General features: G+C 43.3%; 4 protein-coding genes across 6 annotated transcripts in view; 3 read left to right on the plus strand and 1 right to left on the minus strand.

Moving 5' to 3' along the window:
* Positions 1-40,762: 40,762 nt before the first annotated feature.
* On the plus strand, positions 40,763-89,434 carry PPEF2 (protein phosphatase with EF-hand domain 2). The gene is made up of 18 exons (XM_075849830.1): positions 40,763-40,766; positions 47,987-48,004; positions 49,355-49,381; positions 54,452-54,579; positions 59,512-59,569; positions 61,009-61,184; positions 67,149-67,263; positions 68,242-68,288; positions 69,480-69,646; positions 70,549-70,585; positions 71,449-71,598; positions 72,074-72,487; positions 74,016-74,201; positions 79,138-79,280; positions 79,370-79,476; positions 79,673-79,836; positions 81,206-81,293; positions 88,962-89,434. Exons 1-18 carry the CDS (start codon positions 40,763-40,765, stop codon positions 89,162-89,164), a joined length of 2,232 nt encoding a protein of 743 aa, XP_075705945.1. The 3' UTR covers positions 89,165-89,434.
* A 12,815-nt stretch (positions 89,435-102,249) lies between these two features.
* Positions 102,250-137,754, minus strand: NUP54 (nucleoporin 54). 3 transcript variants are annotated; one of them, XM_075860735.1, is made up of 14 exons: positions 137,593-137,754; positions 135,943-136,044; positions 129,826-129,987; positions 124,903-124,992; positions 123,252-123,401; positions 121,136-121,365; positions 113,578-113,765; positions 112,580-112,776; positions 112,250-112,304; positions 111,037-111,130; positions 110,837-110,944; positions 108,084-108,203; positions 105,638-105,748; positions 102,250-102,862 (listed from the first exon to the last, which is right to left on the minus strand). In XM_075860735.1, the coding sequence occupies exons 1-14, from the start codon at positions 137,636-137,638 to the stop codon at positions 102,734-102,736; spliced, it is 1,782 nt and encodes a 593-aa protein (XP_075716850.1). In that variant the 5' UTR covers positions 137,639-137,754; the 3' UTR covers positions 102,250-102,733. The 3 variants fall into 3 exon arrangements, with proteins under 3 accessions (XP_075716850.1, XP_075716851.1, XP_075716852.1); XM_075860736.1 differs by lacking the exon at positions 129,826-129,987 and having other exon boundaries at positions 137,593-137,751; XM_075860737.1 differs by lacking the exons at positions 129,826-129,987; positions 135,943-136,044 and having other exon boundaries at positions 137,593-137,751.
* A 6,652-nt stretch (positions 137,755-144,406) lies between these two features.
* On the plus strand, positions 144,407-226,427 carry SCARB2 (scavenger receptor class B member 2). The gene is made up of 12 exons (XM_075860738.1): positions 144,407-144,976; positions 148,921-149,078; positions 174,260-174,407; positions 180,521-180,721; positions 181,079-181,170; positions 181,770-181,889; positions 186,639-186,817; positions 189,840-189,958; positions 215,184-215,257; positions 216,731-216,782; positions 221,142-221,300; positions 223,682-226,427. The coding sequence occupies exons 1-12, from the start codon at positions 144,860-144,862 to the stop codon at positions 223,721-223,723; spliced, it is 1,461 nt and encodes a 486-aa protein (XP_075716853.1). The 5' UTR covers positions 144,407-144,859; the 3' UTR covers positions 223,724-226,427.
* Positions 226,428-247,806: 21,379 nt separating this feature from the next.
* COPS4 (COP9 signalosome subunit 4) overlaps positions 247,807-250,600 on the plus strand; it is a 5,880-nt gene continuing 3,086 nt past the window's right edge. Inside the window, exons 1-5 of the mRNA XM_075860742.1 lie at positions 247,807-247,954; positions 249,846-249,925; positions 250,114-250,265; positions 250,351-250,454; positions 250,540-250,600. The exon at positions 250,540-250,600 is cut by the window's right edge and continues 93 nt beyond it. Coding sequence (XP_075716857.1) covers positions 247,881-247,954; positions 249,846-249,925; positions 250,114-250,265; positions 250,351-250,454; positions 250,540-250,600 — 471 coding nt within the window. The 5' untranslated portion in view covers positions 247,807-247,880. The remainder of the gene's footprint in view (positions 247,955-249,845; positions 249,926-250,113; positions 250,266-250,350; positions 250,455-250,539) is intronic.

Here is a 250,600-nt window from a genome sequence, read left to right on the forward strand (position 1 = left end):
CACCTGAATACGCAACGGCTAATCCACATCAATTTCCTGCACATTTTAGGCAAAGCCGCAACAGAATCTGCAACGCAGATTATGTGCGGCATTGATGTGGACAGTGTCGGCAGAAATACGCCAAGTCTGGCCATGCCCATATTCTCTATCTTCCTTCTTTGATTAACAGGGCCAGACAGTGTAGAAAACGTGATCACGCCTGGCCCCGTATTCTCCATGAGCGCGACCACGCCTCTGCTTCCGAATCGGCGCATTCGCATTACATTACTGAAGTTTCACCGGTCTTTACGCCAATTACGTTACACTATACCCGGGTGACAATGAAAACTACGGTCGTGTGCATAGGGCCTAAGGGCATGGCCAGACGTGGCGTATTTCTGCCGACACTGTCCGCATCAATGTCGCACATAATCTGCGTTGCAGATTCCGTTGCGGCTTTGCCTACAATGTGCAGTAAATTGCTGCGGATTAGCCGTTGCGTATTCAGGTGAAGAGTACATCCTGCTGTCTTTTAAAACATTTAATTTCAGTCTGGCTATAGACCTCGAAACACATAGGTCCAGCCAGAATGAAGAAATCTCCTGTTCATAAAACCAATCCGCAACGCAACACACATAGCATCTGCAGATTTCATTGCGGAATTTTGAATCTCCATTGAAGTCAATGGAGAAATTCTGCAACAAGTCCGGAACAGCCAGTGTATGCTGCGGACACCAAATTCCGCACCGCAGCCTGTGGTCCGCAGCGGTGTTTTCGGCCACGTCTGCACGAACCTAACTAAAAAGGTGTGTAAACCAATGGAGAAAATGTCCGCTGCGGAAATCCAGAGCAATTCTGCCACGTCTGGCCGTGCCCTTACAAGCAGTGCTCAAAATAGACTGAAGAACAGACTGTAGGCAGAATGATATTCCTCTAGTCTCTCCCCCAGAATCTTACAGCTGAACCTTTAGGAAATGTTTTATAAATCTACTGTTAAGTGTTCTGTACAATGATGAGCAGTAATTCCAGACCATCAGATTCTGTATTAGGACTTGTGCTGTACATTTACCTGGATGTGTTATGAGATGATGATGGGTTTTTATTTCTACGTTTAAATTACTGATCTATAAGAACCCTAAAACATCTAAAAAAAATATATAACCAAAACATCTATAACTATCACTTTTATGTACTAGATTTACAATTAGATTAACTAAATTGTGGTTTCAATTTGAAATGTTATACCTGGAAACATTGTAGCACTATTATCACCACACATTCATCATTTCCTCGCTTCTTACATTGAAATAGGTAGAAAATTCCTGTCTTTGCCTGATTTTACATGGTCAAATATGCTAGTTTAATCGGAATAGCAGAAACATATGGTGTTATATATTGTTTGCAGATTTCTCAAGATTTTATTTCCATCTCAGAATATTCTGCATCTATTCCCTTGTGCAGAAGGAAACCACGCTCTGTGGACTACATGACTATTAAGGAAAAGTCTGTAGAGTATTTGTTTCAGAATCTTGTATAATCCTAATCCATTACAGATCCTTTCAGTGTCTTAAGTGTCACGTGGGGTAACACAGTCCTACAGTTTTGCAAATAAACCAATCCGTGCTTTGTCTTTCCGGATGCCAACTTATTGTGTAAAGGAGACGGGCATATTAATTATGATTTTTTCAGGGTCATTCTGGATTTATAACCTCCAGATGCATAGACGTCATCATGTAGGATTGGATAATGCGAAGAAAACAACAGTGTTGTGCAAAGCATAAAGGAAGGTATGTTGCTACTATTTGTTTTTACCATAGAGCATAAGGAATAAATAATTTCAGCAATAATCTATAACTATCCGTTAGATTATTTTAAGAATTTTATTTGTAAATATGTTTTATAGATTTAAGCTTTGTATTTACTGCTAATGCCAAAATACCCACTTCAAATGGCAGTAACCTGAAGCTCCTGGGCCCCATTTCAAAATCTGTAACAGGGCCCCCCACCTACCATTTAAAATGCCGGCGTCAGGCACCAAATGTATATTTTTCTCATAGTTGTATAGATAATCTCCTTTTAGGGTTAATTCAATGGGATTACATAGGGAGCTATTTACTAAAATATTTCAGTTACCAAAATCTTCCTGAGGGAGGTATTTTGTAAATAGACAGGTATTGGGACTTAGCAAATTTTCATTAAAGCTGGAACGTCATTTCAATTGGACATACTATGTAGGTAAGTGGCTAGCTAGCTATATACTTCTGATGTTCTCAACCACAGAATTCTATGATTATATGATGTTATGCCATATACCACTAGGATCAGAAAGGTATTTGAAAATTTATATAATTATGACTTGTGTTACTAATTCACTCTACATAAAAGCTTGATTTTTTTCGGGTATGTAGATTCTATACTGGGTTATGCTTGCAGCATAATATGTTTACATCTTGGCCACTCCCACTTTTTTTTGTAGTGAGAAGATATATGTGGCTGAACGTATCAATGGGGCTCCATTGACCCGACATATGGCAAAAGAGTGTCCTCTAGGTATATGCAGTGGCAGAACTACCGCTATAGCAGCCATAGCGGGTGTTACGCGGCCCAAGGCATGAGGGGGGCCCATGCCGCTTGGCCTGGTACATAAATGTTCTTTCAAATGGGCCCCCACATTGGCTTTGCTAGCACGGGCCATCTGGTTCCCTTGGCAACTGCCACATTCAATTGTATCTGCGTCCTGCCCTGCCATTCACTAGGCTGCAGGTCATGTTACAGCCTATAAGACCTTGGGACAGGATATGACGTTACTGGATTGCGCCGGCCATGTTTTTTTTTATTTGTTTGGGGGCACTATCTACAGGGCGTTGTGTGTGGCACTATCTACAGGGCGTTGTGTGTGGCACTATCTACGGGGGATTGTTTGTGGCACTTCTACAGGGGGACTGTGTGTGGCACTTTCTACAGGGGGACTGTGTGTAATACTATATACAGGGGGACTATGTGGGATACTAGCTACAGTGGGACTGTGTGTGGCACTTTCTACAGTGGGAATGTGTGTGGCACTTTCTACAGTGGGAATGTGTGTGGCACTTTCTACAGTGGGATTGCATGTGGCACTATCTACAGGGGACTGTGTGTGAACTATCTACAGGTGGACTATGTGTGGCACTATCTACAGGGGGACTGTGTGTGGCACTCTCTACAGTGGGACTGTGCATCTTACTATCTACAGGGGGACTATGTGGGATACTAGCTACAATGGGACTGTGTGTGGCACTTTCTACAGGGTGACTGTGTGTGGCACTATCTACAGTGGGAATGTGTGTGGCACTTTCTACAGTGGGGATGTGTGTGGCACTTTCTACAGTGGGGATGTGTGTGGCACTTTCTACAGTGGGACTGTGTGTAACACTTTCTACAGGGGGACTGCGTGTGGCACTATTTACAGGGGACTGTGTGTGGCACGATCTACAGGGGACTGTGTGTGCAACTACCTACAGGGGACTATGTGTGGCACTCTCTACAAGGGACTGTGTGTGGCACTCTCTACAGGGGGACTGTGTGTGGCACTATCTACAGGGGGACTGTGTGTGATACTATCTACAGGGGGACTGTGTGTGATAGTATCACACACAGTCCCCCTGTAGATAGTATCACACACAGTCCCCCTGTAGATAGTATCACACACAGTCCCCCTGTAGATAGTATCACACACAGTCCCCCTGTAGATAGTATCTACAGGGGGACTGTTTGTGGCACTATCTACAGGGCACTGTGTGTGGCACCATAAAGGGGGTGGTCTGAAAAAATATACAGGGGGCACTGTGTGGGGCACTCTCTACAGGGGTGAAAGGGGTCCTATTAATATAGATCTACCACAAATATATATTAATGGGATCTCATAAAATACGGAGGTACAGGGGGGAATGCATGCAGGCATAGCTGTAACATAACAAAAGAGGCTATACTCGCCCCTCCCCTCTATCCTGTCCCCATTACACTTTAAAAGTTAGCAAGAGCAGATGAAAACAAGTCTTTCCTGTCCTGGTGCTCTGAGTTTCAGGTACATATTTTAAATTAACTATAATGATTATAAAAAAGCATAATTACGTGATAAAAAATCAGTGCTTAACTGTTTGTTACAATTTTCATAATCCTGTAACTGAAGGTTAATAAGAGTACACTTGTTGACCTAGCTGTATTTTTACATTGCACACAGAACTGCTAAATGTTCATTGTTGGGAGGGCGGGGGTTTTGGGGGTGGGGGGCGTTGGTTGTGGGGGAGGGTTTGCTATGGTACCCAGTCTGCCCTAGTTACGCCCTTGGGTATATGTCAGGGAGATGTGTGTCAGCATAACTTTTTTGAATGTATGGAATAGTATAGTATAGATTACTTTCAGTAAAGAAAACACGTATTCTACCTATGCAGTGCCATATATGTAGTGACATACTTTCTAAATATACCTTCAACAGAAGGCTGTGATGTGATGTGATCAGAGACTGAAAAAAAGGGGAAACAGATTAATAAATGTGGGCCATTACCTCAGACTGAAGCTGCCTTTTAGGGTATGTTCACACGTAGTCAACCAAAACGTCTGAAAATCCAGAGCTGTTTTCAAGGGAAAACAGACCCTGCTTTTCAGACGTTTTTTTACCAACTCGCGTTTTTCGCGCCGTTTTCGCGGCGTTTTTTACATCCGTTTTTGGAGCTGTTTTCATTGGAGTCTATGAGAAAACAGCTCCAAAAACGTCTGAAAGAAGTGTCCTGCACTTCTTTTGACGAGGCTGTATTTTTACGAGTCGTCGTTTGACAGCTGTCAAACGACGACGCGTAAATAACAGGTCGTCTGCACAGTACGTCGGCAAACCCATTCAAATGAATGGGCAGATGTTTGCCGACGTATTGGAGCCGTATTTTCAGACGTAAAACGAGGCATAATACGCCTCGTATACGTCTGAAATTTGGCCGTGTGAACATACCCTTAGGCTGTATTTACACACAGTATTTTGCTGCATTTTTGTGCGTTTATCATGCCATTTTCAACTGCCTTTTTTTATGTTTTTTAATGTGACTAGATGTTACACTAAATATAAAATGCAGTATGTACAATTGCGTTTTGGTTTGTGTTGTTTTTGCTGCTTTTTTTATGGTCAATGACTTTTTTTTTTCAAAACGCATCATGCTCTGGGTGTGGTGTTTTTTCTGTCATTTTTCCCATAGGCTTCTGTATAGTGTATCAAAAAGGTCAGAAAAAAGCATATATAGTATGACACTAAATTAAAAAAAAGCCAACAAAAACAACACTAAATCCGCCATAAAAAACGCTGGTGTTTAACAAGTATTTTTTCATGCAGTTTAAATCACCAGAAAGTATCTATGTGTGAAGGAGGCCTAAAGGTAACTATTTTTAAAACCATTAACAAACAATTAATGGTTTGAAAAATGTTTCCAAGTATCTCATTGACAATTGATCAGTTCAATCATCGTACATATGCCACTATTTTGATCAAGGTAAATGTCATACAAGCAATGATTTTTTGTATATATTATCATGTTGATCAATGATAATTCTTTATTTATTTATTTATTTTTAAACTGGGGAATAATCATTGCAATCACTCAGAAACAAGCAAATCGTAACAATTATTGCTATATGTAACGGGCTTAATAACTACGCCAAGTCAGAAAATGTTGAGAAAAGAGTCATGCTCAACCAGAGACTTCATAAATATGACCTGAATGTCTTAATGCCAAGTAGTAGGTTATATTTTTTGGGAAGCCTTATTTCTCTTTGGACATTTGAAATAGCTAAGCTCTGCGCTGTGTCCACATAAATCTCACCATGATTCACCCAACTAGGACTATACTCTTAGGTCCACAAGACAGGGCAGTCCTTTATATAAAACACTGATGTAAAGGATCTGCCAGGCACAGCTTCAGGGTTAACGCCCATAGGTAATCAGTCTGCACCTGCTTCTATATCTGTGAGACTGACTCCATCTTCCACCACTCAGTGTGGCAGGCTTAGGAGTGGGAGAGCCTATCACAGCCTGGCCAGACGGAGCTAGCTCCCGCGCTCTGTCTATTTATACCTGCCTTTCCTGTTCCTCCTTGCTTGTGATTTCTTCTAGTTTGGTTTCCTGGCCCTGCTGCAGCTTCTTGTACTATTGTCCTTGCTTCATATTGACCCCGGCTTGCTGACTACTCTCCTGCTCTGCGTTTGGTACCTCGTACTCTCCTGGTTTGACTCGGCTCGTTCACTTCTCTTGTTGCTCACGGTGTTGCCGTGGGCAACTGCCCCTTTCTCCCCCTAGCTCTGTGTACCCTTGTCTGTTTGTCTGTCGTGCACTTATTGAGCGTAGGGACCGTCGCCCAGTTGTACCCCGTCGCCTAGGGCGGGTCGTTGCAAGTAGGCAGGGACTGAGTGGCGGGTAGATTAGTGCTCACTTGTCTGTCTCCCCACCCCCGTCATTACAACTGATCTCCAAAAATTAATCTGTACTAAATATTGTTTCATTGTTTCTTAAAAGTAGAAATTTTACATGAACAAGCCTATGAGTAGTGCAATTTCTATTCTATGATAGAAGCCATGTTACAGTCCATGCCCGTACATTTTATTAACCTTCATTCATTACTTAAAGAGGGTGGCAGCTTTGGACAATCCCTTTTTTTGGGAAAGCCTTTTAATAATAAGCTGGGTTACGGAGTGTCCTGCTGTTGGGAAGAGAGGTGAGAACTGACAGTAAGGCTGGATTCACACGAGCGTGTGCGTTTTGCGCACGCAAAAAACGCAGCGTTTTTGCGTGCGTAAAAGGCACTTAACAGCTCAGTGTGTCAGCCCCGTATGATGCGCGGCTGCGTGATTTTTGCACAGCCGCCATCATTATGACACTCCGTTTGTATGTTTGTAAACAGAAAAGCACGTGGTGCTTTTTTGTTTACATTCATAGTTTGACAGCTGTTGCACGAATCACGCGCGTCCCACAGAAGTGCTTCCGTGTGGTGCGCGTGATTTTCACACACCCATTGACTTCAATGGGTGCGTGATGCGTGAAATACGCCCAAAGAACGGACATGTCTTGACTTTTTCGCAGCGGACTCACGCTGCGTAAAAATCAAGCAATTGTCTGCACTGCCCCATAGACTAATATAGGTCATTGCGACGCTCGTGAAAATCACACGCGTTGCACGGACGTATATCCCGTTCGTCTGAATAAGCCCTAAGAGTTCAATTCTCATGCTGCACTACCAGGGGTGGATTGGGAACTTAAGGAGGCCCTGGAAAAAAATTTAAAAGTGGCCCCATGTTGTGGGTGGGTCAAAATTGGCAGCAGGCAGGGCTAACACCAGTTATCGCAATCGGTGGTGGTCCCATTGGTGGGAACCCCATCAATCAGACAATTATCAACTATGCTGTTGATTGGTGATTATTGATGATTGTGGGAAAACCCCTTTAATATTATGATTTATCTAAAATAGCCAGGTGGGAATCCTCTGAGGCATTACTGAGCTACCGTGTTTCCCCGAAAGTAAGACAGTGTCTTACTTTCTTTTTATCCCCAAAAGCCCCAAATACGTCTTACTTTCGGGGTATGTCTTATATTGGAAAAAAATTGTCGAATTTTTTGTTTTAACCATAAAATTAACATTTTTTTTTTAAATCAAACCAGTTTTTATTGATAATACAACATATATCATACATCTCATGTACATTAACTTGGTTCCAACCGTCAATACATTTTCAGTTTTGTACAACATATACAGTTATATGTATCATAACTCCCACTTCCCTCCATCCCAACTCCCCCCCCCCCCCCCCCCCCCCGCAGTACCTCCTCCTTTCCCTGACTCATATAACCATTCTCTCTCCTGCCTCCTACTGATATATCCATACTTGCCTCCTGATCATTCCACCTTAAGGTGTATTCTACCTCCCTGCAGTGCCATAATTGTGTTCCCATTTTCCCCATTGCTTATCGTATTTGTGTATTGCCCCACGTTTTAGGTATATCCGATGTTCCAATGCCACCGTGTGATTAACGTATTCCACTAGCTCAGACACCTCCGGGGGATCCGCATTCAACCAATATTTTGCTATTAGTTTCCTAGCATGATACAAAACCTTTTTTATGGCCAGTAATTCAGCTCCATCTCCTCCCTCCTCCCCCATGCAGCCCAACACATAAATCTTAGGTTCCAACGGAAAAACTCTCCCAAATACCCTCTCTACCATACCTCCAACCTCCTTCCAGTAATCATTCAGCTTCGGACAACTCCAGAACATATGCTTTATGTCTGCCCCCTCAAACGAACACCTGGGACACTCCTGCGTTGGTCTGAGTCTCATTTGCATTAACACCTTAGGCGTCCTGTACACTCTATGTAGGAGAAAAAGTTGTGACCTCCTGTGTGCTACATTAATGGAGAGCATTTTGGGCGATTCCAGTATCTCCTCCCACTCATCATCAGTTATATTCCCCACATCCTCTTCCCATTTGCATCTGATCACCCCCATCGGATCTCCAAGGAATTTGGAAAGTAATGTACCATAGATCACAGAAATAATCCCTTTAGTGTCTTTTGCTCCCAATACCTGTTCCATCACTCTCATAGTAGAGCAGCCCAAGTCCACCAATCTACCCTGGGCCTGCGCCGCATGCCGCAACTGGAGGTATTGATAAAACATCCGATGTGGGAGTCCGAACTCCTCCTGTAACTGTGAGAACAATTTGAGACTTCCCCCCTCATATACCTGGTATACATATCTGACCCCAGCTTGTTCCCACTCCTGAAAGCCGTCCAAGATATGGAATTCCCATAAGTATGGATTATCCCATAGAGGCATATAATTGGAGCACCCAGTAACGCCCAGTATTTTTTTGCATTCCCACCAGACCCTATGTATCAATAGCAAAGTCGGTTTCCCTTTCGCCTCCCTCCTCAGTTTATGAGACTCCATTGCCTCTAGTATATCCTCGCCCCGACTCAAATGATGCACCAGTTTCCCACTAGAGTCCCACTCTTCCCTATTCTTCCAACCTTTAAAATGTTGTGCTTGGGCTGCTAAGTAATATATCCACGCATTTGGAATAGCTAATCCTCCCTTTTCCGTTGGTAATTGTAATTTTTCCAATTTAATCCTGGGGATCCCCCTTTTCCACACTAAGTCCCTAAACAGATTATGTATTCTCCTGAACCAGTATTTAGGCAACCACACTGGGGCATTATGCACCACATAAAGAACCTGAGGCATCAGAATCATTTTAATCAGGTTTGCTCTTCCTAGCGCTGAAAGTGGTAGTCCAAGCCATATTCTGGTCTTATCTTTTAGTTTGTCCAATAATGGTTTCACATTCAGCGCAACAAAATCCTGCACCCTCCCCGAGACCTTAATCCCCAGATATTTAAATTCCTTAACACAAGGTACAGCAATTCCCCCCACCACCAGTGGCACCTCCAATGGTTTGAGTGGCAGCAATGTCGACTTACTCCAATTAATTTGAAGCCCTGAAAATTTGCCAAACCGTTCCAATATGGTCATTATCAACGGCAGTGACCGAACTATCTCTCCCAGGAATAGTAAAATATCATCCGCATATAATGCTATGCGTTCCTCCAGCTCCCCACATCGAAACCCTTCTATACCCGGATGTTGCCTTACCACATTTGCCAGAGGTTCGATCGCTAGAGCGAATAATAGCGGGGAAAGTGGACATCCCTGACGCGTCCCCCTCTCTAGTCTAAAGGAATCTGACATCCGCCCATTGGCTCGAATCCTAGCCACCGGTTCCTTATACAGCAATTTTACCCATGTTATAAAATTATTCCCAAATCCGAACCGCTCCAAAACAGAAAACAGATACCCCCACTCCACACTATCAAATGCCTTAGCCGCGTCTAAGGACAACACTGCTCTACACTGTGTATCTACAGCCTCTGTCTGCAAATTCAAGAATAATCTTCTCAGATTAACTGCTGTAGATCTTGATGGCATAAATCCCGACTGATCCGGGCCCACTATCTTAGTCACCACTCTTGTCAGCCTATTAGCCAGAACCTTTGCCAAAATTTTTACATCTGCAGACAGCAGGGATATTGGTCTATAAGAATCCGGCTGTGTTCGATCTTTCCCCTCTTTAGGAATGACTACTATTGCCGCTTCATACATAGTCTGTGGCAGTCGTCCCCTGGCAAAACTATCTTGGAACACCTCTAATAACTCTGGCAGAAGCTCCCCCCCATATGTTTTGTACATCTCTGTAGGTATACCATCCATGCCTGGAGCCTTTTCATTTGCCATAGAACTCACTGCTTCCTGCAATTCCTCCAATGTAATTGGCTCTTCCAGCCACTCTCTCTCCTCCTCCCCTAAGGTAACCCACTCCATTTCCTCTAGATAGTCTGTCAATAGATCTTCCGGATAATCTACCCTCGTACGATACAGCTCGGTATAGAAGGACTTCAACACATCCAGTATGTCCCCTGTTTCTCCAACCAGTGTCCCCTCTTTATCCTGCAATTGGTGGATGAACGCACCCTCCCGCTGAGGCCTAGCCATATTTGCCAACAATCTGCCCGTCATTTCCCCCTCCTCATAATATTTTTGCTGCAAAAACAACCTTTTATTAGCTGCCTGTTCCAGTTGATGTTCCTTTAGTAATTTTAGGGCTACCTTCCACTGGGCCTTCGTTTCTGCTGTATTATTAGCTACATGAGTCTCCTCGGATAATGTCACCCTTTCCAGTAGATGTTTTCCCACCTGTCGTGATCTATTTTTAATGGTCGTGATTTCCCGGATATACACCCCCCTGATATTCGCCTTCATAGCATCCCATAAGATATCTATAGGTACCGTACCTTTATTAAACTCAAAGTACTCCTGCAAGCTCGCAGTTATTATCTCCTCCCCCACTAGTCGTATCCAGAACGGATTTAACCTCCAATGCAGTCTTAGCCCCCCTATCTGCGGACTAGTTCGAACTTTCAATATCATTGGGGAGTGATCAGACAGTGACCTTGGCAGATATTCCACCCCTTCCACACACTCAATCCCTAACCCGTTACTAAACATCAAATCTATTCTAGACAACGATCCATAAGTAGATGACACACAAGAATATTGCGTAGTAGAGGGCCACTTTGCCCGCCAAATATCCGTGTACCCCACCTCTATCATGTACTTCCCAAACCGCGTCAGAACAGCCTCACCTACCCCCCTACCTTTTGGAAATTTATCACGTCTTATATCCATTACATTGTTGAAGTCTCCCATAAGTATAGTCGGGACCATCGGTCAACTAGCCAGCCTTTCCAACACTTCTCTTATTGGAACCACCGAGTATGGGGGAGGCACATACAGTACCACAATTATACATTCCCAATTAAACAACTTACAATGTACCCCTACATATCTGCCCTCTCCATCTTTAAAGGAAGCCAAACAGCAAAAAGGTACATCCCTATGAACCAGGAGACTAACCCCCCTTGAATATGTGGAATGATAGGAGTGAAAGCTGTGTCTAATCCACACCCTATGTGCCTGCTGCACAGTATCAGCGGTAAGATGCGTTTCCTGTAGTCCCATCACACCAGCAGACTGCCCTTTCAGAAAGTCAAATATAGCTCGCCGTTTTGTTGCCTCTCCCATACCTCTCACATTCCAGGACAAAAGATTTACCCTACCCCCCATCTATCCATTTTTTTTATCTGACAGAGGCCATTACCCTTGAATCCAGTGCCAATCAGAGCGTACTGCATTTCCAACTCCCTTTCCCTCCAAAACATTCTCCTCCCTCCACCCCCCTCCCTAGCCCGCCCAACATTCCAGAAACTTACCCTCCAAAGAGGGCCCGGGCTGATGAAGAAAACTCCACCAATGTGACTGTTCAGCTTCCCATTTACACTGCAGAAACACATCTTTTCCCACAATATAAACCTGAGAACTACAAACCTCCCGCCACCTTACTACCATAGATATATAGCATTTTAGTGACTCCAACATCTTCAATTAAACTGACATCTCTGTCTTTCCTTCAGCATTATAAACATAGAGGCTGCAGCCCCAAATTAGAACAGTAAATAAAATGCAGAAAAAACAATGCCTTATTCCCCTGTGCGGCGCATCCTCCTTTTTCATAATAAGCAGAGTCCCCTCTTCAACCATCCACCTGATAATCACGCAGCAGCTTCCTCTCGATTCTGACGAAGGCGATCCTCGTGACTGTCCAGCCATCTTAACGCATCTTTTGAGTTCTCAAAAAATTGTACAGATCCCAGCGCCGCAACTCGAAGTTTCGCCGGGTACAACATGGAGTATTGAACACGCAGATCCCTCAGTCGTCGTTTGATATCCAGAAATTGCATCCTTCTTTTCTGGACCTCTACAGAAAAATCCGGGTAAAATGACACTTTCACACCATTCACCCGTATATCCTGCTTTTCCCGGGCCTGGCGAAGAATTAAATCTCTGTCCTTATAATGAAGCAGCTTTACCAGCACAGGTGGACCCGGGCGAGTTGGTACTCTATGGGCTCTTTCCACCGCAAACAATGGTGTCAACGACTCCTTGCCAAACACCTCCAGTAACCATTTTTCGAAATAGGAATCCGGATTGGACCCTTCCACTTTTTCGGGTATTCCCACCATCCGTACGTTATTGCGACGTAAACGGTTCTCCAGGTCATCCGTTTTAGATAACAGATAAGTAACATCCACAGCTACCGCATTTACATCTCTCCTCATGGGCAGCATTCTGTCTTCCACATCACTGACTCTACCTTCCACCGCTGTTGTACGCTCCGACACCTTCTGCAGATCGTGCCGTATTATGGAAATATCCTCCTTTATTCCGCCCACCTGGCAAGTGAGTTTAGCTAGTGTGGCATTACATAGGCTTACCGCCGAATAAACATCTGCCAACGTAGGCCCAGGCTTATTTGAATTGTGCGGGCCTCGATCCAGCCCTCCTCCTGAGCTGCCTGCAACATCTTCTCCATTCTCCTCCTCCTCCTCTGAGTCCACCTGTGCCCGCAGCGGTTCATATCTGGACCCGGAGCAGCCTGCCTGCTTTTTCCCTCCTCCTGTCATCTCTCCTCCAGCATCTGCCTTCACGGGTGTCTTTCTGGCAAAGCGCTCCAGTCGGGATGCCGCCGCCCCTCTCAAGTCTCTGCTCTCTGCCATCACGCACATGTCGGCGCCATCTTGTAATCCCAGCTCACCTTCCTCTGCCGCCTTAGACTTCCTTGAACGGGTCATTACAGCCTCCAGATTCTACAGAATAGTGTCACCAGGTTCTCCTCCTTCTCCCCTCTCTGCACAGGTATGTCTTTGTTAGAGGAATTTAGCCACAGGATGTGTTTCAGGATATCGGCAGCGGGAGCTCCGGTTCCTGCGTCCGCTCACATATGCCGCTAAGCCACGCCCCCCATAAAATTAACATTTATTAACAACCTGAACAGTATTGTATTCACCACAAAACAGTTTTATAAAAGGAAGTGCCAAGAATGTCTTGTTACAACATTGCATAACATGTAAAACAATGAAAAATGGTAAGAACGAACAGTGGAATACTGGAAGATAAAACAGATTTATTCCATGACAACCATGTCATCATCCTCAGGAATATCATCATAAACATCCACACTCTTAGGTTCCTGTGGATTTTCTTGGGACTCTCGGGACGACATTTCTTGCTGAATCATTGGCCCATATTTCTCATGGGTAGCAACGGCACTGTCCTGAAATGAGCAGGCTTTGTCCAGGTAGCCAGCCCGCAGTGCATTTGCAACGCAGGTGTTAGTGATCTTATTCCAAGAATTCTTCACCCAGTTAACAATCTCTGGCAGTCTGGGCTTCACAAAGTTCCCACGTACATTTCTCTCCATTCGGTTTTCAATGTAGTCATTGATTTCCACACGCAGATAGTCCTTGAACGGCTTGTTAATGGCGATATCGAGAGTCTGAAGATAAGCCGTCATCCCTGCAGGAATCATGATTTGGTCTATTCTCCGCTCATGAAGGAAGTTTTTCATGGTTTTGGCGCGGTGTGTGCTGGCTGCATCCCAGATCAGCATCCCTCTTTTGTTCCCGCGCATTGCAAGCGGCAGCATTAAATCAAGCCACTTTCTTATAACATCTTGTGTGGCCCAGGCTTTTTCAGTTTCCAGCACATAAATGCCAGAAACCCGCTCAATCTTCTCCTTCTTGCCCTTTGCAATGAGTAGCGGTGTTGCTTTAGTGCCATCCAGACGAATCGTCAAAATGCAGGTGACACGTGCACTTTCATAAGCGGTGGAGGGAACGTACACTGAGGAGGCACCTCGTTGATCAATGGTGGTTTGAGCTGCTTGGCCCATGAACACGGCAGTTTCATCCATGGCGATCATGTTGCAAAGACTGTATTTAGAGAAGTCAATGTCATCCACAAACTTCTTGTAGGCTAATGCACGTTTAACAATCTCAGCATCTTCCAACCTAAAGAGGGTTGTGGATCTTCTCAAAGACAGGTCATTGCGTTCAACAAAGTTATCCACCCAGTGCTGTGATGCCTTGAATTGTTCAGGGGAAATGTCAAACTGTGGCGACACTGCAAGTGCATATTCCTGAATCTGAGCCCTGGTCACCACCAATGTCTTTGCTCTCCTGTCTGCAACCCACTCAGAGACCAGGCTTTCCAGCTCTGTATACATTGGTTGCCGACCACATCCAATCTTGCGCTTTTTAGCCATTCCGCTCTCCACTTTTTCACTCAGGTTAGTGTATTCTGCACGCCATTTTTGGACCAGTCGGTGATCCAACATTTTCTCCTTGCAGAACTGCACTACATTTTTGCCCCAAGATTCTTCGACAATCGCTTTTTTATACTCCACGGTGTAACTCTTCCTTTTACCACTGGAATCGGAAGCGCTCATGTCTAGGGGCAAAAATATAGCATACGGTATAAGCACTGCTTGTGGTTCCGTATCACAGTCTCCCATAGGGTTACAGCCCCATACAGTATCCCACATAGCCTCCCATAGGGTTACAGCTCCATACAGTATCCCACACAGCGTGTTTTTGTATGTTGTCCATGGTCCTGATGGACCACGGAAAACATTACTGCTGCTCCCGCGGCCTCCACATCCCTCCGCTCATCCCGCTCTAACCGTCCGCATCCCGCAGTTAAAGGGGCACTGACAGCTAAAAAAACTGTGTAAAATGTGTTTTTTTAGTTTATATGCATTTTACCTTCTGTGACGGGCGGGGGGGGGGGGAGGTTTCTTTGGAGTAGGGACGTGCCCGAGTAAATTTGCATAGGCGCGTCCTAAGCCGTCAAACAGCTCATGTGGGCACAGCAAAGTGCAAACCTGTACCTATACCTGTATCTAACCCAGTGTGATACAGTACCACCTGCTGTATTTAATCCAGTGTTACACCTGCTGATACCCACTGGGTTACATACAGCAGATGATACCCCAGTATGCCAGTGTGTATGTTTTACTGATGTATGATTAATACTGTGTGCATTACCGTATTTTAAGCAGGAGGCGGCATTGACAAGTGCAGGGGACGGCGCGGTGACGTATGGAGAGGGGGGCGGCGCGGAAGTGGGCAGGAGGCGGCAATACCCCCGTGTTTCCCCGAAAGTAAGACATATGTCTTACTTTCGGGGTACGGCTTATATTAGCCGACCCCCCTGAAACCCCCGATACGTCTTACAATCGGGGGTGTCTTACTATCGGGGAAACACGGTAGTAGGCAGCAGCCAGCCAGTATAGTGCCCAGCAGAGAGAGGGAGAACCAAGGTGGTAGGTGGTCCTTGACTATTACAGTGGTGCATTCCTGCTCTGCCTCTCTCGTTTTAAAGAATTCAGATCTATTTATTATATTATGTCTCCACTCTTCCATGCCTCAGTAGTCCTTAACATTGGGAACTTTCCTGCGAATGAGATACGCAATCTAACCGTATCCCATCTAGGAGTACTGTTCGACAGCGGCTTTTGTGACTGAAATATATAGGACCAAAATCAGTCATAATCGATTTGATCTGATTTTATTCGTTTTTTTGGTAGGCGAGATGAAAAAAACAAAACACATACACGGTGATACCAATTATGTGTAGTTCTTTTTTTTTTCCATAAAAAAGGCATTTGGTTAGGCAAAAATGTGAATCATTTTTGCATAACACTTTGCCGAGGCAACTGTACAACGCCCTGTGAGCATTGTGCACAGGTCCTAATAACTCAAATAGGACCCGTACACGATACTCGCTGGGCATGGTATGGTTGCCTCAGTAACTGCACTGCCCAGCGTGCAGTTACGGCTCTCCACGCCCGATGTCAGAACGGGCGGGAGGGTGTCTTTGGAGGGACAAGCAATATTTTCATTGTTGCATTCAAAGAGCCATAACTTTTTTATATTTCCATCAACATAGCTGTATGAGCTTTTTTGTGGGACAAGTTGTATTTTTTAATGGAACCATTTTGACTTGCATATAGTTTATCAATTAAGGGTATGTTCACACGTAGTCAACAAAAACGCCTGAAAATCCAGAGCTGTTTTCAAGGGAAAACAGACCCTGCTTTTCAGACGTTTTTTTACCAACTCGCATTTTTCGCGGCGTTTTTCGCGCCGTTTTCGCGGTGTTTTTTACGTCCGTTTTTGGAGCTGTTTTCATTGGAGTCTATGAGAAAACAGCTCCAAAAACGTCCAAAGAAGTGTCCTGCACTTCTTTTGACGAGGCTGTATTTTTACGCGTCGTCGTTTGACAGCTGTCAAACGACGACACGTAAATAACAGGTCGTCTGCACAGTACGTCGGCAAACCCATTCAAATGAATGGGCAGATGTTTGCCGACGTATTGGAGCCGTATTTTCAGACGTAAAACGAGGCATAATACGCCTCGTATACGTCTGAAATTTGGCCGTGTGAACATACCCTAACTTTTATTAACTTTTGGGAGGGGAGAAAAAAAACATAAATTCCACAATTATTTTTTGCATTTTAAATCTACACCATTTACCGTGCGGCGCAAATAACATGTTACCTTTATTCTATAAAGGTTCAATACGATTACAGCAATATAAAATATGTATATGTTTTTTCATGTTGTGCTACTTTTGCGCAATAAAAACACTTTTAATAGAATATAATTTATTTATGCATCATTGTGTTTAGAGCCATAACTTTTTTATTTTTCTGTCGATGTAACCGTATGCAGGCTTGATATTTGCGGGATGGGATGTAATTTTGATTGGTATCATTTTGGGGAAAATTGGATTTATTAATTAACTTTTATCACATTTTTTGTGGAAGGAGGGATGGAAAAAAAAAGCTATTTTGTTGGATACGGGATACATGTGTAATCACTGGGGGCCCGACCTTTGGGACCCCCAGCAATGAGTAGAACGGAGGGACTGAAATTCCGCTCAAGTGCTCGATGAGAATGGAGCACTGGTGCGCATGAACGACCAGCGCTCCATTCATTTCTATAGAGCTGCCGGAGACAGCGGTCTCAGAAGTCCCATAGAAATGAATGGAGCGATGATCGTTCATGCGCACCAGCGCTCCATTCTCATCGAGCACTTCAGGGGAATTTTGGTCCCCCGTTTTACTCATTGCTGGGGGTCCCAACAGTCAGACCTCCAGTGAACACACATGTATCCCCTATCCTGGGCTGACATGATTTCTGTAGTTGGGGCTGATAATCAGCCCCTAGACTCCATAAGTTATATCAGCCCATGGTACAGGAATTATGTCAGCCCATACATAAGGCCGGATTCACACGAGCGTGTTCGGTCCGTATGTCGGCTGCATTTCCCGGACCGAACACACTGCACGGAGCCGGGCATATAGCATCATAGTTATGTATGATGCTAGGTGTCCCTGCCTCTGCAGAAGTACTGTCCCGTTCTGAAAACATGATTACAGTACAGGACAGTTTTTCCGCAGCGAGGCAGTGACACCTAGCGTAACTATAGATAACTATGATGCAAGGAGCCCGGCTCCCTGCTGTGTGTATGGACCGTATATCACGGACAGAACACGCTCATGTGAATCTGGCCTTAGTAATCAGCCTCTAGTCTAGGGGATGATTACTTATGTGTGGGCTGACATGATGTCTGTACTAGGGAGACTTGTCACTTATGTAGCCTTGGGGGCGGGGCTGATTATCAGCCCCTAGTACAGAAATCATATCAGCCAAAAAAAAGGCATATGGACAAACACACATTTACACAAATTGTCACACTCACAGTTTCAAGTTCAAACTCTGACTATGACAGCCTGCTTTTCTCAAATGTAAGTCGGCTCAGCTTAGGAGCCGGAAGACAATGAAGGAGCCGCCAGCTAACGGGGGTTGGAAAAAGGGGAGGCGGAGACAAATACTCAATCTGACGGCAGCGCTACCCCCGCACAGAAAGTCCTGACGCTGGCCGTCGTGTGCGCCGCAGCGCCAGGGCCGCCAGCTGCTCATAAATGCTCTGACACTGGCCAGGACATTGTGTACCTGGCCTGGCGGAGAAAACATACACCCAAAATAAATGTACTGTATGCGCAGGGGAGGGATGGGTGGCCAGGCAGCCCACCATGTATTATAAACGAGCGGCCCACCAGGAATCTTCCCGATAATTACTATGGCCAATCCGTCCCTGAGCACTACCACAGGGAAAATGAAGTATTACACAGTTTTCAGGTTGTCTGTGTAAGGCCTGATTCAGACTAATGTGTCAGTTTTGGATTTGCAAAAAAAGGACCGTATTTCATGAGTTTCAGTTCCGTGTGGTATCAGTGTGCTTTCCATGTGGCATCAGTGTTCCTGTTTTTTTGGGGGTTTTTTTCTAATAATTTCTTTAGCAACTGGTGCGTGAAAAACACAGACAGCACACAGATGTCGTCCGTGTGCTGTCCGTTACATGCAACAGACACACGCTGTGTGAAAAAAATCATGGACGTGTGAATATCCCCACTAATTTGCATGGGTCCGTGTGCTGTCCGTTTCTTTAATGGACAGCACACGCACATATAATACGCTCATCTGAATCAGGCCTAATGCACATGGGTTCTTCCAGGGAGAGAGACACTCTTAGTAGCCACTCTCTGCTATGTATAAGAGGAGGTCCCTTTAACTCAGAAGTCCATAATAGGGTATTTAAAAATGGGCTTTCTAGACCAGACAACCTCTCTATTGTGTGAAGTTGTTTCATATTTAGTTTGGTGGATTGAATGTAGAAAAATATGCCACCATTTCTGCATTATCTTACATGTTTGTCTATTTATAGAATACTGATGATCATTATTACATTTAATACTTCTAGTTGTAATAATATTGATGATAAAAATAACAACAATGTTCATGCTGATGACATACTTTTTTATCTTTTTATTTTCATACTTAGAATGTATCAATATATACAACAATAATAACTGGATAATTGCATGCCAATCTGTACATCATGGGATGTGGGACATCCACTAGCTCAACCAACAACCTATCCTTACGCAAGTCTAGAAAAGGTAAGCTCAAAGGATTTTCCAATTTCAATACAATTCCAGTGGGAGCTGAAAATACTACATGCCAATGCGTAAATTAATGACTAATATTTTAAAATTTATTGAGCACGTTGGGCTTTTGTCACAGTGGTGATTGTACCCCTGATTTTAGCGAGATATTTAATAAAGTTTTCAAATTTTACTGTTTAGTCACAATTAGTGAATTGTACATGCAAATGCGTAGCAAGATTATCTCGGCTATCCAAGAGTAAAGGCCCCTTTACCCTGGCCAATTATCGGGCAAACGAGTGTTTTATGAGCTCAGTTATGGAGCAAAAATAAACTTTTGCATTGGCCTAGTAAAAGCCCTGACCTGACCCAATAGAGATTTTATAACAAGACTACTGCGGACCCCCCATCGATCCCCCATGGAAGTGACCCTCTTCAAGGCTTTTTCCTATAAAGCAGTGTTCCTACCCACTGGCTGTGCAGGGAACAGCAGCAAAGCCCCATTCAAATGAATGGAATTGTGTTGCAGTTCCCTGCACAGCGGGTGGCCAGGAGCACCGCTGTGCAGGGAAAAACTGTGAAGGGACCGAAACGCTAAACCAATACTGCAGCCTTTTCATTCTCAGGATTGATGAGGTTCAAGCAACCAGATACTAGCAATATGTCATCACTTTCTGCAATTTAAATAAATGCAGTAATAACCATATTATGTGTTTACTTATCTTTTATTTGTAAAAGGGGGTGGAGTAATAGCGGGGTACATCGGCTAGTGTCGCCCACTATTAATGACACCTTTATATCAGGGTCACTAGGGTTATGCCTAGTTCCCCTAACTTTTTCTTATACTAACGTCAATCTAATTGCTTTGATACTAAGTAAGGGAATACAATTGCATAGTAAATTAAAGGTAATATTTATTATTACAAAGAGTAATCACTCGTAGATATAAAATACACGAAACACAGTAAATAATCACAGTATAGTATCAGTGTATCCCAATACACATAACAAGTTAATATGTATTGAATACACTGACACTACACGTGGCATAGTATTATTAACAAGGTATCACAATACTATTCTATACCACCACCCACTTATCTAATCATACATACAAGTTACAGTGCACTCACTCATGCTTGCTTCTGTGACCCACCCCCACCTGGCACTAACTTTCCCCATACACTCAGGGGGTTAAATACCAGGGGAAATCTGTAGACCAGTGAAGGAAAATCGTTACATGGGGAAGTAGGGGTTAGATGTGGTAGAACTGTTAGAGGGGGAGAAGGGTAGGAGAGAGGGAGAGAGAGGGGGAAGATGCTTAGCGGTGCATTGGGTAGAGGTCTGTTGGTCTGTGGTGGGGAGCAGGAAACAAGAGAGCTTCTGTGATGGGCGCAGGATGCGAGAGAGGGATCAGCATGCCTGTTGCCCCTCTTATACCTTGCCCGTGCACATCTGTATGACATCACATGCTCATGCACGTGCAAGGGGGGGCCATGGGACTGTTTATTGCTTCCCCCATGGAATCTCATTACCTGGCGAGGGGGGGGGGCAGGCAGTGGGAATGCATTGAATGTGTCCACTGTCTTCTCCCCCCTCCCCGGGAGGGTATAGATACACACCTATCTCTGAAATAATATCTGCACTCACATGTACATAGTGTTAAGGATCTGCCAGGCACAGCTTCTGTGTCTACGCCCATAGGTAATCAGTCTGCACCTGCTTCTATGTCTCTGAGACTGACTCCATCTTCCACCACTCAGGATGGCAGGCTTAGGAGTGGGAGAGCCTATCACAGCCTGGCCAGACGGAGCTAGCTCCCGCCCTCTGTCTATTTATACCTGCCTTTCTTGTTCCTCCTTGCTTGTGATTCTTCTCGTTTGGTTTCCTGGCCCTGCTGCAGCTTCTTGAACTATTTTACCCTGCTTCATATTGACCCTGGCTTACTGACTACTCTCCTGCACTGCGTTTGGTACCTTGTACACTCCTGGTTTGACGCGGCTTGTTCACTACTCTCCTGCTCTGTGTTTGGTACATCGTACACTCCTGGTTTGACTCGGCTCGTTCCCCACTCTTGTTGCTCACGGTGTTGCCGTGGGCAACTGCCCCTTTTCCCTTGCTTCTGTGTACCCTTGTCTGTTTGTCTGTTGTGCACTTATTGAGCATAGGGACCGTCGCCCAGTTGTACCCCGTCGCCTAATCACAAGCCCATATACCTAGTCTACCCTGGTCCCTCACACTACTATGGACCCACTTGAGACCCTGGCTCAGCAAATGCAGGGTCTCTCCCTACAGGTCCAGGCCTTGGCTCAGAGGGTCAACCAGCCTGATGCTACCATGGTAGTGCCCCTCACCTCACCTCTTGAACTCCACCTCAAGTTACCTGACCGGTTCTCAGGGGACTGGAAGACTTTTCTCTCCTTTCGGGAGAGTTGTAGGCTCTATTTTCGCTTAAAGCCCCACTCCTCAGGTTCTGAGAGCCAGCGGGTGGGTATAATTATGTCCCGGCTCCAGGAAGGGCCCCAAGAATGGGCCTTCTCCTTGGCTCCTGACGCCCCTGAACTTTCCTCCGTTGATCTTTTCTTTTCTGCTCTCGGACTCATTTATGACGAGACTGACAGGACTGCCTTTGCCGAGAGTCAGCTGGTGACCTTACGTCAGGGTAAGACACCTGTTGAGAAGTATTGCTCTGACTTTAGGAAGTGGTGCGTAGCTTCTCGGTGGAATGACCCTGCCTTAAGGTGCCAGTTTAGGTTGGGTCTGTCGAACGCCCTGAAAGACCTGCTAGTTAGCTATCCCTCTTCTGAATCCCTAGACCAGGTTATGGCTTTAGCGGTATGACTTGACCGACGTCTCAGGGAACGACAACTTGAACGTTTTTGTGTTTTCTCCTCTGACTCCCCCATGATGCCTTCCGAGGTTCCGTTGCTTCGTTCTTCCACGGAAGACTCGGAGGTACCTATGCAACTCGGGGCCTCCGTGTCCCCCCAACAACGTAGAGAGTTCCGCAGGAAGAATTGTCTCTGCTTCTATTGTGGGGATGATAAGCATCAAGTGAACACCTGTCCTAGGCGTAAGAATAAGCAGCCGGAAAACTTCCGCGCCTAAGTGATCATCGGGGAGGTCACTTGGGCGCACAGGTATTTCCCGTAAATATGAAACGTAATAAAATGCTTCCCTTTCTGGTCTCTTTTGGTGGTAGGTCTGCTACCGGCAGTGCCTTCGTGGATTCAGGGTCTTCTGCTAATATCATGTCTGTGGAATTTGCTATGTCTCTAGCTATGCCTTTGATTGATTTGCCTAAACCTGTCCCGGTAGTGGGTATCGACTCCATTCCTCTTGCTAATGGTTATTTTACGCAGCATACCCCTGTTTTTGAACTCCATGTTGGCTCCATGCATTTGGAGCAGTGCTCTGTACTGTTGATGCAGGGATTATCGTCCGATTTGGTTTTAGGCCTTCCCTGGTTGCAGTTGCATAATCCCACGTTTGACTGGAATACTGGGGATCTTACCAAATGGGGTAATGAATGCTTGACGTCATGTTTTTCTGTTAATTCTATTTCTCCCCCTGAGGAGGTGAACACGCTACCTGAGTTTGTTCAGTACTTCTGTTAGGGATCTGCCAGGTACTACGTCTAGGTATACTCCTGGGATTAATCAATCCACACCTGAGGCCAGACCTGTTCGACTGACACCATCTCCCACCAACCAGGGTGGCAGGCTCAGGAGTGGGAGAGCCTATCGCGGCCTGGTCAGTCGGAGTTAGCTCCGCCCCCTGTCCTTTATTACCTGCCGTGTTCTCTTCCTCAGTGCTTGTAATTCTTCTGGATTCCTGGCCTCACTGCTGCTTGCTCCAGCCTGCTTCTGCCGTGCTTCTGCCTTGCTGCAGTTCCGCTTAACCTGCTTTGCTTTGCCCCTGGCTTGCTTCCTTCTCCGTGCTCACTTTGGTATACTCCACTTCATCCTGGTCTTGACTACTCATTCACCGCTCCGTTTCCTCGCGGCGTTCCGTGGCTACTACCCCTTCCCTTGCGTGTTCCCTGTCTGTTCTCCCGTGCACTTAGACAGCGTAGGGACCGCCGCCCAGTTGTACCCCGTCGCCTAGGGCGGGTCATTGCAAGTAGGCAGGGACAGGGCGGTGGGTAGATTAGGGCTCACTTTCCCTTCACCTCCTTCCTGCCATTACATAATTACAAGCCCATACCTAGTCTACCATTTCTCCTACGCTGACGCTATCATGGACCCCCTTGAGACCCTGACCCAGCAGATGCAGGGCCTCTTCCTCCAGGTCCAGGCCCTGGCCCAGAGGGTCAACCAGGGTGACGCTGCCTTAGTAGTACCCCTCACCTCACCTCTAGAACCCGACCTCAAGTTACCTGACCGGTTCTCAGGGGACCGTAAGACGTTTCTCTCCTTCCGGGAGAGTTGCAGACTGTATTTCCGCCTAAAACCCCACTCCTCAGGTTCCGAGAACCAGCGGGTGGGTATCATCATATCCCGACTCCAGGAAGGGCCCCAAGAGTGGGCCTTCTCCTTGGCTCCTGACGCCCCTGAACTTTCCTCTGTTGATCGTTTTTTCTCTGCCCTCGGACTCATTTACGACGAGACTGACAGGACTGCTTTAGCCGAGAGTCAGCTGGTGACCTTACGTCAGGGTAGGAGACCGGTTGAGGAATACTGTTCTGATTTTAGAAAGTGGTGCGTAGCTTCTCGGTGGAACGATCCGGCCCTAAGGTGCCAGTTTAGGTTAGGATTATCTGACGCCCTGAAGGATCTGCTAGTTAGCTACCCCTCTTCTGACTCCCTTGACCAGGTTATGGCCCTAGCAGTACGACTTGACCGACGTCTCAGGGAACGTCAGCTTGAACGCTTCAATGTGCTCCCCTCTGACTTTTCTGCGATCCCCCCCGAGGTCCCGTCTCCTCGCCCCTCCACGGAGGACTCGGAGGTACCTATGCAACTCGGGGCCTCCACGTCCCCTCGACAACGTAGGGAGTTTTGCAGAATGAATGGTCTCTGCTTCTACTGTGGGGACGACAAGCATCTACTGAACACCTGTCCCAGGCGCAAAAATAAGAAGCCGGAAAACTTCCGCGCCTAAGTGATCATCGGGGAGGTCACTTGGGCGCACAGGTATTTCCCGTTAATGTGAAACGCAATAAAATTTTGCTTCCCTTTCAGGTCTCGTTTGCTGGCCGGTCTGCCACGGGCAGTGCTTTCGTGGATTCTGGCTCATCTGCTAATATCATGTCTGTGGAATTTGCTATGTCTCTAAAGATGCCTTTTATTGATTTACCTTATCCTATCCCTGTAGTAGGTATCGACTCCACTCCCCTTGCTAATGGTTATTTTACTCAGCATACTCTTGTTTTTGAACTCCTGGTTGGCTCCATGCATTTGGAGCAGTGCTCTGTACTGTTGATGCAGGGATTATCGTCTGATCTGGTATTAGGTCTTCCCTGGTTGCAGATGCATAATCCCACGTTTGATTGGAATACTGGGGATCTCACCAAATGGGGTAGTGAATGTCTTATGTCATGTCTTTCTGTTAACTCTATTTCTCCCCGGGAGGAGGTAAACACGCTTCCTGAGTTTGTTCAGGACTTCGCCGATGTGTTTTCTAAGGAGGCCTCCGAGGTGTTGCCCCCCCATAGAGATTACGATTGCGCCATCGATTTGGTGCCTGGTGCCAAGCTTCCTAAGGGTAGGATATTTAATCTTTCATGTCCTGAACGTGAAGCTATGAGGGTGTATATCCAAGAATGCCTGGCCAAGGGTTTCATTCGCCCCTCCACTTCTCCTGTAGGTGCTGGCTTCTTCTTCGTGGGGAAGAAGGATGGTGGTCTTAGGCCGTGCATTGATTATCGTAACCTGAATAAGGTCACCGTAAGGAACCAGTACCCACTTCCTTTGATTCCGGATCTTTTTAATCAGGTTCAGGGAGCCCAATGGTTTTCTAAGTTCGATCTACGGGGGGCATATAACCTTATCCGCATCAAAGAGGGGGATGAGTGGAAAACTGCGTTCAACACACCCGAGGGTCATTTCGAATACCTGGTCATGCCCTTTGGGTTGTGTAAAGCCCCTGCTGTCTTCCAGAATTTTATTAATGAAATCCTGAGAGATTACCTGGGTAATTTTCTTGTTGTGTACCTTGATGACATACTGGTGTTTTCCAAGGACTGGTCCTCCCACGTGGAGCATGTCAGGAAGGTGCTCCAGGTCCTTCGGGAGAATACTCTGTTTGCTAAGACTGAAAAATGTGTCTTTGGGGTACAGGAGATACCATTTTTAGGGCAAATCCTCACTCCTCATGAATTCCGCATGGGCCCTGCCAAGGTTCAGGCTGTGGCGGAATGGGTCCAACCTGCCTCCCTTAAGGCGTTACAGTGTTTTTTAGGGTTCGCCAACTATTACAGGAGATTTATTGCCAACTTCTCGGTCGTCGCTAAGCCTCTTACGGACCTTACTCGCAAGGGTGCTGATGTCCTCCATTGGCCCCCTGAGGCCGTCCAGGCCTTTGAGACCCTCAAGAAGTGCTTTATCTCGGCCCCCGTGCTGATTCAGCCCAACCAAGAGGAGCCATTTATTGTGGAGGTTGACGCATCCGAGGTGGGAGTGGGGGCCGTCTTGTCCCAGGGTACCAGCTCCCTCACCCATCTCCGCCCCTGTGCTTACTTCTCTAGGAAGTTTTCGCCCACGGAGAGTAACTATGATATTGGCAACCGCGAACTTCTAGCCATTAAATGGGCTTTTGAAGAGTGGCGGCACTTCCTGGAGGGGGCCAGACACCAGGTAACAGTCCTTACGGATCACAAGAATCTGGTTTTCCTAGAATCGGCCCGGAGGCTTAATCCTAGACAAGCTCGGTGGGCACTATTCTTTACCAGATTTAATTTCTTGGTTACCTATAGGGCTGGGTCCAAGAATATTAAGGCTGATGCTCTGTCACGTAGTTTCATGGCCAATCCTCCTTCCGAGAAGGATCCTGCTTGTATTTTACCCCCTGGTATAATCGTTTCTGCCACGGATTCAGATTTAGCTTCTGATATCGCGGCTGATCAGGGTGTAGCTCCCGGGAACGTCCCTGGGGACAAACTGTTTGTTCCCCTGCAATACCGGCTAAGGGTACTCAGGGAAAACCATGACTCCGCTCTATCTGGTCATCCTGGCATCTTGGGCACCAAACACCTCATTACCAGAAACTATTGGTGGCCTGGGTTGCCTAAAGACGTTAGGGCTTACGTCGCCGCTTGTGAGGTTTGCGCTAGGTCCAAAACCCCTAGGTCCCGACCTGCGGGCCTACTACGTTAATTGCCCATTCCCCAGAGACCTTGGACCCATATCTCCATGGATTTTATCACCGATTTGCCTCCATCTCAGGGCAAGTCGGTGGTGTGGGTGGTAGTAGACCGCTTCAGCAAGATGTGCCACTTCGTGCCCCTTAAGAAGCTACCTAACGCCAAGACGTTAGCTTCTTTGTTTGTGAAACACATCCTGCGTCTCCATGGGGCCCCAGTCAATATAGTTTCTGACAGAGGGGTACAATTTGTTTCCTTATTTTGGAGAGCTTTTTGTAAAAAGTTGGAGATTGATCTGTCCTTCTCCTCCGCCTTCCATCCCGAAACTAATGGCCAAACGGAAAGGACTAACCAATCCCTGGAACAATATTTAAGGTGTTTCATCTCTGACTGTCAATTCGATTGGGTCTCATTCCTTCCCCTTGCTGAATTTTCCCTGAATAACCGGGTCAGTAACTCGTCAGGGGTCTCCCCGTTTTTCTGTAATTTTCGGGTTTAACCCAAGGTTCTCCTCCGTTTCCCCTGGTTGTTCCAATAATCCTGAGGTAGAGGATGTTCATCGGGAACTGTGCACTGTCTGGGCCCAGGTTCAGAAGAACCTAGAGGCGTCCCAGAGCGCACAAAAGATTCAGGCGGATAGTAGACGTTCTGCTAACCCCCGGTTTGTCGTCGGAGATTTGTTCTGGTTGTCGTCCAGGAACTTGCGCCTTAAGGTCCCGTCCAGGAAGTTTGCTCCCCGATTTATTGGACCTTATAAGATCATTGAAGTCCCCAACCCTGTATCCTTCCGTCTGGAGCTGCCCCCATCCTTTCGCATACATGACGTCTTCCATGCCTCCCTCCTTAAACACTGCTCCCCGTCCTGGTCCCCCTCGAGGAAACCTCCTGTTCCCGTTCTCACCCCTGAGGGGGTGGAATTCGAGGTGGCCAAGATTATGGACAGTAGGATGGTCCAGGGCTCCCTCCAGTACCTGGTCCATTGGAGAGGATACGGGCCGGAGGAGAGGACTTGGGTACCTGCCCGTGATGTTCACGCTGGGGTATTGATCAGGAGGTTCCACCTTCTCTTCCCTACTAAACCGGGTCCTCTTAGTAAGGGTCCGGTGGCCCCTCATAAAAGGGGGAGTACTGTTAGGGATCTGCCAGGTACTACGTCTAGGTATACTCCTGGGATTAATCAATCCACACCTGAGGCCAGACCTGTTCGAATGACACCATCTCCCACCAACCAGGGTGGCAGGCTCAGGAGTGGGAGAGCCTATCGCGGCCTGGTCAGTCGGAGTTAGCTCCGCCCCCTGAACTTTATTACCTGCCGTGTTCTCTTCCTCAGTGCTTGTAATTCTTCTGGATTCCTGGCCTCACTGCTGCTTGCTCCAGCCTGCTTCTGCCGTGCTTCTGCCTTGCTGCAGTTCCGCTTAACCTGCTTTGCTTTGCCCCTGGCTTGCTTCCTTCTCCGTGCTCACTTTGATATACTCCACTTCATCCTGGTCCTGACTACTCATTCACCGCTCCGTTTCCTCGCGGCGTTCCGTGGCTACTGCCCCTTCCCTTGCGTGTTCCCTGTCTGTTCTCCCGTGCACTTAGACAGCGTAGGGACCGCCGCCCAGTTGTACCCCGTCGCCTAGGGCGGGTCGTTGCAAGTAGGCAGGGACAGGGCGGTGGGTAGATTAGGGCTCACTTTCCCTTCACCTCCTTCCTGCCATTACAACTTCGCTGATGTTTTCTCTAAGGAGGCCTCCGAAGTGTTACCTCCTCATAGAGAATACGATTGCGCTATCGATTTGGTACCAGGAGCTAAGCTCCCTAAGGGTAGGATATTTAATCTCTCTTGTCCCGAACGTGAAGCCATGAGAGAGTATATCCAGGAATGCCTGGCCAAGGGTTACATTCGCCCCTCTACTTCTCCGGTAGGTGCTGGCTTCTTCTTCGTAGGGAAGAAGGATGGTGGTCTTAGGCCATGCATTGACTACCGTAACTTGAATAAGGTCACTGTAAGGAACCAGTATCCCCTTCCTTTGATTCCTGATCTTTTTAATCAGGTTTAGGCGGCCCAATGGTTCTCTAAGTTTGATCTACGGGGGGCGTATAACCTTATCCGCATCAAAGAGGGGGATGAGTGGAAGACTGCGTTTAACACGCCCGAAGGTCATTTAGAATACCTCGTCATGCCCTTTGGGTTGTGTAATGCTCCCGCGGTCTTCCAGAATTTCATAAATGAGATTTTAAGAGATTACCTGGGGGTATTTCTTGTAGTGTACCTTGATGACATACTTGTGTTTTCCAAGGACTGGTCCTCCCACATTGAGCATGTCAGGAAGGTGCTCCAGGTGCTTCGGCAAAACAAACTGTTTGCGAAGACCGAAAAATGTGTGTTTGGGGTGCAGGAGATACCATTTTTGGGTCAAATCCTCACTCCTCATGAATTCCGCATGGACCCCGCCAAGGTCCAGGCTGTGGCGGAATGGGTCCAACCTGCCTCCCTGAAGGTGTTACAGTGCTTCTTGGGGTTCGCTAATTATTACAGGAGATTTATTGCTAACTTCTCGGTCATCGCTAAGCCTCTTACGGATCTCACTCGCAAGAGTGCTGATCTCCTCCGCTGGCCTCCTGAGGCTGTCCAGGCTTTTGAGGTCCTTAAGAAGTGCTTTATCTCGGCCCCGGTGCTGGTTCAGCCCAACCAAATGGAGCCATTTATCGTGGAGGTTGACGCGTCCGAGGTGGGAGTGGGGGCTGTCTTGTCCCAGGGTACCAGGTCCCTCACCCATCTCCGTCCCTGTGCCTACTTCTCCAGGAAGTTTTCGCCCACTGGGAGTAACTATGATATTGGCAACCGCGAACTCTTAGCCATTAAATGGGCATTTGAAGAGTGGCGCCACTTCCTGGAGGGGGCTAGGCACCAGGTAACGGTCCTTACCGACCACAAGAATCTGGTTTTCCTAGAATCTGCCCGGAGGCTAAACCCGAGACAAGCTCGATGGGCGTTATTTTTTACCAGATTCAACTTTTTGCTTACCTATAGGGCTGGGTCTAAAAATATTAAGGCTGAGGGGGGCGGAGCTTGACCGCGAGCAGAGAAGGTGGATTGAGACAGAGCTCCGGCGGCAATCCGGCTAACCTAAGCTTTTAGCAAGGCAAGACACAGCAGAATGGTGCGGACCGGGAAAGACAAGACCAGGGAACACTCAGGCACCCCAAAACCGGGGAAAAATCAAGCAGACCTGGATAGGTTTTTAAAGAAAACTATGGAGCGCTCTCCGGCGCGAAAATCAAAGATGGCGCCGGATGCAGCATGCAGCCATGAGGCTACAGAAGATTCTGATGTCGGCAGCACAGGAGAGCAATCGGAGGCTGGGGGTGAGTCCTCATATGTCCCTGTGTCGAGGGGATTTATAAAGCGGGTTCTCTTTAAAGCCCTGGGCCCCATAGCACAAGACCTGGCAGAAATAAAAGCCGATCTGAGAAATATTGGAGACAGGGTGGACACGCTAGAAACCGCTCAGGCTGAAGTGACCCGGTTTGGAGCAGCAGTACAAGAGACTTTACATGTTCAGCATGATCACATAAATATGGCTTTATTGCATGCGGAAGACCAGGAGAACCGCAGTCGCCGCAAAAATATCAGGATACGGGGCCTTCCTGAGTCTATTCCTCATGAAGCGCTTCCTAAAGTAGCACGGGAGATTTTTGCATCCATTTTGGGAGGAGAGAAAGCAGGGCCTATCCAAATTGAGCGTATTCACAGGGCACTGAGAGCCAAACCACGCGCTCAGGATCCACCTAGAGATGTAACTTGTGGCCTGCTTAGCTATGTGGACACTGCTGCACTATTAAAACAAGCAAGATCTTCAGACGGAGTTAATTATGAGGGAACCCCTGTCCTTCTTTTTCAAGATTTGGCTGCTTCAACACTCACGAAACGCCGGATACTAAAACCGCTACTGGATAAGCTAAGATCTAACAACATCCCCTTTCGCTGGTTATACCCTTTTGGAATAGCGATACACAAACAGGATAAACATATCGTGATACGAAATCCTGAAGATCTACATGCGGCCTGGGACTTGCTTGGATTCCAGCCTATGGATATTCCTTCATGGCTCCCGTTGGCATATCCGCCGAAGATACCGTCCCTGTTGGAAGCAGACCCCTGGACAAAGGTTTCTGGCTTTCGATCAACGCCAGGGAAGAAAAATATCCATACAACTCAAGGACGAGACCCTATCTGAAGTTGCTGGGATGTAACTATGATTATGTATTAGCATAATTCTCTGCACTAACATATGGTGTTATGTTAAGGGTTCCTGAGATATATATTTCAGATTTAAATGGTGACAAAGCTATGTTTGCACAGTTAGCAACTAATCACAACATGTGAACAGGTCCCCACTTTAATGGAGATTAAGCCTTAAAATAAGCACTTGAAGTGTCTTGTCGGTTTTATACCAAAAAGTTGGAAAAAGCTGCTTAGGTAGGCCCGGGTTGGAGGTCATTCTCATTTGTTCTAATATGACCCCCCTAGTTTGTACTTATAGGGAGACCCCTCCTTATACTAAGGTGAAGCTACAGGTTGTTGTAGCTGATAATGTTTCACTCTTACCTCGTGTTAGAAGTTTACTCCAATACAGAGTATGGTTAAAAAAGGCTAAATGGTTTTTATGTTCTTTTGGTTGTATCATGTGGTATGCGCAGAGAAGGGTATGGTCACATGTCACATATGGCAGAAATTAAGATTGTATCTCACAACGTGAGGGGTCTGAATGTCCCACAGAAGCGCAGTCAAGTTATTAGATTGTGGAAAAAACAGGCGGCGCAGGTAGTCCTAATACAGGAGACGCACTTTAAAAGGTTAAAAATTCCTAATGTCCCCTCAAGAGATTTTAATTTATGGTTCCATTGCCCATATGAGTCTGCGGCTAGGGGAGTCAGCATAGCTATACATAATAGTATTCCATTTTCATTCCTAATGAAAAAAGAAGATGCAGAGGGCAGATATCTGTTTATAAAAGGGAAAATTGGTAACACTGTATATACCTTTGCTAACCTATACGCACCCAATGCTGGGCAGTCTTCCTGGCTCATTCGGGTCTTGAACGTTCTGAGAAATTTTTCTGAGGGGATTTTGGTAATGGGGGGAGATTTGAATATACCGCTTAATCCGATATTAGACACCACAGGGTCACAACATACCTCATACAAAAAGCTGGCACAACTGAACAAGGTTCTTCATTCCCTACACCTAACAGATATCTGGAGATTATTACACCCTCTAGATAAGGACTACTCATATTTTTCACCTACTCACAATACGTATCACAGGCTGGACTATATTTTCTTGTCACAGAAATACACATCACTGGTCAGAGCAGCGGACATAGGACATATTTTACTATCAGACCATGCGCCAATTTCAGTGACTCTCAGTTTGACGGGAGTCCCTAAGGGGAACTGGTGTTGGAAATTAAACGACACTCTTATTGCAGACAAGAGTAATATTCAGATAGTAGAAAACCATCTATCTCAATACTTTCAACATAACGCATCAGATTCTATCTCTGACCCAATTATATGGGAAGCTCACAAAGCAGTGTTGAGAGGGGAATTAATTTCATTGGGAACACATGTCAAGAAAAAGACAAATGCAATATTAAATGACCTATTCTCCCAGATTGCACTTTTAGAAAGAGTTCATAAGAAAACTGTAGCTATTTCCTCACTAGAAGAATTAACCAGTCTCAGAGAAAAAGTAAAAGATGTACTTAATGTTAAATCTGCACACCTCCTTCAAATATCAAAATATAAGCAGTATGCCCATGGGGACAGGGGAAACAAGATGATGACGGCATTAATCCGTAAACAACAAACAAGGACTTTTATACCAGAGATTAAACAGGAGAAGGGGGGAGTGGCTACAGACACTGCTCAAATAGCAGAGGCCTTTCAGGCCTTTTATCACAACCTATATAATTTACAGCATACATTGGGGACAGCAACACCAGACCTTGACAGGACTTCCCTGATAACTAAATTTCTAGACACTATTGACCTCCCCATAATAGAGGGGGAAGACCTAGATATTCTGACAGATCCATTTACGGAAATGGAATTAGAAAAGATATTGATGTCTATCCCGTCGGGAAAAAGCCCAGGCCCAGATGGGTTCACAGTGGGATACTATAAAAAATTTAAAGCTACATTATTGCCCCACTTCACCAAATTATGCAATTCCTTACTCAGGGGGGAACACTTTCCAAAACAAGCTCTTGAAGCTCACATCACAATCCTGCCTAAAGAGGGGAAAGATCCCACATGTTGCGGCAATTATAGACCCATATCCCTCTTGAATACGGACATAAAGTGGTGGGCCAAGGCGTTAGCAGCTAGATTGGGTGAACTACTACCTAAACTCATAGGACAAGAACAAACTGGCTTTGTTAGAGAACGACAAGGTAAAGACAACACATGTAGAGTATTAAGATTAATTGAATACGCCAAGTCACGTGGAGTTCCCCTTGTCCTCATGGGTACAGATGCCGAAAAAGCTTTTGATAGGGTTGACTGGGAGTATTTAGAAGCGACCCTACGGAAATTTGGGATCCCTCAATTGTTTATTCAGGCGATATTCTCCTTATATAAAGAACCTAGTGCTAGAATTAGGGTAAATGGGACTCTTTCCAAGCCTTTTAATATTAATAATGGCACACGTCAGGGTTGCCCATTATCGCCGTCTCTGTTCATTATGGTCATGGAAACCTTGATTCAAAAAATAAGGCAGGACCCACAAATACAAGGCATTCAGGTCGGAACTTACACACATACTACAGCAGCATTTGCTGACGATTTGTTAGTGATGACTTCCAATCCTGAGACTTCGATTCCTCACCTTACGAACCTGTTCACAGAGTTTGGGGAAGTTTCCAATTTTAAAATAAATTTTGGGAAATCTGAAATATTAAATATTTCTATACCAGATCCGGTCATAGATCTAATTAAAATTAATTCTCTATTTAAATGGCCTGACAGTACTCTGACATACCTGGGCATTCAGATCGCGAAAGACCCAACACATCTGTATCAGTATAACTACATACCTATGCTAGAGGCTATACAAAAGCAATTAAAAGAACTCAAAGTACCCTTTCTGTCATGGATGGGACGCAAGAATTTATTAAAAACCTATATTGTACCTAAACTGTTATACTTGATACAAGCATTACCGATATGGCTACCTAGAAAGTTCTTTGATAGGGTTCGGAAGATGTTCTCTTCATTTTTATGGAATAATGCTAGGCCACGCCTTAAATACAGGCTACTGATACAGAAACCGCGATTTGGGGGCTTAGGGGTACCAGACGTATTCATGTACTACAAAGCTAACCAGTTGAATAGATGGCATTCTTTGATGAATACAACACAGTCCAATATATATGTGGAATTAGAGCGAGAGCTACTAGAGTTATCAGACAGACTTTCGCTATGGGGCTTGAGACCCTTCTCACCAAATTCCACATGCTCTAGCACCTTAGTGAAGGGCACTATAAGGGTGTGGCAGGAGGTAAATGGAAGGGACCCGCTTTTGTCGGAAAATATTCCGCTACTACCTATGAGCCTTCTTCCTTACCTGGTAGATAAGAAGAGATTCCCAGTAAGCTCTTTTTGGAAACATATGGATAATATCACAGTGTCCCAATTCTTTGAGTCGGAGTCTCGGGATTGGACAGCCCTATTACTTAGGCATACAGGTCTAATTCTTTCTGATTTCATTAAGAGGCAAGATTTTCAGACAGTATGTGATAAATACACAGCTTGTTCTGTTAATTCTCTACATATGTCCCCACTTGAAAAAGCATTACAGCAACCTACAATTCAAAAAGGTGCTTTAGCTAGATCGTATGATAGGCTATTGTTGGGAGAAAAAGAGGATGAGCTGGAATTAATCACTAGGTGGGAACAGGACCTCCAGACTAACTTTTCAGTGGAGGAACAACGAATTATACTGAAGCGCTCACAGGGGTTCTCGCAATGCATTAGAATCAGAGAAAATTCTTACAAACTTATCACCAGGTGGTACAAAACCCCAGTATGGTTACACAAAATAAATCCAGATGTTCCGGAGGCATGTTGGAGGTGCTCACTAAAAAAGGGTTCTTTAATGCATATATGGTGGGACTGTACCTTGATACAGGGATTTTGGAAAGCGGTTATCTCAGAAATTAACTCGATTTGTTTAACATCAATTCCTGTGTCCCCACAAGTGATACTTCTATGGTTATCGTCTGATTCATTTACGCCCAAGAAACAAGATCTGGCGACTAACTTACTTACTGCAGCTAAATTATTGATTCCGTTATTGTGGAAATCCACCAAGTCACCCACTATAGAAGATTGGATTAGGAAGGTGCAAGAGATACGTAGGTTCGAAGAACTCCTACACTGGGAAAGGCAAACGAGGGTGGGCTTTCTATATACCTGGTCACCATGGATGACCTATCTGGATAAACCCAGATCCGTCTAGAGAAGGTACTAAAGAGAGTCATACCAGGAGGGACATTGACTTCTCCTAGGGCAGGTAGACTGAGACTGTTACTCGTTTCACATGATACATAAGAAGCTCTATGATATACCACATGAATGTTTAAAATTATGGTTAATTTATCTTGTTAAGATTATGTATTAAAGAATTGATTTCACAGTACATTCCTCATGGTTAAAGTCGATTAACATAAACAGTTGAATGATTGTACTATGTTTTTTATGTAAAAACAAGAATGTGAAAAGCATAATACTTGAATTGTTATATGATTCTGTGACATTCTTAATAAAAACAGTTTGAAAACAATAAAAATATTAAGGCTGATGCACTGTCGCGTAGCTTCATGGCCAGCCCTCCTTCGGAGGAAGATCCTGCTTGTATTTTGCCTCCAGGTATAATCATTTCCTCTATTGATTCTGATTTAGTCTCTGAAATTGCTGCTGATCAAGGTTCAGCTCCCGTAAACCTTCCTGAGAACAAGCTGTTTGTTCCCCTGCAATTTCGGCTAAGGGTACTTAAGGAGAATCATGACTCCGCACTATCTGGTCATCCAGGCATCCTGGGTACCAAGCACCTCATTGCCAGAAACTATTGGTGGCCTGGGTTGCCTAAAGACGTTAAGGCCTACGTTGCCGCTTGTGAGGTTTGTGCTAGGTCCAAGACTCCCAGGTCCCGACCAGCGGGCTTACTACGTTCTTTGCCCATTCCCCAGAGACCTTTGACCCATATCTCCATGGATTTTATCACCGATTTGCCTCCATCTCAAGGCAAGTCGGTGGTGTGGGTTGTAGTAGACCGCTTCAGTAAGATATGCCACTTTGTGGCCCTCAAGAAACTACCCAATGCTAAGACGTTAGCTACCTTGTTTGTCAAACACATCCTGCGTCTCCATGGGGTCCCTGTCAATATTGTTTCTGACAGAGGGGTACAATTTGTTTCTTTGTTTTGGAGAGCCTTCTGTAAAAAGTTGGAGATTGATCAGTCCTTCTCCTCTGCCTTCCATCTTGAAACTAATGGCCAAACTGTGAGGACTAATCAGTCTCTAGAACAATATTTAAGGTGTTTTATCTCTGACTGTCAATATGATTGGGTCTCATTCATTCCCCTCGCCGAATTTTCCCTTAATAACCGGGTCAGTAACTTGTCAGGGGTCTCCCCCTTTTTCTGTAATTTTGGGTTTAATCCACGGTTCTCCTCCATTTCACCTGGTAGTTCCAACAATCCCGAGGTAGAGGTCGTTCATCGGGAACTGTGCACAGTCTGGGCCCAGGTTCAGAAGAACCTAGAGGCATCCCGGAGCATACAAAAAACTCAGGCAGATAGAAGACGTTCTGCTAACCCCTTGTTTATGGTCGGGGATCTGGTGTGGCTATCGTCTAAGAACTTGCGCCTTAAAGTCCCGTCCAAGAAGTTTGCTCCCCGGTTTATAGGGCCGTACAAGGTCATTGAAGTCCTCAATCCTGTCTACTTCCGACTGGAGTTGCCCCCATCTTTTCGAGTACACGAAGTGTTTCATGCCTCCCTCCTTAAACGCTGCTCCCCGTCCTTGGCTCCCTCGAGGAAACCTCCTGTCCCCGTTCTCACCCCTGAGGGGGTAGAAATCGAGGTGGCCAAGATTGTGGATAGCAAGATGGTCCAAGGCTCCCTCCAGTACCTAGTCCATTGGAGAGGATACGGGTTTGAGGAGAGGACTTGGGTACCCGCCCGGGATGTTCACGCTGGGGTATTGGTCAGGAGGTTCCACCTTAGTTTCCCCAATAAACCAGGTCCATCTAGAAAGGGTCCGGTGGCCCCTCATAAAAGGGGGGGTACTGTTAAGGATCTGCCAGGCACAGCTTCTGTGTCTACGCCCATAGGTAATCAGTCTGCACCTGCTTCTATGTCTGTGAGACTGACTCCATCTTCCACCACTCAGGATGGCAGGCTTAGGAGTGGGAGAGCCTATCACAGCCTGGCCAGACGGAGCTAGCTCCCGCCCTCTGTCTATTTATACCTGCCTTTCCTGTTCCTTCTTGCTTGTGATACTTCTCGTTTGGTTTCCTGGCCCTGCTGCAGCTTCTTGAACTATTTTACCCTGCTTCATATTGACCCTGGCTTACTGACTACTCTCCTGCTCTGCGTTTGGTGCCTTGTACACTCCTGGTTTGACTCGGCTTGTTCACTACTCTCCTGCTCTGCGTTTGGTACCTCGTACACTCCTGGTTTGACTCAGCTCGTTCACCACTCTTGTTGCTCACGGTGTTGCCGTGGGCAACTGCCCCTTTTCCCTTGCTTCTGTGTACCCTTGTCTGTTTGTCTGTCGTGCACTTATTGAGCGTAGGGACCGTGGCCCAGTTGTACCCCGTCGCCTAGGGCGGCTCGTTGCAAGAAGGCAGGGACTGAGTGGCGGGTAGATTAGGGCTCACTTCTCTGTTTCCTTACCCCCTTCATTACACTTTTATTCACTGTATTGGCCATTGCACTCGCATTAGGCCTCAGATGAAACTGTGTTACCTGACTGAACCTCCCAGTTCTGGGTGCACAGAATAACATAAAACACTACACCGTGAACTTATGTTACCTGCCCGCACCACTCTACCTGAGTTCCCAGTATAATAACAATTTCAACGTTATTGTAATGACAGGGATAGGGAAACAGACAAGTGAGCCCTAATCTACCCGCCACTCAGTCCCTGCCTACTTGCAACGACCCGCCCTAGGCGACGGGGTACAACTGGGCGACGGTCCCTACACTCAGTAAGTGCACGACAGACAACCAGACAAGGAAACACAGAACAAAGGGAAACGGGGCAGTTGCCCACGGCAACACCGTGAGCAAAAAGAGAAGTAAACGAGCCGAGTCAAACCAGGAGAGTACGAGGTGCCAAACGCAGAGCAGGAGAGTAGTGAACAAGCCGAGACAAACCAGGAGTGTACGAGGTACTAAACGCAGAGCAGAAGAGTAGTCAGTAAGCCAGGGTCATATGAAGCAGGGTCAAATAGTACAGAAGCTGCAGCAGGGCCAGGAAACCAGCAGAGAAGAATTACAAGCAAGGAGGAACAGGAAAGGCAGGTATAAATAGACAGAGGGCGGGAGCTAGCTCCGTCTGGCCAGGCTGTGATAGGCTCTCCCACTCCTAAGCCTGCCATCCTGAGTGGTGGAAGATGGAGTCAGTCTCACAGACATAGAAGCAGGTGCAGATTGATTACCTATGGGCGTGGATACAGAAGCTGTGCCTGGCAGATCCTTAACAGTTATATCCTAAATAGAGAGCAATTTAAAACATTTTGCGAGTATAGATGTAAATGCATTACCATCCTGAACTTCAAGGTCTAGGTGCACAGTATAACATGTAACACTACACCGTGAATTTATGTTACCTGCCCGCACCTCTCTACCTGAATTCACATTATAATAACAATTCCAACGTTATATACTAACCAGAGAGCAATTTTAAAAAATTGCGATTATAGATGTAAATGCATTACCATCCTGAACTTCAAGGTCTAGCTGCGCAGTATAACATAACACTAAACTTATGTTACCTTTTCGAACCAAATCTACCCGATCTTAGTTCACAGAACAAGCAAATACACCACTATTCAATGGCTGATTCTCCAGTTATTTTTCAGGAGTAGCATTCTTATTATGTATTATGAATATAGGCAACACCCATATAGTATAAATATATATTACTGATAACCAGGGATATACCACAATAGAATCTGAGAAGGAACCACAAAATGAAAACACAAATGAAAACAAAAGTACAACTGCACAAACACAAAAGACCATAAAACACACAGTACAGACATGAAAGAGATAACACCTCACTGTGAACATGTAATGGCCTATTTAAAATTCACAGCTGTTCTCCTCTCTAGTTGTGGTTGGTCATCTAGATCCATGAGCACATGGTGCAGCACATAAGGCTGTAAGGAGACTCTTATGCAGTCATTTTGTCTAAGTCTAAATCCACCATTTGTTGCAACGTCGCCATTTTCTATTGCCATGTCTCTGGACTTTCCAGGGTTGCTTATGCCGTTGCAGTTCCTAGCAATATGTCCCATCTGACCACATTTAAAACATTTAACAGGACCACATTTCTTAGTACCCAAAGACTTGTAGTACTTCGCAATATGGCCTGAGCCGGCACATGTCAAACATTTAACAGTACATGCTCTGCTGGACTTAGGGCAGTCACCAGTGCATGATCTCTTAAAGTTCTGCATGGCTAGGGACGCACTTCTTAATATCATACGCTTACATTGTGTAACACTCTCGTAACCGTGTTACCTTTGGTTTTCTGGACGGGATCACGATTTGGGACATCTGATCCATCACTCTTTCTACTCCCCCATTTTTGCCCTGTAGAGGGCAAACGTACAGCGGAATCAGGCATTGACTTTTGTGAAAAACACAAGGCGGTAACATTTTTGAAAAATCCTTTATGAGACTTTGCATACTGGTTACCAGTTGTGACCTAACAGCCGTGCTCATCATTTAACTTGGCAATGATGGCATCCTTAAATGCATTGATCACAGCATAAGACTCAGTCAGGTGTGCATCAATATCATCACCATGATTTCTCAAAACTATCACCTGCGATTCCAGCATGCAAATTTGCATATCTCTAACAATTTTACATTGGGCATTCTCTGCCAGTTGTGTCTGCGAAGCACCAACCTGCTTCACATTGTTGACACAACTCTGGGAGTGAAAATTTGGGGAATCACTCTTCATTTCTGTGGTCTCCGGCTTCCACATCTCCTCATAAACACAGATAAGTTTAGCGAGCACGTGGAGCTGTTTAGAGATTTTATTAAAAACGCTCTTCTTGCTAATGCACATATTGTCATGTGCATAAGCCTCGTCCAGCAGAGTGGACCACAGCATCCCTGCTGACTTGTATGTCATGGGTGTTACTCGATTAAATGTACTTTTTATGGCCAGGTGTTTAAGTGTGGAGAAATCCATACCCACTGTTCCAGAAGTCATCTCAGTCTGCGTTGTCCTCCTTGTCCCCTACTGCTGTGAAAAAGGTCCTTTTCTTCCAGAACGCCTTTTCCCGATCAGCTGGACTTCACCGGAAAGACACCGATGTCGATACATCTGCAAACTTTTTTGTATGTGTTGCTTGCTCGCCCGACGATTCGTCACCGTAGAGAAGCATGCCGCAAAGCAAAAGAAAAAACTTTAATAACTTAGAATAAAAACAATCTCGCCAATGTAAAAGGGGGTGGAGTAATAGCAGAGTTCACTGGCCTAGTGTTACCCACTATTACTACCTCCTTTATATCAGGGTCACTAAAAAGTGAAATAAGGGTCATCACTGGATTATTATTTATATATTATTATTATTATTATTATTATTATTATTATTAATTTTAATATACTGAACATAATGAAAGTACCTGCGCTCACATTTGATCCTTTTGCAGAACCTTGGAACTGTAAATAAAAATGATTAAAAAAAAAAATATGTCACAGAATGGGTGAGAGGAATCTAAAACGTATGTATAACTCTTAAAAAACAAATGTATAACTTAAAAAAACAAGCAAATCACCCATGTAAAACATGATTTTTGTGATACTTTGTCACGAGATGTCTATGCTATAGACACCCAGTGGTTGTGACATGACTTGCAGCCTGTCAATGGTTATGCTAGCATGTCACAATATTGTATTGAGTTTTTTTCGTGAGAAATTGGAGTTCTTAATCAAAATCAAGCAAGGGAAGGCTAAACACATCTGTAATATTATTGGAGGTGTGATTATTGGCCTAAGCTATAACGGACCCGTCTGTCATGTCAAAATAAATATACCTCAAAATCAGCAAAATGATTGTGGAGTCTAAAATCCTAGGATCATTACTTAGCACCCACAAATTTTTTTTTGTAAGATCGGTACTTTTTATGCGACTTAAAGGGGTGTGACCTAAATGGGTTCTCTGCTTTGGACAATCCCTGTTTGTTAAAAGGGTCCCTTAATAATAAGCTGATCACGACGGGAAAACCCAGCAGTAAAGGTGGCCATACTGTAAAGGATCTGCCAGGCACAGCTTCGGGGTTAACTCCTATAGGTAATCAGTCTACACCTGAATCTACGTCTCTGAGACTGACTCCTTCTTCCACCACTCAGGATAGCAGGCTTAGGAGTGGGAGAGCCTATCGCAGCCTGGCCAGACGGAGCTAGCTCCCGCCCTCTGTCTATTTATACCTGCCTTTCCTGTTCCTCCTTGCTTGTGATTCTTTCCGTGTGGTTTCCTGGCCCAGCTACAGCTCCTAACTATTTGATCCTGCTCCATACTGACCCTGGCTTATTGACTACTCTTCTGCTCTGCGTTTGGTACCTCGTGCTCTCCTGGTTTGACTTGGCTCGTTCACCACTCTGTTGCTCACGGTGTTGCCGTGGGCAACTGCCCCTTTCCCTTTGCTTTGTATTCCCTTGTATGTTTGTCTCGTGCACTTACTGAGCGTAGGGACCGCAGCCCAGTTGTACCCCGTCGCCTAGGGCGGGTCGTTGCAAGTAGGCAGGGACAGAGTGGCGGGTAGATTAGGGCTTACTTGTTCGTTTCCCTACCCCCGTCGTTACATAATCACAAGCCCATACCTAGTCTACCCTGGTCCCTGACACCACTATGGACCCCCTTGACACCCTGGCTCAGCAAATGCAGGGTCTCTCCCTACAGGTCCAGGCCCTGGCTCAGAGGGTCAACCAGCCTGATGCTACCTTGGTAGTTCCCCTCACCTCACCTCCTGAACCCCACCTCAAGTTGCCCGACCGGTTCTCAGGGGACCGGAGGGCTTTTCTCTTCTTTCGGGAGAGTTGTAGGCTTTACTTTCGCTTAAAGCCCCACTCCTCAGGTTCTGAGAGCCAGCGAGTGGGTATAATTATGTCCCGGCTCCAGGACGGGCCCCAAGAATGGGCCTTCTCCTTGGCTCCTGACGCCCCTTAACTTTCCTCCGTTGATCTTTTCTTTTCTGCTCTCGGACTCATTTATGACGAGACTGACAAGACTGCCTTTGCCGAGAGTCAGCTGGTGACCTTACGTCAGTGTAAGAGACCTGTTGAGGAGTATTGTTCTGATTTTTGGAAGTGGTGCGTAGCTTCTCTGTGGAATGACCCTGCCTTAAGGTGCCAGTTTAGGTTGGGTCTGTTGAATGCCCTGAAAGACCTGCTAGTTAGCTATCCCTCTTCTGACTCCCTAGACCAGGTTATGGCTTTAGCGGTACGACTTGACCGACGTCTCAGGGAACGACAACGCTAACGTTTATGTGTTTTCTCCTCCGACTCCCCCATGATGCCTCCCGAGGTTCCGTTGCTTCGTTCTTCCCCGGAAGACTCAGAGGTAACTATGCAACTCGGGGCCTTCGTGTCCCCCCAACAACGTAGAGATTTCCGCAGGAAGAATGGTCTCTGCTTCTACTGTAGGGATGACAAGCATCAAGTGAACAACTGTCCTAAGCGTAAGAATGCAGCCGGAGAACTTCCGCGCCTAAGTGATCATCGGGGAGGTCACTTGGGCGCACAGGTATTTCCCGTAAATATGAAACGTAATAAGATCTTGCTTCCCTTTCAGGTCTCTTTTGGTGGTAGGTCTGCTACCGGCAGTGCCTTCGCTGATTCAGGGTCCTCTGCTAATATCATGTCTGTGGAATTTGCTATGTCTCTTGCTATGCCTTTGATTGATTTGCCTAAACCTGTCACGGTAGTGGGTATCGACTCCACTCCTCTTGCTAATGGTTATTTTACACAGCATACCCCTGTTTTTGAACTCCATGTTGGCTCCATGCATTTGGAGCAGTGCTCTGTACTGTTGATGCAGGGATTATCGTCCGATTTGGTTTTAGGCCTTCCCTGGTTGCAGTTGCATAATCCCAAGTTTGACTGGAATACTGGGGAGCTTACCAAATGGGGTAATGAATGTTTGACGTCATGTTTTTCTGTTAATTCTATTTCTCCCCCTGAGGAGGTGAACACGCTACCTGAGTTTGTTCGGGACTTCGCTGATGTTTTCTCTAAGGAGGCCTCCGAAGTGTTACCTCCTCATAGAGAATACGATTGCGCTATCGAATTGGTACCAGGAGCTAAGCTTCCTAAGGGTAGGATATTTAATCTTTCTTGTCCTGAACGTGAAGCCATGAGAGAGTATATCCAGGAATGCCTGGCCAAGGGTTACATTCGCCCCTCTACTTCTCCGGTAGGTGCTGGCTTCTTCTTCGTAGGGAAGAAGGATGGTGGTCTTAGGCCATGCATTGACTACCGTAACCTGAATAAGGTCACTGTAAGGAACCAGTATCCCCTTCCTTTGATTCCTGATCTCTTTAATCAGGTTCAGGGGGCCCAATGGTTCTCTAAGTTTGATCTACGGGGGGCGTATAACCTTATCTGCATCAAAGAGGGGGATGAGTGGAAGACTGCGTTTAACACGCCCGAAGGTCATTTAGAGTACCTCGTCATGCCCTTTGGGTTGTGTAATGTTCCCGCGGTCTTCCAGAATTTCATAAATGAGATTTTAAGAGATTACCTGGGGGTATTTCTTGTAGTGTACCTTGATGACATACTTGTGTTTTCCAAGGACTGGCCCTCCCACATTGAGCATGTCATGAAGGTGCTCCAGGTCCTTCGGGAAAAGAAACTGTTTGCGAAGACCGAAAAATGTGTGTTTGGGGTGCAGGAGATACCATTTTTGGGTCAAATCCTCACTCCTCATGAATTCCGCATGGACCCCGCCAAGGTCCAGGCTGTGGCAGAATGGGTCCAACCTGCCTCCCTGAAGGCGTTACAGTGCTTCTTGGGGTTCGCTAATTATTACAGTAGATTTATTGCTAACTTCTCGGTCATCGCTAAGCCTCTTACGGCCCTCACTCGCAAGGGTGCTGATCTCCTCCACTGGCCTCCTGAGGCTGTCCAGGCTTTTGAGGCCCTTAAGAAGTGCTTTATTTCTGCCCCGGTGTTGGTTCAGCCCAACCAAATGGAGCCATTTATCGTGGAGGTTGAAGCGTCCGAGGTGGGAGTGGGGGCTGTCTTGTCCCAGGGTACCAGGTCCCTCACCCATCTCCGTCCCTGTGCCTACTTCTTCAGGAAGTTTTCGCCCACTGAGAGTAACTATGATATTGGCAACTGTGAACTCTTAGCCATTAAATGGGCATTTGAAGAGTGGCACCACTTCCTGGAGGGGGCTAGGCACCAGGTAACGGTCCTTACGGACCACAAGAATCTGGTTTTCCTAGAATCGGCCCGGAGGCTAAACCCGAGACAAGCTCGATGGGCGTTATTTTTTACCAGATTCAACTTTTTGGTTACCTATAGGGCTGGGTCTAAAAATGTTAAGGCCGATGCACTGTCGCGTAGCTTCATGGCCAGCCCTCCTTCGGAGGAAGATCCTGCTTGTATTTTGCCTCCCGGTATAATCATTTCTTCTATTGATTCTGATTTAGTCTCTGAAATTGCGGCTGATCAAGGTTCAGCTCCCGGGAACCTTCCTGAGGACAAGCTGTTTGTTCCCCTGCAATACCGGCTAAGGGTACTTAGGGAAAATCATGACTCCGCACTATCTGGTCATCCAGGCATCCTGGGTACCAAACACCTCATTGCCAGAAACTATTGGTGGCCTGGGTTGCCTAAAGACGTTAAGGCCTACGTCGCCGCTTGTGAGGTTTGTGCTAGGTCCAAGACTCCCAGGTCCCGACCAGCGGGCTTACTACGTTCGTTGCCCATTCCCCAGAGACCTTGGACACATATCTCCATGGATTTTATCACCGATTTGCCTCCATCCCAAAGCAAGTCGGTGATGTGGGTGGTAGTAGACCGCTTCAGTAAGATGTGCCACTTTGTGCCCCTCAAGAAACTACCCAACGCCAAGACGTTAGCTACCTTGTTTGTCAAACACATCCTGCGTCTCCATGGGGTCCCTGTCAATATTGTTTCTGACAGAGGGGTACAATTTGTTTCTTTGTTTTGGAGAGCCTTCTGTAAGAAGTTGGAGATTGATCTGTCCTTCTTCTCTGCCTTCCATCCTGAAACCAATGGCCAAACAGAGAGGACTAATCAATCTCTAGAACAATATTTAAGGTGTTTTATCTCTGACTGTCAATATGATTGGGTCTCATTCATTCCCCTCGCTGAATTTTCCCTTAATAACCGGGTCAGTAACTCGTCAGGGGTCTCCCCCTTTTTCTGTAATTTTGGGTTTAATCCACGGCTCTCCTCCGTTTCACCTGGTAGTTCCAACAATCCCGAGGTAGAGGTCGTTCATCGGGAACTGTGCACAGTCTGGGCCCAGGTTCAGAAGAACCTAGAGGCGTCCCAGAGCGTACAAAAAACTCAGGCTGATAGAAAACGTTCTGCTAACCCCTTGTTTATGGTCGGGGATCTGGTGTGGTTATCGTCTAGGAACTTGCGTCTTAAGGTCCCGTCCAAGAAGTTTGCTCCCCGGTTTATTGGGCCGTATAAGGTCATTGAAGTCCTCAATCCTGTCTCCTTCCGGCTGGATTTACCCCGATCATTTCGTATACACGACGTGTTTCATGCCTCCCTCCTTAAACGCTGCTCCCTGTCCTTGGCTCCCTCGAGGAAACCTCCTGTTCCCGTTCTCACCCCTGAGGGGGTGGAATTCGAGGTGGCCAAGATTGTGGACAGCAAGATGGTCCAAGGCTCCCTCCAGTACCTGGTCCATTGGAGAGGATACGGGCCTGAGGAGAGGACTTGGGTACCCGCCCGGGATGTTCACGCTGGGGTATTGGTCAGGAAGTTCCACCTTCGCTTCCCCAGTATACCAGGTCCACTTAGAAAGGGTCCGGTGGCCCCTCATAAAAGGGGGGGTACTGTAAAGGATCTGCCAGGCACAGCTTCGGGGTTAACTCCTATAGGTAATCAGTCTACACCTGAATCTACGTCTCTGAGACTGACTCCTTCTTCCACCACTCAGGATGGCAGGCTTAGGAGTGGGAGAGCCTATCGCAGCCTGGCCAGACGGAGCTAGCTCCCGCCCTCTGTCTATTTATACCTGCCTTTCCTGTTCCTCCTTGCTTGTGATTCTTTACGTGTGGTTTCCTGGCCCAGCTACAGCTCCTAACTATTTGATCCTGCTCCATACTGACCCTGGCTTATTGACTACTCTTCTGCTCTGCGTTTGGTACCTCGTGCTCTCCTGGTTTGACTTGGCTCGTTCACCACTCTGTTGCTCACGGTGTTGCCGTGGGCAACTGCCCCTTTCCCTTTGCTTTGTATTCCCTTGTATGTTTGTCTCGTGCACTTACTGAGCGTAGGGACCGCCGCCCAGTTGTACCCCGTCGCCTAGGGCGGGTCGTTGCAAGTAGGCAGGGACAGAGTGGCGGGTAGATTAGGGCTCACTTGTTCGTTTCCCTACCCCTGTCGTTACACATACACATTAGTTGATAAAAATGGACAATTGCAACCAAAACAATTCATAGTCGGGTATAATTTAACAGGGAACAATCGTGTAAGCCGACCGATGACAGACCAATGAGTCTACCAGGTTTAACGATTTCATCTGACTGTCGCTAGTAGTTTGAGTATATATTGGTCACTTAGTCGATACACAGACGATTGTTTGAGATAGACCAACCCACAGGGGAAGAGAGTAGGCGTGTGTAGATGTCATGTTCTTTCCGGGCATACATTGGCCGTTACTCGCCTGGTGTAATCTAACCTGTATGGCCACTTTGAATAACTAGAACTGCCGATATCATCTAAAATTTGTATGTCTACATCAGCGTAACGATCGTTTTCCAGATGAATGTTCGTTGAACCTTTAACCAACTTCTTTCTAATATGTATGGCCACCTTAAAGGGATTTTCTCATAAAGATGATTTATCACCTATCCACAGGACGGTTGACAAATTCCTTATCGGTGGGGGTTTGACTGTTAGAACTCCCACTGATCTCAAGAACGAGGGTCCTGAAGTGCCCTATGTGAATGGAACGGGACAATGCATGCTCGGCCACCGCACCAGTCATTTTCTATGGGACTGACGAGCGCTGAGCACGGCTATCACCGGCGGCCCCATATAAAGTGAATGAAGGATCTGTGGGAGGAAGTCCCATCACAGCATGATCTCGCGAGATCATGCTGTGCTGTGAAACAAGCTGGGTATGAATGAAGAGAAGTGTATGACGCATTTAGAACAAATTAGCATAAAACTAAAAATGATCATAACGTGGTCAAAAATAAACATTTAAAAAAAAAAACAACCCTGTTGTTATCTACATTAAAGCGCTTATTAGATTAGGTAGAAGATAGGGCAGTTATAAACTGGTGACAGAGCCTCTTTAAGTGTTCAATATCCCTACAGCACCATCACAGGGGAAATTAAGCATTACACTGCCCATTTAAATCAATGGATTGGCTGTGTAATGCAGGAAAGGACAGGTCCTCTAGAGCAAGAGATGCTCTGTGTAACTGCTTTGCACTCTGCCCAAGAGATGGGGATCCTAATCATGGAATTCTGCTCTAATGAGGGATATAAAAATGGATTCTTTAAACTAGACAAAAACTTGTCTATGGGCAAAAACACTATCTTTAATTATATACAAGAATTCTATTGTACTACTTCAAACTGGTGAATAGGGAAATCTATTGCAAATATTTTACATGTGAAATTGTATTTTATCTAGTTATTTATGTTTCAATTATCACAAAAATATTCTATATCAAATATATAAAACCTTTTTTCTATTATTCCAAAGCTCACTCTCTCACACAAGGTATGATTATATTATTATTATTATTATTATTATTATTATTATTATTATTATCATGTCATGTATAACATTGCTTTTTAGCTATTGCTGTTTAGTAGATGGACCAAACGGGTCAGTCATCAGTTGAATCTCTGTTTGTGAAGGCAAGATACATCATTTATACTAGAAGTATCATCAATTGATTATAGCTACATCTTTACATAGAATATCAACCTTGCATCAAACCTTCAACATTTCTAATGCCTGAGTTCCCATCAGTTAACTAGATAACCCGACTATAACTGCTGTAGTCATCCATTACAAATTTGCAGTTGAGATCATGCGTTTTAGGCCTCGTACAAGGCCATATTTTTTACTGTGGGATTCCGTGGTATGTACCATTATGCCCAATTAGATTTACTGGGATAATCTCCATCTATTCTAGGGGAGATAGCTTCAACATACGGCACTTTAGAGAGCATTGTTCTGCAGCACACAGAGGCCGTACTGCTGTGTACTAGTGAGCCGTCCAGGCTCTGTGCATATGCCGCTGCCGTGCACATGGGGTCTAACTTTGTGAAATATGAAAACATATTTGAAATCCACTTATGCTTTCTTTACTTTCACCATGGTGTCGCGTATGCTTGTATGCAAAAAAAGTGGTATCAACATGTGATTCGGAGCATTGAGGGTGAATATCTCGTTTGGCTTCATGTTATCTACAAGACCCGGAATACAGCGCCCATAGAAACAAAGGGCCCATCCTGCACTCTCATGAGCTACTGATTGTACATGGAGGCACACAGGGAATTTTTCTCATGGCTGTGTGCATAATTCCTTATACGTAAATGTGTAACTTGATTTTTAAACAATTTTATAAAACAAACTAATTATAAACGAAGGCCTTGTTTACACGGGGCTAAAAAAAAAAACGACATGTAAACGCGTAAAAAATGCTACCGTTTTTGCAAACTGCTCTTTAAAGTAAAATCAAAGGCGTTCTTTACGTATTTTTGACAAGTTTGTATGCTTTTTTTGGCGCATAATTAGGACTCCCATGACACGTTTTTTATGCATTTTTGGGGTGCGTAATTAGGACTCCCATTGACTATAGGAATTAGGCACTTTTTGGGCGCGTTTTACACGCCAGGAGTTGACCTGATGTTTCTTTTTTTAACATGACGCGTTTTTTTTTTTAAAACGCGTCGTATGCACTACAATGTGTTTTCCCATTGATGTCAATGGGAAGCTTAAAGCATGCGTATTTAACGTGTAAAATGCGGCAAAAACTTGTCAAATGCACGCCGTGTGAACAAGGCCTAACTGAATATAAATATATTTAAGGATTTAACAGATTCTTTATTTATTGCACAGCAGGCTCAACGGCACCGGCTGGAACAGGTATGTCTCACCTTTATCTCAAATAAAGGAAAATATTTTTAATATAACTATTTTTAGGCATCTAAAAAATGCCATCCACTTAAAGAGGCTCTGTCACCAGATTATAAGTGCCCTATCTCCTACATAATCTGATCGGCGCTGTAATGTAGGTGACAATAGTGGTTTTTATTTTGAAAAACAATCATTTTTGAGCAAGTTATGAGCTATTTTAGATTTATGCTAATGAGTTTCTCAATGGACAACTGGGCGTGTTTTTACTTTTTACCAACTGGACGTTGTACAGAGGAGTGTATGACGCTGACAAATCAGTGACCATTCAGCATCATACACTTCTCATTGTTCCAGCCCAGCATGATCCACAGGACAGTGTGATTGTGCAGTGAACAATGAGAAGTGTATGACGCTGATTGGTCACTGATTGGTCAGCGTCATACACTCCTCTTCACAACGCCCAGTTGGTAAAGTAAAAACACGCCCAGTTGTCTGTTAGGAAAGTCATTAGCATTAGCACATTATGTAGGAGATAGGGCACTTATAATCTGGTGACAGAGCCTCTTTAAAGATAACTCACAGATAATTCCATCTGACCATTCAGAGTGATGTACACTATTCGGCCATTGCATACAGGTGCATAAAATCAAGCACACAGCCATAAAATCTCCATAGACAAACATAGGTAGTAGTATGGGTCGTTCTAAAGATCACAGTGACTTTAAGAGTATGTGCACAGGGGGCGGATTAGCAGCGGAATTTCCGAAACAGATTTCATTGTAGAAAATCCGCAGATTATAACAGTAGCAGGAAAGTGGATGGGATTTCAACAAATCTCACCCAGACGCTGCCTAAAAAATATGCAAATAAGAAGTGCGTAAATTGACTTGCGATGCGGATTCACAATCTGCAGCATGTCAATCTAGTCGGAAATTCCACAGCTAATCCGCCACGTGTACACATACCCTAAACGCGGCAGTGTCATAGGAAGACAACTTTGCCGCAAGTCAGTTTCAGATATTTCTGATCTGCATCGGTCAATTGTTATTGCTATTATTGTGAAGGAGTAACAACAGATTAGACATGAAGCGGTAGATCAGTGCAGACATGAGTGGAGTGTAAAAATCCCATATCCTGCTCTGTTGCATAACTCACTAGAGAGTTCAAAACTGTGTCATGAAATGGGCTTCCATGCATACAAGCCTAGCATCACAATGCACAATGCCAATGATTGCGCTGAGCCCTTTATTTCCAGTGAAGGAAAATGTCAATGCATATAAAGACATTTTAGACAATTGTATGCTTCCAACTTTGTGGCAATAGTTTGGAGAAGACCCTTTCCTGTTTCAGCATGACTGTGCCCCTGTACACAAAGCGGGGTCCATAGAGACAGACAAGTTTGGTGTGAAGGAACTCCCGAGGCCTGCACACAGCCCTGACCACAACCCCATCGAACAACTTTGGGATGAACTGGAATGGCAATAGTGAGACAGACCTTCTCATCCAACATCAGTGCCTGACCTCAAAAATGCTCTTTTGGCTGAATGAGCACAAATTCCTATAGACACACTCCAAAATCTTTTTGAAAGCCTTCCCAGAAGAGTGGAGGCTGTTATAGTCGCAAAAGGATTTCCAATAAGCTCATATAGGTGTGATGGGCAGGTGTCCACATACTTTTGGCCAGGTAGTGTAGCAAGAAAACAATACTGGAAATCTATTATTATACCATTTATGTATTTCTATTACTTCTATAGTGCCAACACATTCCGCAGTTCTGTACACTAACTGCTCCCAGTGGGGCTCATAATCTAAATATCCTATTTGTAAATGTTTTGGAGTATGTAAAACCCACATAAATAAGCGACCTACAAATCATGCAGATGTTGTCCTTGGTTAGATTCAAGCCTAGGACCCTAGTGCTGCAAGGCGACAGTGCTAACCACTGAACCACTGTGCTGCCTTACTTACTTGTCGCCCTACTTATTTGTTGCCCCTCCATATCTATAAAGCCATTGTTTAACTTTTTGCAAACCATGCAACACATTTAAATTGTTTTGGCAGAAGTGAGGTGTGTGCCGGGCTACATGATTTTTATAAACTGGTGCTCAACTCTGGGTGTGCTGGTCTTCGTAAAAGTTCCTTTGCCCAAAATATTGAAATCCGTAACTGTAAAAAAAAAAAGTCAAAGCTGTGATAAGAGGTTTATTGTTTTTACTGCAATGATGGTCAGCTCCGTGTAAATTTAGTTTACAGAACATGTTTTAAAGACCAATTTTATAATAAACTGGTGGATGACCTAGATTGCATAGAGGATGGCTTAGGCTGGATGCAATTGTAGCAAAGTTACAGCTGTAAGAAGTATCAGGTCTGTACTGGATTTCAACCTCTGCATGTCAACAAGAATGGGGGAAGATTTATCAAGCGTGTTATTAAACGCATCATTTCATGTGAAAGGGAAAATGGTGCAAATTATGCCAAATTTATCAAAATGATGCACGCGGTATGAAACATTTACTCCAATGGCTGGCGTTCTTTACATATGTATTTTCCCCATGTAGTATATTTTAATAAAAAGTCTAAATAAATCAATGTATGAACTGGTGTAAATAATAAAACAGATACATTGATGACAAACTGCCAATAGCAAGAAACAAATATCATTAAATGATTGTTTTTGTTACACGAACGGATGAATTTGTATATGAATCCTTGATTACCATAAAATAGTTAGACCAGTTTTACAAAGCTAGAATAACATGAACCGCCCATCGCGCCCCCACACGGCCCCACTGAACTAAACTTTGATCACCATAGGGTTCGGTACAGCATAATCACAAGCGATCCAGGTGTAGTGGTCATAATACATGAAGCTATATTATGGACTTGTGAAACTGGCCTTATTAAAATTAAAGAGGTCCTGTCACTAGTTCAGTAAAGCCCAATTTCTTACCTCATGTTATAGGCGCTGTCACGCAGATGATGTCTGTATAATTTGTATCCCAATCCGTTTTTTACTTTCCGAGTTATAAGCCATTTTCTTATTATGCTAGTTAGGATATATTAGCCAAAGGGGCTGTAATGATGAGGTTTCACTGTGGGCGATGTCTGTGTTGGCTGTATGATGCTGTCCTATCAGCGTCATACAGCTTCTCCCCTTCCCTGCACAGCGTGATCTCACGATAGAAGCTTAATTTGTGACAGATCCTCTTTAATTATAAAATAGGTACAGTAAGTAGGACACAGACATGACAAATAAGAAATAAAGGTATATTAGAGGTAGAGACCTCACAAAGATGACACCGTTCTTGCAAAGCGCCATACTATTACATCATGGTGATGATGCGGGCACAGGAATATCACTAGTCCGTTTCCAGCTGTAGCTTACAGCCGACATCTCACTGTAATGGCCTAAAGGAAGATAACGCAATACCAGCCGTTTAACCAGTCAATAGCGGCTGTGGCATCTAAGAAATTTAACAGAGGGAGGAAGTCCCTCTGTCACCCTGTCAACGCCATTGTGACGCGATTGCAGGTTACCAATGGGTTATCATGGGACCTAACAAAAGACTGAGATCTGTGATGTGTATGTGCCTATTAGGAAGTACAGGAGTATTCTAGCGATCAATGGATCACACATTCAAGTCCCAAGGTGGGACTAAAAAAATAAAATAAAAAAAGTAATTAATACTGTTTTTCCATTTTGGACACACATGGCATATCCACAGGATATGCCCTAAATGACCGATAGATGCAGGTCCCAACTCTGGGACCCTCACCTATCTGTAGAACTGAGCCTCCTGACCTCCGTCCTATCTTCTCTGACTCCCGCTGCTCCCCAGCCAATGTCTGATGTTGTGTTTGGGAGTACAGAAACAGCCGAGCTGTTCTGGAAACAGTGTAGCGTGGGGAGCTAAGCTGTTCCTGTAGCTTCCGAGTTCCGGAGACAGTGTAGCTTGCCATGTTAGGTTATTTCTGCAAATCACATTCACTTCTATAGGAGCTACAGAAGCAGCGTAGCTCCGCAAACTCTGCTGTTTAATTTACTCCCCAGTGGCTGGAAAGTAGCAGGAGCCGGACTAGATAGGACAGGGTTCAGAGTTAGGTGCGGGTTCCAGAGGTAGGACCCGCACCTATAGGACATTTATGGCATATAATGTAGATATGCCATAAATGTCCAAGATAGGAAAACCCTTTTAAATGAAGTTAATTTTTTTTTAAAGGTTTAAAGTAAAAAAATAAATCTAGTTATAAAGCAAAACTAATAGGGAAAAAAACCATAAAAAAGTAATAGCTCTCGGAATGTGGTGACAATTTTTGACTATGAAAAAATGCTTTTGTTGTAGAAAATATATATACTTCTGGTATTATTGTAAATGTAACAACAGTAACAACCTGTAGAATAAAGTTAAAATGTCATTTATACCGTATGATAAATGGTGTGAAAAAAATAAAAATAAAACAATGATGGCGGAACTGCTGCCCCCCCCCCCAAAAAAAAACAATTATTGAAACTTAACAAAGGAGTTATATATTCCCCAAAACAACAAGCCCTCATATGGCTATATAGACGAAAAAATACAAAAGTTATGTCTCTCAGAATGTAATAATGAAAAAACAAAAACAATAGCTAAAAGTAAAAATAGGCTGTGTCCTTAAAGGAATTTCCCCATAATCATTATTAATCACCTATCCCCATGATAGGTGACCTATATCTGATCGGTGGAGGTCTGACTCCTGGGACCCCCACATAAGAATAGAGCAGTTGTGCGCATGCTTGGCCACAGTTCCATTAATTTCTATGGGAATGCCAAAGATAACTCTCAGCAGCCCCATAGAAATAAATGGAGCGGTGGTCGAGCATGCGCACTAAGGATCCACTCTCATGGGGCTCGCAGTAACGGCAAGGTATGTCTGTTTTCGTGATCGGTGTTGAACCCAGCGGTCGAATCCCCACCAATCAGATATTCATCATCTATCCTGTCAATAGGTGAATAAAACTGATTATGGGGAATACCCCTTCGAGGGGTCTAGCAATAGTATATATCAATAATGTCTATATGCCCCTTTTTTATTTTACAGCTATCAAATCAGCAGTGTTAATACAACGCTGGTACCGTCGCTACGTTGCCCAGTTGGAAGTGAGGCGGAGATGCACATGGAGTATCTTTCAATCAATAGAATACACTGGAGAGCAGGACCAAATCAAGGTAATGTTGTCTACTACAAACAATAATTCTTAGGATATAATCTAAAACTTTATATATAACTTGACTATTTAACCAAAAAACTCTGAATCAGCAAAAATTGGGAAATAACTTTATCAGAGATGTTATCCTTTAAAGCAGGGGTCTCAAGCACACGGCCCGTGGGCCGCATACGGCCCCTGAGGCTGACATCTGCGGCCCGCGACCCATGGGGAGAGGAGAGAGCGTTTGGAAGGAGGATCGCTCCTTCATGACGTCAGTCCTCCGGCGATGCGAACGCATTGGTGAGCCCGCGGGGAGAGGATAGAGCGGTCGGAAGGAGGAGCGCTCCTTCATGACGTCATTCCTCCAGCGCTGCAAATGCATTGGTGAGCAGTGGCCCGACAGTCCCATGTAGTGGAAACGCCCTGTAGTAGCGCCCCACACACCCCACTTTTGACAGCCCTACACAGCCCGGTCGAGGAGGGAGTCTTAATAAAGCTACCTACATGGAGGGGGCGTGTGGCGCTGTCAGCTGGGTCGGGTGTGTTGAGCCCATTCTACAGCAAAGGAATCCCAGGCCAGTGCATCGGCATCCCGATGCTCTGCCTTGGGATTCCACTCCTATAGGGGGGGATGTGGTACTATCTATAGGGGGGGTGTAATGATCTACAGTGGTTTGTGGCACTATCTACAGAGGGCACTGTGGCACTATCTACAGAGGACACTGTGACACTATCTACAGAGGGCAGTGTGTGGCATTATCTACAGAGGGCACTGTGACACTACAGAGGGCAGTGTGTGGCAGTATCTACACAGGGCAGTATGTGGCATTATCTACACAGGGCAGTATGTGGCATCTACAGAGGGCAGTGTGTGGCATTATCTACAGAGGGCACTGTGACACTATCTACAGAGGGCAGTGTGTGGCATTATCTACAGAGGTCAGTGTGGGACACTATCTACAGAGGGCAGTGTGTGACACTATCTACAGAGGGCAGTGTGTGGCAGTGTTCTACACAGGGCAGTGTGTGCCAGTATCTACAGAGGGCAGTGTATGGCATTATCTACAGAGGGCAGTGTGTGGCATTATCTACAGAGGGCAGTGAGTCACATTATCTACAGAGGGCACTGTGACCGCATCTACAGAGGGCACTGTGGCAGCATCTACAGAGGGCACTGTGGCAGCATCTACAGAAGGCACTGTGGCAGCATCTACAGAGGGCACTGTGGCAGAATCTACAGAGGGCACTGTGGCTGCATCTACAGAGGGCACTGTGGCAGTATCTACAGAGGACTCAGTGGCACTATCTATAAAGGGGCTGCCCAATCTTGACATGTGTGTCTGCCAAACACTGCCAACTGAGCCGCCGGACTGCATTTAGCGACACTTAAACTAGAAAACTGGATTGTTGAAATAAGCACGTGGAGAATTCTCTCAAATTTTAAACCTAGAGGTATTATTATAGTAATGCAATATTGTTATAGTAATGTAGTATTATTATTATTATTATTATTATTATTATTATTATTATTATTATTATTATAGTAATATAGTGTTATAGTAGTTCAAATAACTAATTGATTAACAATAATTTTGTATTGTATCAAATTTGAAAGTAATGCGGCCCGTCAACTTCCTATTTTTTCTATATGTGGCCCACTTACCCGGCCGAGTTTGAGACCCCTGCTTTAAAGGGAACCTGTCACCTGTATTTCACCTATGGAACTCTACTCATCCCTCGCTGGCCACTGCTGTCAAAAGTTCATTGCTGTTATCCCCTCTCCTAAACTCCTCCTCCAACCGTAAATAATGCTCTGCAAACATTTTGCACCTTTTATGGTAATAATCTCGTTTCTGCCTCTTCTTATGCCCGCCCACCACCGAAAACTGGACCAACCTAAATGCCAAAATATTGTCTGAGACAGCGCGCATGCACCCGTCATGTATGGTCTGACACCCTTCCCTGCTTCATCTGGGCCTCAAATCTAGTTACTGCGCATGCGCCGTTGAGCGCACACACCAGAACAGGACATCGATGCACGAGCGCGTGATTTCGTGTGTGCTGGGGGGAAGGTGAGGAGCTGTCAATCAAAAGTAAGGAGGGGGGTTAACTCGGAAAGGCTTGAGGATTGAAGATATGACTCTTTTCGAATGAAGATATGACTCTTTTATGCTAATTAGCATACAGTGCAGGAACGCAAAAAAACTGAATTCTAAAGGACTTAGAAGATAATTCATAGGTTACATAAAAATGATTTTTCACCTACTTCCACCGGGTATTGGTGGTTTAATAGGTGAAATGCTGGCGACAGGTTCCCTTTAAGTGGATTATATTTTCCTTCTGATCAGTATCAACATTTACTTATCAATAATCCTAATTAATGCTTTGATGACCTAGATTTCCAGGTATGATTCATTTAGTAGGTCTTAAGCTTGTCAACAACACACTTCTGAGCCCGGATTACTTGAGAAGATCTGTAGTTTGATTCAGTCTGTGTTTATATGTAAAGTTACAGGAAAGGGATTGTGAAAAGTAGTGTGATGTAATAGAATTTGAAGAATAGAAAAATAACAAATACTTTATTAATACATAGTTGACTAAAAAAGAACAATGTTAAATGATGGTTATGTAGTGCCAATGTCCCCTAACTTGGCACTAAAGACAGGTTGTGTCTAGAATAATCGTACTCCGTGAAGAAAAAGTAAGATAACCTAGCCTACACCGGACAAATAACCGATGTGGTTATTATGTGGGTTTGGCCTAACTTTGTGAGCAGGACTAGTCTGCTGACACCTAATCAATATAAGAATAATCCGTGATAAATATGGACTGCCTGAAATAGCAATATGATAAAACACCCATAAAGGGCTGAAGAGATGACCTCAATCGTGATTGTAATGACGACTAGTATTGTGAAGCAATTGCAGAGGACACATATGTAATTGTGCTTGTGCTTTAGATTCCTTGACGGACTATAGATAAAGCCCAGCCATGGGGGAACCTGTAAGATCAAGAAAACAGCGTGAACTTGAAAAGTTGCATGCAAAATGTTTGCGTGAGGACAGACACGGCACAGCTGGATTGCGATGCCGCGCGAGATCATGTCTGCAAATTAGGGTGAGTAGAAGCTAAGCCACGGTCAGCTGTCCGAGTGTAGTAACACATCCAACACAGCCTAGAGTGGTCGCTGCAGGCACACAATAATTACATATGTGTCCTAAATCCCATTGTGGATAATAACTATTGTTTGGAACATGTAACAATGATATTATCTTAAAACACCCGACGCGCGTTTCAACGGTACTTCCGGCTTCTTCCAGGGGTGAAGAACCCCTGGAAGAAGCCGGAAGTACCGGCGAAACGCGCGTCGAGTGTTTTAATATAATATCAATGTTAAATGAACTAACACTACTCCGTATTAAGCAACATTAGCCTATCACCTTGTCTTTCAGGCAGAATATCTGCCACAGTTAGGGACTAGAGATTGTTGTGACTGCACACTGTCTGTGCGGCCACTCGTTCAATTCTTGGGTGAACGGAGGGACCGCGCTGGTCTGTGTGAGACGTGCCGATGCACTTCAACGGTTGATCGTGGCTTACCTCTCATCCTCTCTGCTTGTAGATTTTGACATTGCTATTTCAGGCAGCCCATATTTATCACGGATTATTCTTATATTGATTAGGTGTCAGCAGACTAGTCCTGCTCACAATGTTAGGCCAAACCCACATAAAAACAACATTGGTTATTTGTCCGGTGTAGGCTAGGTTATCTTACTTTTCTTCACAGAGTACGATTATTCTAGACACAACCTGTCTTTAGTGTCAAGTTAGGGGACATTGGCACTACATAACCATCTGTAATGTCCGTGGTCGCTGACCACGAACTCCTTCCATCCAGTCGACGCCCTTCTTTCCAGAGATGTCTGCACATACGGCCGTCCTGTTCCGAGCGCTCAGTCCAGACTCAAGAAGCCAGAGCACACGCATGTGGGAGATTTAGCTGATTGCTCCCAGAGCACCCTGGGCTATAAGAAGGTCTCAGCCCCATCCTCCCATGCCTGAGCGTTGTTGTCTTATCCTAAGTTTGTCTTGCAAATGGTCCCCTAGTGTTTCCTGCTCCCAGTGTTCCCTGTTCCTGTATCCTGATCTAGTGCCATGTTGAGCTGTTGCCGTGCTGTGCTGTATACCACACCTGTCCTGCTTCTCCACGCCTGATGTCTACCTGCTGCCTAGTCCCAGCCAAGCCTGCCTTGCTACTGTCCGAGCTGCCACAGGTACCCTATATGAACTATAGACTCTGACGTGCGCCCTGTTGGCCAGCTGCCATACCACCAAGGCGGTACGGCCATGTGGGTCCATGAACCCTACGTGACACCATCATTTAACATTGTTCTTTTTTACTCAACTATTTATTAATAAAGTATTTGTTATCTTTCTATTCTTCAAATTCTATTACATCACACTACTTTTCCCAATCCCTTTCCTGTAACTATACATATCAATATTTTGGTGGTGAACACCTAGTGTGAATTTTTTTGCTCTAACATTATATATAACATTTTAAGAGGATAATACCTATCAACATATGTCTGTGTTTCATATTTAGAATGACACCTTTTCCCAATCCACAGGCTGGAATCCAGAAGGGGTGCCGCCATTCATGGTCTTTATCTGTTATTGTACATGGTGCTGAGCTGCAATACCAGAAAAAGTCCATGGACAAGAGCGGTGCTATTTTTGCAAAATTAGAAAAAACTTTTTTTTCTAATTTTTGACAACCCTTACAAACGTCCTCTCTGCGTTGTGTGGATGGGTTACAAACAGAACTAAAAGTATCTAATTTACACATCGTAGACATGTAGGTGAATACCAGTACTACTAGTCCACACTAAATGTACTTCTGACTCCCATCATCTTCTGAATTATATTTAACCCCATTGGTGTCTTGCAGCTTTATGACTTTTTCAATTTCCTAATGGACCACTTTGCGCCAGACAACAGCAAGGAAAGTAAGTCACCCTTCAGTTTTTCAATATATCTGCTATACAACTAACATCAGCATTTTTCCATTATGAGATACTAATGTATTTTACAGTAATGCTTCAGCAGAGATATGACTTGACAGAACAATGTCCCTGACAATTACATCACTAATTTCAACAACTACAATGCCACATGCACACAACCGTATTTGTGCGGCCGCAATTTATCCGCATTTTTGTGGATAAATTGTGGACACATTATTTTCTATGGCCCCATGCACACGACTGTGACTTACACGGATCAGTGCGCGGACCGCAAAAACTCAGGACAAGTCATTCTACAGTCCGCAATTGCGGATTCAACAATACTGGTGAATTGTGGAAAGGTGAGTCTGGATGACAAAGGGTTGGAAAACAAAGGGTTTTTTTGTGGTCCAATGGACCGCTACGAAGCCGTGGATTTGCGGATCGGAAAAACCAATGTGGTCGTGTGCATGAGGCCTTAAGCTGGGTTCACACAGAGTTTTTCGCAGGCAGAAAATCTGCCTCAAAATTCCATTTGGAAACGTGACAAAAAAAACTCAGTGTGAACTGACCCTTACACTTCTGATCTGTGAGAAGTCTTACATCTGTACCGGTTTTCATAAAAGAGAAGAATGTTTTCATCCACGACAACAAATAGAGATCTTGAAAATAAAACCATTGTATCCAGTCCGGGCATTTATCTGTAAGCTAAAAAGCGTGGACTCCATGCTGATACATTGTAGCAAACTACCAGAGTGGTTTGCTGCTGCTGATGATGATGATGATATATTTAGTTCACAGAACATTGCCTAGATTGGATAGAATTGTATCCACCTATCAGCTGAGAACAGACCTAGGTATGTATGGTTTTCAGTCTATGGATGTAAATAAGGGTATGTGCACACACACTAATTACATCCGTAATTGACGGACGTATTTCGGCCGCAAGTAGTGGACCGAACTCAGTGCAGGGAGCCGGGCACCTAGCATCATACTTATGTACGATGCTAGGAGTCCCTGCCTCTCTGTGGAACTACTGTCCCATACTGAAAACATGATTACAGTACGGGACAGTTGTCCTGCAGAGAGGCAGGGACTCCTAGCATCGTATATAACTATGATGCTAGGAGCCCGGCTCCCTGCACTGTGTTCGGTCCGGTACTTGCGGTCGAAATACGTCCGTCAATTACGGACGTAATTAGTGTGTGTGCACATACCCTAAGAGTGTTTTCATTCACTGACAGCTAATAAAAATATCAAAAATTGTGAGGAATTGGGAAACAAAATATATAAGACAAATTTTACAGGGATTAAACATTATTAACATAAAACCGGAAAAGCAAGGACTTGAATACATTAAAACACAAAAAAAGGAGTAGCTCAAATAAACTCCCTTCACTTTATAAATCTAAAGTAACATGTGATGTTTTAACTTTTGTAAGGGGATTTCATCTGCCGTATGTTTACTGAGGAGGAAAACTTAAAAGACACGGAGCTAGAAAAATACTGTGACTACGAATCAATTGAGGTGCCAGTGTCTTACACGGGTCCTCGACTGACATTTCCTTTAAAGCCTAGCCATGCCGCGGCCTTAGTGGAAGCTTTCAAACAGAAGCAAGTAAGTATAACCTGATGAGCTCATTTTAGTAAGTCTTGTGGTGGGCGTCAGCGCTGGACATTTTAACATTTGCTTGTAATGTAATTTTAAAGTATCTGACTCTTAACTTTCTCCATGTCTATTGTTAAGACATCAGCACTACTGAAAAGGGCCCACAACCGTATTTTTCATCCGTAATTATGGACCTATTAATTTTTATGGGCTACAGACACCTTTACGTATTTTTATGGATGGGTGTGCATGCCGTATAAATGATGGACCATGTCCTTTTTTGTCCGTAATTACGGCACGGACTCCCATAGAAGTCTATGGGCGCTTCCGTAATTATGGACAGCTACGGCTGTAATTACGCAAGCGTTGCTATGCGACGCCAGGGGATTACCCAAGATTCCTCCCTGGTTTTTTTTGGGATCCGTAAATACAGATGCATTACGGTTGCACTACTGACCGTATTTACGGACACCATTCCGTATACGCGGATGATATACGGATGACTATAAATGACTACGGATCCGTATTTACAGACAGTATTTACAGATGTATGAAATCTATGGAGGTGTGCATGGGGCCTTAGAGGGTGGTGCTGTTTCTTTATAATGGATCATTGAAACTCCAATTCCTAACTAGGATATGTATAACTTTTTGTCAATATGAGCCACATACAATAATATATGGAATGGACCCTTTAGTGCTGGCAGCAAGTCACTCAGACGTATCATTATTTCCCCACTGAAAAAAGATCAATTGCCTCCTTAGGGTATGTTCACACAAGGGCGTCCGTAACGGCTGAAATTACGGGGATGTTTCCGCCTGAAAACATCCCCGTAATTTCAGCCGTAACGGCATGTGCGGGCGCTTGAACGCCGCATCCATTACGGACGTAATTGGCGCTGCTATTCATTGGAGTCAATGAATAACGGCTCCAATTACGGCCAAAGAAGTGACAGGTCACTTCTTTGACGCGGGCGTCTATTTACGTGCCGTCATTTGACAGCGGCGCGTAAATTACGCCTCGTGTGAACAGACAAACGTCTGCCCATTGCTTTCAATGGGCAGATGTTTGTCAGCGCTATTGAGGCGCTATTTTCGGACCTAATTTGGGTCAAAAACGCCTGAATTACGTCCATAATAAGTGCGTGTGAACATACCCTTAAACTGAACAGTATACTTACAGCCAGCTAGTGTCTCCACAACAGTTCCATTCCCACTAAATGCCAGTGTCTCCATAACACTGCCAGCCATATTGCACCTATAAAAGTGCTAGCCACAGTACCCATTATATTGCCCCATAAAAAGGCATCAACAAGTGCCGACACCCCAATCAGAGTGCCCCATAAACGTATAAGCTGCTGTGCTTCTAGTCTCCAACACATTGCCTTCATCAAAATGTCAGCCGGACTACCCCCAGCGTCACCCACTGGCGTAGCTATAGGGGTCGCAGCGGTCGCAATTGCGACCGGGTCCCGAAGCCAGGGGGCCCACTGCCCCCCGCACCACATCAATAAAAAGTTACTATAGTAACTCGGGCCGCGGGCCCCTGTTACTATAGTAACAGACTGTACTTACCTTCCTGGTTCCGGATCGCAGCGGAGGTCCTGACGTTAAGCGCTGTGCGCAGCGCATGATGTCACAGCACTATGCGCCGCGCACAGCATCGAGAGGAGAGAACTTCCGCCGTGGCTGAAGAGGAAGGTAAGATTAGCCCTGACTGGCACATAGAAAAAATATTTTATTGAAATAAAAAAACACAACCCTCATTAACCATTTTGTTGAGAATAAAAAAAACGCCGTCATTGAAGTCCTCGTATTCGAAGTCCAACAACCGAAACTGTAAAAAAAACACAAACACAAACACACAAAAATAATCAGTAACACATAAAGAAGCAAAATTATTATTCTTACCTTTCCTGGGTCCAGCGCTGGAGCCGCAATGTCAGCGAGCTGGGCCCTATATCTAATCCGATCATGTGTGATACTGCCTGCTGAGCCCTGTATCTAATCCTATCATGTGTGATACTGTCTGCTGAGCCAATGTATCTAATCCTATCCATAGTTTATAGGGTCGTAGTGCTATAGATATGCTATGCTGTCTCCTATACACACATTTTTTTTTTTGGGCGGACACATATGTATTGGGGCTATTTGCCCTGACATTTTAAGCCCTGAGGGTATGTTCACACGGCAGCGTCCATTACGGCTGAAATTACGGTGCTGTTTTCAGGAGAAAACAGCATCGTAATTTCAGCCGTAAAGGCATGTGCAGGCGTCTTTCGCTGCATCCATTACGGACGTAATTGGAGCTGTTTTTCCATGGAGTCCATGGAAACGGCTCCATTTACGTCTGAAGAAGTGACAGGCACTTCTTCGACGCGGGCGTCTTTTTTTACGCGCCGCCTTTTGACAGCGGCGCGTAAAAAAAATGACCGTCGGCACAGAACATCGTAAGACCCATTCAAATGAATGGGCAGATGTTTGCCAACGCTTTTGAGCCGCATTTTCGGACGTAATTCAATGCTAAAATGCCCGAATTACGTCCGTAAATAGGGTGTGTGAACCCAGCCTTAGTGACGCCCCCGGCTGCTAGTGCTGCATTGTTGGGTCACTTAGGAGACCCAGCGATGCAGCTGAAAGCTGCGGACCGTCGGCCACCACGTTTCCTGCTAAATAATGTCAGCCACAATACCGGCTGGAGTGCTCAATTACAGTGCTGCCAACACTATCCAACAGTGTCCCTACTTATATATTTTATGTGTATGTATGTATACATAGACCGGGACTATGTAAGAACAGTTGTTAAGGGGACCAGGACTTTTCTTGACTTCCTGACAGTAATCCTATTAAAGAACATTACATTGAGCTTCAGAGCTGGCCTTACGTTGTATGGTACCCTGTGCGGTACCTTCAGTTGGTGTCTCCTGAATGGTGTACTGCCACATAGGGTCGTCACAATACCATAATTTGGACTTTGATACCGATATTTGTGTAGTATTGAGATTTTCGATACCAAAACGATACTTTGCCAACAGTATTAAAAAAAATAAGTTCTTTCATTTTCTGATGTGAGGCACGAGGTGTGATGAATTTTGAATGTGCAATTTTGAAATTAACCCCATCATGTTTATCAGTCATAATGGACAACATTGGGTTAATGTGTAAGGTACATGATGGGGTTAATTAATATTAATGTGTGGCACATGGAGGTTAAATTCATCACACATCGTGCCTTATAAGTGAAAGAAAGCAGTTTTTATTCTATTTTTTTTATAGCGTACACATCATAAACGATGCAAAAAATTGTTGTGCAGGTTATTACGGCCACGAAAAATAAGAATATGTGTATATTTTATGTATTGAGACTTATTTAATGTTTATTGTAAAAAATGTGAATGTTTATTTTTTTTATTTAACATTACTTTATATTTTACTTTTTTGCTATATGCAAGTACATTAACCTGTGTACGGATAGTACACAGGCAGTTGTTAGGACATACCTAAGTATGCCCTAACAGGAAATATGGTAAGACAGACCTGGGTTCCTTCAATGGACCCTGGGCTGTCTGCCCATATATGGTATGTCCCTCGATCACGTCATAGGGAAGTGTCACAGGGATTCCCTGTGACACGATTCAAGGGGCATCTCCCCTTGAATGCTGCGGTCCGCTTTGATCACAGCATTCAGGGGAATAGCGCCGGAGATGAGACGTTTCTCACATCTCCGCCGTTGGAGCGGGCCTGCGGCTGAGTAATACAGCCATTGCCCCGCTCCTGACAACAAGTGCGCACGCGGTCAGCATGAGGTGATGCGGCCGGCGCTGCACTAATGAGCGCAGGCACTGAACACCGTACATGGGAGTGTTTTGAAGTGCGCCTGCCATGTTCTGTCTTCAGTGCTGACGCTCATTAGTGCAGCGCTGGTCGCATCACCTCATGTGGACCGTGCGCACTTGTCAGGACTCAGGAGCGGGACAATTGGTGTATAACACAGCTGAAGCCCCACTCTCATACATTCATGTGTTACAATGCTAAGCTGTGCAGCAGCACAGCTTAGTATCGAAATACATGAAATAACGGTATCGAACCGTTTGAGGGTGCACGGCATCGGAACAGTATCGAAGTTTCGATGCATCGTGCATCCCTACTGCCATACAATGAAAGAATAACTATTACATACAGTACCTATTTATCAGTGTTGTGCAGAATGGTGCCCCAATAAGGCTGGGTTCACACGAGCATATTAACGTCCGTAATGGACGGACGTATTTCGGGCGGAAGTCCCGGACCGAACTCAGTGCAGGGAGCCGGGCTCCTAGCATCATAGTTATGCACGATGCTAGGAGTCCCTGCCTCTCCGTGGAACTACTGTCCCGTACTGAAAACATGAATACAGTACGGGACAGTTGTCCTGCAGAGAGGCAGGGACTCCTAGCATCGTACATAACTATGATGCTAGGAACCCGGCTCCCTGCAATGAGTTCGGTCCGGGACTTCCGGCCGAAATACGTCCGTCCATTACGGACGTTAATGTGGTCGTGTGAACCCAGCCTAAGGGTATGTGCACACGATAGCAGGCATTTACGTCTGAAATGACAGACTGTTTTCAGGAGAAAACAGCTGCCTCGTTTCAGACGTAAATGCTCCTCCTCGCATTTTGCGAGGCTTCTCTGACAGACGTAAATTTTGAGCTCTGCTTCATTGAGTTCAATGAAGAACGGCTCAAATTACGTCTGAAAGAAGTGTCCTGCACTTCTTTTGACGAGGCTGTATTTTTACGCGTCGTCATTTGACAGCTGTCAAACAACGACGCGTAAATGACAGGTTGTCTGCACAGTACGTCGGCAAACCCATTCAAATGAATGGGCAGATGTTTGCCGACGTATTGTAGCCCTATTTTCAGACGTAAAACGAGGCATAATACGCCTCGTTTACGTCTGAAAATAGGTCGTGTGAACCCAGCCTAATCGTCAACAATACATTTGTCTAAAAGAAAATCTTAAACCGTGCTGCCACCACTATACAGTGAAAAAAATAATATATTGTGTTTGAATAAAACCAACATACAAGGACCAAATAAGTACTCCATATATAAAGTAATCTAAGACCAGTGCTGTAGAATGTCTAAATAATACTGCTATACAATCAATTTTAAGATTGGAGGTGGTCATAAGCCTCAGGTGCAGGCCATCAGTAGCGCCCCCTCCAACAGTGATGTCTGATGCATCCTGTGCAACTGCACAAGTCGCGCACACCTAAGGCTGGCCCTGGTCAACTTTATCGTAGGCTGCATCTAGCTCAACAGCAAATGTTGATAATATAGACCTTATTTAGGTTAAAGGAAAAGCGTTATGTATACATTTTTTCAAAATAAAAACCAGATAGTGAAACATAATCTTTTTATATTTTTTGATTGTTGAGTTTTTTTTATTCTATTTTCTGTACATGATTATGGGGGCAGCCATCTTGCCTGAGCAGTTAACAGCATTTAGAGATATGCTTTACAGCATCCACATGTTCTGTAGGAACCTGTGAACAGGAGGGGACTCATTGACTCCAATGGGAGAGGCATGCTCTGTGACCTGTGCAGCGGTCATTGTGCAGGAAAGGATAGGAGGGGCGCCGTGTCCATCCCCTATTATCAATGGCGGATCCTGTGTTATCTATATAGAGGTGTTACCATTCATTGTAATCCAGTTTGTGATGATCATAAGATGACAGCTGAGAAGTGATCTCTACAGAACAGGAAGTGTCAGTCTATTGTGAGGCTCAGTGGTCAGTGAAAGCTGCAAGATTTTAGGATATTTTTTTAATATAGATAATGACAAAGAAAAAAAAAAAAATCACCCAAAATTCTTTAAAAATATGTTTAACATTTAAACAACAGGTCAGGTTGCAAATAGTATTGGTAACAAGCTAAAGATGTATGATTCCAAAGGGTGTCTTATTCTCTCTCACGGTTTTTCCTAGTAGCAGCTACATGCACATTATGTGCTACATCTTTTACATGAGACAAGGAAACAACTAAAACAGCTGCCAAATATAAAACGTGTGTCAAGCAGTTATGGCAAAGAGATCACAATATGTGGTAAGAATTTTTTTGTGTATTTTAGTGACTGGATTAAATATTTTATTGTCATAGGAACAGACACAATGGCCCACACTTACTAACGCTGTCTAATAGTTACCAGACCAAACACAAAATGTATCACTGTGGTGCATACTGCAGGCTCGTTTTGGTGAATCTTCCATGACCTGTTAGACACTTTTCCGTATTCCACTTTTGATTTGGCTTACTTTGCACCATAATCTTGTGGCCGGGTTTTGACACATTTTTGGCACACAGTCGCAAGTGACACCCCTTTCTGACTAGACAAGTCTTTATCCCACTAAGCCACTCTACCTTTTCGGAACACTTTTAAAAAGTGTCTGGTGAGGTGTAAACCTCAAAATGCGCCAATTTGCGCCAACATTTTGCATATTTTATTTCATACTTTCTAGACCCAGAGTAGTAAATCTGCCCCAGTATCTTATTGCTAATTCTACACATTCTATAAGCTATGATTTTTCCAGCGTGCCTATATGTTTTTACCATGTCTGGATCACCAAATGTTAGGGCAGTGCCTTATAACTCTTCAGTGCTGTCATAAGAGACAGCCATACTCACCACTACCTTCTTGATCACTAAATACACAGTACTGAATACACAGAGTGCTGTGTATAGAATTCAGTAGGATTCATCACTTGATCCTTGAGCGTCAGCGATCCAGCGCTGACACACCAGCGGTCCTCCCGGTGAGTGTTTGTATACAGAAACATGTGATCACTGCAGCCAAACAATGGGCTCAGCAGTAACGAATCGTATTTCTGGCATAATGACAGGAATGCAACAGGTGACCACTGAGCCCCCTCGCCGGGAGGACCGCCGTGGCGCCAGCGCTGCATCGTCCGGGAAAAGGATAGGTGAGTATGATTTGTTTCTTTAATTCAGGACATTTGCAGTGATTACTTAAACAGTTTAGGAACCCGAATAACCTTTATAACATGAATCTTCTCTCTTATCTAGGGGACCTGCATGGCAGACTGGATGACTTGTTTCTCATATTTTACAAGGTATGTGGTAAGGTCAGTTTATTCATCTTGTGCAATATACACAACCTGCATGATGTAATAGTAAGTATAATGGGAGAACCACCATAGACCAAGTTTTAGTTTTTACTGTTTTGGTTTAAATTGGACAGATGAAGCACTTGAATTATGGGTAAATAAACATTGTCAGATATCCAATATAGGAAAATATGGCAGTTCTTGGAATCTATGCATCTTACTTCATTTGTTTTTATTCTGAATCTCACAATGGGCCCATAAATCTGAATATACTTCTAGGTAAATTTCACTCCACATTGCCCATTCAAACTTTTTTTTATAGTGTGTCAAATTTTTTAGAAATGTTTATGCTGCAAATGTATGATATATATTTTTACATACTTTGAGTTTTAATAATTATTTTGTGTTCACATCTGGGTGAAATGGATGTGTGTTATGCAAATTTATAAAAGAATATATACCAAAAATCGTCTGCAAACACATGGCAATGTGTGGCATACGTTCACATTCATCACCTCATTGACTTATTTTATAAAATAAGATATAAGGTTTGTTGCGGTAAACAATATTGTAAAATCCTACAATGTTTAATACTCCCAAAAAAAAAAGTATTGACACATAAAAAACAATGGGGAACATCAGCGATACGATCCTAAAGATTTGCTGTTGGGGGATGGTCAGGAGCCCCAGTACACATTAAATAATAAGCCAGTCCTGCTGAAATGGGGGGGGTTTTAGCGGACATTGGTCTAATGACTATGGCAAGCGTTATACTATATAATATATAGCATATACTAATGGCTGCTCTCAGGCTAATAGAATCTATTCACTAAGTATATTATTTCTATATACGTACTTGTAAGAATTGAGATTTGATAAGCGCTTATCTATCACACATTAAGAAACAACAAAAGTCACCAGAGTCACTTTCAGAAGAAGAAAGGGCAAGTTACTGCGGTTGGAAGACAACCCTTTCACACGGGCTGACAGGATTTTGTCTTTCACCCTTATTATGAAATATGTCCATTAATATTAGTACTAGTTAGTACTAGTTCTATCTCGTCACTCTGCAGCGAACTTGAGTCATTATTTATACATTTCTACACAAGAAAGTAAGCAATTCCATTAAGGTGAGCCGTCCATATAGTCATGGACAGGTACATTATGACTTTACTGAAGATGATTCTTTCTTGCCAGAACGGTCTTCCATCACCAGAGAAGCCTTACATATTCAATGGAGATTTTGTAGACAGAGGGAAGCAGTCTATAGAGATCTTGATGATCCTTTTTGCATTCTTACTGGTTTACCCCAAGGTTGTCCATTTGAACAGAGGAAATCATGAAGACTATATGGTTAACTTGAGGTAATATTTCTACAAAATCCTATATGTTACTTAAAGGGGTTGTCCGATTTCAGCAAATTAATGTTATTTTGCGTAAGGTTAAAAGTTATACCATTTTCCAATTTACTTTCTGAATTATTTCCCCATGCTTTTTAAGATCTCTGCTTGTTGTTATTCAGTAGTTACATTCATTGTTTACTTCCAGTAGAAAAAAATTCTCTTTATCGTCATGTGATGGACACAGCGCTGATGCACACACTGTTAGGGTATGTGCACACGATGAGAGGCTTTTACGTCTGAAAAGACAGACTGTTTTCAGGAGAAAACAGCTGCCTCGTTTCAGACGTAAAAGCTCCTCGCATTATGCGAGGCGTCTGTGACGCTCGTAAATCTTGAGCTGCTCTTCATTGACTTCAATGAAGAACGGCTCAAATTACGTTGCAAAGAAGTGCCCTGCACTTCTTTGCCGAGGCAGTCAATTTATGCCTCGTAGTTTGACAGCTGTCAAACGACGACGCGTAAATGACAGGTCGTCGGCACAATACGTCGGCAAACCCATTCAAATGAATGGGCAGATGTTTGCCGACGTATTGTAGCCGTATTTTCAGACGTAAAACGAGGCATAATACGCCTCGTTTACGTCTGAAAATAGGTCGTGTGAACCCAGCCTAAGCAGCCGTGCACCTGCATCACATGACAGGCACAGAATTGTATTTACTGGAAGTAAACAATAAAAGTTCCTACTGAATAACAAGAAGCAGAGATCATGAAAACTGTGAGGAATTCATATAGAAAGTATATTGGAAAATGGTATAACGTTTAATTATACAAAAAAAAACACCATTTATTTTACCGAAACTGGAGAACCCTTTTAAAGTAATAATTTATTTAAAATTATATAATATTGTTTTTTTCTTCTTGAGGTATGGATTCACAAAGGAAGTAATGAAAAAATATAAGGTATGTTTGCTGAAATTACACTTTTTTGAAGCAAAATCCATAATGTAAGAATTAAAAGAATGGTCTTGAAAACTCAGACAGATCTACGATCTGAAATAACTTGCTTTGTTTCAGTATGCTTACTTAAAGGAGATCCAAGAGAATGCATTAAAAAAAAAGGCCCTGTAGGGTATAGTGAAAATGAGAAAATTGTTTTTAATACCTTATTCCTATGCGGAGATATAATGGCTTGAAATGGCAGGCCCAAATCCTGACGCTGCACTCCTGAGAAATCTGATGCATTTGGTGTTACAACATCTGTCAAAATCAGCCTTCTCACCGAGACAATCAGATTGCTTCTTTCACTTTCAAAAGGGCTTCTGCAAAATGAGAGCTTGTACCTGATTGGTTGCTATAGGCAACTACTCCTCTTTTCCACTTTGATCAATCTCCCCATAGTGTGCATCCAAACCCATCCATATTAATATCTGCTTCCTACCAAGCAATGATAAGGGCAGTTATCTATGTACGTGTGGGCTTTTAGTATGGGGGATCATTTGAATCCACAAAAGACCTCTATCACAATGAAAAAAAATCTGTCATTAGTACAGCCTCAGGCTTTGGGCCTGTAAATTAGAGGGATGACGTCTCAGCATACAATCCCCTAACACAATTTCCTTTTTTTAATGAGGTTATACCTATAGCACTGTGCATTATGTGTAGAACGAATAACAATGAGTTTAAGCGAGGAGAAACAGGTTACATCTTGTTAAAACATGGGGTTTGGAGTGCTAATAGTCTAGATTTTGTACAAGATTAATTTGTCTATGGTTTCCATGTTGTATACCTTCTAACAGAATCATATTGCTTCTTGAACTTAAAAGGTTTATGGGAAGAAAATCCTAAAAATGCTACAAAATGTTTTCAGCTGGCTTCCATTAGCAACGTTAATCGATCAAAAAATACTAATTACCCACGGAGGAGTGTCTAATTCTACAGATTTAGAGATTTTATCTAAAATCGATCGACACAAGGTATCACATTACTTCCTAAATTAAAAGATAGCTTCCTTGTACTAGATTTTCCATTTCGTATGTATATCAATGATAATATGTTTACAGTAATGAAGATTATTTTCTATATTATTAAAGGGGTTATCCGTCTTATTAAAATTTATGGCCATCAATATTAGATCAGTGGGGGTCCAACCGTCGGACGAGTGCCACAGCCTCTTCATTGTTTACATGGTTCCCTTCTCCACTCGTAATTGCATGTGCCTTTACATGTGTGGACAGTGGTGCAATACCTTGCACGGACGCTTCAAATGTAACGGCGTGTGCAAGTACAAACCAGGAGAAGGACCATGTAAAGAACTGATCAGCAGGGGTGCCGACAGTTGGACCCCTGCCAATCTAATATTCATGGCCTACCCTAAGGATAGGCCATCAATTTTAATAACCCGGACAACCCCTTTAAGTATATAATAGCATGTTTATTATGTATCTTTAGTTTGCATCTACCTTACGGCCTCGGAAAAAGAAAGAAAAAACTGACAAGACAGAGAAGATACAGGACAAACCTTGTCAGGAAACATTTACAAATGGAGACTACACCTTATCAGTAGGGACAACTTGGCCCCCACAACCAAGAAGTGGTTCATTCTCATACAGTCCCTCTCCAAGCCTCCTGCCTGCCTACAAGGGCAAAAGATCTGCTAGCAGCCCAACTACCATATCAATTGACAGAAAGGAGATCTCCAGACGAGTGCGGGAATCTGTGGATAAAGAGCTGGTAAAATGTCGCAGACAAGTGGGTTTCACAGAGACCTATATAGAGCCTGATAGTCCTGTGTCTGTATCCGAGTCTGAATCTGATCCTGGAGAAACGCAAGAATATGACATGGATAATGAAGAAAGGAAGCAGGTACTAATGTGTGTGTTCACTTTAAAAATAAAAAGAACTTTATATATAGCTGGTAAACAGAACAATAAATAGATTTCTAAAATACTTGCCTTCCAGACCGCTGATAAGGGAACATCCAGACAACACTGTCAAGCTGCAGTTATAGGGGGAGGTTAAGACTACTCAGGCAGATTGTTGTTATAGGGGCGGTCTAGACTACTCAGGCAGATTGTTGTTATAGGGGCCGGTCTAGACTACTCAGGCAGATTGTTGTTATAGGGGCGGTCTAGACTACTCAGGCAGATTGTTGTTATAGGGGCGGTCTAGACTACTCAGGCAGATTGTTGTTATAGGGGCGGTCTAGACTACTCAGGCAGATTGTTGTTATAGGGGCGGTCTAGACTACTCAGGCAGATTGTTGTTATAGGGGCGGTCTAGACTACTCAGGCAGACTGTTGTTATAGGGGCGGTCTAGACTACTCAGACAGACTCTAATAGGGGTAGGTCTAGACTACTCAGACAGACTCTAATAGGGGTAGGTCTAGGCTACTCAGACAGACTGTTGTTATAGGGGCAGGTCTAGGCTACTCAGACAGACTGTTGTTATAGGGGCAGGTCTATACTACTCAGGCAGACTGTTGTTATAGGGGCAGGTCTATACTACTCAGGCAGACTGTTGTTATAGGGATAGGTCTAGACTTCTCAGACAGACGGTTATAGGGGTAGGTCTATACTACTCAGGCAGACTGTTATCATGGGTGCTCCAGACTACACAGCCACACTGCTAGGGGGAGGCCCAGACTACACTGCCAGACCCTTGTTATTAGGAGAGATCCATACTACACAGCCAGACTGCTGATATAGTTGGTGCTCCAAACTAAAATGGCTAGACTGCTGTTATCTGCTATGCAGCAACCTTGATAATCCTGACCTGGAGAGGTCACTATAAACAGAGCTAAAAAACAAAACAAAACTAATGAAAGTATATTACAATGTGGTTATTTTATAATTACTTTTTTTTATTGCTTTTAATTAAAAGTTTTTTTAAAAGGGAAAATCTGGGATTTAAAAATTGTTCACTGGGGCACAGACATGCAGGTAAAAAAAAGGGCTGAACCCCAAATTGTTACCACAAAGTTAGAAGCATACAAGTGTCCAAAATGTCTTGGTATACTGAAGCTTTAAGATTTCACTGGAACGAAGGGACCTAGGCTAACCCTTTAAAAACAACCACATAGCATTCTCCCTCCTCCACTAAACTTTACAGTTGGCAACTGACACAGGTAACATTCTCGTGGCATTCACCAAACCCAGACCCGTCCATCAGACTGCCAGATAGAGCTGCGTGATTCGTTACTCCACAGAACATGTTTCCACTCCCCCGTGCCTATATGAATAAGTATTGTTGGTGCATTATCTGTGTTTTTGTTTTGTTTTTTGCTACTTTTTATCCTTCATTTATAATCTACCTAGTGACTCTGAAAAAGGTTTATGAATTTATTTCTAAATACTGAATATAACCAGCTTTTATCATTTCTATTTTCCACAGATTGTTGACATACTCTGGAGTGATCCAATGGCCCAAGAAGGGTGTAAATCAAATAACGTTCGTGGTGGGGGGTGTTACTTTGGTCCTGATGTCACAGAAAAATTCCTACGGAAATATGGGTTGCAAATGTTAATCAGATCTCATGAGTGCAAGCAGGAAGGATATGAGTTTTGTCACAATGGAAAGGTAAATGCAAAATTGCTATTGTTTTTTTTTACCCTACTGCCTCATGCACACGACAGTGTGCGCCGACCGGGTCCCGTCATTGTTCCGTGAAAAGACAGGGCATGTCCGATCTTTTCACGGATCTGAGAATTGGGTCAGTTTTCACAGACTCTATTCACCCGCTAAAGTGAATGGGTCTGTGAAAACTATCGGATGCCACTCGGATGCCGTTAAAAACGGGCTGAATGGCACTCGGTCGTGCGCAACTGAACTAAATAGTGAACAAAATAACCTAATTTTTAATAATCCACCTGACAATATTCTTAAATAATGTAGTGTGGGGTTTTAGCTCGTATCCATACACAGGCTCACTTCTGAGACCATAGGCTTGGTTTATTTAAAAAACATAAAAATGTCCAACATAAAACAGGCTTCCTTATTTGTAGAACATCAGGCAACAGTGGAAACAATAAGGTCCTTACTTGAGGCAAAAGTAAAAAAAACAAAACAGTTTAGTCTCACTAGTCTGCAATGTTAGTAAACAGCAGTAGCTTCAGCTACAGAGCTTGTCTAGCCTAGGGAATAGCCAGCGAATGTTTTCCCTTTTAGGGTATGTTCACACGCAAACTCAAAAACGTCTGAAAATACGGAGCTGTTTTCAGGGGAAAACAGCTCCTGATTTTCAGATGTTTTTTAAGCCACTCACAATTTTCGCTGTGTTTTTATGTCAGTTTTTGGAGCTGTTTTCTATAGTCTATGATAAACGGCTCCAAAAACGACTGAAGAAGTGACACGCACTTCTTTTTCTCGTCCGTTTTATTACACGCCCGTTTTTAAAAGTGGCTGCATAAAAAAAATGGCCTGTTGGAACAGATTGACGTTTTTCCCATTGAAATCAATGGGCAGATGTTTGGAGGTATTCTGCTTCCGATTTTTCGGGTGTTTACTGCCCGAAAAACGGCCGAAAATAGGCAGTGTGAACATACCCTTAGTCTCTAGCTTTCACACCCAGTCACATGTGTTCTGCCAGTATCCTTTTAATTAGGGCTGGCAAAAGCTCTATGGCATATGGGAATGACCTTCCCATCCCAGCTCTTCGGTGACTTCTCAATCCTGGACCCAAACTCCAGTTAGATAAAGCAACCAGAAAACTATTGTTTCTGGTGCATATCTTTTAGAGGATCTACAGTGCATTTGGAAAGTTTTTAGACCATTTAATTTTTTTCACATTCTGTTATGTTGACGCCTTGTGAAATAATAAAAAAATAATTCAAGTTTTTCCCCATTATTCTGCACTCAATACCCCATAATGACAGAGTGAAAACAAAATTTCAGAAATTTTTGCAAATCTATTGATAATGAAAAATTCAAATTACGCATGGACATAAGTATTCAGACCCTTTGCTATTACACTTCAAATTTAGCTCTTGGGGCCCCCCATTTCTCTAGATCATCTTTGAAATGTTTCTACACCTTGATTGGAGTCCACCTGTGGTAAATTCATTTGATTGGACATGATTGTCTCACAGCTGACAATGCATATCAGAGCAAAAACCAAGCCATGAGGAGGAAAGAACTGCATGTAGAGCTCAGACAGGTTTGTGTGGAGGCACAGATCTGGAGAAGGGTACAAAAAAAAATTCTGCTGCAGTGAAAGTTCCCAAGAGCACAATGGCCTCCATAATTCTTAAATGGAAGAAGTTTGGAAAAACCAGGACTCTTCCCAGAGCTGGCCGCACCACCAAACTAAGTAATAGGGGGAGAAGGGTCTTGGTAAGAGAGATGTCCAAGAACCATATGGTCACTCTGACTGAGCTCTAAAGATCCTGCAGCACTCCACCAAACTGGGTTTCATGGCAGAGTGGCCAGAAAGAAGCCTTTCCTCAGTAGAAGACACATGAAAGCCCCCTGAAGTTTGCAAAAAAAAAAAAGCACCTAAAGGATTCTCAGACTGTGAGAAACAAGATTCTGTGGTCTGATGAAACCAAGATTTAGCTTTTTGGCCTCAATTCTAAGCGTCATGTCTGGAGGAACCTAGGCATTGCTCATCACCTGCCCAATACCATCCCTATAATGAAGTATAGTGGTGGCAGCACCATGCTGTGAGGGTGTTTTTCAGTGGCTGGGACAGGGACACCGGTCAGGGTTGAAGGAAAGATGAATGGAGCAAAGTACAGAGATATTCTTAATGAAAACCCGATCCAGAGTGCTCTGGACCTCAGACTGGGCCGAAGATTTACCTTCCAACAAGACAATGACCCTAAGCACACAGCAAAGACAACATGGGAGTTGGTTGGAGACAATACTGTGAATGTCCTTGAATGGCCCAGCCAGAGCCCTGACTTGAACCCAATCGAACATCTCTGGAGAAACCTGAAAATGGCTGTCCACCGACGGTCCCCAACCAACCTGACAGAGCTTTAGGGGATCTGCAGAGAAGAATGGTAGAAAATACCCAAATTCAGGTGTGCAAACCTTGTGGCATCATACCTAAGAAGACTGGAGGCTGTTACCGCTGCCAAAGGTGCTTCTACGAAGTACTGAGTAAAGGGCCTGAATACTTATGTCAATGCAACATTTTAGTTTTTCCTTTTCAATAAATTAGCAAAGATTACGAACATTCTGTTTTCACTTTGTCATTATGGGGTATTGAGTGCAGAATGATGGGGGAAAACTTGAAGGCCTCAACATAATAAAATCTGAAAAAAATTAAAGGGTCTGAAGACTTTCAGAATGCAATGTACTTCACCAAAGTAAGCAACCTCGGTGACACATACACAATCAATGACTTTTCCATACTAATTATTACAGTAGGTAAACAATTAGATCCATTGCTGGTCTGGTTATGGGGGGAGAAAGCATTTTACCTAACAATCATACTTGTAAACAAAAAGATTAGAACTGCTCTAAAAACATGAAGCAGTTTATGCACTACAGATGCTTGGACCATTACCAGCAGGGGCGTAACTAGGAAAGACTGGGGCCCATAGCAAACTTTTGACTGGGGGCCCCCCTCCCCTGGGTATCACACAACCCCCCCTTGTAGATAGTGCCTCCCTATAGATTCCGCCACACAGCGCCCCCTATAGATGGCACCATACAGCCCACTGTAGATAGCGCCATACACATCCCCCTGTAGATAACGCCATACAGCCCCAAATCCCCCTGTAGATAAAGCCATAAAACCCCCTGTAGATAACGCCATACAGCCCCCTGTAGATAACGCCATACAGCCCCCCTGTAGATAACGCCATACAGACCCCGCAGTAGATTATGCTATACAGCACCCCTGTAGATAACGCCATATAGCCCCATCCCAAAAAAAAAAAACGGCCTATAGTTTGTCCTACAAAAGACATGCATCCCCTATCCACAGGATAGGGGATACATGTGTGATCGCTGGCAGCCATAAGGAGAACGGGGGACCGAAAGTCCCCCGAAGTTCTCCATGACAAACCTCGGACTTCCGGCGTCTGCGCTGTTCAATAAAAATGAAAGGTGCGCTGGTCACGCATGCGCACAAGCGCGACCGGCGCGCAAGTAATTTCTATGGAGCTGCAGAAAGACCTCGTAAGTCAGAGGTTTGTCATGGAGAACTTCAGGGGACTTCGGTGGATATGGGATGCATGTCTTTTGTAGGAACAACCCCTTCAGTGGTGTCGCGCCATAGCGGCTGCTAGCGGAGCCTCCGGCCATGGGGGGGGCCGTGCCGTGCCGGCGGGTGGCATGGGCCCCCTCATGCTGCGAGCCCCGTAGCAACCGCTACGGCTGCTATAGCGGTAGTTACGCCACTGATTACCAGCATAGAGAAACAAGATTGAAAGATTAAATGTCTTAGTTTGAAAATGGGCATGCAATATGCTTAAAGGGTAAGAGTCACCAACACAGTCCCCTTTAATATGTGACATCTACGACAAGCCTGAAGAGAGAGAGCCTAGGGATTGCACCTACATCAACTAAACACATACTTTCCTACCTGATGTACCAACTAAGAGGTAAAGGTAGACTTTTTTTTAAAGAGTCAAACTGTTAATCAATAGGTTTCAGAATCTAACTACGATGCTTTACCATGAGAACCCCTTCTAGAAAAGAAGCCGGCGTGGCGAAAACCAGTTTGGCTTCTGAAACCTGCAGCAATCAGATGTCGTGGCTAGAGGTAGTTGCGGCCAGCCAATTATTTTACCTGCATTGGCCACTATAAAAGTAATGTAGTACTATATGGCGGATAGAATGAATTTAGTCCATGTAATAAATGAACTGTCCGAATACGCAATAGTGGTAGCCGCTGAGTGGCTCTCTGCTCTGGGTCATTAAGGGGATATTCTACCTATTTCAGGTCTGAAAATGGAGGAATATTTAATTGTAATGATGTAAACATCCATTTAATGTTTGTTGGAATTTTTTAAACCACTGATCATTTCTTTTTAAAGTGGTTGTCCGGTTGTTGGAGAAAAAAACAAAAAAAAAAGGAGGCAGAGGTTATGAAATACTTAGAATAAAAAAAAGTCACCTCTCTGTACCCTGCAGATCCAGCGCAGATGCTGCCAGCGACATGTTGTAACAGCAGGTGACCGCTGTTCCCAATCATTGGTCTCAGTGGTTCCATGTCATACTTAGGTGTCAGTATAGTATAGTGGTACCATCAATGCCAGTAGCACGGCACGTGACTGAGGCCACAGATTGCACATAATTGCTGCAGCCAGCCACGGCATGTCATTGCTGGCAGCTTGTAAACAAAGACGGGAGGGGCACTGCTTTGAGGTTTTTTTTTTTTATTAACTGTACTACTCCCAAAGTACCCGCTATGTGGACATTCTACACTGGTCTGTGCTGGTGACACAGGCCCTTTAAGACAGTTTTAAATACTTCTCTAAATAACAAGGATGTGAGAATAATGTAATATGTGATGAATGTGTAATTCACGTCACCGGTTCTCTTTTGCTTCCGGTTTTCATAGGTGCTGACAATATTTTCAGCTTCAAATTATTATGAAATTGGCAGTAATAAAGGGGCATATGTAAAGCTGGGTCCCGATTTGGTCCCTCATTTTGTGCAGTACCAAGCAAACAAAACTACAAACAACCTAACCTTAAGGCAAAGGTACCGTTCTATGCACATAGCACATCTAGCAATGCATCTTTGCCACTATGTGGTCCACTTTCCTTAGTACGTGTTTCTCTGTGTTCTAGAGTAAGTACAGTGGAAGCATCAGCGCTGAGAGCCTTAAGGGAAAAGCTGTTTGCCCACAAGTCCGATCTCATCAATGAATTTAAAAGATATGACAAGAATAAGACCGGTAAGTCATATATTACTTGACCTGCACAGTAGAAATCCTTACCTGAAATGCAGAAGACCAGTCCATAATAGAGTAAAGAAGTTTGCACGGCAAATGGTAATGCAGCTATAACCAGAATAGCTCACATGTATGCATCATAAGCTGCATCATGGAATAAGCATGTATTAACAAAAAAAAATCTGGCTTACCTATGCAGGAAATATTACGCTAAATGACTGGGCAACTGCACTAGAGTTAGTCCTAAATCTAGGCCTGCCTTGGAGAATGCTTAGGCCACAACTTGTCCGAAATGCTACAGATGGGCTGTTGAGATACAGAGAGTGGTTTGATGAACTCGCTGTGTGCCAACCAATCAGAGAGGTAAGAGAGTTACATTCTAGCACCTGGGAAAGTGTATAGTTCAAAGCAAAATAGAGTAGGACGTAGGCTAAGTGACATTTTGTTATAGGCTCACATAAGTGTCTCACTTCTCTGTCACGGATACCCTGTTAAAGTTATTGGCCAACTTTGAACATTATTTAGAGTTGATATATGTATATTATCTGCTTACAAAGTTAAGTAACTTTGCAAATACATTGCATTACTTATGTTGTACTGATCCTAAGTTACACATTGTATTATAGTTCAGAGCAGCATTTACAATTCTGCCGGAAGTTGTTGGAAACCATCGACAAACTTGATTTAAAGGGTAACTAAATGTTCAACAAACTTCTGACATGTCAGAAATTTTGATTGGTGGGGGTCCGAGCACTGAGATCCCTACCAATCGCTAAAACGATTTGTTTTTTTTTTTCCGGAAAACGATGCAGTAGTGTACGGGCTCAATAAAAAAGTCAATGATCCCGTACACCGCTACATCAGCTTTCCGGAAAAAGCAGAACAGAAACTAAGCGGCAGTGCTCACGTGAGTGCTTCTGCCACTTCGTTTTAGTGAATGGTGGGGGTCTCAGTGCTCGGACCCCCACCAATCAAAACTACTGACAGGTCAGAAGTTTGTTGAACGTTTAGTTACCCTTTAAGACACACACCAGTTTAAGCTACTGTAATACTAAAGAGAAAGTCCAGTGTAGACAATGTGCCAGTAGGGAGAATCCAGCAGAACTGTTGGTACAGCTCTATGGCTATAATCAAATCTGTAGCTCAAGATAAGTAATCTAATGTATTTGCAAAGATATGGAACTTTTATGTAGATTAATTCTATATGCAAACTGTGAAATTGTGCCTGAAGATGTACATACACTTAAAGCCGACTTGCTGAAGGTATGTTGCATAGAGCCCCCTTTTTTGTCTGTTTCCTTGAAAGCAGCATTAACCAATGAGCTTTTTATGCAACAATTCTTTGTAAGCTAAAGCCTTATGCACACGAACGTATTTTTGCGGCCGCAATTCACTCGCAAATCTGCGGGTGAATTGCGGCTACATTCATTTCAATGGGCCCATGCACATGACCGTGGTTTCCACAGTCCGTGCATGGCCCAGGAGCCTGGACCTCAAAAAGAACGGACATGTCTTATTTGCAGTCCAGGCTCATAGAAATTAATGCACGCGGCCATGTGCACAGCCCGCGATTTGTGGGCGGTCCGCGGATGACACTCCGCGGCCGTCCAACCCGAAAATCACGGCCGTGCACATGGCTACGGTTGTGTGCATGAGGCCTCACTCTAACACACCACATGTAAGCCTTTTCTGAAATATCTGTGGCTTCATATTTATTTTTTAACATTGGCAGAATTTACATTCAAGTCTGCTGGAGGCTCTCTATAGAAATAGATCAGACTTGGAAACAATATTTCGGATAATCGATAGCGACAGCTCAGGTGAGTGTAAATGTTGCATCTAATGCTGGCTTCAAACTCAAAGTGGCATGTCTGGGGTTTTATAATACAAATGTCTGTGTGCTTGGAGTGTTGTGGTTACATGTTATTTTTTTACGTTTTATGGGAAAGATATGAAAAGATAACCCTATGTAGAAGCCAGATTTTTTTCTATGATCCTTTATACTGAGGATTTAACCAATCATATGTGATCGCTGAGTGGAAGAACAAGTCTGATCATTGGTCTAAGGGTAGTGCACTAGACTGTATTGCAGCTCTGTTTTGTACGCAGCTGTAACAAAGCTGCAATAGAGGTGTATTAGCCCTCTACTGTACCTCTGTATGCCTCTAATTTCATGTCAGAGGTTTTTTTACTGATGGATTCCGTACGAATAGCATGCTCGATCAGATTCAGTATAGAGATATTCTCCTAAAAGCATTGCTTCGAGTGGAGAATATCTTACACACAGTATCCGACAGATCCTGTACAGCTCCTTACTAAAGGTGCTATACCGGTTCTGTGCCAATCTGCATGAGCCCTTTAATGATAACTTACAATAATAAAAAGAACATTACTAAATATTCACTGCATATGTGTTGGGATTATTGGGAATGCAGCTTAATGGTAATTGGAAGGGCCTCTTTGACCCCTTCCCGCAAATGTACATAACTGTACGTCTATTTTAGCAGTACATTTCAGCAAATGGGCGTACAGCTACGTCCAGTGAATGGCACGGGCAAAGAAGCTGGAACCGCGCGATCCGCAGCAGGTGCCGGCTGTAATATACTGCGGACAATCAGCTGCAACAAGTGGGATCAGAGCCAACTCAAATTTGAGCTGTTTAACCCCTTAGAGGACTCAAAAATGACCATGACATCTAGGTGCTTAGACAGAGGGAGGGGGCTCCCTCTGTCACCCAATTAGCACCTCGTGAGTTGATTGTGAGGAGCCGATTAGTTACCATGGCTATATGACTATTAGGCCTTGCCAAATCTAATAGAGACAGGCAGTAAAGCTTTGGTATAGTAAGTATACCAAATCATTATAGAAGCAATCAATGGATCATAAGTCCCCTAGTGGGACTAAAAAAATAATTAAATAAAGTTTATAATTAAAAAACAAAAAAAAGATTGATTACTTAACGGTAATCGGCTTTTCATAAACCTATGACAGCACCCCTGGAGAGACATCCCATTCGGCAAACAGGAAGCCTGATATAAAAAAGGACACACCTCTCCACACACCCAGTTCTTAGAAAGAACTCAGGATGAGAATTAGTTATAGTTTATCTATATATATACACATAAGTGTATATATATATATATATATATATATATATATATATATACACACACACACTTTTTTTTTTGCGCCAACTTAGTGAAAAGCTACCCCACACCATAAATATATATTTATTACTCATATATCCTATATACAAGAGATTCTAAGGAAGTTTACTGAAGGGGGGTGCGGTCATAGGTTGATGAAAAACCAAGTACCGGTAAGTAATCAATCTTTTCCCTTTCACTTATGACAGCACCCCTGGAGATGTAAAATAGAACCCCAGTTTTTAGGGTGGGACTACCACTTGTAGAACTTTACTACCAAAAGCCAGGACAGTGGCGAAATGCAACTGTAACCTATAATGCCTAATAAAGTTGTGGGGGTGAACTCCATGTAGCCGCCCTGCAAATCTGGTCTAGAAAAAGCGTTGGCTCTTTCTGCCCAAGAAGTAGATACAGCTCTAGTGGAATGAGCTCTAAAGAATTCTGTTGGATTAGTGTTCTAGCCCACGTAGGCTAAGTGTATGGCATGTTTAATCCACTGTGCTATTGTCAGTCTGCTAGCTGTCGAACCTGCCTCCAGCCGCTGCAGATTTGGATAAACATCCTGGCACGGGTGGTGGCGATGTCGATTGACTCTTCCATGGCTCCGATGAAGAACCTGTGTCAGGAAGTCCCGTCACAGCATGATCTCGCGAGATCACGCTGTGCAGTGAAACAAGCTGGGCTGGAATGAAGAAGTGTATGACACTGATTGGTCCACTTCATACACTTCTCTTTACAACGCCCATTTGGTAAAAAGTTAAAAAACGCCCAGTTTGTCATTAAGAACTAATTAGCATACATCTAAAATTGTTCATAACTTGGTCAAAAATGATCGTTTTTCAAAATAAGATTAGGTATGAGATCGGCACATATAAACTGGTGACAGAGCCTCTTTAAGCATATTTTAGAGGTAACATGTTTCCTATTTGCCAATAAAGTAGAGATGACAGATTTTGAGATGCATCTTTTTGGAGAATCATCCTCTCAGTCTCCATGCTGTAAGATGCAGCCTGGTGATGTCTGGATGAACTACTGGGCCCTGGGACAGGAGATCTGGTCTGTATGGAAGTATCTATGGTTGGGCTAAGGACAGCTTCCCCAACCATGTGAACCATGGTCTTTTTGGTCAAAATGGAGCAATTAGGATGACCGAGGCCCTGTGTTCCCTGATCTTTTTTAATACTCTCGGAAGTAGACAAAGGGGGGGGGGGGGAGGCATAACCCTGTTCCTGACTCCAACACTGGGAGAGAGCATCTACTGCTACCGAATATTCCCTGGGGTCTAGGGAGAATAATCTTGCCACTTTCCTGTTCTCCCTGGTAGCGAACAGATCTATGGAAGGATTCCCCCATCTGGCCACTATCATCTGGAAGACGTCCTGGTTAGGAACCATTCTGATTGTAGCAACTACCCTATGCTCAAAAAGTCTGCTCCCAGATTGTCCTTTCCCCTTAGATGGATAGCTGAAAAGGACAATAGATGCAACTTGGTTAGGGAAAAATTCTCTGTGGCTAAATTTATCAAAAGTCCCGATCTTGTACCTCCCTGATGATTTATGTACGCAACTGTAGTCGTGTTGTCTGAAAGAATCTTTACCCTTTTACCTGAAAGTATAGGAATGGTTCCTTTTTTGGCCTGAAGTACTGCCTCTAGTTTCCTGTAGCTGGAAGATTTTATAGAGGTTTGAGGATCCCAGTGACCCTGAAGGTAGAAGGATTCGCCATGGTCTCCCCACCCCCAAGGACTGGCATCTGTTGTAATGTTCAGGGTTGGAGACATTTCCCATGTAACACCCTTCCTGAGATTTTCTACCTTCATCTGCCACGGGGAGTCTGGCTACCGAGGAAAGGTATAGGGAGTGTTCTAGGGAGAACTTGCTCTTGTCCCACTTCTCCAATATATCCCTCTGTAGAGGTCTGGACCTGAACTGTGCCCACATTATGGCTGGGATACAAGAGGTTAGAAGACCCAGGTCGGACATAGCCCTTCTGAAAGAAATTAAATGATCCAAAGAGAGGTTCAAGACCCTCTCTATTGAAGGCTGGATTTTTCCCTGAGGGAGAAAAGACATTTGCTTGGATAAGTCTAAGAGGATTCCCAAAAAAATGCATCTGTTGGATGGTGTTAAATTCAACTTGTTTATGTTTATATTCCACCCTAGATCTATTAAAGTCGATTGTACTGACTGTAGATGGAGTGTCAAAGTCTGGGGTGTGTCTGCCACTATCAAAATGTTGTCTAGGTAGGGAATGATAAGAACGTCCTTCGTTCGTATATACGAGGTCATTTCTGCTATGAGTTTGGTAAAGATTCTCGGAGCCTGAGAGATGCCAAACGGGAGGGCCCTGTATTGGAGGTGGATTAGGGAGTCGTTCGGAACTACTGCCACCCTCAGATACTTCTGGTGAGTGATGCAGAAAGGGACATGGTAATAAGCATCCTCCAGATCTATTGATGCCATCATACACTTCCTGAAGAGGAGATTTACCATAGAGGAGATACTCTCCATCCGAAATCTCTTGTAAATCAGGAAGGAGTTCAGCTGTTTTAGGTTTATTATAACCCTGAATCTGCCTTCTGGTTTCTTTACTAGAAAAAGGGGGGAATAGTAACACTTCCCTAACTCTGGTTTCAGTACTGGTACTAGAACCCCCTTGCTGATAAGAGAAATAACCTCTGACTCTAGGGCCAGCTGTTTCTCTGAATCTTTCTGCCTCGTTGTGGGGAGGAATCTGTCTGGAGGAGGGGTCATGAATTTTAGTTTGTATCTGGTCTTTATGAGATCTAGAATCCACAGGTTTGACAAGATCTGGATAAACAACCTCCTACCCTGCTCCTTCTGGCATCATTGTTGCTGATCCTTATTCTTGGTATCGTTCTGAGGCCTAAACAAGAAGCCCTATTTTTCTTGGGTAATTTAGAGGATCTAAATTCCTGTCCCTTGGGATTGTTTTTTTTATTAAGCTTCCTGGGACGAAAGGAGTCTGGTTTGATATGAGTAGGAAACCCTTTCCTCCTGTCAGATGCTTTTTCCAGATCATCATCCAGTGGAGGACCAAACAAAAAAAACCTCCTGAACAAGGGATGGAACAGAGTTTCCCTTTTGAGCCCGCATCTCCCTTCCATGTCTTCAGCCATATAGCCGAGTTGGATAGAGCTGCAGATCTAGCTTCCCTAGAAGTTTTGTCTCGGAGATGAAGCTCTAGTTGAGCTATCCAGATTTTAAGAGACCTGGCTACACGTGTGGCTGCAATACCAGGTTTAAAGGTCCCTGCAGAGGCTTCCCAGGTCCTCGAAGTAATAGTTGTCTTCCTATCCATGGGATCGGGGAGGGAACCCAGATCTTCAAAAGGTAAGGCATTCTTCCTGGATATTTTAGTCACTGGGGCATCCAGTATGGGAAAACTATCCCAGTCCTTGCTTAACTCATCCTCAAAGGGATACTTTCTTTTCAAAATTTTGGGACTGCCTAACTTTCTATAAGGGTTCTTCCATTTCCTTTTAATGAGGTTGGCCACATTTTTGTGAATAGGAAAAGTCCTCTGTTTCCTAGGACCCAGGCCTGCAAAGAATATCCTGGATGGCCCGTGGTTCCTTGGGGTTATTAATATTCATAGTGGCCTGGACTGCTTTAAGAAGTTGCTCCACATCCTCAGCTGGAAATAATTCCCCCCCCCCCCCTCCATCTTTGTCAGAGGAATATACAGAGGAGCATAGCTCCCCTTCTTCCTGAAATATCTCCTCTTCACTAGAAGAATTAGAAACCCCTAGGCCCTGTTTTGTCTTACGAAAAGAGGTGCTAGGAAGGTCATCTTTATTTCTAAGGGATCCAAGGGAATTTATAACGTCTGTTCGCACCATATCTTTGATTCTAGTGGCAAGGCCGGTGGATTCTTCTGCCAGGATCTTATCTAAACATAACTGGCATAAAGGTTTCTGATAAGAGGCTGCTAGCTTCCTACAACACATAGCACATTCTCTGTTGCGAGTATTGTCCAACTTATTCCTGGGACCCTCTCTGACCTAGGAAACATGTAATATACAAGGAAGGACAAAAATAACAAATGAAAAAAGGTTTGTTTGCCCTACCATGCTTCCTAAAAGATCCCATGCCGTTCAAAGTACAGTACTGGAGGATCTTGCTGGGTCTGATCGTTTAGGTCGTTCAGCGCGTCCTGCTGCTTCTTCTGGAGCTTCCATACTGGTTGCTTGGTTGGAGAAGGAGCCATCTTGGTTCAGGCCTAAAATAGGCCTAGGATTGGCTGGGGAGGCTCCCAGGCTATGACGCGTTGTAGCCCCTCCTCACCAACTGGGCCGCTGGACCCCCACTTCCTGGGACGTTCGCGCGTCACCTCTGCCGGAAGTGACATGCACCGCGACCGGAAGTGGTCACTGCAGTGAGCTGGAAGGGGCCGAACGCTGGGCCAGAAGCCCTGGCTCCCTTCGCTGTAAACTGGAGCCAGGCCTGACCCCAGGAGAAGCCTCTCCTCCCAGAGGAGACTCCACCCACGGCGGGAGCTTACCACCTCCGAAGAGGGAAACGGTGACCGGAAGAGGGGGGGGGATACCAGCCCCAGACTTTAGGTTGCTCTCTAAGAGTCTTACACCTTCAGAATACCTCCAGGAACACAAGCGAGTACCTGCTGGAGGGTTTGCAATCCTGGAGAGAGTGTCTTGATCACCATCACAAACTAAATCGGAGGACAGGAAACCTGACTGGATGGGTGGAGAGGTGTGTCCTTTTTTTATATTATAAGGCTTCCTGTCCAGCAAATGGGATGTCTCTCCAAGAGTGCTGTCATAGGTGAAAGGGTAAAAATATTTATATTAAAAATGATTTTATTTTGTAAAAGTGTTAAAAAAAACATATAGGGTGTTGCCACAATCGTAACGTCCATTATAACGTTAAACCGCACGGTCAACGGCATAAAAAAAACCACAAAAATAACTATGAAATGACTCTTTCATTCCCCCCCAAAAAATACAAGTTAATCAATAATTTATATGCACCCCAAAATGGTTCTATTTTAAAATATGACTACATATATTTAAAATGCAAACAAAAATGGCGAAATTGCTGTTTTTTTTCTTCTATCCCCCCCAAAAAAGTTGATAAGAGTAAGGCCCCATGCACACGGCCGTGCCCTAGTCACGGGCTGCAATTTGGGAGCACGGTCCGTAAAAAGCAAAATATAGGACATGTCCTATGTTTTGCGGTACACTTCAGTGGCCCCGACACCTTCCCGTAAACAAACGGGAAGGTGTCCTTGGACAATAGAAGTGAATGCGTCCGTAATTGCGGTCTGGAAATTACGGACGATTTTTACACTCGTGTGCATGGGGCCTTAAAGGATTTATCCTGGTTTTTAAAATTGATGGCCTCACCTGATTGGGATAGTGATGCAAAACCTTGTACAGCCACTACAAATGTAATGGCATGTGCAAATACAAACGAGAATAGCAACCACATTGAGGGCTGATTCAGACAAACGTGGCGTTTTTGTGCACGCAAAACAAGCGGCGTTTTGCCTGCCCAAAAGCCACTTACCTGCTCCATGAGGCAGAATCATATGATGCGCGGCTGCGTGCTTTTCGCGCAGCCGCCATCATTATGACACGCCATTTGGATGTTTGTAAACAGAAAAGCACGTGGTGCTTTTCTGTTTACATTCATCCTTTTGACAGCTGTTGCGTGAAACAGGCAGTTTGCACGGAAGTGCTTCCGTGCGACCTGCGTGGTTTTCATGCACCCATTGACCTCAATGGATGCGTGATGCGCGAAATACGCCGAGATATTGAACGTCGCGCTTTTTACGCAGCGGACAAACGCTGCGCAAAAAGCACGGACTGTCTGTACTGCCCCATAGACTTCTATTGGTCCATGCGAGCCGCGTGAAAATCACGCGGCCTGCACGGACGCAATTCACGTTCTTGTGAATCCGCCCTAACAATGAAAGTCGAAACCCCACTGATCCAACATTGATGGCCCATCTGAAGGATAGGCCTTCAATTTAAAAAACCCAGATAATCCTTTTAATCAATAAGTTATATGTACCCCAAAAAATACAACACATCCCGAAAAAAACGAGCCCACATAAGGTTACATCAATGGAAAAAGAAACAAATTATGGCTCTTGGAATGTGGCGACAAAAAAACCAATTCCTGCCGTTCTAAACACCAAAATAAGCCGTGTCCTAAGGGGGTTAAAATGCGGACAAGATAAAAATGTTTTGCTGACTATGTTACTTTTTCCTATTTTTATGCTATTTTCTCCAGGGTCTTCTCTCACATAGCTTATATGTTTTGCAAGTTTCCAAAATAACTTTGATTTCTCTTTTAGGGCTCATTTCATCTGAGGAATTCAAACACACATGGAAGCTTCTGAGCTCTCACCTAAATATAGAAGTCAGTGATGAAGCAATCTGTAACCTGGCTAAGAGCATTGACTTCAATAAGGATGGTAATATAGACATCAACGAATTCCTGGAAGCTTTCCGTTTAGCTGACAGACCTCGTATTGATGACCAAGAATCAGATATTTGATGGAAACCAGACATAGAAGAAACATGTTTATACCTGCTGGGAGGTGACAAGTACAACAGACATTTCTTATTATACTATTGTATCTGTGGCAATTTCATGAGGTATTTTGATTCTCAAAAAAAGCAGGAAAAAGAGCAGATATATAAGCACAGTAAAATAAATGAAAAGAGAACCAAAGGTACTTCAGGCTTCGCACGCAGCATTTGTAGGAAAAAATGCTACGTTTTTTGTGGTGTTTTTTGCTGCAAACAACGCTGCGGACAAATGTTGGCTTGAAGTCAATGGAGATATATAAAATGCACTACAAACACAGCATATTTTTTTTCTTTTGTCTTGTGTTAACTAGATTTATTTATTTATTTTGAATCACAGCAAGGCTGGGTTTGGTGTATTTTCCAGCGTTTAGTGGAGTTTTTTTCCCTATAGATCTCCAGATTTTTTTGGCCTGTTCAAAAAAACGCCTCTGTCAATGTGTGTTGTATTTTTTATGCTATTTTTGGTGGCGTGGTTTTAGAATAAATCATGCGTTGCAAAGAGGAATCTTTGCATTCACGATCTTTTAAACACATGACTTTCCATGTGAAAAAAAGCCTCCTAAAAAAACGCAGGTAGTAAAACACACAATTTGCAAAAACACTACAAAAAATAACATTAAAAAACCCAATTGTACTAAAAAGTATGTGTAAAGGGCACAACACCTATTACTGCCTTGAGCACAAGTCGTAAGCTGCAGCCTTGATACCTCGCCAGGTTCCCTAAAAGGGGCAGTTTGCGTCACAGTCTGGTCAATGTAGAAAATTGAGGCGTGGGATGTCGCTTCTGTGTGAAGAAAGGATACTGACCATAAGGCGAGTATGATGGTTTAAACTTTTATTCAGGTGTCAAGTAATTTTACGTGTTTCGGGACTGATCCCTTCCTCTGGAAACAGTAAAAATACTTTCAGAGAAGGGGTTTTAGATACATTGATTCATTTGCCAACCTTCATGAAGAACACAAATAAATAGATGAATATACATTTGTGTACATAGACAAATACATTTATATAAATAAGCTCATAAGATACATAAACAAATGATTTAAAAAAAGTACCCTGATTAGGGCCGCCATCAGGAATTTATGGGCCCCATACAGCCAAGATGTCTGGGCCCCCCCCTCCATTATCGGGGGTGGGAAACGGAAAGTGTGGCACTCACGTTTGTACGTTATAAACATTAACGGATTTTGGTGCCAATGTCAATTACAGTGAAGGAAACCATGGAGCCGGCAGTGACCGGTTAGGGTATGTGCACACACACTAATTACGTCCGTAATTGACGGACGTATTTCGGCCGCAAGTACCGGACCGAACACAACACAGTGCAGGGAGCCGGGCTCCTAGCATCATACTTATGTACGATGCTAGGAGTCCCTGCCTCGCTGCAGGACAACTCTCCCGTACTGAAAACATGATTACAGTACGGGACAGTTGTCCTGCAGCGAGGCAGGGACTCCTAGCATCGTACATAAGTATGATGCTAGGAGCCCGGCTCCCTGCACTGTGTTCGGTACGGTACTTGCGGCCGAAATACGTCCGTCAATTACGGACGTAATTAGTGTGTGTGCACATACCCTTAATGCTCTGGATTTTGATCTATTTAGCCAAAACTTTGCCCGGGGAATGGCTCAGGGGAAACTACTGAAGTCACTGTCCATGAACAGGACTGGAGCCAGTTACTTGCGCTCTGCCCAGGGACTATGGCGCTGTTCCTGATGTCCATATATGAAGTGACGTCCGAAGCTTTGCAAAGTCGGAGTACACGGCCGGAGCGTCGGCAACGCTCTGGCCAGGGATTCCGGCCCTGGAGAATCCCCTGACGTCACTTTACACATCTGGACAGTGATGTCAGGAGCTTTCTCAGGGACAAAGTCTACTACGCTATTCCATCCTTCAAAAATAAGGTATACCGACGTCTACCAGCCCGACGGAGGCTAAAAGGACATAATGGAGCCCTGTGAATTATCGTCTACGTTGTTTATAGTGTATGTTAGAAGAAGGGGCCACAACATGAAGGGGCCATAAGGGAGAGGGAAGCGCTTGTGAGGATGTAAGGAGAACTAACACTCCGTTCTTACGTTGCCATTAAAATTCAATGTGTTTTTCAACAGCAAAAATCGAAGGCTTTCCCTTTGATTTCGGACGCAGATGTGCCACAAGCGTGTAGCAGATCCGCACAAAAATAAGCCCCTGTTCACACTAAGTATTTTGCCGCATTTTTTGCAGCGTAAACAGAGTTGGAAAGTGCGGCAAAAAACAGCCAAAATCGCCTCCTATTGATTTCAATGGGAGGTGAAGACGTTTTTACCCACAAGCGGAAAAAAACGCTTGCGAGAAAAAGAAACGACATGCCCTTTCTTCGGGCATTTCCGTCTCTGTCCTCCTATTGAGATCAATGGGAGCCAGAGAAAGCCTGAAGGAATTGAGGCAGATTTTTCTGCCTGCAAAAAAACGGTGTGAACAAGGCCTAAGTCCCATTGTCATTCAAAGTTGCTTATCCTCGGCTTTTCCATGCAAAATAATTACCATGCTGCTTATTGCTGTGGTGGATTTCTTTTCATGGTGCAGACAAAAATACATGTGGAAAATTTTTCGCAGCATGTGAACTGGGTTGTGGAAACCTCATATTAATGGGATGCAGAATCATCGGCATGTCATCGGAATCCATGTCAAATCCAACATGTGTGAACGGGGCCTTAGTGTGAGTTAAAAAAACTCTGTTAGGCCAAACGCACACAATACTTATTACGTACAATTTTTGCAAAATTGCGACAAAAACTGGATATGACTGCACTGTGAGAATATAGCCTAACAGCACTACTTTTTCATGTTTTGTAGCCTTTTTTTTAAATGCAGTTTTCGTAATCGCGGCACAAATCACGCGGTTTTGCCATGATTTTTATATAATCGTGGCAATACTGCGCCATTTTTGCCGCGATTGCAGAAATCGCAGCAAAAGAAAACTCGCTAGGAAAACGAAAAACAAAACAAAAACATTTTAACATACTTTATATATTCTACAAGTGGGGTCAGGAGGAATGGGAAGCAGGATGCAGACGGGGAAACACTCACCAGCCTGCAGGTCCCATCGGCTGTGTAGAGAAGGAGCTGTCTGGGGGGCGGGATCTCCACACGGCGCTTCTCATGCTGCATCTTCCCCGTCCAGTTTGTGAAGTTACAACAGGTCTGCAGGGGGAGGGGGGCCCTGACGGGAGTACTACTAGTACTGCCCTGACCGATCTTCATGATACATATAAAAGGAAAAACGGGAGTTTACACAAACCTTTTCATGGGGTCCGTCAATTTACACCTATACAAAAACTAGCATCAAAATGTCATCCTCTAATGGAGATATATAGAGGATTTATTTATCATCTGAAAGGTTCTGAAGACTCCGCTACAAATTTTTCCAATTCCCTAAATAAAAACAAATGGGGAATTAAAGGGCTATTCCTAACATCGACATTTATGGTATATCCACAGGATATGCCATGTCTGATAGACCCCCCCCCCCCCCCCTTTCTCAGCTCCCTCTCCACTATGTCCTTGCCTGGAATTGGCAACCAGCGGCCGTCTTGCCAGGCAAACCCACATTCTCAATAGAGGTGTGGATCCCAGAGACGGGACCTGTGGCTATGCCATAAATATCTGAGTTGGGAATACCCCTTTAATGCCCCATTTTTTTGTCCTAGGAAATGTTAAAAATCTGTAGCGGAGTGTTCAGAACCTTTCAGATAATCAATAAATCAACTTTATATCTCCGTTAGAGAATTATATTTTGACACCAGTTTTCATTGTTTGTATAGGCGTAAACCCCATGTTTGCGTAGCTGGTTGTCACTCTTGAGCTTATCGCGGTCCCAAGGTCCTGATGATAAATGCATTGGTGGAGAGTAAAGTAATTGTTAGCCAAAATGAAATCTAGAGCTTCACGTAGAAAATCTCTTTGTTGTGCCGGGATCCCGACATCCTGGGCTACATTTTAACTTAAAATCATGCTAGATTTTTAGAAGACATGTCAAGTATCTGGAGGATATATTTATCTTCCCAACTAAGCGGTTGTAATTCCCAAGGTCCTGATGATAAATGCATTGGTGGAGAGTAAAGTAATTGTTAGCCAAAATGAAATCTAGAGCTTCACATAGAAAATCTCTGTTGTTCCGGGATCCTGACATCCTGGGCTACATAGGGATACATTTTAACTTAAAGAGGCTCTGTCACCAGATTTTGCAACCCCTATCTGCTATTGCAGCAGATCGGCGCTGCAATGTAGATAAGAGTAACGTTTTTATTTTTAAAAAAACGAGCATTTTTGGCCAAGTTATGACCATTTTTGTATTTATGCAAATGAGGCTTTCTAAAGTCCAACTGGGCGTGTATTATGTGCGTACATCGGGGCGTGTTTACTTCTTTTACTAGCTGGGCGTTCTGACGAGAAGCATCATCCACTTCTCTTCAGAACGCCCTGCTTCTGGCAGTGCAGACACAGCGTGTTCTCGAGAGATCACGCTGTGACGTCACTCACTTCCTGCCCCAGGTCCTGCATCGTGTCGGACGAGCGAGGACACATCGGCACCAGAGGCTACAGTTGATTCTGCAGCAGCAACGGCGTTTGCAGGTAAGTCGATGTAGCTACTTACCTGAAAACGCTGATGCTGCTGCAGAATCAACTGTAGCCTCTGGTGCCGATGTGGCCGACACGATGCAGGACCTGGGGCAGGAAGTGAGTGACGTCACAGCGTGATCTCTCGAGAACACGCTGTGTGTCTGCACTGCCAGAAGCTGGGTGTTAACGCACAGAAGTGGATGATGGTGATTCGTCAGCATCATACACTCCCATTCCTAACGGCCAGCTAGTAAAAGAAGTAAAAACGCCCCGATGTACACACATAATACACGCCCAGTTGTACTTTTACTGTAAACACGCCCAGTTGTACTTTTGCAAGCCTCATTTGCATAAATACAAAAATGGTCATAACTTGGCCAAAAATGCTTGTTTTTTAAAAATAAAAACGTTACTGTAATCTACATTGCAGCGCCGATCTGCTGCAATAGCAGATAGGGGTTGCAAAATCTGGTGACAGAGCCTCTTTAATATCATGCTAGATTTTTAGACGACATGTCAAGTATCTGGAGGATATACACTGTGTTCCAAATTATTATGCACATTGGATTTAAGTGTAATAAACATTTAATTATTAGTTTTTCAATTAAACTCATGGATGGTATTGTGTCTTAGGGCTCTTTGGATCATTGTAATCAATCTCAGACACGTTCCACATTATTAAGCAGGCCACAGGTTTCAAGCAATATGGGAAAGAAAAAGGATCTCTCTGCTGCCGAAAAGCGTGAAATAGTGCAATACCTTGGACAAGGTATGAAAACATTGGATATTTCAAGAAAACTTAGGCGTGATTTTTTTTAAATTAACTTTATTAAACTTTTTTTTCACTTTTTTGCTAGTCCCATTAGGGGACTATAATATGCGATTCTGCGATCACATTTATAATACACTGCAATACTTTTGTATTGCAGTGTATTACTGCCTGTCCGTTTAACACGGACAGGCATCTGCTAGGTCATGCCTGCGGCATGATCTAGCAGGCATTCACTCCAGGCAGACCTGGGGGCCTTTATTAGATCCCCGGCTGCCATTAGAGACACAGACACTCGGCGATCCTATCGCCGGGTGTCGGTGGGAGAGAGAGGGAGCTCCCTCCCTCTCTCCAAAACCACTCAGATGCGGTGCTCGCTATTGAGTCTTCTGCCGAACTGGCAAGGGGAAATGTCACTGCTACGGACAGTGTAAGAGCTGGAGAGCGGGCATTCGCGCTCTCTTCTCTCCAGCTCTTACACTGTCCGTAGCAGTGACACGCCCCCTTGCCAGTTCGGCAGAAGACTGATCTTAACAGCTGAAGAGTGAGAACGTGCGCGCGCGGGTGCACATTCTTCTCTATCCTCGCTCTTGCTGTAACACTGTCCGTATCTGATTGAACAGTGTCACAGCCATAGTAACGCCCCCTTGCCATTACATGCCCCATTGACAGTTCAGGGGGTTATTTAAATATCGGGGGCCAAATATAACGGCATCGATATCGAAATAACGGAGGAGGGTAGAAAAAAAATGTAAAGTGCCCCAGGGTTGGTGCAGCACTGCCCATTACATGCCGCACATGTATGGGGAGGTGAAAGGTTCCCTTTAAGGATTTTGGACAATTTATCAAGGAATTACAACAGCTTAGTTGGGAAGATAAATACACCGCGTTCCAAATTATTATGCAAATTTTATTTTCCGCTGATTTTCCTAAATAGCGAATGCAAATGACAGTCAGTATAATCTTCAAGCCATCAACCTGGCTGGACTCGTCACATGACTGGGCTGTAAATCTACAGGGTTTTACACTTTTTCGGAAAGACAGGACAAATAGGAAAGGTGGTGGTGTATGTCTGTATGTGAGAAATGATATGAAGGCGAGTGTGAAAGAGACAATAGTGGGTGAAGACTGTGAGGAGGTTGAAACCTTGTGGGTGGAACTAGAAAGGGAGGTAAACACTGAAAAAATTACTTTTGGTGTAATCTATAGACCCCCCAATATAACTGAGGAGATGGAAGTTCAGCTATATAAACAGATGGAGCGGGCTGCACAGGCGGGTACTGTAGTGATAATGGGAGATTTTAATTTCCGGGATATTAATTGGTGTCATGGTTCAGCTTCAACTGCAAAGGGGAGACATTTCCTCAACCTGTTGCAGGAAAATTTTATGGGCCAGTTTGTGCAAGACCCGACTAGAGGTGAAGCTCTGTTGGATCTGGTCATTTCTAATAATGCAGATCTTGTTGGGAATGTTAATGTTCGTGAAAACCTCGGTAACAGTGATCATAATATAGTTACATTTTACCTATACTGTAAAAAACAAACGCAGGCTGGGAGGGCAAAAACATTTAATTTTAAGAAAGCCAATTTCCCCAGGATGAGGGCTGCAATTCAGGATATGGACTGGGAGGAACTAATGTCAAATAATGAAACAAATGATAAATGGGAGATTTTCAAATCTATTTTGAGTTATTATAGTGCAAAATGTATTCCTATAGGTAACAAGTATAAACGACTAAAATTAAATCCCACATGGCTTACACCTTCTGTGAAAGGGGCAATACACGACAAAAAAAGGGCATTTAAAAAATACAAATCTGAGGGTACAGCTGCAGCCTTTGTAAAATATAAAGAGCTTAATAAAATCTGTAAAAATGTAATAAAATTAGCAAAAATACAAAATGAAAGGCAGGTGGCCAAGGATAGTAAAACAAATCCCAAAAAATTCTTCAAGTATATAAATGCTAAAAAGCCAAGGTCTGAACATGTAGGACCCCTAGATAATGGTAATGGGGAGTTGATCACAGGGGATCAAGAGAAGGCAGAGTTACTAAATGGGTTCTTTAGCTCTGTATATACAACAGAAGAAAGAGCAGCTGATGTAGCCGGTGCCAGTGCTGTTAATATATCAGTTGATATACTGAATTGGATGAATGTAGATATGGTCCAAGCTAAATTAAATAAAATAAATGTACACAAGGCCCCGGGACCAGATGGGTTACACCCTAGAGTTCTTAAAGAGCTTAGTTCAGTTATTTCTGTCCCCCTTTTCATAATATTCAGAGAATCTCTAGTGACTGGTATAGTGCCAAGGGACTGGCGCAGCGCAAATGTGGTGCCTATTTTCAAAAAGGGCTCTAGGTCTTCCCCGGGTAATTATAGACCAGTAAGCTTAACATCCATCGTGGGGAAAATGTTTGAGGGGCTATTGAGGGACTATATACAGGATTATGTGACAATAAATAGTATTCTAAGTGACAGCCAGCACGGTTTTACTAAGGACAGAAGTTGTCAAACTAACCTAATCTGTTTTTATGAAGAGGTGAGCAGAAGTCTAGACAGAGGGGCCGCTGTGGATTTAGTGTTTTTGGACTTTGCAAAGGCATTTGACACTGTCCCTCATAGACGTCTAATGGGTAAATTAAGGACTATAGGTTTAGAAAATATAGTTTGTAATTGGATTGAGAATTGGCTCAAGGACCGTATCCAGAGAGTTGTGGTCAATGATTCCTACTCTGAATGGTCCCCGGTAATAAGTGGTGTACCCCAGGGTTCAGTGCTGGGACCACTTTTATTCAACTTATTTATTAATGATATAGAAGATGGGATTAATAGCACTATTTCTATTTTTGCAGATGACACCAAGCTATGTAATATAGTTCAGTCTATGGAAGATGTTCATGAATTGCAGGCAGATTTAAACAAACTAAGTGTTTGGGCGTCCACTTGGCAGATGAAGTTTAATGTAGATAAATGTAAAGTTATGCATCTGGGTACCAACAACCTGCATGCATCATATGTCCTAGGGGGAGCTACACTGGCGGATTCACTTGTTGAGAAGGATCTGGGTGTTCTTGTAAATCATAAATTCAATAACAGCATGCAGTGTCAATCAGCTGCTTCAAAGGCCAGCAGGATATTGTCGTGTATTAAAAGAGGCATGGACTCGCGGGACAGGGATGTAATATTACCACTTTACAAAGCATTAGTGAGGCCTCATCTAGAATATGCAGTTCAGTTCTGGGCTCCAGTTCATAGAAAGGATGCCCTGGAGTTGGAAAAAATACAAAGAAGAGCAACGAAACTAATTAGGGGCTTGGAGAATTTAAGTTATGAGGAAAGATTGAAAGAATTAAACCTATTTAGCCTTGAGAAAAGACGACTAAGGGGGGACATGATTAACTTATATAAATATATTAATGGCACATACAAAAAATATGGTGAAATCCTGTTCCTTGTAAAACCCCCTCAAAAAACAAGGGGGCACTCCCTCCGTCTGGAGAAAAAAAGGTTCAAGCTGCAGAGGCGACAAGGCTTCTTTACTGTGAGAACTGTGAATCTATGGAATAGCCTACCACAGGAGCTAGTCACAGCAGGGACAGTAGATGGCTTTAAAAAAGGGTTAGATAATTTCCTAGAACAAAAAAATATTAGCTCCTATGTGTAGAAATTTTTCCTTCCCTTTTCCCTTCCCTTGGTTGAACTTGATGGACATGTGTCTTTTTTCAGCCGTACTAACTATGTAACTATATGTAACTATGTAACCGTTGGAGTATAATGCAAATTTTATTGAACAAATCTCCTAATGATAACAGATTATTTTTTAGAAGTAAAAAAACTCAAAATGCACTGTTTCACATTATCATGCACAACAGAGATCAAAACATTTTAAAGGTTGTAAAGAGAACTAAAATGGTAATTTGTTGAATTTGCAGCATCAGGAGGTCATATTTACAGAAATCAAAAGCTCTTTCAATAAAAAAAAACTTAACTGGCCAAGTTACATGTTAACATAGGACCCCTTCTTTGATATCACCTTCACAATTCTTGCATCCATTGAATTTGTGAGTATTTGGACAGTTTCTGCTTGAATATCTTTGCAGGATGTCAGAATAGCCTCCCAGAGCTTCTGTTTTGATGTGAACTGCCTCCCACCCTCATATATATTTTGCTTGAGGATGCTCCAAAGGTTCTCAATAGGGTTGAGGTAAGGGGAACATGGGGGCCACACCATGAGTTTCTCTCGTTTTATGCCCATAGCAGCCAATGACACAGAGGTATTCTTTGCAGCATGAGATGGTGCATTGTCATGCATGAAGATCATTTTGCTACGGAAGGCACGGTTCTTTTTGTACCACGGAAGAAAGTGATCAGTCATAAACTCGACGTACTTTGCAGAGGTCATTTTCACACCGTCAGGGACCCTAAAGGGGCCTACCAGCTCTCTCCCCATGATTCCAGCCCAAAACATGACTCCGCCACCTCCTTGCTGACGTCGCAGCCTTGTTGGGATATGGTGGCCATTCACCAACCATCCACTACTCCATCCATCTGGACCATCCAGGGTTGCACGGCACTCATCTGTAAACAACACGGTTTGAAAATTAGTCTTCATGTATTTCTGAGCCCACTGCAACCGTTTCTGTTTGTGAGCATTGTTTAGGGGTGGCCGAATAATAGCTTTATGCACACTTGCAAACCTCTGGAGGGTCCTACACCTTGAGGTTCGTGGGACTCCAGAGGCACCAGCGGCTTCAAATACCTGTTTGCTGCTTTGCAATGGCATATTAGCAGCTGCTCTCATAATCCTATTAATTTGTCTGGCAGAAACCTTCCTCATTATGCCTTTATCTGAACAAACCCGTCTGTGCTCTGAATCAGCCACAAATCTTTTCACAGTACGATGATCACGCTTAAGTTTTCTTGAAATATCCAATGTTTTCATACCTAGGTATTGCACTATTTCACGCTTTTCGGCAGCAGAGAGATCCTTTTTCTTTCCCATATTGCTTGAAACCTGTGGCCGGCTTAATAATGTGGAACGTCCTTAAGTAGTTTTCCTTTGATTGGGCACACCTGGCAAACTAATTATCACAGGTGTCTGAGATTGATTACAATGATCCAAAGAGCCCTAAGCCACAATACCCTCCATGAGTTTAATTGAAAAACTAATTAAATGTTTGACACTTAAATCCAATGTGCATAATAATTTGGAACACGGTGTACATGCTTTTTTTTATGCACCCACAAAAACACATATCTACATGTGATTTCATGCACCCCCTCTTAGCTTAACACTAGCGGCAACCACGCACATTATCGCATTACGATGAGACGGTATGATACTCACTGTACTGCCTTAGACAGATCTTTTTAATATGAGCTATCAAGGTATATGGAGCTGATAGAACTCCAATTTGGAGACCCTCCTATTAAGTGCGGAGGGCTTCTTCTAGCTCAGCTTTCTACTCTATTTACCATAAAAATCAATTCTATACCTTTTATGCAATGGCTTTCTCTGAAGCTGGACACTTAATGATTATCAAGTTTCAGCCTACCCGGAGATCAGTTTAAGATTATAGTTTATGTTCTCGCAAATGGTTTCATGACACATCAGCTCATACAGAGGGCCAGCCTTTAATGCCTTGAAGATGAACACTAGCGACTAGTAAATAGGAATAACCATTGCGTTCGTTTTTCTTTATACATTTTGTTCAACAGCTAAATAAGTACATTTGGGAAAAAAGTAGTTTCCTTGATACTCACTGCCATTGTATGCCCTGTGACATGTATACTCTACTATGTATATATCTCTACTATAATTGTTGTGTAAAACAATGCATGTTTATACCAGCGTACCAGTACAATTAACTCAACCTTTCAATAAAGTTCATTTTACGTGTCCAATGCTGGAAATACAAGTCGGCATTTAAACAGCAATAGTCAATTGTTAGAAATATTGGAAAGGTGAGACAGCGACCCCTGACGCAGCATTGTCTTAAAAACCCCAAAACCCTTTAAATTAAAAACAAACCATAGAACTACTTGGTAACTATTTAGTAGTCTGTGATGCAGTTGTTTATTCCCAGTCCACATCTCAGCGCATGCAGTGATTTTTTTTTTTTTTTTTTTTTAAAAAGAGGCCTGATCAGTTCTGAGAAAAACTCAGTAAGGGCCAGTTCAGTTTCTTGGTGCTGATTTTGACGCAGAAACTGCGTTGTAATCAGCGCCAAATAAGCGATCCAAAAATTGCCCCCAGTGATTTCAACGAGAGGCAGAGGGGGTTTTCCCCGTGCGGCTTCGGGATGCTCGAAGAAAAAAAAAAAAGTGGCAATCAATGGGAGGCAGAAAAAAATCCCCGGCGCTCATTTAGAAGCGTATTTTGTCTGCAGTCCTTGCATTATATTTAATGGCTGATAAAAAAAAAGAAGCGTTTAAAAACGCTGGCAGTTCAAAATCTGCCTTAAAATTCCTGAAGGAATTCCGAGAGATTATTTTCTGCCTGCAAAAAACTGTGTGGACTAGGCCTAAATAATAGATTGGCAAAACAGAGAATTTCAGATTAGTATTGCAGGAACAGAATTCTACTTCCTCATTTCAGTACAAATTTCGGGAGATTTTGGGCTGCACTGAGATTTCTACTTCCCTGGGCGTAACAACCATGAAGGGGAGGGATGGCAGACTGAATTTTTGTGCGGAGATCTGGCCAGGAGCTGGCAGCCTAGCTAGAGGAGGAGGAGGAGACAGCAGCTTGTAAAGGGTTAAGCTGAACTTCTCAGTAGGTAACACACAGACAGACGCCATGTAAGTAAAGGCAGGAGTTAAGGCTGTGTGTGACATGATTGACATTCCTTGAATTTGGTCCGTGTAAGGTTTAAGGCCTGATGAAGACGAATGTGTCCATTTTGCATCCGCAAAAAAAAACAACAGACCGTATTTCAGTTCCATGTGGTATCAGTGTGCTTTCCATATGGCATCCATGTTCCGTTTTTTTTTTCTCACCGTTTCTTCAGCAACTGGTGCGTGAAAACCACAGCTTCAATGGCCCACCATAAACGGATCAAAATAGGACACGTAGTGAGTTTCACACAACGGAGACACGCTGCGTAAAAAAACCACGGATGTGTGAATAGCCCCATTGAATTTCATAGGTCCTTGTGCTGTCCGTTTTCTTTAACGGACAGCACGCGGACGTATAATATGCTGGTCTGAAGTAAGCCTAAGAACTATACATTTTTCATTTGATAGGCAATGCAAGTAACATTTTGCATGTTCTTTCCACTAAATATAGGGCGTTATTTCTGGGGGTTTTTTTTAAATTGAGAATTATTCGATTTACAGGGAACTTAAATTAAATTTAGTTTTGCATTCATATAAACATAAACCAATTAATGAGTCTCTAAAATCTAGTCCTTATATTGACTGTCCAAGACCTGACAATTCAAGATCAGTGAGCGATCTTCTTTCTGGAATTCTGGTAGTCCCTGAAAGCGGACTCTCCCCTCTTGTGGCTGCAGGTCGATCGATCGATTAACATTTTCTTGTAAGGAGTCTTGTTCATCTGGCTACTTTCCATTAATGACCGACAGTAGACTCTTCTAGAGAACCCCTACACAGCACAAAGTGCTTAGCAGAATAGGCACCAACATAATTAGTTTAAAATTATAACATACATAAACTATAAGAAAAATATTTATTCACTATATATTTCCAATAGGACCCCATATTAAATATTAACATTTTTTTTTAAAAACAGTGTAGATGACTTGACAACACTGATTAGTTCCAAAACAGCATTTGTTGGCGGTCCATGTCTGTCAATGTGCTAACAAATGAAGTTCTATTGAGGCTCTCGCATTCACAGTTCTGTTAGGACGAGGTTATTTCCTTATGCTGCAAGCAGTTTGAAATCGCTGCAGAAAACCACGTTGAGGACGGGACCTTTGCGATTCCAGTCTGTGCCAATGTTATGTCAAAAATTTGAAGAAAACGTTTTTGGAGCTAAATAAATTTTGCCGCGCCTAGAACACAAGTACTTTATTGTTAATAGGGGACCTGAAGCTGTTCAAGAGTCTTGTCTTATACCTGAAAATGTAATGGTACTTTTAGTACAATCAACGTCCTTGAGAAAAAAAAAAAAAAAAAAGATGGTTTATTAAATCAACTGAACAATCCTCCGCGTTTGTGGACATTATCGCTCAGTCCTTGCTCTATCAGCTTTATGTCTTCCAAGTCATCCTTTATTATGCCGATTAAATGGCTCAGTCCCTCTTGCTGTTGCTTTAAGTGCTACATGGAGAAGAAAAAAAAATTATCTTGGTACATTACGCACTGGCACATCACACACTACTGATAAACTAACTGTATGACAAACTATATTATTATTATTATGAATAATTTCATATATCTTTAAAGCACTTGGAGCTTTATTTTTCTGTTCCAGAGCTCCAAGTCCACTGTATAGCTCTAGTTAAATGATAAACCGTTAGCGCCACAATGGAGAGCTTAGACGCTTACTGCATACTGTTCATAATAATAAAGCAGTACGCTCCTAAGCAAGTGGCAACAGAATTTTATTGTTTATTTATATGGCTATATAGGGGATTTGGTGCTGTCAGAAAAATGGAGATCCAATCTCTATGAAGGTATATTAACCCCTTAAAGAGGCTCTGTCACCACATTATAAAGGGACCTATCTCCTATATAAGGAGATGGGCGCTATAATGTAGGTGACAGTAATGCTTTTTATTTAGAAAACGATCTATTTTAAACCACTTTATGAGCGATTTGTAGCTTTATGCTAATGAGTTTCTTAATGCCCAACTGGGCGTGTTTTACTTTAGACCAAGTGGGCATTGTACAGAGGAGTGTATGATGCTGACCAATCAGCGTCATACACTTCTCTCCATTCATTTACACTGCACTAGCGATATAGTTATATCGCTATGTGCAGCTTCATACACAAACACTAACATTACTGCAGTGTTCTGATAATGAATATACATCACTACCAGCCTGGACGTGATGTTTATTTAGAATCCTGACATGTCTGCAGCGTCTCTGTGAGATTCCAGCAAGGCAAGCGTAATCTTGTTTGAAATGACAGGTTACATAGTAATCTACATTTGACTTGCTGGAAATCTCACAGAAAAGATTCAGAAGTGTCAGGTTTCTGAATAAACATCACGTCCAGGCTGGATTTCATGTGTATTCATTATCAGGACACTTGATTAACGTTAATCTCTGTGTATGTGGCTGCACATAACGATATAACTATATCGCTAGTGCAGTGTAAATGAATGGAGAGAAGTGCATGACGCTGATTGGTCAGCATCATACACTCCTCTGTACAACGCCCACTTGGTCTAAAGTAAAACACACCCACTTGGGCATTAAGAAACTCATTAGCATAAAGCTAAAAAAAAAAATGCTCATAAAGTGGTTTAAAATAGATTGTTTTTCGAAACAAAAAGCATTACTGTCACCTACATTACAGTGCCCATCTCCTTATGTAGGAGATCGGGCACTTATGTGGTGACAGAGTCTCTTTAACAACCGACCAATACGCCTTTTCATTGCGGCCGTTAAGGGTACTTATGCCAGAGTGCCGCCTTTTCACAGCGCTCTGATAGAAGCCTGACACGGGTGTCCTGTGCCAGCTAAAGCGGGTTTCGGGTGGTCTAAAGACAGCCGGACACCTGCACTAACGGGCAGGATTGATTTCAACATCGATCTCACCCGTTTAACCCCTTAGATGCGGTGCTCAATAGCGAGCACCGCATCTAAGTGGTTTTGGAGGGAGGGTGCTCCCTTTCTCGCCTCATCGGCACCATGTAAATTGCAATCGCAGGGTGCCAATGGCTTCTATGGCAGCCGTGGGGCCCAACAAAGGCCCCCAGGTCTGCCTGTAGTGGACGCCTGCTGAGCCATGACCTAGCAGGTGCCGGTCAGTTTTACACCAACAGGCAATAATACACTGCAATACAGAAGTATTGCAGCGTATTATAAAAGCGATCAGAAGATCGCATGGTGAAGTCCCCTGGTGGGACTAAAAATAAAGTTATCAAAAAATGTAATAAAGTTAATAAATAAAAATTCCAAATAAAAAAAACACTTTTTTCCTTATAAAATACTTTAATATGAAAAACCAAATTTAAAAAAAATAAATTAAACCATTACACATATTTGGTATCGCTGCGTCCCTAACGACCCCCCCTATAAAGCGATTACGTTATTTAACCCACACAGTGAATGCCGTAAAAAAATAAAATAAAAAAACAATGCCAGAATTGCAGTTTACTGTTCATCCTGCCTTAAAAAAAAATGAGATAAAAAGTGATCATGAGCGCATGTACTCCAAAATGGTACAAATAAAAACTAGAAGTCGCCCCGCAAAACACAAGCCCTCCTACAGCTGCATCGGCGTAAAAATAAAAGAATTATGGCTCTTAAAATATGGCAACACAAAAACAAATAATTAAAAAAAAAAAAGTGTTTTTACTGTGTGAAAGTAGTAAAACATACAAAATCTATATAAATATGGTATTGCTACAATCGTAACGACCCACTGAATAAAGTTATGTTATTTATACCACACAGTAAACGGCGTAAATCTAAGACGCAAAAAAGAGTGGCGAAATTTTTTATTTCCATTACCCCCCCAAAAAAAGTTAATAGTTAAATAAATTAAGTACCCCAAAACGGTGCTATTAAAAAATACTTGTCAAGCAAAAAAAAAAAAAAAAAAAGAACTTATACAGCAATGTCGACGCAAAAATAAAAACAAGTTAGTTATAGCTCTTGGAATGCGACCATGGAAAACCGCAAAAAATAGCTTTGTCATGAAGGTCTAAAATAAGCTAGTCACTAGGGGGTTAAAAAAACAGCACGGAATAGTTGGACCTAAATACTGCATGGCATTTAGAAAAAAAATAAAAAAGCACTCTCACTGTTCGTCAGAAGAGTTTGAGGATACAAATATAGGCAATAATATGGAATACAACAGGTACTGAACGGCAATATGAAACAGTTAGGTTTGAAGAACATTAAGAGACACAATCTTACCTGCTTTATTTCCCTCAACAGATCCCCATCTACGTAATATTTTTCTCCTGATCGCACTGCTCCAAAGTGGTTCTGCATCCGGATCTGTGACATGAGTTCATTAAGTCTACCCTGCAAATCAAATCCAACAGTGAAGTCATTCTGTAAATGCAGAGGAGGGGGAGAGCGTGTACAACAATATTCAGATTAAGAGCAAAAACGGGCCAAATGCTCTCTGGTTCTTGGTCTATTAGATTCCTAAACCTATAAGTCAGTTGTGGTTATTCTTAGACAACGGCAAAATATCTCCAGTAACTAAGTGATGAAACACAGGATTTTTTGAGTATTTACCGTAAAATCCTTTTCTCGAACAGTCCATTGGGGGACACAGACCATGACGTATATGCAGGGGCGTAGCTAAAGGCTCATGGGCCCCGAAGCAAAAGTTATTATTGTCGTCCCCCCCCAGCAAACTACTCATGGCCGACAGCCCACAGCTTTCAGCTGCCTCGCTGGGTCTCCTAAGTGACACAACAATCCAGCACTAGCAGCCGGGGGCGTCACTAAGGACTTAAAATGTCAGGGGAAATAGCCCCAATACATATGTGTCCGCATCTCTATAGCACTACGACCCTATACACTATGGATAGGATTAGATACAGTGGCTCAGATGACAGTATCATACATGATGGGATTAGATACAGTGGCTTAGCAGACAGTATCACACATGATAATATTAGATACAGTGGCTCAGCAGACAGTATCACACGATAGGATTAGATATAGGGCCCAGCTCGCTGACATTCCGGCTCCAGCGCTGGACCAAGGAAAGGGAAGTATAAGAATTGTTTTGCTTCTTTATGTGTTACTAATTATTTTTGTGTGTATGTTTTTTTACAAGTTCGGTTGTTGAACTACTTCAATGACAGCATTTTTTATTCTCAATAAAATGGTTAATGGGGGTTGTTTTTTTATTTCAAGAAAGTAGTTTTTCTATGTGCTTGTACTTTTTTAAACTTCATTATTACCGCCTTAGTAATAGCCACTGGCTGATTGACAACCTCCATTGCTAAGGCGGGGCTTAATGTTAGCAGGTGCAGAGGCTAACACTAACCCCCATTATGACACCGGTACCCACCGCCACCAGGGGTACTGGGAAGAGCTGGGTACGAACCAGTACCCGACCATCTGCAGTGATGGTCAGGCACCGGGGCAGCCGCAGGCTGGTAGTATTAGGCTGGGGAAGGCCAAAACCAGTGGCCCCTACCACCCTGGTAATGCTGCCTGCTGCTGCTACTGTGTTGTATCTGGCTGGTTACACATGTATTAGGCTTAGATACAGGGCCCATGTGTGATACTACTATCTGTAGGACCCTGTATCCAAGCCTACCACAAGGTAGGCTTAGATGCAGGGTCCAGCAGACAGTAATCTTATACAGTAATACAGGGCCCATCAGACAGGATCACACATGGGCCATCCATCTAAGCCTACCAGGTGATTGGCTTAGATACAGGGCCCGACAGCATCACACAATCTGTGACTGTCTCATGGGCCCTCTAAGCCTGCTACATCGTAGGCTTAAAGGACTTGTCCAGTCCCTAAACATTGATGGCCTATCCTCAGGATAGGCCATCAATAGATGTGTCGGGGTCCGTCTCCCGGGACCCGTCAATCAGCTGTTTTGAAGGGGCCGCAGAACTCGTACGAGAGCTGCTTCCCCTTCATTTCCCTTACTCACTCACACTGTGAATCGCTGACACGGATTCACAGTGTGACCGGAATGAAGGGGAAGCAGCTCTCGTACGAGTGCTGCGGCCCCTTCCAAACAGCTGATTGACGGCTCCTGGGAGTCGGACCCCGCCAATCAGCTTCAGCAGACAGGGATATTAATCTTACCCTCCTCTTCAGCTGCGGCGGAAGCTCTGTCCTGACTCTATCCAGGATCCCGATGTTGTGCGCGGCGCATAGCGTTGTGACGTCATGCGCTGCGCACAGCGCTGTGGCGTTTGGACCTCCGCTGCGATTCCGGAACCAGGAAGGTAAGTACGGTCAGTTACTATAGTAACAGGGGCCCGCGGCCCGAGTTACTATAGTAACTTTTTATTGATGTGGTGCGGGGGGCTGCAGGCCCCCCTGGCTTCGGGGCCCGGTCGACCGCGGCCACCCCTATAGCTACGCCACTGCGTATATGCGGATGCTACTAGGAGAAACCCCAGTAATGTGAACTGCCATGAGAGCAGGTAGAGCTGAAGCTCCACGCATTTAAGATCTTGGGGGCTACCGCCAAATGTCCCGCCTTGGTGATTGAGGTAGGCGACTGTTGTGACATCGTGTGTATTAAAGATTATAGACCTATTTCTATTGAGATTCGGTGATGCGCTACATTTCTTCTCTCGTTTGGTCTACCACACTTAGTGCTAGCAATAGGCATTCAATAGAAAATATTAATATAATGACTAGAATTACCTTGAACTGGGTGGGTGCATTAAGTTCAGACTGGATAGTGTCCAGTTGCACACGAAGCTGTTCCTCCTCAGCTTGGATGGCAAATCCACCCTTCCGCTGAATTTCTTGCTTTATTAAAACCTGTTTGAAAAAAAACTAAAATAAAAAGAAGAATCTATTGGTTTAACCCCTACCCGCATGAGTAAGTAACTATACGTCGTCGCGGGAGGTTACTTCCCGCACGAGGACGTATAGTTACTGAGTTGTTTCCGTCGGCGACAGTGTGCACCGGGAACCGAGAGGTCAGCTGTCGCCGACAGCTGACACTCCACTCTTGCCGGCCAGCGGTCCTTTGCCGCTGATTTTGGCGAGTTAACCCCTTAAATTCGGCGATTGCAATCGCCAAATTTGAGGGGTTTCTAGCATATCGGCAGACCCCGGTCCGAAATCGTGGTGTTTGCCGATAGTTAGCATGGCAAACGATGGCTTCCGTGTCTGCCATGGACGGAAGCCCATCATGACCAACGGTCAGCGATAAGGTGTGCATCGGGAACTGGGAGATCAACTGTCCCCGACAGCTGACACTCCAGTGTTGCCGATCAGCGGCTTACCGCCGCTGATTTAGGCAATTAACCCGATAAATGTGGTGCTCGATTGTGATCGCCACATTTAGGGGGTTTGTAGCACATCAGCAGCCCCCATGCAATTGTGGGGGGTGCTGATGCTTGTGATGGCCAGGCAACGGCCTCCGGGTCTGCCATGTATGGAAGCCTTTGAGGACCAGCCGTGAAAAAAATGATGCCAACATAAAGTAGACATATGGGGGATGTTAACTAGTAACTATATTGTGTGGTATTACTATCTGTTTTACAAGCAGATACATTTACATTTCGAAAAATGCTAATTTTTGCAAATTTTCGCTAAATTTTGACGTTTTTCACAAATAAATATTGAATTTATCGACCAAGTGTTCTGAAGGGGTTAATTCTAAATTATAACTATAATATATACTTTATACACACACATTCAAGGCTGATGTCCACATGTTATTTATTTTCTTCAGATCTGGGTGCCCTTTAGTTTTGCTCGATTAGGGCCCAACTATGATCAGTGACTACAATTCAACTCCGGTGCACGCAGGGAGTGTGAGGAAGACAAAAATCTGCCTCCTGTTTCGAACCGTCACAGGTGCTTTGTCCCTTCCCCATGCTCTACACTTCGGCTCAGCTTCTCTAAATGTGTTGTGAATTAGCACAAGCTCATCAAGACGTCTGTGAAAGGGGAGCCGACTTCCCTTAGAAAAGGGAATCAAAACTCCAAGCAAACTAAAGATGAAGTGAGAAAATGGTTATCAGAAAAAAGCCACACAAAGTGAGCCAAATGAGGCTCAATAAAGGGGGATCTTGGGAGTTGGTTCTTTAAACCCATATATAGCAGGAAAAAAAAAAAGAAAATACACTAATGAAAAAGTGTCACTCTAAATGCACACGTCAATGACATGACCAAAAAGCACATTTACGTATATGAAAATATTTTTTTTAAATATCTCACATCTGAACAATGGAAACGGCAGACACTGCCTGAGGCTTTTCTCCTGAGAGATTCTCGTGACAGGTCTACTTCTAATATCATCAGGGACACTGTTGTAATAGAGACCTTGTGTGGATCCAAAAATCGCTAAATAAAACAATATATACCTGCTAGCTGGCTTGAATAGCGGCAGTATATTTGAGAACATTCATGTTTTTAGTGATTGGCATCCACACAAGGTCTTTAGAACAACAATGCATGCATCAGGCAGGATTCAGAACAGGAAAAAATCTTGCAGTAGTGCAGGCTCGGACTATAGGCCGGCAACTTCAAGCGATCAGGTATTTCACGGTGTATTATACCCTAAAAGCACTTTTTTTTTTTTTTTTTTGTTAAGAACTAAACATAATTTAAAATAAGGCATTAGAAGGAAGAGTGTCAGCAGATTACCAACACTAAATAGGTCTTCGCTATAATTGCTCTGTTTTTGCATCGACATAGCTGTATAAGGTCTTGTTTTTTGCGGGACAAGTTGTGTCGGTTTCTTTAGTAGCACCATTTTGGGGTACATATAATGAATTAATTTTTATTAACTCGTTTTTTTTGGGGGGGGGGGGGGGGGATAGAAAAAGACCCAACAATTTAATCACACTTTGAGTCCTAAATTTACACTGTTTACCGTGTGGTATGAATAACATAATAACTTCGGCGATACCAAATTTATATCGTTTCCTTAGGTTTTATTACTTTTACACAGTAAAAACGTTCAAAATTATTTGTTTTTGTGTCCCTATAGTTTATAGTGTTTATTTATTTCAATGCAGCGCCATAAAAAGACTACCGCATTGTATATAAAGCCAGTTAGCGGCTGCCGTAAAAACACCTTTGGGCGGTCACTAACGGGTTAAACATCCCCATGTTTGGTCTAGCAATGTAAGCATACCTGAGAAATGTATGTTTTATTCATGCATACGCCGTATGCTAATGAAGCCTTAAGAGACCGCCAGTTGTACATTCTTCGGTGAAGAGCCCTGGCGTATTGGCGGCAACACCTGCCAATACTGAAGAAACTTCGACTGCCGGACACTTTAGGCTTCATGAGCAAAGTGCTGTTTAGCGTCGTAAATACCTTGAGGACAAAACTGCTTTAAATAAAACTTCCATAAGAACGGCTGTACATAACCTTGCTCCCATTCAATATGGGCATGCTACTATTCACCAAACAAAAAAAAGCATTTTTGTACCTGTAGGACTCTGTGAGAAAGTTCCATTAACTTTCGTTTGTACTGTGCAATTTTTGCCATGGCTGTTGCCTGATTTTTCTGCAACTCACTTATGTCTTCTGATATAATCTATAAATCGGAAATAAAACGCAGTAAGATAATATAGAAATACTTGCAAATTTCCTTTAAAAAAAAAGTATAAACACCAAACTAAAGCTTACATCTAGCCTGGACTGGTGCTGCTTTGTCATTTGATCTTGTACTTTTAGTCTTTTGAGAAGTTCCTTAAAGCCAACCATGGCAACTGGGAGGAGTCTAAAAAAGCAAATGATTACGTTATCCAATGGAATGCCTCATCAATTACTGAATATGTTAGTGAAAGAACATGAAAATCAGGGTTAACTTGGGGATAATCCCACAGTAGATCGGTGTAAGAATGCTGGAGACATGGTGTTCACTAGAACCATAGAAACCATTAGAATCAGAGCAAGAGTTTTTTGTTCTTTTTTATCTAAACCGTTCTCCAGTTATGAGTAATCGCCCAGTCTATAAGGAAAATCTAGATCCATCATCCATTACATGAAGGAACTTAAAGGAAAACCCGGCTAAACGACAATAATTCGTTAATAGATGAAAAGACGCAGATTCCAAGTCTGTAGCTTTTATCTTGCTACGCACTTTTTTCGGAGGTGGCAGTCTCTCTAAAGGAGAACCCCGCTCCATTTGGATGATATTTTACAATATTCTAGATTTAAAAAGTTTAAAATTGTAACAAAACAAACAAAAAAAATGACACGCTCTCTCAGATCACTGGCATCTTTTCACCCCGTTGAAATCCGCTTTAGAGGCGACTAGCGGCTGTAGTTCGTACCTCCTGGTACTGCAGCATATAGCCTTACCCTGTAAGGAAAGTCTGTTGTGCGGACTACAAGCCTACCAGATGTTTTAGGGGCCTAAAGTCTCTATTCTAATCAGTCACTGGAATATATGCGGGACTGGGGTCACAACTTCATTTTTTGGAGCATGTTTTTGGTTCATTTTCCAATGACCTTGATACATGATGCATATAATGCCTGGCAGCCTACATCAGTTATTTGCAAAGATGTAGTATCCAGAAAACAAAAGTTCCAGAAAACAAATTCACTTGCATTCTAGTGTACTTTAAATTGCGTATTTTCTGTGCAGAATCCTCATCGGAAATCTATTAATGTGTGAACATAGCCTTATTGTCCCGTAAGAGAAAGAAACAAATCAAAAAATGAATGGGATCCTTCAAATTATCTTTCCTTTACAACTTCTTGATAGAATATGTGTCAAAACAATGTACAGTCTGCAAAAATTCTGGATTATTGGAAAACATGCATGTTTAGGAATAACGAATGGTGGGAAAAAACACAAACATTCTGCAATAATATCCAACAATAACACACTCACCTATCTGGATCGGGGTTATCAATTTTTGCTTGATCCCAAATGACTGGATCCACACCTTGAAATAAATGAATCAATTATTTGGTACAATAAAGCAAACAACCCTTGGACAACCCCCTGAAATATATTTTTATGATAAGTGAAATGTGTAAGCGTGGTAGACCTTACTGATAAATGGTCAAAATTTAAAATGGGTAAAACACAAGATGGAGGTAAACAATAGTTGCATTGTTTGTTTGGGTAAAGTTAGCACTGAAATGAAGAATCAGCTAGAAACGATGGCGATGGTAATACAATGAATCATCCATGTAGAAACACCGAATGGATTCTTACTTGCGGGTGGATTCTGAAGAAGCTGCTTTATCTGCGCTGGGGACAACTCTATTCGGGCTATTGTTAAAGTGACGCCAAGTTGCTGCAGGTGAGACTTAACATTCACTTGCTCAAAGTGGTTGTTTAAAGCTGTAGCTGGAACTCTTCGGGAGGTGCCATTTAGTGAGCGCTCCACAACATAGATGATCACCTCCGTTCTAAAAAGTATAGAGAGTGGAAACAATTTTGAAGAAGAAAGAAGAGCAACTCTTTGCAATACCAGGTGAGAAATGTATCAAGAATGGCGTTTCATACGCGGAAAGCAGCAAATAAAAAAAATAAAAAATAATGCATGTTAGCCATTTTTCACTCTACGTCATATCATGTACGGGGAGATACACATATATATACACATACACACACACACACACACACACACACATTTCCGTATAGCGGCACCTTAAAAGATACCATTATATTAGTGTGTTTTAAGTGTAACATTATTAACTCATAGTTATACTTAAAACCATGCAGATGTTTTTTTTGAATGCATTATATGCCTGGGGTGCTGGATTTTTCGAGGTCAGTAACAATACGTACTTCACAACAACGCCTGTGAGAACTCGCAGAATACACGTTGCTGTGAACTCCTCTATGCAACCAATGGTGCAGTGGAGCAGACTTTATTATCTAAACAGCTCCAATTTATGACTATATTATAAAAAAATATCATTGCCATAGTGAAAAGCTCATAATGCAATATCGTACTGGTTAAAAGATAGTCCTATAATTTAACATGCACTTTGACCGGATTATAAAGATGCGCCAGTCCAGATTAGACTATGGTATAGTGTAGGACCCTATTAAAAGTAAAAGGCATTTAACGTCAACAAATGGTTCATTGTAGACGGCAGTTCTTATTGAAAGGATTTGATAACAATGAGCTAATCGTGGGGCGAAACGGATAGATCCTCATATGAAGTTATTAACACTTTAAAAACCTGTAAAGAATTGCTTACTGGTCATCCGGCAGTGCTTTCACCCCCTCCACATTTACAGCGAGGGTCTGGTGTCCTCCCAAGACTTTGTGCAGAGATTCTACCAACTGCTGCTGCAGGGCACGGATGTCGGCTTCCTTTTTATTAAACACAAGTTCCACAAGACCATCTTCATCCTTGTTGCCAGGTATGCAACTGAAACCAACAGCCTATCGGAAGACATTTAGAACAGTTACTGATGAAATAATATAAAATCTTGCTCACCTACAGTCATTTTCACAATGCTCTGCCCACAAGTAACATGCATCTTAGAGAAGACCAGTCACCACTAGAAATTACAATCAATGATAAATTATAGGATATTCTTCGGAGAGTTTTCAATGAATTACTTTTGCTTAATGTCCTGTTGAGTAAAAATGTTGGAACTTTAACAACTGGAAATGGAACTTCGACAAAGCACATTTAGTGTTGCTCAGCGGTGAAAGTGAGATCACGACAGGCCAGTCAGCAGGTAGCCGCTAAACTAGGTTTTCGCCAACAGATGCTCTTTAACCAGTTAGTGACCGCCAATACGCCTTTTCACGGCGGCCACTAACAGGCTTTACTCTGATGCATATGCCTTTTCATGGCGCTGCATCAGAATATATCTGCGCTGCTGGAAGCAGTTAAAACTCCCTGCTCTCAGGAGAACTTGGAGCAGCGGTGCTTGAGCAGTGGATCGAAATCTAAGTGGTTTTGGAGGGAGGGCGATCTCTCTCTCTCACCCAATCAGCACCCTGCTATGCGACCGCAGGCTGTCGGTGCTTTCTATGGCCCCCAGGTCAGCCTCTAGTTAACACCTGCTAGGCCAAGCCAGAGGCATGGCCTAGCACAGGGGTCGGGAACCTATGGCTCGCGAGCCAGATATGGCTCTTTTGATGGCCGTATCTGGCTCGCAGACAGGGCTCCTACCCAGTGGCGGATTATCATATGGGCGTTTCGGGCGGCCGCCCGAGGCTCCCAGGGGGCCCATGGCAGCCCGAAACGCACATTATCTCCTAAATCTATTCAGCGCGCTAGCGCTGCTAACGGCCGAAGATGGGGAGGAGCAGGGAATTCGCCGGTATCCAGGGGTAGGACACGCCTCCCTGACAGTGCGGGCCGCCGCCATTGAGTAACAGAACAGCGACGGACGGCTGTTCTGTTACTCCAAAGCAGCAAGAGAAGAGCCGGCGGGCGGTCACCGGCGCTGAGGTCAGTACAGGATTATCCTCCTGCCCAACTGGTTCCCGACCGCTGGCTGTATTTTTACGGCCAGCGGTCAGGGACGGGTGCTTAAAACCCGAGCCATAGACTTTCTACGGCTCGGGTTTTAACTTGCTGCCCGAGTGATCGGGCAGCTGAATGTCGGGTCTCCGGCTGTCAGTGACTGCCGGGGACCCTGAGGAGAAGACAGAAGCAGCTTTCGCTGCTTCTTTCTTCTCCGATGTCTTCTTACACAGCGTTCAATGAACGCTGTGTACAGGAATAGAGACAGCAGCAGCGGCGCTGTCTCTATTCCTCCCGGTGATCATGTGACAGGTCACATGATCGCCGGGTGCCGTTAGTGGCAGACTGTTGCTGGGTCTTACTAGACCCAGCACAGCCCTATTAGTGACAATCGTCACTGTGAGAGGGCTGATTTCCCCTGTAACTGGGGCTGCTGTGCAGCTCCAGTTACAGTGGAAAAACATGGTGTAAGGCCTCATGCACACGACCGTAAAAACTCCCGTTATTACGGGTCGTAATCACGACCCGTAATAACGGGCTCATAGACTTCTATTGGCGACGGGTGCCTTCCCGTTTTCTCACGGGAAGGTGCCCGTTCCGTTAAAAAAGATAGAACATGTCCTATTTCTGGCCGTAATAACGGCACGGACAGTCCATAGAAGTCTATGGAGCTCTCGTAATGACGGGTGGCTACATGTGTGCACCCGTCATTACGGCAGCGTTGCTAAGCGACGTCAGTAAATAGTCACTGTCCAGGGAGCTGAAAGAGTTAACTGATCGGCAGTAACTCTTTCAGCACCCTGGACAGTGACTACCGATCAGTATAAACCTGTAAAAAATAAAAATAAAAGACGTTCATACTTACCGGCAACTTCCTGCTTCCTCCAGTCCGGTCTCCCGCCCGTTGCCTTGGTGACGCGTCCCTCTCGACATCCGGCCCGACGTCCTGGATGACGTTTCAGGCCATGTGATCGCTGCAGCCAATCACAGGTCAATCACAGGCTGCAGCGGTCACATGGACTGCCGCGTCATCCAGGGATGTCGGGCTGGATGTGAAGAGAGGGACGCGTCACCAAGACAACGGCCGGGTAAGTATGAATTTCTTTAACTTTTATTACAGAAAAGGCTGTCCCTTCTCTCTATCCTGCACTGATAGAGAGAAGGGGCTGCCGATTAGTGCAGTGCTATTTTGCCGCCAAAAACGTGCTCGTAAATACGGGTGGAATACGTGTGACACCGGACCCATATTTACGAGCACGGGTTCGTAAATACTGGTGCAAAACGGGTGGAATACGTGTGACACCGGACCCGTATTTACGCCAGTATTTACGGGTGGGAAAAAATACGGTCGTGTGCATGAGGCCTAAAACAAAGAGAAAGTAGATATAAAGTTCCCCAAAGGTCTTTTTTGACCTTTGAGGATCAGAACATAGTAATAAAAAATAGTAAAGTGCAAAAAAAAAATATAATAATAAATACACATAAAATACCCACCCCAAAAAAAACGTTCCCCCCGCCAATCATTGTTGTAACGCTAGCGCTGACCCAATTACCCTAATATAGACATGTAATATATTAAAATTTACGGTAGACAATGACGATCACAAATAAAAGGTCTATTTTAGGGTAAAACAATGTTATTACCAAAAAAAAATAGCTGAAACGTAAAAAAGCTTATTTTTTTACTATTATTTTCAAACTTTATGAATAAAAATTCTAAAATGGCAAAAAATGTGTGCATAAAAACGATAAAAAACGAAACCTGCATTGTCTACGGAAAAAACGTCGCAAAAATAACGTCGGTTTTATTTTTTTTTAATAAAAATGTGTGTTTGGTGCAACTTTGTAATTACGTTTTATTAAAAAATATTTTCACTTTTTGAGATACAGCTGCTTTGTATCCTGTATCCGTCAGGTCAGCAGGACTGACGGGATCAGTGAAACGGGCCCTGCGCTAAATTATAATCTTAGATGTGATAGATTTGAGGTGGATCCTGCGTGTCACTGATCCCGTCAGTCCTGCTGACCTGACGGATACAGGATACAAAGCAGCCGTATCTCAAAAAGTAAAAATATTTTTAATAAAATCAATCAATCACACTGATACACAGACATACTATATATATATATATAATATAAAGTTTTTAAATGTGTACATAACCTTGTGGCACTATATACAAGGGGGAGCGCTGTGTGGCACTATATACAAGGGGGAGCTCTGTGTGGCACTATATACAAGGGGGAGCGCTGTGTGACACTATATACAAGGGGGAGCGCTGTGAGGCACTATATACAAGGGGGAGCGCTGTGAGGCACTATATACAAGGGTGAGCGCTGTGAGGCACTATATACAAGGGGGAGCGCTGTGAGGCACTATATACAAGGGGGAGCGCTGTGAGGCAAGGGGGGGCTGTGTAGTGCTATCCACCGTGGTATGTGTGTGGCGCTCTTTATAGGGGGGGCTTTTTGGTGCTATTTACAAGAGGGGGAGGGCTGTGTGGCGCTCTCTACAGGGGGGCTGTATGGCACTATCTATAGGGGGCTGTGTGTAACGCTCTCTACGAGGGGGATGTGTGATATATAGAGGGGGCTGTGTATGGCGATATCTATGGGGGTGTGTAATATCTACAGGGGCTGTGTGTGGCACTATGTACAGGGGGCTGTGTGTATGGTGTTTTACAGTGTGTGGTATTATATTCAGGCGCGCAGTGTTTGGTGCTATTATATTTAGGGGTACACTATGTGGCACCATGATAACTTTATTTTCGTTTATAGGTGTGGAAATGTTGGAAAAGTGAGGAGACGTCTAAGTGGCAAATTCTGCAGAAATGAGTCATGGCCGGGAGAAGTCGTCATGAGCGCTGGACCGGATGGAGAAGAAAAGAGGAAAAAAACTACTAGAATCTGAGACGTCGTCACCTGTGAGTCACTAGATTTATAGAGAATCTGTCACCTCTCCTGACATGTTTATTATAGGAAATCCTTGTATTTCACAAAAAGTCTTTCTGCGGTCCAGGACTGATAGACAATTCCCCTTGTCAGGAGGTTGTGTCCCTGCACAGTGTGATCCTGTCAGTATGTAGGGACACCGCGCTGTGACAAGGGGAATCGTAACACTGTTAATGCTTGCCCAAAAAGGTAGTGTTAAAAATAGTTACGGTGAGGAAGGGGCGCCCAAGTTTGGGTAACAGCCCAGGGCCCATGGTCTACTTAATCCGCCACTGCTCCTACCTGTCTATGGGAAGGATGCATGCACCGCGCTCCATCAGCCCGTGCACCGCGCTCCATCAGGCCGCGGTGCACGCTGATATTGGTAGTTCTTTGATGGCCTGATAAGCATTGGCGGCAGTGGTGAGCGGCAGGGAGCATGGACTACATTTCCCATAACTCCCTGCATAGCCGCGCCGTCTGCAAGCACGCACCTGCGTCCCCTAGTGAAGCGGCATTCTTTCTTCTGCGAATGCCTCAAAGCTGGCATTCTCTCAACATCAGGTGGGAAGAATGCCAGCTTCCAGTCATGCGCAGGAAAAAGAAGAAGCCAGACTGCTGGACTGATGTCATGCATCGCAAGCTCACAATGTAAGTTATTTATTTAATTTTTTTACTGCTAATTACCATTGTTTCAGTCCAGTTGTGGCTTTATACAGCAGGGAGGAGCATTCCTTGCTGTACTAAGTGAACATTGGAGCGATTGATCTGTCAATGGCCCTTTAAACATATTGTACGGCTCTCGCGGAATTATATTTCAAAATATGTGGCGTTTACGGCTCTCTTAGCCAAAAAGGTTCCTGACCCCTGGCCTAGCAGATGCCTGTCAGTTTTACACAGACAGGCAATAATACACTGCAATACAAAAGTATTGCAGTGTATTATAAAAGCAATCGGAGGATCGCATAGAGAAAAGTCACCTAGTGGGACGAATAATTTTTTTAAATAAAGTTAAATAAATATATAGAAACGCCAAAAGAAAAAGGTATCGCCGCGTCATTAACGACTCCAAATATAAAACTATCATGTTATTTAACCCCCTCGATGAACGCCGTAAAAAATACAATAAAAAACAATGCCAGAATTGCTGTTTTATGTTAATCATGCCTTCAAAAAAATTTGATAAAAAGTGGATACCCGATGCATCGAAACGTCTATGCCGTGCACCCTCAAACGGTTAGATACTGTTATTTCATGTATTTCGATAGGAAGCTGTGCTGACTTGTGCACACAGTCAGCATGATGCGACGCGGCCAGCGCTGCACTAGTGACTGGCGGCACTGAAGACCGAACATGGCAGGCGCACTACAAAAACACCCCCATGTTCTGTATGCAGTGCCTGAACCTGCCGCTCATTAGTGCAGCACCGGCCGCATCACCTCATGCTGATTGCGTGCGCACTTACTGTCAGGAGCGGGGCAATGGCTGTATTACACAGCCGCAGCCCCGCTCGAACGGCGGAGATGAGAGAAACCTCTCCTCTCTGCCGTTATCCCCCTGAATGCTGCGATCAAAGCTGACCGCAGCATTCAGGGGAAAATGAGAAGGGGGGGGGGGGTGCCCCTTGGATCGCATCACAATCCATGTGACGCGATTGAGGGACATACCATATATGGGCAGACAGCCCAGGGTCCATTGAAGGACCCCAGGGCTGTCTTACCATATTTGCTGTTAGGGCATACTTAGGTATGTACTAACAACTGCCTGTGTACTATCCGTACACAGGCTAATGTACTGGCATATAGATATATGCCAGTACATTAAAGTTTAAAGATAAAGAAAAAACAAAAGTAATGTTAAATAATAAAAATAAAAAAAATACACCTTTTTTACAATAAACATTAAAATAAGTCTCAATACATAAAATATACACATTCAGTATTGGCGCGGCCATAATAACCTGCACAACAATTTTTTTGCATCATTTATGATGTGTACGCTATATAAAAAAAAAAACAAAAAACAACTAAAAACAGCTTTCTTTCACTTATTGTGAGGCACGAGGTGTGATAAATTTAACCTCCAAGTGCCTCACATTAATAGTAATTAACCCCATCATGTACCTTACATATTAACCCATTATGACTGGGAAACATGATGGGGTTAATTACTATTAATGTGAGGCACATTGAAAATTCATCACACCTCGTGCCTCACAGAAAATGGAAGAACTTTTTTTTATTTTTATTACTGTTGGCAAAGTATCGTTTTGGTATCGAAAATCACAATACTACACAAAGTATCGGTATCGAAGTCCAAATTCTGGTATCGTGACATCCCTATTTAGAAGTAGTATTCCTAAAATGGCCAACCCCTTTAACAGAAGTACATAAACATAGTACGAGCTGTCAAGAATTTAAAGGGTCACTATTAATTGCATTGGGCCGACCAATCTGACATCGAGCATGGATAGACGCAGGTAGTATGCTGGGAATTACCATTGCCGACGCATGAGACTTCAGCCGACGTATGGTTGCCTCGGCAATTGCACCACCAAGCATGCTACCTGCATCTCTCCAAGTCACGTCCATAGTAAGATCGCGCAGAACACAATTAGGCCATGTTAACACGTTCAGTAATGTGTCAGGATTAAGTGGCGGATTACACACCTAAACCCTGACAGAGTCTGCTCACATTCTGCTGGCAATGCATGTGAATGGGGTTAAAATATCCACACGGAAGAGTAAACGCGTTGTGGATTTTAAAATCTGCTGCATACTTATTGTCAAAGGTTCGCTCCACTCATTCCGCTGGCCAATCAGTGGCAGGAATAAGTCTCAGTTGCAGACTTCTCAAGAACATTTTCGGAGTCATGCACCACCCCCTTAGTCTCGGCACTAGGCATAACACAGTTTTGCTCCTTTAGGTCTTGCAATAATATACAGGACCATACATTGGATTTCTATGCTGCTGAAGGAACAGAGGTTGCAATGTCATGACTGAAGTAGTTTCTTGTCACATGCCCAGCAAAGAGCAGTGCTACATTTATGACATCACAGGGTTTCCCCATTTCAAAACAGGACAGCACACAGGAGAAACCACATTCATCCCAAAATAGAGAAGTGACAAAACAGCCAGATACCAGCCCCTGGTTAGATACCAGCAAAAGCTGAGCCTTAGAACGAGCTCGTCAAGAATAGCTACTTTTACACCAAGCTTTTATAAAAAGGTATGAACAGAAGAAGGGGTTCCCCCAAGTAGGACAACAAATTCATGGGGTACCCCCATGATAATAAGGTTAAAAATTGTTGCTATAATCTTCACTAAAAGTTACTATTTAAATAGAATAATGAAAACTAAATCCTGAATTACATAACCGAAGCACATGGATTTCAATCTTTACCTTAAACCTACAAAAAAAGTTTTCCTGTGTGAACTCTACTGGAGGAATGTTATTACTGAAGTATCCTTTCCCAGTTCCCCAGAAAGCCTGAAGTTGGTTCCACTTCGCCAAGATGGCATCTCTCTCATCCCCAAGCAATGTTGGTGCAGACAGTGCGCTTGCCATGTTGATCAGTGGATTTGGCTGGTTAGGATATTGCATAGGCTGGTTAAACAGACCACCTCCAAGGGCTAAAAGTAAAGAGAACAAAATATGTGACCAAAAAGTGTTAGAGGCTCGGTCACCAGATTATAAGTGCCCTATCTCCTACATAATCTGATCGGCGCTGGAATGTAGAGAACAGCAGTGGTTTTTATTTTGAAAAACGATCATTTTTGAGCAAGTTATGAGCAATTTTAGATTTATGCTAAGTAGTTTCTTAAAGACCAACTGGGTGTGTTTTTACTTTTTACCAACTGGGCGTTGTACAGAGAAGTGTATATGACACTGACCAATCAGTGACCAATCAGCGTCATACACTTCTCATTGTTCCAGCCCATTGTTACAGTGTGATTGTGCAGTGAAAGAAGCTTGGCTGGAACAATGAGAAGTGTATGACGCCGATTGGTCAGCGTCATACACTCCGCTGTACAACGCCCACTTGGTCAAAAGTAAACCGTGTCCAGTTGGTCTTTAACCCCTTAATGACCGGGCCTGAAAAGACCTTAATGACCAGCTCAATTTTTCTGTTTTTGCCTCTCTACGCTTCTGCAGCCATAACTTTTTTATTTTTTCACTGACGTGGCTGTATGAGGCCTTGTTTTATGCGAGAGAAATAGTATTCTTTTCTTCCCCACTGTTTGGGGGTAAAAATGTTATTTTTTACGGTGTGAATATAGGAAAAAGCGATTCTCTGAATAGTTTTTTTTGTTTATTTTTTATCCCGTTCACGTTTCACGCTAAATAACCCATTAGATTAATTCTTCAGGTTATTACGGTCGTGTAGATACCTAATATGTGTAGGTTTTTTTGTTTTTATTCAGTGTAGGGGCAATAAAATGTTTTTTATGCAAAATAAAGACTTTCTGGGACTTTTTTTTATTTATTTTGTTACTTTTTTTTTTTTTTTTTAATCCCATCAAGGGATAACTTTATTTTTTACTTGTAATGTATTAGCATACTTCTGTACGCTAATACATTACACTGTGTCACTATGACACAGGCTGCTGATCGGGCAGCACATAGTGTGCCCGAACAGCAGGCACACGGAACAGACAGCCCTGGGGTCCTTTGTAGGACCCCAGGGCTGACTGCAGAGGGATTCCCCAGTGTTTGATCGCATCACTGGAATCCCGGTGATGCAATCAAAGAGGGGAATTCCATTTGATCATGCCGCGGTAATCAAAGGGTTAAACCGCTGGGGTCCGAATGTTTGCCGACCCAGCTGTGTTCAGGAGGCTGCTCTAAGATCAGGAGCTGTTAGTTACAGCTCCTGCTTTGAGGACGAGCACTCTCACGAGCGCTCATCAGCCTGATCTACAGCGATGCCAAAAGACGTCTCTGTAGACTAAGCACCTGCACCGCCGGACGTCAAAAGACAGTGGGCGGTTGGGAAGGAGTTAAGAAACTAATTAGCATAAAACTAAAACTTGCTCAAAAATGATAGTTTTTCAAAATAAAAACCACTTATCTACATTACAGCGCCGATCAGATTATGTAGGAGTTAGGGCACTTCTAATCTGCTGACCGAGCCTCTTTAAAGATAAAACACAAATAAAGTTGTGTGATGTAAACAAAAAATGCCTCTTAGGCTTCGTTCACATCTGCGTTGGGGTCCGGTTCGGACGTTCCATCGGAGGTTTCTGTCAGAACGGGACCCTGAACAGACACGACTACGCTTTTGCTTCTGTCAAAACGTCAGGTCCGGTGCACAACAGACACAAACGGAAACCATGGGCACCGGATCAGTCACCATTGAAATCAATGGTGATGGAAACGTGTCTGTTCAGGGTCCCATTCTGACGGAAACCTCAGACAGAACGGGACCCCAACGCAGATGTGAACGAAGCCTTATGTGAGCTTGTACTAACATGGTGCAACAAAGACTAACTGTGAAACGATAACATTGTATACTAACCATTATGCTGTTGCTGCTGTTGAGGCTGAGCGCCAAAACCCCCGAATCCTAGACCAGTTGATAACCCAGTGTTGAGACCGGTATTTGTTCCAGTTGCACCAAAAGCACTTCCAAATCCAAATGCTTTATTTTGAGTGTTACCAAAGAGACCTAGAAAGCAATAAAGGAAAAGTGATTCTACTATCCTAATTTCCATTTGACTATAATGATTTGATACATATAGACTACATAAGCAGTGCTTTGAAAAATCTATTGCGGAAAAGAAATCATGTTAAAAACAGCATTTGTTCATAGGTGTGGGTTTTGACCACAATGCCCCTGCCGATTGCTAGACTGAAGTGGCAGCAGCGCTAGGAAGGTACAGCGTCTCCTGATGGCTACACTCTTCTTTTTCCAGAGGCAGCCGATAAAAGCCAAAGTGACACAGTGGCTCCCTAGTGCCGCCGTCACATTGTTCTAATGATTGACCTAGTGAAGTGTCATAAGTCTTTGTACTGAGACAACCTGTTAAAAATCAACAAATGCTGCACTCTAAAGGCCTTGTTCACATGGCGTTTATTTGCCGCTTTTTAGGCGCCGAAAAACGCATGATTTAAGCTTCCCATTGACATCAATGGAAAAATGCATTGCAGTGCATACAACACTTTTTTTATGCGCATGTTTAAAAAAATGCGTTGTGTAAAAAATGCAGTATCAGGTAAATTCTTGGCGTTTTCGTGGAAAACACGCCGTATTCCCATAGTCAATGAATGTCCTTATTACGTGTCCAGAAAACGCACCAGAAACGCCTGCACTTTGAAAAGCGCTTTTAACATGTTTACACGTCTTTTTTTAGCGCCGTGTGAACAAGTCCTTACAAACATAAGATACAGTATTTGTCTGTATAACATTTCTTAAAACCTTTTCAGTACCCCTAAACCTAGTCCTACTTGATGGGAATGTGTCAACTAGACTTTTTTTATTTTACTTACTAGAAGATACTGAAACACTTTTTCTAAAATATTTTTATTTTCGAATTGTAGATTATTTTTTTTTCATTTTACTTTCTGTACATGATTATTGGGGCAGCAATTTTGCCAGAGCAGCATTTAGAGATATGCTTTTCAGCAGCAAATGGACTTTAGGAACCTGTAGACTAGAGATGTTGATTGGCTTCATTATAGTGTTCTAGGTACGCTCTGTGACCTGTGCAGAGGTCAATGTGCAGCGAGCGGCCAGAATAACGCATTGTCAATAGTGGATCCTGTACTGTCATTTTCTGACACTACATTCCCTTTAAGAGATGGGAAGACAAGAAACCTTGTTTAAAAGGAAGACTGAACAAGATGCATAAAAAAAAACAAAAAAACAAAACAATTATTCCAGCAATTCCTCATTTCCTTTGATCCTATTTTTTCTCTTATTGCAATTAATACTGAGAAATATATAAAGAATTATTCTACATTGTTCCAGGACCTCCTCCTCACAATCAGGTGTCTGTTAGTAAAACTGGCTGCAGCAGGAGCCTTTACCCTCTGCCCTGTCTGCAGTAGGGGACACATCATTAAACGATGAGGGCAAATTTATCTGCGGTTTACATTTTATCATTTATTTCCAAACAGTGTTTCTTTAACAAAATGCCCAACTCCACAGCTAAATATATGACCCTTACCGGTTGCGCCAGTGTTGGTTGGAGCAGAGAAACTAAAACCAGTGCTAGAAGGTGCTGTTGTTGTTGTTGCTCCAAAGCCACCAAACCCACCTAAACAAACAAAAGGATAATAAGTTATACGAACAATGAGAAGGAGGAGCGAAATATTTTCTGGGGAAATAGAATAAGGGATTTATTTACATCCAAAAATACAAGTTGCACAAATTAAGTGAATACATGAACACCCGACACATAGCAAGTGAAAGAACACATACAGAAACATACAGATGAGGAAAATGGCTACAGGATGATAGCAATGTTATTTTGCTCATTTGAGATTATGGAAATTTGATATGAATAAAAATAATAAAGCTCCATACAAAATCCATTTGATAAAAGCTCTGGATCTTTTCTATTTTGTAACAAAAAGAATGTCATTCGCAATTTCAACTAAAGTCTACCTTTGATTTTACCAAACTCTTTAAATTGGTGGGGCTTCTTTAAACTGGGACTCCCACAGTAGTTAGTTAGATAAAAAGGGGACCCTGTATGCTTCCAAGCACTTTGGCTTTCAGTTTAGCGATCCCTGAGCAAAGGCTCTGTTCACATCTCGTTTTTACACTATGTTTGTCGCATACACTGGGAAAATCTCCCGACGTATAAGCCAAATGAAGAGACCCAAAGAATGTAGCTATATTCCATCTAGTTGCATGTTGCCCATAGCTTCAAAAACGTATACTGCTGGGCAGCTTTGTATTGACTTTCAGAGTCAACTATGCTTTTCATACAGTAAAGGAACAAAAAAAAAAGCCACCATGCCCATGCAGAAAATACTACAACAGTCAAAGGCCAATTACGGCCTATAAGTAAAATGAATAAAGAGAAACTAAAGATATTGCTTGGGAATAAACAAATGTCTTTTCCATACAAGCGGTGGTTGAAAACCAGAAATAATTGAAGGTGGAGTAGCTAATCCCTTATGTGATCTGGAGACCAAGTATAGCACTGTGAGAAAGTAATACAATCCTATACTGTGGAGAACATGCAATGGCACGTCCCATGGAAAGATTTTAAAGAGGCTCTGTCACCACATTATAAGTGCCCTGTCTCCTACATAAGGAGATGGGCGCTGTAATGTAGGTGACAGCAGTGCTTTTTATTTAGAAAAACAATCTGTTTCACCACTTTATTAGCGATTTTAGATTTATGCTAATGAGTTGCTTAATGCCCAAGTGGGCGTGTTTTTACTTTAGACCAAGTGGGCGTTGTACAGAGGAGTGTATGATGCTGACCAATCAGTGTCATGCACTCCTCTCCATTTATTTAGGCAGCGCATAGGGATCCTTTTAGATCGCTATGTGCTCTCTTATACAAACACATTAACAATACTGAAGTGTTTAGACAGTGAATAGACATTCCACGGGATGTCTATTCACAATCCCTGCACTTCGTTAATGTTTCTGTGGTAGTTCCAGCAGAGGAAGCGTAATCTCGAGAGATTACGCTTTAGATGACAGGTTACAACGAGATTACGCTTGCTCTGCTGTAACTACCACAGAAACAGTTACGAAGTGCAGAGATTGTGAATAGACAACCCGTGGAATGTCTATTCACTGTCTAAACACTTCAGTATTGTTAATGTGTTTGTATAAGAGAGCACATAGCGATCTAAAAGGATCCCTATGCGCTGACTAAATGAATGGAGAGGAGTGCATGACGCTGATTGGTCAGCGTCATACACGCCTCTGTACAACGCCCACTTGGTCTAAAGTAAAAACACACCCACTTTGGCATTAAGAAACTCATTAGCATAAATCTAAAATCGCTAATAAAGTGGTGAAAACAGATCTTTTTTTTAAATAAAAAGCACTGCTGTCACCTACATTATAGTGCCGATCTCCTTATGTACAAAACATTGGACCACAAACGAGGACTGTTTACAAGTCAATAACGGCTTCAAATATGAATGTATTGGTGGCAACCGTAGCAATTGAAGAAACGTGTGAAGAACAAAAAAAACAGACATATTGTTTACATACATAACATAATAAGGTGGAAGCTTTACCATCCCAACAAAACCTTACTACTGTATTTTGAGTTTACAAGGAACTGGTATTTCCAACAAGACTTAGATGGTAACAGGTGGAATGTGTGTGATAAAATGCAGTGGTCCAAGAATAGCGGCAACATGATAATAAAATTTAAGTAAATCTAAATGGTCTCCGATACTGGATGACAAAGATATTCAAAATCGTTAAGTCTATATGGTAGCCTATACCTGTATGAACAATATAATGCTTATAAGTCTCACATATTTATGGAGGAGATTGCTGTACCCACCTCTACCAACCTCATTGTTGGGCGACAACATTCAGTGTATACAGGCTTATCCGTCCCTTATTCTCATTTAAAACAGTCTCGGTCTGTGCCGATACTGGTAGCACCAGCCTTCTCAGCCCTATCCACATATGAATTGAGTGATCTCATGATGGTCTCTGCTTCATGTCTCCTGGCCCAGGGCCTTCTCCAGCGGCACTCAAAGCAGGCCTCAAGGGCTCTTGTCCTCTGTATTATTTGTAACAAAGGCATCAGGCCAGGCTGAATGTTCTACCAATGGATCATCCAAATTAAAATGCCTAGCAGATAACGCTAGGTTTACAACACGTTTTTACATCCAGTTGAAAAATAATGGTTTTATTTTTGTCAAGTGAATGGGACTGAGCGGCAATGCCAGGCACAGCTGCTACGGAGGAGTATGGCGTTGTGCCTGGTAAGCAGTGAAAAAGCCGCGGCCCCTTCAGTCAGCTGATCGGTAGGGTTGCAGGGCATTGGACCCCCATCAATCTGATATTGATGACCTATCCTAAGAATAGGCCATCAGTATAAAAGTCCCAGAGAACTCCTTTCAGTAGTAGTGTCCCAGCAATCTGCACCACTACCACTTTGGAAAAAAAATATTAAAAGCGGTTAAAGGAAATATTCCTAAAGCTTCCTCTATGGAAAAACAATGGCTTACTCCCAAATAAAGTCAATGGATTGAATAAACACGACACATATGTAAAGGATAGGGTGTGCTGAGATTTGAAATAACTGTGGCATGACCCAAAAACGGTTTAGCTTTTAATTATGACACATAAGGTGGACCCACGAAACAGATCTTAGGATCTAGTTACAGTAATCTAAGGGCAAATTTGACTTCTTTAGTTCTTAGGCAATAAGGCATTCATAGAGATCAATTTAAAAAGAAACCTGGACAATTTTTTAGAAGCATTTGCTACTTTGCTTTTTCCAGCCCACCAAAACTTTGAAAGTGTTAACATACACCTATTAGGCCTATTGTGCAGGACATCAAGTTTTTGCTCTACCTTTAGGGTTTCTGCTGGAAAAGCTCAAAGCGTTCATAGGGCTCCATTAGTCCGACAGAGGCCAAAAGAGTTTCCTTTCAGCCTTCATCTGGCTGATAAACATCAGTATTCCGCAAAATAAAAAGTATGGAATAGTGTGATAGACTACATATTCCATAAAACGGCATCCAGTAAAAACAGCCTATGGGTGACAGTTGCTACCATATAACATTCATCCAGGCCTCCGTTAAACGTATATGTCCCTGGGGGACCTCATTAACATATGGAGGATCTGGTACACTCGTAGCCTCCCTGCTCTGCTCGTTGATTGTGACCCGCTGCGGGTCCATCTGTATTTTGTTTATAGCCGGGGAGATGAAGCTGTCCCACGGTGGTGAAGATAGGAACGCTGAGCCCGAGCGGAGGGGGGAGAAGAACTGCTGCCCAGATCCAACAAGCTCACATCAGAGTGAGCCAGGGCTGCTCCTGGGAGACTGCTACTGTGACAGAGTTATGGCTCGCAGCCCCCAGTTTGTCAGCCAGGGGCACCTGCCATACAGAGGCATCACTGTAGCCACCCAGCATCCCCTCGTGCCAGACCAGAGACCCAGCACAAGCAAGCTCAGGCAACAAGATACCTGAGCAGCTTCCCCCGGACAGCTACAGTGAAGTAACTGTCCATATATGGACAGTGACTCTTCAGATCTGGGCTCCTTATATACTCTAGCAATATGTTCAACTGCCAGAGGCTGTCAACCGAGAGGCCCCTCCTTGAGAGCAGTATACCCTGCAGGCAGCCAGAAGCCTGAAGGTGGCGGAATACTCTGTGGAGTTGCGTGATGGCTGCACATTACGTTCAGAAGCGTCAGTCCCCCTATCGGCGTCCAGAGGTTATTCAGTTTCTGCACTGACCGGATCTTCTCGAATGCCTATATCCTCTGCTGTCACCAGACTGGGCAGGTAGGAGCTGTATGGTTGACGTAGTCCACTGTATGCATTCACAGAGGGATACGTTGCAGATTTCCGTTTGAGGTATACATTGGATGTATACCTCCGACAGGAGGCTTAAAATGTGATGTAGAGGGCCTTAGGTCCTGTTCACATCCGCGTCGGGCTTCTGTTCAACCTTTCCATAGGAGGAACCGATGAATGGAAACCATAGCTTCGGTTTGCATTACCATTGATTTCAATGGTAATGCTTCCCTTTTTTTTTTTTTGCGGAAACAATAGCGTAGTCGACTATGCTATTCTCTCTGCTTAAAAAACGGAAGGGTCGAACGGAACCAATGAACAGAAGCGGATGTGAATACACCCTTAGCTGTACGGACGTGAAGGATTTCCTAGGACATATTCAGAATAGGGATTTCAATGCAATATACTTATGCCTTACGGAGAGGGCTTTCCTACAGCAACCAGATTCCAGTTTTCTACAGCCTGATGTGGGCACCTCCATTGCAAAATGCATAGCCAATGTATCAAAGCTCACGGAATTTAATACACCTGAAGCCATACCTAGTGTTATCAGTTACCACCTGCTGGTTCTTGGATCACTGCATTATTAGGATTATGACAAACATCACGTATATTCATTTTTCTCTACCTGCACATGCCAGGGTGTTACCAAAATTGAATGGCGGAGCTGGAGCAGAGGAAACACTGAAATTCCCAATGTTAAAGTTTAAGGAAGGGTTAGCAGCTAGTCCGAACCCACCAAAGTTAAAACCAGTGGTGTTGGAGGTTGCTGAATCAAGCCCTCCAAATCCTGATGAGTGGGAAGCATGAAGAAAAGGTGGCAGGAGTTAATAACAAGTAAAGAAGAGAAATAAGACGTACAGATATGCACTGAGCAAAAGAGTCACATCTACAACACATTCATATGGTTACAAGTAGGCCCAGCATAAGAGAGCTACGATTCCTGCCTTTCACTCTTACCACATTTACACAGCTGGAACATGTGTGGACGTGTGACATTTAACCCCTCCTGAAAACGGACATACCATTACATCCGAATATAGTTTTCTGACCGCAATAAGACATAATGGTACGCCCAATGGATGCCACAGGAGCTATCCATTGGACGTGGACGGGATTGGAGATCACTCATATTTTGGCTGTTTAACCACTTAGGTGCCCCAGCAAATAGTAACTGCAGCATTTGGGTGGTTAGACATAGGAAAGGGGGGGCTCCCTCTCATCCCATCGGCTCCTCACAATATGTGGCACCAATAAATTGTCATGGAAGCCGGGCCTAACAAATGGCCCCAGGCCTGCCTTGGCTATATGCCTATTAGGCCATGCCATGACAGGCGGTAATGCATTGTTATACGGAGTATACTAAAGCATTATATAAGCGATCAGCAGATCGCACTGTTAAGTCCCCTATTAAAGTTTATAAAACAGGAAAAAGTGTTCACAGAAAAAACTAAATTGTTCTTTCCATAAAAAGTGGTTTATTTTGACTAAGCGTTAGACATATATGGTATAGGCGCAAATGCAACGACTCATAATATAGTTAACACATTATTTAAACCGAAGAGTAGGGCTGGGCAATTAATCGGAAAAAAAGGAAACCGAAATTCAGTGCAATTAATCAACGTGATCCAGCAAATTTAGTTTTTATCAATTATTTTTTCCTGGTTTAAACTGCATCTTCAGGACGCAGATACAGTTGAAACCAATGGTAGAGCTCTACCAATCACTATGTATTGCCGGACGAAAGGCAGTGGCGTCATCACGCCTGTCTGCGCCGTGCTGCACAAACCAGAGGGATCTCCTCTACTCGTCGTTGGAACGAGGTTAGGCGAGTATGTATAGTATTATTTTTATCAGACACTGGGCTGTGTGGGGGCAGCTATAGGGGCATTATACTGCATAGAAGTCAGTTGAGGGCATTATACTGTATAGAGGCAGCTGTGGGGGGCAGTATACTGTGTGGAGGGCAGTTATGGGGGCATTATACTGTGTGGAGGGCAGGGTCAGGGGGTATATTATATACTGTAGTATACAGCAGGCTCAGGGGAAAAAGTATTAATTCAATGGCGTAACATACAAATAGGGGGCACCACATGCAAAGAGGCCTAAATAACCATTAATTGTAATCGAGGTTACATGTTCAATTAATCATGATTTTTATTTAGGTCATAATCGCCCAGTCCTACCGCACAGTAAATTACATAAAAAAAATAAGTGACAGAAAATGGCAGAATTAAGTTACGGCTCTTAAAATGTGCAGACAAAAACAATATTTTTTTCCTTGAAATGTGCTATTATCGTGCAAAAGTAGCAAAAAACATAAAATAAAAATTGTACATAATTTGTATAGTCGTGATATTTATGCTGCATGCTGAACTGCGTATATTCACAAAGCAAAAAACAAGGGCGGATTTGCTGTTTTTTTTCCATTCCCCAAAAAAATTCAATCAAAAATCAAAAGCGCACCATTGAAAAATACAACTCGTCCTTCAAAAAAAAACAAGTCCTCATACAGCTACTTCGATTGAAAGAAAACAAATAAATAAAAGCTATGGCTCTCCGAGTGCAGAGAAGCAAAAAATAAATAAATGAAAAAAAAATTCTGCAGGGGTCTTTCCATAATCAATTATCTCCTATCCGATAGATGATAAATAGGTGATCGGTGGGGATCAGACCACTGGGAGCCCCACCGATTACGAGAAAAGGTTTACCTTGCCGTTCCTGGAAAACTCATAATAATAGAGCGGTAGTGCACATGTTCGTCCACCGCTCTATTCATTTCTATGGGTCTGCCGAAGATAGCGCTCAGCAGCCCCATAGAAATAAAATGTAGCGGTGGCCAAGCACGCGCACTACTGCTCCATTCCTATGGCTCTCCCAGGAACAGCTAGGTAAGCCCGTTCTCGTGACCAGTGGGGGTCCCAGAAATTGGACCCCCACTGCTCAGCTATTTATCACCTATTCTGTGGATAGGTGATAAATAATGATTATGGGAAAACTGACGCTAAAATAGGCTCAGTCCTTAAAGATGCTCTGTCACCAGATTCTCAAATCCCTATCTCCTATTGCTTGTGATTGGCGCTGCAACGTAGATAAGAGTAACGTTTTTTGTTTTTGTTTTTTAAAACGTTCATTTTTGGCCAAGATATGAGCTATTATATATATATATATATATATATATATATATGCAAATGAGCTTTGAAATGGACAACTGGGCGTGTTTTTTTTTTCGTATGTCCAACTGGGCGTGTATTGTGTTTTTAACTGGGCGTGTTTACGTGTATGACGCTGACCAATCAGTGACCAGTCAGCGTCATGCACTCCTCTTCATTCATTTACACAGCACACACAAATCTCGTTTACCTCGTAATCTCGCGAGATTACGCGTGGCTTGCTGGAAATCTCGCAGAAAAGATTCAGAAGTGTCAGGATTCTGAGTACACATGACGTCCAGGCTGGAGGTCATGTATATCCATTATCAGGACACTTGTGTATGTGGCTGCACATCGTTCTAGTAAGAACACTATGTGCTGTGTAAATGAATGGAGAGGAGTGTATGACGCTGACTGGTCAGCGTCATACACGTAAACACGCCCAGTTAAAAACACAATACACGCCCAGTTGGACATAACGAAAAAAAAACGCCCAGTTGTCCATTTCAAAGCTCATTTGCATATATATATATATATATATATATATATATATATATATATATATATATATAAAAAATAGCTCATAACTTGGCCAAAAATGAACGTTTTTTTTAAAAAACAAACAAAAAAAACGTTACTGTTATCTACATTGCAGCGCCGATTACATGCAATAGGAGATAGGGGTTTCAGAATCTGGTGACAGAGCCTCTTTAAGGTGTTAAAGGAGCAATGTAGACTCCTGGCAAGAAAACTTACTGGGCAAGTAACAGACACCAACATTCAAATCTGGCAAAAGTGGATTACAAGAACATGACAATCCTAAGGCCTCATGCACACGACCGTGTTTTTGCGTCCGCAATTCCCCCGCAAATCCACGGGAGAATTGCGGACCCATTCATTTCTATGGGCCCATACACACTATCCGTGTTTTCACGGGTCTCCGCATGTCCGCAAATCCGTGCCGCAGAAACTCAGGACATGTCTTATTACGGGCCGCAAATTCGATGCGGACATGCCAATAGAAGTCAATGGGCCCGTGGAAATTGCGGATACACCTCCGTGTGTCATCCGCAGTTTTGCGGATTTGTGGAAGTGTTGCTAGGCGACGACCGGGAATGAGTTCTGTCGTCATCCTGTTTTACCTAGGCTTTTTTTTTTTCATCCGCATTTTGCGGATTACATACGGATGAACTGCGGATTACATACGGATGAACTGCGGATGACATTTCACGGAACACGGTCCTGGAATTTGCGGACCAGAAAAACACTACGGTCGTGTGCATGAGGCCTTAATCTGCCACTTAATAATGCCCAACACGGTCTACATGCTTAGGCTTTATTGCATTGTGTATTATTAACCCGTTAGTGACCGGCCCATCGTGTTTCTACGTCGGTCACTAACGGGCCTTATTCCGATGCCATAGACTTTTTACGTCGCGGCATCGGAATAAGTTTACAGAGCAGGGAGCTGTCAAATCTCCCTGCTCTCAGCTGCTAGAGGCAGCGGAGGGCTGGGAGCGCCCCTGCTCTGCCAGGTGAGATCGATATTAGTATCGATCTCACCCGTTTAACCCCTCAGATGCGGTGCTCAATAGCAAGCACCGCATCTGAGTGGTTTTGGAGAGAGGGAGGGAGCTCCCTCTCTATCCCACCGACACCAGGCGATACGATCGCCGAGTGTCTGCGATGGCAGCTGGGGACCTAATAAAGGCCCCCAGGTCTGCCTGGAGTGAATGCCTGCTAGATCATGCCGGAGGCATGACCTAGCAGATGCCTGGCCGTGTTAAACGGACAGGCATAATACACTGCAATACAAAAGTGTTGCAGTGTATTATAAATGCGATCGCAGAATCGCATATTATAGTCCCCTAATGGGACTAGTAAAAAAGTTTAATAAAGTTAATTTAAAAAAAAATGTGAAAAAAAATGAAAAACCCAGCTTTTCCCCTTACACAATGCTTTACTATTAAAAAACAAAATAAAGTTAAAAAGTTACACATATTTGGTATCACCGCGTCCGTAACAAACCAGACTATAAATCTATTACATTATTTAACCCGCACGGTGAACGCCGTAAACAAATTAATAAAAAACTATGGAAAAATTGCTGTTTTCTGTGAATCCTGACTTTAAAAAAATGTGATCAAAAAGTCGCATCTACTCCAAAATGGTACCAATAAAAACTACAAGTCGTCCCGCAAAAAAAAAGCCCTCATACAACAGCATCGGCGAAAAAACAAAAACGTTACGGCTCTTCAAATATGGAGACACAAAAACAAATAATTTAGAAAAAAAAAGCGTTTTAACTGTGTAAAAGTAGTAAAACATACAAAAACTATACAAATTTGGTATCGTTGCAATCGTAACAACCCGCTGAATAAAGTTATTGTGTTATTTATATCACACGGTAAACGGCGTAGATTTAGGACGCAAAAAAGAGTGGCGAAATTTCAGATTTTTTTCTATTCCCCCCAAATAAAAGTTAATAAAAGTTAATCAATAAATAATATGTCCCCCAAAATGGTGCTATTAAAAAGTACAACTTGTCCCGCAAAAAACAAGACCTTATACAGCTATGTCGACGCAAAAATAAAAGAGTTATAGCTCTTGGAATGCGACGATTGAAAAACGTAAAAAATAGCTTGGTCATTAAGGTCCAAAATAGGCTGGTCATTAAGGGGTTAAAGAGGATATCCCATCAGAACAGCCACTGTATATATGCACTATTAGGGCATATGGACGTCAAAGAGTCATATGGGCCAGAATGGAGAGCCGCTAACAAGCAGGGTCTCTCGCTCCGGCAGACCAAGGCCGTCCACATATTACCGTATCATCTGAAAGACCACCATGTAAGAATACATTTACCCCAGGGAAATGCCTGCCGATTCTCCCAGCAAAATCGGCGGTTTCCTGGGGTCGTCTATGATCAGAGAACCACTATAAAGTCAAAAGGTCTTATTTAGAATTAAACCCACAAGGGTCCGTTTTCTGTTGTACAAAAAATATAGATGGAAGGAAATGATCGAGCCTTGCTAATACGAATACAGTGCCACCTACCTTTTCATGGCTGGGTACATGCAGGACAAAGTTATCATGCAAAGAAAAACAAGCTTCTGGGATGGATTCCTACTGAAATAACTCATTGAAGTAAAAAATATGAACAGAAATGACCTCAGTTAATATCTAGTATGCGTTAGGCCCTGTTCACATCACGTTTTTGCTTTACGTTCAGCGTTTATGTCGGGAAGGCTCCCGATGTACACGCTAAAAGTATCCATAGGGCTCTATCGTCAGATGGAAGTCGAGAGAGAGCGTTCTTTCGGCCGCCGTCTGCCGGGTATACGTCAAGGTATAGTAGGCTACGATAGTCCATCCCGCAAAGTCCAGTAAAAAATAGCCGTGTGGGTAAAATAGCCTATGGGCGACGGATGCCATTGTATGGCATCCTCTACTGGTGTTCTTTTATTGGTCCCATCGGCAAGGGCTGCAGAAGATATGGAGCGATCCCACCCATTTGACATATTAAGAGACATGGGTTGGACAAAAAAATAAATAAAGAAATGTATATATAAATCATAAAACATCGCCATTACCCCCAAATCCGGTTGATGATGCGGTGGTATTAGTGGTGCCAAACCCAAAACCCGATGCAGTTGTCTTTGGAGTAAAGTTTCCCAGCGAGAAACCGGTTGTACCTTTTGGATAAATTGATATAAAGTCAGTCAGAGAGAAAGTGAAATAACCCATTATTTTCACGCCTAAAAATATCCTATAAAGCGTCACGAAAAAAAAGTACAAGCCCAATAATGGAATGGTACAATAAATATACTAGATAATTGCATCTTCCAGATGAAGATTCTTGATATTTTGTAATCGTGATCTACAATATAAAACACTTGATCCGCCACAGTAAAGCTGGTTATTTAAACGAAATATCGCAGATCCCACAGATTTCAGTGGGAGTTCAGTCCCAGGGCACCCGGTGATCAGTCCCGTGCCCCCTTCATTGTTTACACAGGCACAGCGCCGTACATGTGGTTGTGGCTGTGTCCGGTACTGCAACTCCGTCCCATTCAACTGAGCATGGCGACCCCTTCAAAGTCAGAGTCCGACCCCACAGATCAAATATTGATAGCCCATAAGACTAGAGCATTATTATTTAAGTCCCAGGATAATGAAGATGATGATCTGAGATGTCACACAATGGCGTTGACAAATTACATTTCATGTGTACAGTATTATTTCCAAATATGTTTAGGTTTTAGAGCCAACAGAATCCAGCTCCCGAGGGATCAACCAACAGATATTTATTTTTAAAGTTGGAGGATAACCACATTCTTAAAAAAACAATCCCTTTAATGTCACATGGGAGTGACAGGTGACCACGTGCCAGAAAGGCTGTGACAAATATACGAGAAAAATTCGAAAGAATAAACCAACAAATTGACATTAAAGGGGGTATGTAAGGGGTTAACTGCACCCTAAATTTGCTAACAGTTTATTATTTAGGCTAGCCTCGGTCTCAAACTATAAATTTAAACAGTGCTGCATGTAGCGCTATTTTTCACATAAAAATGACGGACACCTCGGCGAAATCCAATGAATTGCGAGTCCACGGGTCCCGCTGGTATCCGTCAAGTGAGGGATCAGGCTTTGCATTGTTGTTTACGTTATAAAAGGAAACCACGCAAGTGTGAACGGAGCCTTACAGAAAAAATGCCTTTACTTCGGGACCTCACAAAACCCAAGACACAAACTTGGGGATCTTCGCTGATTAAGACAAATAGTAAACGGTAACATAAAATATACTACTATTTTACACTTTGTGTTTTAATTCCTCATAATTTGAAGATCACTGTTTGCCGTCAGAGAATGGAAACATTGTTGTTTACATCCTGAGGCTTAAAACCAGTACAGCATACTCATAACTGGCTTAATAAATCCCACCAACTGAGGTCGACTACTTTAACGTGGAGTCCTATGCAAAATCAAATCTTGAGATCACCATGAGCACCTCCAAATGACGAGTTCTGCTCTACTACATATGTGAAACAAAACGATAACCATAAAAAGTACAGCAAATAGACATTATAAATGACACCGCAAACATTCACCTTTATTATTTCCCACAGTTCGTGTACACTCGGCAGAATAACGATCAGTACAAACCCGACCATACCACCACGTGTTTTTCATGCATCGCTATTTTTTTTTAAATTCTGACATTGTCCCCATTTCCTTACCCTGGTTAGCTGTTGCCCCCGTCGCACTTCCAAAATTAAACGCCATGTTTTTGGTAGGCCACACAACCGGTTACGAGCGACGATGTAGTAAAAAGGCGCTACACACAGCAACAAGACATTCGTTAGGCATCGCGCATGCGCACGTAGGTCACGCAGGAAACGTGACCACCAGACGTTTCCGTTAAGCGTCGCTACAGGTTTCCGCCATCTTTGAAACGGGCAAAGGGAATTGACAGCTCGTATCATCGGATGCGTTCTTCAGCTTCGTCACCGGATGTATTGGTGTTCTTTATTACATGTTTTGGCAATATATTGAGGAAGTGCACAAAAGAGAAAATAAACAACTAAGGCACAGTTTTTAAAGGAAATATGTATCTATCCCTATATATTATTACATATATAAGCTAGAGGGAACGTTTGCACCCACTAGCCAACAGCTTCCTGGATTGTCAGAGAAAAATGGTCATACTTTTGGTTACCAAAGAACAACTTTGAATAATTAACTCCTGAGTGCCATGCAATTTCTTACATGTTTTTTAAACGTGGATCAAAGATGTGGCGGCATGTTCTACACAGAATATTGTAAACACATCCGCATATAGGTTATGTTCATACGCTGTGTTTTCAGGCGTATTTCGGGGGGTAAACGAAATACGCCTAAAAAAAACTTTCGCTAAACACCTACAAGCATCTGCCCATTGAATTCAATGGGAAGATCAGCGTTTCTTTCATACGGGGCATTTTTTCACGCCGCCGTTTTAGAAAATGCCGCGTAAATGGAGGAGCACGTCACTTCTTGAGCCATTTTTGGAGCTGTTTTTCATAGTGTCAATAAAAAAACAGCTCCAAAAACATCTAGAAAAATTCAGCTTCAAAAACGGCTCAAAATCAGAGGCTGTTTTCTCTGAAAACTGCGCTGTAATTTTCAGCTGTTGTTACTTGTGCGTGTGAACATGATAAATCGCTGATCGATCTCTGCCCTGATCTATGGCCTGTTCTGGGCTTCTATTGGAGGGATGCTGTGTTTTTTTTTTTACATGAACGACTTTACAAAACTGAACCTCAAAAACAGCATGCATGTGAAATCCACTCACAAGCCGTCTCCCATTGATATAAATGGGAAATCCATGTGGCAGTTTAAACAATGCGGAATTTGTATGGATCTGCGTTACATAAAACGAGAATTTTCCAAAAATATGAGATCACGCGTGGATTTCTGGCTTTGATTTCCCTCAAAGATTAATTAAACTTTTAAAAAACTTTTGACAGAAGCGTTTAGGTAAGCGCTTTGCCACTTCAGTTTAGCGATCACTGGGGGCCTCAGTGCTCAGACCCCCACCGATCAACACTTCTGACATGTCACTATGACATGTCAAAAGTATTTTAAAAGTTTAGTTACCCTTTAAAATCTGCGTCAGATTCTTCTGCCTTTAATTATAATCGTGTGACTATAGCCTTTGAAGGACTCTGATTACCAATCAGATGTGTGTGGTAGGGTGGGCTGAGTCCTGCCATCTGTGCTCAGCTCCGGCACAGAAAGAACGATCGGTGGTTTAAAAAATCCTGTCCAAGTATCTGATTGACATTGATGGCTTGCGAAAGCTCTCGCCGGAGCCCTGTGTTACGCAGCAATGCCGTGTATAAATGTACATGTTGCTACGAGCTGCACTTACATTTACCAATCATGCCACCTTGAATGTTGATTTTTATGGCGGCACAATAAATCAAGATCAACAATAAATGATAATTTTATCATTCATCTTCTCCTTCACTGACCCCGGATAGAAAATCGAAACAAGTGCATCATGACTATTATTGGCCAGTGTAAACGGGCCTTTACGTGTGTCAGCGGCCGCAGATGAGGACTGTATGGGTGCATTTTGCTGTCTTCGTGGGTGCTTAGGCTGGCCATTGGGGGTACACTGGTTGACAATGGTGGGTCTGTGACTGACACTGGAGGGTTGTCATACTGGCTGGCAATGAGGAGCTGTGGCTGATTCTTGGTGGGTATTCTGTCTGACACTTGTCATGGGGGGGGGGGGGGGGTTGACAATAGGGTCTGGGTTGGGACTAAAGCGGTGTTCACACTTGCGTTGTGGTTTCAGTTTATAACGGAAGCTATAATAGGGTCTATCAGGGTCCACAGAGGTGTCTGTTATTTTGACATGAAAAATAGCGCTGCATGCAACGCTATTTTTCCCATCGAATTTGACAGAATCTGCAACGGAGATATGAACATAGCCTTACATTTACAATAGGGGTGTACACTATCCTATATTTATAATTTGTTAATAATCTATCAGCCATCCACCTATGTGTATCTATCTATCTATCTAGCGGCGTAACTACCGCGGTAGCAGCCGTAGCAGCTGCTACGGGGCCCGCGGCTTGACGCCCCCCATATGCTCGGTGGCGCTGCTAGCAGCCGTTATGGCTGATACAGCGGTAGCGCCGCTACTATAAGGCCCGCGCCGCCGAGCCTCCAACAAGTATGGGCCGGGCGACGCAGGCCCTCTCATGCCTGTAGGCATCGCTAGCACCAGAGGGGGCCCCGGTGATAGCGACAGCCAAATACATGCATTAGCGCTGAATGGTCGGGCATTCAGCGCCTTACAATGACGCTGATTGGCTAGCGGCGCAATGACGTCATCGCGCCGCTTCCATGCTTGAAAGGCGCTGATTGACGGGGCAAGTCATTCTGTCCCGCCAATCAGCGTCATTGGATGACGCTCGTTCAGATCCAGCAGACCTGCTCAGAAGAGAGCAGATCTGCATCGCCAGCGAACAGGAACGGGATCATGTGAGTATGTAAAGTTTTTTGTTTTTTTTCTCATAAAACTGTGAGTGGCATTATATATAGTGGGGGCTCTATCTACAGGGTGGGGTATATATGTGGGGATGTGGGGCACTAGCTACAGGGGTGGTCTGTATGTGGGGCACAATCTACAGGGGTGGGGATGTGGGCCACTATATACAGGAGGGGTCTATATGTGGGCCACTATTTACAGGGGGGGGTCTATATGTGGGGATGTGGGGCACCATCTACAGGGGGGTCTATATGTGGGACACTATATACATGGGGAGCTATATGTGAGACACTATACAGGGGTGGGCTATATGTGGAGCACTATCTATAGGGGAGCTATTTTTTAGGGCACTTTCTATAGGGGTGGGCTATATGTGGGACACTATATACAGGGGAGGGTTACCTGTGGGGCACTAGCAACAGGGTGGCTATATGTAGGGCACTGTCTACAGGGGTGGGCTATATGTGGGACACTATATACTGGGGGAGCTATATGTGAGACACTGTCTACAGAGGTGGGCTATACGTGGAGCACTATCTATAGGGAAAGCTATATGTAGGGCAGCACGGTGGCTCAGTGGTTAGCACTATTGCCTTGCAGCTCTGGAGTCCATATGTGGGCACTATCTACAGAGGGTTGTATGTGGGACACTATCTACAGAGGCTATATGGGGGTCACTATCTACAGGGGGCTATGGGGGCCTTATCTACAGGGGGCACGGTGTGTGTGTGTGTGTATGTGTGTGTGGGACACAGTGTATGGTACTATTATAATCAGGGACACATTGTATGGTGCTATTAGGCTGGGTTCACACGACCTATTTTCAGACGTAAACGAGGCGTATTATGTCTCGTTTTACGTCTGAAAATAGGGCTACAATACGTCGGCAAACATCTGCCCATTCATTTGAATGGGTGTGCCGACGTACTGTGCAGACAACCTGTCATCTACGCGTCGTCGTTTGACAGCTGTCAAACGACGACGCGTAAAAATACAGCCTCATCAAAAGAAGTGCAGGGCACTTCTTTCAGACGTAATTTGAGCCGTTCTTCATTGAACTCAATGAAGCACAGCTAAAAATTTACGGCTGTCAGAGAAGCCTCGCAAAATGGGAGGAGCATTTACGTCTGAAACTAGGCAGCTGTTTTCTCCTGAAAACAGTCTGACTTTTCAGACGTAAAAGCCTGCTACCGTGTGCACATACCCTAATAGTTAGAGGTGCAGTGTATGGTGCTTTATTATATTTAGAGGTGTTGAGAATTTTAACTTTGTTTATAGTTGCAGAAATGTTTTAAAAGTGAGAAGATGAAGACATCTGAGCGGAAAACTGCAGAAATAGGTCATGACCGGTAGAAATCCATCATAGATGTCTGGACCGGAGGGAGAAGAAAAGAACTAGAATCTGAGACGTCACCGGTGAGTCACTTAATGTAAATGTTTATTCTGCCTCTAATCAGTACTATAGTCACTGTATGATCTGCAGCGAGATGATGGGTGGTATGATTTTTTCTTGTGAAACAGCATCTCCCAGCATATCCTCACCATTGTTCGGGCCATGCTGAGAGCTGTAGTTTTACGGCGTACAAACTTATACGGCAGGGGTTGCACTAAATTGAGCTATATTTTTTCTGGTATTGTATATATGTACTGATCTTGGTTCTGATTCTGTATGTAAGTACTGAGCTTGGTTCTGGTGTTGTATATACGTATGAGATTGGTTCTGGTGCTGTATTTCTGTACTGAGTTTGGTTCTGTTGCTGTTTTTATGTACTGAGGTTTGTTCTGGTGCTGTATATATGTACTGAGGTTGATTCTCGTGCTGTATATATGCATGGGCTTCGTACTAGTGCTGTATTTATGTACTGAGCTTTGTTCTGGTGCTGTATACATATCAGAGCTTGGTTCTAGTGCTGTATTTATATACTGAGCTTGGTTCTAGTGCTGTATTTATGTACTGAGCTTGGTTCTAGTGCTGTATTTATGTACTGAGCTTGGTTCTAGTGCTGTATTTATGAACTGAGCTTTGTTCTGGTGCTGTATTTATGTACTGAGCTTGGTTCTAGTGCTGTATTTATTTACTGAGCTTGGTTCTAGTGCTGTATTTATGTACTGAGCTTGGTTCTAGTGCTGTATTTATGTACTGATCTTGGTTGTGGTACTGTATATATGTCAGAGCTTGTGTCTGGATCTGTAGTTATATAGGATATATTTATAATAACAAAATTGCAGGGCAGATGGAATTGTTCTCAATTCATTGTATATTTCATGGGAACCTGTCCTGTAGTTTTAAAAAATCCTTAAAGGGAATGTGTTGCCAGAAAAACATGTTTTTTTTAAAAAAATTAAACATTTAGTGTGTGGGTGATTAAACATTGTTCAAATTTTTTTTATTTTTTTGCACGAGTCCAGGAAATATTATAAATTATTTCTAATTTATAATACTACCCATTTTTGGTCACTAGATGGAGCTGTTCCCAAAATTGCAGCATTGCAACGTTGGGTTAAAAGCCCTCGCTCTAGTGAGCTCTCAGCATCCCCCCCTCCTTTATCCTGGCTAGTGCCGGGATAAACGAGGGGTTTGAACGATGTAACCTCCTACACTGTGTGTCGCCATTTTTTGAGCTAGCACACAGTGTAGTAGGTTTACATACAGTAGTAAACACACACAAACACTAACATACATTGAAATCTCTTACCTGCTCCTGCCGCCGCGGCTCCCTCCGGCCCGTCCGCTCCCTTTGCTGCCGCTGTTCCATGTGCACAAGTCCGGAAGCCGCGACCGGAAGTAGTAATATTACTGTCCGGCCGCGACTTCCGGTCCACAGGAAAATGGCGCCGGACGGCGCCAATTTCGAATAGGACTGTGTGGGAGCGGCGCATGCGCAGTTCCCACACAGACGCCGTACACGCCAGTCAATGGGACGGGAGCCGTTCGCAGTCCCTATGGGACTGTGGCTGCCGTATTCCATGTCTGTGTGTGTCGTTAATCGACACACACAGAAATGGAACAAAAAATGGCAGCCCCCATAGGGAAGAAAAAAGTGTAAAAATAAGAAACAGTAAAACACAAACACACAAATGAAAATAAACGTTTATATTAAGGCACTAACATCTTTAACATATAAAAAAATTATTTGTGATGACACTGTTCCTTTAAAATCTACTTTTAAAATGGTGCACACTGTATGCTAATTACTCATTAGAGGGTCATGGGGCGGTGCCGCTATCCTGAAGAGTCACATAGTCCGGCCTCCAAACCCACCTTTCCATGTTTGAGTGACATCTCCTTGGCTGATACAACTTTCTCGGATGCGCCATTGCCTTGTGGCACTATACACAAGGGGGGGGGCTGTATGGCACTATACACAAAGGGGGGCTGTGTGGCACTATACACAAGGGGGGCTGTGTGGCACTATACACAAGGGGGAGCTGTGTGGCACTATACACAACGGGGAGCTGTGTGGCACTATACACAAGGGGGAACTGAATGGCACTATTTACAAGGGGGAGGGATGTGGCACTATCTACAGGCGGCTGAGTGTGGTGCAATCTACAGGGGTCTGTGTGTGGCACTTTCTACTAAGGGGGGCGGGCTGTGCTGCACTTTCTACTAAGGGGGGGGGCTGTGTGGCACTATATACAAGGGAGGGGGCTGTGTGGCACTATATACAGTAAGAGCTGTATAGCGCTATATACATAGGGGCTGTATTGCACTATCTAAAAAGGGGGAGGTGAGGGCGCTATCTACAAATGGGGTGTGACACTGTCTATAGGCGGGGCTATATAGAACTGTCTACAGGGGGGCTGTATGGCACATTCTACAGGGGGCACTATTTATAAGTGGGGCTGCTTGTGGCACGGCGGGGAGGGGGGGGGGGGTCAAGAGTTTGCTTTGGGGCCCAGTCTTTCCTAGTTACGCCCCTGTATCTATCTATATATATCTATATAATTTTTTCCCGGCGTTTCTGAGCTGTTGGCTGCCAGTAACCTTGTGCAGTCTCCAGGATGAAGCCTCTGAGCTCAGCTTTATATCGGCTTTATACAAATAGTCGTCATTGTCGTGCGACATGAAGGTGGGAGACAAACTGAACCCTCTCGCTGGGAAACGAAACTCCTCACAGCTGGCAGAATGAAAGTGAAGAGCTCCGACACCATACACGGAGACGAGGGCTGGGCGGACACTGATCTATGAGGCGTCGCCAAGAGGCTCTGACCTCCAGCCTGTAAACAGACGCGTGCCCGTCCTCATAAGCTGTACACTGGCAGACACCCGGAGGAGTGCTCCCGTACACGGCATGTGTGATAGTCACTGACGCTGGGAGGATCTCACTGTTCTTCATCCGCCGCTTATGCTGTGACTTCATACTGAAGTCGTCTGCAGTCACTGGGTGTCGCTCCTCCTGGGATCAGCTGTGCGGTAGTCTGGGCTGCCCTCTTGCACGGCAGTGACTACGGTCGATATGGCGCGCTGGACAATGTACACATGTGGTGCTCTGTCCCTGCTGCTGCTCATCATTAGTATTGTACTGCTGGTGGCTCACACGTTCATGGATACGGTTGAGAGACAGGTGAAGAAGGTCAGTATCTATCCTGTATTGTCAGCTTCTCGTCAGTCAGGTCCATCTAGGGCCCATATAAAACTCCCTAAAATCAGACATTCCCCTTTAAATTAGGGCACCTATAAAATTCCCTAAAGTCAGACAGTCCCCGAAGCCCCAAGATTTTAAGGGGTTCAATGGTCTAAATTTTTATTCTCCATTTCACTACCCATCATAAACAAAATGTTGTTCCCATACGAGTTCTCGGGACGGTGCTGTGTAGGCATCACATTTTACCCATACAGCTTATGTGGATACGCCATGTATGTATCTGTAGGTTACCCTCCCCATGGTTGCCAATGTACATATATATATATGTATATATACATATATACACACACGTACACTAAAACGTATTCTATCCAGGTCATCTATTCGAGAAGTGTCCGCAGTTTCCCTAGTCTAAGTTGGCTCCTCTGTAGAGACTCAAATTCAATATTGAGAAACTGTATAATCCAGGGAAAAGGAAAAATAAAGTGGTATTCCGGTTTCAGCAACGAAATATTATTCTTTTTATAATTAAAAGTGATACCATTTCCAATATCCTGTCTTTATCAATTCCTTATGACTTTCAAGATCTCTGCTTGTAATAGGAACCTTCATTGTTTACTTTCAGGGGAAACAAATTTGGTAATGTGACTGATTATGGGTACAACGCAGTTATCGGAGCTGTGTCTTGTAACGAACCATGCACCTGTGCGTCCATCACATGACAAGGACAGGTTTTTATCCGCTGAGAGTAAACCTTGAAAGATCCTCTTGGAGGACTATAAGCAGAGATCTTGAAAACCATGAGTAATTGATTACAATGTATATTGAAAAATGTTATCACGTTTCTTTATACAAAAAATTACCTTTATTTGCCGTAACCAGTTTGCCTTTACTAATAGTCAGTCAAGTTGTCTAGGCTTTAAAATTGTTAGCTTTCAGCACCATGGAGGAGTCATAAGGGAGTGATTCAGACTTCCTTATCAATATTTTTCAGCACTTTATTGGCTAGGCAATGCCTAAATACACAGTTGTCATATTATTATGTGCCCCTCCTACTTTCGACGTCGGCAGCGCGTAGCCCATGAAGGAAGTGATGTGTCGTGGGCTGGCTTGGTGGGTATATAAGGTGTAAACCGCATGCCATTGATGTGAGAGGTGAACGTCGGCTATGAAGGTGCGTGAGGGCCGAACGACACGCTACAGTGGAGCAGCACACCGTGATAATCAACCAGGGGGCTACCAGACGTGTGTCTAAGACAGTTCAGCGAGCCCTACTACATATGGGGCTCCGAAGCAGACGGATGGTCACTGCTCCTATGCTAACAAAGGTGCATAGGAAAAAGACTTCAATGTGCACAGCAATATCAGAATTGGACCACCGATGATTGGCAAAGGGTTTACTTCTCCAATGAGTCATGTTTTCTGCTTTATTTCACGGATGGACGTTGGCAAGTCAGGCGAGAAACATCAGAGAACAAACACCCTGCAACCATTGCTGGAAGAACACAAGCTGGTGGCGGCAGTGTTAGGGTCTGGGGAATTTTTTCATGGCATGCTCTGGGCCCACTCATCCACGTAGAAGACACTCTAAACCGATTTTGGTATGAATCCATTGTTGCAGATCACGTTCACCCATACATGCTGTTTGTCTTCCCTGGGGCCGATGGAAACTTCCAGCAAGACAATGTGACATGTCACATGGCTAGAAATGTCCGACAGTGGTTGGAAGAGCATGACCAAGACTTTGCAAGTACTTCCCTGGCCCCCTAATTCACCAGACTTGGACCCAATTGAGCATCTGTGGGACCACCTTGATCGTCTTGTTCGCTCTATGGATCCACCCCCACGCACCCTCCAGCAAATTTGGGATGCACTGCAGTCAGCAAGGCTACAGATACCGGAGACAACCTATGAGTCACTCCCAGCCTGTCAAGCTGCTGCCTGTGCTGCACACGGCGGTTAGGCCTCATGCACACGAACTTATTTTTTCCCTCCCGTAAATACTGTCGGAAATACGGGTCCTTGGTCACATGTATTCGACCCGTATTGCACCAGTATTTACGGACACGTGCCCGTAAATACGGGTCCGGTGTCACCAGTATTCCACCTGTATTTACAGCACATTTTCGCTGCAAAATTACACTGCACTAATCGGCAGCCCCTTCTCTCTATCAGTGCAGGATAGAGAGAGAAGGGGCAGCCCTTTCCGAGGTAAAAGTAAAATAAATTCATACTTACCCGGCCGTTGTCTTGGTGACGCGTCCCTCTCTTGACATCCAGCACAACCTCCCTGGATGATGCGGCAGTCCATGTGACCGCTGCAGCCTGTGATTGGCTGCAGCGTTCACATGGTCTGAAACTTCATCTCTGAAGGCCGTACTGGAGGAAGAAGCAGGGAGTTCTGGGTAAGTATGAATTTTTTTTACACCTTGATTTATATTGTGATCGGAAGTCACTGTCCAGGGTACTGAAAGAGTTACTGCCGATCAGTTAACTCTTTCAGCACCCTGGACAGTGACTATCCACTGACGTCGCCTAGCAACGCTCCCGTAATTACGGGTGCACACACGTAGTCACCCGTAATTACGGGAGCCCCATAGACTTCTATGGGCCTGCACGTGCCGTAATTACGGCCTAAAATAGGACATGTTCTATATTTTTCAACGGCCTGGGCACCTTCCCGTAAGCAATCGTGGAGGTACCCGTGGCCAATAGAAGTCTATGGGCCCGTAATTACGGGCTGTAATTACGGCCCGTGATTACGGGAGTTTTTACGTTCGTGTGCATGGGGCCTTACTCTGGATATTAGATGGTGGTCATAATAATGTGACTTGACTGTGTGTGTATGGGCTATTGCCTAGCAACAGGTGCTGCAGGAAGTGGGTGACCAGACTTAATATTCATGAAAAGTCATATTAAAAGGAACCTGCCAGCAGTTTTGATCCCTATAAAACTGCTGACTGCACTATATAGAGAGCAGTTTAACAATACCTCGGGTGATGATCATGCAGGATGTCCGTTTTCATGTCCACGACGCCACGATCGCAAGTTCATGTTGAGTGCTCTCTGCTGCTCAGCCTCTCCCCTCTGCTCTGTGACAGCTCTAGAGATCTCCTGATTGGATGCTTGAGCTGTCACTCAAAGGAGAGGTGCTGGGCAGCACTTGCAGATGCAGCCCTCCGTCATGACCATCACCCCATGTATGGTTATACTGCTCTCTCTATCCTCTATATAGCACTGACAGCAGTTTTGAGGAGTCAAAACTGCTGACAGATGTCATTTAAAGAGTTGTCCCATGAAGACAACCCCTCTCAAGTCAGCAGCTGCCGTTCTGGCTGACTTGAGTTTACCTTGTTTTGCAAGGATCAGTTTTGCCTGGAGTATTCCTTTAAATTAAATCTAAACTCTAATCTGTTGCTATGATCAACATTTCTACCTTGTCTTTCAGTTTTGATACATGAGTGGCATAAAAAAGGTAGCACCAATCTAAAGTGGCACAATAAAGATTGGATTTCTTCTCAGGGATCCTTGTGACTCCTCCTTTAGTAGCCACATTGGTCCTGTTATGTATTCTGGAAATCTCGACACAGTGCAGATTTGCGGCAGATTTTGCCTGCATTTTGTAAGCCAATACCAGAATTCGTTCCAGGAGAGCAGACCTATAAGGTCTTCCTTTATATATTTCTTCTGTTCAGGTTCCGTTCCTGGTTTCGGCTTAAAAAAATACATGCAAAATCTGCAGCAAACCTGCACTGTGTGAACAAGACATAACTATAGAAAACATCTGACTCAGTTTATGTTGATTCATGTCACAAATTTCAATAAGGATCTTTTATGTCACTGCATATAGGTCATGTTGTTGTATGTTGTCATTTTCTAACAGGGTAGTAACATTTATGATATGTCTGGTAATTCTGTAAATTTTATTCTAGGCTACAGTATTAAAGAATGGGACAGAGGTCTTCAATGATTGGGTCAACCCCTCTCCTCCAATCTACATGCAATTCTATTTTTTTAATGTGACTAACCCATTGGAGGTCCTAGATGGAGAGAAGCCTGTAGTAGATGAAATTGGGCCATATACTTACCGGTAAGTGTGTTAACATCAAACTGCAGAAGGCTGCAGGGTAAATGAGATATGCTTGTTGCAACACACAGAAGATATACAGTACGTTGAATTGATCATGTTACTTCTTTACATATGTTTTCTTAAAGGGGTTTTCCAGTCCCTAAAAATAGACGGCCTATCGCCAGGCACCCCCGACGATCAAGTATTTTAAAGGGGCCGCGACGCTCACATGTGAGCGCTGCTTCCCCTTCATTTCAACCTGCTCGTAACGTGACCTGCCGATACGCTCGTAGCGGCGGTTTACATCATTACAGCCTTCTCCTATTCAACTAAATAGGAGAAGACTGTAAGGCCTCATTTACACGAACGTAATATACGCGCGTGCGACGCGCGTGCTTTGCACGCATGTCGTACGCACCTATATTAGTCAATGGGGCAGTTTAGACGATGCGTGAATTGCGCTCAGCGCGTGTGCGCAGAAAAAAACTCACGACATGTTCTATAATCGTGCGTTTTTCGCGCACTCACGCACCCATTGAAGTCAATGGGTGCGTGAAAACCACGCATGCCGCACGGAAGCACTTCCGTGCGAACTGCGTGATTCGCGCAAGAGCTGTCAAACTCCTGAATGTAAACAGAAAAGCACCACGTGCTTTTCTGTTTACAAACATCCAAACGGAGTGTCAAATTCGAGATGAGCGCACCGAACTTCACCGGGTTCGGCCAAACTCGTTTTGACCGAAACCGGTAAAAAATGTTCGGGTACGCGACGTCAGGAGACAGTCACTGTCCACGGTGCTGAAAGCGTTAAACTGGTTCAGCACCATGGACAGTGCCTTCCGCTCCGAAAATCCATGAACCTGTAAAAAAAAAAAGACGTTCTGACTTACCGATAACTCCGGTCCGACCTCCCGGGATGACAGTTAAGTCCAAGTGACAGCTGCAGCCAATCACAGGCCAAGCACAGGCTGCAGCCAATCACAGGCTGCAGCGGTCTCATGGACTGCGGCGTCATCCTGGGAGGTGGGGCCGGATGACAAGAGAGGGACGCGTCACCAAGGCAACGGCCGGGAGCCCGGACTGGGGGAAGCAGGAAGTTCTTGGTAAGTATGAAAGTCTTTTTTTATTCACAGGTTGGTGTATATTGTGTTCGGCATTCACTGTCGAGGGTGCTGAAAGAGTTACTGCCTATCAGTTAGCTCTTTCAGCACCTTGGACAGTGACGGACGTCGACTAGCCTCATCTCTATGATGGCGGCTGCGCGAAAATCACGCAGCCGCGCATCATACACGGATGACACACGGAGCTGCCAAGTGCCTTTTGCGCGCGCAAAACGCAGCGTTTTTTGCGCGCGCAAAACGCACACGCTCGTGTAAATGAGGCCTAATACTGTGAACCGCCGCTTCAAATGTGTCGAGGATAGACTCTATAGAAAAACAACTCCAAAAATGGGCGTGAAAAACGCGAGCGGCTTAAAAAACGTCTGAAAATAAGGAGCTGTTGTCCCTTGAAAACAGCTCCGTATTTTCAGACGTTTTTGAGTTTGTATGTGCAACATACCCTAATACTGTGAACCGTGGCCCCTGCAAAACAGCTGATTGGTCATCAATTTCTTAGGACTGTAAAACCCCTTAAAATACAGTAGGTTACATGAATTTGTTTTTGTAAGCAGTGACTGGGCAGCAGAGCAAACATGGTCTATCAGCTATAACAGGCCCCTCCTTCTTTTTCACCGCGTCATCTTACCCAAACTGGTAATGCCAGTTGATTGGATTGCTTTTAATCCCTATACAGAGCAGCTGTATCGTTCGCTAAATCCTGTTCCCGTCATGATGTGATAGATTATAGGTGGATTCTGCGTGTCAGAGAAAGACAGATCATAGCGACAGATACAGCTGCTCTGCATAGAGAATACAAAGCAGCTGTATCTGAAAAAGTAAAAATAATTTTTAATAAAAACGATTTATAAAGTTGCACTAATCACACTGACTGACATTTTTAGTAAAAAAAAAAAGGTTTACATAGCCTTTAACACTTAGACCATGTCACCATTTTAAAATCTAGGGAATTAACACAGATGAATAACATGTTGTCATACATTTAACCTTTGCACTCATGATTCACCCTATTTGTATGCCGTTAAACTGATTGTGAAAAGTACTGTTGGTAACGTAGGCACAGAATACTATATTCCACAATATGCTAGTAACAAAGTCTTGTTTGCATTATACCAATAAATTTAGTCCATGTAAATAAAACTAACAGGCACTCTATTAGGCCCAATAGGCATACACTGTTAGCAGACCTAGGGGCCTTTGGTAGGCCCCCGGCTGCCATGGAAACCTCCCCACCTTCTACAAACACTAATATGACGCAGTCGCTATCGACTGCGGCATTTGATGAGTAGCTCTGATCTCAGCTGTCACAGCAGAAGCTAGACTGTCTTTAGACAGCTCGGCGCCAACTGTAACCCGTGCGGGGGTTATGACACAGCACTGTGAAAAGGTGGCGCTGTTGCATAAGTACTCTTAACGACGAGCAACGGATATATCCGCCACAAGCGGTTGCTATTTTCAGCATCGTGACGGATGTATCCGTCGCTCGTATCTCGTGGATACTTGCCAATTTACCGACGAGATCAGTGGCAGGAGAACGGTTGTTATACACAGCAATAGCGACCGCGGCATCTAAGGTATTTGACAGAGGGAGGGGGCTCCCTCCGTCGCTCCATCGGCACAGCCGCCTAATAAAGGCCCCCAGGTCTGCCATCAGTAACTGCCTATTAGGCCATGCCAGAGTTTTACACTGACAGGCAATAATGCTTTGGTATACTAAGTATACGACAGCATTATAACTGCGATCAGAAGATTGCATTGTGAACTCAACTAGTGGGACTAAAAAAAACATTAACAATAGTTAAATAAAGTTTATGAAAAAAAAAAAAGATTAATTAAAAATAAATTAAAACCACTTTTTTGCGTTAAAAAGTGATTTTATTCAGTAAGTAAAAGTGTAAAAAAAAAAATACACATATATGGTTTTGCCGCGATCGTAATGACTCGAACAATAAAGTTAACACATTGATTAAACCGCCGGGTGCACAAAAAGACGCAAATATCAAAATTCCTTTTTTTTCTATCCCCCCCCAAAAATCTAAAGTTAATCAATAAGGGCACAGCCAGACGTGGCGGCGTTTTTCCACTGCAAATGTTGGTGCAGATTTGGGGCAATTACGCAACGAATCTGCACCAAAATTTGCATATTTGACAGGTAATTCAGATGTTGCAGAAATCACATCGGACTTGCCACAGATTTCAGTTTTTGCATTGCAAAGGCTGAAATACGCAGTGAAATTCCGCTTCTTCTTCGCAACAGACAGTGCATGCTGTGGAGGGAAAATTCTGCACCGCAGCCTATGGTCCGCAGCTGAGTTTTCTGCAACGTCTGAACTAACTTTCCTAAAAATTTATAGAAACAAATGTAAAAAACGGCCGCTGGAGAATTCCACTGCGGACTGTCCGCAGCGGAATTCCACAGCAATTCCGCCACGTCGGGCCGTGCCCTAAGTCCCATGTACCCCAAAATAGTATTAATGAAAACGACACTTTGTCCCACAAAAAACAAGCCCACATATGACCACATCGACAGAAAAATAAAAAAGCTACGGCTCTTGAAATGTGGCGTTGCAAAAACAGATATTTTTTGTGCAAAAACATAAACAAACTATACTTAGTATCGCCGCAATCGTACCGACACATAGAATAAATGTAACATGTTATTTACACCATATAGTGAACGGCGTAAATGTAAACGCGAAAAACAATGCTGGAATGGCTGTTTTTTTTTTTAATTCCCTCCCAAAAAAAAGTTAATAAAAGTTAATCAATATACTATGTGCACCCAAAAATGGTGCAATTAAAATATTGAACTCGTCCCGCAAAAAACAAGCCCTCATACAGCTGTGTCGACGGAAAAATATAAAAAGTTATGACTCTTAGAATTGCGACGGTGAAAAAAAACAGTGCTTGTTCATTAATGCGCAAAAAGGCCTGGTCATTAAAGGGTTAATGACTGCTATGAAAAGGCGTATGGTGTGTCATTAAGGGGTTAAAGTCTATGTCCACCTTCGCAAACCAATTTTTTTAATTGCCCAAATGTATTTCAAATAAAAAATGTAACAAGTTTGCAGTAAGGTCTTTATTCAAAGTTTTTTATTGTTGTTTTTTTTTCTGCAACTCCTATGCAGAATTATGCGTCTCCATGGTAACAGACTACAAGCAAACAATGTGTAGTCTGATCCTGAAGTCATACTCCTTATATCTATCTTCTGCTTCTTGCTAACCTACCAAATGTATGTGGGGAACAGATGGAAGGGAGCATGACCACAGGATCAGACTACACAGAGTATGTTTGCTTTCTGTTACTATGGCGATACATAGGTTTTTATAAAAGATGTACAATCAAAACAATAGGAAATTATTAATAAAGACCTAAGTAGCTTCACTTTTCATTTTCTGTGCATTGGATCAGTTACAACCCGCGGAAACATATTCAATCGATCAGATAAAGCATGGGATTTGTTGAACCATTCTGTTGCCAGCTTTAGTCACCCATCTGTCTCTTACCACGTATTGAGTGAGGGCCATAGCGATTGGACGAGGTGTTGCAGTTGAAGGTCCACTCTCTCTTCATGTCTTTGAAACGTTATATCTGCAATTCCTGAAAACAGGCGATAACTGCGTGTAGTGTCTTATAGTGTCTTTTTTATTTTACTATTTATAATCTGTTTCTGGTCTCTAAATTTGTTTGATGTACTGCATGGAGATGTTTTTGTTGAATGTAATTAATTCCTGACTGAAAAAAGGAGTTATTTTTTTCTCCATCCTCCACCGTAGTCTTTCACCCTACACCCAAACATCTCAGGAGTACCTGGCAAGTAGGAACATGCAGTATATCTCCTCAGCACACTTGAACTTCAGAACATGTCTTAACAGGCCAATATATCTATTATATTATGAGTAATTCTGGCGACCGTAATTGGGAAGCAGCCTGCTTATCTCTAATTCTGACTGTAACCCGGAATTGTGTTCAACCCATCTCCAAAAGACGGAAAGAAAGAAAGGGATTGTCTCACGACAGACAACTGATTTAACCTGTAAGCTACTGGCTCTCTCAGACCCCTGTTAAACAGCTGATTTTGGCGAGGGAAGATGGAGGTGGCCACTCATTTCCCTGCAGTGGCCGCCAGACTATTCCAGAGCAAGAACCACTGCTTGTTAGTAGCTTGCATCTCTGGTTCATAGAGAGGGGTCCTGGGTGGGGAACCCCCTCAAGGACGTCCACATACACTAATAGGGCACATGGACAGGGGTTGTCTCATTATTTAAGTACTTTAGATAGATTTGTTAAATGTTTTATGTATCTATTTCTTTATTTGGATCACTAATCTAGAGTTTGGTTAGTAATCCTTAGCTTCAGCTAAGGGGCCTGTTCACAACTGCGTTGGAGGCTCCGTTAGAGGAGACAATAGCCCAGCATGCTTCTCTATTGTTTCCAGTAAAACCAGGGACACCCTGACGTAACCCATTAATGTCAATGGGTTCCGTCAGGTGCCAATGGTGTCCGTGGTGCAACCCGGTATTTTCGTAGTTCTGTTCCTCGGATGGAGCAGAACAATGGAAACCCAGACAAAGGTGTGAACCCAGCCTAAAATTCCTAGGACCCATTTACTTCAGTTGAGCTGAGCTGCTATACCAGACACAAGCCATGGATAGGAGTGGCGTTGTTTCTGGAAGAAAGTAGCCATGTTTTTCTCATCCTGGACAATTGCGCCAGACAACCATGGATGCTTGCATTAAACCCTACATGCCGTAGATCACCATGGATGCTTACCTTAAAGAGGCTCTGTCACCACATTATAAGTGCCCTAACTCCTACATAATGTGATCGGCGCTGTAATGTAGGTGACAGCAGTGGTTTTTATTTTAAAAAACAATCATTTTTGAGCAAGTTATGAGCAATTTTAGATTTATTCTAATTAGTTTCTTAATAGACAACTGGGCGTGTTTTTACTTTTTACCAACTGGGCGTTGTACAGGGGAGTGTATGACGCTGACCAATCAGTGACCAATCAGCGTCATACACTTCTCATTGTTCCAGCCCATTGTTCCAGCGTGATTGTGCAGTGAAAGAAGCTGGGCTGGAACAATGAGAAGTGTATGACATTTAAAAAACTGAGTTGTTGTGGCACTATAGATACAGGCATCAAGGGTAGTAAAATAGCGGGCGACTACGCTATTGCTTCCAGCAAAACAACGGGTCCGGTGCACAAAAGAGGCAAACGGAAACCACGGGCACTGGCTCCGTCACCATTGAAATCAACCTCTGGTTTCCGTCGGTGTCAGTTTGTGTCTGCTCAAGGTCACGTTCTGACGGAAACCTCCTACGGAACGTCAAAACTGGACTCCAACGCAGATGTGAACAGAGCCTAAGAGTAATTAGTTCAGGGTAGTGTAAGTCACTCACTCAGTCCTATGAAATGGACATGTGAGCGGCACGCCTGGAAAAAGCCCTGTCCGTCAGATGCTCTCTTAGAGCATCAGCATCAGTTGCAAAATGATGATGCAAAAATGTATCATTTGCCATCAGGCTTTTTCACGATTTTTACTACAAAACCATCAGTTGTCATTAGTTGTCATCTGTTTTTAGCATCAGTTTTTACCACAATGGTACACAAAATGGTAGTCTAGGCTCTGAAAATGTGCCCCTGTATATAGTGCCACACACCCCCTGTAGATAATACCGCAGTGCCCTCTGTAGATAGTACCACACCCCCCTGTATATATTGCCACACCCCCTGTAGCTAATGCCACAGTGCCCTCTGTATATAGTGCCACACCCCCCCTGTAGATAATGCCACGGTTCCCTCTGTATACAGTGACACGCCCCCCTGTATATAGTGCCACCCCCGGTATATAGTGCCACACATAGTTACATAGTTACATAGTTAGTACGGCTGAAAAAAGACACATGTCCATCAAGTTCAACCAAGGGAAGGGAAAAGGGAAGGAAAAATTTCTACACATAGGAGCTAATATTTTTTTGTTCTAGGAAATTATCTAACCCTTTTTTAAAGCCATCTACTGTCCCTGCTGTGACCAGCTCCTGCGGTAGACTATTCCATAGATTCACAGTTCTCACTGTAAAGAAGCCTTGTCGCCTCTGCAGCTTGAACCTTTTTTTCTCCAGACGGAGGGAGTGCCCCCTTGTTTTTTGAGGGGGTTTTACAAGGAACAGGATTTCACCATATTTTTTGTATGTGCCATTAATATATTTATATAAGTTAATCATGTCCCCCCTTAGTCGTCTTTTTTCAAGGCTAAATAGGTTTAATTCTTTCAATCTTTCCTCATAACTTAAATTCTCCATGCCCCTAATTAGCTTCGTTGCTCTTCTTTGTATTTCTTCCAACTCCAGGGCATCCTTTCTATGAACTGGAGCCCAGAACTGGACTGCATATTCTAGATGAGGCCTCACTAATGCTTTGTAAAGTGGTAATATTACATCCCTGTCCCGCGAGTCCATGCCTCTTTTAATACACGACAATATCCTGCTGGCCTTTGAAGCAGCTGATTGACACTGCATGCTGTTATTGAGTTTATGATTTACAAGTACACCCAGATCCTTCTCAACAAGTGAATCCGCCAGTGTAGCTCCCCCTAGGACATATGATACCTGCAGGTTGTTGGTACCCAGATGCATAACTTTACATTTATCTACATTAAACTTCATCTGCCAAGTGGACGCCCAAACACTTAGTTTGTTTAAATCTGCCTGTAATTCATGAACATCTTCCATAGTCTGAACTATATTGCATAGCTTGGTGTCATCTGCAAAAATAGAAATAGTGCTATTAATCCCATCCTCTATATCATTAATAAATAAGTTGAATAATAGTGGTCCCAGCACTGAACCCTGGGGTACACCACTTATAACCGGTGACCATTCAGAGTAGGAATCATTGACCACAACTCTCTGGATACGGTCCTTGAGCCAATTCTCAATCCAATTACAAACTATATTTTCTAAACCTATAGTCCGTAATTTACCCATTAGGCGTCTATGGGGGACAGTGTCAAATGCCTTTGCAAAGTCCAAAAACACTAAATGCACAGCGGCCCCTCTGTCTAGACTTCTGCTCACCTCTTCATAAAAACAGATTAGGTTAGTTTGACAACTTCTGTCCTTAGTAAAACCGTGCTGGCTGTCACTTATAATGCTATTTATTGTCACATAATCCTGTATATAGTCCCTCAATAGCCCCTCAAACATTTTCCCCACGATGGATGTTAAGCTTACTGGTCTATAATTACCCGGGGAAGACATAGAGCCCTTTTTGAAAATAGGCACCACATTTGCCCTGCGCCAGTCCCTTGGCACTATACCAGTCACTAGAGATTCTCTGAATATTATGAAAAGGGGGACAGAAATAACTGAACTAAGCTCTTTAAGAACTCTAGGGTGTAACCCATCTGGTCCCGGGGCCTTGTGCACATTTATTTTATTTAATTTAGCTTGGACCATCTCTACATTCATCCAATTCAGTATATCAACTGATATATTAACAGCACTGGCACCGGCTACATCAGCTGCTCCTTCTTCAGTTGTATATACAGAGCTAAAGAACCCATTTAGTAACTCTGCCTTCTCTTGATCCCCTGTGATCAACTCCCCATTACCATTATCTAGGGGTCCCACATGTTCAGACCTGGGCTTTTTTGCATTTATATGCTTGAAGAATTTTTTGGGATTTGTTTTACTATCCTTGGCCACCTGCCTTTCATTTTGTATTTTTGCTAATTTTATTACATTTTTACAGATTTTATTAAGCTCCTTATATTTTACAAAGGCTACAGCTGTACCCTCAGATTTGTATTTTTTAAATGCCCTTTTTTTGTCATGTATTGCCCCTTTCACAGAATGTGTAAGCCATGTGGGGTTTAATTTGAGTCGTTTATACTTGTTACCTGTAGGAATAAATTTTGCACTATAATAACTCAAAGTAGATTTGAAAATCTCCCATTTATCATTTGTTCCATTATTTGACATTAGTTCTTCCCAGTCTATATCCTGAATTGCAGCCCTCATCCTGGGGAAATTGGCTTTCTTAAAATTAAATGTTTTTGCCCTCCCAGCCTGCGTTTGTTTTTTACAGTATAGGTAAAATGTAACTATATTATGATCACTGTTACCGAGGTTTTCACGAACATTGACATTCCCAACAAGATCTGCATTATTAGAAATGACCAGATCCAACAGAGCTTCACCTCTAGTCGGGTCTTCCACAAACTGGCCCATAAAATTTTCCTGCAACAGGTTGAGGAAATGTCTCCCCTTTGCAGTTGAAGCCGAACCATGACACCAATTAATATCCCGGAAATTAAAATCTCCCATTATCACTACAGTACCCGCCTGTGCAGCCCGCTCCATCTGTTTATATAGCTGAACTTCCATCTCCTCAGTTATATTGGGGGGTCTATAGATTACACCAAAAGTAATTTTTTCAGTGTTTACCTCCCTTTCTAGTTCCACCCACAAGGTTTCAACCTCCTCACAGTATTCACCCACTATTGTCTCTTTCACACTCGCCTTCATATCATTTCTCACATACAGACATACACCACCACCTTTCCTATTTGTCCTGTCTTTCCGAAAAAGTGTAAAACCCTGTAGATTTACAGCCCAGTCATGTGAAGAGTCCAGCCATGTTTCAGCAACACCAACTATATCTATATTTTCTTCCAGTATCAAGGCCTCCAGCTCCCCCATTTTGCTTGCTAGACTTCTGGCATTTGTGAACATACACTCTAACTTGCCTGTCAGTTTTTCACTTTTATTATCAGAAATGTGATTTGACATTAATCGGTCCTTTTTATTTTCACTGCTGTTTTGTAACGAAAGGATCTCCTTATCCTGTTGTCTAGTCCTCTCCCCACATTCTGTTTCTCCCCCCACCAATATAGTCTGACCCCTCTCTAACCTGGCTACCCCTTTTTTTTCTACATTGACCTCCCTCCTCAGCCCTAGTTTAAATACTCCGCCACCCCAGCTAGAATTCTCTCCCCCAGCACAGCGGACCCCCTTCCATTTAGGTGCAAATCATCTGCAGAATACAGTTTGTACCCCAATGAAAAGTCAGCCCAGTGCTCTAGGAACCCAAATCCTTCTCCTCTACACCAAGACTTTAGCCATGCATTTAACTCCCTGATCTCCCGCTGTCTTTCCTGTGATGCGCATGGCACAGGCAGTATTCCTGAGAATACAACCTTGGAGGTCCTTCCCTTCAGCTTGTAGCCTAGTTCTTTAAAATTATTCTTAAGGCTCCTCCAACTACCATTTATTCTGTCGTTGGTACCGACATGGACCACGACAGCTGGATCATCACCAGCCCCTCCCAGCAATTTGTCTACCCGTTCCACCACATGCCGAACCCTGGCACCAGGGAGACAGCAAACCATTCGGTTGAGGTGGTCTTGGCGACAAATTATTCTATCCGTCTTCCTAATAATATAATGATAATATAGATAATGCCGCAGTGCCCTTTGTATATAATGCCACAGTACCCCCTGTAGATAATGTCACACAGCCCCCTATACAGATAGCGCCACCCAGCTCCCTTGTAGGTAGCGCCACACAGCCCCCTTGTACTTAGCGCCACACAGCCCCCTTGTAGGTAGCGCCACACAGCCCCCTTGTAGGTAGCGCCACACAGCCCCCTTGTAGGTAGCGCCACACAGCCCCCTTGTAGGTAGCGCCATACAGCCCCCTTGTAGGTAGCGCCACACAGCCCCCTTGTAGGTAGCGCCACACAGCCCCCTTGTAGGTAGCGCCACACAGGCCCCTTGTAGGTAGCGCCACACAGGCCCCTTTCTAGGCAGCGCCACACAGCCCACAGTCCTCTTGTAGGTAGCGCCACACAGCCCTTTTGTAGGTAGCACCACACAACACAGCCCCCTTGTAGGTAGCACCACAAAACACAGCCCCTTTGTAGGTAGCGACACACACACCCCTTGAGAAAGCTACGGGCGAAACGCGCGTCGGGGCGCTATCCTACACTGCTGGGTCACATTCCACCTCCCATACATGGGTAAGTGCATACTCTGGAATTACATTTTGGCTCTCTGTGCCATCTGTCTTTAGGCAATAACTACTCACTTTCTAGTCACTATAGACTTTTTTCAGAGTTAGGCATATTGCCTTTTTTTACACAAATTCATACTTTGATACCATTTTCATGTTTATGCACCCCATGTTGGAGTCATATTGAGTCATAGCAACTATGCATACCATCAGGGTTTTCTAATATATATATATATATAGACTCAATATACACTTCTGTGATCCGTTTTAGGACTATTTTTGGATTCTCTGTCTATGTCATTTTATGTATTTTATTCTTGTTCTTCAATAAAGATATTTAGTTTCATACATTGATATATATGGACTCTGTTTCTCCGGTTTATTATATATTGTTAGAGTCTTTATCTCTAATTTTCCATATGGGTGGTTGAGTGCCTCTCCCACCTTTATATGCATTTGTCCTGTGAGACATCCTGTCTAAACAGCCCCCTTGTAGGTAGCGCCACACAGCCCCCTTGTAGGTAGTGCCACACAGTCCCCTTGAAGGTAGTGCCCCACAGTCCCCTTGAAGGTAGTGCCACACAGCCCCCATGTAGATAGCACCCCCTCCCCCTTCCTGTAGATAGCGCCACTGTAGCTCCCCGAAGGAGCGAAATCCCCCTTTGGTCGGGGATTCTGCTCCTGGAGCGCTCCCCTTTATGTCTCTGTCCATATATGGACAGTGACATCAGGGGCAACTCCTGAAGCGGAATCCCCATACACAGCGTTGTCGAAACTATGACCGGGGAATCCACTCGAGGAGAAGTCCCTGTCGTCTGGGTCCATTTATGGACAGTGACATCAAAGGCTTATCTTGGAGTGGAATCCCCGGTCACAGAGTCGGCAACGCAGTGGATGGGGATTCCGCTTCAGGAGTTTCCCCTGATGTCACTGTCCATATGTGGACAGAGACATTAAGCGGAGAGCCCCAGGAGCGGAATCTCCGGCCACACGTGGATTCCGCTCCTTCAGGGAGCTACAGTGGCGCTAGTAGATAGCAGAGCAGGGAGATACCTCCCTGCTCTGCTATAGTGGCATCGGTACCGCTGTAGCAGCCGCAGCGGCTGCTAGTGGCGCCGCCGGCCATGGGGGGTCCCGTCCCCCGTCCCGACGGGCGCCCTTATGCCCAGTGTCACCGCTAGCAGCCGCTATGGCTGCTACTGCGACAGCGACGCCACTGAGTGAAGAAGCGGCCAAGCGGAAAGGCGACTGCTGAGTCGCCGGGCCCGGGCGCTGCTAAAACAAGCAGGGGAAGGGAGCTAGCGCAGCGCCCCCTTCCACCTGCTGGGGTGATGCTCCATGTACAATAGCACAGGTCGCACACCCCTAAGGCCGGCCCTGGGTGGGAGGGTAGTCGTCAGGGTCTCCGCCTGGAGCGGAATCCCCGGCAATGCTATGACCGGGGATTCCGCTCCTAGCTCACATCCACCTTCCCGCCGGGTGCTGCCGGAAGGTCGATGCGGCAGCACCCGGCGTTCATCCGCCCACCGTTAAAATAGATAGGATACGGCGCCGGACCTCCCTGGGAGCCGGAACCAAAAACCGCTGCAGGTAACGTTTTTAGATCCGGCTCTCAGGGAGGTCCGGTGCCACAACTGATGTCCTATGGGATCCGTTCTAGCATCACTTTTCCTCCGGCTTTTCTTCAAAGCGCTGGAGGTAAACTGAAGCGGACGCCGGACATATGTGAACGGCCCCTTAGGCTTTATTTAGATGAACGAGTGTAAACCCGGACGTGAAAAACTGCCTTTTTTCACATCTGAGTCGGACCAGTGCAGAACCCGTTTTCACGGATTCTTCATAGACTCGAGCCTGTTGAGGGATTCGTGAAAATGGACAAAAATAGGACATGTCGTATGGGCCCTTCACATGGTCCGTTAAAACAATGGCCGTGTAAACAGACCCATAGAAATACATGTAGCTGTGGGACGGCCATTAAAAAAACGTCTGCCACACTGCCGATATTTACGTTCATCTGAATAAGCCCTTAGGCCTAAGTTCAGACGAGTTGCTTGTCAGGCAGAAAAAAAAACCTGCTTCAAACCTTCCTTCCGGATTTTTTAGGCAGATTTAGAAATGAGATTTTTTTGAGTGCATTTTTTTTTTTAGGCTTTTTTTGGGCTTTTTTTTTTTTTCATTTAGCAAATGTAAAAACCACAGGCATTTTTCACGGCCAGAGCCGGCCATAGGGGAGTGCAGCCTATTTACAGAGAAGGATTTATATATAGTAGTTTTGTTTTTAGGGAAATTTTTATTGCCATTTTGTATTTATGCTATCAATCACTTTATTACAAACAGATATATTTATTTAAATGCTTTTCCAGTTTTGTGTAAATGTTGTGTTTCAATTTCAAGGCCTCTCCATGCTGTCGGTAATGTTAACAGTCTTGTTTACATCCAGAGGCTGAAAAACCTGTACAGACTGGATACATCTCTCAGCTGAGTTTACCTTCTTTGGATTGTCGCAATCCCCTGTGCTCTGGGCTCATACAATTGACCTGCACGGATACATTGTAGCAAATAACCAGGGCAGGAGTGATTGGTGCTACTGATGTAGTTTGCATACAGAGGATTGGCAAGTCTGGATGCAATTGTAGCAAAAGCTCAGCTTAGCTTACTCTATTTTATTTATCATTTCTGTTGTGCTGTGAGGTTTACTGTCTCTTTAGAATCAGGGTATGTGCACACGTAGTGTTTTAAGCCAATTTTCGGGCCGTAAAATCGGAAGCAGAACGCCTACAAACATCTGCCCATTAATTTCTGCGTTTTGTTTCTGACAAAGTGTTTTTTAAACAGCCGCGTAAGAAAACGCCCGCGAAAAAGAAGTGCATGTCACTTCTTGAGCCGTTTTTGGAGCCGTTTTTCATTGACACTATAGAAAAACAGCTCCAAAAATGTCCGTTAAAAACGCGAGTTGCTAAGAAAACGTCTGAAAATCAGGAGCTGTTTTCCCTTGAAAGCAGGTATGTATTTTCAGACGTTTTTTTGCTAAGCGTGCGAACATACCCTCAAACTTTTTGATCCAGTTTTGTAAGGACTAATTATAATCCTATTTTTGATACATTTTTATACTGTCTCCAGGGAGTTTAGGTTCACTATATAGGACTATTGGCCATCAAAATAACCTCATTACCAAGTCATGGGAGATGAGTATAAAGGCTTCGTTCACATCTGCGTCAGGGCTCTATTCCGACGTTCTGGAGCTTTCCGTCAGAATAGAGCCCTGACTGACACAAATGGAAACCGTAGGTTTCAATGGTGACGGATCCGGTACCAATGGTTTCTGTTTCTACGTTGTGCGAGGGTTCCGTCGTTTTGATGGAATCAATAGCGTAGTCAAAGCTATGGAACCTTTGGTTTCCGTTTGTGCCAGTAAGGGCTCCGTTCCGACGGAAAGCTCCAACGGAATGTCGGAACGGAGCCCTGACGCAGATGTGAATGAAGCCTTACCAGACACTTCTGGTATCACTTATCGCAGGAGTAACCATAAAATCAGACAGGAAAATTCCAATCTGTCTGAATTTTGTTTATCCTGATAACAACCATTGTGAGAAGGTTTGGCACTGGGGTTTATGGGATTTGGCACCCCATAAACTTTACATTCCTGCAAAAAATAAAGTTTATGGGCAGTTTATGGCATTCTGTGCTTGGTTTATATAGCACCTGTCCTCATGAGACTGGTAGCAGACACCACATAAGAGAAAATACACCCATCTGTCATATGCTCCTAGCATGTATATTATATGAGATTCCATAAATATTAATAATGTAACCGAGTACTAAAAGGGATAAAAATATTTGGATGCACACGTGCAGTTTTGAGCTGCATACAGGAGTGGGTTTACGAAGAAGGAAAAGTATAAAGGAAAGACTGATATGTATCGTCTCTTTTGCATCCACTCCTGTGTTTGGCTCAAAAAACGGCATCAAAAAGTACATAAAAAACAGCATGTGTAAATCCGGCCTAAAAGTTAAGATACACCCCCGGCAACTGCTTATCTCCTTACAGTTCCTGCAGAACAGACCTTAAAGGGGTATTCCGGTTGTAACAAGTTATCACCTATCCACTGGTTTGCGATAATTGTTAGATCAGTGGGAGTCTGCCCACTGGGATCCTCACCAATTGCCAGGGTTTCCCGGGGTTCCGTGTTTCCCATTTCCTACAGCAGCAAGAGCTTGCTGGGAGGAGTTGAATGAAGCGGCGGCCAACCATGCACCCTGCTGCTCCATTCAAATGCTTTGGGCACTGAAGAAAATTGTTGAGCGATGACCTCACCAGTTTCGGACACTGCCATTGATTTTGTAGGGGGTGTCAGGTCGCATGCTTGACCGCCGCTCCATTCAATTCCTCCCGGAAAGCGGTCATGCTGCTAGTGGTTACGAGGGACATGGAACTGGCAATCGGTGGGGGCCCCAGCAGTCAAACTCCACCTCCAGTCCAATGGATAGGTGAGAACTTGTTACAAAAGGTATAGCAAGGAATAAGTTTTGGTTAAAGTATTAGGAATAAATAGGAATAAGTTTTGGTTAAATTATTCTTACATTACTACACATATTGTTACTGATCAGAATTTGTACCAGTGATAATGAAAAAAGAAACATTAACATAAAAGTAAAAACATCAAAATTAATGCACAGATAATATGTAAATGTTATGTATGGTTCCTTTTGAATAATTAATAAAATGTATATTTATGTGCACCATGGAGAGGCATGGTGCACATAAATATAAATTGTATTCATTATTCAAAAGGAACCATACATAACATTTACAAAATAACAAAAAATCTTTAATGCTATAATATTTGTAACAATTTTCAAGAAGTATTTTTTTCAATGTTTTTCCTCTAATATCCCTTTCAAATGCTGGGAATTTTTTTTATTAGTACATAGCAACTATACAACTGGCTAATAAAGGGGTGTCCTGAGATGTTGACGTCATATGCTGTAATATGGCATACGAACAGGAGTTGTCGTACTGATACAACAGCTTTTAGGGTATGTTCACACGGTTAACAAAATACGGCTGAAAATACAGAGCTGTTTTCAAGGGAAAACCGCTCCTGATTTTCAGCCGTTTTTTATTCACGGCCGTTTTTGGAGCTGTTTTTCTATTGATATCAATGGGCAGATGTTTGTAGGCGTTCTGCTTCCGATTTTTCTGCCGTTTTTCAAAAAGTTTACGGCCCGAAAAACGGCTAAAAATAGCCTGTGTGAACATACCCTTAGAAAGGACCTGTCAGCTCTCCAGACATGTCTGTTTTAGTAAGTACTCATATTTCCCATGAAATAACAATTCTAGAGTATCTTTTCTTAGAACTCTGGATTGTGCCATTCCTCTTTTATTCCTCCTGGAAATATATGAATAAATTGATAACTAGGTGTTGCTATTCCCCTTGACATGTCCCTACACACTCTGACATTGTCCAGTCACTGCTGATAGTGACATACTTTGTAGGGACATATCCTATTGACCAGGGGAATGGAAACACCCAGTTGTCAATGTATTCATTCATTTCCATTCATCATTGGGTCCATAAGGATTTTGCATGCTGCCTAGAACAGAGCCTAAATCAGACTGACAGGTCCTGCTTAAGATACCATGCCCTAACAAACAGATTCACAGAGAAGGCTTATGTGGCAGCTAATCCTTGACTGTCAGTCCTTTTGGGGGTAGTGACAGTGGGTGAACCAGTGTGCTGTAGTTTCCTACTTCGTGACAGTGTGCAGTAAATAAATCATAAGACCTATTTACAGAGTAATCAGCTTTCTAGAGTTTCATTCAAGGTTCCCTTTAAGTGGTGTAGTTAGTCACTGAATTGATGCAAACACCCAAAGTATAGATGGACAAATTCTGTAGCCATGGAGGTTACAAGGAAGTTGTTCTTTCCTCTCAGCAGATGCCAAGAAGAATCGCCAACGCTTGAGATTTATCTGTATTCAGGAAGTATTTTTCAGCAGAGTACAAAATATCCCTCTTAGCATTTTTGAGCAGTATATAATTTCCAGCAATTCAAATGAATAGAAAATAGGCTGAACCATGTTTAGGGCGACCTTTGTTAAAGGGAATGTGTCGCTAGAGTTAATTTTTTTTTTTCAGTTAAACAATTGGTACTTAAGTGATTACACATTGTTTTAATTTTTTAAATTTTTTCACAAGTCAGGAAATATTATAAATTAGATCCTAATTTATAACATTTCCATGTGCTGGCCACTAGAGGGAGCAGTTCCCAAAATTGCAGCATGGTCACTGTGGTAAAGCAACCTCATTGATTTATGCTGCAAATTTGGGGTGGACACACTCTCCTCTAGTGTCCTCACACAATCCCCCCTCCCTTCTTCTGGCTAGTGCCAGGAGAAGGAAGGGTTTGAATATTCAAACCTCCTACACTGAGTGCCGCCATTTTCTGAGCGACTGCACAGTGAAGGAGGATTAGATACAGTGCTCAGCAGACAGTATAACGCAAACATACACGAACATAATACACACATCACATACACAAACATAACTTACATGCTCCTGCCGCCGCCTCCGCTGGTCTACGCTCCTATTCCTTGCGCCTTTGCTTAGTTGAACATATGGCCGGAAGCCGCGGCCGGAAGTCGTCATCTTACTGTCCGGCAGCGGCTTCTGTTCCACATGAAAATGCCGCCGGATTTCGCTCTACGAACGAGCTTCGTTTTGGTCTGTGAGGGAGCGGCGCATGCACACAGACGGCGTGCGCTTCTGAGAATGGAACGGCTCCCGTTTGCATTCTCTATGGAGTTGTATGTGCCGTATAGCATCTCTGTATGTGTCGTTAATCGACACATACAGAGATGAAAAAAAAATGGCAGCCCCCATAGAGAAGTAAAAGTTTGAATACAGTAAAAAGTAGAAAGTCACAACACTAATAAATTAAATTTGGGTTTATACTTTATTAAAAACAATATGATAAAAATAAAAAAAATCATGACACCTTCCCTTTAAGGCCTGTTACTGGTCCCCCACCTTGATGCATCCTCGTGCAGTACAAACCAGAGCAGGATCAGTTGTAGAGGGTAATTCTGAGCAGGTTATCCTGCATATTTATACAGCATTAAAATGGTGTGACTTATTTTGGAGGTTTGCTACATAAATATTAATAATAATCTTTATTATTGAGGGACTATGCTATTAGCAAACTGTGTGCCCGCCATCTTGACCACACTATGATTTCACACTACTGTGATCTTCTCATTCTCCATTATCCAGATCGGTGGGAGTCCCACCTGCTGCATTCACACTTTGACTTATATGACATGTTAGTGTAAGAAGAGAATACATTAGCCCCCTACCCACCCACCCACCTATCAATAGAGACAACATTTTTTTAGATTTCTGAGTCTTTTACTGTGACTTTCAATCCTTCTCATTTGAAGGATTCCCTAACAATAGGCTGCTCACAGGGTGTCTGACTGCTCAGATCCCCAATAATCAACTGTAAGGCTTCGTTCACATGTGTTAAGGTTTTCCGTTGTTCTACTTCGTCATAGGAGCATAACAACAAAAAAAAACGGAATCACAGGATCCATCACATCACGGACACCAACGGCACCCAACAGAACCCATTGACTTGGTTCACTCGAGTTTCCGTCATGGTGTCCGTAGTTTTATCGGAAAAAAATAGCGCAACAAACTCCGCTGTTTTGGACATAACGAAACCTCCGACGCAGATATGAACAGAGCCTAAACTTTGGCTATTAAAGGGGTAGCCCCAACTTATTACTGATTTACTTTTGCAGGCTCAATGTCAGGCACCTTCAGAGAAACCCGTCCAACGGTTTTCTTGGCCATTTATCGCATATACACAATTATCGCATATACACAGGCTATGCCATAAACATCTGATTGATGTAAGTCCCAGCTCTGGGACCTGCACATATATCGAGGACGGAGCTCAGGTGACCCCCATATTGCCTGGTGCGGGGGCCCGAGTATTCTAGATGGGGACTAGTGGAGAGAGGGCTGTGCATACGCACGGCTCTCTCCATTATGTTCAATGGAAGTTACGAAAACAACCGAGCAAGCGCTGGTCATCCGTCCTTGTAACTCCCATACAACAGAATGGCACCCTCTCCACTAGTCTCAACCTGGAATCGGAAGCTTGCATCCACTGCAGCAGGTGAAACGGGGGTCGGATGAACCCAATTCTCGAAATAGGAATATGCTAAATGTCTAAGTTGGGAATACCCCTTAAACTCAGAGTTACTGCCTTACCCAAATTACGTGATTTCTATAAATCTTTGAGACTATACACTGCGGGGAAAGTCTGTGCCCTGTAGAGAAATAACAGGCTCAAGCTGACTGTGTAGATTCATGACAAATCAGATACTACTGTAGCTACTATATTCACATGACAGGGATTCTCCGCCGTGTGACGGACGTTTTTTGAACGGCCGTCACACGGCAGCAGTAAGAACAATAGACCCCAAATGGGTCTATTCACACGGCCGATTTTTTTTACGGAATCGTAATGTCAAAAAGTGGAGCATGCCCTATTGATGTGATCGGCGTGACGGCTGTGATTTCTGCCGCTCCTTAGCTCTCTTCTCCTTCTCAAAGTGCGAAGTGCATGTGAGGAGGAGGAGGAGGGTATTTTTTTTCTCCCTGTAGGAGCGGAATCCTCAATCCCCGGCCACAGTGTTGCCGAAGCTGTGGCCGGAGATTCCGCTCCAGGAGTAGTCCCTAACTTCACTGTATATATATGGACAGTCACGTCAGGGACTTCTCCTGGCGCGGTCCTCTACTCCTGAAACGTAGTCCCTGGCGCTGTGGCCGGTGTTTCTGCTCCAGGAGAAGTACCTGACTTCACTGTCCATATATGGACACCGTGACGTCAGGGACTTCTGAAGCGGAATCCCCGGCACTGTGGCCAGTGATTCCAATCCAGGAGAAGTCCCTGACTTTACTCTCCATATATGGACATTGAAGTCAGACTTCTCCTGGAACAGTCATCTACAGTGGCGCTATCTACAGGAAGGTAGGGTGGTGCCATCTATGGGGGGAGGGCTATGTACAAGGGGGCTGTGTGGCACTACCTAGAGGGGGCTGTGTGGCACTACCTAGAGGGGGCTGTGTGCCACTACCTACAGGGGGCTGTGTGCCACTACCTACAGGGGGCTGTGTGGCACTACCTACAGGGGGCTGTGTGGCATTACAGGGGGCTGTGTGGCATTAAATACAGGGAGCTGTGTGGCACTACCTACATGGGGCTGTGTGGCACTACCTACAGGGGGGCTGTGGTAGTATCTACAGAGGGGAGTGTGTGGCATTATCTACAAAGGGAAGTGTGTGGCAAAAATTTACAAATGAAATTCATCCGATTTTAAAACGGACAGGGAAAGAAACAGATGCAAAATGAGTCAAAAACGCCCGTTAAAAACGGCAACACGGAACGGAATCGGAACGGATGCAAACCGGCTGGGAAAAACGGCCGATTTTATCGGCCGACACTCGGACCTTGTCTTGTGAATAAGGCTTAAAGGGAATGTGTTGCCAGCAAAACATGTTTTTTTTTTTTTAATTAAACATTTAGTGTGTAGGTGTTTAAACATTGTTCAAATTTTTTTTATTTTTTTCACGAGTCAGGAAATATTATAAATTAGATTCTAATTTATAATATTTCCCATTGCTGGTCACTAGATGGAGCTATTCCCAAAATTGCAGCATTGCATGTGGTAAAGCAACCACATTGCTTTTTGCTGCAAAATTGGGTAAAAAGCACTCGCTCTAGTGAGCTCTGAGAATCCCCCCTCCTTTATCCTGGCTAGTGCCGGGATAAACGAGGGGTTTGAAAGGTCTAACCTCCTACACTGTGTGTCACCATTTTTTGAGCTAACACACAGTGTAGTAGGTTTACATACAGTAGTAAACACACACAAACACGAACATACATAGAAATCTCTTACCTGCTCCTGCCGCCGCGGCTCCCTCCGGCCCGTCCGCTCCGTCTGCTGCCGCTGGTCCAAGTGCACAAGTCCGGAAGCCGCGACCGGAAGTAGTAATCTTACTGTCCGGCCGCGACTTCCGGTCCACAGGAAAATGGCACCGGACGGCGCGCATTTCAGATTGGACTGTGTGGGAGCGGCGCATGCGCAGTTCCCACACAGACGGCGTACACAGAAGTGGATGGGACGGGACCCGTTCGCAGTCCCTATGGGACTGTGGCTGCCGTATTCCATGTCTGTATGTGTCGTTAATCGACACATACAGAAATGGAAAAAAAAATGGCAGCCCCCATAGGGAAGAAAAAGTGTAAAAATAAGAAAAAGTAACACACAAACACACAAATTAATCCAAACGTTTTTAATAAAGCACTAACATCTTTAACATATTAAAAAAAAAATTGTGGTAACACTGTTCCTTTAAGAGAGAGAAGGATTGGGCAGTTGGATTTCAACCTATCCGATTCTTTTAATCACAGGCAAGATAAGCTGCCGCCAGAGGTGTCTAGCAGCGGCATACCCCCTTCTCCCTATTCAGAATGCATTCACACTGCCGAGCTAAATATGCGTCTGTATGGGTGGGATCAGGAGGAATAGCTGAGTGGGATGGGCTTATGCTTCCTGGTCTCCTATAGCACACATAGCAGTGGGTTGCCTTACAGTAAGATTTGCAGCCTGTTGCTTTACAGTTAGACACAAGTTTGTGAGAAGGATTGGAATGTCTGATCTCCTTAGATACATATAGAATTCTTATTATATTTCTAATAGTATTGACCGTTTTCTAACAGTATTCCAGTTAACAAATGAATAAAAGTAAGTAAAAGATGGTGCATCAGGCCACAACACAAACAAACACAATAAACAGGGAATGGACGACAAATCCCGGGATGTTTTTAACTATTCTGGGTACTTTTACGTTTACATTTAAATAATTACCTTTGCTGACAATCTACTGTGAATGAGCGCAGCTTGGCTGTCCCCGACATCCGCCATTTGAGGGAAAAGGGTACCTACAAAAAACTGATTCTGTAATAAGCACAGCCAGAGGTCTTCAGGAGCTCATTTCCCCCTTCAATTAGCCCTGCACACTCGGCTGGTCTGAGTGTACATTTTATTATGGGAGTCCTGAGAAATAGCGGTCCGTCCAATGATAGCCAGCTTGAGGAAACCCTGGTAACTTCTTTAGCAGCATTTCTAGAAAATCTCATTGCCCTGGTACCTAGAGGAACCTAATGTCATGTCCATGACCGCGGGCCGTCAGGCTCACTCACCTCCTGACGGCCGCAGCCATGGGTCTGCGAGCGCTGGCCCCAGTCTCCTCCTCAGGAGACGCCAGCGCTCACTTCCGCTTACCTCGGCCGGGTCCCGTAGGGTGCGCGCGCACGCTCGTGCCCGCTCTTAAAGGGGCAGCGTGCGCACCTAAAGTTAATGTCAAAATTAGCCCATGAGTACCCTGGACTATAAGAAGGGCTCAGCCCATTCCTCCCATGCATGAGCGTTTTTGTCATACCCAAAGTTTGTCTAAGCAAATGGTCTTCTAGTGTTTCCCAGTTCCCAGTGTTCCCCCCGTTCCTGTACCTGTATCCTGTATCCCGTGCTATCCTAGTTAAGTTCCGTGCTGAGCTGAAGTCGTGCTGTGCTATATACCACGCCTGTCCTGCTACACCACGCCTGACGTCTGCCTTCTGCCTAGTCCCAGCCGAGCCTGTCTCACTACTGTTCGAGCTGCCACAGGCACACTATACAAACTATTGACTGTGACCTGCATCCTGTTGGCCAGCTGCCATACCGTCAAGGTAATACGGCCCAGTGGGTCCACGTACCCAACGTGACACCTAAATTTATATGTATCTCAAATTGCTAGCTAAAATAAATGGTCTAAGGCCTCATGCACACAACCGTGCTCGTAATTACGACTCGTAATTACGAGCACGGCCGCTTGCGGGCGGCCACGGGCAGCCGGCCGCTTTTGCGAGCCGTGCTGCCATTATAAAGTATAGCAGCACGGCCCGTAAAATGAAAAAATAGAACATGTTCTATTTTTTTAACGGCACGGGCACCTTCCCGTGAGAAAACGGGAAGGTACCCGTGACTAACAGAAGACTATGGGCCCGTTATTGCGGGTCGTAATTACGACCCGCAATAACGGGTGTTTTTACGGTCGTGTGCATGAGGCCTAACAGTTAAATAGAATGGATAATATTCTTTGTGGTGAAAAAATGGTAGCCATAAAATTTGACAGGAGAGGAAAATTGTTAGAGGTATGAGAATCTTGGTTCATGTTTGTGAATAATTTGGAGTACAGAGGATGGTAAATATTACTTATTTTTATCTGATTTCTTGTTCAGGTTATAGCAGGAGGACTTACGACGGTTTCTTATAAAAAAAATGGAGACTTATTGCAGCCTTCATGAGAGTTACAGGATAAATATAATGTAGTTTGCATAGTCTTACATAGTCATTGGATATTGCAGCTCTCAATGTCCATCTCTGTATGTCCTGGAGGTGTCCTGTTGAAGGTCCGTGACCCCTTGCTGGACCTCCACGTGTGTCCGTCTGTCGGCTTGAGTGAGTCACTTGTGCCTGTGTGTCCTTCCCCATGATTGTCTCTGCCTGTCCTATATACACAAAGATACAGGCTATTTAGGTGCTTTTGTCTCTACATGTATGTAAGACTAGAAATCCGTACAGTACTTCTACCCCTCTTAGGCCCAGTTCACACAGAGTTTTTGGCAATGATTTTGACGCGGAAACCGCACCAAGATGGCGTCATCAGTGGTACAATGGAGCAATGCTTGAGGACGACTGAGGAAGCCATCTCGGCGAAACATGTCGGGGGGGGGGGGGGGGGGGGGCTTTGTTGAATGTTTTTAACATACCATCAGCTCAGAATCAATTCTGGTATAGCGGTCTGCAGACTCTTCCCTCTAGTATAGACCGTATGCAGTTGTTAGCATTTAGCTGTTAGCAGAGTCTGACCATTCCATCTATATGAGTGATAAAATTTCATTGGTGTTATTATAATATAGGCTACATGCCGTTAATAAAGGTTATTTTCATTATTAGGAATTATGTGAATAGAACAATTCAATACCTTCTGTTAGTAGTGTGGAAAACATTGTTACTTGCCTTATAGGAAAATTGTGTTATACCTGAATGTATGAGCTCATCCATATTAACTATTAAAGGGACTCTGTCACCACATTATAAGTGCCCTATCTCCTACATAAGGAGATCGGCGCTATAATGTAGGTGACAGCAGTGCTTTTTATTTAGAAAAACAATCTATTTTTACCACGTTAGGAGCAATTTTAGATTTATGCTAATGAGTTGCTTAATGCCCAACTGGGCGTGTTTTTACTTTAGACCAAGTGGGCGTTGTACAGAGGAGTGTATGACGCTGACCAATCAGTGACCAATCAGCGTCATGCACTTCTCTCCATTCATTTAGTCAGCCCATAGTGACACTGCGTTTTTCACTATGTGCTGTCTTATACTGACATATTAACGTTACTGAAGTGTTTAGACAGTGAATAGACATTCCTTCCAGACAGGACGGGATGTTTATTCACAATCCTGGCACTTCACTAACGTTTCTGTGGTACTTACAGCAGTAATTTACAGTGTGATCTCGCGAGATTACGCTTGCTCTGCTGTAAGTCACTGATTGGTCAGCGTCATACACTCCTCTGTACAACGCCCACTTGGTCTAAAGTAAAAACACGCCCAGTTGGGCATTAAGAAAGTAATTAGCATAAAGCTAAAATCGCTTCTAACTTGGTGAAAATAGTTGTTTTTCTAAATAAAAAGCACTGCTGTCACCTACATTACAGCGCTGATCTCATTATGTAGGAGATAGGGCACTTATAATGTGGTGACAGAGCCTCTTTAAACCGCAGACCTACATGTGACCGTCTGTTTCATCCAATTTATGTTATCCAGGAGAAGTCTTCTAAATACATTTCACATACCGTAAGCATATATTAATGACGAGTTTATGTTTATGGCTCTTTCTTTGGTATTGAAGTGGTTGTTCCATTTGCCCACCTTATTTATAGGGAATATCGATCTAAAGAGGATGTCGAATTTCTTGAGAATGGTACTGAAGTATCTGCTGTTAATCCCAAGACTTATATTTTTGAACCTGATAAATCCGTGGGGAACCCAGAGGTGGACTTCATACGAACAATTAATATTCCTATTGTGGTAAGTTTTGTTGGATCATTGTTAAAGCAGAATTCCAGTTGAGGCCTAAAGTATATATATTTAACCCCCTCCTTTATGGGTAGTTCTTACCTGCTATTTATTTTCTCCAGAATAAAGGAAAAGTAATGCAACTGAGCACAGTGCAGTAATATATATTCTGTAGCAGTTTGGTCCAAAAGATCTGCTTTGTGACCAGAACTATAGTAATAGCGTTGTATGTTTACATCCATAGATGAAGTATGTCTATAGAGCTCTATATCTTTCACGGGTTTGCGGAGTGTAAAACAAACCGCTCTGTCCTTGAAGTAGGTCCCTGTCCACAGATAAGGCATGTTAACAAATCACTCTGAACACATGCTTCATTTGTGAAAACAGTGAATGTAAACTAGCAACCCTGTTCCTGTTGCTGTGGTCTTCAAGATCTGCCCTCCGCGACCGCTTTGCTACAGATTGTTTTGCAAGCTCCTCCTGTGCTCAGTTGAAACACCTCACCAAGAACTCCTTTAAAGTGAAGTTTTGAACTTTTAACACCATGTCGGGTCCAACATTCTGTGCTGATTATTATTATTATATATTTAATACCTTTAGAAACACATCTATATTAAAAGGGTTACCATGGCTATGTTTGAAGACCTGTGGACTGGCTGGACACACCGGGGTTGGCTCCATTATCATTACCATGGGATTGTAAAAATAAATAATCCTTCTGTATCCTTTGTGATTTCGGCATTTGATCTACTTTTTCACTCTGGTTTGACATTTTAAATTATATAGTTTTTGCACATTACCCCTCTGCATTCTCTTCACCATAGAAAAGTTTGGATGGGACTAGTGTTACGATTAGCAGCAGGACTTCTGCTAATGAATGATTTTTGTTATCTCTGTGTTTGGGAGTTGCTAGGCAATGCCTTTGGTCTGGATTTGGTCATCATTTAGCTTTGCCTGGTTGATTAGGGGGGGGGGGAGTACTTTTCTTGGGCTTATATATACTTCAGGCCTGGATTACCCAGGTGCTGGTTATACTGTTTCTGGATTGTGCTAACTCTTTCCTTATTCTTGTTTGTGACATTCTTCCTTGCCTGTCTGTCTGTACTGTGAGACCCGTTTGTCCTCTGAGGGATCGTGTGGGCCTTTCTGACCAGCTAAAGGATGCTATGGTACAATTTCCTACGGGTGATTCCCTTAATAGCCTTATGTCTTTAGCCATCAATATTGACAGGAATATTAAGGAGAGAAGCTCAGAGAGAGAGACTTCTGTGTGTCATCCTGTTGATGTCTCTTATTCTAGTGCTGCTGAGAAGGAACTAATGCAACTGGATCCCCTGAGGCTCTCTAAGGCAGAAGGATAGGAGGAAACGCTTAGGTCTTTTTTTTGTAGTGCAGTAAAAAGGGAAATTTTCCCGAAAGTGCCCCCTCAAGTTGGGATAACGTAAGAACCTAGAAGTCAATGGGGAAGTTTTTCTGGGCGCACTTAATTTTTCTCCCGAAAATATTGTGTTATTGCCCTCTAAGATTGAATGGGAGGGCATATTTTTGCATGTGCAGGCCTTGGTTAATTATGGTGCTGCATCAGATTTTCTAGTTTTGGTCAAGATGTTGGGTATTATAGCTGTACCGCTGGAGAAACCCATTGACATTTGTTTATTGGATGGTACTCCTGTGTCTGGAGGATTGGTAAGATAACCTTACTTCTGGTCTTAAGTTGTCAGTGGGAGGTATCCACTGTGAGACTATTCATTTTCTGTTGGTTCGCTCTCCCTCCTATGCAATTGTTTTGGGGTACCCTTGGTTGTCCCTGCATAGTCCAGTGCTTGATTGGACTTCAGGAGAATTAGTGCAGTGGGGAAAGTTTTGTTCAGGGAGTTGTTTTAGTTCTCCGAGTCTAGTCGCAGTTACCAGGGCCTGCCTGTTTAGAATTTGATTTCAACTGTATTTTTATTGAAAATGTTTCAAAATATACACATGACATTAGAACGCATGGGCAGGCCATACAATCCATTTGACATAGCAGTAAATTCCAACAGACAAAACAAGACACCGGGGAAAAGACAAAAGGGGGAAGGGTGGGAGGGATAGTGAGAGATCAATCTACGGCCTAATCCCGAGATATCTGTAGCCAATACTTATCCCACGGATCCCACACCACTTTGAACCTGTCAAGCTCATTGTCAAGAGAGGACATCATATGCCCCATAGTGCGAATTTCCCTAATTCTAGTCAGTAAGTCGATGTGAGAAGGAGGGGAAGTCTGTCTCCATTTCCAAGCTATCAACGTCTTAGCGGCGGTGAGAAAGTGTCGAAAAAGTCGGGCTAGTGGCTTCCCCAAGGACCTGGGAGGGACATTCAGGAGATAATGAAGAGGGTCTAGAGGAATATCCTGCTGTAACACCGCCATCGCCAAATTCCTAACTTCCAACCAAAACTGTTGGACCAGTGAGCAGCTCCAAAAAATATGGAACAGGTCTCCTCTCTGATCTCTACATCGCCAACAATCCGAAGGAATACCCGGATTGAAGCTATGCAGAAAGGCAGGGGTATGGTACCAAAACATAAGAATTTTGTATTGATTTTCTTTATACGCAGTGCAGATGGAGGTTTTAGCTGCTTGTGACCAGATAATCTGCCAAAATGAGAGAGGGATAGATTTATTCAACAGGGTCTCCCATTTCAACATATATCTATGCCCAGGCAGAGGGGAGTCATCCGGGGATATCAGTATCGCATAAATAGCGGATATAAGCCCTTTAGTGGTGGTAGCATGCCGACACAACATTTCAAAATTTGTAGGTGCAATGACCCGCGTGGATCCAAAAGTTTGTTGCATGTAATGTCTGATCTGAAGATAGTGGAAAAATGTAGAAGAAGGGATGTTATGATGTCGTTGGAAATATGAAAATGGGTGAAGCTGCAGCGTGTGGGGATCAACCATGTCGGCCAGATGAAATACCTCCATTCCCGTCCACAATCGGACTACTCGGGAGGCAGTGCCGCCCGGAATAGTGGGAGTGTAGAGTACCGAGGTCAAGGGCGGACAACCCGACGCCAAATGAAAGCGTTTTTTACAGGTTTCCCACACCTCCCGCTGAAAGCGCATGGGACCCAACAGAGAGGAAGACGGCAATACCAGCGGGTCGCCCCATAACAAAGAGTTTGGGTGGACCGGAGCCATCCATAGCTTCTCTATTTCAGTCCACTTATTGTATGCCTGTAAGGACACCCAACATGGTAAGCGGCGGAGATGGGCCGCCCATTAGTATTTCACCACATCAGGGACAGACAACCCTCCCGCAGATCGACCAGACAATAACACAGATTTCGGGATTCGATGTCTACCGGAGTGCCATATGAACCTGAGGATGGAAGACTGCATGGCCCGCAATTCCCTCATAGGTACTGCCCCTGGCAGGGTCTCAAAGAAGTACAGTAGCTTAGGGAGCAGGGTCAGGGAGGATTCCTTCCAGTTATAAGTGTAGTTATGTTTAAGTAGCGATAGTTCCTGACTAGGGACATTGAGAGGGAGCGCTTCTGTTTTAGATGTATTGGTTTTATACCCTGAGAACAGGGTATACCGACGGAGAACAGTAGTAAGAGTAGGAAGGGAGATATGAGGTTTAGTGATTGTCAAGAGGACGTCATCCGCAAATAGAGAAACTTTAAACTCCTTATCTTGTATCTTAACTCCCGCTATATCGATGGATTGCCGTATTTGAGCCGCAAGGGGTTCAATGCAGAGCACAAACAGGAGAGGGGACAGGGGGCACCCCTGACGCGTACCGTTCCAAATTTGAAACGGGGGAGAGGTGGAGTGCGGAAGTTTAATCGCCGCTGTCGGGGTGGAGTAAAGACCACGCAGCGCCGTCAAGAAAGGACCCGAAATCCCAAATTATTTCAGAGTTTCAAACATAAATGGCCATCCCAAGCGCTCAAACGCCTTCTCCACATCCAGGCTAAGAAGGATCGCTGATTCCTCTTGCTTGTGGAGGGCATCAATGAGATCAAGGGTCCTTTGTGTGTTATCTCCCCCTTGTCTAAGAGGCACAAAGCCCACCTGATCTTTATGGATCAAAGATGGGAGCCAAACATTAAGTCTATTTGCAAGAAGACGAGTGAAAATTTTGAGATCAGAGTTCAAAAGAGCTATGGGTCTGTAATTGGAGCAATCTGCGTGGTCTTTACCCGGTTTAGTGATCAGTGTAATATGGGAATGCAGAAACGTTTGAGGGATGGGAGAACCCTGCAGGAAGTCGAGTATCAAGAATTTGTAGAGACCCCTGTACCTTCTTTCATCATTCCTCCTGATAAAATTGTGATAGGGCAATCACAGAATATTTATTTTACTTTTGCGGACTCAATCTCAGGCACCTTCAGATAAAACCGTCCAACGGTTTTCTTGGCCCTATATATACTTCAGGCCAAGATTATTTAGGTGCTGATTATACTGTTTCTGGCATGTGCTAACTCTTTCCAGATTCTTCTTTGTGACTTTGTTCCTTGGCTGTCTGTCTGCCTGTGAGTTTGTTTGTACTGTCGGACCTGCTAGTCCTCTGAGAAATCTAGTTTATGAAAAGTGATTTAATGTGTATCCTAGGATCAGTAGTTCCACTGGTTTGTTTGCCTTTCCTGTGCGTTTGATCTGCTGTCAAGCTGTTGTCTTGCCCTGTTGTTGGATAGTATTCAGATAGGGTCAGTTAGTGCTGTAAATTCTTGTCCAATGTCTATTCGTCTATTAACTGCTTGCATGCTATTCATCTGCCATCCACTCACTTTATGCATCGACTCCATCTTCTACTACCTTCGGTGTTCGGATCCGCTCATCCACTGGTAAGTTACTTGTGCCTTTTGGTTTCTGTCAGTGTTGATGCGTGCTTTACCCATGTGATAGCGATGTTTTGGTGTTCTCGAGCACCACCAACGGCATAACAACTAGTTGCTCTATCATGATTTACACGTGGCTTACACCTAGATTTCTGACGGACTATGGATGCAGGGAAATGCATTTTATCTACTATGTTACTCTCCTTCATATGTCTCCAATGTATCTGTACAATGCACTGTTTTGGGGTGTTGATGTGGGTGGGTGTTTATTGTTTGTACTTAAAAAGTTGTTAAAACTCAATAAAAATCTTACTTGAATAATTATTATTATTTTTTACAGCAGTTTTCCTGATACAGAGCTCTAAATCTGCTGTATTAACATGGGGTTAAAATTCTTACTGCCTGCAGCCACAACTTGATGGAGCTAAGGAGCTAACTGCATACGATGGTTTAATGTACTGTATTCAGTAAGCTCCTAAACTCCCTCTAGTGGTGGCTGCAGGCAGCAAGAATTTAATAATTTAAGCCCTTAACACACACCCACCGTCTTTTGAGAGCAGGCGGTGCAGGTGCTTCGTCTACAGCGACGTCTTGTGGCGTTGCTGTAGAAGAGGCCGATAAGTGCTCCTGTGAGCACTCATCCTCTAAGCAGGAGCTGTAACTTACCGCTCCTGAACTTAGAGCAGCCTCCTGAACACAGCTGGGGTCGGAAAAAAATCTGACCCCAGCTGTTTAACCCTTTGATTGCCGTTGTCCGTGACCGCAACATGATCAAAGGGAACTCACCGCGTCACTATAAAACCGGTAACACGTTTGAAGACCGGGGAATCCCTCTGCAGTCAGCCCTGGGACCTAGAAAGGACCCCAGGGCTGTCTGTTCAGTTTGCCTTCTGTTGTGCTGCCCTAACAGCAGCCAGTGTCAAAGTGACACAGTATAATGTATTAGCATACAAGAGTATGCTAATACATTATAAGTAAAAAATAAAGTTATCCCTTGGGCTTCGACTTAGGCTAATGGAAATGTCCGACGGAACCCATGAACGGAGTCCCAACGCAGATGTGAACAAAGCCTTATTGGGATTAAAAAAAATGAAACAAAAAAAGTCATTATTTGGAATACAATATATTTTATTGCCCATACATTGCATAAAAACAAAAAACCTACACCTATTCGGTATCTACACGTCTGTAATAACCTGAAGAATTAATTTAACAGGTTCTTTAGCGTAAAACGTGAACAGGAAACTGAAAAATTTAGCAAGACATATTTATTTGCATTGTTTACCCCTTCATTTCAGACTCTGCTGGAAATTACCAGACAAAACAAGTATTTTAAATACATAAAACCAATACTTAATGCAGTTTTGAAGACCTACAAGGAAGGAATTTTTCTTACACGATCGGTACATGAACTGCTGTGGGGTTATAAGGATCCTGTACTCTCTATGGTACACACTGTTGTACCAGATATCAGTGATATGTTTGGCCTGTTCTACAAGGTAAGCTTTATAGATAAGTGAAAACTATTGTGTATGCTGTGTAAAGACAAACTAAAAGTTTGAAGGAAAGGCTTTAGAAACATAAAACAAAATTATATACCCAAAATATGAATTATGGTATATGACACAATGCAGTGTACATAAGAGCCAGATATTGAACAAATTTTTTAGAAGAGCTGTAAAGAGGTTCCTCATTAAAGTGGTTCGTCCTAGTGACTTGCACTTGGACAATGTAAAAAATTGCTAAAAATACACGATTTAATATACCCAAGTTAGTAGATTTCTTGTCTTTATAGATTTCACATGTGACACAACTGCTTTATGTTTTCACTTTGCACTTCATTCAATTTTTTACAGATGAATACAACAAGTGATGGGACATACATTTTTCTTAGTGGTTCAAAGGGATACATGGATTTTACCAAGATTGTGGAATGGAGAGGAAAAAGGTAGGAATAGTATGTTTTCTTAATCTGAAATGAAAGCCCATTCGCTAACATATTCTGTACACATATATGTGATGTAATAAAAATAACCATAAGGTTCAAACATTTCAGAACATGTTCCACGATGAAGAAAGGGAAAAGGGTATCACGGAAGAGGTTCTTTACTGTAAGAGCAGTGAGACTATAGAACTCTCCCAGAGAAAGTTTCATGGTGAATTAATTAAAAGACTTAAAAAGGGGCCGGGATGTCTTTCATAAGTGTAATAGTATTACAAGTTATGGGCACTAGAATACTGGAGATGGGTAGTTGGGACTTATTGTGATTGCCATATTTGGAGTCCGGAAAGAATTTGAGTTCGGCCCCATAGGGGTAGTTTTGCCTTCCTCTGGATCAACACTGCAACTAAATGAACTTGTTTTTTTCCAACCTTTCTTACTTTTTTACTATGTATAACTTCTACCAGAAAGGCAAATCACTTTTAAGGCTGTGCCAGTTTCCAGTTGTAGTGTAAGTAACCCTGGCCTGGTCGTTCAGAAACATGATTTGGCATTTGATCTACTGTTGATAAAAGATTTTGTTTTCTCTTTTGTTTCTCAATCAGCAATCTCATGTGGTGGACATCAGACACGTGCAATATGATTAATGGAACAGATGGGACTTCTTTTCACCCATTAATAGATAAAGATGATATAATTTACATATTTTCATCTGACCTATGTAGGTAAGCAGAAAACTTCATTATACACATATTGTTTATAATCGATGGCCACTATATTCGGTACAATAATACAAGCATATAATCTGACAGTCATCTGACAAAAAAGTATGGTCAATAGCTAGAGATATATGGCGATTGAAAGTCATGCGCAAAATTTGTTATCACAAGATTGCTTGCAGCTTTTTTTCACCACAGGGGAAGTTGCAATTGCGATTTTTCTTTGATTTGCATGCGGCTTTTAGTTGCCATGTAGCTCAAGCTTAAATACCTGAATGTGAAAGAAACGTGATCAGCGCTTAGTTTGCATGGGATTCCGTCAGGTTCTTCTGTTTTCTTCCACACTCAAAAAATATAAAGAATATGAAGAATTTGTTGACGCTATATAAGCTACAGGAAATCACTTGATAAATAAAATCTTCTGAGCAAGATTTTGACTATTGGTGCCAGACAGGGGTGTTTGAGTATTCCCAAAGCTACTGATTTGTGACTTTCATGTAGGAGAGGTTACAGAGCATATTGCACAACACAGAAAACATCCTGAGAGTTCTCCTTTCTGTGGCCAAAAAGGCCATGTTAATGAAAGTGGTCAAAGAAGATGCCCAGACTTGTTACTCTTCCCTTCCTGTCAGCTGGAACTAAAGTAACCACATGCTACAACAAGAATGCAGAAGAACATTGCTGACAACCCAGCACATTGAAGCTTGAAGTGGATGGGCTGCAGAAGACTACATCGTGTCAGTTAAGAACAGGAGATGGTCTATTCTTTTATGGCCATAGTTTACCCATCGTCTTGGTACTGTCACAGCTCTGTGGGTATGTGCACCCACTATTCCGCTCCGCCGTAGCGGAGTAGCAGCTGGCCAAACTAGTCAATGAAAGTCTTTAGAACCAGAGTACCTGTATAGAAATTCTCACATGGCATAGAAGATACTTGGCACAGACGTCACTTGGTGTGGCAGATGACACGTGGCACAGAGGATGAGCTCAACTCCAACACTAGATTTCGCTCAGGAACAAACACGATTACTAGATACAGGAAGCAGGAAACAAGGGACCATTTGCTAAACGAACATGGGTAGACACAACAACGCTCAGGCAATGAGAGGAAGGGCAGAGTCCTTTTTAAAATCCAGAGTGTAAAGGGATTGGTTGGGGAACTTTGCGCCGGTGCACGCGCTGGCCCTTCAATGATGGGAGTGAGTGCGCGCGCACCCTACAGGACACAGAGGGGAGCTGCAGACGCGTGTGCCGGCGTCTCTGGGGAGTGCCGGCATGAGGAAAGTGTCCTGCAGTCATGGCTGCCGGTAGGTAGGATATGCTGGCGGTCAGCGACCGCGCGCACAGCAGATACTTTCACCAGGATAACATGCCAAGTGACGAGCACACATCTCAGGCGGATTCCATGGACATAACAATGAGTTCAGTTTATCTCAACAGCCTGGTGATCCATTAGGCCACTTTTGGTATGTGGTAGAACAGGACATTTGCAGCATGTATGGACAACGTGTGTGATATCATGTCAACATAAACCACAATCTCACCCACAGGGTGTACCTAATATAAGGGCCGCTAAGTGCAAGTAATTAATTGATTAGGAAATTCATTAGTAATCACATAAGGTTTTTAAATTATGTTTTGTGTACATAGACCTTTCATTGTGTACATAGACGCTCATTTTTAGCTTTTACCGTCATGTCCTTTACAAATATAAATTCATTATGCAAACTAAGAAGTCACTTTACATCATTCAGCCATAACATTAAAATCACCAGCCTAAAATTGTATAGGTCCCCCACGTGCCCCTAAAACAGATCTCTGACCCATCGAGACAATGACTTCACAAGACCTCTGAAAGGGATTAGTGGTATCTGCCACCTTGATGTTAGTAGCAGACCCTTTAACCCCTTCCCGCCACAGCCATATTTAGTCTTTTCATTTTTGTATTTTCCTCCCCATCTTCCAAAAGCCATAACTTTTTATTTTTCCGTTCATAAAGCCATATGAGGTTTTTTTTGTGAGGGACGAGATGCACCATTGATTTTTACCATATAATTTACTGGGAAGCTGGAAAAAATAAATCTTTGTGGGGTAGAATAGGAAACAGTGATTCCTCAATTGTTTTTTGGGTTTCGTTTTTATGGCGTTCACCGTGCAGTTAAAACGACATGTTATCTTTATTCTGCAGGTCAATATGATTACAGCGATACCAACTTTATATGGTTTTTTTAATGTTTACTACTTTTACAAGGAAAAGACGAATTGTTTAAAAAATTTGTTTTGTGTCACCATATTCTGAGAGCCATAACTTTCAAACTTCCCCTGGTAAGCGATGCACATGTACCCGGCCATTTACATGACGGCCAGACCAGGCCATCTTCTTCCATTTCTCCATGGACCATTTCTAATGCTCATGTGCCTATTGTAGGTGCATTCGGCAGTGGACAGGAGTGAGCATGGGTACTCTAATAAGTCTGTGGCTATGCATCTCCAAACATAGCAAGCTACGATGCACTGTGTGTTCTGACACCTTCTTATCATAGCCAGCACAAACTTTTTCTGAAATTTGTGGTACAGGTGCTCTTCTGTGGGGTCGGACCAAACAGTAAGCGTTTGCTTTCTACGTGCATCAATAAACCTTGGGCGCCCATGACCATGTCTCTGGTAACCACTACATACAAAGAACACCCCTCAAGACCAATTTAGCTCTTGTTAAAGTTGTATGCTTGCCCATTTTTCCGCTTCCAACATAGCTTCATGAGCTGACTGTTCACATCCTGCCTTACAGTTAGGTCCAGAATTATTTGGACAGTGACACAAGTTTTGGCATTTTAGCTGTTTACCAAAACATATTGAATATACAGTTATATAATCAATATGGGCTTAAAGTGCAGACTCTCAGCTTTAATTTGAGTGTATTCACATTCTTATTTGAGGAAGGGTTTCGGAATTACAACTCTTTAATATGTGGCTGCCTCTTTTTCAAATGTAATTGGACAATTATCTCAAAAGCTATTTAATGGGCTATTCCTTCGTTAATCCATCATCAATTAAGCAGGTAAAAGGACTGGCGTTGATTCCAGGTGTGGCATTTGCATTTGGAAGCTGTTGCTGTGAACCCACAACGTGAGGTCAAAGGAGCTCTCAATGCAAGTGAAACAGAGGGAGATGTGCTGCCGACAACGATAAAATGTACTTTTTTAAAACGATACAACCAGCAGATTATCGAGCGTTTGCTCGTTCATTTGCGGATCGTTCCCCTATTTACACTGGGCAATTATCGGTAATGAGCGTTCCTAGAATGCTCGTCTGCCTGATAATCGTCCAGTGTAAAACCCCCTTAAATGTGATCTCCTTTTCTTTTTTTTTTTACTACACATTTAAGACAATAGACCTCTCATCGAAAACTCAGATTAGACTTTTGACCCACATAGGCCTTAATTTGTTTACAACAAAATGGTGTCAGTGCAAATCCCTTGGAGGAATGTTTAGAGGTCCCGATAGGGCAGGCAGCAAGATTTCGAGGTCCGTATGATCTTACAAACAAAGAGACAAATACCCGCGTTGTAAAGTGTTGTAGGCAGCAAAAGGTCGAGCACTCAAATAACCAGGAAGGTATTGCACTCTCCAAATCCTTTTGTAGGCACAGGTGTAGGCAAGTGTAGGATATATAACAATAACTACCACTTAAATGATCCATATCTCCTGAAGAAACAGACAGAGGTTTGCAAAATGTCAGGCTGAGCTCTTGTAATAATTTATTTGTTTCATTGTTTTTAATTAATTTAAGCCTATCTGAATAAGGGCCTGTTCACATCAGCGTTGGCTTTCCGTTGAGGGGTTCCGTCGGAGGTTTAGACTGCGCTATTGATTCCGTCACAAAAACGGAAACCTGCCGGAACGGTGACAAACGGAAACCATTAGCAATGTTTCCGTCACCATTGATATCAATGGTGATGCAAACAGAAGCTAAGGTTTCCGTTTGACTTTCCGTTGAGTGGTTCACCCGACGGAAACCTCTGACAGAACCCCTCAACGGAAAACCAACGCTGATGTGAACTGGCCTTAAGGCTCTGTTCACATCTGCGTTGGGGTCCCGTTCTGACGTTCCTTCGGAGCTTTCCGTCAGAACGGGACCCTGAACAGACACAAAGGAAACCAGAGGTTTCCGTTTCCATCACCATTGATTTCAATGGTGACAGATTCGGTGCCCATGGTTTCTGTTTGTCTCTGTTGTGCACCGGATCCGTCGTTTTGCCGGAAGCAATAGTGTAGGACGTTATATTATAATATGTATTAGCTCTTTAACAATGAGCAATCGAATACGGCAGATGCAACTGGGTTCCATTTTGACCAGAAACCACTGCCATTGAGGACGATTTCCATTCACCATTAAGTGTGATGTGCCTATCATTCCAACGGATTTGGTGATTGCAATACCTTTTTGGTTATTTCCATTCTCTACCTTTTGCTGCCTACTACACTATATGCTGCGGGTAGTTGTCTCTTTGTGTTTTTGAATTTGTTCAGCTGGCCAAATGTAAGAAAAGTAATAATTTCCCTAGAAAACAAAGGAACCTTGATTAACACAGCTGTTCGTAACTTCATTATTTATTTCAAATGTCTTTCCTATGTTTACCTGTATAAGTATAAGGAAATAGAAGGTACATAATCCAGAGTTATATAAATTACAGTGCAATTACAGTATAATTACTATAGTGCCCAAGGAATTCACTTACTCTTTCTTTTTCCTAGGTCTCTGTTTGCAGTTTATGAAGCTTCGTACAATGTAAAGGGCATTCCAGTCTTTCGTTTCTCCCCACCAGCCAAAGTTTTTGCCAATACCACTGTCAATCCTGACAACGCAGGATTCTGTGTGCCAAAGGGGAATTGCCTACCATCAGGCCTACTTAATGTCAGCATGTGCAAGGAAGGTATGTAAGACAGGTTTTTGATAGCAAGTCAGGCATTTATTTTGGTAAATTAAACTAGATAAGGTCAAAAACTTTTACATTCCAGCAGTGGCATAACTAGGAGAGACTGGGCCCTATAGCAAACTCTTGACTGGGGCCCCCCTCCCCTGAGTGCCTCACAGCTCCCCCTCCCCCTTGCAGATAGTGCCCCCTGTAGATTGTGACATACAGCCCCCACTATAGACCGTGCCATACAACATCCCCTTGTAGATAGTGACCCCCTCCCCCTTGTAGACAGTACCATAGAGCACCCCCTTGTAGATAGTGCACCCCACCCCCTTTGTAGATCATGCCATAAAGCCCCCCTTTAGAAGGCACCCCACAACTCCCCCTTGTAAATAGTGCCATACAGCCCCCCTGTAGATAGCGTCCCCCTTGTAGACAGTGCCATACAGACCCCCTGTACATAGCGCCCACTCCACCTTCCCCTTGTAGATAGCGCCCCCCCCCCAAACAAATAAAATGAAAAAAACGTTATACTCACCTAGGCCCCGTTCTCACGATGAAGAGAGCTGTTCCAAAGAATCAACGCAGACGGGATCCTTGCGTAGGCCGGCGTGATCCAGTGACGTCATCATGCCGGCCTGCGCAGGAATCCTGACCCTGCGCTTGAACGTCTACAGGCCGAACATGGCCTGTAGCCTAGTAAATGGCAGAGCAGGGGACATCCTAAGGACACAGATACTATTGCATGTGGCATCGCTACCGCTGTAGCAGCCATAGCGGCTGCTAGCGGCACCTTCGGGCATGGGGCAGCCCATGCCGGCAAGCGGCACAAGCCCCCTCATGCCACTATGGCTGCTACAGCGGTAGTTACGCCACTGCATTCCAGTCTACGTTGCATTTTTATTGTACAAATGTTATATTTAACTTCCTTCCAGATGCATTATTGTTTCAATTTACCACACCACCTTAAGGCTGAACTCACACATGTCGTTTTGATTATGTGTTTTGAGCCAAAGCCAGGAGTGAATACAAAAAGAAGGAAAAGGTGTAAAGAAAAGACTAAACGTTTTCCTCTCTTTTGCATCCACTCCTGGCTTTGGCTTAAAAAAAAACTGCACCAAAAACAGCTATTTTTTTACAGAGTACATTGGAACAGGTTCACACAGGGCAGTTTGGTGTCGTTTTTGATGCATATATTATGCCTAGCTAAGGGTGGATCCTAAGAGGAGGAAAACAAAAACGGTCATACTTATACTTCTCCCCTTTTTGTAACTGAAAACAGCACATGAAAAACTGCCATGTAAGAATCAGGCAGTGGTGGATTGAGTAGACTATAGGCCCTGGGCTGTTCCCCAAACTTGGGCCTTGATGCGCTGTGTGCTAGCATTGAAAAATAAGTGTTACGATTTCACTTCTCAAAGGGCTGTGTCCCTACATACTGACAGTCTCCAACCATCTGACCGCATCACAGTGTGTAGGGACACATCCTCCTGACAAGGGGAATGGTAACACCAATTTCTCTATTAGTCCTAGACTACACAAAGACTTTTTGTGGAATTCAAGGATTTCATATAACAGACATGTCAGGAGAGGTGACAGATTCTCTATAAATCTAGTGACTGACCGGAGACGTTTTCTCAGATTCTAGTCATTCTTTTTCTCTTTTCTTCTCCATCCGGTCCAGACCTCATGATGACTTTTTCCGGCCATGACCCATTCTGCATAATTTTCCACTGAGATGTCTTCTACTTCTCACTTTTCCAACATTTTTGCGCCTTATAAACAAAGAAAAAATTCCCATGGTACCACACACTACGCCCCTAAATATAATAACACCATATACTGCACCGCCGAAAATAATAGCACCATACACTCTGCCCCTGAATATAATAGTACCATACACTGCGCCCCTGAATATAATAGTACCATACACTATGCCGCTGAATACAATTGTGTCAAACACTGTAAAGTAAAGCACCATACACACACACAGTGCCCCCTGTCAAAAGTGTCACTAACAATGCCCCCTGTTGAAAGTACCCCTCAGAGTGCCCCCCTGTAGATGGAGCCATTCACAATGCCCGCTGTAGATAGTGCCCCTCAGCGCCCCCTGTAGATAGTGCCACACACAGTCCTGTAGATAGTGCCACACAGCCCCCTGTAGATAGTGCCACACAGCCCCCTGTAGATAGTGCCACACAGCCCCAGTAGATAGTGCCACACAGCCCCCAGTAGGTAGTGTTACACAGACCCGTGTGCATAATGTCACACACAACCTCTTGTAGATCGTGCCACACACAGCCCCCTGTAGGTAGCGCCACACTCAGCCCCCTGTAGATATTGTCACACTCACCTGTCCTCGTTTCCATGTCGTCCTCTTCTCCAGCAATGCAGGTCTAGTCTCTTCTGACCACGCTCCATCCAGCGGAGCAACGCAGGTGGCGCCATTACGTCATTGCGCCGTCTGCATCTCAAGAAAGCGCCTAATGACAGGGAAGGGAACACATGGTTCCCTTGCCTTGCCAGCGCTGATACAATTGAGAACTTTGTGAGGGCCTTCCGGCTCTTGTCACAGGAAGCTTTCTGCTCCATACACCAAGCAGTTTTGTTGCGTTTTTGACTGCGATTCGTGGCAAAAAAACATGACAAAACTGCGATGTGCGGCGTCGATGATATAGAAATGGCAATGTACAGTGTGTCCCCATCCCCCTATTAAAGTATGTTCACACAGCTTATTTTCGGCTGTTTTCCGGGCCAAAAACTGCTGAAAATCGGAAGCAGAAGGCCTCCAAACATCTGTCCATTGATTTCAATGGGAAAAACGGCGTTCTGTTCCGACGGGGGAATTTTTTTACGCGGCCGTTTTGAGCCATTTTTGGAGCCGTTTTTCCATTGACTATAGCAAAACAGCTCCAAAAACATCCGTAAAAAATGCGAGTTTGCTTAAAAATCAGTAAGTGCACTAGTTGTTCTCAATGAAAATGAGCTAAAAAGTACCAAGTTGTCTATGTATAATTTTCTCTATTTATTTTGACAGGTGCTCCTATTATTTTGTCCTCTCCCCATTTCTACCAAGCTGATGAATCAGTGATTACTAGTGTAATAGGAATTCATCCCAAGAAAGAAGATCATGAAACGTTCATGGACATCAATCCGGTATTGTAACTATAAAAGTAACTCATTATTATCATTTTAACGGGTTTTTCCAGGAATATGTGTTGATGACCTATCCTTCATTATAATAAGCCATCAATGTGTATTCCCAGAACACCCCTTTAAATTTTGGGGTCTAGATATTATTTTGGGTTCAGAAAATGAGTGAAAAGCAAATTACCAGCGATCACACAATCGCATGTTCAAGTCCCCCAGTGGAACTAATGAAAAAATAAGTTTTTGCTAAAGTTTTTACCAAAATATGCAAAAAAACCACGAAAATATTTCAAATAAAAAAAACAATTTCCCATCTTTTCCATAAAATAATGTAAACAATATTTTTTTTTATATATCCGCATCAGTAAAAGTCTGAACTATTAAAATATAACGTTTTTATCCTGCAGAATTGCTACTTTTTGGTCACCTGACCTCCACCAGAAATTTGAATGATGAAAAAGTCATATGTACCCCAAAATGGCACCAATAAAAACTACAGCTTACCCCACAAAATACAAGCCCTCACACAGCTCCATCAACAGAAAATAAATAAAAGTTGTGTTGCCATATTCCGAGACCGACTATTTTTTTATTTTATTTTTATTAACCTATAGTTTCAAAATAGTAAAACTTATTTAAAATTGGGTATTTCTATAATCATACTGGCCCGCAAAATAAAATTGATATGTCATTTTTACCGCACCGTGAACGCCGTAAAGTGAACACCTAAAGGAAAATGGAGGAATTGCTATTTTTTTGCCATTCTACTCCACAATTCTTTTTTTTTTTTACGTTTTTCAATATATTAAAGGGTGCCATTAAAAACTACAACTCATCCTGCAAAAAACATTCCCTAATACGGCTATGGTGACGACTATGATTCTAGAATAGATGTGAGCCTAAAATAAATGTAAGATTAGAATAAGGCCATTCCAACTTCACAACTTGGTACAATGGAATAGTCTTGTTTTAGGGATTGATCTTTCATGTGCTATTTCGCTCGTACCTTAACAGATAGCCACTTTCTGGTTGTACTTTGCTAGTTTTTATTTTTGTTTGTTTTTTTAAGCAATAATATATACTAAGCAATAATCAGAACAATGTATCATACCTTGTGTTATCACATGAACACACTTATACTTGAACTTTGACTGTGTTTTTAAACAACTAAGAGGAAATGAAAGCTATCATATCATATGAGCTACTTTCCATAATGTGCTGGTGTGTGATTGATGCTAAAATAGCAGAATTTTATCAGCTTGGTTTTCTACAATAACCATTTAGCCTTTCTTCACACGCACTTTTTGTTTGGTGTTTATTGCGAGCTTGTAAAAATTGCCATGAATTTCATTCGTTGTTCAACAAGAGTTGATTGGGTGTCGTTTTTTGGAGTCACGCATGTTTGACACGTGTTTCTTACCATCAAAAGGAAAAAAAGGCCCCAAAAAAAAACATTTGCAGTAATTCCTCATTGACTTCCAGATCACATCTGGCCACTGTGTTCTTGCCGCATTAAAACTCCATGAAAAACGCCACAAAAAAAAATTGCATTTTTTCCTACAAAATATTTGAAGGTACCCTAAATGTGTCATGTATTATTTTACTTAATGGACAGATATGTTTTAGTGTTTTCTGCTCCCGCTGGTTAAATGGCTGTGAAAACAGGGTTGATAATCTGGGCAAGAAAAGAAGTACGCCTCAAAAGCAAATGGAGTAGTACAAAAGATTTTGGCTTAACCCCTTAAGGACGCAGCCTAGTTTTGGCCTTAAGGCTCAGAGCCCATTTTTCAAATCTGACATATTTCACTTTATGTGGTAATAACGTCGGAATGCTTAAACCTATCCAAGCGATTCTGAGATTGTTTTCTCGTGACACTTTGGGCTTCATGTTCGTGGTAAAATTTGGTCGATATATTCAGTGTTTATTGGTGAAAAATTGCAAAATTTAGAGAAAATTTAGAAAAAATTGCATTTTTCAGAATTTAAATGCATCTGCTTGTAAAACAGACGGTTATACCACCCAAAATAGTTACTAGTTCACATTTCCCATATGTCTACTTTAGATTGGCATCGTTTTTTGAACATTCTTTTATTTTTCTTGGACGTTACAAGGCTTAGAACATAAACAGCAATTTCTCATATTTTTAAGAAAATTTCAAAAGCCTTTTTTTTAAGGTACCTCTTGAGTTCTGAAGTGGCTTTGAGGGGCCTATGTATTAGAAACCCCCATAAAACACCCCATTTTAAAAACTAGACCCCTCAAAGTATTCAAAACAGCATTTAGAAAGTTTTTTAACCCTTCAGGCATTTCACAGGAATTAAAGCAAAGTGGAGGTGAAATTTGCAAATTTCATTTTTCTTGCTGAATTTCAATATTATTCCATTTTTTTCTGTAACACAGAAGGTTTTACCAGAGAAATACTACTAAATATGTATTGTCCAGATTCTGCAGTTTTTAGAAATGTCCCACATGTGGCTCTAGTGCGCTCGTGGAATAAAACACAAGCCCCAGAAGCAAAGAAGCACCTAGTGCATTTTGAGGCCTCTTTTTTATTAGAATATATTTTAGGCAGCATGCCAGGTTTGAAGAGGTGTTGAGGTATGAAAGCAATGGAAACCCACCAGAAGTGACCCCATTTTGGAAACTAGACCCCTCAAGGAATTCATTTATGGTTGTTGTTATCATTTTGACCACACCGTTTTTTCACAGCACCTATTTGAATTGGGCTGTGAAATTAAAAAAATGATATTTTTTCCATTAAGATGTAATTTTTGTTCAAAATTTCTTATTTTCACAAGGAATAAAACACCCCATTTTGTTGCCCAATTTGTCCTTAGTGCGGCAATACCCCATTTGTGGTGATAAACTGCCGTTTGGGCCCATGGGAGGACTCAGAAGGAAAGGAGCGCTATGTGTTTGTTGGAGTCCAGATTTTGCTGGATTGGTTTTCGGGTTCCATGTCGCATTTGCAGAGCCCCAGAGGTATGAAAGCAATGGAAACACACCAAAAGTGACCCCATTTTGGAAACTAGACACCTCAAGGAATTCATTTATGGTTGTTGTTATCATTTTGACCACACCGTTTTTTCACTGCACCTATTTGAATTGGGCTGTGAAATTAAAAAAATGATATTTTTTCCATTAAGATGTAATTTTTGTTCAAAATTTCTTATTTTCACAAGGAATAAAACACCCCATTTTGTTGCCCAATTTGTCCTTAGTGCGGCAATACCCCATTTGTGGTGATAAACTGTCGTTTGGGCCCATGGGAGGACTCAGAAGGAAAGGAGCGCTATGTGTTTGTTGGAGTCCAAATTTTGCTGGATTGGTTTTCGGGTTCCATGTCGCATTTGCAGAGCCCCAGAGGTATGAAAGCAATGGAAACCCACCAAAAGTGACCCCATTTTGGAAACTAGACCCCTCAAGGAATTCATTTATGGTTGTTGTTATCATTTTGACCACACCGTTTTTTCACAGCACCTATTTGAATTGGGCTGTGAAATTAAAAAAATGATATTTTTTCCATTAAGATGTAATTTTTGTTCAAAATTTCTTATTTTCACAAGGAATAAAACACCCCATTTTGTTGCCCAATTTGTCCTGAGTGCGGCAATACCCCATTTGTGGTGATAAACTGCCGTTTGGGCCCATGGGAGGACTCAGAAGGAAAGGAGCGCTATGTGTTTGTTGGAGTCCAGATTTTGCTGGATTGGTTTTCGGGTTCCATGTCGCATTTGCAGAGCCCCAGAGGTATGAAAGCAATGGAAACCCACCAAAAGTGACCCCATTTTGGAAACTAGACCCCTCAAGGAATTCATTTATGGTTGTTGTTATCATTTTGACCACACCGTTTTTTCACAGCACCTATTTGAATTGGGCTGTGAATTAAAAAAATGATATTTTTTCCATTAAGATGTAATTTTTGTTCAAAATTTCTTATTTTCTCAAGGAATAAAACACCCCATTTTGTTGCCCAATTTGTCCTGAGTGCGGCAATACCCCATTTGTGGTGATAAACTGCCGTTTTGGCCCATGGGAGGACTCAGAAGGAAAGGAGCGCTATGTGTTTGTTGGAGTCCAGATTTTGCTGGATTGGTTTTCGGGTTCCATGTCGCATTTGCAGAGCCCCAGAGGTATGAAAGCAATGGAAACCCACCAAAAGTGACCCCATTTTGGAAACTAGACCCCTCAAGGAATTCATTTATGGTTGTTGTTAGCATTTTGACCACACCGTTTTTTCACAGCACCTATTTGAATTGGGCTGTGAATTAAAAAAATGATATTTTTTCCATTAAGATGTAATTTTTGTTCAAAATTTCTTATTTTCTCAAGGAATAAAACACCCCATTTTGTTGTCCAATTTGTCCTGAGTGCGGCAATACCCCATTTGTGGTGATAAACTGCCGTTTGGGCCCATGGGAGGACTCAGAAGGAAAGGAGCGCTATGTGTTTGTTGGAGTCCAGATTTTGCTGGATTGGTTTTCGGGTTCCATGTCGCATTTGCAGAGCCCCAGAGGTATGAAAGCAATGGAAACCCACCAAAAGTGACCCCATTTTGGAAACTAGACCCCTCAAGGAATTCATTTATGGTTGTTGTTAGCATTTTGACCACACCGTTTTTTCACAGCACCTATTTGAATTGGGCTGTGAATTAAAAAAATGATATTTTTTCCATTAAGATGTAATTTTTGTTCAAAATTTCTTATTTTCTCAAGGAATAAAACACCCCATTTTGTTGCCCAATTTGTCCTGAGTGCGGCAATACCCCATTTGTGGTGATAAACTGATGTTTGGGCCCATGGCAGGACTCAGAAGGAAAGGACCACCATTTGGCCTACTGGAGCTTTTCTTGTGCTAAGTCATGTATGCAGAAGCCCCTGAGGTACCAGTACAGTTGAAACCCCCGAGAAGTGACCCCATTTTAAAAACTACACCCCTTAAGACATTCATCTAGTGGTGTAGTGAGCATTTTGACCCCACAGTTATTGTGTAAAAGGTAATGCGCAGCAGATGGTGCAAAGTGAGATTTGCAATTTCCTATACATATATGCCATTTCAGTGTCTGATATATTGTGCCCAGCATGTGCCACTGGAGACATACACCCCATAAATTGTAATGTGGGTTCTCCCGGGTACGGCAATACCCTACATGTGGCTGTTATTAGCTGCCTGGGCACACGACAGGGCTCAGAAGGGAAGGACCACCATTTAGCCTACTGGAGCTTTTCTGGTGCTAAGTCATGTAGGCAGAACCCCTGAGGTACCAGTACAGTTGAAACCCCCGAGAAGTGACCCCATTTTAAAAACTACACCCCTTAAGACATTCATCTAGTGGTGTAGTGAGCATTTTGACCCCACAGTTATTGTGTAAAAGGTAATGCGCAGCAGATGGTGCAAAGTGAGATTTGCAATTTCCTATACATATATGCCATTTCAGTGTCTGATATATTGTGCCCAGCATGTGCCACTGGAGACATACACCCCATAAATTGTAATGTGGGTTCTCCCGGGTACGGCAATACCCTACATGTGGCTGTTATTAGCTGCCTGGGCACACGACAGGGCTCAGAAGGGAAGGACCACCATTTAGCCTACTGGAGCTTTTCTGGTGCTAAGTCATGTAGGCAGAAGCCCCTGAGGTACCAGTACAGTTGAAACCCCCGAGAAGTGACCCCATTTTAAAAACTACACCCCTTAAGACATTCATCTAGTGGTGTAGTGAGCATTTTGACCCCACAGTTATTGTGTAAAAGGTAATGCGCAGCAGATGGTGCAAAGTGAGATTTGCAATTTCCTATGCATATATGCCATTTCAGTGTCTGATATATTGTGCCCAGCATGTGCCACTGGAGACATACACCCCATAAATTGTAATGTGGGTTCTCCCGGGTACGGCAATACCCTACATGTGGCTGTTATTTGCTGCTTGGGCACATGGCAGGGCTCAAAAGGGAAAGATGAGGGGGATAAGCTGTGCGGAGTGCATCAGGGTAAATTAAAAATCAAGGGATGTATGGTAAATTTTAAAACAATCTTTCATACAGAGCCCTGGTTTTTCGGGACACGTGTCGCATTGGTATGTTGTGTCCTTCCTTATCCCCCTCTTATAGCACACTTTGCACCTCTTTTGACTTTTTCCCTTCTTGCCAGTTTGGGGAACTTCTCCTGGAAAGTGTTGCCCTGGTACGATGCGTGTGGCCCCGCTTCCAGAAGTACTGGGTGCCCCTCCTTCCTGGTCGCCAAAAATTAGGTTCTTTATAACCACCTCTTGAAATTCCAGGAAAGTTCCCCTCTGGCCTGCACATCGACGTAGCACGTACGCATTGTACAATGCCATCTGTATGATGTGCACGGCGGTGATGGATCCCTAACGCTAAGCCTATCTACGGTGACCGATTCCTGACGCTAAATTCCCTGACACTATACCTAACTACGCTTTTTGACGGTTCCCTGACACTAACTAACCCTAATACTAAACTAACCAGTTAAATTTTCAAAATTGGCTAAACTAACTATTTTTTTTTGTTTCTTTTTTTCTTTTTATATTTTTTTTTTTGTTTTATGTTTTATATAGAAAAAAATGAAAAAAAAATCCCCAGGGACCAAGAAATGTGGTCCTGAAGACTGAAAAGTGGTCAGTGATAGGAGATCACTGACCAAAAAACGTGGGTAGAACTCAAAGAGGAAGGGAACAGGAGTGGGTAGTGGATGGGGTGGTGGGAAGCAAAAAAAACGTTGTTTTAGAAACTTTTTTTCACTTTTTTTCACTTCTTTTCTCTCTGACTCTCTGCTCACAACCGATCTCAACGCCTCGCTAACTCCAACAGGGCGTTCAGGGCGGTTGCAGCAGGATGTGAGGTCAGAGAGAGGAAGTGACGAGAATGATCGCTGCTATTGGCTAGTTACTCACTGACTAGCCAATAGCGGCGATCGGCGAGGCGGGACCATAGTAAATGGTCCCGGCCCATTATGCTGTGATAGCCTGCTGTCAGAAACAGCAGCTATCACAGCTCATGAACGCGCCGAGCGCGCGCACCGCTGTGCTCAATGAGACCGATCGCTGATATTGGCTAGTTACTCACTGACTAGCCAATAGCGGCGATCGGCGAGGCGGGACCATAGTAAATGGTCCCGGCACATTATGCTGTGATATCATGCTGTCAGAAACAGCAGCTTTCACAGCTCAGGAACGCCGGGCTCGAGCACTGCTGTGCTGAATGAGACCGATCGCTGCTATTGGCTAGTTACTCACTGACTAGCCAATAGCGGCGATCGGCGAGGCGGGACCATAGTAAATTGTCCCGTCCCATTATGCCGTGATAGCCTGCTGTCAGAAACAGCAGCTATCACAGCGCATGAACGCGCCGGGCGCGCGCACCGCTGTTCTAACTGCAAGACGTACTATTACGGCATGGAGCGCGAACGATAGAGCTGCCATGACGTAATAGTACGTCAAGGAGCGGGAAGGGGTTAAACATATGTCTAAAGAAGGAAAATGACAATAGCATCTCTATTATATTTATGAAATCGAGAAAAACAGAGACTTATAATGTACAAATGACAACATGCACAAGAAGGGTAAGAAAAAAAAGTAGTAGTATATGACCAAGAGGGTATCATCACACAGCCAGATGAATAGATTGCTAATGAGAGCCAAGGCAGTCAGAAATTGCCCTGGACTCCTAGAATATTGCCCTAGAATCCTGATGACTTTATCCTCTTGACTAAAATCCTGCACCAACCTTCAGTGCGCTGAATCTCCATTAATGTGCCTAGACATTTAGAGATGGATTGGGGAGTGGGGTTCTTCCAGTGTCTACGTACAACCATGTGTGGCCTTAAGTAAGAAACAGTGGAGAACCCTTTTTTGGGGAGATTGAACTCCAGGGAACAGGTAGTAGGGTCATGTCCGGAGTCCAATTTAGTTGAGACTCATAGTACTCAGTACTTATAGGTCATGGTTACCTTTCCCTCAGTTCTTGATGCTTGGCTGCTTTTTAGCTCCGCTTCATTAGGGCAGAGCTGTAATTGGTGACCACATTGTAGCTTCAATCCAGGAGACTGTGGTAGTCTGAAATACACCTCCTGTCCCATTATTGGTGCAGGCTGACGCTTCATACTGCAATAAGTCAGTGCGTAGAGGGGTGATTTCCATTACAGCAAGGGGCAAAATATTTATAATGTACATATTATTTAAAGGGCTTTCCCCAAAATCATACATTATTACCTATCCAATTGCTAAGTGATACGTTTTTGACCGCTGGGGGCCCCACCATGCGCCCTCGTCTATTTCCGACATTCTCACTGTCTATGAGAATGACAAAAACAGTCGAGCGTTAAGGTATGTTCACACAGCGTGTTTTTCGGGCCGTAAAAGCCCGAAAAACGGCCAAAAAAAATCGGAAGCAGAACGCCTCCAAACATCTGCCCATTGAAATCAATGGGAAAAATGGCATTCTGTTCCGATGGGCCGTTTTTTTACGTGGCCGTTTTGAAAAACGGGCGCGTAAAAAAAAAAACGGCCGCGAAAAAGAAGTGCAGGACACTTCTTGGTACGTTTTTGAAGCTGTTTTTCATAGACTCTATTGAAAAAAGCTCCAAAAACAGCCTTGAAAAAACGCGGCGTAAATCACGAGTGGCTTAAAAAACGTCTGAAAATCAGGAGCTGTTTTCCCTTGAAAACAGCTCCGTATTTTCAGAAGTTTTTAGTCTAGTGTGTGAACATACCCTAATACTTGGCTGTTTCTATAATACCCATAGACTTTGAATGTGTGCTTGACCTCTGCTCCATTTAATGTCTTGCTCACTGTGGTCAAGCAGTGAGGAAGATCTGAGGGTTCGGGGACCCTGTTCTCAGCGGTGGGGCCCCCATCTATCAGAAGATTTTCACCTATCCTGGGGATAGATGATAATTTTATCATTTTGGGAAAACCCCTTTAACCACCATTAAGAAATAGAAAATTATTAGATAATAAGGCTTAGTTCCCTGGAAATTTTTCTTTAAAGCTAATTCATTGTAAGATATGTACATAGCAATCCGTGCAAATAGGTGCAATTAATAAGTAACAATGAATTGATAGTAAAGTTTTTATAACACTCTTGGACATTTTATATTTCCTGTGTATTCACATATTTAGAAAGCTATGTGTTGGAATTGGTAATGATTTCAGTGGGTGTCAGTCAGTGCTTAATCTTTTTTTTTAGTCCATGTCTAATGCAATGTTTTGAGTATGAAGAGCGTGTCTTGTGTAAGTCCCTATAATCAATAAGACATGCAATTTTCGCTGCGTTTTTTATGGACGTTTTTGGAGCTGTTTTTCTATAGAGTCTATGAAAAACGGCTCAAGAAGTAACATGCACTTCTTTTTCACAGCCGTTTTTTTACGCGCCCGTTTTTCCGTTGGAAACAGCCATTTTCCCGAAAAACGGCCGAAAATAAGGCGTGTGAACATACCCTTAGGGCATGTTCACACGTGGCGTAATCGCTGTGGAATTCCGCTGCGGAGAGTCCGCACTGGAAATCCGCAGCAGACAGTCTGTCCATTGGTTTCCACACCTTTTTAGTTATTTTCATGCAGACGTTGCGGAAAACTCCACTGCGGACCATAGGCTACAGTGCGGAATTTGGTGTCCGCAACATACACTGGCTGTTGCGGACTTGTTTCGTACTTGTGGCGTAATTTCTCCATTGACTTCAATTGAGTTGAAAAATGACGCAATGAAATCCGCAGATGTTATGTGTGTTGCGTTGCGGATTGCTCTCAGGACAGGATATTTCATCATTCTGGCTGGACCTATGTGTTTCGAGGTCTATAGCCAGACTCAGGTGGAATGTTTTAAAAGAGAGCAGGATGTACTCTTCACCTGAATCCGCAACGGCTAATCCACAGCATTTTAATTCACATTTTAGCCAAAGGCGCAACGGAATCTGCAACGCAGATTATTTTCGGCACTGATGCGGACGGTGTCTGCAGAATTCTGCCACGTCTGAACATGCCCTTATTGATTCAGTTTGTGGCTCATAAAAAAATGGTTGGTTGTACTTTATACATGCTTTTTTTATGGCGTTTTTGAAGTCGTGCAGAGAAGTCTATGGGAAAACGCCTGAAAATACGCCATACCCAGAGCATCCTGCGTTTGGGGAAAAAACGCCACTGACCACAAAATTGCCTCAAAATACCCCACAAACCAAAACGCAGTTGTATTTAGTGCATTTTATAGATTACTACAGACTTTAATGTAACATCTGGCTGCACTTATAACTACATGAAGGAATGCTGCAAAAAAAAAAAAAAAATCCACCCTAAGGCCTTGTTCACACAGTGCAGATTTGCTGCAGATTTTGCATGCATTTTTTTTAAGCCACAACCAGAATTGGATCCAGGAGAGCAGTCCTTTTTATATATTTCTTCTAAGCCCCATTCCTGGTTTTCGCTTAAAAAATACATGCAAAATCTGCAACAAATCTGCACTGTATGAGCAAGGCCTAAGGATGCACTCACATGTGGCGTACTTACATTGTATTTCTGCAGCGTAGAATTTATGCCTATGGGAAAAATATTCTGCAATGCAAGAACTAGATAAATCTGTCTGCGTTGCAGAATATTTTTCCCATAGACATACATTGGAGAATTCCACAGTGTACAGCCAGTGCTGTTAATATATCAGTTGATATACTGAATTGGATGAATGTAGATATGGTCCAAGCTAAATTAAATAAAATAAATGTACACAAGGCCCCGGGACCAGATGGGTTACACCCTAGAGTTCTTAAAGAGCTTAGTTCAGTTATTTCTGTCCCCCTCTTCATAATATTTAGAGATTCTGTAGTGACTGGTATAGTGCCAAGGGACTGGCGCAGGGCAAATGTGGTGCCTATTTTCAAAAAGGGCTCTAGGTCTTCCCCGGGTAATTATAGACCAGTAAGCTTAACATCCATCCTGGGGAAAATGTTTGAGGGGCTATTGAGGGACTATATACAGGATTATGTGACAAAAAATAGTATTATAAGTGACAGCCAGCATGGTTTTACTAAGGACAGAAGTTGTCAAACTAACCTTGATTTGTTTTTATGAAGAGTTGAGCAGAAGCCCAGACGGAGGGGCCATTGTGGATATAGTGTTTTTGGACTTTGCTAAGGCATTTGACACTGTCCCTCATAGACGTCTAATGGGTAAATTAAGGACTATAGGTTTAGAAAATATTGTTTGTAATTGGATTGAGAATTGGCTCAAGGACCGTATCCAGAGAGTTGTGGTCAATGATTCGTTCTCTGAATGGTTCCCGGTTATGAGTGGTGTACCCAAGGGTTCAGTGCTGGGATATAATGGCACTATTTCTATTTTTGCAGATGACACCAAGCTATGTAGTATTGTTCAGCCTATGGAAGATGTTCGTGAATTGCAAGCGGATTTAAACAAACAGAGTGTTTGGGCATCCACTTGGCAAATGAGGTTTAATGTAGATAAATGTAAAGTTATGAACCTGGTACCAAGATCCTGCATGCATCATATGTCCTAGGGGGAGCTACACTGAGGGATTCACTTGTTGAGAAGGATCTGGGTGTACTTGTAAATCATAAACTCAATAACAGCATGCAATGTCAATCAGCTGCTTCAAAGGCCAGCAAGATATTGTCGTGTATTAAAAGAGGCATGGACTCGTGGGACAGGGATGTAATATTACCACTTTACAAAGTATTAGTGAGGCCTCATCTACAATATGCAGTTCAGTTCTGGGCTCCAGTTCATAGAAAGGATGCCCTGGAGTTGGAAGAAATACAAAGAAGAGCAACGAAGCTAATTAGGGGCATGGAGAATTTAAGTTATGAGGAAAGATTTAAAAAATTAAACCTATTTAGCCTTGAAAAAGACGACTAAGGGGGGACATGATTAACTTATATAGATATATGAATGGCACATACAAAAAATATGGTGAAATCCTGTTCAATGTAAAACCCCCTCAAAAAACGAGGGGGCACTCCCTCCGTCTGGAAAAAGAAAGGTTCAACCTGCAGAGGCGACAAGCCTTCTTTACTGTGAGAACTGTGAATCTATGGAATAGTCTCCCGCAGAGCTGGTCACAGCAGGGACAGTAGATGGCTTTAAAAAAGGGTTAGATAATTTCCTAGAACAAAAAAATATTAGCACCTATATGTAGAAAGTTTTACCTTCCAAACTTTTCCCGTCCCTTGGCTGAACTTGATGGACATGTGTCTTTTTTTCAACCGTACGTACTATGTAACTTTTACCCTTCAGAAATACAATGCAGTACGTCACGTGTGAGCACTCTCTAAGGCCTTATTCACACGAACATGTGCGTTTTGCGCATGCAAAAAACGCTGCGTTTTTTGCGCGTTGCAGTTCCGTGTGTCATCAGTGTTTGCTGCGTGGCTGCATGATTTTCACGCATATGCTATCCTTATGACACGCTGTTTTGATGTTTAGAAAAATAAATTAAGGAAGTGCTTTTATTTTTTCCTTAATTTCTTTATCTACTGTTGCGCGACTCACGCGCGACACACGGAAGTGCTTCCGTGTGCTGCGCGTGATTTTCAAGCACCCATTGACTTCAATGGGTGCGTGATGCGCAAAAAACGGCCAAATATAGGACATGTCGTGAGTTTTACGCAGTGGACAAACGCTGCTTGAAAACCACGGAATGTCTGAATGGCCCCATTGACTAACATAGGTCCGTGGAACGCGCGTGATTCGTGCAACAGCAGTAAAAACAAGTAATGAAAACAGAAAAGCACCACGTGCTTTTCTGTTTACAAACATACAAACAGAGTGTCATAATGATGGCGGCTGCGCAGCGTTTTTTGCGCGCGCAAAACGCACACACTCGTGTAAGTCCGTCCTCACGGATATTCTGCACGGCCCCATAGACTAACATAGGTCCGTGCGAGGCGCGTGAAAATCACGTGCGTTGCACGGACCTATTATACGTTTGGCTAAATAAGCCCTTATAGTTCATAATCAAATGCTCTCTGTCATCTGTAACATTTGCACTTTAACCAACATTAGCATTGCAACAGTGTGAGCAAGCAGTGAATCTTTACCTGTCAGCAGCTTCCCAGAATGTACATTGTGTCACATGGTCTAATGACTACCGCACCACTCTTTTTCTGTTCCTTAAACTGAATGCATCACCTATATGTTTTTTTTTAGCGGATCTAACTTTAGCTAATTCATTAGAAAATTTTTCACAATTCACAATCAAAAGTTTCACAATTCATTAGAAAATATTCCATAAATTTAATAAACAGGAAAAAATTTCCAAGCAATAAAAATTGGTGAGCTATCCCCAGGATTGCCAATCAATAGCTGATGGGTCTGGGTCCGACTCCCGGGACCCCCGCCGATCAGCTGTTTTGAAGGGGCCGCAACACTCGTACGAGCGCTGCTTCCCCTTCATTTCTTCTTGGTAACTGTGAGTCGTTGACACGCATTTAGCGGCGATTCACCGGTATTGCAGCCTTTTCTCCCATTCACTTCAATGGGAGAAAAGGCTGCAATACCTGTGGATAGGCCATACATTTTTATTGCCTGGAAAACCCCTTTAGCCGTATTCATGCTTTTCATGAAATAATAATTTCTAAAATGAGACACCTCACCAAAAATGTTGGTACATGAAACTGGCATAAACTTATTGGTTGGTATAAGGAAGAGAAAAGTGTCTAGCCAAATTTATCATATAGCATGAACCACTTTGATACATTTTCACATTTTCTGACAGCCTGGTCTAAGTTTACACTATCTAAGGGTATGTTCACACGTAGTCAACAAAAACGTCTGAAAATCCAGAGCTGTTTTCAAGGGAAAACAGACCCTGCTTTTCAGACGTTTTTTTACCAACTCGCATTTTTCGCGGCGTTTTCACGCCGTTTTCGCGGCGTTTTTTACGTCCGTTTTTGGAGCTGTTTTCATTGGAGTCTATGAGAAAACAGCTCCAAAAACGTCCAAAGAAGTGTCCTGCACTTCTTTTGACGAGGCTGTATTTTTACGCGTCGTCGTTTGACAGCTGTCAAACGACGACGCGTAAATAACAGGTCGTCTGCACAGTACGTCGGCAAACCCATTCAAATGAATGGGCAGATGTTTGCCGACGTATTTCCAGACGTAAAACGAGGCAAAATACGCCTCGTATACGTCTGAAATTTGGCCGTGTGAACATACCCTTAAACTTAAGACAGTATGAGTAAATCTGCCCCAGTGTGTTTATTTGTGAAAAACACCAAAATGTATTGAAAATGTTGAAAAATTCGTAGCTTCTAAACCCCCAAGCCATCATCCCCACTGTACATGTACAACGGTTTGCGGGAACGCCTTCCCAACAGCGCCGCATATATTGGGCGGATGTCAGGAAGGGGTTAAAGCGTACCTATGGTTTCCATTTTTTTTTCCTATTAATTAATAGTGTATGCAAAGATACAGTATTTTCTATATTTATCAGGCCCCTCTTTCCTCCTATACCTGGCTATTGCACTGTAATTTTTCAGGATCTCTGCACAGTGGTTAGAGCTTCTCACTAAGGCTGGGTTCACACGTGGCGGAATTTCACTTAAATTCCGCTGCGGACACTCCGCAGCGTTAATCCGCAGCGGTGCCGTTTGTCCATTGACTTACACTTTAATTTAGCAGTGTTCGTTTAGACGAGGCGTAAAATTCCGCTGCGGAGCATAGGCTGCGGAGCGGAATTTGGTGTCCGCAGCATGCTCTGTCTGTTGCGGAGCAGTGGCGGACTCATGGCGGAATTTCTCCATTGACTTCAATGGAGAGTCAAAATTCCGCAATGAAGTCCGCAGATATTATGTGTGCTGCGGAGCATATTGGTTTTACTACCATGACATTTCTTCATTCTGGCTGGACCTAGGTATTTCTAGGTCTACAGCCAGACTGAGGAAGTCAATGGGGCTCCCGTAATGACGGGAGCGTTGCTAGGAGACGTCTGTAAATAGTCACTGTCCAGGGTGCTGAAAGAGTTAAGCGATCGGCAGTAACTGTTTCTGCACCCGGGACAGTGACTACCGATCCCAATATACATGTATCTGTAAAAAAACATATAAGTTCATACTTACCGAGAACTCCCTGCGTCTGTCTCCAGTCCGGCCTCCCAGGATGACGTTTCAGTGTAAGTGACGGCTGCAGCCAATCACAGGCCAAGCACAGGCTGCAGCGGTCACATGGACTGGCGCGTCATCCAGGGAGGTCGGGCTGGATGCCGAAAGAGGGACGCGTCACCAAGACAACGGCCGGTAAGTATGAAAATCGTTTACTTTCACTAGGGAAAGTGCTGTCCCTTCTCTCTATCCTGCACTGATAGGGAGAAGGGAAGCACTTTTCCCGCAGTCCGCAGCAGCTAGTCCGCATCAATGTACTGCACATTTTGTGCAGATCCGCAGCAGAATCTGCAACGCAGATTCTGTGCGGCATTGATGCGGACAGTTGCGGAGGAAATCCGCCACGTGTGGTCATGCCCTTAGGGATCATATTACACAGAGCATAGGGACTGTTTGGCGGAAGGGAGGGAAGAGGAGAAAGCCTGTCTTTTTATGTATAACGAAACATGATATCAGCTGGTGCCTAAAAACGGGCAATAAGAAATGGCCTCGGACTCTTAATATTCTGAAATATATAATATTTCTTTAGCTGAATAATGCTACAATGTATATAATGTGTACATCGTTCAATCCAGTCCAGTCCTTGGGCGCCTCTTCTTCCTGACTGCAGTAAATACACTAGGGACTGCTTTTCTATTGATTACTAAGTTGATCTATTGATCCTTCTGAAAAGCAATAATCTGCTGCTCCCTGACAGGAGATTTACCAAAGCAACATTTTATTACGGAATTCATTTCCATTTTTTAGTTTTAGTTACGCATATAGAAATTGAAAATAGGGAACACATCTCACACAGTTCTCGGATAATTTTAAATTATTTTGCAAATACTTTGCTTTGTCTGAGCCGAAATTCATGATAAGAGTATATTCACACACAGTGATAATGTTGCGGATTACTACACAGCAAATTTACATGTAGTTGTGTTGCGGGTTCAAGCAGGTCCTATTGTATTTAAAAAGGGACCTGCAATAGTGGGAAAATATAGCAAACGCTTGTAAATAATTTAATAATAATTAATAAATAAATAATTTTTATTTTTTTGCGTTACTGTACGGCCCTGTTCACACGGAGTATTTTGCAGGTGGAAAAGTCTGCCTCAACATTCTTTCTTTTGCCGTGTTTTTTGCTGCAAAAAAAACGCTTTCTTTGCCACCCATGGATGTCAGTGGGAGGTCATAAAGGGAAAAGGTCATGACACTTCTTTTTTCCGCGAGCGTTTTTTTCCGCACGTGGGGAAAAACGCCTCCGCCTCCCATTGAAATCAATGGGAGGTGTTTTCAGATGTTTTTTGGCGCGGTTTAAATTTTTTTTGCTTGGCAATTGATCTAAACTGATAACTGACCTAACCCGACTGCAGATCTCATGTCCCAAACTAACAGTATTCTAGATCCATATATCATACTTAGGGTATGTTCACACGAGGGCGTCCGTTACGGCTGAAATTACGGGGATGTTTCATCCTGAAAACATCCCCGTAATTTCAGCCGTAACGGCATGTGCAAGCGCTTGAACGCCGCGTCAATTACGGCCGTAATTAGCGCTGCTATTCATTGGAGTCAATGAATAACGGCTCCAATTACGGCCAAAGAAGTGACAGGTCACTTCTTTGACGCGGGCGTCTATTTACGCGCCGTCATTTGACAGCGGCGCGTAAATATACGCCTCGTGTGAACAGACAAACGTCTGCCCATTGCTTTCAATGGGCAGATGTTTGTCAGCGCTATCGAGGCGCTATTTTCGGGCGTAATTCGGGGCAATAACGCCCGATTTACGTCCGTAAATAGGCCGTGTGAACATAACCTTAGTGTTTCAATATTTTGAAATATTTGTGCAAAAAAAAAACATTTTTCAGTTAGAATCTCCACAATTTGCCCATCTTTGCCAATAAAAAACAGATTATTTTTTTTACCTAAACATTCACTATCACCAGACAGATCACTTTAAATTACAATATTAAACAACTATTGAACAGCCCCCTTAACTCCTACTGTAAAACTGCATATACATTTCAGCATGCGGCAGTGAGAGACATACTATACAATTCACTAATTCAGTGGTATTAGGAAGTATATTGTTCCAATAACAGATTCTCATTATCATTAACCCCTTAATGTCTGGTAATATGCCTTTTTATAGCGCTCAAAAAGGGTACTTATGTCACAGAGCCGCCTTTTACAGAGCTGGGTCATAAGCCCGGCACGTGAGTCCCGTGCCCGCTAGAGTGGGTGGTGAGCTGTCTAAAGACAGCCAGGCTAATGCTCTAACAGCAATGACTGCGGCATTGAAGTAGTTTTAGAGGGAAATCGCTCCTTCTGCCACCTCATCAGCATCCCGGGGTGCCAATGGTTTCCAATGCCTATTAGGCCCTGCCATAAATTGCCTGTCCGTTTAATACTGACAGACATAATACACTGCTGTACAAACGATCAAACAATCGCATAGTGGGACTACAAAAAAAGTAAATTAATAAAGTTTATAATAAAAAAAAAAAAATAAGTTAAGAAAAACAAAAAAAAAATACATTTTTCCCCTTACAAAATGCTTTATTATGAAAAGAACTAGAAAAAAAGAAAAGAAAAAAGGTATACATACATAGTACCAGCGCATCAGTAATAACCGGAACTGTACAACTATTATGTTATTTTTAGAGGATCTGTCACTAGTTTAGTAATGCCCTATCTCCCAGCTAATCTAATAGGCGCTGTCACACTGATAATGCCAGTGAAAATTGTGTTCCAAAATGTTTATTATTTTAAAAGTTATGAGCTTTTTTCTAAATATGTAAATGAGCCTTTATTAGACAAGTGGGAGGTAACGGCAGCGATTCTCCTGAGGTGGAGCTTCCTCGCAGCCTCAATATATAGAAAAATTGCTTAGGCCATAGGAACCCGTTTTTTCCCCAACTACTTACTAACTAATAGAATAGGATAGTACAGTAAATGAAATACCTTTATTAAATTAGGGACAAACAACATGAAAATGTAAAACTACAATGTGTACTGGCACATGCAATATGCAGACATAAATCTGTCTATAGAACATGAGAGATATAACCCAATGCAAAGTTGACACGGAGTATAAGGACTTATTCACACGAACGTGTATTACGTCCGTGCTACGCGCGTGGAAATCACGCACGTCGCACGGACTTATGTAAGTCAACGGGGCCGTTCTGACAGGTCTTGATTTTCACGCAGCGTATGTTCTCTGCTTAAAACTCACGACATCTCCTATACTTGCCCGTGTTTCGCGCAGCACACACCCATTGAAGTCAATAGGTGCGTGCAAATCGCGCGGGCACACGGAAGCACTTCCGGGTGACGCGCGTCATTCGCGCTACAGTTGTTAAAGAAGTGAACGGAAACATAAAAGCCCATCCTTCTTTACTGTTTCGTAACATAAAAACATAGTGTCATAATTATGCCGGCTGCGCGAAAATCACGCAGCTGCGCACCATATACAGATGCCACACTGAACTTTTGCGCGCGCAAAACGCAGCATTTTTGCACGCGCAAAACGGACACATTCGTTGGAATAAGGCCTAACTGCTAGCTATAGTCAATTATATGAAGAACTAGCTTTTATACCCGGCGTTGCTCGGGAGGTTGACTTACGGTATGGATAGAGTAAAAGCTCACTATTTAAATACCTCTCAGTATGAATTTAATTGCTACCTCTCGTTATGCTAGAGAGTGTAAATAATGTTATTGGAAGCATAAAAGAAATGAAATGAAGCAATATATTCATTACAGATTTAGGCCCCATGCACACGAACATAAAAAAGCATGTAATTACGGCCCGTAATTACGGACCCATAGACTTCTATTGGCTACGTGTACCTTCCCGTTTACTTACGGGAAGGTGCCTGGGCCGTTGAAAAATATAGAACATGTCCTATTTCAGGCTGTAATTACGGCATGGGCAGGCCAATATAAGGCTTCATGCCCACTTCAGCCTTTTTCTTCAGGGCGCTAGCCGTTTTTCAGACAGCTAGCACCCTGACTCATTCATTTCAATGGGGCCATGCACACTTCAGTTTTTTTGACGGTCCCGTTGCTCCGTTCCGGCAAAAGTAGAGCATGTCCTACTTTGGTCCTAGATTCCGTGACCGTGAGGCCCATGCAAGTCAATGGGGCCGTCAAAAAAACTGAAGGCACACGGAAGGCATCCATGTGTCGTCCGTGTGTGACGGAGCCGTTGCCTAGCAATGGCAGGGTGGACAGAGGTACACATACAGACAGATACTGCACTAATCGGCAGCCCCTTCTCTCTGTCAGCACTGATAGAGAGAAGAGGCTGCTGATCAGTGCTGGAACGCAGCGATATTAAGAAAAATAAGTTCATACGTACCCCGGCCGTTGTCTTGGTGACGTGTCCCTCCTCTGACATTCAGTCCGACCTCCCTGGATGACGCGGCAGTCCATTTGACCGCTGCAGCCTGTGATTGGCTGCAGCGTTCACATGGTCTGAAACGTCATCTCAGGAGGCCGGACTTGAGGAAGAAGCCGGCAAGCAGGGAGTTCTGGGTAAGTAGTAACTTTTTTTTTTGTTGCAGTTTTTTTAAAATGAACCATTAATCTATATTGTGAGCGCCGCGCATGGTATTCCCTGTCCAGCGGTAGACTCTGTCCAGGGTGCTGAAAGAGTTAAGGGGCTGCACTGATCGGCAGTAACTCTTTCAGCACCCTGGACCGTGAGTACCGCTTGACAGGGAATAGCATGTGCGGCGCTCGCAATATTGTGTACATAGTGTGAACAGGTTTCAGTTTCCTCTCGGAAACTGAAACACGGAAGTGTACACGGAGTACACACGGGAAGCACGCGGTTCCCATCACGGACACACGGATCCGTGAAAAACGGCAGTGAAAACAGTGATGGAAGTGTGCTTGAGGCCTAAGTCTATGGGGCTCCCGTACTTACGGGTGGCTACGTGTCTGCACCCGTAATTACGAGAGCGTTGCTAGGCAACGTCAGGGCATAGTCACTGTCCAGGTTGTTGAAAAGAGTTAACTGATCGTCAGTAACTCTTTCAGCACCCGGGACAGTGACTACCGCTGGAGTTAAAAGTATTAAAAGTTAACTTACCTGCTTCTTCCTCCAGTCCGGCCTCCCGAGATGACGTTTCATCCCATGTGACCGCTGCAGCCAATCACAGTCTGCAGCGGTCACATGGACTGCTTTTAAACCAATGAAAAATCGGGCTTCCAACAAACTTTCCAAAATATATATTAGATCAGCTCTGTGACGACGCGGGGTGTGGACCCACTGGACCGTACCGCGTAGCGGGGTAGCAGCTGGCCAACTAGGTACAAAACAATGTCTATAGTTCAGAACGTGTACCTGAGGCAATGTAGACAGTGGCAGGGACACGACTTGGCTTTCACAGCAGGTGAAGCCGCGGATGCAGCGGGAAGACACGACTTAGCTTTTACAGCAGGTGACACCGCGGATGCAGCGGGAAGGCACGACTTGGCTTTTACAGCAGGTAACGATAGTACGGATGCGGGGTACAGGCAGCAGGAACGGGTAACACTGGGAACTGGAAAACACTGGGAGACCTTTAGCAAGACAGACTAGGGTATACAACAACGCTCAGGCAAGGAACCAGTGGGCAGAGCCCCTTTTTATAGTCCAGCAGCCATTTGGGCTGATAACTGATTACTGACAGCTGGACGCGTACTGGCCCTTTAAGGCCGTGCACGCACGGGCGCGCGCGCCCTGCGGGGAACAGCACGAAGACCCGGAAGACAGTGCCGGCGTCTGCCAGAAGGAGGAGGACGCCGAGCAGAGAGGTTTCCATGGCCGGGATCGTCAGGGGGTGAGTTAGAACGGCGATCCCCGGCCATGGATGTAACAAACTCCAGTTAACATTTCATTAAAAGACTAGTATAGCCCCCCCCCCCCGACATGTTTTGCCACAGATGCAGCGTCCTCAGGGGTTTTAGGGGCATATAGTCACAGCCTCTGACACTGTCCTATCAGCATGAAGCTGCTTCACACAGTGTGAGAGACTGAGGCTGGAGGGAAGGGAGATCACCTAAAACAGCCATATCTCCAGCTGTGGACCACCTGAAACAGTGCTTCTTGTGGCATATGAAAGATGAGATTCTAATCTTTCATATGTCACCATCGCAGTTGGATCACTGTTCTAGCTGTGAAACAACCGGAGATGTCACCAGTTGTAAACACAGTAGGGAATGGAGGCTGTAAACTACAGTATAATATCACGCTGTGTTGCTGGGCAGGGAAGGGGGAGAAGCTGTATGCTGATTGGACAGCGTCATACAGAAAACCTTACACCACCCAGAGTGAAAAGAAAGAGTCACCTCCCATTTGGCTATTAGAGCCACAATAGAATATTTAGAAAAATGCTTATAACTTTGCAAATAATAAACATTTTGGAATAAACAAATCACACTGTAGTTATCAGCAGTAAAGCGCATATTAGATTAGATAGGAGATAGGGAATTAATAAACTAGTGACAGATCCTCTTTAACCCACACGATGAACAACATAACAAAATCATAACAACAAAAAAATGCCAGATTTGCTGTTTTCTGTTCATCCTGCCTTCCAGCTGTATTTGTTGAAGTGCAACCACAGATGATTCATGCATGTATGCAACCCTGTGTATGTACAGTTAGGTCCAGAATTATTTGGACAGTGACGCAAGCTTTGGCATTTTAGATGTTCATCAAAACATATTGAATATACAGTTATATAATCAGTATGGGCTTAAAGTGCAGACTCTCAGCTTTAATTTGAGGGTATTCACATCCTAATTTGAGGAAGGGTTTAGGAATTACAGCTCTTTAATATATAGCTGCCTCTTTTTCAAAGGACCAAAGGTAATTGGACAATTATCTCAAAAGCTATTTAATGGGCTGCATGGGCTATTCCCTCGTTAATCCATCATCAATTAAGCCGGTAAAAGGTCTGGAGTTGATTCCAGGTGTGGCATTTGCATTTGGAAGCTGTTGCTGTGAACCCACAACATGAGGTCAAAGGAGCTCTCAATGTAAGTGAAACAGACCATCGTTAGGCTGAAAAAAAATGAAGAAATCCATCAAAGAGAGAGCACAAATGTTAGGAGTGACCAAATTAACAGTTTGGTACATTCTTGAAAAAAGTGCGCACTGGTGATCTCGTTAACTCCAAAAGGCCTGGATGTCCACAGAAGACAACAGTGGTGGATGATCGCAGAATTCTTTCCATGGGGAAGAAAAACCCCTTCACAACATCTACCCAAGTGAAGAACACTCTCCTGGAGGTAGGTGTATCAGTATCTAAGTCTACCATAAAGAGAAGACTTCATGAGTGCAAATACAGTGGGTTCACCACAAGGTGCAAACCATTAATCAGCCTCAAAAATAGAAAGGCCAGATTAGACTTTGCCAAACAACATCTAAAGAAGCCAGCCCAGTTCTGGAACAGCATTCGTTGGACAAATAAAACTAAGATCAACCGGTACCAGAATGATGGGAGGAAGAAAGTATGGAGAAGGCTTGGAACGGCTCATGATCCAAAGCACACCACATCCTCTGTAAAACATGGTGGAGGCAGTGTGATGGCATGGGCATGCATGGCTGCCAAAGGCACTGGGTCACTAGTGTTTATTGATGATGTGACTGAAGACAGAAGCCGGATGAATTCTGAAGTGTTCAGGGATATACTTTCTGCTAAGATTTAACCAAATGCAGCAAGGTTGATTGGACGTCGCTTCACAGTACAGGTGGACAATGACCCAAAACATACTGCGAAAGCAACCCAGGAGTTTTTTAAGGCAAAGAAGTGGAATATTCTGCAATGGCCAAGTCAATCACCAGATCTCAACCCGATCGAGCATACATTTCACTTGCTTAAGACAATACTTAACCCCTTAACGACGCAGCCTAGTTTGGTCCTTAAGGCTCAGAGCCCATTTTTCAAATCTGACATATTTCACTTTATGTGGTAATAACTTCGGAATGCTTAAACCTATTCAAGCGATTCTGAGTTTGTTTTCTCGTGAGACATTGGGCCTTATGTTAGTGGTAAAATTTTGTTGATATATTCAGTGTTTATTTGTGAAAAATTGAAAAATGTAGAGAAAATTTTGAAAAAATAGAATTTTTCTGAATTTAAATGCATCTGCTTGTAAAACAGATGGTTATACCACCCAAAATAGTTACTAGTTCACATTTTCCATGTCTACTTTAGATTGGCATTGTTTTTTGAACATTCTTTTATTTTTCTTGGACGTTACAAGGCTTAGAACATAAACAGAAATTTCTATTCTTTTTAAGAAAATTTCAAAAGCCTTTTTTTTAAGGTACCTGTTCAGTTCTGAAGTGGCTTTGAGGGGCCTATGTATTAGCAACCCCCATAAAACACCCCATTTTAAAAACTATACCGCTCAAAGTATTCAAAACAGCATTTGAAAGTTTTTAACCCTTTATGCATTTCACAGGAATTAAAGCAAATTGGAGGTGAAATTTGCAAATTTCATTTTTCTTGCTGAATTTCAATTTTATTCAATTTTTTTCAAGTACGAGACAGCAGCTGTCACAGCTCCTGAATGTGTCGGGAAGACGGCCGAAATGGCCGTTCCTCCCATGACGTACTATTCCGTCATGGAGCGCGAACGAGATAGTTTCCATGACGGAATAGTACGTCACTGAGCGCGAAGGGGTTAAGGCAGAAAGACCCACAAACAAGCAACTACTGAATACAGCTGCAGTAAAGGCCGGGCAAAGCATCACAAAGGAGGAAATCCAGCGTTTGGTGATGTCCATGGGTTCCAGACTTCAGGCAGTCATTGCCTGCAAAGGATTCTCTACAAAGTATTAAAAAAAAACATTTTATTTATGGTAATGTTAATTTGTCCAATTTCTTTTGAGCCCCTGAAATGAGGAGGCTGTGTAGAAAAATGGTTGCAATTCCTAAACGTTTCACAGGATATTTTTGTTCAACCCCTTGAATTAAACCTGAAAGTCTACACTTCAATTGCATCTCCGTTGTTTCATTTCAAATCCAATGTGGTGGCATGCAGGGCCCAAATGATGAAGATTGTGTCACTGTCCAAATAATTCTGGACCTAACTGTATGTGAGTGGAGGTTCCCTATATAAACAAATAAAACAGTTCCTTTAACCACTGCCCATAAAATCTGTTCTGGAGGATCTAATCAGTATACAGACTGTATTGCAAAGTATTATTATTTCATGTGCTCACTGCATTAAGCTCAGTTATTAGTCCTCGAAAATTCTGCAACATCTTAAAACACACACACACACACACACACACACACGCAATGGGGAAAATTTCTTATATGCACATTACGTTCATGTGAAATGTTATTTGTGTGCGCCAGAAATATATATTTATATCTGCTATATATTGCTATTACCAGGTTTTGATACAATGCGCTTAGCAGACGTGCTGATTGGAACATCTACTGATCTCTCCTATTGGTCACTTACTATGTCAATCTCGCTGGATGGAGGCTCGTTCTCCACTATGAGTCCTGATAGGCTGATACATCAGGGGACCCATTTTCGGGCTGCACGTCCGAGATCATAAAGGAAGTGAAAACTGAACTCGCGATCATTAGCCCCAATTGATCCCCTGAGGACGCTGCTTCTGCACCGAAACATGTCGGGGGGCTATCGTAATTTTAATGATCATTGTCTGGCTAGTAACCACACTTTATTTCCAGTGCTACACAGTGGATGATACAGCAGTCTGCAGCTGCTGATCTTGACAGTCACATTGTGTCTATGAGACATACACCTATGTTACAGTCACGTATACCTCATCTAAATGGTGTGCTAGCCGACTTTGTACAACTTTTAACCCACTATATGTTGTACGTGTCCATTGTGGCTCTTTTAACTTGACTATTAAAGGTTATATCTTATTTTCAATTCAATCATTCTATTGGTAGTTGGGAATAGGGTTTATTGTGTTTTGGCACATGTGTTTTTCTTTTGATATAATCATTACCTGCCAACTACCAGGGTCTCTTGTTATTTTCACTGTGATAAATTTGGCGCATCTAGTCTAATTCTAAGCTGTTTGAATTTAAGACCGTATTAGTAATTCTGACAGTATTTCACCTTCTTTTCAGCTCACTGGACTATTAATACGAGCTGCCAAGCGCATGCAGGTCAACGTCTATGTAAGACAAATTCCTGACTATGAGTAAGTATTCTAAATGATATTTTAACACAGTCCATTATACATTGCAGATTTGTCTGACACGCACACATACTATATATCAGTGGTTGCTAAAATCTCTATGCCGGTGCAAGGAACGTCAGCAGTGATATACAAGGTACACAGTAGTAGTGTAGGCCCGCATGTGGCCTACAGATGTGTATACATATATAGTTTGCTTCTTTGGAGTACAGTATAAAGGCCTATATACTTATGAACTTCTGCCCCAGAGGAACTCCTCAGAAGAACCTCCCACCAGTGCTAATTCGCTATAGGACTATTTTTGTTACATACTAAATTTTGGGTATTTCCCGACCATCTGGTGCCTGTATTTAGAACTTTTTTGAGACCCCCGATAGAAAATAACCCACAAAGTTATGTGCCAGCAAACCATTTCCTACAGCAAATTTTAAGATGCATTGCTTTCTGTCATTTTCGAGCCCTGATTTTGTAGATATCCGACATATCATACCTTGCTAAATTCAACTTTGCATTAAAAATGGCCCCCTCCTATAAAATATATTTTTTGGGGGGGCTGCAGTCTAGTTGCATAAAAGGTCTACACTTAAGTCCATAAGAAGAGATCAGTGATATATTTTTGTTAAGGTCTGACAGTCTTGGTGGCTAGGGAAACACTACATAAGGCCGGATTCACACGAGCGTGTGCGTTTTGCGCACGCAAAAAATGTGGCGTTTTGCACGCGCAAAAGGTCCATAACTGCTCCGTGTGTCAGCAGCATATGATGCGTGGCTGCGTGATTTTCGCGCAGCCGGCAAAATTGTGACACTCTGTATGTTTGTAAACAGAAAAGCACGTGGTGCTTTTACTGCTGTTGCGCGAATCACACGCGTCACACGGAAGTGCTTCCGTGTGCTGCGTGTGATGCGCGAAAAACGCACAAATATAGGACATGTCGTGAGTTTTACGCAGCGGACACACGAGGCGAGGCGCGTTAAAATCACGGACAATCTGAACGGCCCCATTGACTAACATAGGTCCGTGCGACGCGCGTGAAAATCACGCGCGTTGTACGGACGTATTATACGTTCGTCTGAATAAGCCCTAACAGATATACCTTTTTAATGGGGTTGTCAGGCAGCTTGTCTTTAGAAACCGGTAAATGTAGGTGGAAAACCTAATCAAATAATCTAAGCCGGTATTTCCCAACCAGGGTTCTCTGCAACCCTGAGTTTCTTGGAAACTGCTTAGGGTTTCCCCAGACGATAGCAACAGCAAGAGCTGTCACTATTAACGTAGGCATGAGATAGTTGTAGGGGTTTACAAGGATGGAAAAAAAATTACCCCCCATGGTAAAAAGGTAGAAAATTACTGATTCTCTTCTACCAAAGCAATCCACAATTAATACAGTCACACAAATTCATGTTCCTATGTTTAAAGATTACAAATCAGATTAATCTTTTCGCAGATACTAAAATGTGTTTTGTTTTTGTTTTCAGTATTACTCAGAAATTACAGACTCTCTATTTTCCAGTAATGCATCTCAATGAGGTAAGAACTTTTGGTCACTGTTCGGGCTCATGCATGGGCTCCGTGTGCTGCCAAACAGGCTCCTTCACATGCCATATGTACGAAGGTATTCTGCCAGGTGCGGCAAATTTATTCTGCCGGTTTGATAGATTTGGCAAATTTTTGCACCATTTTTACCGACTTCTACATGCATCATGAGACATTATTGATCAATCTCCTCCAATTTTATTACACAATAAGGGCTTTTTATGTTCACCGTGCAGTTTGTAGACATTTTTTTGCGGAAACAATCCAAAGAAATTTTACAGAAATATATATATATCTTTATATATTCTCAAAGTGAAAAACTGAGGCAAGTTAAAGTGTATGTTCACAAATGCCAGAAATCTAGCAAGCAAAATGGGGGAGCTGGAGGCCTTGGTACTGGAAGAAAATATAGATATAGTTGGTTGCTGAAACATGGCTAGACTCTTCACATGATTGGGCTGTAAATCTACAGGGTTTTACACTGTTTTGGAAAGACAGGGCGAATAGGAAAGGCGCTGGTGTATGTCTGTATGTGAGAAGTGATATGAAGGCGAGTGTGAAAGAGACAATAGTGGGTGAAGATTGTGAGGAGGTTGAAACCTTGTGGGTGGAATTACAAAGGGGGGTAAACACTGAAAAAACTACTTTTGATGTAATCTACATATAGACCCCCCCCCCCATATACACTACCGTTCAAAAGTTTGGGGTCACCCAGACAATTTTGTGTTTTCCATGAAAACTCACACATATATTTGTCAAATGAGTTGCAAAATGACTAGAAAATATAGTCAAGACATTGACAAGGTTAGAAATAATGATTTTTATGTGAAATAATAATTTTCTCCTTCAAACTTTGCTTTCGTCAAAGAATGCTCCATTTGCAGCAATTACAGCATTGCAGACCTTTGGCATTCTAGCAGTTAATTTGCTGAGGTAATCGGGAGAAATTTCACCCCATGCTTCCAGAAGCCCCTCCCACAAGTTGGATTGGCTTGATGGGCACTTCTTGCGTACCATACGGTCAAGCTGCTCCCACAACAGCTCTATGGGGTTGAGATCTGGTGACTGCGCTGGCCACTCCATTACAGATAGAATACCAGCTGCCTGCTTCTTCCCTAAATAGTTCTGCATAATTTGGAGGTGTGCTTTGGGTCATTGTCCTGTTGTAGGATGAAATTGGCTCCAATCAAGCACTGTCCACAGGGTATGGCATGGCGTTGCAAAATGGAGTGCTAGCTTTCCTTATTCAAAATCCCTTTTACCTTGTACAAATCTCCCACTTTACCAGCATCAAAGCAACCCCAGACCAACACATTACCTCCACCATGCTTGACAGATGGCGTCAGGCACTCTTCCAGCATCTTTTCAGTTGTTCTGCATCTCACAAATGTTCTTCTGTGTGATCCAAACACCTCAAACTTCGATTCGTCTGTCCATAACACTTTTTTCCAATCTTCCTCTGTCCAATGTCTGTGTGCTTTTGTCATATTAATCTTTTCCTTTTATTAGCCAGTCTCAGATATGGCTTTTTCTTTGCCACTCTGCCCTGAAGGCCAGCATCCCGGAGTCGCCTCTTCACTGTAGACGTTGACACTGGCGTTTTGCGGGTACTATTTAATGAAGCTGCCAGTTGAGGACCTGTGAGGCGTCTATTTCTCAAACTAGAGACTCTAATGTACTTGTCTTTTTGCTCAGTTGTGCAGCGGGGCCTCCCACTTCACTTTCTACTCTGGTTAGAGCCTGTTTGTGCTGTCCTCTGAAGGGAGTAGTACACACCGTTGTAGGAAATCTTCAGTTTCTTGTCAATTTCTCGCATGGAATAGCCTCCATTTCTAAGAACAAGGATAGACTGTCGAGTTTCACATGAAAGCTCTCTTTTTCTAGCCATTTTGAGAGTTTAATCGAACCCACAAATGTAATGCTCCAGATTCTCAACTAGCTCAAAGGAAGGTCAGTTTTATAGCTCCTCTAAACAGCAAAACTGTTTACAGCGGTGCTAACATAATTGCACAAGGGTTTTCAAGTGTTTTCTAATCATCCATTAGCCTTCTAACACAGTTAGCAAACACAATGTACCATTAGAACACTGGAGTGATGGTTGCTGGAAATGGGCCTCTATACACCTATGTAGATATTGCATTAAAAACCAGACGTTTGCTGCTAGAATAGTCATTTAGCACATTAACAATGTATAGAGTCTATTTCTGATTAATTTAATGTTATCTTCATTGAAAAAAACTGTGCTTTTCTTGCAAAAATAATTACATTTCTAAGTGACCCTAAACTTTTGAACGGTAGTGTAACTGAGGAGATAGAAGGTCAGCTATATAAACAGATGGAGCGGGCTGCACAGGCGGGTACTGTAGTGATATTGGGAGATTTTAATTACCGGGATATTAATTGGTGTCATTGTTCGGCTTCAACTGCAAAGGGGAGACATTTCCTCAACCTGTTGCAGGAATATTTTATGAGCCAGTTTATGGAAGACCCGACTAGAGGTGAAGCTCTGTTGGATCTGGTCATTTCTAATAATGCAGAGCTTGTTGGGAACGTCAATGTTTGTGAAAACCTCGGTAACAGTGATCACAATATAGTTACATTTTACCTATACTGTAAAAAACAAACACAGGCTGGGAGGGCAAAAACACTTAATTTTAAGAAGGCCAATTTCCCCAGGATGAGGGCTGCAATTCAGGATATAGACTGGGAAGAACTAATGTCAAATAACCGTACTAACTATGTAACTATACACACACACACACACATACAGACACAGACACACACACACACACCATTAAAACCACTGACGGGTGAAGTGAATAACGTTGGTTATCTGGATACAATTGCACCTATCAAAGGGTGGGATACATTAGGCAGTAAGTGAACAGTCCGTTGTTGAAGTTGATGTTTTGGAAGCAGGAAAAATGGTCAAGCGTAAGGATCTGAGCGACTTTGACAAATGGCAAATTGTGATGGCTAGACGACTCGGTCAAAGCATTTATAAAATGGCAGGTCTTGTAGGGTGTTTCCAGTATGTAGTGGTTAGAACCTACTAAAAATAGTCCAAGAAAGGACAACCGATGAACCTGCGTCAGTATCATGGCCGCTCAATGCTCATTGAGGCACATGGGGAGTGAAGGCTAGCCTGTCTAGTCTTATACCATGGTAGTGCTACTGTAGCACAAATTGCTGAAAACGTTAATGCTGGCTATGATAGGTGTTAGAACACACACAGTGCAGCACATCTTGCTGTGTTTAGGGCTGTGTAGCCACATTTTTATCAGAGTGCTCGGAAGCCTTGGGTCCTGGCATTCATGTGGATGTTACTTTGACACATACCACCTACATAAACTTTTTTGCAGTACACCCTTTAATGGCAACGGTATTACCTAATGGCAGTGGCCTCTTTCAGCAGGATAATGCGCTCTGCCACACTGCAAAAATTGTTCAGCAATGGTTTGCGGGACAAAGAGCTCAAGGTGTTGACTTGGCCTCCAAATTCCCTGGATCTCAATCTGATTGAGCCATTGTAAGATGTGCTGGAAAAACAAGTCCTAACTATGGAGGCCCAACCTTGCAACTAATGCCTTGGTGCCAGATACCACAGGTCACTTTCAGAGGTCTTGTGGAGTCCTTGCTTAGATGGGTCAGAGCTGTTTTGGTGGCACGAGGGGAACCTACACAATATTTGGCAGGTGGTTTTAATGCTATGGCTTATCGGTGTATACAGAATATATAGTATGTATATCTACAATATTTACACTTTGCCTTCATATGGAAACTAACTGTCATAATAATAATAATAACTTTGGTTGTATTTAAATAAAATATTTACCCGTGCTAGTGGTTTGCTACGTATATAACTTTAGAGGATTCTACAAAAAAATATAAATAAATGTCAAAGCATTGTACAAGACCAATAAATACATCATGGGTTCACTTCCATAGAAGGGCTACAATGAGTATGAGAATATTTTATTGTAAACCTTCATGAGCATGTCACAGCAGAACATTGGGTTGCCGATGAGATCATGGCGCATTAAGTCTACAGATAGCCAGTTACCTCAGACCAAATATGTTTAATGGATTGTGGTGAGTAGACTTAAAGGCAGCTGAAACAAGCAAACCCACAATTATTTGGGTCAATTGCACTTGACTAGTTGGTCATGAAGCAATATACCCTATTAGGAATACTATCCATATATCAAGTGATCTAAATTGGTGTTCAGCACATTGGCAAATGCTTACAAGTTTACCATACTGTACAGTGTAGCTCTTCTAGAATGAGAGTCTGATGGTTTTACTAAATTAATCTTTTGTTTTTAACTATAAACCATGTAAAATTTTCCCCAGAGTGTCCTGATTGATGACCAGTCTGCTGGAAAACTCGGGTCCGTTCTTCTGGAAGCCAGAGTGGTAGCGAATGTCCCTTTCATCATTATGGCACTTGGGATTATATTTGGCATAGTATTTGTTGTACTAGTTTGCCGTCCGTCCAGATCAAGAGAGGAGGTAGGTAACATTCTAAATCCACGTGAAATGCAAATGAAATGAAATTCCAAATGAAAACACAAGTTACAAAATAAAGACATTACATAGTAATATAGGCATTGCACATATTGTTTTGCAGATATTTTTAGTGCATTGTCAACATTCCAGTTCGCTGATAAGAAATCCTTTGAAAGTCCATGAAGTAATGGGAGATATCCAATAAAGTGAATATCTAGTTGTTCTCTTACAAATGATATACCCGTCAGTACCTTGTATGATTTTTACCTGCTAGTAGCATTTAGTGCTGATTTTTAGCTTTCATGCATTAGGGCACAGCTATGAGCAATCATTGCAGCTAAGGGCTCATACACATGGCCGTTTTTATGGCTCTCTTTTATACAGATCCATAATAGGGCACCCATAGTGCTGCATGAGCCCTCTACTGTACTTGTCTGCACCTCAGATTGCATACAGAGGTTCTCTTCTTTGCGAATCCTCCACTTCCCATCCAAATTTTTATGTAATATTGAAGTCAAAAGGACAAAATATGCAAAGGATCAAAACAACAGATTTCAATGATAACATAAAGCCATCTTCTTTTTTTATTGAATTCAAAATTAAAAACGGATGTCTCACTACAATGATGGTAAATCAGACAATGGATGGAAAAGCTAATGGTTCCATTAACAATATATATGACAAATATTGTAAAGAAGTATAAAATGGTCAGAAATACTAAATAAATGATACACTTTAAATGTGACTATACACCAGGACTGGACAAAGTCCATGAGCCAGGTGGTCAGTAAACATGCATATTTGCCTATCTTTTTTCCCCGGCTAATATCTACTGGAGTTCCTATATTGGCTACTGAACAAAAATAAAACTGTTATTTGTAGTGGTCTAACTGGCTCTTATATATAGAGTAATTGGTCCATGCTGCCATACACAGATGGATGTAAGACAAAGTTTACACGGAACAGATTTGTGAGGATTTTGTTGCGGATTTCCCTTTTGCGGAAAAAAAACCTAGTATTCCCACCTTACCAAACCCCTGGCACTTCCATGTTGACGCTTCCCTGCACCCCCCTGCTGAACTGACTCATGTGACTGCTGCAGCTTGCGATTGGCTGCAGCGGTCATGTGTCGAGGTGACACCTCGTCACTGTAGGCCAGTAAACAGACTAACAAGGAACCAGGGAAGCTTCACCACTGGAGCACCAGGAAATTTATAAGGGAAAGTATACTGCTTTTATTTATATTAAACAATTATCCGCACCTGCAGGTAAATCGCAGCAAAATCCGCAAAGCACTAGTATTTGACTGCAGATTTCTTCTTCCCCATTGAAATCAATGAGGAAACTTCAGCAAATTGTGCTCTTTTTTTGCAACAGAAATTGACATGCTGCAGATTTCAAAGTCTGCACGGCAGATCAATATTCACCAAGAAAATGGCCCCAGCATGTGGATAAGATTTGTTAAAATGTAATCCACTTGCCTGCTGCTGTATTACGCTGTGCGCAAATTTGTACGGAAAATCCACATCATTCCCGTCCCTTTTGAATTCGCCCTAAGTCTCAGCACAATACCAAGCACTTCCAAAAATTTAGGTTATCCAGTTTAGCTAATGGTGGTGTACTGAGCAACACCCACCTGTATCTCAACTTGCCCTAAAGCGTATATATAGCTAGGGGTTGTCTTTTGTGGCAACCTTTTTACCCCTTCCCGCACCTTAACATAATAGTACTCCAAGGTTCTGAGAAACTTCGGGAACCTTGATGTGCTATTATGTCAAGGTGATCATGCAGGCACTACTGCACTGCCGAGCACAACTAGTGGGATTGAAGAAAACTCTGATCCTGGCAGTTAACCCCTTCAGGACCCATTTTGTACCACTTATCGCAGTCCACAGCTACATGATTGTTAGGGCTGATGTTACTATGGAGGCAGCCTGAGACCTGACAGAGATCCACAGGGTTGTCTTTTGTAAATGCCTGCTAGGGCAAACCAGTGGTATTAACAAGTTAGCGACAAATAGGTATTAAAAAAAATAAAGAAAAGAACATTGAGGAATTGCACCCCTGAATGATTTATATAGGAAGTACAACTTGTTTGGCAAAAAACTAAATCAGCCACCTTAGTGCAAAAATGAAAATGTTATAGATTCTGAGATATCTTCCCATTTTGTATGATGAGAATGGTTTATTAGTAGGTAGCAGATATGTTTTGTTATGTAATATTTTATCTCTTTTTATATTCAATTTACCATTGACTTGGTGACAGTTCCTAGTGTACATTACATTTGTGAAGTCTGTTTTACATGAGAGATGAACTAGTTGGTCTAAAACTTCTTTGCTTCATGAATGTAATTGTAATCGTGTTTCTCTTTCGTGTTATTTAGGCCACAGAAGAAGAGAGAGGACCTCTTATAAGAACATCCTAATTAATATAGAAATACTAAAAAATGAACTATGCAAGATCATTGGTGTCCATCCGGGCTAGAAAATGAAGATGTTTTGAGGGACATAAACACTGATTCCATTTAGACAACGCCATGTTCCTGAGTTGCCTATTGGAGCATTTGGTGACATCACACTCTCACAATTAATCAATAGTGAAGTGACCCTGTACATTACCGCTATGAAATACTAAGCACAAGTTAACATACTCATTTATGAAGGACTCATCTGATTAATTTGGAATATGCAATTGTTTTTGTTTGGTGTGATGAAAAGTAACAATTCACTTTGATACAAATATTGTCAAATCATGGTTGAATTCATGAGATTCGCTTAACTATATTTCAGTATATACAGTTTGCCACAAGGTTTGGTTACAGATTTGGCACACTGAATGCAGGTTCTGGCAATACAACAGTCCATAATTCAGTCATCAGTAACCTATGATAAAGGGACAATTGGATGTATATATACATATCAGACCTCATTGCATCAAAATAATAGTAGTACAAAAGTGCAGGATATCCCCTACCATACCCGTGTACTGGATTACCTAGTTGGTACAGATCTTATTTTAACATAGTACTGGTACTTATAGAAGATTTTGGAAGATAACAGAGTTTTTTTTTATAATCCCTGGCTTATTGAACTAATGTTTTAACAAACAGAATATTGTTCCAGCATTATATGCAATTATTCGGTTATATTGAACTTGTTTTACAAAGCTTAGGCCCCCAACTAACAACATCGGGGGGAATTTATTATTCCTTCTAAATAAAAGCACAAATCTACTCCAGTTCGTAGCTGGAGTAGATTTTACTTTCTGGCGCACAGACGGTCAGAGACGTGTTCTTCCTAATTACGCGAATCTTACTCCAGCGGTATTGAGTATGAACCGCCAGTATTTATGAATTCCCCCTATTGAGTACATTGGATTCTACTAGACAAGCTATACGTAAAATTACTTTAGCTTACCAATAATGGAAATACTCCACTATACGGATAATAATATTTATTACCCATAATTGAAATTTGCCAACATACAGGGTCAAGCAGTAGTTTTAATAATATAATAAACCTTCATCTCTGGGCCAGAAAGAGCTTCACTTGTATGGACAATATTGTTTGGTACGTGACACATCTGTGATCCTTTCTGTTCAACTTGCCGTCTTCACTTCTGACCTATGTGTAGGTACTAGGTTATCGTATTTTAGGGCAGTCTGCCGTGAGCACCAATATTTGGAATAATTCGGGGACATCATCATTTGCATTTGGTCATTCAGGTTCTGAACGCTAGTCTTAAAGTTAAAACGAGTTTGTTTTGGTAATGTGGTTGGGATAATAAGAGAAGAGATTGAGGCTCCTGAATGACAGATAGTTATTCTTGTTGATCCAAAAAGGCAACTAGCCCGCCACCCCACTTTAGAGTATAGGTCTCTGATGTCCTTTAAAGAACGTCTGTTACCAAACTGCATTTTTTTCTATGTCTTTAGAGCAATCATTATAGAATCATATGATAAATATATACTGCTCTATATGACTGATTTTCTTCCAGTAACTTATACTGCAGTTGTCTTGAATTTTATTTATGTATCTTAACAAAATGGCTGCTAATGAATGTTCATTAGGGGTTTTGCCCTTGTCCTTAGAACACTGGATTTAGCAATTGATTGGTCGATCAGATCACCTGACATACTCTGCTGAGCTGCACTGAATCTGATTGGTCAGAAACCGCCGTGCTGCTGCAGCTTTCAGACTTTTTCATACAAAAGCCAACCCTTTAGACTTATTCACTTCAAAGACAGACAAAACAGACTCTAAAAAAGTCACCTATGTCATTCACCTGAATGTCCATAAGAGATGATCACTGATTAAGCCGCAAAAATTGGTGACAGATACACAAGCAATGTAAGGAACCCCCAACACTGGACCCTATGTATCAAAACTGCCTAAGAGAGAAAGAGTTCAGCTTGCTACGGGCAACATGGTGACTTCTTCCTAGTATGAATTCCATCGCTTATCTATAGTGAATATATATCTACTAAAAGGAAGCTGTCACTTACTTAACACTACCCTATTAGCAGCATGCAGTAGTGACAGGCACGCTGATTTCGACACTGTCTGTTATTTAGGAATTTGTTCTAGTTTGGCTAAACTGACATTTTATTCATTGCAGTGCACTGCGGGCGATGTGAGACAAGAGTCTGCGTATTCAGGAGCTGCCACCCGGCTGTGGATTGACAGATTTCTTCCTATGCACAATAATAGGGAAAAATGTATGAATCAGTGGCAGGGGGCGGTGGGAGCCCGCAGCTCATGAGTACGCTAGAACTCGTGGCTGACAGTGCTTGCAACACATTGCAATGAATAAAATTGACGCTTAGCCAAACTAGAACATATTCATACATAACAGACACTTTAGAGATCAGCGTGCCTTTCACTTCTGCATGATGCAGATGACCGCTTCCCTTTAACACCGTGATATGTTGCCCAGGTTACCCAAAGTAAAGATTCTTCTTAACATTTACATTACCTATCCATTCTATATGTTTTAACCCAATTCTAATGCAACATCTCAAAGTTTTTTTATATGATTATAATAACACTAAGTCGTATGTAAACTTGGTTTATACAACAAATCTCATTAAAATATTAGAGTCTCATGCAAATAAAGAGGTTTATAATGTTTGTGTTTAATCTTATATTTGACATTAAAAGTTAAATAACATTAAAAGGGGTCATACGGGACATTTCAAAATTGGCAGGAAGGCAGGGGATGGAATTACATAGAAAACTAACAGATACTCTTCTCCTGAAGAGCCACCCATTCCAGTGCTGAGGTCTGGATCTCCGCCACTCCGGTTCTGGAAGCTCCTGAAACGGTCATGTGCTGCTACAGCCAATCGCTGGCCTCAGTGGTGATGCTGCCATGAATGGCACGGGTTTGACTTCTCTAACCCCCAGCGACACCAGCCACTCATTTTACCTACAGCACACTAATTACAAAGTCAGTTGGGGAATTTATTAAGACTGGCGTTACATACGTAATCTAAAGAGCGCTGAAATAAAATGCGCCTGCTACTTAATAAAATAGGCATATCTCTGGCTGTCCGTGCACCAGAAATTCAAGTCTGGCGTAGCTTTTCGCTATAATTTACACCAATTTCCGGTGGAAATTATAGTAAATTTGTCGGTCCGCAGGTTACGCCACCCCTTCTGCTAAGCCACATCTACTTTTTGGTAAAGTGGCAGGAGCAACATAAATGGCACCATTTTTTTTCTGCAAAATGTGACTTTTACAGTATGTGCGACTTTTCCACACCAGAAAACTGTCATAGAACATTTGATATATTCTCCCCAGTGTGTGCAAGCAGTGGCAGTAAGGATAGCACATTGCAAAAGTGCATTTACAGGTGTATTCACATATACGGCACAAAAATGTCTATAGCTTGATGCTCCTGAATGACAGAGTTCCAAGCTACTTTCATCACACCACTTGCAACTCTTTGACTCAGGAGCTGTTGCTTTTGCTGAGAAGATTTGACAGGCACTAAATGTCAGGAAGCCTAATTTTTTTGTCAAGAATTCTCAATCTTTTTCTGTTGGGGCCTCTCTGGTCAGAGCATGGTTATGCCTCAGCCTCACCATTGATCCATGCTAAAGTATTTAAAAATTACCTCAATTTATCTCAAAATTTGTAGAACATTAAAGGGGTTGTCCGACAACCCTCCAAAAAGATTTAAAAAATTCAACATACTTTTAAAAAGGTTCCCTCATCATAAGACATTATTTTAACTCACAATCATTATTTTAGGGTTACTCACCAAACCCCAATATTACTGCAGACATGGTCTTCTCCTTCCAGGTATTAGGTGGGACTTGTGCCTTCTATTCCTGGCTTACACTGCTTTCCTCTCTGCGCAGGATTAGCGGCCTCCCACTTGCTTCGGATACTCTATCTTCCCCCTAGTTCAGCCTGCGCATGAGCAAGGCTGCACTCTTGCTGAGAGAGCCAACTGGTTGTGGTCATGTGCTTGGTGACGTGCCGACATGAACAGGAGGGGAGGCATCCCTCAGTCACTTGGGACTGTGTCCGTATGTTATCAAGTAGGGAGAAATGGCAGAGCTTCCGGCACCACATGACTGGTTGTGAATCGGAATTGGAAATTCAAATCTATTAGTAAGTGCATCCTTATCATGTAAGATGAATAGGAAGCAATTTTCGGTCTCTGGATAATAACCCCATTAAATAAAGCAAAAAAAGGCGTTATTATGTTGCTAAATCAGAGATTGCTGCAGCCAGAGAGAAGACTGTGCAGTATATAATCACTTCCAGTGGCATACTTAACATAGAGGCCGGCCTGGGGTCCTATAAAAAAAGATAAAATACACAGCGCCAGTGCAGATTACCAGAGGATCGATAAAGGGAGGAAATAGAGGGAGTGGCAGTCAATCTCACCTATGATGGTTGTGCAAATCAGGAACAACACTGATATAAGCGTGACACGATGTTAAAACAGCTACAGCTCCGGTCCCAAAGCCGGTAGCGTGAAAATGGTACCGCAATAAATTATAAAAACATGTTTAAAACAACGGGATACAAGTAGTGAGCGCTGCTGACATCAATGGTAGAATGGACAAATAGATTGAATAAATATTAACGTATTTATTGTTTGCAGGCTACGCATTTCGACAATGTGCCTGTGTTTTCATCAGGCCAATAAAAAAGAGCAGGTATAACACAGCTTATATACACAGTGAAACAAGTAAAACTGACAAATTCAAAAAGAAAGAACCGACAATAAAAGGCAAAGAGCAACACATGACGTCATGCAAAAAAAGTGAAGTGTGATAGACAGGTTGGGGAACCAATAAGGAGTGGAAAATAAATTAAAAAGAACACTGGTATAGCTCTCAAATAAAAATTATATGTACGTCGAAAAATAAAGGTACCATTTCAAATGTAAGCAACGATGTATCACTTACACCAGCAAAGAAACAATAGACAACTTATAACTATTCACTGTATTTTAACGATATATATTGTGCTCCCACAAATATGAACATTTGAAAATTCACTGAAGTGATAAATGAGTAAAATGTATAATTTTTATTTCATAGCTATCTAAAAACAGGGGTACAATCACCACTGTGAAAAGCCCAACCGTGTATTTAAAAACGTATTAAACAGAATACTCCCAGTCCTAGTTCGTTTGCGAACCCTTAATGACTGGGTATGTAAACAGAGATATCAAAATATGGAATCAGCGTATAACATTGGTAAAGCAGTGGTTTGGACCCTCGTTCACACAGGAGCCTGCGTTAACCGCACCAGATTCTCCCAATGTACAGATGCACAACAATGCCACTGCCCCCTACGCAAAATTCCCTCACTTCACCCGACCCTACGCGTTTCTATACTTATCATCAGGGGTCTGTCAGTCTGGCCAGGATGCCAGCGATATATCTTCAGCAGCAGATATTCTACTGCACAACACGGAAGCATGCACGCATAGATGTCAGCGGCATGCTTCACTCTGGGACTCTGAGTCACTATGAACTGAATACTCTGCCCCCTGGCTCCGGCAGCATACATCAAACAGCCAATCACACTGGCCCAGCACATCCATGATGCTCAACCATGTGACTCCCGGCTGTCAGCTGACATACCCGGAAGTAACAATGTAAACAACACAGAGCATGCGGACTCAATGGGAGGCTGTAGAAGTATCTGTTTACTACACAAAGCCTCATGCTATTCAAGGATGGAGTATAACACTATAAGGTTGGATATATGTTGCGGATCAGCTCAGGGCCGCAATTGGACTACCACGATAGGAGCACCTACCCTGAAAATAAATAATATATGGATAGAAGAACGACGTAATTGTAAACCTCACTTAAAACATTTGACACACTCCTGGACTCAATTGCCATACCTGCTACTTATTGATTGATATATTACAAGTGACTACACTGGGACTAGGAATGCATTACCATACCCCCACCCAGAGGACCAAAAAAGCCCTATGACTTGATATGGATTGTATATTAAATAAAACAGGTATAATTTGTTTGCTCGTTTAAACCTTCAGGATGTACGCAAGCCAGTCTGTAGATCCATTGGGCCTCTTTACGCTGAATGAGGTTATCCCAATCCCCTCCCCGTTTAGGAGGACGTACCAATTCAATTGCCTGAAATTTTAAACATTCTGCCCTGCCTTGATGTTTTGCATGCACATGTTTTGATATGGAAGTATCTCTTTCATTTGTAACATCTCCAACATGTTCCCTAATCCGGCGCCGAAACTGCCGTATCGTCTTGCCCACGTAATTCAGTGGGCACGGACATGTGATTAAATAGACAACTCCAGCCGTTTTGCAGTTCACAAAATCTCGGATATCATACTCAACCTTGGTGGTAACACTTTTGAATTTTTTTCCACTTTGAATGAAATCACAGGCTCTACAACTACCACATCTGTGTGTACCCGGTATCTGCCTGTCTAACCAAATACCCTTTTGGATTATTGGATCAAAACAACTCTGCATCACCCTATCCCTGATGTTTTTACCTCTACGGAACGTGACTGAAGGCCATTGTGTTATCTGATCCGCCAAGTCCGCATCGGCTCCTAGGATACGCCAATACCTCTTGAGGATTTCCATGATCTCAGATTGTTTGGAGTCAAAAGTACCTATGAGCCTAGTGACCCTTTCCTCTTGACGTTGTCTAGGGACTAAAAGGCTCTGCCTATCTGCATCCCTCGCTCCCTCATAGGCCTTTCTAATTACCCCCTTAGGGAAGCCCCTCTCCTTCAATCTGTTTGTGAGGTCATGTGCCTGTGACTCAAAATCGTCCATTGAACTACAATTTCGGCGTACTCTCATGAATTGGCCTCTGGGAATCCCACGTTTGAGGGGATAAGGGTGACAACTGTTCCATTGTAGGAAACTATTGGTTGCTGTCTCCTTTCGGTGTACTTTAGTACGTATTGTGCCTTCCTTAGTTTTAATTATCTTAAGATCTAAAAAAGATAATTCCTGATCACTGATTTCACATGTGAACCTGAGCCCTAGATCGTTTGTATTAAGGACTGCCACAAAATTATTGAATTCCTCCACTGTGGAATTCCAGAGCAACAACACGTCATCAATATATCTAATCCAGATACCTATTGATGAAGTCCATTTGACAAATTTATCCCCAAAGACAACTGTCTCTTCCCACCAACCAAGAAACAAGTTTGCATAAGTGGGAGCAGTGGGACTCCCCATTGCTGTACCACGTTGCTGATGAAAAATACGGTCTTCAAAGATAAAAAAAACATTCCTTTCTAACACAAAGTGTAATAATTGCAAAACAAGCTGGTTATGAGCCACATATTGAGTGCCCCTAGATTTTAGAAAGTATTCCACTGCTTCACAGCCAAGTCTATGTGGAATGGAGGAATACAAAGCCTCCACATCCAAACTCGCCAGAAATGTATTTTGTTCCAAAGTGATACCCTCAATTTGTTTTAAAACATCCATGGTATCACGTACATATGATGTGAGACCTAGCACAAACGGACGCAGCACCTGGTCTATATATGTACTCACATTCTGGGTAAGATTATTAATACCTGATACAATGGGTCTACCACGTAGGGGAGGATAGCCCTTGTGGATTTTTGGCAGGCTATAAAAGCATGCCATAATAGGAAATTGAGGAAATAGAAAGTTGAATTCGCTAGCACTGATCAAAGACCTGCTCTTTGCATCCCGCAGGATACCTAAAAGCTCCTTCTTGAACACTGCTGTGGGGTTATCTTTTAGAATGGTGTAACAGTCAGGATTGAGCAAAATGTCCTCACACATTTTCTTATAGTCTTCTCGACTCATAACCACAATGTTCCCACCCTTATCGGATGCTTTTAGAATGATATTACATCTTTTTTCCAGAGTGGTAAGAGCTACACGTTCAGACCAAGACAGATTGTTATCAATGCCCCTCATATCCTGACTCAAAGCTTTGATCTCTTCACCCACCAAATCTACGAACAGATCTACGTTGGTAAAATCTCCCAATGGCGGCAACTTCCTACTTCTAGTTCTTAGAGTAGTAAAAGGACCCAGTCCTGGGGTTCTACTTGATTCTTCAAGTAACCCTTCCAGTGCTTCTAGTCCTTCTAAATCAGATTCCTCTAGACCCATTTCCAGACATTTTTTCCTGTTGTAATGTTTGAAAAACTTAATCCATTTTAATTTACGAGCAAACAAATTCAAATCCTTGATCCAGGTAAATTAATCAAATTTTACTGTGGGGACAAATGAAAGTCCCTTCTCTAAAAGCATGATCTCAGATGGACTCAGAATATGTTCAGATAAATTAATTATTTGTAACTTATCCATTCCTATTCCCTTTATAAATCCTTTTGTCCCCTCAGCATGTAGCGGGAAATGGGGGGATTGTTGGATAAAAAATTATTACTGCCACTGTTGGAAGAAGCTCTGGCTCGGCCTCTATTCCTACCTCTGGCACCTCCCCTAAATTTTTGTCTACCACCACCAGTCCCAGAGAATGGGCCTACTCTTTCGGAGTCTGTTGTTTCACTCTCAGATGTAGAGGGGTCAGATTCTCTTTGACCCCTATTTCCCTGCTGATGTTGTTGTTGTTGCTGATTAACAAAATCATAAGCTTTTTTCTCCCTAAATTCCTGCAGATCTCTCTGGAACTGGAAGTGCTTACGCTCTTTTAGATGACAAGTAAACCTCTCTAAGGATTGTTGCAAGGTTTTATCCTTTTTATCAAAACCTGGGGTATCAACCAGAGTCTTGACTGTCTCAATCTCTTTTTTCAGTTCCACACTGATGTGATCAAACTGAATAATCTCTTCCTCAACCAAAATTTGCATAAATCTCAGTGAACTCCCTGTAATCTCCTGCTCCCACCTCTCTTTAATGTTAGGTGTCTTTAATCTGGGGGCTGGGGTAATAGGGACTCTGAGGCCTCTAGGCACTATTTTGTTCTTAAGATAGTTCTCTAGACTCTGGATTTCCCACCAACTTCTTGTATAATCCTTGTGTAATCTAGTGAGGTTTTTAAAAGTGGATTTAAGGGACACACCCTGCGTTGTATACGCCAGTTCACACTCAGAGAAGACGCTTTTTGCCTCACTCATCCATCCTTCTGTATTTAGGTCAGAGAGTGCAAAGGCTGCCATACCCAGATATATTAAATTGTATAATGAACTGTACTAATTCGTAATAATTCACTGTATTTTAACGATATATATTGTGCTCCCACAAATATGAACATTTGAAAATTCACTGAAGTGATAAATGAGTAAAATGTATATTTTTTATTTCATAGCTATCTAAAAACAGGGGTACAATCACCACTGTGAAAAGCCCAACCGTGTATTTAAAAACGTATTAAACAGAATACTCCCAGTCCTAGTTCGTTTGCGAACCCTTAACCCCTTAATGACCGGGCATGTTTGTACCTTAATGACCAAGCCAGATTTGTCAAATCTGGTATGTCTGACTTTATCAGAGAATAACTCTGTGAAAGTTTTGAATATCCAAGTAATTCTGACATTGTTTTTTCGTCACATGTTGTACTTTATTTTAGTGGTAAAAGTAGACTGATACGATTTGCGGAAATTAATTAAAAAATAGAAAAATGGAAGAAATTTTGTAAAAATTACCATTTTCCCCTATTTTTAACTGCAATATGTCACATATGTACACACATACTGTACAATTTTTTTAATTAAATATATATTTCTATCTCTTTACTCTATTTTGGCAGCACTTTTGAAAAAATAAAATAAATTTTCAGCAATTTAGAGGACTTACAAATTGAATAATAATTTTATAAATTTTGAAGTACATTTTGTTTTCCTGCACCAAGCCAGGTTTTCAGAGGCTCATAGGTCTCAGAGTGATGGAAACCCCCACAAATGACCCCATTTAGAAAACTAGACCCCCTTAAGGTATTTACCTAAGGGTATAGTAAGTATTTTGACCCCACAGTTTTTTGCTAAATTTAATACATAGCAGGCGAAAAAAAAAAAATTCACTTTTTTTCATAAAAGTATCAGTTTGAAGACCAATTTCTTTGTAAAGCGACCATGAGAATGAAGAAACACACCACAAAATCTATCACCCTGTTTCTCCTGTTTTCAAAAATACCAACATTGTGGCCCTAATGCGCTGCCTGGACACACGGCAGGACCCAAAATGAAGGGGGCACCCGGAGGCTTTCAGGACTCATATTTTGCTTGAAAATGTTTTAGGCCCCACTGTACATTTGGAGAGGCTTTGAGCTGCCAGAACGATAGAAACTCCCCATAAACGACCCCATTTAGAAAACTAGACCCCATAAGGTATTTATTTAGGGGTATAGTAATTATTTCGACCCCACAGTTCTTTGCTAAATTTAATGCATATCAGGTGAAAAAAAAAAAAATTTCACTTTTTTCATAAAAGTATTTGTTTGAAGACCGATTTCTTTGTAAAGCGAACATGAAAATGAAGAAACACACCCAAAAATCTATCACCCTCTTTCTCCTGTTTTCAAAAATACCCACATTGTGGCCCTAATGCGTTGTTTGGACACACGGCAGGGCCCCAAAGGAAGGGAACACCCGGAGGCTTTCAGGACTCATATTTTGCTTGAAAATGTTTTAGGCCCCACTGTACATTTGGAGAAGCTTTGAGCTGCCAGAACGATAGAAACTCCCCATAAACGACCCCATTTCGAAAACTAGACCCCTTAAGGTATTTATCTAGGGGTATAGTTAGCATTTTGACCACACAGGTTTTTTGCTAAATATATTGGAATTAGTCTGTAAAAATTAAAATGTACTTTTTTTCTGAAACAACATAGAAATTTTTATTATTTACAAGGAATAACGAAGAAAATGCACCCCAACATTTCTAAAGCAATGTCTCCCGATTACGACAATACCCCATATGTGGTAATAAACTGCTGTTTTGACCCACAGCAGGGCTCAGAAGGGAAGGAGCGCCATTTGGATTTATGATTTTGCTGGAATGGTTTTCGGTGCCATGTCGCATTTGCAATGCACTGGAGGGACCAAAACAGTGGAAACCCACGAAAAGTTACCCCATTTTGGAAAAACCTTCAAGAAATTTTTCTAGGGGTATAGTGAGCATTTAGACCCCACGGGTCTTTTGCAGAGTTTATTGGAATTAGGGCGCGAAAATTAATATCAACATTTTTTCCACTAAAATGTTGCATTTTCTCATTTTCACAAGGGATAAAGGAGGAAAAAAACAACCATTTTTTATAAAGCAATTTCTCCCGAGTACGGAAATACCCCACATGGGGTCAAAAGTTTTTTCATTAGAAATGAATTAACCCTTTCAGGACTGATCCATTTTTTGCTTTCATATTTTAGATTTTCACTCCCCGCTTTCCAAGAGCCATAACTTTTTTATTTTTCCATCAATAGAGCGGTGGGAGGGCTTATTTCTTGCGGGAGGAGCTGCAGTTTTTATTGGTACCATTTTTTGGTACATAAAAAGTGATTCAAAAGTTGTATTACATTTTTTTTTTAGAGCGAAGGTGACAAAAAAAATAAAATAGCGATTTTGGCGGTTTCAATTATTACATTTTTTTAAGGTGTGCACTGTGCAAATTAAATATTGGTATATTGTAATAGTTCGGACTTTTACGGACGTAGCGATACCAATTTTGTTCATTTTTTTACATTACTTTAGAAGAAAAATGCGAAAAGGTGTTTTGTTTTTTTAACTTTAAAAAAAATAATTCTCACTACTAATAACTATAATTCTTCTACACATTTTATTAATCAATCCCCTTAGGGGACTTGATCCAGCGATCATTGGATCACTGGTACAATACACTGCAATACTAATATATTGCAGTATATTGTTATTCTTACAGGCTTCTGTAACAGAGCGATCGCTGTACCTGTCCGTTAGTACCGAGGGGGCCTGCTGTACTACACAGCCGACACCCGCAGCTTATGGAGCGGGCTCAGCACGTGAGCCGGCTCCATACATCAACCGCCGCACCATGACGGGCAATTAAGTCATAGTGCGCAAAGGGGTTAATGCGCAGCAGATGGTTCAAAGTGAAAATTGCAATTTTCCACTGATATGCCATTTTAGTGCGTATGTTGTGCCCAGTTTGTGCCACAGAAGACAAATACCTCATAAAACGTTAAGCGGGTTCTCTCAGGTATGGCGACGCCATATGTGTGGGCGCAAACTGCTGTTTGGGCACGCTGCAGACCTCAGAAGGGAGGGACGCCATTTTGCTTTTGGAGCGCAGATTTTGCTTGGTAACTGTTCTGTTTTGGGTTTTGCTGGTATTTCAGTTTATAATGTGGGGGTATGTGTAATCTGTGCGGAGAACATCAGGGCATAATAAGAGGGTATAATAATGGGGTAAATAAATAATAATTCATAGATGTGTGGCCGGTGTCGCACTGATAAATGGTGTCGGATCTTATCCGCTTTTGGAACACTCTGCACATTTTGCATCGCCATATTCTGAAAGCCAGAACTTTTTTATTTTTTCACCACCGGAGCCCTGTGAGGGCTTATTTGTTGCGGGACAATCTGTAGTTTTCATTGGTACCATTTTGGGGTACATGCGATTTTTTTTTATCACTTTTTATTCAATTTTTTTGCAATCCTGAGCAAAAAACAGGAATTCTGACACCGTTTTTTAGGTTTTCTTTTTGCGGCGCTCACCGTATGCTATAAATGACATTTTTACTTTATTCTGCGTGTTAGTACGATTACGGCGATACCATATGTATATAGGTTTGGTCCTTTTTTTAGCGTTTGCGCAATAAAATGACTTATTTATAAAAAAATAAATTTCTGTGTCACCATATTCTGAGGGCCATAATTTTTTAATTTTTTAGTAAAAAAAGCTGTGTAAGGGCTTGTTTTTTGCGGGACGGATAGAAGTTTTTATTGGTACTATTTTCGGGTACATGCGACTTTTTGATCACTTTTTATTCTTTATTTAGGGAGCGGTGGTGACAAAAAAAATTGTGATTCTGTTGTCGTTTTTTATTGATTTTTTTTGGGGTGTTCATCGTGCGGGAAAAATAACATTATAGTTTTATAGTTGGGGTCGTTATGAACGCGGTGATACCAAATATGTGTACTTTTTTAACGTGTTCATTTTTTTTCTATAATAAGAATCTTATTATAGGAAAAAAAGCATTTAGTGTTTATAGAACTTCTAACTTTTATTTTTACACTTTTTTTAAAACATTTTTATTACTTTTTATTACTTTTTTCACTTGTCCCACTAGGGGACACTTAGTCTTGCAGCTTTGATCGCTGCTAGAGTACATTACACTACACACGTAGTGTAATGTACTCTAACTGTCATTGTGACGTGACTGTCACACTGACAGGAAGCAGAGGAGGAACGGCTGGAGGCTGTTCCTCCGAGGCTTCCGTACATGGCAACCCGGAGGTCATTATCTGACCTCCGATTGCCGTGACAAGCATCGGTAGCTCCCACGATCACTTCGTGGGGGCTGCCGATGTGCTTCAAACCACTTAAATGCGGCGACGGCAATCCGTCGCCGCACTTAAGGGGTTAATTGCCGAAATCAGCGGCGATGGTCCGCTGTCCGGCGAGACTGATGTCTCAGCTGTCTAGGACAGCTGTCAGTGCGGGTCTGTCACTCTGTGTTTACACAGAGTGACAGTTTGAAATGCGGACGAAAATGAACGTCATGGTGCGGGAACTAGCAGCCGACCATGACGTTCATTTTCGTCCTTGGTCGTTAAGGGGTTAATGACTGGGTATGTAAACAGAGATATCAAAATATGGAATCAGCGTATAACATTGGTAAAGCAGTAGTTTGGACCCTCGTTCACACAGGAGCCTGCGTTAACCGCACCAGATTCTCCCAATGTACAGATGCACAACAATGCCACTGCCCCCTACGCAAAATTCCCTCACTTCACCCGACCCTACGCGTTTCTATACTTATCATCAGGGGTCTGTCAGTCTGGCCAGGATGCCAGCGATATATCTTCAGCAGCAGATATTCTACTGCACAACACGGAAGCATGCACGCATAGATGTCAGCGGCATGCTTCACTCTGGGACTCTGAGTCACTATGAACTGAATACTCTGCCCCCTGGCTCCGGCAGCATACATCAAACAGCCAATCACACTGGCCCAGCACATCCATGATGCTCAACCATGTGACTCCCGGCTGTCAGCTGACATACCCGGAAGTAACAATGTAAACAACACAGAGCATGCGGACTCAATGGGAGGCTGTAGAAGTATCTGTTTACTACACAAAGCCTCATGCTATTCAAGGATGGAGTATAACACTATAAGGTTGGATATATGTTGCGGATCAGCTCAGGGCCGCAATTGGACTACCAATGTTTTAAGTGAGGTTTCCAATTACGTCGTTCTTCTATCCATATATTATGTATTTTCAGGGTAGGTGCTCCTATCGTGGTAGTCCAATTGCGGCCCTGAGCTGATCCGCAACATATATCCAACCTTATAGCTCCACACAGCCCCTTGTAGGTAGCGCCACACAGCCCCTCGTAGGTAGCGCCACACAGCCCCCTTGTGGGTAGCGCCAGACAGCCCCCTTGTAGGTAGCGCCACACAGCCCCCATGTAGGTAGCGCCACACAGCCCCCTTGTAGATAGCGCCACACAGCCCCCTTGTAGATAGCGCCGCACAGCCCCCTGTAGAGTGTGCCGCACAGCCCCCTGTAGGGAGTGCCGCACAGCCCCCTGTAGGGAGTGGCGCACAGCCCCCTAGTAGGAAGTGTCGCAAAGACCCCTGGTAAGGAGTGCCACACAGCCCACAGCCCCCTGGTAGGGATTGGCGCACAGTCCCCTAGTAGGAAGTGTCGCAAAGACCCCTGGTAGGGAGTGCCACACAGCCCCCTGGTTGGTAGTGCCCTACAGCCCCCTGGTTGGTAGTGCCACACAGCCCACTGGTTGGTAGTGCCCCACAGCCCCCTGGTTGGTAGTGCCCCAAAGCCTCCTGGTTGGTAGTGCCACACAGCCCACAACCCCCTGGTTGGTAGTGCCACACAGCCCACTGCCCCCTGGTTGGTAGTGCCACACAGCCCACAGCCCCCTGGTTGGTAGAGCCACACAGCCCCCTGGTAGGTAGTGCCACACAGCCCCCTGGTTGGTAGTGCCACACAGCCCCCTGGTTGGTAGTGCCACATAGCCCACAGCCCCCTGGTTGGTAGTGCCACATAGCCCACAGCCCCCTGGTTGGTAGTGCCACACAGCCCCATGGTAGGTAGTGCCACACTGCCCACAGCCCCCTGGTAGGTAGTGCAAGGACTACAAAATGACCCTGATAGCTGTAGACATCCAAAAAAGGACAACAGTGCAGGAGCACACAAAATACCCAGCTTTCCCAGCTATCAAATAAATGTGTGGAAATAAACTAAGATATAACTTTTATTTAGTCTGAGTAAAGGATTAATCCTTTTAGCTAGATTAAATAAAAGTTATATCTTAGTTTATTTCCACACCTTTTTTTTGATACACGGGAAAGCTGGGTATTTTGTGTGGTACTGCACAGTTGTCCTTTGTAGGTAGTGCCACACAGCCCACAACCCCCCCCCCCTTCCAGTAAAGATAGCGCCACTGTAGCTCCCTTTAGGAGCGGAATCCCCGTGTGGCCGGGGATTCCGCTCCTGGAGCGCTGCTTGATGCCTCTGTCCATATATGGACAGTGACATCAGTGAAAACTCCTGAGGCGGAATCCCCATCCACAGCGTTGCAGACGCTATGACCGTCGATTCCACTCCAGGAGAAGCTCCCGTTGTCTGTGTCCATGACGTCATTGGCTTCTCCTGGAGTGGAATCCCCGGTCATAGAGTCTGCAAGGTTGTGACCGGGGATTCCGCTTCAGGAGTTTCCCCTGATGTCACGGTCCATATATGGACAGAAACATCAAGCAGCGCTCCAGGAGCGAAATCCCCGGCCACACAGGGATTCCGCTCCTTCAGGGAGCTACAGTGGCAGATTGTAGACCGCAGAGCAGGGAGACACCTCCCTGCCCTCATGCCCGGTGTCACCGCTAGCAGCCGCTATGGCTGCTACAGCGGTAGCGATGGCCACTAAGTGAGGAAGCGCCCGGGTGGAAAGGCGATTGCAGTTAGTGTGTGTATCCCCGCTGGTAGTTACAACGGTGCGGGGATACACACACCCGCTGGCGCCCCTCTTGCACTGTGGCGGCTGGCGCCCTGTGCGACCGCACTTGTCGAACATAGCTAAGGCCGGCCATGACCCAACCAAGCTTAGTACATATATAGTCACAGAACCAAGCTCAGTACATATATATATATATATATATATATACAGCACCAAAACAAAGCTTAGTACATAAATACAGCACCAGAAGAAAGCTCATACATAGATGCAGCACCAGAACAAAGCTCAATACATATATACAGCACCAGAACCCAGCTCAGTACATACATACAGCCCCAGATCCAAGCTCAGTACATATATACAACACCAGAACAAATACAGCTCAATTTAGCGCAACCCCTGCCTTATAGGTTTGTACGGCGTAAAACTACAGCTCCCAGCATGGCCCAAACAATGGTAAGGATATGCTGGGAGATACTGTTTCACACAAAAATCTTACCACCCATAATTTTGCTGCAGATCATATAGTGACTACAGTACTGATTAGAGGCAGAATAAACATTTACATTTCTTCCGGCCACGACCCATTTCTGCAGTTTTCCGCTCAGATGTCTTCAGCTTCTCACTTTGAAAACATTTCTGCACCTATAAACGAAGATAAAATTCTCAACACCTCTAAATATAATAAAGCGCCATACACTGCCCCTCTAACTATAATAACGCCATACACTGTGTCCCTGATTATAATAGTACCATACACTGTGTCCCACACACACACCGTGCCCCCTGTAGATAGTGTCCCCATAGCGACCTGTAGATAGTGACCCCCATAGAGCCTCTGCAGATAGTGCTCTACATAGAAGCCCCTGTAGATAGTGCCCCACATACAGCCCTCTGTAGATAGTGGCCACATATGGACTCCAGAGCTGCAAAGCAATAGTGCTAACCACTGAGTCACAGTGCTGCCCTACATATAGCTTCTCCTATAGATAGTGCTCCACGTATAGCCCACCTCTGTACATAGGCTCACATATAGCTCCCCCTGTATATAGTGTCCCACATATAGCCCACCCCTGTAGACAGTGCCCTACATATAGCCACCCTGTAGCCGGTGCCCCACAGGTAACCCACCCCTGTATATAGGTGTACCACATATAGCCCACCCCTATAGAAATTGCCCTAAAAATATCTCCCCTATAGATAGTGCTCTACATGTAGCCCACCCCTGTATAGTGTCTCACATATAGCTCCCCCTGTATATATTGACCCACATATAGACCACCCCTGTATATAGTGGCCCACATAGACCACCCCGTATATAGTGGCTCACATATAGATGACCCCCACCCCTGTAGATAGAGCCCCCACTATAGATAATGCCAGTCACAGTTTTATTAGAAAAAAACAAAAAAGCGTTACATACTCACATGATCCCGTTCCCGCTCAGTCCGATTGTAATGAAGATCTGCTCTCTTCTGAGCTTAACGGGGCGTCTTACCCCGTCAATCAGCACCTTTCAAGCACGGAAACGTCATCGCGCCGCTAGCGTAGTTGAAAGGCGCTGATTGGCGGGACAAGTCATTTTGCCCCGCCAATCAGCATCCTTGTAAGGTGCTGAATGGTCGAGCACGGAGCATGCCCAGCCATTCAGCGCTAATGCATGTATTTGTCTGTCGCTAGCACTGGGGCCCCCACCGGTGCTAGCGACGCCTAACGCCATAAGAGGGCTCGGCAGCGCGGGCCCTGTAGTAGCGGCGCTACCGCTGTAGCAGCCATAACAGCTTCTTGCGGTGCCTCCGGGCATATGGGGGTGCATGTCAGCTGGCGGCATGGGCCCCCTCAAGCCGCGGGCCCCGTAGCGGCCGCTACGGCTGCTACTGCGGTAGTTACGCCACTGAGTAATACCCATTTGTGGGAAGGGGTTAAGATTGAATCGTGAACCAATTATCTGGTTATACCATTGCCTGTTACACCAATTTTGTATATCTTACCCAAGATTCATAAAAGCTTGATTGATCTGCCGGGCCGTTCGATTGTATTGGGCCGGGATGCCTTTTCATTCATGCAGCAATATTTTTGACTAGGTATTGAGAACGTTCACCACCAACACTAGGTCATTTGTTCTGGACACTACTGACTTTCTAAATAACTGTATGACTATAGAAATCTGTGGACAGATTATTTTGGCATCTTTTGATGCAGTCTCTCTTTACACATCTATAGAACATGATGTAGGATTATCAGAGGTCACTACTGCACTGGACAGCTCGGACATGTCCCCGGGGCGTACAAACCTGATCCTGGCATTGCTGGAGTTTGTCCTCAAGAACAATTACTTTGCTTTTGTGGATGACCTCTATTTACAGCGACGTGGTACAGCCATGGGGTTGAATGTGGCCCCCACGTATGCCAACATCTATATGGCTGCCTTTGAGGACAGGTTTGTGTAAACCTCTAAATACTGAGGACATGTCCAGTGCTGGTTCAGATACATTGATGATGTGTTTTTAGTGTGGCAGGGCACATTACATGAGTTAAACTTGTTTCATGAAGAATTTAATAGAAGATATGCTGAACTGCAATTCACACTATGTTGGTCTAATGATAATATGCAGTTTCCGGATACGACAATTGTGGACTTGTTTACGTGGGGGAGACGAGCACTGAGGTGAGAGATCGCATAAACAAACACAAAAGTACCATACGTAAGAAACTTATTGACCTGCCAGTGGCAAAACATTTTGTAGAATTTAAAAACTCAGTTAACCAATTAAGATTCAGGGTGATAGATCACGTACCGATATTGAGCAGGAGTGGAGATAGACAGGGTCTCTTAAAGAAAAAGGAACTGAAATGGATTTTCCAACTGGATAGTTTGCAGCCCAAGGGCCTTAATATTGAATATGCCATAAATGTTTGCAGCTAGATTAAATTCCTGTATTCCTCTTCTAGTTTTTTAACCTCATTTCCCGGACGGAACACACTGCAGGGAGCCGGGCTCCTAGCATCATAGTTATCTATGATGCTTGGAGTCACTGCCTCGCTGCGGGACAACTGTCCCGTACTGTAACCATGTTTTCAGTACGGGACAGTAGTTCTGCGGGGAGGCAGGGACACCTAGCGTCATAGAAAACTATGATGCTAGGTGCCCGGCTCCCTGCAGTGTGTTCGGTCCGGGAAATGCAGACAACATAAGGACCGTATATCACGGACTGAACACGCTCGTGTGAGTCTGGCCTTAGACTTTATTATTTTTTTCACTTGGTCAACAATGAGATTGATTTAAATGTATTGTATACACATGTGTTTTAGAATATGTCTCTTATATGCCCTCACAGATTGGCTGTACTCATTTTAGAAGGTATATTTAAACCGACTGTGTTCACTTGTATTTTATGCTTGAAAAATACTCCAGCGGGGTTGAAACGTAGCTTTTGTCTTTGTATATTTGGGAATAACCACCACTACTATTTTGCCACGTGGATGCTGTCCTCAAGTTTCTTCACTATTTAAGGAATATCTGTACGGGATTTCTGGATATGGAATTTGCATCCCTTTTACCTTTGAGTGGGAAGTTCTTGATGCAGTGAGTGCTGTGGATATCTTTTTTTACAACATGATCGTCTCTTGCATCATTATATAGTGAAGGAAATAAGTATTTGATCCCTTGCTGATTTTGTAAGTTTGCCCACTGTCAAAGACATGAACAGTCTAGAATTTTTAGGCTAGGTTAATTTTACCAGTGAGAGAGATTATATAAAAAAAAAAAATGAAAATCACATAGTCAAAATTATATATATTTATTTGCATTGTGCACAGAGAAATAAGTATTTGATCCCCTACCAACCATTCAGAGTTCAGCCTCCTCCAGACCAGTTACACGCTCCAAATCAACTTGGTGCCTGCATTAAAGACAGCTGTCTTAAATGGTCACCTGTATAAAAGACTCCTGTCCACAGACTCAATTAATCAGTCTGACTCTAACCTCTACAACATGGGCAAGACCAAAAAGCTTTCTAAGGATGTCAGGGACAAGATCATAGACCTGCACAAGGCTGGAATGGGCTACAAAAGTAAGGCGCTGGGTGAGAAGGAGACAACTGTTGGTGCAATAGTAAGAAAATGGAAAACATACAAAATGACTGTCAATCGACATCGATCTGGGGCTCCATGCAAAATCTCACCTCGTGGGGTATCCTTGATCCTGAGGAAGGTGAGAGCTTAGCCGAAAACTACACGGGGGGAACTTGTTAATGATCTCAAGGCAGCTGGGACCACAGTCACCAAGAAAACCATTGGTAACACATTACGCCGTAATGGATTAAAATCCTGCAGTGCCCGCAAGGTCCCCCTGCTCAAGAAGGCACATGTACAGGCCCATCTGAAGTTTGCAAATGAACATCTGGATGATTCTGAGAGTGATTGGGAGAAGGTGCTCTGGTCAGATGAGACTAAAATTGAGCTCTTTGGCATTAACTCAACTCGCCGTGTTTGGAGGAAGAGAAATGCTGCCTATGACCCAAAGAACACCGTCCCCACTGTCAAGCATGGAGGTGGAAACATTATGTTTTGGGGGTGTTTCTCTGCTAAGGGCACAGGACTACTTCACTGCATCAATGGGAGAATGGATGGAGCCATGTATCGTCAAATCCTGAGTGACAACCTCCTTCCCTCCACCAAGACATTAAAAATGGCTCGTGGCTGGGTCTTCCAGCACGACAATGACCCGGAACATACAGCCAAGGCAACAAAGGAGTGACTCAAAAAGAAGCACATTAAGGTCATGGAGTGGCCTAGCCAGTCTCCAGACCTTAATCCCATCGAAAACTTATGGAGGGAGCTGAAGATCCGAGTTGCCAAGCGACAGCCTCGAAATCTTAATGATTTACAGAGGATCTGCAAAGAGGAGTGGGACAAAATTCCATCTAACATGTGTGCAAACCTCATCATCAACTACAAAAAATGTCTGACTGCTGTGCTTGCCAACAAGGGTTTTGCCACCAAGTATTAAAGAGGCTCTGTCACCAGATTTTGCAGCCCCTATCTGCTAATGCAGCAGATCGGCGCTGCAATGTAGATTACAGTAACGTTTTTATTTTTAAAAAACGAGCATTTTTGGCCAAGTTATGACCATTTTCGTATTTATGCAAATGAGGCTCGCAAAAGTACAACTGGGCGTGTTGAAAAGTAAAAGTACAAGTGGGCGTGTATTATGTGCGTACATCGGGGCGTGTTTACTACTTTTACTAGCTGGGCGTTGTGTATAGAAGTGTCATCCACTTCTCTTCACAACGCCCAGCTTCTGGCAGTGCAGCACTGTGACGTCACTCACAGGTCCTGCATCGTGTCGGCACCAGAGGCTACACTTGATTCTGCAGCAGCATCAGCATTTGCAGGTAAGTAGCTACATCGACTTACCTGCAAACGCCGATGCTGCTGCAGAATCATCTGTAGCCTCTGGTGCCGACACGATGCAGGACCTGTGAGTGACGTCACAGTGCTGCACTGCCAGAAGCTGGGCGTTGTGAAGAGAAGTGGATGATACTTCTATACACAACGCCCAGCTAGTAAAAGTAGTAAACACACCCCGATGTACGCACATAATACACGCCCAGTTGTACTTTTACTTTTCAACACGCCCAGTTGTACTTTTGCGAGCCTCATTTGCATAAATACGAAAATGGTCATAACTTGGCCAAAAATGCTCGTTTTTAAAAAATAAAAACGTTACTGTAATCTACATTGCAGCGCCGATCTGCTGCAATAGCAGATAGGGGCTGCAAAATCTGGTGACAGAGCCTCTTTAAGTCTTGTTTGCCAAAGGGATCAAATACTTATTTCTCTGTGCACAATGCAAATAAATATATATAATTTTGACAATGTGATTTTCTGTTTTTTTTTAAATATAATCTATCTCTCACTGGTAAAATGAACCTAGCCTAAAAATTCTAGACTGTTCATGTCTTTGACAGTGGGCAAACTTACAAAATCAGCAAGGGATCAAATACTTATTTCCTTCATGTGTTTTATCCCACAATAGGCCCTTGAGGGCCATTTAGTTGGTGCATTTGCACTCGTGTATATAGGGCTGGGTGATTATACACTTTCAAATTACGATTAATTGAACATGTAACCTCGATTACGATTGACAACTATTTAGGCTACGACCCTTTTACATGCCACGTCCTCTATTTGCATGCCATGCTATTGAATTAATATATATCCCCTGACACTGCCTCCCTACACAGTATAATGTCCCTTGTCTGCCAACACACAGTATAATGCCCCTATAGTTGCACCCACACATTATAATGCCTCCATGACTGCCCTACACAGTATTATGCTCCCACAGCTGCTCCACGCAGTATAATGCCCCCATAGCTGCCCCCCCACAGCATAATGCCCCCATAGCTACTCCCAAACAGTATACTGCCCCTATAGCTGTCCCCATACAGTATAATGCCCCTACAGTTCCTCCCCCCACAGTGTAATGCCCCCTGTAGCTGCCCCAATACAGTATATTGCCTCCATAGCTGCCCACCACATCTAGTATAATGCCCCAATAGCTGCCCCATACAGTACAATGCCCCCATATAATATAATGCCCCATACAGTATAGTGGCCCATTGCTGCCCCTACACTGTATAATGCCCCCATAGCTGCCCCCACACAGTATAATGCCCCCATAGCTGCCCCCACACAGTATAATGCCCCTATAGCTACCCCCACACCTAGTATAATGCCCCTATTGCTGCCCCCACACAGTATAATGCTCCCACAGCTGCCGCCACAGCCAGTATAATGCCCCTATAGAGCCTAATAAAAATAATAAAATAAATACTCACCTAACCCGTTACCTTGACGAGTGGAGGAGATCCCTCAGCAGGTCTCCTCCTGGCTTTTCTCAGTGTGGCTTGGCGCAGACTGGCGAAATGACATTACTGCATTGTGCCTGTCTGCACTAGGCCTCCCACGACTGGCATTACATAGTGATTGGTGGAGCAGGGAGCTGACGGCTCCCTGCTCCAACATTGTCTTCAACTGTATCTGCGTCCTGATAAAACTGGCGTCTTCTTTGAACCCCCCCACCAAGCAGCAGGGCACGGGTGCAACAGCTATCTCTGTACCACCTATAGTTACGTGCCTTGATTAATGGGCGCCTATTGATTTCAATGGGTACCTGTGCTCCCCAGGGCCAACAGCTTGGGTATAGCTAGTTATGGGGACACAGAACCACTAGATGGACCTCTAGTAGTCCAGCATGTCCTTTAGGGCTCATTCAGACGAACGTGAATCTCGTTCGTGTGCTATGCGTTGAAATAACGCACAGCCCACGGCCCTATTGATTTCAATGGGGCTATTCACACATGCAGGAGTTTTTACACAGCGAGTGTCCGTTGCGTGAAACTCACTGCATGTCCTATATTGGTGCGTTTACACGCACCTAGCCGCCCATTGAAGTCAATGGGTACGTGAAAACCACGGACAGCAAACGAATGCACATCCTTGTTTTACGCATCAATTACATTGAAAAAAAAAGTGCTTGCGAGTGCGTGAATGCCACACACAAAACACACTGATACAAAACGCACACGGACAGATTTACGCACGTAAATCTGTCACAATCGTGTCAATGTATCCTAAAGTTAATTGGGAAGCTGTTGTCTATGTCAGGAACCCCTTTAAATTTAAAGGACCTGTTCTGTTCAACACTTAAAAGGGTCTCCCCAATCTAATTCTATTATTTTGCACAGCAATACGTTTTATCTACCCGGTCGACTTTTATCCCTAATGAGGACTTCCTTATGTGCTATTCTATACACGTCCAGCAGGGGAAACCATCCCACTAATATTTCAAATTGAACTGCAAGGCATCCGTAGATGTGACTGACAGCATCTTAGAGCGTCCTGTAAGCAGAGGGTGGTGTGTCGCCATCTTCTGACGTCATGCGTATGTCAGGCGGCTAAGAAGCATCAAGATGGCAGCGTCTGTGAGACAAGATCTCACCCATCTTATGAGCTCGAGTGGTTCTCACAAGGACCTGGCTGGAAAGTGAGTGGAGATCGTGTGCAGGGAGGAGGATGAGGCGTCGCTGGGCTCGTCCGTTCTTCTGTGTACAGTGCGATTACAGCTGCGTCAGTAGAGCAGTATAGTGGCCGTGCTGTAGATCATACCGGGTATAACACAAGGGAGCTGGTCCTGCGCCTTCACTCGTCCGATGTCCCTTTCTGCGTCGTCTCAGATCGGTATTGAGGGATCACTATTAGAAAGTGGGAATACATGTGTAACATTCCTTGAGAACCGCTTTTAAAATGATTGGTTATAAAGGTTCTCTGGCGTAATGTAAATAAAGCGTATTCATTGTGCAATGGAAAGTTATGCAACTTTCTTGTTTCAATTAGTCACCACTTTTATTTCAAGAGCTTTGCTTGCTGTCAGTGCATGGGAACATTCTTTTACACTCCAGGGGGTGAAACCGTGTCCTGAGTGTATCGAAGCGATCTGTGTCAGTGGCACATTTTTAACCCTTTAGTGACCAGCCTATTTTGGGTCTTAATGACCAAGCTATTTTTTCAGTTTTGCTAGCATCGCGTTTCTTAAACGATAAGTTTTTGCGCCATGCTTTTTGCATTCTAAATTGACAGTCTACCGTATGGTAAAAATAACATAACGATATTCTGCGGGTCGTTATGATAATGGCGATACCAAATAATAAAATATATATGTATATTGGGTTTTACTGCTTTTGTGCAATACTTTTTTATTTTTTAGTACATTTATTTTTTTTTTTTTCTGACATTCTGCCAGCTTATTTTTTTGCGGGACAATTTGTAGTTTTTATTTGTACCAATTTGGGGTACATATGACTTTTTTTTTATTCTGTATTTTGGAAGGCAGATTGAACGGAAAACTCATTCTAGCAGGGCGTATTAAGCATACACTGTCGGCAGACCTGGGGGCCTTTTATTGGCCCCCGGCTGCCTTGGAAACCATCAGCACCCTGTGACCCTCTTCCCTCTGAAACCACTTAGATGCCGTGGTCGCTTTTTGACATCTAAGGTGTCAATCGTCTGGGATCAGATGTAACTCCTATCCCGGTCATTAGAGCAGGAGCCCAGCTGTTTGTAGATAGCCTGGCACCCGCTGTAGTCCGCACGGGACACCTGTGCCGAGCTCATGAAAGTGCTGTAAAAAGGCGTATTGGTGGTCATTAACGTTAGGTAAATACCCAGGGAATGTGAACCAGAATGTTTCCACTCTGACAGCAAGCAGACATCTTGAAACCGGAGTCATTGAAACGCCACGTATTGCTGGTTTTAAAATAAACCAAACTTAGATCACCATAGGGTTTTATTTTGATCAAAGTTTGCTGCATAGGAAATGCGGGGAGTACGGGGCTGACGGCCATGGAACAGACATTGTACAATGAAAAGTATTGCAACTTTCTAACAAAGAATAATTTTATATAAGCAAAACTGGAATTCCCCTTTAAGAAAGGCTATTTAGTAGCTTGGGTCTGTTTTCAGTCGGGGGGGGGGGACGGACGGACGGGAACACCGTAAACATATCACATTATAAACATAGCATAGAAGTGGATATTACAGGCAAACACAATTGTATTTAGAGGAATCATGTGTAGACGTACTTTGCTGCAATGGATATAATTACAGTAGTGTGAAAGGAGACCAAAAGATTGTCAGGTCACATTGTTTCCATGTTTTCAGGAGTGTATCTAATGTGAGATTATCCGTTGGCGAATTCCCCAAATCTAAATATTCTCACGCTAATGTGCCCAAAAATAGGACGTGCTATCCTCCAAACTATTGGCATGGTCAACTTTATTTTATTCGCCGCCCCCCCCCCCCCCCATACACAATATATGCCTCAGCATCTTTTCTATACATGTGTGAATATTTACGGTTATTCATTTTTTTTTTTCTAGATACCGTCAGATTTTGGAGAAAGCCCTTCAGCTTGTTGGGGCAGAGCAGCTCGAAGCTCTCAAAGCCTTTGTAGAAGCAAGTAAGATTTATGGTGTAACAAAGCCTAGTGATTGTGTTCCTAAAATGCAATTCAGTGAAAAGTAAATATATAATGGATTGCATTATTTTTCCACTCGAGTTTATAGTACTGTGATTTTATGAGACCTTTTATTCCGTAAGTATTTGTACTCTGAATATTTGTTTATTGAGCTCTTCTCCTGTTTCCAGTGGTGAATGAGAACGTCAGTCTAGTGATTTCCCGCCAGTTGCTCACAGACTTTTGCACGCACCTTCCAAGTCTGCCTGATGGTATTGCCAAAGAGATTTACCATTTCACCTTAGAAAAGATCCAGCCACGAGTCATTTCTTTTGAAGAGCAGGTGAGCGCGCGCGCGCCGCACGCGTACTGTCTTGTATTATTACTCAGTCATTGTGCGGCTATTTGATGGCAATATTTATCTATAGGTCGCATCAATTAGGCAGCACTTGGCGACGATTTATGAGAAGGAGGAAGACTGGAGGAACGCGGCACAAGTATTAGTCGGGATACCATTGGAAACGGGACAGAAGTGAGAATATGATCAGTTGTGTTTTTTTTTTTAATGACAAATTATAACTTACGTTGTTGACTGAATATATTGTTTTTTCCTGAAGACAGTACAATGTTGACTATAAACTGGAAACCTACCTGAAGATTGCTCGGCTATACTTGGAG

This window comes from Rhinoderma darwinii, chromosome 1 (assembly GCF_050947455.1).
Source record: "Rhinoderma darwinii isolate aRhiDar2 chromosome 1, aRhiDar2.hap1, whole genome shotgun sequence".
In the NCBI taxonomy this organism is placed as follows: domain Eukaryota; kingdom Metazoa; phylum Chordata; class Amphibia; order Anura; family Rhinodermatidae; genus Rhinoderma; species Rhinoderma darwinii.

Bases quoted from the DNA above. Each gene is read 5' to 3' on its own strand.
- PPEF2 (XM_075849830.1), top strand. The intron at 71,599-72,073 runs GTATCACATTAC...ATGTATCTTTAG, and splicing joins CTAAAATCGATCGACACAAG to TTTGCATCTACCTTACGGCC. The intron at 79,281-79,369 runs GTACCGTTCTAT...TCTGTGTTCTAG, and splicing joins AACCTAACCTTAAGGCAAAG to AGTAAGTACAGTGGAAGCAT.
- NUP54 (XM_075860735.1), bottom strand. From the start codon at position 137,638: ATGGCGTTTAATTTTGGAAGTGCGACGGGGGCAACAGCTAACCAGG. The intron at 123,402-124,902 runs GTAAGGGTCATA...ATTGCTTTCTAG, and splicing joins AACCAACACTGGCGCAACCG to GTCTCTTTGGTAACACTCAA. The intron at 111,131-112,249 runs GTGAGTGTGTTA...TTGCTTTTTTAG, and splicing joins GATAACCCCGATCCAGATAG to ACTCCTCCCAGTTGCCATGG.
- SCARB2 (XM_075860738.1), top strand. From the start codon at position 144,860: ATGGCGCGCTGGACAATGTACACATGTGGTGCTCTGTCCCTGCTGCTG. The intron at 149,079-174,259 runs GTAAGTGTGTTA...CCTTATTTATAG, and splicing joins ATTGGGCCATATACTTACCG to GGAATATCGATCTAAAGAGG. The intron at 181,171-181,769 runs GTAGGAATAGTA...TTTCTCAATCAG, and splicing joins GTGGAATGGAGAGGAAAAAG to CAATCTCATGTGGTGGACAT.